Below are 288358 nucleotides of genomic sequence, written 5' to 3' on the forward strand. Positions count from 1 at the left end.
ATTTGGCCCGATATGTCTTCAATTGTCTTGGTTCGCGATACCCCCGTCCTGGCCTCAAACAGCAGAGAACTACCCCGAGTATTATCATAAATCCTTTCCTCGGCAATTTCCTGCTTAAAAGTTTGATAGATCTCTAGTGAGGACTTCTTAATCATGCCAATTATCCACATATCGGTCTCAGCTTCCTTCACCTTCTTCTTAACCTATAATTCTTTTTGGTTTGGCCCCCTGCTGTTTTCTAAGTATTTACCAGTCAATTTTCTGGTTGGCTTCCTCCATTTTGTATAGACATTCTTTATGTACAAGTAGCTGAAAACCTTTCTAGCCCAACGCTCCTCCCCCATTCCTCTCAATCGCTTCTCAAATTTTACCCTACCCTCAAATGATGTCCATCCCATATCACCTTGTACTCCCTGATTTGGTGTACTCCCATGAGCTCCTAAGGCAAGTCTACCTATTCCACGTTGCTTAATTTCTAATCTTGCTTGAACTTCTGATCTCATGCACAAGACCGCATTGCCGAACATCAGACCAGGAACCATGACCCCGTTCCATATTCCTCTCACAACATCATACCTATTGTAATTCCACAGTGCTCTGTTTTTCATCACTGCTGCATTCCTGTTACCTTTAGTCGTCACGTATATTGTGTGTTCCCTTAGGTACTCGGTCCCATTGCTTATCCACATGCCCAGATATTTGTATTTGTCTGTTATCTTTAGCGTGCCCTCCTGTATTCTAAGCTCACTACCTTCATTAGGTACTCGGTCCCATTGCTTATCCATATGCCCAGATATTTCTATTTATCTGTTATCTCTAGTGTGACCTCCTGTATTCTAAGCTCACTACCTTCATTATCATTAAATATCATGACTGCTGATTTTTCCTTACTGAATCTGAAATCTAATCTATCTCCCTCATCACCGCAGATGTCCATCAATCTCTGCAAATCTTCCTTGTTGTCGGCCATTAGCACTATCATCTGCTTACATCAATGCTGGTAGTGCCTGTTCAATGAGTTTTCCTTGTTTGACGAAAGAAAGGTTGAAGCCAAGTCCACTTCCCTCTAATTTGGCCTCTAATCCTTGGAGGTATGTCATGTTCTGTGACACTGGTAGGTGTTCTGTGACACCCCTGCCTAAGTCCCCGTTTTACCTCTGCAGGCTTGGATACCTGTTTTTCCCACTTTATAACTACCTTGTTACCTTTATAGATATCCTTTAAAAGATTAGTGACTCCATCTTCCACACCTAGTGTGTCCAGTATTCCCGACAAGTCCTATTGAACCACACTATCGTACGCTCCCTTGATATCCAAAAATGCTAGCCACAGGGGCCTGTGTTCCTTTTCTGCTATTTCGATGCACTGTGTCGGTGAGAACAGATTGTCTTCCAACCTCCTGTATTTCCAAAAACCAATCTGCAGTTCCCCCAGCACCCTCTTATCCTCTATCCATGCCTGCAGTCTTTCCTTTATAATCTGCATCGCCAGCCTGTAGACCACTGATGTCACTGTTACAGGACAGTAGTTGTGTATGTCAGCTTTTTCCCCCTTTCCTTTATAGATCATGCTCATCCTGCTAAGTTTCCATTCATTGGGGACTTCACCATCGATTATTGTTTTGCTCATTGCCTCTCTCAAAGTCTGCTTAGACTTCGGACCCAATGTCTTTATCAGGATAACTGGAATGCCATCTGGGCCTGTTGATGTGCTACTAGGAACCCTCTTCTCAGCCCTTTCCCACTCTCATGAAAATGGAGCCATTGCACCACTTGATCTATCCTTGTCTATTGTGGTGCATAAGGCACTTCTTTGTTAAAATTTTTCTGTCACCCCTGTTCTAATATATTCAATAGCTTCGTCCCCTTCTAGCCTAGCACCTTGAGCTGTAGTTATAAACCTCTGCTCTAGGCTTGTTTCATTTCTTAGGAAGTTTAGATGGTTCCAAAATTTCGCAGCTGCCTTTCTATCCTTTTTATGTACTTCTGCCAGCCACTGAGCCCCCTTTCTTCTAATCTTTTCATTGATCAGAAGGGATGCTTCCTTTCTACAGCTTAGAAAGATGTCCCATTTTCTTTCAACATCATCTGTCGGTTCACCCCGCTGCTTAGCATGTATGTGTTCCCTAGAGGCTTCTTGCCGTTTTGCTATGGCTCTCTTAACTTCCTCATCCCACCAACTCTTGGGTTTGTGTCTTCTTTTCTGGGGTGACTTGTCACGTGCCTTAGTAAGCTCTAGCTCAAACAATCTAATTAGATTCGTGCATGTCCATACTGCTTTATTATGCTCAGTGATTACTTTCTCAGTTTGTTTAGTAGCTATTTCTATTTGGCTTTCTGAATAAAAATTTTCCTGTAGTTGCTCATCTTGTCTCCTTCCCACTTTCACTGCCCTTCCAAAACTTAGCCTGATATATTTGTAAACACTACCCAGACTTCAGGAGCCACATTTATCTATGTGCATTCCCCTGAGCCTATCATACATATTACGCGACATCAGTGCATAATCTATCGTCCACTGCAACCTTCCTACCTCCCATGTTATTTGCCCTTCACACTTCTCGGTACTGTTGCAAATGATCAAATCATGCCTTTTACACATATCCATGATCATTTTGCCTGTTGGGTCAGTATACTCATCTATATCTTCTATATGCACATTCATATCTCCTTGTATAATTATCTCGCACTCTCCTCCTAATTCCTCAATGTCCTTTGATATACACTCAACCATTGCCTAATTTTTTTCTCTGGCCTTTGCTCCTGTCCACAAGTACACCAAACCAAACAATGTTCCAGATACCCGGTTGCACCTTACGGAATAAAATCGCAGCTCAAACGAATTTATTTCTAAAAAAGGAATTTATATTTTTATATTTTCAGCTTTTTTAAAAAATAAATTCGTCAGAGCTGTGTATTTGGTGTATATATATATATATATATATATATATATATATATATATATATATATATATATATATATATATATATATATATATATATATATATATATATATATATATATATATATATCAGAACGAGCTAACTCCAAACTCCACATACAGTCACTGACTGTGCCTGTATTTTGTGGGTCTGCCTTTGTGTACCATGCGTTCACATGAACTGCTCACCTTTCTGCTGCTTTAATGACATCCTTCCATACATATGTTATGCAATGCCTGCACCAATCTTAGGTCAATCGCAAAAAAAAGTAAAGCTCAGGCTCACACAAGAAATATGTTTTGCGATAAGGGCTCACTTGTACTCAAACTCACTAAAATATTACTGTATACTCACTTAGGCTGACTCAGACTCACAGCTCGGTACGAGTCAGACTGAGTTGGTTAATAAAGCATTAAAGTTTAGCATGCTTTTTCGATGATGGTGTCGATGCTTTTTAATCCATGCCCTCTCTCTTGAGTACAGCTATCATGAGCTGTTGTACCAAAATGACCAATGATGGCTATACTCATCATCCCACATGAAACCAGACTAATCTCATTGTAGTTTGTTTCTTGACACCATATGGTTGCACTTTTTCACATTATACCATATATGTGAGTCTCAGCTTTCACCTTATTTTTATGCAGTAAAGAAAACTTCAGGGCATCTGTTTTATGCATTTAGTGAAGTTAAAAACCCCATTGGTACGAAATAACATTGCCATTTTTCAAAACAAGAAGCTCAACAAATTGATTGAAAAATTGGGATAAATTTGGCACAATTTCCTTTGTTTCTTCCCATTAGGGTTAACACCATGAAATATCTCACCTTATCTGTGTTGTATGTGACACATTATTATCTCGTACTTTCAAGTAGTAAAAATGCCAGGTTTGCACAGTAGGCACAGAACAGTCACAATGAAAGCTAGAAGAGCAGCCTTTCAGAGCATTTTCTAAACACTCTTGGGGATGCTATAAGTACACTTCTGGGTACAGAACTATGCCATAAATAATCATAAATTTTGTGCAGTAGGCCAGCATTCACTATCATTATTTGGAGAAGAATGGTATCCCCTACAAACTTGTTAGAAATTTTGTGCAATTTTTTTATGGAGTGGTTGATGACGATGAAGAAATATGCCTTAAGTGGGTATGCACCACAGTTAATAGGTGATCAAGAACAAGTTTTCTAATGGGTGGAGCATTGGATGACCCACTCGTTATGCAATTCTCATTGTGTGACGCCTGGCTGTTCCTTCGATGTTCTAAAACGCTTTATTACTCATAGTACCGCAATTCCTTTCCCGACATCAAGACTGCCTAAGGCCAGTTTAGGAATGAGTTCTAAGCACTAGTGTGGCTCAGTGGTAGAATACTGGGCTGGCATGAAACGGACCTGGGTTTGAAACTCATTGTGTTATTGGTGTTCTTACTTTTCCGAGTTTTTTTTTTTTTTTTTTTCGTTCGATACCGGTTGTGGACACCAGCAGCGACAGAAAACTACGGCACTGCGCATTACCCATGTTCTGATCTCATAACAGCTTTCGCTGTAAAAGTTGCGATACAGTAGTGGAGCAGGTGGGCTCCCCCATGGGCCTCTCACATCCTGTAATAGTTGTCAGTGGTTGCAAATCAGTGAGACAATTTTAATCGAAAGACATGACTTGCATGATATATTTTTGTCAATAACTTCCCATGTAAAAGATTGCAGAAAAGTCATCACATTACTCTCTGTAACTTACACCTCTAGCACTGATCAGAGGTGTGATCAGGGCAACTTCATCACCTCTGATCAGGGCAACTTGCCCAAGCAAGTACGCACTAGGGACAAGATATTGCTATCACATTCAACTCGTAAAGGCTCAGTTTGAAATCTTCGTCATACCCTCTGCATGTAAAACTACGAGCCTATAAATCATTCATCAGACTAAAGCTAGTACGCATCCGTTATCCGGAGCCCACACGAGTCCTATCTCTGCTCGGCCCTGGAAGCAGTCCAAATCCATGATGCTAGATTCATTCATTCCACTTATAATTACTGCGCTAACATATCATAATTGAAAGCGGAATCCGGCTTATCTAATCACTTTATTTACTGCCCCATTGCCACGCTATCTTTATTCCACTTTTTTTTTTTTTACAGTGATATCGGCCATCCACCTTACATCATTCACCTTACCCGCATACCTCATCGCGGCAGACATGAACTACAAGTGTCACACCCACGTGCTTGCACCATCACATTTTCCTCTTATAATTTCCCCCCCAAGCAGCATCAGATTGGAGTGGCCTTTACAGCCATTACTTTTCCGTCAAACTTCTTCGACAATGTAACTAACTTTCTTACCAAGTGAGTGGGCTGTACTTCATACCCACCCCTTATGTAATGTCCCTTTGAGGGGTCTTTAAGAAAATAAAGTGATGTGATGTCCCCCAATTTTTTTTCATGAAAACTTAGTCTCACAAGAACAAATCAGATTTATACAACGGAGAGCCCGGTATGTCGACTGTTGAAGGAAACATGCAAAGCTGTAGAGTTCATTTCTCGCTAACGATTAACAGTGAAGCTAGTACAGCCAAACAAAACAGCAACTGCATTATGCTGCCATTTTGTTGTCTGCTAACCCTCTTCAAGAGGATGCTTCTGAATTCCACATGGCAGCAACAATGGCCATTGGGAATATAATAAAAAATGAAGATTATAAAAATGGCTGGATTTTAATTATTGTTTTCTAGAACCGAAGTCCAATGCTCTAATCACATACTATGCTGTTGGTGGATGTTCGGGTCGCGAAGAATCAAGAGGCATGTGTGTAAGCAAGCACATTCGAATGATGACACGTTTTCTACAACACTGATTATCTCCCAAAGAACATTCTGCATGCAAACTAGCACACTAAAATGCTTGGCCTATTTTTACAACATAGAAATAATGTCCTCAAGTTGCAATTCAATCAAATGTGGGTACAAGTAAGTACTGCAAAGGGTTCCCAATATGATTTTTTGGAATAATGTAAGCCTGCGGTTAACATTTGCAACATAATATCAGTTCATTCGCACCATGATTGAATAGAACTACCTTGAATTAAATGCGACCTTTCTTACCAGCATGGCCATTTGAGTTGCACGGTTCTAGATAGTGGTTGGGGCTGAGCAAGCTTTGCCCCTTGAAGCCATCTACCAACATGCGGATGAGGTGTACACCATTAGGTGCTCTGAAAATTCCGACCACTGTTGAATGCCTCGACGCACACGGCATGCAGTGTCGCATGCATGACGGCACCCTATAGCTAGCTCGCCCACAGGACACTCACATTTCTCCGGTAAGCCAACAACCTGCAGTAGCCGAGAATGTTATGGGCAATCTAAAACTTCTTAACAACAATCACTGGTCAGTCTAAATATAGAAACTGTGATGGTAGCCTTACGGTGCATAGTGGAATCTGCCAATGCCCGAATAGATACAGCCCAACGCTAATTAAGTGTACTGAAGTCATTCTGCTCGCTGGTTTTGTTGCACGAACAGATGGCACTGCAACTTGATACATCCCCAGTTGCAAGATTCACAGCCAACAAGGGTGCTTCATGGCGCTACAGACAAAACACCCACAGTTAACACTGCTTCCATAAGCCACACTATTTTGCAGCACACTGTAACACAGACAGACAATGCTTGCTGTTCATCTAAAGTTCCAAAGTTTAATAGCTAACTGTGATTGTGTATTCTGTTTCTTACACACTGCAAATAATAAAGTGTTCTGGTTATTGCAAATGACATTTGCTCACAATTAGGTAGAAAAAATTATTTGCAATACCAGTGGCGCAGCCAATCAAATTGGTCACTGTTAATGAAGTGTTTCTCGTACTACAGTAGACTCTCAATAAACGACTTGATTGATTGATTGATATGTGGGGTTCAACGTCCCAAAACCACCATATGATTATGAGAGACGCCGTAGTGAAGGGCTCCAAAAATTTCGACCACCTGGGGTTCTTTAACATGCACCCCAATCTCAGCACACGGGCCTACAACATTTCCGCCTCCATCAGAAATGCAGCCGCCGCACGGATTCGATCCCACAACCTGGGGGTCAGCAGCCGAGTACCTTAGCCACTAGACCACCACGGCGGGGCTCTCAGTAAACAAAAATCTGTTAAACGAAACTGCTACTTGAATGGAACAACTGATTGGTTTCGTACTTGAATGCTGCAACCCACTTGACCTCTCAGTAAACGGAACTCCTTAGTGTACTGCCTTGTGGTATAGAGGGAAAGGTGCAATGTTGTAGACCTGTTTATTGTCCTTCCCAACAGTGAATTGAACAACTTGTTCAATTGGGAAGGACAATAAACAAATCAACAACATTGCACCTTTTTCTCTATAGCACAAGGCAGTAGTGCACTAAGGCATCTGCTAGAAAATCGAAAGTGTGCAGTAGCAGTAAATAACTATGTAATTCATCTTTCTTACAACATTGCATATTTATACTTTTCTAAAAATTTTGAACATTCTTACCAATTATTATGCATTTAATGACAGGAGCAACAAAGCTGCAAAATAAACTTTTGCAACATTTCGGATGTGCCGATCGAATGCCAATGTGGCTAGCACTGTCGTTTTTTCATTCAGTTTTTCCGGGCCCCCTCTGACTATGTGATGCATGCCAAACGGCATTGAAATTTAAAACCTCAGAACACAGATGCTAACTCAACAACGAGGCTGTCACCATAAAATACTATTCTATCTATACAGACCTGGCATCAGTATGGTACAGAAAGCACACACACACACAATGGTGCTTGGAAAAATGCTATACAAGGAATCTCAGTGCTGCTTCAATGTGGAGAAAGTGCGTTGTGTCGTTTTGCGCAATGTCATCAGGCAAGCTGCTGGATGGCGTGCTCTTGACTAATGGCGGCGAGCTCTTTCAGGAACTCCTCCAGTACCACAGCTGCCAACACCCCATTCTGAGTTTTAATGCCCTCCAGTCTGGTACCCTCTTCTGTGAATTCACTCGGGTACGGCCTTGCTATGAACCTGTAGCTCTTGGAACACATGGAACACAATGGAACACATTTTCTCGGTCCCTTCAGGTTCCGTTTAATGAGAGTCTACTGTATAAGGATCGTCAAATAGTTTTGACAATTTCATCCAAATGTACAAATGTATTGAGATGGTAGCACAAGTCCTGTAGATCACCTGTGATATGTCGCTGATTCATGCAAGGTACCATGAGCAGATATAGGCAGCTGAGAACTTTATTGGCAGTGCTAGTGCAATTCTTAGCGATGAACACGCAAAGAAAATTTCTAATCAATTTGAACTTTCAGCGGGGCCCTTATGTTGATACTCATTAGATCCATAAGACGTGCACTACTGTCTCAATAAGTTTTTAATAAAATCATCAAAACTATTTCAGGGTGCTTATATAAGAAAGAAACACTTCATCAACAGCGAGTTTTTTTGAAGTGTCATGATATGTGCTCATTCATACCACACACATCAATATTTATTAAGCTTACGCTGTACATATTGACAGCGATAAATATTCACAGAAGGAACTCTATCTACCCCTTGTATCACAGAAGTAACCTACGCCATGCCTTAAGAGCCAGCATTGGGACCAACACAAACTTCAGTTTACCTAAACATCCCAAAGCCCTACAAAATTTAAATGTACTTAAGTATGCATACGGCACAGCTCTTGTATTTAGTAGTAAATCACATCCACAATTTCAAAATGTCTTGACATTTGAGTCAGTCAATGTCCATATTCAGTTTGCACAAAACTATCCTTAAAGAAATCCTAAATCACTTTTCCAAGTGACCATCGAATGGCCTCAGTGTCAGAGTATTACTTCAAGAACCAATTGCTTCAAAAATTTGTCAAATTCATGAAGAATAAGCGGAGTTACAAGCATTTATTGCACACTTCAAGTACTTTCTCTCATCTAGCATCCTAACGAGCATACTGAAATCTACAGAGGGAGGAACAGAACGAGGAAAAGAAGTTAGTATACTGTCAGCATGCCTCATGACCTTGAGCACATACGATGAAACATTATCGCTCTCTGCCATTGTGATTCCTGTGAACGCTAGTGTGGCTGCTAAGGAGAGCGGCACCAACGCGTGGTAGCACTCTGTGCGAAGAAATGCATCTGATCCAAGAACTGCTCTTGATTTTTGTTGATTATTGGCATGTAATCTCTCGTGTGATGCCAAACAGGAGGCACCAGAAGTTCTGAAAAGCTTGAGAACAGGCCTCTGTAAGAAAAGATGGCACTTGAAAAAATAGCAACTTGACACGCTGCTTCTAAACGTACCTTACTATTTATGACCACACAATTTGGCTGGGCTGCTCATAGCAGCGTCTGCTTCCCACAGGCTTTTTTTTTTTTTTAAACCAAGCCCGAGGAATCGTGAGACCCCTTCAAATATTGAAAAAAATATTTTTCAGCCCGAGTAAGAAAAAAAAATTATGTAAAACGTTTTTTGTTCGTTTGATTGTCCGATCAAAGGAGCTAGTTCATGCATTCGAATGCCTAGGAGTTGTATTTGATGAATACTTGTCTAAAAGGAGCAAATAAAACACAGCATTTGAAGAAAATAATGTTTGCATTCTTGACTAGATGTAAAATCTTACCTTTTTCTTATACCAATTTGTTAGGAACACTATAATTTTCATTACTTTATAGCCTTATTTCATATTGTGCTGAATAACGGGGTCTGCTGGTTCATGCTAATGATTCATGCTGAAACCCACTACAATGATTATAAAACTGTGCCCTGTGCACAATAACTTTTTCACTACTAAGATGCATTGAAAATAAAAATTGATATCCGACCACATATACACACTACCCTTCACTGTTCTATGCAAATACATGGCTTTTACAAGTTTGGTAGTCACAGTTTACAAATATGAAATAACTTTTATCTTTTACAGTTTAAAGGTTTGGCATCAGTTGCTACCTAGAACAAAAACCGACAGAAGCTTCAAATGATCTTCTAAGCTGAATATATTTTTTGAATCATCAAAACATTTCAGAGTGCCCAACCCAAATGCCTGGAAAGAACTGTATTACCCAGTGACAACAATGACATGCTAGGGACGTCCACAGGACACCCCTTACTGGATATCAGTTATCCACTGCATTTCCAAAACAACAGCGACGGACATCCCTTGCAGGTCGATTTGGCCACACTTTCCTGATCCCAGGGTTATCCCTTGCAAGTCCAGAAGGACACACTGTGTACATGAGAGAGAGATTAAGGGATGTATTTTATTCACAGTGTCTTCTAAAAGCAGTCTTCTATACTCTTTTTTTTACTCTCTGAAGTTGCAATCTCACAAGTTCAAGGCATGAATACGTTTTCCGGTGCTTTCAGATGCTAAAGTAATTAGTCCTAAACATGCACTGAAATTAATGACATTAGACTGAAGCACACACTAAGTTTTTACCAAAGTGCATTTTTGAAAAGAACTAATCAAATCAGCACCTCAAAGCATAGAAAAACTTCTGCACGATTTGAACTTCTGAAATCACAACACTTTCATTAAATGAAATTTGACAGATGGCAACATAAAATGGTACACGTCCGCTTGTGCTAGAGAAATACTGAATCAAGTGTATTGCATACACACACTTTTATTTAGGCACATAGCACAAAAAAACTGTACATTGCGCACTGTGATGTAACATACATACACGTTTCAGTTACGTGCAAACTGGAATTGAATATTGAATAAATATGTATTGACAAGTACAGTACTACAAATTAAAGATAAAGAACAGGAGATATAACAAAACAGTACATGACACGCCCCTAGGGAATGTAATATTCTGTAGGGTCGTGCCCATTCCATGTCTCCAACTGGTGCCCCAACGTCTTCATGTTTTCTAGGGAGTGACCTGTTAAATTAGGAGGTTTCCTTTAAGCAAATTCAAAGAAAGCAAACGCCTCTATAAAATGCTATTTTCCCACTACATGCATGCCATTCTCAGGAAAACTGTCAGAGAAAGCAAAAATTACTGAAAATAACTATTAAAAACAAAATCCAAGCTTGCTATGAAGCGTACACATTCAGAAAGTGAAGCTCTATACACAACAACGTAGTCCCGCATGGTGCACTGGCTCAGACAGCTAAGGTGATCCGATACTAAGCATGAGATGGCGGGATTAAGTCAGAGCTGATAGAGCCACATTTTGATGGAGACATAACAACAGCTACAATGATATTATTCATACGTAATGATATGATTATGAGGTTGCCTTAATAGAGGGCTATGGCAATTTTTACCATTTGGTGGTATTTAACATGCATAGAAATCGCACATGGGCCTTTAGCATTTTACCTCCATCCGAATGGGACTGCCACTGCGAGGATCACACCCACAATCTTCAGGTTAGCAGCCAAGTGACACCATCGCAGCGAACAGACATAGTGCCATTGTACCCATGTGCTTTCATTGTAAAGCATATCCTACTACCCAGGGGGTAAAAGGTAATAAAAAGCCCTCTATTATGGCACATAATTATTATAGTTTTTGAAAGTAAAACTGCAGAATATAACGTGCACAATTATGTTCTTTGACAAAAGATGAAGAGCACTAAGTAATGTGTCTCTAGACAGTGGGGGCTGGCAGCAGCAACTTCTGTACTAAATTTAAGAAGCGTACTAAGAATGGCACAGAGGCAGTATATTTACTCCATTAACAAAAAAAATACAAAGATGACCCTCCCTTGTTAGACATAGTACATGTAGTTGGCCAAGCAAACTCGTTTTGTTCACTGAAAGGCGGTCAACACAAAAAGCACATTGTCAATATTATAAACCTGTGAAACAACAGATCTGGTTTTGTCCAACTGTAAGAGGAAACCAATTGAAATACAGAAGAACATTTAACAATGTGCAAGCAAATGTGAAGTACACCATTACAGCTAAATATCTCTCTCTCTCACACACACACACACACTCACTCACTGAGAGTAATAATTCAATGGGCCAGATAGTCTTTGTGAAGGTATGAGATATGGCACAACAGGAGTGTTGTCAACAAAGATAAATATATTTATTTCCCAACCCTTTCAGGAGGGGTCCTGCCTTCGTCAGTGGATGAGTTATACTAACATAGACCTTCAAACTTTGTTGCTTTTGGTCCCTCTCGCCTTGAAAGATGTTTACCAGAGTGAGAGAGAACTAAAGAAACAAACAAACAAAAAAGAAACAAAACACTGTGATTGCTGAGCACAAAACCAGACTGTGCACATCGAAATATCGGTGTAAGCCCACACCTAGTTCTCATCCTGTGCTGGCGAGTTCTCGACGTGTATCGGGCCACCCAAGATTATCACCGCATTGCGGAAGGAGCCCGCGATGGCGCGCGTAAGGAAAGAGCTTTCCCTTGATGGGTCGGTCGGCTCTTTACCTTTCATCTTCGCCCGTTTCCCCTCAATGGCCGTTAAGTGGTAGGCAAGCGTAAACATTCTGTATGTACACGTGAGGAAAGAAATAATATAAGAAAAAGAAAAAAAAACAAGAAAAGACAGTGTACACGTACGAGTCAGTCAGAAAAGCAAGCATGGTCTCCAGCTATAAATCTTTGTCACCAATTTCCTCCTGGATTACTTCTCAGAGGCAGGAGAGTCCTCCAGGGTCCTCGTTGATGCCGTCTACTAATGTTCTAAATTTGAAAATAAAATATGCCTCACGCTGTTCGCGCTAAGCGCCTGTTTGAGAAACCGGACTGTAAAAGAGTTACACTGATATTTTCAAAACTGTGGTTTGGCAGTGAAGTGGCGTGGTACTGGTGATTATTGAACCGCTGCCGAAATGGCGTGTCTGTTTGGCCGATATATTCTTGTCCGCAGATGTTGCAATGTAGCATGTATATTATGTTACTGAAGTCACAATTAGGCTTTCAGTTATGCAGAATTCGAAATCAGAAAAGTTCGCTTTTGATTCACGTGTTGTGACCATCTGTGGGCCTTGCAGCGAGCTTTTCTGCAGGGACGACACCCTGATTGAATTTTGGAAGGGTTTGTTTTTGCGCTGACAAGAATGTCTTCAGGTTTTTATCCCTGCGGTACACCATATGAGGTGGCTCCACGAAAATTGATGTTAGTCGTTTGCTCTGCCTGAAATGGCGGGAAAGTATGTTGTTGATTCGTGGCACTGATGAGGAATAAGTTAGTACAAAGTTCGTTAGAGAAGTTGTTTGTGATACTCTGTTCGGCCCCTTAATTATATCATTCCGGTTAACTTTGCGAGCACGTAGCATGGCACCGTGAATAATGTCTTCGGGATAATTTTGTTTCAATAAGGAATGCTTTAGGTGTTCTGCGTGTCTGTCAAATTCCTGCATATCAGTGCATATTCTTCGGTACCGGCAGACCTGAGAATATGGAACACCCGTTTTGCAATGCTTTGGATGGCTGCTGTTGAAATGTAGGTACATTTGACGGTCTGTAGGCTTTTTGTAAAGGTTTGTTGACAAGCGGTCATTTTTGACCGTGACAGTGATGTCCAAGAAGTTAATGCTAGCTTTGGAAATTTTGTGTTTGAATGTAATTGACGGGTGGAACTTGTTGAAATCTTCTATGAAGCGGAAAAGACTTCTCTCATCGTGGTTCCATATCATAAAAATATCTTCTAAGTATCTTCTGTAGTACAAAGGTTTCAAGGTGCGTCCCTCAATGAATGGGATTTCAAGTGAAGCCATGAAGGTGCTCGCAAAGTCTGGGGCCATTTTTGTGCCCATTGCAGTGCCACTAACCTGAAGGAAGTGCTTGCCACTGAACTCAAAATGGTTATAAATTAGTACAAGTTCAAGAAGTGTAAACAGTACCTCGCCACTTACACCAGTTGATGAGTCAGATTTTACATATTCAGAAACCATAGCCGTTATTCCGTCATGGTGGGGTATGTTGGTGTACAGTGAGCAGACGTCCATGGTCACCAGAAAACTACCGCCTAGGATGTTGAGACTTGAAGTTTCGCAGATGAAGTGGTTTGTGTCCTTTAGGTAATAGGGAAAATTCGGGGGGATTTCTTTTATTGAGGAATTCATGAATTGTGATATATTTTACGTTGATGTGTTGTTACTGGATACTATCGGACGTCTCGGATTGCCTGCCTTGTGTATTTTGGAGAGCAAATAGAATCAACCAGGAACAGAATGGGCTGGTAACATTGCTTTTAACGTTTTGCCGGTAATTTTCTCGCCCGGCGGAGATTATTTAGGGTTCCTTTTATCTCACTTTCAAATTCGGGAGTAGGGTCTGTTGGAAGTTCTTTGTAGAATTTTGTGTCTGATAGTTGTCGTTCCCCTTTCTTTAAGTAGTCTGACCTGTTTAGAATTACTATGCAGCCCCCTTTATCAGCAGGTTTGATGGCAATTTCAGCGTTTTTTCGTAGTTCATCAAGTGCCCCACGTTCTGATTTTGATAGGTTGTTTCGAGATGGCTGATTTTTTTCATACGCTCTGATGATATCTTTTTGAACTGCTGGTATATACATATCGAGGTGTTTGTCCCCCTGCTCACCTGTACACCATGATTTGTCAACACCAATCATTCTATTCTCATCCGTACAGTCCTTCCAATCATGAAAGTATTCACAGAGGCGGAGATTACGCGCAAAGTTATCGAGGTCTGGTACAGTTCAAATTCATTGAATCTACCGGATGATGGACAAAAGGTTAAGCCTCTCGACAAAAGTTGTAGCCGAGCGGGTGTAAGCGTTGTGTTGGACAGATTGAGGACATTGTTCTCATAAGTTTTTCGCTGCTCTCGGCTATCACGTGGCACGGGAGTGTCAGCGTCATATTCGAGAGTCAGGCTGTTTTGATTAGGATTACACTGTAGTTTCAAGTTCCCATTTTTCTCCTCAAAGTTAGGTTGTGGCACGGGTGGTCCCTGGCGTTCTTGTAGAATCTCATTCCCATTTTCCTGTTGCAGAGCAGTGGAGCTTCTGCAGTCCCAATAAAATTTTCTATCTTTTACTATTGAAATTTCGCCTCTCTTTTTTAGTTCATATCTTTTCAGTTCTCTTGCCTTATGCTCTCAGAGATTAGATACTAAATTCTGCGTGGCCTTCGCGACACTGTATTCGGCGGCCTTACATTCACTATGGTCCGCAATGACCCGAGTCAGTTGCAAGGACGCTTCTAGTAATATTTTTTCCCACTTTCCCCTTTCTGCTTCACTTAGTGTAGACATTGAGGGGTTGCAGGCTAGGCGGAGGCGCTTAGGTGCAATTTGAGACTGCCCGTACCTTTTGTTTCCCCGTGTCAATTGGAAGCCGCTGCCTTAGTCTTCGCCGCGTTCGTCTGCCTGGTGTTGTAGGGCCTCACTGGTGGGAGTAGCGACGTCGTCACTGCTGGGGCCCTGGATGGCTGTGTCCCTCGGCTCCCTGTTGTTGAGTGGGCTTGATACTGGAGTTGGCCGTGCAAGCGGTAGCCACCGATCTCCATGCCGCTGACATCCATCGCAGCTGTACCTTGGTGTGCTGTGCCAGCAGCGCGACTCCCTCAAAGCTCGCATGTAAGCCGTCAGCAGCCAGGAAGCGGCACAGCGGGAGTGTTGAGAAACGGGAGTGTTCTATGTAGTAGACACCTGCTCCCAACAACCCGTTGTGGCAAAGACGGCGGGCCTCTCTGCTGAATCGTTGTACCTCCATATTAAACCGAGACACTGATCACCAGTTCGAGTCCCGCCGTCGGCGATTGGGTGCGCGAGGCAGTGGTAGACTAACATGCAGTGTCGTGATAATCGGGCCCATCTGCCTCATTCGTTTCAATGCCTCCCTCAACGAGCCCAGTGATCTTGAAGAGCCAGTCTTCATGATGTCCGTGGTGCCCACATGCAGAAACAACCTGTCCACCTGGTCTGGTAGGTACACAAGTAGCGCCGGTATATCCGAAAACATAGCACCGCCATAAGAGATGAAGCACGACGTCGTTAAATCGTTCGGGCTCAAATGCGTATGGACATACCACATGATCGAGTCCCAGATGACGGCACACTTCGTGGAGTAATTTGGGTATCTTCGCGACAAACGCTCCATTGATGATGTACTGGCATCCATGGTTCAGGCCACTGAAAGTAATAATTCAATAGGCCAGTAAGTCTTCGTGAAGGTATGGGATATGGCACAATGGGAGCGTTGTCAACAAAGATAAATATATTTATTTCTCAACAGTTTCGGGAGGGTTACTCCCTTCGTCAGGGGATGAGTTATACTAACATAGACAATCAAACTTTGTTGCTGCCACATCCCTCTTGCTTTGAAAGATGTTTGCGAGAGTGAGAGAGAACTAAAGAAACAAATAAACAACAAAAAAACACTGTGAATGCTGAGCACAAAACTAGACTGTGCACATTGAAATATCGGTGTCAGCCAACGTCTAATTCTCATCCTGTGCTGGCGAGTTCTCGACGTGTGTCGGGCCACCCAAGATTGTCGCCGCAGTGGCGCAAGGGGCCCGCCACGGCGCGCGTAAGGGAAGAGTTTTCCCTTGATGGGTCGGTCAGCTCTTTACCTTTCATCTTCGCCCGTTTCCCCTTAATGGCCGTCAAGTGGTAGGCAAGCGTAAACATTTTGTATGTACACGTGAGGAAAGAAATAATATAAGAAAAAGAAAAAAAAACAAGAAAAGACAGTGTACACGTACGAGTCAGTCAGAAAAGCAAGCATGGTCTCCAGCTATAAATCTTTGTCACCAATTTCCTCCTGGCTTACTTCTCAGAGGCAGGAGAGTCCTCCGGGGTCCTCGTTGATGCCGACTACTAATGTTCTAAATTTGAAAATAAAATATGCCTCACGCTCTCCGCGCCTGTTTGAGAAACCGGACTGTACAAGAGTTACACTGATATTTTCAAAACTGTGGTTTGGCAGTGAAGTGGCGTGGTACTGGTGATTATTGAACCGCTGCCGAAATGGCGTGTCTGTTTGGCCGATATATTCTTGTCCGCAGATGTTGCAATGTAGCATGTATATTACGTTACTGAAGTCACAATTAGGCTTTCAGTTATGCAGAATTCGAAATCAGAAAAGTTCGCTTTTGATTCACGTGTTGTGACCATCTGTGGGTATACCTTGCAGCGAGCTTTTCCGCAGGGACGACACCCTGATTGAATTTCGGAGGGGTTTATTTTTGCTCTGACAAGATTGTCCTTCAGGTTTTTATCCCTGCGGTACACCATGTGAGGTGGCTCCGCGAACATTGAAGTTAGTCGTTTGCTTTGCCTGATTATGTTGAAATGGCGGGAAAGTATGTTGTTGATTCGTGGCACCAATGAGGAATAAGTTAGTACAAGGTTCGTTTGGGAAGTTGTTTTAGATACTCTGTTTGGCCCCTCAATTATATCATTCCAGTTCACATTGCGAGCACGTAATATGGCATCGTCAATAATGTCTTCGGAATAATTTTGTGTCAATAAGGAATGCTTTAGGTGTTCTGTGTGTCTGTCAAATTCTTGCATATTGGTGCATTTTCTTTGGTACCGGTAGGCCTGAGAATATGGAATACCCGTTTTGTAATGCTTTGGATGGCTGCTGTTGAAATGTAGGTACATTTGACGGTCTGTGGTCTTTTTGTAAAGGTTTGTTGACAAGCGGTCATTTTTGACAATGACAGTGACGTCGAAGAAGTCAATGCTAGATTTGGAAATTTTGTGGTTGAATTTAATTGAGGGGTCGAACTTGTTAAAATTTTCTATGAAGCGGGAAAGACTTCCCTCATCGTGGTTCCATAGCATAAAAATATCGTCTAAGTATCTTCTTTAGTAGAAAGGTTTCAAGGTGCGTCCCTTAATGAATAGGATACTCCTATGCTAAGCCCACTCAACAACAGGAAGCCGACGGACACACAGAGCCATCCAGGGCCCCAGCAGTGACGACGTCGCGACTCCCACCAGCGGGGCCCTACAACACCAGGCGGACGAACGCAGCGAAGACTAAGGCGGCGGCTTCCAGTTGACACGGGAAAACAAAAGGTACGGGCCGTCTCAAACACGCATGGTCCCAGTCATTTCTATCGGTTAGGGAAATCATTGAAAAACTAGTGCAATAGGAAACTCATGCGGAACAATTAACCAAACATCTATCTCACCATATTGCACCCAAGGGCCTCCGCCTAGCCTGCAACCCCTCAACGTCTACACTAAGTGAAGCATAAAGGGGGAAGTGGGAAAAAAATATTACTAGAAGCATCCTTGCAACTAACTGACTCGGGTCATTGCGGACCATAGTGAGCGTAAGGCCGCCGAACACAGTGTTGCGGAGGCCACGCAGAAATTAGTATCTAATCTCGGAGAGCATGAGGCGAGAGAACTGGAAAGATATGAACTAAAAAAGAGAGGCGAAATTTCAATAGTAAAAGATAGAAAATTTTATCGGGACTGCAGAAGCTCCACTGCTCTGCAACAGGAAAGTGGGAATGAGACCCTACAAGAACGCCAGGAACCACCCGTACCACAACCTATAAATTTGAGGAGAAAAATGGGAACTCGAAACTACAGTGTAATCCTAATCAAAACAGCCTGACCCTCGAATATGATGCTGACACTCCCGTGCCACGTGATAGCCGAGAGCAGCGAAAAACTTAAGAGAACAATGTCCTCAATCTGTCCAACACCACCCTTACGCCCGCTCGGCTAAAACTTTTGTCGAGAGGCTTAACCTTTTGTCCATCATCGGGTAGATTCAATGAATTTGAACTCTACAAAGACCTCGATAACTTTGCGCATAATCTCCGCCTCCGTGAATACGTTCATAATCGGAAGGACTGTATGAACGAGAATAAATTGATTGATGGTGACAAATCATGGTGTCCAGGTGAGCAGAGGGACAAACACCTCGATATGTATATATCAGCAGTTCAAAAAGATATCATCAGAGCGTATGAAAAAAATCGGCCATCTCGAAACAACCTATCAAAGTCAGAACGAAGAGCACTCGATGAACTACGAAAAAACGCTGAAATTACCATCAAACCTGCTGATAAAGGGGGCTGCATAGTAATTCTAAACACGTCGGACTACTTAAAGAAAGGGGAACTACAACTATCAGACACAAAATTCTACAAAGAACTTCCTACGGACCTGACTCCCGAATTTGAAAGTGAGATAAAGGGAACCCTAAATAATCTCCGCCGGGACGAGAAAATTACCGGCAAAATGTTAAAAGCAATGTTACTGGCCCATTCTGTTCCCGGTCGATTCTATTTGCTCCCCAAAATACAAAGGCCAGGCAATTCGGGATGTCCGATAGTATCCAGTAACAGCACATCAACAGAAAATATATTAAAATTCATCAATTCCTTAATAAAAGACATCCCCTGAATTTTCCCTATTACCTAAAGGACACAAACCACTTGATCTGCGAAACTTTAAGCCTCAACATCCTAGGCGGTAGTTTTCTGGTGACCGTGGATGTCTGCTCACTGTACACCAACATACCCCACCATGACGGAATAACGGCCATGGTTTCTGAATATGTAAAATCTGACTCATCAACTGGTGTAAGTGGCGAGGTACTGTTTACACTTCGTGAACTTGTACGAAATTATGACCATTTTGAGTTCAGTGGCAAGCACTTCCTTCATGTTAGTGGCACTGCAATGGGCACAAAAATGGCCCCAGACTTTGCAAGCATTTTCATGGCTTCACTCGAAATCCCATTCATTGAGGGACGCACCTTGAAACCTTTCTACTACAGAAGATACTTAGACAATATTTTTATGATATGGAACTACGATGAGGGAAGTCTTTTCCGCTTCATGGAGGATTTTAACAAGTTCTACTCGTCAATTACATTCACGCACAAAATTTCCAATACTAAAAATAACTTCTCATATGCACAAACAAAATAATGGGGGACAGAGGGCTTTTTTGTTTTGTTAGTGAACGAATTACATTATTACATTATATATATATATATATATATATATATATATATATATAGAGAGAGAGAGAGAGAGAGAGAGAGAATACATCATCTGTGAATATTGTGTCTCATGCATTATATTTTGCTAGAAACTTTGCACCATGCTTTTTTCTCTATCATAAGAAGCGTGCAAGAACAACACATGAACAATGGGCATTAGTCTGAACAACCAACTTGTCCGACTTACTAACGTTATGAGCGTTTTGTTCCACTGAAATGTCAAAACTATTGAGTTAATAAGCGCTCTTGTGGGCATTCTTAATTGCAGCTCACATAAGCCACCATAATCAGATCTCGACATTCAGGTGTTGAGCAGCTAAATATGCTGTCCAAGTATGTCAGCAGTAATGTAATGTGTGATAGAGAAATTTGCTTGAAGAATTAAAGTAATGCAGAAAGAACCCTAGCAAGCAGGATTTGGCAGCATGCTGTCTTCTGAAGCGGCACCTAGCCGAATGCAATTTGTAGCCACCTTATCCGAAAACACGTCTTTTTTCATTCTCTTGGCTGTGTCTGGCAACATTACCTCATCAAATTTTTTCCAGCGTGTTTTCTGCAAAAGCAACAATACACATCACTTGCAGAGAGAGGCAACATGCTAGTACGTAAATTGATACAGCCAAAAAATTACACAAATGCATTTCAGAGCTAAAAATTTTGAATGATTCAGTTTCGCACGTCTCTGTCATTAGAGGACTGTGTCCCGAAAGTCTCAGCAGTTTGAGACTTGTACAACTTTATCCACTATTTGACAGGAACAGTCCCCTCCACCAACTTCTCTAAACCGGCAAAAAGTGATATTTTGTTTTTCAAACTTTTCTGTGCACCTTTCGCAGCGCCAGTCACGAAAAGCATTGAAGTAAAAGCTTGTTAATTTGACTGTCACGGTACCGGCAAAATTATCCAAATTAAACAAACGCTGAATTACCGAAAGTACCAAGAACACAACAAACAACTCTATTACTGATTCCGTTTTCATTTCCACGGTGAACACGTGAACCGAAAGCCTAATTTGCATAAGAGCAGTGCAAAAGCTGCCACTTTTGTCCTTCGCAGCATTCATCACGTGAGTGCGGCTGAAGACCGCTGTCTTCGTCGAAAACGTGGTCTAACCACCACCACAATCAAGTGCATGGAACATTTTTTGGCAAGGTTCTGTTTGGCGTAGTATATCTCAGTTGCCAGCGCCAAACAGAACCTTACCTATGTTTGTGCCGCAATAATGGCTGCAAACTGATTATTCATTCCGATAAATTCCCTACAACAGCACAGAACACCTACCACTGCAGGTATCTAACACCTAACACCTGCAAGTATCTTGTTTTGGCGCATCGTAAACACTGTACCGCAAGTTCAACGACGATGAGCTTATTTCTGTATCCGCTCAGAGACCTTTCAGAGTTTTTGACGTCTACAGTATCGCGGTACAGAAGCTGAACCACAGAAACGGGTGGGATCGCGCGCACGGATCCGTCCTCCATGGATCGCGCGCATCACCTGCGCGGCGCCATTGCTCGCGCGTACAGAGCTGCTTCGAAACAGCACAACTATAGCAGATTAGTACAAGCTGCTAAATTTAGTAAATGCAAAAATTTATAGGTTGTGTTTAACAACAGAAACTTCTCAAGTTCATTTCTAAAATTAAGTAACACTTATAACTTTTTGCATTATTTCAGGTTTTGAAAAACTTGAGAAATGGCGCGCTGTTTAAACAAAGCTGATCAGAATTTTCGTGATTCACTAACGCGCACAGCTTTCCCGTTTCGAAGACATAAAATTTCAATTTATACGTAATATTTATGCTGGAATTATACTTTGTCATTATCTTTTATTCAATTTTGCAATATTTATTATTTTTCTCTTTTTTTTACTTCACACGATGATCATCTGTGAGCAAAGCAAAATGTAAGTAGTGTCATTTTGTGTGCGATGGGCGCCAAGCCGCAGTAAGAAGCAGGTTTAGGACACAAAATGTGTACGAAACTACATTTTTTACGGATATCTGAGACAGGATATGTTTAAGATATCCCGTGTGGGACATATTTAACTCAAATCGTAATGGGTGTCCATTTGCTATCCTACATGTCGTGGCCTACCTCTCGAACTGGCAATGAGCCTTTCATACTTAATATACATAGTTTTTTTATCTGGTTCTGATCTGGAGTTGGCAAAGCTCATGAGGTACTTGCTTGGGCCAATTGGTATCTATTCATTACTTAGAAGATAGTACACTAGAGATGAAGGCTGAAGAGCAAACTTTCAACTCAATTTATTGAACGGACACGACAAAGGTACAAGAAGAAAACGAGCGCCCTTCTTCTTGTCCTTTTGTCGTCGTTCTGTTCTTATTCTCAAGCCATAACAATCGCCATGTCATACAAACTAGCCCAGACCTCTCATAGTTGCATGCAAACCCAAGACATTTTCTAAAATATGTGGTAAAATGATGAAAGCTAATTGATTGACCGATAGTTTTTGATACAACAACAAAAAAAAAACACGTTTAATGATAATTTTTTTTTTGCTTAACTTATTTTGTGCATGTGGAAACGAAAGTGGCGTGAGATCACAGTTGCTTGGTTAGCTTAAACAATGCGCCAAAAACATTAGTTTAATTCATTTTTATAAAGAAGTAAAATGTCTTTAATGGATCTAAGGCCGCACCGTAGTCTAACCGGTCCAACTTCACACTTAGCTCTTGTGCCTGAAAGACACTGAGTACTTGTGAAGTCCATACAAATTGAAATCGTGACGCACCGCAAGATGCTTTTCTGAGAGTCCAAACCGAAACCATCGACTGGCGCCGGCGTGGGGCCACGGGCGGCACGTGGAGTTGTAAAGCGCGTGTTTGCTGCGGCGTATTTTTTTTTTTTCTAGTTCGAGGAGACATTAACGACCCCTGTGTCGCGTTAGCTCGAACTCACCAGCGTCACTTGACGATATTGGCGTTATTCAAAGCCCGGTGAACTTATCCTGGTATGGAGGGTGACCCAGGATCCTCGAAGTGGAAACCAGTGTACACCCGGTAAAGCTTCCGTGTAACACGTTCGTTTCTTTCGCAGTGGCGCACTGTTTGCCAACAGTTATTTGATTTTTTTCTCCTTATATCAGGCTGATGGCCGTCCTGCAGAATCTTCAAGCTCAAGTCGACGCAGAGAGGCAGTCGGTGGACGATATGAATGAGTTTTACCGGCTGTTCAACTCTGTGTAAGCGACTGATATCAAATGGTGTTTTACAGTAATCGTGTCCTTCTCATGCATTGCGTTCTCTGAATATTTTCGCTGCGTACTATCATGTTAGCCGCCCTTTATGTTCCAGAGCCGCGACTGCCGAAGAAACGAAAGAAAACCAACCTAGTGCCCCTCAAATGAACGTAGCGCAAGGTAATCGATCAAGTTTTACGAGATCTTTTGTATACCGCGTTCTCTAATGCACGGAACTTGCTGACATGTATTCTGCGTACTGAAAACTGAAGGTTACCATCTGCATCCGCTCACCTTTTATTAATTTGCTCTTTCTCCTCTTTTGCAGCTAAGCAAAAGCTTCGAGACTCTCTGGAGAAAACTGACACTCTGCTGGTGACGGCGAGTAGTCTGCGGCAATCAGAGAGAGTATGTATTGCTCGTTATGATAACCACGTAGTGGCAAAAAGTAGGAACACCAGTGAGATGGCCAGTTATCGTTCCCAGCCTAGTTATTAACCGAACACTAGATATGCAGGAGATATATAAGGTTGTTTCCTAAGAAAAAAAGTTTAAATATAAGACACGTCAGAGAGATGCACACGCAAAACACTGCTTCCTAAAAAAATAAAAAGCAATGTTTGCCAGCTCGAACACATGAAAAGAAAGACTACCACACACGAGACATTTGTGTTGTTTTGTTCTCTGCTCTTGCGTTTGTTTTTGTACTCTTACTTTATTTTATAATGAATTCCTTCCAGCTAGCTCAATTGGCTATCATTGTAACACAAAAGCCTTGGCTTCCAACCCATTCGTTGATGAGATTGTGAATGCGCACAACAAAATTTTAACATTTCTTGTGTTGTTGCCAGGAGTCATAATGTGGTTAAAGCTACTAAGGCAAAAATAATCATTGGCGCAGGCTAGTGTTACGTGAGTGGGCATTGATTTTATTATCAGAGCTGCTCTCATTGAACATGACTTTGCTCTAATGGAGACTTCTGTAGAATTTGTGTTAGATCCTCAAAATAAAAGTTGCTTGTGCTATGTGTGTGCATGTGTGTGTGCACACATGCATGTTTCTCTCATGTGTGTCGTCCTTGTGCATTTGAACTCATAACATGCTAAGCTGATGCCACAGCTTTCCATTCCTCTTCATCATGTAGTGCAAGATTAAAGATTGACATAACTGCATAGTTAAAGGGTTTGCCGACTGGCCAGAACGTGCAACTAGTTCATGGTGGAAATGAAGAGACTGCAAATTATAGTGGGATTCCCAGGTTCAAGCATCCCTTTCACAATCCCAGTGGTATTTATTTATTTAAATTGCATTTGAAAGTTAAAATAGTATGTAATGCAGCCTTGCTGAATAGCGTTGAAGCTGCATTATGGAGTCGTTATGTTTGCTGCTTTCATGTGCTCCAGAACGAGGGCTTACAATTAGAGCACGTATATTATCATTCATCACCACTCTGTTCTGTGCTATTCAAGAGATAAAAGATGTTGACGCTGAGAAGTTTTCATTGTATTCGTGCCTACTAGTGGAACATGTTGAGCTGCAGCACATGTGCTCAGAGTGCACGCAACCATAATGCACAAACGAGAAATGCTGCCGTGCTCACCGCCCACCGTTCTTATTATCTGTTATGTGTACGACTTCATAGTTGCCGCTGGTTGAAGAATTTTGATTATAAATGTTTCACGATGTTTTCCACATTATCATTCTGTAATTAGCCCCGCCACGGTAGTCTAGTGGCTAAGGTCCTCGGCTGCTGACCCACAGGTCGCGGGATCAATTACCGGCTGCGGCGGCTGCATTTTCAATGGAGGTGAAAATGTTGTAGACCCGTGTGCTCAGATTTGGGTGCACGCTAAAGAACCCCAGGTGGTCGAAATTTCCGTAGTCCTCCACTACCGTGTCTCTTATAATAATTTGGTGGTTTTGGAATGTTCAATCCTATGTATCGATCAATATCCATTCTGTAATTACACCAGTAACCTTTTCATTGCTCTGAAAAAAAAACAGGTACCGTAAATACTCGTCATTATTCCATTTAACTACTTTAGTTTTAAAGGTAATTGTTTCATATAGTATGGCATTGCTGTGGTGCATATATTCTCGTTTATTTATTGGTCTTACAGGGAGACGGAGCCAGTAAAAATGAAAGGCACTCGCCAAAGATTGTAAACCCCTGCACCGCGGTTGCAAATAAAATTGATGACCACCAGCCTATAAAGGCTTGTGTGGAATGCTCAATTTTTATTATCATGGTTAACTCTGCTATTGCATGCAGTGCCTAGTATGTACCATGTCCAAAACTTCAAGCCTTTCTTGCTTCTTCCTCAATAAACATTTTCGTACGTATTCCGTAGGCAAGGGCATATTAAGTTCATTTTACATAGGTTTGTGCAACTCCGACGTGAAAAACATGCATATTTTTTAATGTTTCTGATGTCTCATTGAGTCTTTTATTCCTACACAAACTTTAAAATATTAGAGCGATGTAACTCAAAGTAGTATAGCATTGTTTTTCTTTCATTTTATTGGATTTATGACAGTATAGAGTTATAATTGACATATTGTTTTCGTCTGGTGACATAATTGAGCTGCTGCATAAGATTTTTCGTGTGAAAATGTTCATCAATGTGTCTGGTTATTGGCCTAGCAAAAGTAGTCACTGTCTTAACATTTATTTTTCATCTATTAATTGTTCTGGATTTTGCTTTTTTTCTGCTTACTACTGGGATTTTGATCGGTCTAGAGGAATCCTTGGTAAACTTCTCAAAATTATGAATTTGCAAACGTGCTCCCTGATTCTGTCTGTCGATCTTTTCCTGATAGTGTTTTTGTTGTTGGCTTTTTTTGTACTTTTTGCATCTGATACGTGTACTCACTCCTGCAATATCTGGCATGCAAAATAGCATTACAGTCAAACCCTCTATCAGAGGCACTAATTTAATAGACCAATGGGTATAAGCGACACCAGTGGGCCTGCACTTGAAGAAGGGTCGATAAGAAAACGCATATGTAGTATTACCCTGCTAATGAGAGACACCTCATATAAGAGACAAGAATTGCTCCCTGGTGCATGTGTCTTATAAAGGGGTGCAACTGTATATGCAAATAAATGTATAACTATACAGTGAAGAGACGCTCGAACACAATAAAAGTCACCTATACCACCTTCAATATATTTTTTTGGTAACATTTCAAATAAACACGTGCATGTTGAATCTGTGCTGTTCCTTTGTTTTTTTTTATGAATCGGGCTTTTGTTTGAATTTTTCAGCCCCAAGTTATGACAAGGACGGCTGGGACGAAACAAGGGGCTAGTTCGCGGCGAAGTCTTTCGGTGGTGACGGCGAGAAATGTGCCCATCAGAGACCAGTCACGCTCTGCATCCGAGTCGCGAAACCCGACGCAGTGCCGACAGCCGAGTCCCTCGAAGAAAAGCGATGAAATTGTGCACAGGTGCACTTATTTTGACTTCTTTAAATTTTGGCTTTGTGGCAGCAAGATAACTTTATTGGGTTAAAAAAGGAGGGGTTTAGGAGCTTAACTTTATTGGGTTAAAAAAGGAGGGGTTTAGGAGCTTAACGGTTGGGGCCCCAGTGGCTTGCGCTGCCAGCCGCACATGTTCCAGGAGTGCTAGTTGCACCTCCCGGTACGAGCTAGCGACGAGTGCCTCCCACTGCTCCAGCAAGTTTTCTATTCTATACATACGCCGTAAGTGATTGAGTTCATTTGGTCGTTTAATGCAGCTTCACGAGGTATGGTACAAGGTCGGTGGCGAGTCGCGACACCACGGACAATCGCGGCCATTCAAAGTCGGATGAATTTTGTGGAATCTTAATAAATTTGGATAAACTCCCGTTTGAATTGTATGGAGGTCTATGGCATCTTCCCCTTTTAGAGATTTGTGGGGGGGGGTTCCATATTTCTGCCGCGGGCATCGCAGGTGAGCAAGAAGCTCTCGCGCAGCCATCTGAACGGGTCGTCGTTTTCGTCCTCGTGAAAGGCAACGTGCGTAGTACTGGGTGGTGGTAACTGTGAGAAAGGTTGCTACTCCGCTTGGCTTGTGAGCGCTCGAGCTAGAGCATCCGCCCTATCGTTAACCTCTAGGCCTGCATGTCCTGGACACCAGACCAACCTATATGTGTTGTTCAATTGTTGCCTAAAATATTGCAAATGTTTAATGGAAGGTGGCCTTTTGTAAATAGCCGGCACACCTCTTGCGAATCTGAGAGTATGGTGAGGTACGCCTGGCCGTAGTTGCGCTCTTGACTTCTAATTGCCAATGCAATGGTGAAACACTGGGCCTTTGTGATCAATCTAGTGTACAGTGATGTGCTGGACACTATGCTTCTTGTGTTGCTGCTTACAATTGTGACGATGCAGCGCTTCCATTTATAGCTGGAAGTGTCACATATAGCACATTATGATTGCCTTTAACCAATTTTTTTAACCATCTTACGCGCTCCTCTTGCCTTTGGTTCTGGCGCTCTTTGGTCATGTTCTTAGGAATAGGGGCGATCGAAATATGCCGTCAGACTGGGGCTGGTATGTCTACCAGCCCCTCGTTTGAGTTTTGGGGTTGTGGTAGTATACCCGCCCTTATCAATATCTCCCTTCCCGACTTTGTCTGGCTGAGGCGGTTGCACTGAAAGATCAATGTTGCTGCTTTTAGCTCGATTTACGTGTTATGCACACCGATTTCGAGAAGCCTGTGTGTCGGGAGTGCCTATCGGTAAGCCTAATGCTGCCTTGTAGGCCCCTATGATAATAGAATATGCTTGCTCTTCCCCGTCCTTGTTGAGCGTTTGGAAAGGCAAGCTGTTTGTCAATTCGCTCAGTAAACACATAGTATAACTTTCCTTCATGCCCTTTTTGTGGAAGGTGATCCTCTGAATCATCCTAGCCACTTGTTTTGTTGCCGATTTAAGGAGACTGATACGTAGTGTGATTTGCCCTACCATTGCTTTGCCCTATCATTGCCCTACCATTGCTTGATACGTAGTGTGATTTGCCCTACCATTTGCCCTTCCATTGCTACCATTAAATTTTTTTAATGTCGTGCCACATCTTCGTCATTGTCATTTTTAGCTTGGGAATTAACACCTATTATCTCTTAACGTTTCTCTGATTCAGTGAAAACCTAGGCTGACTCATCAGTTCTCAAGATCCGAGGTCATAAATGTTTCCAAGATTTATTTGTTGAAAAAACGTGCTGGCCTTTCGCACTTGATTGATATGATATGTGGGGTTTAACGTCCCAAAACCACTATATGATTATGAGAGACGCCGTAGTGGAGGGCTCCGGAAATTTAGACCACCTGGGGTTCTTTAACGTGCACCCAAATCTGAGCACACGGGCCTACAACATTTCCGCCTCCATCGGAAATGCAGCCGCCGCAGCCGGGATTCGAACCCGCGCCCTGCGGGTCAGCAGCCGAGTACCTTAGCCACTAGACCACCGCGGCGGGGCGGCCTTTCGCACTTGTTCATCATGCTGGAGAATGAGATATGTGAATAGCACGGACTATCAAATTGGGTCTAGCCATAGTGTTAGCCGTATAAAGCCAAAGCCTACCATAAAGTTACGGCTAAAATAGTTTTTGAGTAAATAACATTAACTAGTATTCTTATTTCTGCCAATTATAGGTCATACTTCTGGCGCTTTTAGGGGATACTTGCAAATGTTGAAGCTGGAATGTTAAACACAAGAAACAGTGTGGCATTTTTAACTACACTAAAAGAAAACAAATTTAGGTAATAACTGACTTGCACTTGTGAATGTTCAGTGAAAGAACGAAGTGAATATGGTAATAATTTTGCTATATATTTTACATGAACAGGTAAGCCGTTCCAAATTCTCACACTAGCTTAGTCACCAGATTGTTTTTAATCGTTGCTGCAAGATGTTAAATTTCTTTTGTGAAGTTTTATCCACAGGCATCATAACATTCTGCGCACTGTTTAGCGCATCTCACCGTGCACAGTATTGTATTTCGAGGAATTTGCATTGCCATTTCTTTGTTCTTTCAGGTGCACACTTTATACTTTCCTTATTATGAGCGGGCTTTACGGCTTCATCTTTCTCCAATTCAGTGAAAACTCCTGACTGATTATTTTGCACAGTTAACTTTAACCAACTTTCTGCCTAGATGAAGCTTTCTTTAAATGTACTCAGCTCCACCATTTATATGGAATTCTCGAAACACATGGTTTTCTGCTGTGTTGAGAGGCGTTTATCTACGATGGGTTATGTTTTTTTTTTAGCAAGAACACTCAAAAATTTTTTCTTCCAGATATGGCGCTCTTTCAGGGATCACAAAAAGCGAGTGATCGTTATCTCAACGGCCTCCACTATATTTGTATGGGAACAAAATTAATGACAACAGCTTAAATAAACCGAGCTGTAGTTGGCGCTACACTGTATTACTGCGTCATACACCCGCTTTCGCTTTTCTGACGTGTTGGACTAAATGGTCACAAGTGCTTCATCAACCCTACTTCTCCCCGGTCGTGCTTTGCTTAACCAAGCGTCTCACTTTTCTTTCCAATTTTTAGTATCAAGAACATTATGTTATTGGTGTAATACACTCAAACCACGATATAACAAACACAGATATAATGAAGTTTATGAAAATCATTTTTGCAATAAATACTGCGTTATTAATATATGTTTATAATTTTTTGGTTATAATAAAGTTTTTTTTGGCAAACGTGACTTTGTTGTAATGAGGTTTGAGTGTGGACTGCACCTGTCATTTAAGCTCGGTGACAACACTTTCATCTGTAATGAACAGCCTTAGCATTGCACTCCTCCCTTTTGCACACTGGCTGAATAGAAATCAGTTTCAGGTTTCCAGAAGCTTAGACCTTATCAGCGGCAGCTGAATTTTCGATATAGGCGAAAATGCTGTAGCCCTGTGTGCTCAGATTTGGGCACTAGACCTGCATTGTCATCACTTGTCTGATGTTGTCACTTGTTTGACCTTCTGAAAGAGAAAATTGAAACATAATGTTGCAAAAGCAAGGAAACTTCAGCAACCTTGAATGCACAGAGAAAGTTGCTTATATGCATGCAGGAAAGTGGCTTATGGAAGCTTATGTTAATAAGGTAATTACTAATTAACACAACAATCATTTATGACATGTCTAATATGCTCTCTATGACCAGTCTGGTTATACGACATTTGTTTTGTTCTTACTTGTGCATTTGCTGCTAATCTCTTGAATATGCTCTTGCTGTAGGGCTGTTCTGTCGAGCCTTTTCTTGGTGCCGTACGATATTTACGCAGACCATGCAATGGCTGAAGCACAGTCTGCAAGCACTGTGTTTGCAAGCAATGTAGCAGCCTGTCGAAATATGTGCATGTGCACTGCTTTTTCAATGATTTGTGTACACAGAGGCAAAGTTGTTGGAACCATCATGTGGCCTCATGCCTACTTCTGATGTCCTGTGGCTGTCGGAAACATATAGTGAGGTCTCGAAATGAGGCACGCTCTCGGAACCCACAGAGCATGCGGTTGAACCAAACCAAAGAAAGTAATTCATTGAACTACTTTTACATTGACAATATCGTCAGCCGATTCAATACTTCACTAGTGGCAAGCTGAGACAACCTTATATAGGCACTGCGCCGTGCTCCCGACCGGGTTGCAGAATTTAGGTGCCTTTTCTCATCTTCTAACCACTACCACCACCACCAACCTTATACAATATTCCAATACACTCAATCAACATGACAGCAAAAATTAGGTAACGCAAAGGCGGCGTTGCCAACACTCGACTCACCACGAGGGACCCATGAGAGACAACCCGCGGTGCCGTCACCATGGACCCGCTGCGGAAGACGACCACTCGTGCCAGCTACCACGCGCCAAAGAGAGCCTCTCATGTCTCATGTGCCGCCACTCAACCTCGTCATCAGGCAGCAATAAAGCCCCTATACTTCGTAAAAGTACCGCCATCTGCTCTCCCCTCGCCGCCTCCTCTCTGGCGCGTTGCTTTTTTTCGTTCGCTTACGACAGTGGCGCCCCCTGTAATACGCCATGAGCTTAAAGTTTGCTTTCGAGCCAGTGGGGCGCTGCCGCTGCTGCATTAGTTACAGCCGCTCCTGTACAGCCATGGCCGTGTGCCGTGCTTTGCATACAGCTTTACGTTATGGCAAGCCATCAGCGTCTCGGAGAAGACGAAGAAGTTTTGCCTCAGCTGCTCTGTGTGTTCGAGCCAGCACGAGAAAAGAAGACGCCAGCAAGAACAACAGCATCTGTGGACGTCCATGTCAGAGCAGGGATAAATAAAAAAATGTAGGAAACCAAACGCCGCACGTCTTTCTAAAGTGGTGACCCGGACTTCGAGCGGCAATGCGCACTTACTCGTCCTTTCGTCAACGCACCGACCGTCACGGCCAACTCTGGTTATTCAGCCCCATTCACTTCGGCTGACCATGGACACCACACTTAACAGCAACGCCACGCCAAATCCCACGGTACCTGACCCTGTCATCGCTACCCTCAGGCTCCCGGAGTTTTGGCAGGCAGACTCTGAACTCTGGTTTCTGAGCATCGAGCCACTCTTTCAACGACACCGGGTAACGTCACAAACAGCGACGTACGACTACTTCATCGGCACCTTACCACCTGCTGTCATTGCCATAGTAAGAGACATTCTGCATTCTTCACCTCCTGACAACCCCTAAGAGACCATTAAAGACGAGCTCATATGCCGGACAACTGAGTCAGAACAGCACAGGCTGCAGCAGCTACTCACCTCGGAAGAACTCTGTGACTGAACGCCTACGGAGCTTCTGCGTCGTATGCAACACCTGATTGGGGACCACTCTGCTGTATTGGACGCATCCATCCTACGCGAACTCTTCATGCAGCGACTGGCACAGCAGGTGCGGATGATTTTGAGTGTATTGTGGACAGAAATCCTCGACTCACTAGCGCAGATGGCCGACAAGATTATGGATATTGGTGCCCCGTCCATATCTGCGATCGAAAGACCACGTGAATCTACCCTCTTTGTGCCGGTTCGCGAAGACCACTTGAACTGCCTTTTTCAAGTTAACGAGGAAGGAGCTCAACCGCAAGGTGAATCAGTTGGCCACTGAACTGAGCACGCTCAAGGTAGACCATCACAGCAATGCATCATGTCAACGGCGCCAAAGCCGCGAAAGATCGCCAAGCCTGCCTCTCAGCGCCTGCTGTCACCACCACCGATGCGGAGCTCGAGTTCGTCAGTGCAAACAGCCATGCCAGTTTTCGGTAAACGCACGAGCCATGCACTGAGGACGGTCAGTGTTTCAGGCCTGACATACAGCCTCTTATTCCACGTCACAGACCGCGTCACCAAAGTCCACTACCTCATCGACACAGTTGCCGAAGTGTGTGTTGTTCCTCCTATGTTGGAGGACTGCTGCCGATGCCAGACCTCGCTGCCTATCGCCGCGGTCAATAGTTCGACCGTACGGACCTACGGACAGAGGTCTGTTACGCTTCACATCAGCCTGAGATGCACATTTAGATGGATCTTCTTAATTGCCGACATGCATGTACCCATCGGTGCGGATTTTCTTTGGCATTTTAAGCTTCTGGTAGACCTACGACATAGCCGTCTCGTGGATTCTGAGACCCTCCTCACAGTTCAGGGCGTAGCATAAAATTTGCCACCCTTGCGTCTCGTGCAAGCATATGCCAAAGTCTCCCCGCTGTGGTCTATACTTCTGCAAAAATTTTCCGACCTTTTTCGTGCTACATTTCTTGAAGACCCGATACGCCACAATTTCACTCACCATATAGTGACAGTAAAAGCACTGGTGTTTGCACGTGCTCGTCGTCTCACTCCTGACCACCACAAAATTTCACGCCCAAAATTCAAGCACATACTTGAACTCAGATACATCCGCCCCTCTTCCGGTGCCTAATTGTCACTGCTACACATGGTTCCCAAGCCCTCAGGCGACTGGAGACAATGTGGTGACTACCGCGCCCTCAACAATGTGACGGTACCGGACTGCTATCAGATACCGCACATCCAGGAATTTACGGTATTGCTGCAAAGTTCCACCTTATTCAGCAAAATCGACTTGGTAAAGGCATGCCACCAAATATCTGTCGAACCTTCCGACGTACCGAAGACTGCCATAATAACACCTTTTGGCATGTTTGAATACATGCGTATGCCCTTGGGTCTACGAAACGCCGCACAAACCTTTCAACGGTTTATGGACCAGGTACTTCGTGGTTTGACCTTCTGCTTCGCTTACATCGACGACATCCTTGTCTTCAGCACCACTGCAGAAGATCATGAACTTCACCTGCGTCAGGTTTTCACACGACTCCGCAAATATGGACTAGTCGTCAATGGACCAAAGAGCGAGTTCAGCGTTTCCTCACTGGACTTTCTTGGCCATCTCGTGGATTCACGTGGGATCTCTTCGCCGGCCATGCGTGTTGAAGCTATATTGCAGTTTCCACGACCAACAACTACGAAGAAACTACGTGAATTCCTCGGGCTTGCCAACTATTGTCGGCGGTTTATTCCTCATTACACTGACATCTTTCAACCACTCCATGCACTTCTATCCAGTCAAACGAAGCCCAATGCTTCCAACTTCTGGATGGGCGATGCAAAGACAGCTTTCAGTTCTATCAAGGAAGCTCTTGCTAACGCAATGCTCCTTGCGCATCCAAAGAGCGACGCCATCGCGTCACTCACAGGGACGCCTTGGATGTTGCCATAGGAGCAGTCATGTAGCAGTTGGTCGACGGAGTTTGGCAGCCGGTCGCTTTCTTCTCACGGAAGCTCTCACAGACAGAGAGTCGTTATAACACATTCTGTCGTGAACTCCTTGTGGCCTATTTGGCTGTCAAGCACTTTCTAAACTTCCTAGAAGGTCGGCAGTTCCATATCCTCACCGATCACAAGCCGCTTACGTGTCAATCGACCACTAACAACTCTGCCCACGCCCCACGTGAGATCTGCCAGCTTGCCTATATATCGGAGTTCACGAGTGATATCCGGCACATCAGTGGCAAAGACAACCCTGTTGCTGACGTGCTTTCCTGAATAGAAATCAATGCAACTGTGAATGAGCGCCCACCAGTCGATTTTGCAGTCATGGCACCTGCACAACAGGACGACAGCGAGCTTCAGGTGTTGCAACTCCAAGAGAATTTCCTCATGTTTGAAGATGTCTAACTTCCAGGCTGCACGATTTCCCTCGTTTGCGACATCTCTACCGATTGTCCTTGCCCTTACGTTCCAGCACCATTTTGCTGCTCAGTCTTCGACGCCTTGCATTACTTGTCGCACCCTGGTATACATGCGACTCAGCCCCTCATCACAGGGCGATATCTATGGCCTCAAATGAACATTGACGTCCGCCGCTGGACACGTGCTTGCTTCAAGTGCCAGCTAACCAAAGTCCAGCGCAACACGGTCAGCCCACTGGGTACCTTTACGCCTCCTGACTCGCGGATCAGCCACGTGCACCTGGACCTCGTAGGCCCTTTGCCCCCATCGCAAAACAGCCGGTATATGTTAACCAGTGTAGAACGGTTCACGTAGTGGCCTGAGGCACTACCCCTCACCGACATCACGGCAGAGTCAGTCGCCCGCCGACTCATCATCGTGTGGATAAGCCGCTACGGAGTTCCCAAGACCATCACAACAGATCAACATCGTCAATTTGACTCTGCGCTCTTCCGCACCTTGTCCCGTATGCTTGTTGTCAACTACATCAAGACGATGGTTTACCACCCGATGTTGAATGGCATGGTTGAGCGATTTCACCGCCACCTCAAAGCTTCGCTCATGGCCTCCCAATCATTAATACTGTGGACGGAGCGACTACCACTTGTCCTCCTCGCCCTGCGCAGCATGATACAAATGGACGCGTCTTGCTCCTCAGCTGAGCCCGTATTTGGCACTATCCTAAGGCTTCCTGGACAGTTTGTCACCGGTATCATCATTGGACGTAGCTGCTTATGCCAGTCGCCTCAGAAATGCCATGAGAGATGTGTCCCCTATTCTTGCACACCAACACTCACGTCCAAGTTTCGTCAGTCATGTGCTCCGCGGCTACACCCACGTTTTCATACCACTCAACGCAATCAGACCACCACTGCAACCTCCTTACGACAGAGCCTTTAGGGTCGTCAAGTGTTACCGAAGCGTTTCGTTCTGCTGCTTAATGGACGCGAAGACAGTGTCTCCATTGACTGTATAAGCCGGCTTTTTTTGACACTGACGCCATCCTCGAAGACTACAAGCGATTCCCGAAAACCAGACGAACGCGCTTTGCAACAGCAGATCCTATAACCTACTCATAGAGGTCGCTCCTTTGCACACCAGCTACCTTGCTAGAGGGGGAGGCCTTATGACAAGCCATCAGCATCTCAGAGAACACAAAGTTGCGCCGCAGCTGCTCCGCGTGTTCGAGCCAGCACAAGAGAAGGCGCCAGCAACAACAACAGCGTTTGTGGACGTCCATGTCAGAGCAGGGATAAATAAAAAAAATGTAGGCAACCAAGCGCTGCATGTGTTCCTACAATGTAATGATTCTTCCGCGTTGATTTTCGCAGCAAGACTGGGTGCGCTCACCATCAATATTACGGCAGAAGAGATGCTGAAGTCATGCACAGATTGTAGCGAATTGCACGTCGTTTAAATTTCTTTTTGCGGTGTAGTGTTTCTTTGAGTATTTGGTGCTGATATACATAGCTGGGTTTATTGAGAACAGGTTGAAATTAAATTAAGTAAACTTGGTATGCTAATTATTCAACTGCTAAGAAATATTTAAATTGCAGCTGTGGTGTCTTAAACCACGTCGTTTTGGAAGGAATAGTTCCTGTGTGTACAAACTACCTCGATATTTTATAACTGCGGCAATGTCAACAATGTCCATGAAAGTGCTGGCTCAGAACTTCATGACATTTCACACGCTATCTGTCCTCCGCCTGTCCAATGAATTGTGCACGCAGTACGTCATTCTGATATGTTTGTCCTCTGCGGCGCAGTTTGCAACCATTGTCTTGAGGTTTTACGTGTCTGCAGGGGCGTTTCAGATAATGTAGGTGATAAAGGTCGTTCTTGCACACGGAAACTATTTCGAATTGCTGGATGGCCAAGATGGTGCTGTGATGTAGAGGTCGAAAAACGCAGTCACGTCATCACTGTCGAAATTACCACTTGCCCATTTCTAGTGATGTATCATCCGAACTCAACGCACAGTATCACCTCAAAGCAATGAGAAAGTTCGGCACATTGTCATATGTATTGCATTAAAGTGTATTTATTTTTTTTGCAAGTGCCAGGGGTTCATTTCATAACGTGCACATGCAACGTGCATGCTGTCACAGACACGGGCTGTGCTTGAGAATAGCTGCGATAATCATGCCATTCGAAACATTAAACATTTTTGAGAGAAATTCTCTCACACGTTCTGCACTTTGCATGCGGCGAACAATCAACGCAGTGGCGCTTTGGTGCATCTACCATGGCGCCGAGCGACAAAAACCGGTTATTTGCCGCATCTACCCAAAGAGACAAGAAGCTCTGGTGGGGAGAGGAGGAAGCGGCGCAGATCAAAAGAATGCTGTACTTTTCCGAAGGTATAGGGGCTTTAGGCGGTAATGCTGGCGTTACGACGCTAACCATGATGATGATTACAATGGTAAACTCTCGCGAGTACTGCGAAAGCTACCGCTCAGCGGTGGTTAACCCTAAACGTGGCTTGTCTGCGAGACACGCGTGTGCCATGCGGCGAAAACAAGTTTACAAGGGGAGTGATCGCACCTCCACAGTATTTGCACAATATATATATATATATATATATATATATATATATATATATATATATATATATATATATATATATATATATATATATATATATATATATATATATATATATATATATTTGTGTGTGTGTGGCTATGCAGCATTTCTATAGCCCGATGCATTCAAGTGTGCATCAGACATTGGTTGCTTCTTCTAGCGCTTGCATTTTCAGTGCATCAATTACTTTTCTAATTATATTACAGAGAAATGCTGAGCTCTCCAGAGGTTCAAGCACAGCTGCGTGAGTTCTCCGCTCTAGTTGACGAAGCGCGGAGGTGCAGTGCAAAGTATGCAGAGTGCCCCGAGCGAGCACGGTTTCTGGCTCTGTATGGCCCTGAGGTAGGTTAGTGCGTAAAATTTTAGGTTTTCAGTCATGATAACTATGCCTGTGCAAAAAGTAAATTTTAGGCTCAAAGTGAATTTGAGGCGAGTATTGATTTGGTTCAAATAATTTCAGATTAAGTTTGAATAATATGTATAACATATGTAAAAAAAAGAGGCATGTTAGGTGTTAAATCAGCATGTTGTTAGTTTGTATAATATATATAACATATATAAAAAAAGGGGCAGGTTAGTTGGGTCCATGACTCAACTAACCTGCCCAATATAGTTTCTGACGAAACAAGGCATGTGCGAATGTGATTTTTTTGCGTCAAGGGAAGTGTAAACAATATGAGAATTAATAGCAAGAATCAACTTTTGGTAGAATCCAAGTGATAACCTGTGAAATATTTAAATTTCTGAATAGATGGATTGATGCAAGGGTAATATGTTTAACCTTGAAGCAGGGCTTCGTAGAAGTGAGGAATTTACTTTGTATGGTTTTTTCACGGTGTAGTACCCTTTGCTGCAGTGAAACGTGTACCACTTTTACAGGGATGTGTGGACTAATACAGACCTATTCGCTCATTTCAAATACTTCAAAATTTTTATAATTCAAATAAAAGCGAATTAGAACACTTTAATATTTGTTGGAATATTCAAAGTGCTCGAATATTCGCACAAACCTAATATAAACCTCTTTAATATTGGTATCTTTCATTGTCTTATTCTGGCACAAGACTTGTCTGTAGAAATTTCTATAGTGGACATGTCACTACTTCATTACATTCATCGTAATTATATTACATGATGTGCAGCAGTAGTTCTTGGCCATGGCCCCGCTATGGTGGTCTAGTGGCTTAGATACTGGGCTACTGACCAGCTGGTTGCGGGATCCAATCCCGGCTGCGGCGGCTGCATTTTCGATGGAGGTGAAAATGCGGTAGGCCTGTGTGCTCAGATTTTGGTGCACGGTAAAGAACCCCACGTGGTCAAAATTTCTGGAGTTCTTCACTATGGCGCCTCTCATAATCATATGGTGGTTTTGGGACGTTAAACCTTACATATCAACCAATCACAGTGATCCAACTTTTGTGCCAACTGTACTAAAGTGCACCAAGTCAGATTTACTGTGCCATCCTGATAATATCAATGGAAATTGCATGAAGCTGCACCAAAGTTGGATTTGGGATGGTGTATCACTGGCAAATAGCCACGTCGGCACGCCAATACATATGCACCTTGTTCTCAACGCCACCAAAGTCACAATCACGTACCTATTTTATAACTCTGAATAAAGAACGGTGGTGCATGCGTCTTAAAATCTACGATACTATGTTTGGTGCCGACACAACTCTGTTGTGCAAGTCCGCTTAACGATGAAACGTGCTCTACACAGGGGCTCCTGACGTTTATTCAAATCGGTAGCGCAGGGGTGAGACCGCTGTTCACATTGCGCATTTTTGATATGTTTCTGTTTTCTTGTGCCAAGCTGTGTCAAAAGCATAAAAATTGTGAAAATTGCACCGAACTGCTCCGAAACAGCCTCAAAAACTAGAATTTTGATGCCATTAACTTCGGTGGAGAAAAAATGCCGAGTTAACTAATAAGATGTGCCCAATCAGGTTTTTTTTTGCGTTGCACCATTATGGTGACGAAGGCTCCCATGCATGGTGCCGCCACAATCTGCCCTAAGCTATTGTAAATATGTGTTACCTCGCAAAAATGTGCTGCCGTGCATCAATCGTGCTGCTTCTATTAGCTAGGCTGTGTGTTCTCGTGCTACTGTCGTCTAACAGAAACCACCAAGTCGGGTGGCAAGCATACCAGAGTTGACCGTCAGGTTCTTTGTTGTTGGTAGCGCGTTCGTCTGGTAGCTGCGATTTTTCTGTCGACACTGCTGCGTGCGGTCACCTTACGCATGTGTGCTTGCTGTGAGCGAGTAACTGTAAATGTGAAGTAATTTCCCTGCATGCGACACGTTTCCTGGATGCACATGGGGTCTCAAAATGGGTTCCATGAGCGACAGAACGTGTGCAACCCATTCCCAGTTTATCCATATTAGATACTAATTTATTTAGACAAATGAGTACCTAAAGCATTTAAAACAGCCATCGCACGCAAAGTCCACACATCAGTGTCCCCAGGTAGAAAGACTTGGTTAGTATTTGTGAAGCCGTCAAATGCGCATCAAACCAATTTAAACAATATTAACCGGCACCTCGGCGCTTTATTCGTGACTCATGACGCGACGCTGATCACGTGGCACAGTGTTCCTTGCCACTGCTCTGTTTTGTAATCCAAACTCGTGTCGCTGTGTGCCGGCTCTGGGCTACACGAGCTTTTAGTCTAACCACAATGTTCGATCTGTGTTTCGGTCGGTGGCCATTCGACTTTGCGACTTCATTTTCTTCATTTCATTCTTTTTTTTGCAATAAAATTGGCCTCTGTACGTTCGGCGGTTCGGTTGCATGGACATGAATTTCTTTCCTGCACTGGACAGTGCGAGCGCATTACGCGAGTCGCGGCGCAGGCAGTAATTGCAAGTCGATGTATTATCGAGAGTTCTACCTTGGCGATGATGACGTATCATATTAAAAAGATATATATATAGAACTGGCCAATAAGTGCCGTGTTAGCAATGCGTGTTTGTTTGCGTGGAGAGGTGCTATCACTACCATTTGCTTATCACTTAGTGTCACACACATGCGCTTTACGAGATAGTCGGTGCGGCGAGGTTTTTTGGCTCCCACTCTGCACTCTTGAAGGGAGTTCGCACGAAGTGGCCATGCTCGGTGGTGCCGTGCGCTTTTGTTGTCTGTTAAAAGCTTGCGGTAGAATTGACACTATCATGTCAGGATTTCCTTTAAGCAAAGCCCCACTGTCACGTAACTTAAGATTCTTGTGCAATCACAATTTTTGAATTTCTTTTGAAAGTGATGCGTTTTTATGTTTAAATGTTTCCAGAGAACCTATTTTTCAACCAAACCTTTTTTTTAGATATTGCTACGTAGCTGAAGTATCAGCGGTCAGAAGACGACAACAAGGAAGTGGTCTGTCGGTTGTGCGTGCTGTCCTCCATCTTAGTCGACGCCATACGCATCAGTTTGAATATAGATTTTAAATAGACACACCTCGTGTCATTTTTACATAACATCTTTGTGGTGGAGGTGCGGGGTGCTTCCCCGTCTTCATCACGAAGCTCCGCAACGGCCGCATCATCATAGGTCCAACCATGTCCCAGGTTGAACAATCATCGTCTTCGCCACCTGCTCCTACCGTGACTTCTACATACGTCGTTCTACCTCCTGCTCATGATCCCGGTGTATTTTCCGGTCAGGATGGCGTTGACGTCGACAAATGGATCAACCGGTACGAACGGATCAGCGCAAGCTATAGGTGGGACCCGACTCTTATGCTTGCCAATGTGCTTTTTTACCTCGATGGCCCACCGCGAGTGTGGTTCGAGACCCACGAAGCGGAGATTACGAGCTGGGACTCCTTTAAAGAGAAGATCCGCGACCTTTTTGGTGACACCGTTGGGCGGCAGATCGCAGCGCGGAATCAACTGGCGGCTCGTGCACAGACGTCGACGGAGTCGTACGTCGCGTACATTCACGACATCATCGCCCTATGCCGCCAGATTGACGAGCACATGAGCGAGTCTGAAAAAGTAGCCCATGTGCTGAAAGGCACAGCAGATGACGCATTTAATCTTCTAGTTTACAACAACGTTGCCACTGTCGACGCCATTATTAAAGAGTGCTGGCGGTTCGAAGAAGCCAAGAGCCACCGTATAACTCAGCGATTCACCCGGCTGCCCAACACGGCCGCAACCTCATCGTGTGAAGCCACCCGCCAGTGCCCCACATATGACGTCACACGCATTGTTCGTCGGGAAATCGAAGCCGCCTGTCCGGCTCCTCTTCAGCCACCTGTTTTTGCAACGCTCGCCTCTGACCAACAACAGCTGTCAGTGACGTTAATACAAGCTGTGGTGAGGCAGGAATTTGCGAACCTCGGCCTTCCATCAGCATGTCCCTTGACTCGCCCTGAAGTCCCGTCCTACTCCCGAGGACACGCTCGCCGTTCACCTCCAACAATGCCCTTCCGTAACCCTTCTGAACGGGGTACACCTGACGACCGGCCTGTTTGTTGTTCCTGCCACCAGCCCGGGCACGTTTCTCGCTATTGCCGCCGCCGTTGGTCAAACCAACCACGTCAGACTTTCTCTACCTCGGCACTCATGCATCCGACGACCCCTCGACGTTCAGTCGCCGCACCCTTCAATTTCTATTCGTCGTCATCTTACAAGCCTTCCACTGACGCCCCTTAGCCCGGTCGCCGCTACCCTGACGCCCCTGTGCCCGGTCGCCGCAGCTCTCGCTCCCCGTCGCCGCCACGTCGCCGATCCCGCTCTCCGCCACCTCGGCGCTTTTCCTCGCTGAGCTTCTCTGGACGACCGCAGCAGGAAAACTAGATATTGCAGCTTATAGAGGTGAAGCTGCAATACCAGTGACGGCCGAAAATCCTCTACTGACGCTTCCCACGCACCATAGCCTGCTTGAAGTACAAGTCGACCACGTTCCTGTGACCGCCCTCATTGACACAGGTGCGCACCTGTCTATTATGAGCGCTTCTCTACGCTGCCGCTTACAGAAGATTATGACGCCATCTACGACGCAGGCAATACGTGTTGCCAATGGCGGTACTGTACCAGTAATCGGAATGTGCACTGCTCGTGTCAGCATTACCGGTTGTCACGCCGTGGTCCTTTTTGCCGTGCTAGCCTGCTGCCCTCATGACCTCATACTTGGCCATGATTTCCTTTCGGCACACTCGGCCTTAATTGATTGTTCGTCTGGTACCCTCAGCCTTGATCTACCAATCTTTGCTGACTACTCTGCAAAGCCCACCAGCCGCTTGAGCCCAACCACTTTCGTTCACCGGCCACCTCGAGCCGTCACGTACGTGTCTTTGTCATCCACCCCTCCCGCTCCTGACGGTGATTATATCGTTACGCCAATTACTGACGTTCGGCTGACGCGCAGTGTTACTGTGCCCTATACCATCGCGACCATAGCGGATAACTGTGTGTTACTTCCGCTCCTTAACTTTGGTTTCACCCCTCAAGTGTTGCCCTGCCAGATGTCTCTAGCCCAGCTAACTGCCATAACAGAGGACGATGTCAGTGTTGTCGCTGTATCTGCTCTTGATCCAAGCGCAGTCTCACGGTCACCCAGCTCAGACGATAGTATTTTTCGAAACATGATTGGATCGGAGCTGTCGCCTCACCAGGCCGACGCTCTCTGCCAAGTTTTGGCCTCATACAGTGACATTTTCGACACCGACGATCGTCCCTTGGGCCAGACTAAAATTGTCACTCACCGAATCAACACTGGTGACTCTGCGCCCATTCACCGTCGGCCGTACCGCGTGTCAGCGTCCGAGCGAAAAGTGATTCAGAAAGAAGTGGCCAAAATGCTTACGAAAAACATAATCGAACCATCAACGAGCCCTTCGGCATCTCCCGTGGTATTAGAAAAAAGAAAGACGGCTCATGGCGTTTCTGCGTTGATTATCGCCACCTCAACAAAATTACCAAAAAAGACGTGTACCCTCTACCACGCACTGACGATGCCCTTGATTGTCTCCATGGCGCCACCTTCTTTTCATCTCTCGACCTCCGATCTGGCTACTGGCAAATTGCTGTAGATGACATGGACCCAGAAAAGACCGCCTTCGTTACCCCTGACGGTCTTTACCAATTCAAGGTCATGCCATTCGGGCTCTGCAACGCTCCAGCGACCTTCGAGCGAATGATGGACACGCTCCTACAAGGATTTAAATGGTCGACATGTTTGTGTTACCTGGACGACGTGATGATTTTCTCACCTACCTTTGCCACCCACCTGCTATAGAACCCACCTTGAACGCCTTTCGACCATTCTATCCATATTTCGACGGGCCGGCCTGCAGCACAATTCCTCCAAGTGCCACTTCGGTCTTTGTCAGATTACCGTATTGGGTCACCTTGTTGACGCTGCCGGCGTACGACCATACCCAGCGAAAGTACGCGCTGTAACAAACTTCCCAGTCCCACGCTCTGTCCATGATGTTCGCAGTTTTGTGGGCCTCTGCTCCTACTTTCGCCGGTTCGTGAAAAACTTTGCGGCACTCGCACGGCCACTCACCGACCTTCTCAAACAAGACGTCCCATTTTCAGAGAAGTTGTTGTCTCGCTACATGGGTCCTTACCGTATCATCCGCCAGGTAACCGACGTCACCTATGAGATCATTCCTGCATCTGAGACCACAAGCCTGCCTGCAACCACACCGAGTGATGTTGTGCACGTCAGCAGGCTAAAACCTTACCACCTGCCTACTGAAGACCCTAGTTAATGTGCACCGAGACGGCGCTTTTACCGCTGGGAGGGTAATGCTACGTAGCTGAAGTATCAGCGGTCAGAAGACGACAACAAGGAAGTGGTCTGTCGGTTGTGCGTGCTGTCTTCCATCTTAGTCGACGCCATACGCATCAGTTTGAATATAGATTTTAAATAGACACACCTCGTGTCATTTTTACGTAACATCTTTGATTATTTCACTTGTTACGAGAGCTAGATAGGTCTCGTGGTATGTAAAAAAGTAGTGCAGTTCATACTTGGCGGTAATCTGTTTAAAAATTTTCCTCAAAATCTGTATCACTGCCATATGTGTATTATAAGCCAATTAAAATATGCACTGATGCCGCCTCGTTGCAAGAAATGTGTATTTTCAAGCTCCCAGGACGACATATTAAATGCTGCCAACTGTTCCGAAGAAAGGGTCTTCTGCTCCAAAATTTAAGCTTTAATGCTCCAATAACTGCTCGCAATTTAGTCTCAGCCGTCTCACTCATGGTAGCGTGAAACTGGTGGTGATTCAAGGGCGAACATCCTCTGTTCTAGGAATGCTGCTGTTAGCTCGTTTGAAAAGTCGCACAGCGTGTAATGAAGCGATTTTCGCTAATAACTACACGTTTGCTGCCAGAATTCGTCACGGTTATGTCTGGACATTGCGATCTAATTTTCCATGCTTCGCGTCTGCAGAAGAACACGTAAAGGATGGGAACCCGTTGGCACTTTTCATCTAATATACTTTATCCATGGATAATCGTACAGAATAGCTGTTTTGTAATTTCTTTCATTAGCACGTACATCTGGGTTTATAATCGCTGTGGCAGTGAAAGCCCCTAAAATACCCTGCTCTTTCGAACTTGAGGTTGCTAGGATCCATATTGAAAATTCTTGTGTGCTTTCTTTTTAAATTTCATCTCATTTATAAAAGCATGCTTCCTGGTCGGAGCAGCCACAATTCGGTTTTAATACGCACAGCTATAATGAGGCCATCGCTGGCGGCTCTGGTATCGGAAGGCCTGTGAAGTGGCTACACCTTGTTACACGTTCGCCTCTCGCTTTCCTGAGCCAATAGCTGATGGTTGAAAAAAAAAAAAACATCAAGGCATTACATTTATTGCTTTATTTTGAAGGGAGGGGTGGAGGGGAGGCTGCTACAATGCTTGAAGTACCTGGCACGCGCTATCTCGTGGCGTAATGAGACTGCTTCTGAGCTTACTGGGCTATTAGTGTATCCTCTGCTTTGCGTTAAAATGAACTGACTACTCGAAAGCTTTGGCAACTAGAGTGATCATTTTCCCTTTAGCCAGCATTCTTTTGAGTTACGCGCTATCGGCAATATCGGATCTAAAAAATTAAATTTGTTAGTTTCACTTACACTTTTAGCAATGAATGCGATACCGATGAATTGTATTGTTATATCAAATAATAAGGCTTGACGTCATTCGTGAGAAGTGCTAGCGGCAGGGTTAGGGTTCGCGCACTCGCAAAAACATGCTGTACGTGCGGTGTTCAATATCCGTGACTTTGGTGACCAGAAAACCCTGAAACATCTCTTGCACGCCGATGCACGTACAGATGGAATCAGACTTGTCTAGAGTGCCCAGCCGGCCACTCCAGCTGGCGGTTTTTTCAGAAATATGTAAAGAGAGATGCCATAATGCTACCAAACATGGTTGTACTGCTTGCTAGACCCTTATGCTGTAATGTAACCATCAACGGTAGCTCTAACGTGAGATAGAAGCCATGACCAACAACATTGTCGACAGGCACGCGCTCTGCTGCTCTAGACCAGCACGAACGGGCACGTACGAATGGACCTCCGAAATGGCGCGACGATCGTGTGGCCGCCTTCCACTCAAGCAAGGCTCAGTGCCACTCTAGAAAGCGAAGCACTTTTTACTCAGTCTGTTCGCGTTGAAACTACAAGGTAGAGGGGTATACCAGCGGTAAATAGTGCATGCTCCAGCGATCACGCCCTTAAAGTCAAAGTTCATAACATAGCCACCCATCCCCCTAGCGGTTCTAGCTCCTTCCTGTTCCTTGGACACAGGCGGCACATTTCTCTCTGCTTGAATAACAATCGATGGAGGCCTGGAAGGCGGGTTGATGTTATCACATCTGCCTTCACTGCAAAGGAGATAGGTCGGCTCTTCTTATCTCTGCTTTAACTGCTTTCGTCACCCCCGCTTGCGCACTTTTACCCGTGTGTAAAACACAATGCACTGGGGGATGTTACCGATTGGGACATTACACAAAACATGACGCCCAGTGGCGTAGCCAAGGGGAGGAAGGGGCACATCGGGAACGTGCCCCACTACCTCCGAAAATTTTTTCACCATGGCATATGTAGCGTAAAATGACCTTTTGCCTGCCCTTTTGCCTGTCATATTACGCCCAGCAGTCTAATCAGTTGTGTAGAAAAAAAGAACCTTCTTTTATTCTTGAAGTCATCTTAGGGAAATGCACTTGGCACTGTGTGTCTCCAGCATTGTACGTCACAGCGTTTGTCTATCATATCTCCTGATAGCCACATAGGTGTATTTATATTATTATTTCATGAAGTACAGTTTAATTCAGCCAGTATTCTATTTATTTGCTACGGAAATAATCACTAACAAGTTTTTCCAGAATGCTCAACAGCATGACGCCACTATCCTTACATCATCAACTGAAGTAGGGAATGCTTCTAAGATGATTGGCTCCTTGAAATTTGCGAAGAGTCTAAATATTTCTAGCTTTTCACAAGAGCCTCAGAATAATTTTTCATGTCCTTGAATGTAAATGCTACTTGCTTCTCCTTCAGCATTTGAAGTTAGCTGCTCCAAATTGCTCCAAAATAGAAAATTTTGCTGCTCAAAATTGCTCCAAATGGAAAATTTTGCTGCTCCAAAGTGCTACAAAATAGAAAATTTTATTACTCCAAATGAAAAGTTTTGCTGCTCTAAAGTGCTACAAAATGAAAATTTTGCTGCTCCTAAAATTGCTCCAGACTGGGAGACCTCGGTGGCATCACTGCAATCAAGTTCTTAGCCATGGATGTTTCTTACACCCCTTGTGGTCTGGTGGAAGTGACGAGGACCTCTTGCAGTTATAGAAAAGGTGGGATGGGAGAGGTCATAATTGGTGCAGCATGCAGCTTGAAATAGGTGCTTTTGTTTCTTCGGGGCAAAGAAGGGGCAAGCTAAAGTGCCACGCCAATTTGATGTCAGCATCTTGTCAAATAATTGTGTAGCTCTATCAACCTTGATATGTTTTTTCTTCGAATATGCAAGTCTGGCAAAAGCATGCTCGTGTGCACGTGTTGTAGAAAACTGCAACGAATGCAGTACAACCACCCTATCGAAAAGGAAAAACATAAGTCAGCTTCGCCGCAAAGCAAACCTGTTATGCGGTGAGGCAGACAAAAAAATTTAAAAGGGATTATTTTTGCAAGACATAGTGTGCCTTAAAAAAAGAAAAAAAAAAGTTTTTTTTCTAGAATTCGCTTTGTGGGCTCCGAAAAAATGGCTTTGTGAACTCCAGGGGCTCTGCAGATGACTGTTTGAGAACCACAGATTTACAGTCAACCTCATCTAATGTGAACACTTCATTTTTGTATATACTTGTTTCTAATGTCAGGTTTGACTTCCAGGAAGAAAGAAATAGAAAAAAAAAACTGCGTATATCATTCCACTTTTTAGACAACTCAAATTGAGGTAGTATTTGATTGTAACGTGAGGGTCGACTTTAGGCAGCAAAAATCTGGAAAGAATGCGTGTTACATATATGACAATATTCAAACCAGTAAAACCACTTATTGTGCTTGACAAGGGAAATGCCTATTATTTGATGGACAGTAATGTGTTTGATGAGCAGAATTATAATTTTCGAAAATATGTATTGAACATCAGCTTCTATGAGTGTTCAAATACTAATGATATGTTCACCTTAGATGCGGACTACCTTGTACATTGCTCATTAATTGAAATGCAACCATTTAGGGCTAAGCACATATTCCTATGAGTGTAATTTGCACTCGGTCACTTATATCAGAGCCTTTTGCAACCAGATTTTAGTGATGTGATGTGGTTATAATTAGCAGTTACACACACAAATTGCTAGGCAAAGAATATTGGTGTCATGCTCAAAGTTGTGGGCACAGCGAGCAATTAATAGTTATACACAAACTTTTGCATAGTGTGTTTTATTGCGGTTTTGCCCGTTTGGTGAAGTAGTTTGCTTTTTCAAGAGAAAACTGTTATACGCACGCTAGCTTGGTAACTTTTTACTTGATAACGTAAAATTTTATCTTGAACATAGTCCGCATATGTGAACTACAGTGCAACTACTCAGCCATGAATACTAGCCAAGGGGCTTATTTGGCAAAGGCTGATTTCTTCCTTATGGGGTCTTCTTAATGGCGCTCTGAAACATCTTTTTGAGTAACCATAGAATTAATTCACTGGAAAAGCTTATTGCCTCACGAATTCAATGCCGCAAAAATTTTAAGAATCCATCCAGTACGAGCGGAGTTACAAAGATTCGTCGCACACTGCAATCGCATTCTCTCTTCCCTCGTCCCGACGAAAGCACTGGAAGTTAAGCAGGGAGGGATGGGAGGGGCAAACAAAAAAAGTCACGCACGCCTTGTGGCCTTGAGTGCTTTTTTTCTTTGAATACGTGGCTTTTTCAGTGCGATCGTGTGCGCACGCGTGGACAAGTGACAATCTCCCACGGCAATCTCTGTATCAACTGAGCGTGCCATGTTCAAATCAGCCAATTGCTGATGAATGGGCTTATTACAAGTGATTTCTTTGGGCTTATTCCATGATTTGTCGAGAGAACAGAAAGCAATTTTTAGCTGATTTTGATATTTTAATGTGAATTCCAGGCCACGTTCTGCGCTGTAATATTTAGCTCACGTGTTGTTGGGAGCCTCTACTACCAATCAGCAGCATTTTATGACTATGCTCAAAAAGTTTTGCAGGGCCCCTTTAAGAAATTTCACAGAAGTGATATTTTGTGACTTAGTTGAACGCTCTTTTTTCTATCACTTTCCAGGGGTCCACTGCTGATGGCAAATCAAGTAAAAGTGAATGTAAGTGGATATCACTTAGAAACTTGTGTGGCTTGATGATCCTATCAGCGTTTCCATGTCTAGTGCCCAGTCTCTTCCATTTGTTCATTAACCTTCTGGCGTCCTTGTTTGGAAATGGAACTTACTATTGTTATTTTTGTGCGCAAGGAAGAGACTGCGAACACTCAACTAAATTAAGCGTTTTGTTGCCTAAAGTTTCTTTACATCATTTCTGGTTGAAATGTATTGCTGGACATGATCGCTTTGGTGAAGGCACTGCTGTGTTTAATGATGTTAGACGTAGGGCATTCTGTCGTGAACGTCGTGTTAAATTTGTGTAATGAATAAACCTACCATAACTAGCTGTACAATAACTAGATAGTTATTTATATTGTCATCACAACAATTTCAATGATTCCAGTTGGTCTCCTGAACCTTGTCATCAAATTGTGTAAATTTCACGCATTTAGAGGCTGTGGATTGAAATGCGTGTTGCAAAGGGCTTGTAAGCGAGTTCTACTTGGCCTAGCTCCTATTTAGGTGCTACAGATACTGACTAGCTTCCCAGTGCACTCATACCACTTCGATGCACTATCACTGTCGGGGGCACACCTATTCTATATGGCTCAGAACATGAAACACACAGTTGTAACAAAACAATAAAGGTTTATTCTGGAATTATAGATTAGGTTAGCTTGTGGAGAAATGGTCAGAACGCCTTGTTGATGGGTGGAGCAGGAGTTGAGGTTGGCAAGCAACTAAAAGGGCTAAGGCATTCACTTGGGTTTCCCGGCCATTGCTATCCCGATAGCTTCTTTCTTCCTAGCCGCATGTGCTTTCGATCTTGGCTCTTACTGCTTGTTCCCTTCCCTTAATCAATGCATGGTCTTCTGCAGTTGAGAACTGGTCAGAGGTGACAAGGAGCATGTGTAAGAGTGAGAAGAACTGGTGTGATGCATTGGAAAAATATCGGACTTCACTCATTTCCCACAGGTTTTAAGCTTTGCGGTTGTTTCATAGTTTTCCTATTAGTTTGGGACTGTTGGACTGCTCATATTGGCTAGCTTGGTGCTGTGTTCTGTCTAGCCAACTTGGAGCAGTGTCTTAAAGACTAGGGGCTCGTGCTTATCGATCAATATTGAAAGTTGGCTGCGAGTTCCAGGGAGCAGAAGGGCCAGGGCTCGTTCAGTGTTTGCTGCTTAGTCTTGAGACCTCTATGTAGTCAAGGGAAAATAAAGAGTTGCTATTGTGTGACACTGGCTGTGCTCTGCAGCTAAGGAAGGATGAGAGCGGAGGTATTATGCACTGCTGATTCATCTAGGAAGTTAACACAGGAAAAGGGAAGGTCCATCCAACGTTATTATTCTTTGTGTGAAATTTCCGTGCAGTTCGTGTTATACAGGTCTTCATCAGAGGCAACCAAAATGTTTAAGTGCAAGATTTGTAGTTTTGCGACAGTTTTGAGACTAGTCGTAGTTTGGAAGTGGAAATAAAGAGTTGGTGAAAGTTTGCCTAAAAATTATCACATACACAAAAAAGTACTTACAAAATAAGAGAATAGAAAAACCACACCACATTTCACAAATGTTATAAACAAGAACACTGAACATAATCTGTTTATGAATCTAGGGGAAGTGTTAGTTTAGTGCAAAGGAGGATTGGCTAAATGAAATGATGAAATTGTCGTATACGAAAAATGCTGTTTCTTGAGCGAGTGTAACATTCATACTTGGAAGGGTAGCACTAGTGGACACGAGCTAAAGGAAGGCACACCAACACACACACACAGAAGCGCTGTGTGCCTTTCTTTAGTCTGTGTCCACTAGTAGCGCTACTCTTTCAAGTATGTCGTATAGAGCATTGGTTAAGTGAAAACCGTAACAAGAAACTGTTATGATATGGTGGCCATAAATTAAAATCAAGGACAATACTACAGTCGAATCTCATTATTTCAAACACGCTTAATTCGAACTTCCGGTTGATTCGAACTCACGATGAGGTCCCGTCAAAGCTATGTGTATTCCAATGGACGAAAGCGCCCGGCAATTCGAACGCCCAAGCACTTCCGACAGTTAATTCAAACATATCCCGCTCCAAAAATGCTCTCAGCACCCCGCCTAATCCCGTGGCGGCACCTGCGACAGCTCAATGCTGCCCGCAAAAGAAGTGAAAAGGAAAGAAAAGACTGCAGTGGAACGTTCGCTCTCTCTCAAATGCCGGTCTGCAACACGCCCGTGTCACGCTTCTTCCTTTTTCGTCCCTACCACGTAAAGACCCTTCTCCTTTCAATGCCACGCGTGAAGAGACAGAGGAAAACAAAAGAAAGCTGTCACTGGGTTGAATGAATGTGTGGTTAAAGAAAAAGAAAAAGGCACTATCTTCTGCAGCCCTTGCCCTTTGTGAGAGCATGGCTCTGCGCCTTGAGTGGGGGGGTCTCTTACGCACTTTTCCTTCTCTGCCACGTAACCCTTCTCCTTTCAACGACGTGCACAAAGAGAGCAAAAAAAAAAAAAAAAAAGAAAAGAAAAAGCTGCCGCGGAGTCTTGGTTTTCTCTGAAATGCCTGCTTCTCTCCACGTGGAGGCGCTTCTCCTTTCTCGTCACGTGCTGGCTATGCTGCGGCTGCGTAGCGGAGAGAAGGAGGCTCCGCTATGCAGCAGTCGTCGTTGCCGTCGTCTTTAGAAAGTGCCACGTGCAACTTCTCTTGCCAGGAGAATGCTGAAGCCGAAGTAGAAATGCTTTGCAAGCTGCGTGCGAAATTTATTGACTCGCTGCAAGGTAAACGTGTGCAGACTTACATCACGGATTACTTCAATTAATAACGGATGTCCTGTGGTTTGGGAATAAATCTAAGTTTTCCTAAACGTCCTTCTCGTGTGTTAGCTCAATGCACATGCGCCACTGTATAGAGAGCCCTCCGTTTATTTAGCTTTCATTAATTTGACCTTCTTTTAATTCGTACAAGTTTTCGGGCCCCTTCTAGTTCGAATTATCAAGATTCGATTGTAGTAGATAAATACCTTGAACGTTATATCTTTGTGAATGCACTTACATCACTCATCACTGTGTTTCTTTTACAGTGTCGCCAGTGCTGACATCACAGACTTTTCCATCACGGGAGGTGCTGCGACGAGAGTTTGAGGCCTACATTGAAAAAAAAAGTGCTTCCTTGGATAAGTTTATTCAAGACTTCTGTGCCGAAAGTATTCTGCCACTCCTGGAGAGCACGACGTGCCCGAACCTGGACAAGTAAGTTTTTATAAATCTTTTTTATTGCAAACGAGTGATGCACAATGCCACAAGGTGGCAGAGGGGCTTACGGAAGGGATAACAGACAGCTACATGTTCGTAGCACGAAGTGACGAAAAAAATTCCTACAGATTTTTTGGGAAAAAAAAGCTTCCAGTTGAAAAAAAAAATTCATCTTGGTTCAAGAACTCAGTCTGAGATCGCGGTGGCTGCTGTACCAACTGAGCTAACTATGATGTGAGAAATTTGCAGCGCGAGGGTGTATCAAGTCACTCGAAGCACGAGGAGACAGAATATTCCGAGTGAGCTCTGCAGGATCCCACAAGGTGGCGGTGAAAAGAATAATTGCAGTATGTCGCAGAACTAATTTGCAATATCTGTGTAAATGTTGACATCCTGGTACACTCAGTTGGTAAAGTGATTGCCCTGAAAAACATTGATCTCAGGTCCGATCCCCGTACCAGGACACTGATTACTTGCCTGCATGCTGTTCACACTCTAGAAGTACCAGGCATGTCTAAGAAAGGTAAGAAGCATGAAAGATGTGACGATGATTATTGTTTTGGGACAAGATGTTCTACAAGAGTTCAAAACTTTATTTTTGGAGTGTAATATCGGTTGGAATATACACCTCTACGAGACTTGACACCAATTCTGTCTCAAAAAGAAGTCCTGAAAGGTGCAAGACTTCTTGGAGTATTGTAGCACCAATGAAAACATCTTTCTGCAAGATTGTGGTCGGGTGTATTCTGAGCCTATACTAATTGTTACTTTTGAGGCCTTACTTTATGTTGTCATTTGAATAAGTTGACTAATTTGAAGAGTTTATTGGTTTTTGCTTCATGGTGTTGAAGAATAGGTATACACTTAGCTCAATATAACAAATCCTGATATAACGAAATATTGGTTATAACGAAGTTAATGAAGAATTTTCTTACAATAGATAAGTGGTAAGAATGTACACTATAACGAATTTTTGAATATAACGAACTTATTTTTGTGTAAAATGCAACAATTGTTATAATGAGATTTGAGTGTATATGCTTTCAATGCATCTGGTAGGTGTTTTTCAAGAACATTTCCACTCTCACCCTGTTCAACTTTGTTAGAGCAGCTGAGCTCATGGGTATAAAGAAGTCCTCTTATGAAAGTAAACTCATTTTTGAGAAGTCATATGCCTGTTGGTGCAGGACGTCTGAGGAGAGGTTGCCCGCTTTATGATTACTTGTTTTTGTTTTCTTTCAGAGAAGATGCTGCTGTTTTGCAGACGTTTTACGGGATCATTTGCAACAAGGGGCGTCGGCTTCCAGCGCTTCTTCAGTCTCACCAGTGACGGCAGCTTTTGCCTTTGTTGCCGATGCATTCCAAATGCTCATCCAGCTGTATTAAGCAGTGCATTTTTTTATGACTATTTATTTATACTTATACCTCATTTTGTACTAGAACTTTAAAAATAAACCACCAAAGTGCTCTATGCCCACTTGGTTTATTTTAATACCTAAATGTGCTTGCAGTTAATCGCTACATTTCATTGAAACGTAAAACTAACCAAAGGAAAATGAATGCGGTTGAAAACATAGCTTGCTGCAGCTGGGTTCCACTGCAATGTGGATGTTCTCAGTTCCTGTGCATAAGAGATCTCGCTGGTGAGTGTGTGTTGAAACTCGACGGAATTATTTGAGGTCTTCTCCTCAGTATGCACATGCGTATTCAAAACTGCTGCAGGTTGTGACGAATCATTTTGATGCCAATCAACATGCGGTCATTAATTTATATGTTTGGAAAACTGGAATAAAGTAAACTTGTGGTTTTTGGCACACCCGTAGGCACGCGTAGGACTCTCTTCACGGGAGGTAAGAGGAGTGGGAGGGGCGAAAGTTTGTTGCCGTGCTCCCCTGCCGATTGTGTCATTGTATGGGGTTGATGACTGTATGCCCCCCTCTCCGTCTTATGTGACTAGGGAGGTAGCTGCTCCCCCTGTCTCCCTCTTTTCCGTGCACACGCCTATGGGCCCACCCCCAACTCCCATTATCTAATTATTCACACACAGAGCATTATCTAGAGCAGTGAAAGAATCAAATACCTGTAGTGACCTTGCCTTAAGTTGTAGTTCACACCCATCTTGTTGATCGTGTTCTTTGATCCCAAAGAGTTTGTGCCATGAATTTGCCCTGAATATAGTGAAAATTTTGCACATATAATTGTGCATTGTTACGTGGATCAAACAGATATTTTCTATGTTTAGTGTTTACTTTCTACGTCTAGAATGTTTACATTGAGCAAGTTTTTTCTGCAGCCGACTATTTGTGAGCTCTAAAATACGACATGGAACCGCGTTACTTTTCCTTTGATTAATTGATATGTGGTGTGTAATGTACCAAAACCACCTCGTTACTTGACTAAATATACATAGTTTTTGCATGACGGCTTGGGGTACTAAGATGGTGGAAACTGTGACATTTTATCTCATTAGCATTGGTGTTAATCATAGAGGGTTGAAGGGGGTCCGGACCCCCCTTGTGTTTTCGCTTGAGAACATCACGTGCTTGAGTTACTCGGCAGCTAAGTACAGTGCATCTACCGTTTAAAGGCTTATTATGTTTTAGTATGTACCGGCGTTAAATATCTCTCAGTAGCGTGAGGCTATGGAGCTCGCAAAAGCCACTCGACCTGTTCAAAGAAGACTGAATTGAACAATGCAGTAATTCGAGCTTGGACCTCATGCTCGTTTTTTAAACTTTATTTCAAAGAATGTCTCAATTCCTAGAATGAACTGCAGAACATTATTATAATGTCTATGTCTTTAATTATGATAAAATATTAAGGCAGAGCTTGTAAAACTTAAATATGGCTGTTAAATGCAATATATAGCATTGCCCACCTTTTAGTGACAGCTTTGTCTCATGTAGCCACCATATTCAACATGAGAAATCGTCAACTGCCATCATATTGCCCAATTCTGTACTGCCAACATTCCTCAGCCAGACAGGCCTTGGCAGTCCACTGGGCCTATCAGAGCTGGCAAAATGGTGAAAGTGACTGTCTAGAACTATGCCACCGATGGCACCTCAGTTTGTCCAAGACATTTCATATGCAACACTAATTGGCTGAACATTGGACAACACGGGAATATTGGGGACGTAATTAGAAAGCCAATGGCATAGCCAGGGGGCGGCACACCAAGTTTGTGCCCCCCTCCTTCCCGGAAATTTTTTTTGTGCATACAGACCGCAAAATAACAATCGGCCACATCTGCCTGTCAGGGCCCCACTTCAAGTGAAAATAATGCCCTTCCACCTAGAAAAAAGTTTCTGCCTACGGCCATCAGAGAGGCCTCAATTCCTATGTCGGAAGAGTTTTCGTCAATAACGTGTCAATGTATGCTCTCTCCCCTTTCTCATGTGTTGTTCTGCACATGCTGCTTCATTTATTGCCACCACTACCAAATGCACTGGTAGAGCATGTTCAGGCACTCGCGTGATACTCTTTACATTATCTAATATATGACAGAATGTCATATATAGGTGCTGCGACAGCCGCGGACATGTTACAGTTGCATTTTATTCATTTATCGTCACTTATGGTTGCCCATTTGAATTGTCAGTTTTATGGTGTTTGGCAGATACCTCGGGTATTGTACAAATAAACATATTGAACGAACAGACATAAAAAAAAACAAGATAACTGAACGAACCAATGTGCATGCTGGTATGCTATGCGCTCAGCTTACTGCAGCCGGAATCCTCAGTCAGCGCGCCCTCTCCCGGCAGCCGGGCATGCGAAAATTTTTTCGCTGGCGAGCGCAGCAATTGGGATGGCCGGAGAGAAACCTGCCGGTGTGCAATCATGTAGGCCATGCTCTGTGCCACCTTGACGCCCATGGTCGGCACACTAGTAAGTATAATCTGGACACTATTCAATCATTCCAGCAACTATAGGCGGCACAGCAGAAGGTCGAAATGGCAGACGAGATGTTGATGTTGCGAGCGTTTACGTCAGCGTCACTGAGCGTGAAGACGCATTCATTGGTTTATAACTACTGAGAGACCGAACTGCGTCACAGTTTTATCGCCGTGTGACAGCTTCGAAGCACGGCTACATGGTGCCGCCTGCGTCGCTGGAATGTCCGAATACCGTTAGAGTGTCAGAAGTGTTCATTATAAAAGTAGGAGGCTTTGAGCAATGTTTGCTATATACATGGATGCAGTTTCAATGGGTAGCATAAAAAAATTGTTAGTGCACCGAGATATGGTCGTCGTAATGGACTGATAGTTATATCTTGGATCGTTATAAGTGTAGTGATCTATACCAAGACTGTAGTGATCTATTTTTGCTGTCAAATTGTTAACATTTCATGTTTTTTTCTGAATTGCTTTTAAATATTGGTGGCTTAAATGTACACTTCATGTTAATAAATTGCATTTCTTCTTTCAAGTGCATCACACCTTGGCAAAACTGGGTAGTTAATAAGAAACAAACTCATCAAACCTAATGAATTTAAACAGGAGCTTTTAAGGCAATACAGCTGAAACTTGATTCAACAAAGTGATGACCATGCTCAATTTATTTAATTGAATCAGGAAGTTTGTACAATCGAGAGTAAGGTCTTTCAGCCCTTTGAAATCTCACATTGCAATGTAGCAACACGTCCTCTGGTGAAACAGACAGAATTTAAGATCGAAAACCGTACATTGGAGTGTATACAAGAATATGTATACCTAGGACAACTACTCACCAGAGAACCTAATCACAAATAATAAATTCACCAAAATACAAATGGGCTAGAGTACATTCAGCAGGCACTCCCAAATAAAGTCAAGAAGTCTGCCTCTATCATTACAGTGAAAAGTATACGACCACTGCATACTATCATTGCTGATGTATGGGGCTAAAACCTGGAGATCAACAAAACAACTAGAGCAAAAGCTTAAGACCACACAGCATGCAATGGAATGTAAAATCGTAGGAATAACATAGAGACATCGGAGGATGGCAGAATGGGTAAGAGAACAGACAGGAGTAGCAGATATTCTAGCTACATCAAGCAAAAAAAAAATTGGACCTGGGCTAGTTATGTGCAGAACAGACAGCCGGTGGTTCATAAGAACAACAGAATGGATAGCAAGGGATGGAAAACGCAGTCGGGGAAGCTAGAGAGTTGGATGGAGTGACAGAATTTGGAAATTCACAGGGATAAAATGGAATCGGCTCGCACAGGATAAGGTAAACTGAAGATCATTGAGAGAGGCTTTGATCCTGCAATGGACTAACACAGGCTGAGAATGATGAACAGCCTAAAACTACCACGGCACTGTGTTTTTGCCACCAATTCACAACTTGCATGTGAAAAGTCCATGAGGGAGTCCCAAACGTGACTAGGACATGCAGCCTCTCATGTTGCCTGGACGTGGGGGCACTATGTCGGCACCATTTAGGCAGCGTAGATGGTTACGTGAAACCATGACAAGCTACCAATATTAAAGACGCAGAGAAAGATTGCGGTAAATGTGTGGGTATGCTGATTGAAAAAGTTGCGTGGAGACAATCGATGCTATCTTTTGCGTAAGCTATGAAATGACAAGTGGAACCATCACAGCTCCTAGCACCATGCAGTATGTAAAAGTGCTACCAACTGCCAAGTACACTCTGTGCATGGGTGCAGCATGCAGCCTCATAAAAATAAAACTAGTGCCACGACTAAGGGGGCATAACATGCTCATAAGCAAAAATCCATCTCTGTAAAAATTGAAAGAAAATCGCCGCATTACTCAGTCACCTCAGGAAACACTTCAGGAAACCGTGTTTAGTGACCATGTAAGCTCAGGTTGGTGATGACAGACTCAGTAAGGTATTCTGTTGGATAATGAAAATTTTTTAGATGGTAAACTTCATAAAATTCAGTTTTTATGGATTCAGGTTTAACTAATATTCCTCAGAATGTAGTTTGAAACAAGACATCGAATGTATCGTTTGCATTTTCTAGGTTCCTAATAAAGGTCATAAATATAGATTACTTTATCAGATTTCCTTCAGCTGTGCTACACGGTAATTCAGTGGTTATTGTGCTCGGCTGGTGACCTGAAGGTCACGATTCAATCTTGACCTTGGTGGTCGTATTTCGGTGGAGATGAAACGGCAGATCCCCTTGTACTGTGCTGTGTCAGCACACGTCAAAGAACACCAGATGGTAGAAATTTCTGGAGCCCTTCACTACGGCATCCCTCATGGTCATTTTGTGGTACTGTGGTTTTGGGACGTAAAACCCCGGATATTATTTTTTTCAGCACTTGAGTCTAATGCAATTTTTTTTTGCAGCATCCCTAAATGTTGTGGTAGCCTAGTGGCTGTGCTGCCAAGTTGCAAGCTAAATTCTCACTGCAACTGCCATGTTTTGGCAAGAGAAAAAAGCATTATTTCATTTAGGCAGGTTTGCTTCTTGTGACAAGGCTGAAATGAACTAAAAATTCAAAAAAATCCTACTACTAACAGCATTGGATGATAAACAATTCTCGTTTCAGTCTCTAATCTTTGCTTAACTACTTGATACCCTAAAGGGGCCCTACAACACTTTTTTAAGCAGCCATGAAACAGATTCACTAAAGCAGCTTTTTGCCTAACGAATTCACGACCTCAAAAGGCTCTGTCTAGTTCCAAAGGAGTTCCAAAGATCTGTCGCATGCTGCAATTACATTCTCTCTTCTCTCATCCCAATGAAAGCTAAGCAGGAAGGGATGGCGCAGGCAATAAAATTATGTCACGCACTTTTCCTCTTTTTTTTTTTATCTCCGAATACGTGTATGCTCAGGGCGATCGCACACTGTGGACGAGTCGTGGCCTTTAGTGGCAGCCTGAGTAACGACCGAGCGCGCCATGCTCAAATCAGCCAATGGCTGATACAATGGCTGTGACGAGTGATTTTCAAGCTCGTTCCATCATTTGTCTAGAGAAGAGAAAGCAATTTTAGCTGACCGAAAATTTATTGTGAATTTCAGGCCCCATGCTGCACTATAATATTTGGCTTGCGTGTTCGCGGAAGCCTCAACTACCGATCGGCAGCATTTTCTGACCATGCTCAAAAACTGTTGCAGGGCCCCTTTAACAGCTTCCAATGGTTGTGGTGTGTCAACATAAACCTTCATACAAGGAAGTACTAGTACACATTGGAAAAACTTTATTTTACTAACATCGTTGCATCAAGATATTGACATTCTAGTTAAGCTAATGATGTCACACAGTTAAGCCATCACAGACTCCATGTCACATTGTGTTGTTAAAACAATCTTCAAGGATATTCTGGCCAAGTAATGGAGAGCTCAGAATTATGAATGATGGTTGGAGGGTAATTCTGCCACTGAACAGAAGCACCACTGATGGCTATTGCCATCACACCTGATAAAGCATGCTTTTAGCAAGTATGCCTCCTACATTGCACTAGTGTGTTGACCATTTTTTTAAAAGTGGTTCATAAAGAACTAGCTTTTAAGGGGGCACATTGGTCTTTGGGACTAAAAAGTGACAAAAAAATTCATTTTTTAAAATTGACTTATTTGGTTTCTGCAAGTACTTTTCTATCTCTCTGAAAATTTTCACACACCAGGAAGTGGTAATTTCTTTGTAATGTCATTCTAACTGTCCAGATTATTGGTGCTATTAACATGCAGAACCTGCAAAAAAAATGGGCAATTGACTTCGAGGCTTCTTTATAACTGGCCGGCACCTGTGTTAGAAGCTCTGCTACTAATTTATGAGCACCTTTATGAGGATTGCAAAACATGTGCACCATGATTGTTGCTTTTTGAAGAAGCTGTGTGTTTTCAGTTTTGTTTCCATTTTTCTCAAAAAAGTAAATTTATGACTTTAATTTTGAGGACTAAATATCTCTGTAGCTAGGGCAGGTACAACAATAATTCTTTTTGCAACGGAAACCTGTGCGTGTGTGTAGAATGCAAGTATGGGAGCAGAATTTAGAGCACAAGCTTTTTTAACTGATTACTCATCAAAATTATAATTCCAGCTGTTTTTGAAAATGGATAGTTCATTTTGCTGTAAAATAACCAAGAAAGGCCTAAAAACAAAAAACTCTTGCATACTTTCACTCTCTAGTCATTAGTCTATGTTGGCATATCTTAAATATCACTTTTAATTAAGCACTTTTTTATGGCAGCCTTAAACAATAGGGGGTGAACTTAAGTTATCTCAGGAATAAGATGACTTGCAGGAAAACTAATTAAATATTTGAAATCTGCAGAAAAAACTGCATAATCCTGTGTAGTTTGATCAAGATCACTGAAGAAACAAACAAAAAATGTCTAAGCCCAGTCTGCCCCCTTAAACTTGATGGGTAGTATGCAAACAATGCTTGCATTTTTTTAACAGGATAAATGAAAATATGCTCACCTTTGTGTGTGTGTGTTTACCAGAAGTTTGTAGTTTTGAAACTAGGCATAAAACTTGGAGGAAAAAAAAATGCATGCACTTCAATAGAACCAAAAAGCTACATTGAAAATTTTGTTATATCAGAATTTGGCTATATATAAAATGTCAAAAACATTGCCATATTTTATAAATAAAACAGATAACCATGTAAGAATTGTTTTTATTAAAACTACTGCATCATAGCACATCATAAACTGGCCCTATTGCACAATACATAATGAAGCTCGATTTATGTGGAAGCTTCATATTGCAGTGATGTCTGTAAAACATTTTCATCAGCATGCAAAACGATGATGTACAAATTGTCATTCATACTGAACTTATTTCACCATTGAATACTCTTGAAAGCTGAACTACAAAAGGCCAGTTTTTCATGTTTTTATAAAATACACTTTTATTATCATCATAGTAAACATTGCTTCTCACATGAATAAGGTGCCAGTTTACTACTCATGTTGAACAGAAAGAAAAGAAAGATAAAGTTATATGGTTAACACTAACATGAATTAAACAACATATATGCAGTATAGGCAAAGATGGACAGGTCACAAAAATTGCATGTGAAAAAAAATCACACAAATGTGTACATGAGAACTGTAAATGCATAAACAACAATAGCTGCTACTTAAAGACTAAACCACTTGACTGCCAGGAAGGCTGCCATTCAACCACATACATATACTTCTAGAAAACTGTATTATATGTGAACATTCTGAAACTGATATAAATGCATGCTAAATGTATAGTTTAAACAGCACAACAGTGCCTCAATCTAGGGCTTGAGATTTTTCACTCCAGAATGCATGTTCTTTTTCACCGGTCAGCTAAACAGACAACCACCCTCCAAGGATAGTGCCAAGCCTCCCTGAGCAACAATGAACAAACCTGACATCTGGCTCTTACATTCAACAGAATTTCATGTAGACCTAACCGAACAGTTGCCATTCTTCACAGTCGGTATTTCCCCCATTAACAGTAACAAGCAGCATGTTTCTACAACATCCAATGTTCTAGTTACAAGGTTATTTGGAATAAGCCAGTTTCTTTTACATCAATCCACACCATAAATATAAGATCACAGTAGCATGTGCCCCATTCACCATTATCTCAACAAGCTATTATACTAAAATATAATTTTCTGTACAGTCTATTATATATACACATTATTACTGCCTTGGTAGTATGTAGCTACTTCGGCCTCCTACAGAACAAGTAAGGTAAGAAGCAACTTCTCACCGCAGAAATTTCCAAGGTGCTTTATAGCAAAAAATTTTGACATTCAGTTATACAGCTGAGAGACAAAACATATTTCAAACCGCCTAACAAATGTGTCTTGCGAAGTTGACCATGTCAAATATCACAAAGCATAACACAATTTGCTTTGTTGTACCAGAACCAAATGTTGAGCTTATGTAATGAGAAATAGCTTATTATAATACTGTACACAAGGAGGAATCTGGATCACCAAGTAAGCAACATTTAACACTAAATCATTAGCTGAATGTATACACTTTGCATCATAAATGTAGCAATGCGTATGTGCGTTTCAAATGCTTGGCATGCCTATGACACAAAAAGACATAGAAACAAAGGGCCTGATGTATAATGGTAAACCAGCCTTGTGAGAGACATGCAGTTCATCAGGGACTGTCTTAGGCAGCTAGTGCACCTTTAGCATGTAGCAGCATGCCAGTTCGCTTTATGGCCAGTACACTAAGATTTGAAAATGTCTGACTCTCTTTCCTTACGTTACTCACTTTTCTTACATAACCACTTCCTGTATGTTAGTGTCTTATTTATGGCTGAATATGGTGCAAGGAGGATTTGGCTAGCAAAGAGATAAGCGAGAGACATCTTGCTGTGCATGTGGCACTAGAAATGCTTGGCCACCTGTACTTGTCACAACATGTTCTGAAGTACAAGTTAGCACCATAGGAAGGAAATCAAAAGAGAAAGCCCAGTTTTCCCATAAGATTCTCTTACTCTGAATGATTGTTCTATTTTTTTTCATGCTTTTTCAGCCAATGAGCCATTTTCTTTGGTTCTCAAGCCCTGCAATCTAATTTTGTACTCATTACCATAAACTTATCACCATTTTCAATGAGTACCATTTTAATGGCATGTCACAGTTATTGTTTTTCTGGCATTGCATATACTTAATCATGATAAGCAAACCTAAAAAATACACCAAAAGTACAATGATACAAGGGACGTGCTACGGAAATGTGACTCATCACAGTGACCCACAGGTGCACACTTTCATGTTCTGTAGCCCCATTCACCCTGACAAAGGCTGATCCACCAACTACGACATCTGTAAAAGATGCATGTATATCTTTTGTTCTTCAATGTATGAAAGTTTTGTGAACACACACGCACACACACGCAAACCATATATGGCAGGCTGCAAATGTACAGTTACATCTAGCACACAAGAGATATCAGGCTTAGTATCATCACTCGCCAACAAAATCAGTTAAGGCCTGTAAAAATTGCTGCACAGCATCCCCCCCCCCCCCCCCCCATTTGTTTGAAGGGGGAGGGCGGAGCAGAGAGCTGACATAGCAGAATGCAAATGCTGTCGATTTATCCTCTAGGTTAACTGTAATGGTGACAGCTATACCCTCAGTATAACTGTCACCATTACTCAACCACTCATAATAAATATTTAAATAAATAAAAAAGATTATTGCAGTGCATTGTAAGACTGATTAGAATACTAGCTCAGCATTTTTATTCAACTAATGAAGCAAATTCCTTTCTTACTTTAGTCTAAGACATACGCAAACTTGCATCCCAGTAGTGATCTTCCATGAGTGGCAGCCACCAAACTAAGAGCTAAGCTAAGAGCTGTTCACTGTTGGGTAACGTGAACACCAACTTCAATAGCAGGAGCCTGAAGCACATCATGGCTGCCATGTTTAAAACAGCATCTTTTGGCGACTACAAGGGCAATGCGGCTGCTCGAAAAGTTAAGTCGCCGACATACCAATTTTAGCACATTTGTTAACGTGCAGTGCTTCACTGGCTTTGCTTAATTATGACACTGCAAGTAAGACAAAATACTACATGAGCCACATACATGCGATGTCTTTGGTTCACTTTAAGAGCTGCTCTCCTGCATTCTAAGCAAGAAACTAAGGTGCTACAAGTTGGGCAGTAAAAGTTTATGGCGTGAGCGACATCGCATTTTGGTGAATGAATTGAACTGCACTGACAGTACACGGACCCTTAACATGGCGATCTTTCAAATTAAGCATCGTCTCAGCATGAAACAATTACTCCGATATTTCTGGAAAGGCATTTCAACAATGCGTGTCAGCATATACTGCCCTTTAAATAATGTCATACCTGTTGTAAGCAGTACCCAAATGAATAAGGATGACATAGATCACAGGATGAGCATAGCACCTCCTTCTCACATCATTCTAGCTCATTGGCATTTTGCTGGCAAACAAGGAAAACAGCTATATGGTCAGTTTCATAATTCCAATAAAAATTTAAATGCAAGCTAGTAAGTGAACAAATATTTGTTAAAGGACAGCACATGGCACGTCTTACAAATTTTGTAGCATGCAATTTACTTGTTCACAAGTTTAATCATGCATGTAAAAAGTAGATCATGTCAAAACAGCAAAACTGAGCTTACAATTACAAACGCAAAATTTGAAGTGACTGTACAGGCACACACACAATCACAAAAAAAAAAAGCTTTTTTTTTTTCTAGTAAAGTGCCACTTTCCTCTAATATCGAAGTTCTTAGCATGATATACCACTACACATCTTTTAAAATAGTTTCTCAAAATGTTTGGTTATCGAGGACTTCAAGGAGCATCATCTCCAAGCAACAAAAAGAATTTCTCGGTACGTTCCACGTGAGTAATGATGTTGCAATCGGATGCCACCCCTTCCAAACCTTATTTCTCCTGTGCTCAATGTTGTGCTGCTATGTTGGATGGAGTTGCCCATGTCTTTGCATCTATCAATATACTCTCACTTTAGAATTATTTCTACAACCAAAGCTACAGCACTTTTGATTTCAAAGACCATTTTATCTGTTTAACGTTGGAACACTGCAATCCTACTATACATGACATTTGTATGTTCTCTCTAGCCATAACATCTAAATAAATGGATCAGGACACAACCATTAAGCTAAATATAGCATGATAATAATGAAAACTTGCAGGAATTATGAGACACTGAAGGAACAATCAGGATGCCTTAGTGCAGGTGCAGAGACATTTTGCTCGAGTCTTCACGCAAATATTACCAATCAACCAGGCAGGTTTACTTAACTGCATCTAAAATTGAGCTAAAAGATTAATCTAACCTTGATAAACTGAGCCTCTTTTCATCACTATAATGAAGTATTTAAAATACAGGAACATTACAGTTATATTTAGCAAGCATGGTGAGTTGTGCGAGATCTTCATGACAGTAATGAGATAAAAGGAACTAATTGCTTCGTGTCAAGTTTTGATCATGTGCTGAACGCGAGAAGCACAGTGAAGCATAAAGACAAACAGACATAACAAGACGTAGGTTATGTCAACCTCTGTTTGTCTTCTTTGTTGTGATTCTCTGAATTAGTACATAATGAATATTTTGATCCTTATGAATCTACATTTTGGACTTATTCAATTATGCTACACCAACACAAAAAAATAGCCCAGGCAAGCACTTGGATAATTCAGTGGCTACGTTGCAGAAAACATACCCACATTCCGATGGAAAAAGACAATGCAGTATTTTTTCAATTACATTGAAAGCAAACACAACCTTTAATTATTTGCTTAGCAGACATGCCTAGTACTGCTATCAGAAATTGCAGTTAATACATCTTCAATTACATATATATACACTATGAAAAATCACAATAAAAATTATTGCGCTTTTTATCACCATGAAAAATAAGCACATATGATGCTGCTGTCATATGGAAAGCCCTTACAAGACATCTCTAATCGAACATTAATTCAATGTATTATTTCACAAATTATCAATTGTACTGGGTAGTGTGTTACTAGCAAAACTGGTATACTCATTATGAGGCTGACCTTTTATTGTGGGTACATTTTTGCTCTCAGAAATCTTAATTTGTGAAGTGAAACTTTAATTAGAACATCACTAGCAATGGACAATCAGTATTCCACAACCTTTTCATATCTTTATGTTTTTTTATTTATGTTTCACAGACGTTTTTTAAGACCAGATCATTATTTTACCTGGTAGAGGCAGAAGAAGAGCATTCACAAGATGTGGCCTGAAAACCTATTTTTGATCTAGTTTGTTTATGCTTTCCTTGAAATGCGGTAGTTTACCATTATTCATTAGTAAAAAAAAAATACAACAAGTTCAGAAGATAGCCAAAGACTGAACTTCTCAGTGAATTGTAAAAAATGCAAATTTGGCAATAATTTAATATTATCTATTTGACAAACCTGTGGAACCTACAACACTGAGGGTTCATCAATTAGCCTCAATATTATCTTTTTATATATTGTACTATAAGAATAAAAAAAGAAAATTAATTTTGCTAATTGTCTAAATGTTCCACAATGCTCCCATGAATCTTACATTGCAATATTAGATAGCTTATTTATTGTGTATGCACAATTTTGCACACGAACTGGCAGTAACGCAATCAAATTTTACACAAACATAACATTCAACATTTATGCCTGTGCTAATATAACCAACAAATTTATAAAAAAAATTCTATGACAGATGTGCGAAAAACAAGAGCGTTCAAAATTATGTTTGGCATAGCGACATTCACTTAGACACAAACTCATGAACAGAGCTCTAATAAACAATGAAAATGACCTATTGCACGACAATTATTGCAAAATGCCTAGTGGATGTAAAGGCATGCATAAGAAAAAAATGTAATTTTTCAGTTAGAAAAAAAAGTATAAAAACAACATGAAAACAGTACTGAAAAAATAAAGAAAGAATCTTCTGTCCCGATAGGTGTATTAATTATAGAAATATAATAAGATAAGAGAACAACTGGTTGCTCAGGCTCGATTTTTTTTAAGGCAAGCAAAAAATTTGTTCATATATGTGCTTCAACTATACATTCCTCCTTTATGAATGCATTAAACAATGTCATTTTCTTCTTTATTGATTAACCCTAATTCATGCAAATCTCATTACTGAATAACTTTTGATAATTCAGAAATTAAAAAGTAAAACAGGTATACAAAAGATAACGTCTCAAACATAGGCGACACCCCATTCTTAATCCCATGTTATGTCTTTTTGAACTCTTTTGCCTCCACTCTATGAAGAAATGAAATTGACAGCCTAACAGGTAGTATAGTATGCCAACTGCACAGGAATTGAAACTTGAGCTAGCTGGTATGTGTCCATAATTGGTTGATGCAGAGCACGCGGCACAAGGACGACGCCGAGGACAGAGCTTGTCCTGTGCCTCTTAATTTTTCCTGTTTATCTCGTGTGTGCTGCGTCAACCACAGAGTATACTGACTAATATGCCACAATTAAATTCAAATAGTTGTAGAAAATGCAGTGTTGCCAAAACCACTGCCATGAAAAACAGCTCCACAAACACAATGAGGTCGTCATGTTTGTGTTCTACGCTCTTATTATTTGACATTGCACCCATTCGAGTTTTTTTTTGCTTACTCATGACAATCAACACTGCTTGGAAATTGAAGCTTGCCACACACTCCTTCAGAATACGCACAAACTTATAATGAGCTGAGCAACTGTTTAAAACGTAAATTATGACACAAATTCACCATCTTAATAACTTAACTACGTGTGTGCTGTAGTATATTGCAGCTGTGGATGGATAGCACATTTTATTCTGGCATCACAGCAGCCAAAAAGCAGTCATCTAATCCAGAAACTTGAGATAAATAAAAAAAAACAGCCACAGAAGGAAAAACAGGTCTGTGGGCATGTTTTTGTTTTTTTGTGGCACTGTTTACCTTAAGTAGTATGCACACTAGCCTAGTCAGCTACTTTATCCAGAAACTTGCCTAGCATACCCCTCATCACTAGGAAAACCGACAAAAAGAAAAAGGTTGTTACACAAGTTTCCTAAAGGCACCACCATAAATTATCTGCATGCCTCATCTGTGTACTTGACAAATGATCAAATGACTGATTTTGCAGCAAACACTTTGTATTATGAAGGCATATTTTGTGTCTCAAAACATGGCCACATAATAAATAAAATCACTTGTTTTTGTATTTGCATGATCCTGGGACCTGAATTATACATCTAGAAGTATCGCTTAAGAACTACAAGGGAGTTCATATAGTTTGTATAGTGAGCTGCATGCTCCACAGTGCAGTGTCCTTGACACACCACTATACTAGAAGCACCATCTACTTCTAGAAGCACTAACTGTCTATATTCAAAGGGACCCTCTTTCTCAAACAGTGCATTGGTGCAATGCTTTCTCTTCTCTCATTAAAACAACAAAGACTAAATTATGCTTTTCAACTTTTCACAGACACAGCCAGCAACCCTCACTAAAATAACCACAATACAGCTAGAGTAACTATTTGACTTGCATTCAATTCTGTCTAAAAATATTGTTATTGGTATACGCCTAGACGCTTCCTCCGAAAGAGAAAGCATTGCAAGCGATCGCAAGGTGCAGCACAAGGGTTCAACGTATGGAGTTGTGCTTCAGCTTCCTGGACAGTGCTCTGACACACAAAGGCAACATGTTGCACTTAATTGTAACATATGTAGAAAAATCGACATCAGGAAAAAGCCTAGATAAAGGACCAAATGCGTAGCAGTGCCTAAACAGCTAGAAATATTAATACAAACAAAGCATATGAACTGTCAGGATGACAAAACATTTAGTGAAACATTCAAAAATCAGAGAGTGTCTAAAAATGAGATAGGTACAATGCCAATTGAACAACCACATGATCAGGAAAAGGATCCTTTAACTCAATTACCCACTCTGCCTTTAACTTCATTAACAAAAGTTTTGAGAGTATGTTATACTATCGCTGAGACAACTCGAAGATGAAGGCTTTAGCAACAACGCATTGACAACAAACATCACAGCAGAATTCGATGAGTTGTTTGGCTCATCATGCCTACGTTTTTGTGCTTGTCGAGCCTCTTCTCACGTTGCTTTTTCAGCCCCCTACACAATCCCCTAAGCCCTGGTTCAGCATCTCCTATAGTGCATAGAGTTTACTAAAATTTATAGTGCATAGAGTTTACTAAAATTAACTAGAGGGGAATCTGGCACTGCGATAATACAGCGACCATGGGAATGATGGGTAGTGCGTGAACTTGTCTAAATTTCATGCTTGCGGGCTTCAGATGTGCTTGTGGCTTTGATTACTCCAGTGTTTTAGTTTTGTTTGAAATAAAAGAACAAACGATTTTGAACTTTATGACCCGATTTGAATCGGTGAGCCTAAATGATTAAAATGGTGAAGTGTAACAGTTAAAGCTTTGCTTACTATAGTCTTGTGACAAAGCAGCTCCAAGCCACATGAAGCCAAATGTGACTGAAAGTACAAAGATTAGACTATTCTATGTACTACCCATCATTGCCATGCCTGCTGAAGCGCCATGCATTCCAGCTCCATAGACAGTAGCACTCCCTCTAGTGTATTTAGAGGAAACTCTATGCCATAGTGCACACTTTCCACATCACTCTATAGCTGTCAGAGAACCGAATAACGGGAACACCATTTTTTTTTCAATACACTCTGAGCAGCAGGCACATTTCTGCAAGAGCTTTCCATTATGTCTGTTGTGCCAGGAAGTCTATTTCTTAATATTCTTTTTTTACTGCCCTGGCTTCACACTTAAGCGAAGACGATATGAGCCTTTAGCCAAACTTGAAAGGTAATGAGATTGTTTTTTGTACTGTTTCATGATCATGCTGGGTTTTCTTTCAAGGCCCCAGCTTCATATCAGACATATCAGACTTTCACACACACACAAAAAAAGATGTTTCACTTGCGTAAAGTAAGGTAACCAATGCCACCTTATAAGCTGCTCAAACCCAAAGATCATTAAAGAACAAAATGCTCTTTATGCTAGTTTTTACTACTGAATGAGATATTAGAAATGCAGAAAACCGATTTGTAAAATAACCGAATTATTCCAATATGCTCATGGCAGCTCCTTCGTGCAAGTAGAGAGAGCAGTCCTGTTCTCATGTTACCTGTCATAAATATCACTAGTATTGAATTAAAAACATACGAAAATACAGTAGAAGACTGCTTATCCGTTCCTTACTGATGAGTTTTCCTGTGTGAAACCTTTTTGGTAACCAGTCCCAGCAAAGAATCTACGGAAACCTATGCATTGGAATCCCCTTATCATATGTCATTTTTGAAACATTTATGCCTGATACGTTGCAACTGTCGCTTGGCCGGATGTGTTGATGTAAATGAGTTTGATGACGTGGACTGCCACAAGGCCATCCAAGTTCGTGAAAAGTGCCCAATTCTGGCAGAGACATCCAAGAAACACAAGACTTCCATCACAGACTTATTTAGGCAACTTATGAATAAATTCTCCAGAGATAAAGCTATGCACAATGCATCTGTTTTGTTATTTACGAGCACGTTGTACGAATTTTAACCTGCATGGTCGGGTTATCAAGCTGCTCAGTACAGTTTTTTCGCCTGGTCTCCTCGCAACCTTGTTGCGCAATAAACTCAATTCAATTCAATATTCAATTCAATATGTTTCTAGCCGTTGTGTTATTTTTCGCAGTCCTGCGAAAAATGTATGACGAGGTTTCTACAGAGTCAAATGACATAAGGTCCTGGCATGCAGGAGCTCTATGTAAGATTTTTCAAGTCAGCTCACAGCATTTTATGTTACAATTATTCTATATAACCTGTTCTAAGTTCATTTTGAAAAGAATGAAAGAAAAACACCCAAATCAGTCTTTTAAGGTGAAATGTTGGAAAATTCATGAACACAGAGTATCACTGTAGCCGAGGTTTTGACATGTGGGCTTTTCTTCAAGGCTGTAACTTGAAGCCTTGAAGTTGTAGCCTTAAAGAAAATAAGTCTGCTTGTCAAAATGTTCACTTCAAAGATACCCCAAGTTTTTCATCTCTTTAAACTTCTATCATTTCCTGAACTTCTGCCCTCTCCCCCCCCCCCCCTTTTTTTATTTCCTTTAAGATGAAGAAGGTTAAAAGCAATCACAAACTACAAGTTGAGATTACCACAGTGTGTAAATAAGAAACCTTTAAAAATATGTACTTTTTCATAAATACAAAGCAACACAAAAAGAAAGTTAAGCACAACAAATGCTATCTGTGTACGTAAATATGATACCACAAAGGAGCTTCAGTCAGTTGCAAATGAACTGTCCAAGCACCACGCTCATGCTTACTCTTAATAATGCATCGAAACTATTATTAACAAATCATGATGACATTCGAAAATAATAAGCGTTAGCAATGCATTTTGAACTGCTCTTGCACAACGATGATACAGTGCAGTTTACTCACGTTATGATATAAAACATGCAATATGCAGACAGTCTAAGACAGGAAGTTATATTATTAGTATTGAAAATGAGGCCCTCACTGACTTATTGAACAGCTGTACAGCAGGGTTATCACATGCCATTTTTCACGACATTCAGATTTTGCTTTTTTACTACTGAAGTTTTAGCTTTATTCATGCAGCCAGTCACTACCACACATTCAACAGTTTGGTGCTGTTTTAACAAGACAGGATTACAAAAATCTGCCCTGCCCGGTATATACCGAGAGATATGCCATGACCAGGATAATTCAAAACTTCTATACCAATTGATGATTGATATGTGGGGTTTAACGTCCCAAAACCACCATATGATTATGAGAGACGCCGTAGTGGAGGGCTCCGGAAATTTTGACCACCTGGGGTTCTTTAACGTGCACAAAACTTCTATACGAATTTCATTGCTTTTCGTGCTTTGTCAGCGGGATCAGTCAACTATGAATAGTGGATAGTGAAGGTGGCAGAGAATCGAGCTGAAAAAAATTGCTACGTTATACCAGGCCATATGCACTGCCAGTAAAGAAAGCTGGCATCTTCTACAAAGTAAAAGTACAGACATCTTAATAGGCACCACATGAACAGCGTTACATAGACAGCAAGCTTTCCATTCTCAAGATGTGGAGACATTGGCACTCTAAAGAACTGCACAGTCAAAGTCAAAAGAGACAGAAAAAAATGTAACAGATCTGTACAGCTCAGATGCATTTACCGGAAATGTAACGATTAGGACATATTTACAATGACAGCACACAGTTGCTATAAAGTGAATTGATCATGCTGGCATTACAGACAGCCTGTTAAAGAGCCACTCACCAGGCACCAGTAAAAATTTTGGCTACACAGTGGATATAGTAAGATGCCCCCACCCATGAAGCATTCTACTAAAGGAATTCTTTAAAATTGGTTAATAAAACTGAACTATCATGCTTCTATGCCACTAAGAGGCAAGAATTAGTGATCTTTTGCCTCAACTAACACGCGGTGTTTCTTCCCTACTTACTGCTTCAGTAGGGCTGAGAAACACTGACACATTCCCAAAGAGAGCATTTTTACAAACGAAATTACCGAAAGTCATCTGCTATGGTGCATAAGTCTTGTACAGAGGATTGATTGATTGATATGTGGGGTTTGACATTCCAAAATCATTATATAATTATGAGAGACGCTATAGTGGAGGGCTCCAAAAATTTCGATCGCCTGGGGTTCTTTAATGTGCATCCAAATCTGAGCCCACAGGCCTACAGCATTTTCACCTCCATCGGAAATGCAGCCGCCGCAACTGGGACTCGATCTCCACGACTTGCGGGTCAACAGCCAAGCACCTTAGCCACTAGACCATCGCGGCGGGGCTCTTGTACAGAGCAGTAGAGCTACATTTGCACTAAAATCTTTCTGGTTGGTGATGAGATCGGTGACACGCGTGATGAAAAAAGCCTTCTAATAATGATAATTTCTGGGGTTTTACAAACCAAGACTATGATATAATAATTAGGCATGCCACAGTAGAGGGCTCTTTTTGAAAAGCTGGGAATCTCTAATGTGTACTTAAATATAAATACGAGGGCACCTAGAACTTAGCCTCCATGAAATGCAACCACCGCAACTAGGATCTAATCCATGACTTTTTCGTTGACAGCAGAGGACCTTTAACCACCAGAAAGAAGCCCTTGATGCAACAGACAGTTCAAGACTGATTTTCATCACTGGGAAGAAAAACAAACAAACAAACCAAAGCTTGGTGAAGAAATCAGAAAACTGCCTTGCAACAGAACGAAAGGAAAAGCTAGCGACAAGTGAGGCGTTTTTTTTTTTCAGAGATGAAAATCTGTCTCGCACTGACTAGAGTGGCGCAGCTTTCTTTCTGTTGCATGACGCGCCACGAACCTTGTTACCAAACGAAAACTGTTCCCTGTGAAAGGGACTTAAAAGAGGTGTGACACCATTTTTCATAGCAAACTTACTCAGCCATACAAATCTCCTGCATACAGATATGGCTCTGAGCAAGTCTGGTGCTCAGCTAATGCTGGCGAGATATTTGATTTTGATATTAAATCCAATTTTTTCATGGCGCACCTACTAACAATGAACCTTGCTTGTCTCCAGACTACAGTACCAATTTTGGTGACTACATGCAGCATTTTCACTAGTTGTGATCACATAAGGTACCAAAACTTCAAAAATGGCTACTTGTGCGCAATTAAAACATTCAAAATGGCTGCTTGTGCATCACCAATGGAGCCATGTTGCAGGGTGGGAGTGGAAATGTCACAATATTTTGCATGAGCACATGTGGAGGAGCTCATATGATGTTGTGACATCAGAATACAGTATGACTGAAACTAGCTTTTAAATACATGCCGTGATTACTTTCTGAGGGAGCACTCATGCTTAGCAGTACATTTTCAAGATTCTTCAGAGTTTGCCCTTTCAATTGACACAAAGAAACAAGCAAAAACTTTTGCCAGTCCCCCATATGACTTCACAGCAATTTATGCATGTTATTTCAATTGACACAAAGAAACAAGCAAAAACTTTTGCCAGTACCCCATATGACTTCACAGCAATTTATGCATGTGACCACTTGAGGTGGAGTTCATCAAGAGAAAGATGAACCACAGCCTTCTGCTTGAAATTTCAGCTCTTATTGTCCCACAAAAACATTTCATGTTTTGCTTATATGATTCCACCACTGTGTGACCTATGTGCCAGGCTTTTTGCTCAGAATGCCCAGATTTGGGGAGAGGCCCTTTAACAGTTCGATTTGATGCCAAATATGGCAGTAAAACAGTTGACTTATAAAATTCATGACTAAATCAAGAGAAGCCTACCCTTGACATGCTGATATTTAAACCATGCACATGACACCCTGGGATACACAAGAAGAGCACTTATCACAAAAAAAAAAAGGCTAATAACCATTGACATATTAGCTCATTATCAACTCATAAGCATACTGACAAAAATGTAAAGTCCTATTACAGCCCAAATGCAAAATCATGGCACTTCATCAGAAATATTACAGCGGTGGCTGTCAATGTTCAGCCAATTTTTTAACAGACATGCTCAAATCAGTGGCAAAAACCACTTAAAGAGACACTAAAGGGAAACTATGACTTGGTTTAGTTTGATAAACAGCACCTTGACAACTCTAATGCCATAAGTTTCACATTGATAAGTTCATTATTAGTGGAGAAAGTCAAGGTTAAAGTTTCTTTTTCATTCTTAATTCTCTGTACATGATGTCAAAGATTTCAAAATGTATTTATGATATTTTTCCAACATTCGCTTGATGAAATTTTTTGAAACTTCGTATGCTAGGTCTATGGCACCCACAGATGACAATGTACTTTGTTTTTATGGATTAAAAGATACATAGAACCCAGTAGATGCCTTCAAAAATCTATGATGTCACGCTGTTTGGAGCGGTAATCTGAAGGTGGCATCTCCATCTGCATTTTCTTTTCGGGCGTTTTCTCGCTTACCAAGCATTGTCTCACGGTAAGAGTGGTGTTTTTGGGATTGTGAAATTGTACTTTACTAATACGCAAGAAATTATTTTTCTCTTTAGCGTCTTTTTTACAATACCAATGCAGAACAATTCTCAAAAACAAAAATTGAACTTTCCAACAAAGCTGCCACCTTGAATAAACATACCGAATATGTCACACTGGACAAAAATTGCACTACAACGTCCACACATTAGGTTAAAAAAATGGATGTAAACAAATGCAGCATGAAACCCTTTGTGGGTCACCTCTGAATCTTTAAAAATGCGCTACAGTGTGGCAAACTCAATCAGGTTGGACTGATCACAAGTACAACTTTCTGTGATGACAACATGCCTCGAGCTTATTAAAATCTATGTGCTCTTAATTCTTACTTACGCAACAAACTGCCTGTAACTCTGCCTAGATTTGACTGGTCACGCCAAATCAAGCCATAAGTATTTAGTACACTGTAGCACTCTGACGATGCACTAAGTTTGAACAGTTGCCTGGCATTTTTAAAAACTTGCTTTTTTTTTTCCAGGAAACCTACTGTTTTTTCTAAAAGCCCTTGCCAAGGAAGTCACAACCATGACAGATCGAAAGCAGCTGCCAACAAAATGCTAATCTTCCCAATAAACTTTGTGAACGTCTGTCCACAGTTTCACCTTCACAACCAACCTGAACATGCTGTTCAGCGATGCATTACAGATCCCTTTTATCAATGACCATGCCATGTTTGAGTGATGGTGTATAAGACAAGACCTCGATGACGCTGCTGGCATACAAGAAAAGCACAGAGAAGCAGGTTAAAAACAGAGTTCTGAGAGGCTGCACTTAGTGAGGGGTTTAAAACGTAGATGCTCTTCAATGAACTGACAGGGACAGCGTGCCAGGGCACAGTGGCGAGGTGGAGCTGGAGGGCAGGGGCCGTCCTCAAAGCCATCAGGATGCACAGGCATATTGAGGTCTAATCGTTTCCGAACAAACTCTTTCACCCAACGTTGGCTGTAACGGAGGAGAAGCTTTTCGGCATACTTCTGCACAAAGGAAAATTTGCACAAAAGCATTTTCAGGACCTCCTATAATGACACTGCAACAGCTCCACACGAGCCACAGAAGTGGTTGCTACTCAAGATAGGGCTCCCTAATTTTTTCACGGTCAACTATTCAAACAGTGCAAAATGATGGCTCAAGACATGAGGTTTTCGTAAAAATGTAGGCTAGGAAAGTTGCAAGAATGCCTCGACTTAGACAAGTTATTTCAATCCTCGCAGGGTACATAAACAGCACAAACGATGCGGACAAAAGAAGCACCAGCCAAGTTATGTTGGTTTCTTTTGTCCCCATCATTTGTGCTGTTTATGTACCGTGAGAAAGGTGGTATGACAAAGCTAGTGCTGTGTTCCTCTCTTCATGCCTCATCTTGATTTTGTGTTTTTTTGCTAACAATGGGCCGCCAAAAGAAACTTCCCAGCTTTAAGTTCTACGAAACTTCATTTAGAGTATTCTGGCCTCTAACTCTATCACAGAACTCCACTCTAATGCAGACGCTGTTATGTCTCTTTTCGCATATACCAACAAAGTTTTGCCCTACTTTTTTCAACCAAAAGCCCAGCTACTTATGAAACGATACTGAGGTTTTCCCGACTGTCTTTGTGGTCTCCCGTTACTGCTTTGATATGCAGGTAAACTAATGTATTTTAAAAAATGAATTTCAGTTTATACAGTGCCCATAGTGCATGTAACAATCTTTCTAACTTAAAGTAAGGCTTTATTGAAAGGAGGGGCATGGTGGCTCCTGTTTAATATTTCAGCTATTTTGCATTATACAGCTTCTTGACACTATTTATCAAACATGACTGTCACCGCATTACCTAGACACGATACTCGTTTTTGTATGTCCAAATCTAGCGAGTGGCGTTTTAGAGTGGGTAATAACTTATTCAGATCACCATCAACATAGTCAAGCAATTACTTTCACCTGATTAACGGTTGTCTCTGAAGTTTAGCACTGATGCTGCCAGCTTATATCTCAACAATGCTTCCTAAAGTAGAAGTTCAGGTACTTGCCTCTCTCTGCGAGATACGGGTAGTAGAGCTGCTTCCTGTAATAATGATGTCTGACATGTCAATGTCCATTCGCGTCCGATCAACAGGATATAGTGCTGCACCATTTCTAGCCTAAAAAGTGCCAATAAAAACATGTTAATAATAAACACAACCTGACACCAAGTTTTATAAACCAATAAACCCAAACACGACAGAAAAAGAAAGCATAGCTATACCGAGTTAGTGGCATCCCCTGTGGCTCTTGCATCAAGGGCATCTTGACGGTCTTGGTTTTCCAGCATCTCGTATAGGTACCTCTGCCGATTACATTTCAAATGTAAGTTACTCTCCAGTTTTTGTGCATGTCCAGAAAGAACTACGTCTGCAAAAATACTTGAAGGAGTACTTACAATGCACTGGCTAACATCAAAATAGACAAATATGAGCTAATAATGTGTCAAGGAAAAAAGAAGAGTATTAGACAAGTATTTTGAAACATCTGTCATAATTTCATATGCCAGAGCATTTACTGTTAGATTGAATGTAAATCTGTGATCTGAATGGCAAAGATCTACTCTTTGAGTGTGAAGGTCCAAAGAATACAGACTTGTTACTTCTTTAATGCAAAATAAGAAACGTTAACACAAATTGTACCCCCCTCCTTAAGACCGACCGACCGACCGACCGACCGACCGACCGACCGACCGACCGACCGACCGACCGACCGACCGACCGACCGACCGACCGACCGACCGACCGACCGACCGACCGACCGACCGACCGACCGACCGACCGACCGACCGACCGACCGACCGACCGACCGACCGACCGACCGACCGACCGACCGACCGACCGACCGACCGACCGACCGACCGACCGACCGACCGACCGACCGACCGACCGACCGACCGACCGACCGACCGACCGACCGACCGACCGACCGACCGACCGACCGACCGACCGACCGACCGACCGACCGACCGACCGACCGACCGACCGACCGACCGACCGACCGACCGACCGACCGACCGACCGACCGACCGACCGACCGACCGACCGACCGACCGACCGACCGACCGACCGACCGACCGACCGACCGACCGACCGACCGACCGACCGACCGACCGACCGACCGACCGACCGACCGACCGACCGACCGACCGACCGACCGACCGACCGACCGACCGACCGACCGACCGACCGACCGACCGACCGACCGACCGACCGACCGACCGACCGACCGACCGACCGACCGACCGACCGACCGACCGACCGACCGACCGACCGACCGACCGACCGACCGACCGACCGACCGACCGACCGACCGACCGACCGACCGACCGACCGACCGACCGACCGACCGACCGACCGACCGACCGACCGACCGACCGACCGACCGACCGACCGACCGACCGACCGACCGACCGACCGACCGACCGACCGACCGACCGACCGACCGACCGACCGACCGACCGACCGACCGACCGACCGACCGACCGACCGACCGACCGACCGACCGACCGACCGACCGACCGACCGACCGACCGACCGACCGACCGACCGACCGACCGACCGACCGACCGACCGACCGACCGACCGACCGACCGACCGACCGACCGACCGACCGACCGACCGACCGACCGACCGACCGACCGACCGACCGACCGACCGACCGACCGACCGACCGACCGACCGACCGACCGACCGACCGACCGACCGACCGACCGACCGACCGACCGACCGACCGACCGACCGACCGACCGACCGACCGACCGACCGACCGACCGACCGACCGACCGACCGACCGACCGACCGACCGACCGACCGACCGACCGACCGACCGACCGACCGACCGACCGACCGACCGACCGACCGACAGGAGGACTCCAAGCCACGGCCAGCAACGATTCTGATTGGACAATGCTGAGGTAAGCGATCACCCGGGGCCTATAAAGAACCAAGCGGCGCGATGCCAAGCAGCCGACCTATGTGTCAGAGAAAAGACGACAGTGTTAAAGCGTCCGAAGACACCTCGACCCTTCGAGTCCGTAAGCTGTACATAAACCTTGCCGCGAATATGTAATGCCTCTATTCTATGCTGTACATAAACCTTGCCTTAACTCATTGTCGTCTTGTCTGCTCGGCTATCAGCTCTGCACAGAAGCAGCAGCAAGCTGAGAAACGCGCTACCGAACAACCTTGGCAGCCCGTGTCCTCAGCACACTACGCAACAGTATCGGCGGCGGTGCGCGTCGTAACACCGTGCAACTTCTTTTCCCCTGAGGATGGAGCTCAGAAGAAGCCCAACCTGAAGGATGCAACTCGGGTCTCTACCATCCCTCCTTCATCCTTGACCTTGGTCAAGAGCACCATCACGACTGTGCAACTGTGCGTTGCACAGACATTTCCACTTTGTTTCGAGCTCCTGAGAAGCACCGGCCCGATGGTACAGCTGTGTCCGACGGGTCCCTCACAGCAAGCTTAGGCACGTATCTTCCATTACGTTCTACAACGTAATGGAAGATACGTGCCTATGTATTCCACGATGCTCGTCCGTGACCAGACAGAAGCGTATCTGCATGTTTTAAATTATTCACTAACTGAACATGAGAGCATTTCCACCTTGAAAAGACGCCTCTCGAGAAGACAATAAGGTCTCTGACACGTCTACTGCCTATTGGAGCTTTTGCGCACACACACGAGGACACACGACAGAGACACAGGAACCAGCTGTTGTGACTGGCGCCCGAGCTGACAAGGGAGCAGTGCCCTTTGGATCTTCAAACAAGTAGCCGACCAGCCGGCTGCCTATGACCGCCAGGCATTGTCCCTCCTAGCCGGAGGGTGAGACGTCGTGTCGCCACGACGTTGGAGAGAGGACAACAAATACAGCATCTTCCTTGGAACAGAACGCGGCGGCCGCCGCAAATCGCCCCGCTAATTAAGCGAGCAGTTCGACGGACCCTTTGAAGTATGCTGTCAGGAGCTTGGGACCCCTTGACTAGCGGCACACACACGACGAGGAAAAGCCCTGCTGGCACTACTTTGTATTGCAGTGATCACGGCTCAATATTGAACGTTCACGTGGGCCGTGCATGCTCGTCCCCCTCGCCAGTTGTGTGTGATATGTGATGAACGGCAGACTCTAGGCCAAAACGTCGAAATAAACCACGTTGTGACCACTCACAAAGGATCGACTCGAATATTATATATATATATATATATATCCGCTGAGGTGTTCCACTGGGTGAATGGTTTTGCTTCCTGGCAAACTTGATAGATATATATATATATATATATATATATATATATATATATATATATATATATATATATATATATATATATATATATATCCGCTGAGGTGTTCCACTGGGTGGGTGGTTTTGCTTTTTGCTTCCTGGCAAACTTGAGCACGTCGCGTTGGCGTTGCCGGAGGAAACGCTCTCAAAATGTTTACTTTTCACAGAAAGAGATTAACACGCTTTTTGCAGGCCCCCTGTTGTGTCTCAGCACATATTGTCACATTGGCTCCGTCCTTTGAAGAGTGAAGCATACTGGGAGTCGTAGAATCTTTTCCCTGCCGGTTCCGACCAACACCTTTTGCACCGACTCCTGTCACGATCTTCTTCCCCATACCCTTCTCAGTGAACATTCCAGAATGAAGGAAGAGGCAATAGCGCTACGCAAGCCTGTATTGTCGCCTCTCTGACGTCGTGCAGGTGCTCTCCTCAGTCTAGCCTTATCCAGTCTAGCTGCGGGAAAGTGGACTCAACGCACCTACAAGCCCTAGGTCGTCAACTGGACATTGAACTGTGAGGTACAGGTGAACTCTTTATGCACCAGCCAATTTTGCAGGATCGGTGGTATGCTAGCCACCCTATGGCCCTGAACACTAACAAGAAAAGTATACGGGATGTCACTAGTAGTAAATGTTATGTGAATGTGAAAAAAGAGAAGTGGATGAAAAGATAACTTGCCGTGGGCAGGGAACGAACCTGCGACCTTCGAATAACATGACCGATGCTCTACCAACTAAGTTACCGCGGTGGCCATCCTCTTGTCCACTTTACAGGGTATATATATGTGCATTTAAATGTGGGAGCGTCAGTCAGCACCACAAGTAGCCATGACGGCAAGTGTGGAACACTTTTTCTGGCTGTCGGCATCATGTAGCACATGATCTTAATACGGGCAGGCAGCTAACAAAGAAAAACGAGCCCTTAAAATTACTACTTCTTTTCTTCATCTGATTATAGAGTTACCGAATGCCTAACTGATCATGTAGCACAAAATTTGATGCAGAACAAGAGGAGGGATGACTGTGAACCCTAACTTTCAAAAATATTTATTTTGAACAGCGTACATATCTATACTCTCAAAATTTGAAAAGACTAGCAAATCATCCAAGAAGCCCACATATGTCATACGCAAAAATCTTACATACCCAGAAAAAAATTCTGTTTGACGATGCCCGAAAGAAAGAGTGCTATTGTTGTTCGGCCCTAATCTACAAATCCTCTATGCCTTGATAATTTCTCATTTCATTTCTCTTTTTTCTTATAATGATGGTGTCATGCAAAAGCAGTTTGTAGCCACACGTGCTGCAGTGCAAAGCTAAGAAACCACTGCGACCATTTTTGACATTACAAGCATGTTCCCGGAGTCGGTCGTTGATACGATAGCCAGTTTGTTTTAAGCTTGCCACATCAACGAAAAAAATTCTGAAACACCTTTTTTTCGTTGATTTCAACCAGTGACCCGTCGCTCCACAGTGTGCTGCATTAGACTACTCAGCCATGGGCCAGACATGCGCCGGCAGTAATAACGGCGAGCTATTTACATTTACCATTTACCGCTAGGGGTACGCAGATTTCGGAGGAGCTTGAGCGTGTTTTGCATCCCATAACACTTTTATATTTTTTACAATCTAAAAACTTCCCTGGAGACGTACAGGAAAAAAGGGCCCCTGGTGATATAGAACAAAAAACATACACTGCACACACCTTGCGTAAGATGCCACCGCGTGGTCAGAGATGCACAGAGGCCACACTACGCACTTCGATACTTGCAGCGCACTGCTCAAACACAAAGGCATAACTGTGATAGTTGTTAGTACACTGTTGTCCAATGTATACCTGTGCGTTCTTTTTGAGTCCTTTGTGCTTTAGCGGGATGCTGCAAGTATCAAGCTGCTTGTTGAACTTCGTGTGACATTCCAATTTCTTGCTATCACATTCATTGCTTCACCCTTGCGGCTAAACTGACCTTTCATGAGTATGACTACATGTAGACGAAAAAACAATTTCCAAACTTATATCCCCTGACACTTAAACAAAGGGTGATTTTCTAATAGCTGCATGATTACTACAGTCAAATCTCATTAATTCGAACATGCTTAATTCGAACTTCTGGTTAATTCGAACTCACGATGAGGTCCCGTCAAGGCTATTTGTATTCCAATGGGCGAACACGCCTGGCAATTCGAACGCGCAAGCACTTGCGATGATTAATTCGAACATACCGCGCTCTGAAAATGCTCTCAGCATCCCGCCCAATCCCGTGGTGGCACCTGCGACAGCTCAACTCTGTGCGCAAAGGAGATGAAAAGGAATGAAAGGCTACGGTGGAATGATTTCTCTCTCTCAAATGCTGATAGCGACGCGCCCGTGTCACTCTTCTCCCTTTTCCATCCCTGCCACGTAAAGGCATTTCCCCTTCCAATGCCACACGCGAAGAGACATAGGAAAAAAAAAGAAAGCTGTCGCTGGGTTTAATGAACATGTGGTTGAAGGAAAGCAAAAAGGCACTATCTTGTGCAGCCTTTTCCCCTTGCGGGAGCACGGATCTGCGCCTTGAGGGTGGGGGGGTGTCTTACGCGCCGCTGTCACGCTTCCCCCTCTCCTGTCCCTGCCACGTAACCCTTCTCCTTTCAACGACACACGCGAAGAGAGCAAAAAAAAAAAAAAAAAAGCTGCCGTGGAGTGTTCGTTTTCTCTCAAATGCCGATCTGCTGCTCTCCGCGTGGAGGCGCTCCTCCTTTCTTGTCACGTGCTGGCCATGCTGCGGCTGTGAGAAGCTCCGCTACGCAGTTGTTGTTGTCGTCGTCTTTAGAAAGTGTCTGCGCTGGACATTTCCGCGCGCAACTTCTCTTGCCAGGAGAATTCTGAAGCCGAAGTAGAAATGCTTTGCAAGCTGCGTGCGAAATTTATTGACTCACTGCAAGGTAAACGTGTGCAGACGTACATCACCGATGACTTCAATTAATAATGAATGTCCTGTGATTTGTGAATAAATGTAAGTCTTCTGAAACTTCCCCCTCGTGAGTTAGCTCAATGCACATGCGCCACTGCATGGAGAGCCCTCCATTTATTTAGCTTTCATTAATTTGAACTTCTTTTAATTCGAACAAATTTTCGGGCCCCTTCGAGTTCGAATTATCGAGACTCGACTGTATTAATCACAACTGTCACGGTGCGGCAACTTCCGCACTTGACCTCCGTCTTCCCTGACGGCAATACTGAGAACAGAGTTAGTGCTATTTACAATATGTAAATGACTGACCTGTGTTTCCAATTATGCTGTGCTGTTTTCCTACAGGCTTATCACTCATGCACTGGGTATACACAAAGACAATAAACAATTTCAAGCACGTAAGGTCACGATAAGATGATTGTTATGATACGAGTTATGATAAGGATACATGGACTTTGTGACATGAAATCTTGCCACGATCATCGAGGCCAAGCAATATCTTGTGACGAAAGAAGAGGCTGTTGATGCTGGCAATACACCGCTCAAGCATGTGCAGCAACTGAAAACAGTATAATGCAATGCAAAGTTCTGCTGTAAACATTTCATACACACAAACACTTGCACATTGAAATATGGTGTCCTAGATTACTAAAGGTGGCAGCCAAAATGTGATCAGTGAACTTAAGCAGTTCATCCACTGATGAGATGAGAGACTGTGACACAGCTGCCCAAACTACCGCTCCTTCATTATGTATTCCCTTCCTGCTTCTACTTGTCGCAACAGCAAGCAAAGTAGATGCAAACAAGAAAAGCAGTAAAGATTGCTCCAGCAGCAACTGAATAAAATTGAAGCTTTATTTACCCTTCAACACGAATGAGGGTCATGAAAATGCAACAAGTAAATGGTTTGAGAAGCCCTCAATCACTTAACAGTTCCTGTCCTGTCTTTCTGTGTGCTTATATTAAAACTTTAGTGCTGAATTCTTTCAATCAAAAAAAAAAAATAACATATGACAAGGTGAGACAACACACACGCACACACACTGCAACTGCATCTTAGTAAAGCTTGAGTATTAAGAGGGCTGCCCTGCTTCTTTTTTCATTTTCTTTTTTACATGCCTGTTTTGCTGCCATCTTGAAGTTAAGCTCTTTGACCGAACAAGAGTCCTGGGCTCAACCTCTTCCCAATTATGGGTGAATAGGAAAAGGGAACTTACTCTATTTTAAACGAACACTAAAGTGAAACGATGAATCAGATTGATAAATTGTGCTGTGAAAACTTTAATGTCATTAGTTTCACAATGAGGAAATAAATGTTTAAGTTTCACTACTGAATTTGACACCGAAAACCTCCATATTTAATATCACAAATTTCTAAGTGTTTTTTTCTTACTCTGGTGATATTAGCTCAATGAAATTTTCTGAAACTTTCTAAGTAACAACTATAACCTTCTCTGAGTACAATGTACCTCATCTTTAATAAGCAGAAATTACATATGACCTAGGAGCCACTGTCAAAATCTATGACGTCATAGCTCTTAATGTGGTATATTACCTAGGAGCCACTGTCAAAATCTATGACGTCATAGCTCTTAATGTGGTTGCTACCCGTGTTTTTTTTTCGCACTTTTTCTTTTTATCCAAGAATGTTCTCGCAGTCCGAATGGTGTTTTCAGTATTGAGAAATTGTAGTTTACTAATATAGAAAAATTGTTTCCCTCTTTTGTGTGCCTTGAAAAGTACATGCATGCACATGCAGGTTACCAACTGGCTGTCACCTGGCAAATTTTTCCCAAGACACGAAGGGCAATTTCACTGTGCCTTGTAAAGATGGCCCCTAAAGGCAGCTGCTGTGACTGTTTTCATTTGTGACATGCAGCGGTGAATATAGGTGCCGTCACAGTTTTGAGATGTAATGACAGACAGTGAAAACCTCAGAAACGGGATGCCAATGCATGTGATCTCATGGGTATTAAATGAGTAGGGTGCTTTAGTCAGTAAAAACTGAGGAAATTAAAAACAGAAGCTTATCAAGGAGTTTTTACTATAGAGAAAAACAATTCGAGAAAGGACTGGAATACATCCTACAGAAGTGCTGAGAAAAGGAAAGGAAAGGCAGGAAGCTTAGCCAAGCTTTGGCTTGGTTGGGTACCCTACGCTTGGGGGGGGGAGGGGGCAATAGAAAGGAAAGAGATAGAGAAAAAAGAAGAGTAAGAATGAGATGGATAAATAGTCAGCTAGAGACTACACAACACAGTCTCGTGCTGTTCGTTAACAAGTAAACAGAAGTGTTAAGTTCCCGCCAAATGTCTAAGAGCCCATGTATTCGGCGCTTACGTGGTGCTACAACATTTAATAAGTTCTTTTTGTACATCTGTGTAGAACTGCACTTCTTCCAGAATCAACAGTTGATGAGCCTGACCGATAAAAAATTGGGCAACTACTGACAGCTTAATAGAATGCGTTGCTGGGCAAGTTGTCGCTTGTCTGAAGATAAAAGTAGAGCGAATCAACAGTTGATGAGCCTGACCGATAAAAAATTGGGCAACTACTGACAGCTTAATAGAACGCGTTGCTGGACAAGTTGTCGCTTGTCTGAAGATAAAGGTAGAGCGCAAAAAAATGGGACACAAGGCAAGTATACAATCTGTACACTTCCCACAATTTTTTCATAATAAAATCAGTTGGTAGTGAGCCCCCATACAGTCTACTTGTCTCCAGTGTCCAGTCTTTTTGTGCTCTACTTTTATTTTTCAGACTTCTGACACCTTATTGACAAAGCCAATTGCTTCCCTCGCACACCTACCATGTTATATGTTCACAGTGCCTTCAATGCTCGGTACGCCTTATTATTCCTTGTCGTAACATGTTTATATGACAACTTCTGTCTTTGTCATCCTGACTGATATGCTTATTAATCAACATCATTCCTCCTGATAAAATACATACCCAGGACAGTCAAAGTACCAACGAACAACAAATGATGGCGAGTTGAACTTCATACCAATGCAACATACTATTTAGTGCCTTGCACAAACTTTAAGGATGTTCAAGTTCATCAAACTTGGTACATTATTCTGGTACAAAACTATCATTACCCTCCTTTGCCATAAATTTACTAATATACATGATTTATATTCTTTTCTAAAGGGGGACACAGGTTGTTGAGACCAAAATATCAAGCACAGGAATAAGTCTTCTAAAACTGCACTGATGAGATCTACAGTTATTCTTGCACATGCCAAATGTTATGCTTATTATACCAGTTATTAAGTCATAGTGTTGCTTAACAAAATGTTTGAGCTGGAGGTCTTGCACGTTCTTATCAGTTCACACAACAAAAAACATTCGTCTTTATTTTTTTCAATCAATCAATAAATCAATCAGTGTTTATTCAATGAACGCCGCGCCACGGTCCACACCGTAACAGTGACGAGCTCCGCACTGTTCCCTGAATCCTGCCGGCCCGGAGTCCAACCAAGCCTCACTAGTCTGCTGGAGTGACAACTCATAATCAAGAATAGCTAGAGCTATATTTCCTGTTATAACATAAAGCTCTATTTCATAATAAGGTAGTGGTGGGAGCAATTTTCTGCACATACTTTTTGGATTTCATATTATATTTTTCTAGCAGACATATTGTGAACACTGACATTTGATCATCTACAGAATGACTGCCGTGAAACCTTGAGCAATTGCCCTCCTCTAGGGTGAAAGACAATCGCACAAGAATTGGAGGGGCAGCCCTTGCTTGGTGTATTGCGACAAGGGGAAAAGATGCTCCTCAAATGTCCAAACAATTTGTTACAAATCAGAGTGCAACACCAAAGCACTGCACTGTAAACATACTACGAAGTCGTGCACTTATCTGAAGACCCTCTGAACTTGGGTTCCTAGCAACCATTAATGCAGACTTTTGCAGCCGAGAACAGAGTGGAAGAAAAAGAGAGAAAAAAAAGAGCAGCAAAGGAGGACTGGAAGGGGGCACTTGTTCAATACCTGGTGCATATTTCAAACTTTCTATAAAGGGGAAGGGGGCACTTGTTTGGGTAAGGGTGCATGCTTGGGATTTTAAGGTAATTATGATTAGATTTCACAACTGCTTGCAGCACTGCACTTATCAAGTTATTACATATCCTAGTAGAGTTGAACTCCTTTTTAAAAGACAAGCACCAGGAAGGAATTTTCGTCTCTTATATATGGTGTCTCTTATAAGCAGGGTACCACATATGGATTTTCTAACGACACTCTTTTCAACGTGGAAACTCTGATGTCTCTTATACCCATTTGTCTCTTACATCAGTGTCTGTTATAATGGGGTTCAACCGAATTCAGCTGTTTAGTTACATTTACAGGGGTGTGCAAATAGTGAACTTCAGAAGCGAATCGAATAGCGATGACACCGAATCAAATATGAATACAACTCGAATACTATTGAATAGCAAGTCAACCAATTTCAAAACAGCCCTACATCGGTAATTGAACTAGTTTCAAACCAGTCTGAAAATTTCACAATAATTTATTTGAAACCACTATTCACTAGCTATCGCAAAAGAGCATTACGATTGCTTAAAAAAAAAAAAGGTACAATTTTGGAAACTGAGGTGAGCTCGTATACAGCAAAAATACAGTGCACTCCCGTTATGACGAACTTTGTTAAGATGAATTCTCACTTAAGACGACCAGCATGGGGATGTTTGTTTGGTTTCCCATAAATTCAATGCAAAAAAAATCTGAGATGAACAGCATAACAGGCCTCTTCTGTAAAGACGAACTCTCGCAGCCACCAACGACGACAGCGATTCTGCGCAATAGATATTGTAGTCTTGGTGGGGCATTAAAGCGAACGAGAGAAAGCAAAATGGAAAAAAAAAGAAAAAATGAAACTGCTTTGAACCTAAGACAGAAATCAAATGAAGACATGGAGGTAGGAAGCGAGATAAGCAGAAATGTCAGAGCACAAAGCTTGTATCTTCCTCACCCCTAGCCTGTAAGAGAAAGGGCGGGCTTTATCAGCAAAGAAAGCAGCACAAGTGTTCAGCAGTTTCCCACAGACTCAATGAAAAAAAAAAGCCCCCTTTAGGCAGACCGCATAACAGGCTTAACTACAGGGACCCTTAAGTGCCACTGCGTTATTTTATTTTTCCCACGTGCTTCAGTCCTCTGACAGGAGTACAATAGCGAACAGATAAACACAAGAGCTTGGTCAGAGGGAGAAATGCAAGGAAGGGGTGCAAAAAAAAGCCAAATGAAAGTGAAAACGGGGATGAAAATTGTTTGCGCATCATAATTGCATATAATGCCCATACTATATCTTAAGCATGCAATGGAGGTATATCCAAAAGTTGTATCAAAGCCAGTAAAACAGGCTCACGGCAAGTCAATAAACAGAAGCATAAATTTTGCATTTTGTGAAGGAAAATTGTGCTTGTCTCCCTTCCCCCTCATAAATAAGGCCATGCTACCTTTTATCGTTAAAATTTGGTAGCAATTTATTCATGAGCACACTTATTATGAACTAACAAAATTGGGTGCTTATTAGATTCGTATAAATACTCTACATAAAGGTATAGTTTTTATCAAGCCAAATAAATGTATTTCCTTATTCCATTCCTCCCTATTGTAAGTATTCTCCATTCAGTGTTTTCAAGCAACATATTGGGACACACTTGGCATGTTAGCACTTCTTTCTTGGGGGCACTTCTGATAAGACGAACTCCTGATAAGACGAACAAATGACTGTGGCCCCTTCGAGTTCGTCTTAACGGGAATCTACAGTATAGCCTTTGAAATATTTTGTAACAGCAGGTTGAAACACCAGAAAGACTGAAGGATTCATGGTAGCACTTTGTGAACAGCTTTTGAATAATCTAATATATGAATATCAAACAATATTCATGAGTCAACACCATCATGACCGTCGTCATGACAAAAATAGCCAGCTAACTCTTCTGGGTCCTATCCCACGCAACTCTACAAAACGCTGGTGTAAAAGAATATGGTTGCTCCAGGCACAGTTTTCACACTGTCTGTGCATGCCGAGGGCGCAGCCTGTAGAAGGGTATATGCGCCGGCCGCTGATGGCTGCTGAGATAGCATGTGCACCAGCGATGGAGACCGTGCCCTTAAATTAAAAAATCCCAGATGATGCTCAAGAGAACCCCACCCTCGCATCTTTTCATGCTCGTTAAAGACGGGCACGGAGTTCCCTCTCTGCTTCGCCAGCAGGCCTCCAGAGTAAGGTGATGTTATTGCATGTACCCTCCGAGTGATGGAGATGGACGGGCTCGTTTGATCTCTGCTTAAAAGGGTGGTGCCATAGAGTTAATAAACTGACTATAGAGTAAAAGCTCCCCATAGGGCCCTTGCATTAAAACTTAAACTGCACGAGTGCTGCCATGATAGAATGATACTCATCTTTCGGGAGGTCCGAATCGCACTCACCGGTGCATGCTACAATCACCTCTGGCATTTTTATCTCTTTCGTGACTCCCTGTTTCATCGGACTTAGAGACTGTCACATTAAGTTGAGTTGTTGGCCCATGGCAACAAAAAACCTGGACGACAAGACACTATGATTCAGACGACGTACGAGCAAGGTGGCACATTTAGCTGGACTGTTACGCTCTCACCCACAAATACCAATATGGTAAGAGGATAGTGGCACTATCTTGTAAAGAAAACTTCAAACACTTCTCTCCATGCATGGTAAATTGCATATGTGACTATTCTATCTTATCTAAAAATAGTTAATATAAATGACAAATAATTTTTGTTCGTTTATAGTGTGTGAACACGTTTGTTTATGATTTATAGTGCGAGAATTGGAGTGTTTTAAACTGCTATAGTGAGCGCTTCTCTAAAGTATTATAATGGCAAGAATGACAATGTCCCAAGGTATCAGCACTTTGAGAATTATAGCTTCTCCAGCCTAGCTTTCCGTACAGAGTCCTAGAGTCTGTTATATTAACTATATGAGTGGTGCCATCAAATTTCAAGGCAGTAAAAAGCCTGTTGTGTGTTTACCCTGTATGCAAGGAGACTCCAAATGGAGGGTCAGACACGGCAAATGTTTAGAATATATTTTAATTCACTCCCGAAGTGTACCCAAATCCTCATTCTCCCAATCGAGACCCATCGCTAGTGCGTACAACACTGACGTAGCTCTATAGGAACAGCAACGAAAGTTGTAGTGATGTCACACTGCTGACTTGAGTGAACTCCGGGCCTAGCAACGTATGTGCCGGCAAAGCATTGGTTGCTCCATCACTTGAGACTGCTATAGCTAGCCATGGCAACTGTCGGCGCGTTTGTTTTGCTGGTGATTGTGTGGCACGTGTGCACGAGAGCAGATGATACTTAGCGTGACGTGAGTCACAGCCTTGTGTTATCACGTGACCAAGCCGCCTACACAGCTGCATCACTGCCCAACTTGGCACCCAGAAACCGAAATCGAAAGTTGTTCACCTAAATAAGGCAATAATAAATTATTTAGTGAGAATACATGAATCTTGGTGCATGTATCATGTTTCCTGGAGCTGTAAGAAACGCTTGCAACAAAAAACGTGCCAGCGACAAATTTGGTGGCACCACCCCTTTAAGTCGAATTCGTCGGCCTCATTAATGTGCTATTACCTGCCGGTACAACATATGATGCATGGGAGATTTTATTAATTTGTACTTTATATGGGACATGACAGCGGCAGAAAAAACCCATTGAGAGTGTCCATATAGTTACTATCACTATAAAACACCTCATCCTGTAATAATATAGTGTCAATAAACCAATAAAACCTTGGAATGCAAGCATCTTGATAATTAGATGGTTAAAAGAAAAACATGTTACCCCTCTCAGCCCAATGTTTTGTTCCTTTGATGTTTTTTTATCGGCGCTACTAATACACTATTCGATTCGTTATTCAACATTTTCGAACATTCGCACACCCCTAACACTCGCTTTCTGTTGAGCAGGTTTTTCTCAGAAACAATAGAGTGGCAGCTCTATCTACCTCCCGAATTCATTGACCTAAAAAAAGTCACTGCATATTTGGCATGAACAATTCAGTAAATACTTACATCAACCTGTCTCTCTTCCCAAATGTGAACTTTTTGTAACAAGCAGCAATTTTTTCTTTAAGGTACCTTTTAAGAAAGCAAAGTGTGCTTGCCTTAAACTTAAGCCACATACAGACGAAGATGCCCAAGGCGTTGACCACAAGCCAGACAACGCCACCGCCAAAAAGGGCGAGGCCTCGAACACCAGAGAAGAGCAGGCAGAGCAGAATGAAGAAACCCAGAAGCACCCAGACCAGCAACAGACGCTTGTAGCACACGTTGTAGAGGGTGAAGCGCATATCGTGCACAAGCACATTCATGGCCGCCACATATTCCTCCACAGTCAGCTGCAAACAATGCAATGACACAATAAATAAGTAATAGTATTAATAATAGTTACTAGAGTCTTATATCCTAACAGAGGAAACCAGAGACATGTGGCAAACAAGACAAATGACAAAGATGGCAATTAAAGTTTATAAAAATCTAGTGTAAGCTTTTATAAAAAATAATTGGCCCATTAGTTTTAAAAAATTGTTCTCATGTCAGCTTACATATCGAAAATGGCTTACTAAGGTGTTCAGGCATTTTATTGAGATACTCATCATATAGACACTCTCGGCTGGATTTTGCCGCTGGCGTTGGCTTCGTCGTTACTCACTGTATATGTATATGTACTATATATATAAAAACACAACAAAGAAAAATAACCCAGAAAAAGACTAGGCTGCGGGGAATCGAATTTTCAACCTCTTGCTTGTGAGTGCGAGGCGTTAGCCACTGAGACATGAAGGAGCACCCCCTTTAACAATGAAACAGCAAGCTATTTATATCTATCACTTACCAATGGTGATGACCATCTTGGGGGAACTATCGTGTTTTCAGCATTACCAGCGAGATGGCGCAATGAGCGCTATCTCCCACGCGTACTTTGCCCCGCAGAGAGGGGGGGGGGGACGCACACCTCTGCACACTTATCTCATGGTGGGGAGAATCATACGCTTTAGGCTTTCACCGGAACGATTCTTTTGTAGTTACCGGGTGCACAAAGGTCACTGCACTCGAAGCAAAGTCTCCGTTTACGAAAAGAGTGCGCTTTTCAGACACAGAGAAGTAATAACCGAGACACTTATTCGCGTTTATCTGTACCTGTGAGTACGCTTCGTGCATCATTTGTTCGTGAGCAACGTGGGGCACGTTTCGATCTGCTCGCCATTCTTCACTTGACATTCCAATTTGTTGATATCGCATTCATTGCTTCACCTTTGGGGCAAAGCTGTAACTTTTTGTAGACACCTTAGTAAGCCTTTTCAAAAAGCACTCTAAACACAATATGGTATTACTCATAACTAGACGATGTTCAGCATACATGCAGGTATGCTCAATTTGATTTTAATTTCTACGCAACCCTCAACTGTGCCGTATGGATTAAAATTGGCATACATAAAGAAAACTTCAAATTTACCGTGATTTCTAAGTCAGCTCTCAACAGTGAAGCATGCAGTGACAATCAATGTACTGAAGAGAGGGGCCTTTAGATTTATCTGAACATTGTGAATCACTTCTCAATATATAGTGCTGTATTTGTGAACTGTGTGCGCTTCTCTTCATCGTCATCGTTTTCAATGTTATTGCCCTCTATCATATGCAACCAACAAGCCCAACTGGCCACTCTAATCGACACAATCTGAATATACAAAGCAGTGACTACAAAATCAACCAGAATCAGTATTACAGAACTAGAAACAAAAAAATTTAGAACAACACTTTCGACCAGTACAAGAACATAACCTAAATATAATTTGGTTTTGGAATCAAACTAAAATATTCAGTTCAAGGAGGCATTCAGCAAAACAATACAAACATCAGGTAATGTCAGCCTTTGTGCCTTTCTCTGGCAGGGATAGAGCGAGTGACAGCAGGTTGAACAGCCTCACTACTGGTATCACCACCCTCATTTTTCATTCCACAGCAAACACAACAAAACCTTCATTATTAACGCTACAATGATAAATATTTCATTCATATACCTTGCCTATAAATAATTCTGAGCCCATACCTGCATGGTGTCGTAGTGACAATTAGAGTGCTGTTCTCTATGACATTGTGCTCTAACTGTTGATAAATTGAAGAAATTAAGTTATACATGACCGATATTCACCTTAAGAACCTGACTTGAACCTACTGATGTACTATACTGGAGCCAAATGAGTTGTTGCTGACTAATTTACATATAAGACAGAAAATATGACATTCTACTGCTTGTAGCATACGCTTTGGTCTTATAGCAAACAGCCATAATTATCGAAAATGCTGCTCTGCTTCTATGATAAAGTACTATATCACTTCTTGATTCATAAAATGTGCCCACTGAAGCTATTATCAGCATTCCCATCACGTTTTCAAACTGCTTGCGAGTGTGATACCTGGCTGTGATAGCCACAGCTGTTGCACTGCCTTGATCCTCATTCCTATTTTGTGCAATAAAGGTCAGCAGCATCAACAATGAGCAGACGCGCATTTTATGCTTTACATGTTGCATGCTTTTTATCTTTCTCTAGCAATGCAATGTAACTTCGTTAGACTTCAAAAAATCACTATATGCTGGGGTTTTCTCTGCCAGAACCGCCATACGATTACTATGAGGCACACCAAAGCAGTAGACATGGGCTTTGTCCCCGTCAAAATGTGTCTGCTGTCGCTAGTAATTTAACTTGCATTGTCAAACCTAGTAGCACAACACATTAGTTTTTAAGCTTTCACGGTGGATAATAATAAACTCAGATCTGGTCAGGAAGCTGGTACATCTGTCAATGAAAGATGAAACTGCCATAAACAAGTCTTTTTATAAGTTAGTATCAGCTGTAGTTGCAGCACTTGATTTGCTAAGAGCAGTAAAAAAAGATGTCAATGATTTCACCAGGGTTTCGGACATGAAAAAGAGTTGAATTCTAAAGTTGATTGATTGATGTTTGAAGTTTTGTGGCGCAAGGGCCGTTTCACGGCCAAAGAGCGCCAGTGCATGTTACTAAGAATATGGACAATGATTGTGATAAGCGGCTGTATAAAGGCCATAAAATTCCTCGCGGTAAGGCGGGTAAAAACATACAAATAATAAAATCATGACCATGCCGTGAAAGGTGTGTGTGGTGAGGATAGATGACAAGAGTTGGTGATTATAAAAAACGATGGTGGATATGAATGGCATTAGCACAAGTGCCTCACTCGTTCATGCCCTTGCGTCCAAGGGCCGTGAGGCAAGTGCTTTCTTGTGTAACCGCCGCAGCAAAAACCTCTCTAAAGAGGTCGTGCTACGGAATGCCCGGGTGTATGATATGAAAATTATTAATTTCTTTTAAAAACGCTAACAATGATTTATGACTAAAAAGCGGTTCCCTACCGACGAACATTGCAGGGTGTAAAGGTATATGCTGTCGGTAGGGTAATGGAAAATGTCGTTTTCTTAGAGTTTCTAAGTGTTTGCACTGGATTAATATGTGAAGGACTGTCAATGCCTCTCCACATCTGTCACACAATGGTGGATCACCACCGGACAAAAGATGCGTGTGTGTCGTGTATATGTGTCCTATCCTGAGTCTTGTTAGTGTTACCTCTGTTAGACGTGATTTTGATACTGGTGGCCAATGGCCAAGGTGTGGCTTGATAACATGTAGTTTGTTTTGTGTGTGTGTATCCCACTTGCTCTGCCAGTAGTCCCTGAGTTTTCGTTTGAGAGACGGCTTAAGATCAAGGGCCGGGATTGATGTCGGTGTAATGGCGGTGCTTTCGTGGGCGGATGCAGCAAGCTGATCCGCCATCACGTTGCCTTGAATCTCACGGTGCCCTGGCACCCAGCACACAACAACATGTCTGTTGAGTGTGTGGAGGGTGCATAAAATGGAGTAAAGTGAAACTAGGACAGGGTTTTTTTGTTTTTTAAGACTGTGCAGAGCCGTTACCACACTGAGGGAGTCTGTATAAATTACTGCTTTTTGTATTTGTGATTGTTTGATGTGTTTAGCTGCCACAAGTATCGCGTAAGCTTCCGCTGTGAAGATACTTGTGCCTGGATGTAGAGGGCCAGCATCCGAAAAGGAAGGGCCAACAGCAGCGTAGGACACAGAGGAGTTAGACTTAGAGGCATCTGTAAAAAACTCAGGACGTGTGTATTTGTGTTGAAGTTCCAAGAAGTATGTTCGAATATGGGCAATAGGCGCATGTTTAGTAACTTCTAGGAAGGACACATCGCAATCTATAGTCTGCCACTGCCAAGGTGGCGGGTATGCTACAGGAGCCATTAAACTGTGTTCGAGTGACACTCCAGTGTCCTCAGCTAGACCCTTCAGGCGAACTGAGAAGGGCTGCCTCATTGAAGGCCTGTTTTGGAAAAGAATGGAGCTCGACGAGTTATTAATAGTAGAGTATGAGGGGTGCCTCTTGTCTGCCTTCACCTTAAGGAAATATACAAAGGACATGTAGGTTCTTTGCAGATGAAGCGACCACTCATTTGACTCAACGTAAAGGCTTTCTACGGGGCTGGTGCGAAAAGCACCCGTAGAAAGGCGGATGCCGGAATGGTGCACGGGATCCAGCATCTTCAAAGCACTTTGAGTCGCAGACTGATAAACAATGGCCCCATAATCTAAGCGGGTGCGAATTAGGCTTCTATACAGGTTCATGAGGCATTTCCTGTCACTACCCCACGTAGTATGCGACAACACTTTTATAACATTCATGGCTTTTAAACATTTTGTTTTTAAATACTTTATGTGGGGTACGAAGGTCAACTTGTTGTCCACGATTAAGCCTAAGAATTTATGCTCGGCTTTGACGGACAGACGTTGCCCGTTCAGTCGAATGTCAGGTTCCGAGTGCATGCCTCTCTTTCGAGAGAACAAGACACACGTGCTTTTTTGTGGGTTAAGCCGAAATCCGTTTTCATCTGCCCATTTGGAGACCTTATTTAAACCCAGCTGAACCTGCCGCTCACACATGGCCAAGTTGCATGACTTAAAGCCAAGCTGAGCGTCGTCGACATATGTACAATAGAACATATTGCGGGGAATGGACAAGTGCAAAGAATTCATTTTAATAATAAAAAGTGTGCAACTAAGCACACCACCTTGTGGCACGCCTGTTTCCTGGATAAATGTTTGAGAGAGCACACTGCCCAGACGGACACGGAATGTCCGGTTTGACAGGTAACTTTCGATTATATGAAACATTCTTCCGTGCACGCCAAGGTGTGACAGGTCTCTTAGAATTCCGAAACGCCATGTTGTATCATAAGCCTTTTCGATATCGAGGAACACAGAGAGAAAATATTGTTTATGAACGAAGGCGTCTCTGATCTGTGCCTCGATACGAACAAGGTGGTCTGTGGTGGATCTACTTTCTCGAAACCCGCACTGAAATGGGTCGAGCAAATTATTTGTTTCAAGAAAATGTACAAGTCGGCAGTTTATCATTTTTTCGAAGACTTTGCACAAGCAGCTTGTAAGTGCTATAGGCCTATAACTCGAGGGTAAAGAAGGGTCCTTGCCCTCTTTCAAAATGGGAATAACAATAGCCTCTTTCCAGGCGGTAGGAATAGTGCCAGAAGACCAAATAGCATTGTACAAACAAAGTAGGGTTTTTCGGGTTTCGTTTGGTAGGTTTTTTAACATTTCATACATCACACGGTCAGAGCCTGGGGCAGAAGTACTGCAGGAGTTTAGAGATGTTCGGAGCTCAGCTAGACTGAAAGCTTGGTTATATGCCTCGTATCTAGTGCATTTGTGTTCGAGTTTCTGCTTTTCTATTCTTGTTCTGTATTTTTGGAAAGTGTCAGTATAGTGGGACGAGCTGGATACCTGTTCGAAGTGTGCACCGAGGAAGTTTGCCTGATATTCTTGAGTGTTTACGAGTGGAAGTGTGTGTACTTGTTTCCCTGCTATCCTACCGACCATGTTCCAGACTTTTGCCTCCTGTGTGTATGAATTGATCCCCGACAAAAACTTCTGCCAGCTTTCTCTTCTGGCCTGCCGACGCGTTCTCCTTCCTTGAGACTTTATTTTCTTGAACGTGTCAAGATTTTCCGCTGTTGGCGAGTTGCGCAGCAATCTCCATGCCCTGTTCTGTTCCTTTCGCGCATTACGACACTCCGTGTTCCACCATGGGACGTGTCGTTTGCCGGGCATTCCAGATGTTTGCGGTATGCACCTGGCTGCTGCGTCAGTTAGAAAAGCTGTGAAGTACTTCACAGCTTCATCTATGTCTAACCTACATATGTCTGTCCAACTCAAACGTGTAGTGTTGTGGAACTGTTCCCAGTCTGCTTTGTTCATCAGCCATTTGGGAACATGTAGAGGACATTCATATGTTGTTTGTGAACTCAACACTACAGGAAAATGGTCACTTCCATATAGATTATTTATGATTTTCCATTTCAGTAGGGGTAGGAGTGAAGGCGATACGATGCTGAGGTCTATAGACGAGTAAGTTTTGTTGGCAACGTTATAGTATGTTGGCTCTTTCCTATTCAACAAACAGGCACCGGAAGAGAAGAGAAATTGTTCAATGAGACGACCTCGTGCATCACAGCGAGAATCGCCCCAGAGTCCACTATGTGCATTTAGGTCGCCAAGAAGCAAATAGGGTTCAGGCAGTTCGTCTATTAAAGACTGAAATTCACGTCTTTCAAGACGGTGGTGGGGAGGTACATACAAAGAGCAAATGGTGACGAGTTTGTTTAAAAGTACCGCTCAAACAGCCACCGCCTCAAGGGATGTCTGGAGTGGTAAATGTGTACACGCTACTCCTTGGTTAACAATAATGGCTACGCCACCGGATGACGCCACAGCATCATCTCGGTCCTTTCGGTATATGACGTAAGCACGTAAAAAATTTGTATTGGAGGATTTTAGGTGTGTTTCCTGTACACACAGCACTTGAGGTGAGTGTTTGTATAAAAGCTCTTGGACGTCGTCGAGGTTTTTAAGCAGGCCTCTGACGTTCCAATGAATAATTTGTGTTTCCATATTGGAAGTAAAGTAGTGCTGTGTGTACGTTAAGGGAGTGACTTGTTTAAGGTGAAAGGTCAAGCTCAAGTAACAGGGCTATTATCAGGCCCTGTTATAAGCTTCTTAGTTCTCTTGGCGCGCTCCAGAGAGCCCCGCCGCTCTTTTGGCACCAAGGGTGCCGCCGTATCCATTGCCTCCTCGGAGGCACTGGATGCCCGCTCATGCGAGCTGGTTTTTCGAAGCTTGGGCCTCGCCTGGCGAGGTGAGGCCTTGAGACCCGAAGACCCTGGAGTCCCTGGTCTCTGATCGATAGTAGGCGGAGTAGACTCAACTACTGCCGCCTTGGGGGCAGGCGCCACAGCCAATGGCTCGCTCTGCGCAGGCCGAAGGAGTGGCGAGGGCTGGTGCGACACTGCCCCCTGGCGCGCCGCATCAGCATATGTGGGGCCATAAAATGGCGAGACTCTTTTTCTTGCTTCTTTAAATGTAATGTTTTCTTTTATCTTTAAAGTGATTATCTCTTTTTCTTTTTTCCAGAAAGAACAGGAACGCGAGTACGCGGCATGATTACCACCACAGTTCACGCAGTGTGCAGGTGCTTCGCAGTTGTCGGAGGCATGGCCCACGACTCCACATAGAGCACAAGTTTTCCGGCCACGACAGCTTTGAGAGCCGTGGCCATATCTCTGACATTGGAAGCAACGGCGGGGGTTAGGAATATATGGTCTCACGGATGTCTTTGTGTACCCAGTCTGAATAGTTTCCGGCAAATCGCTCGAAGCAAAGGTCAGTACTAAGTGTTTGGTTGGGATTTCCTTTTGATCTCTTCTGATCTTAATACGCTGTACGTTTGTCACGTTCTGGCTTTTCCATCCTTCCAGAAGTTCAGCTTCCGTCAGCTCAAGCAAATCTACGTCCGATACGACCCCGCGAGATGAGTTCATGGACCTGTGTGGCGTAATACTGATGGGTGTGTCTCCAAACGTTGTGATGGTGTTCAGTTTATCGAATTGGTCTTTGTCACGTATTTCAAGGAGTAGATCTCCACTGGCCATTTTGGTAACCTTGTACCCGGCACCGAGAGTTTCGGTTAAGCATCTAGAAACTACGAAGGGGGATACAGTTCTGGCTTGCTTGTTAGTTTTTTCGCAGTGTATAACGTGAAAATGAGGAAACATTTGTCTTGGCCGGATGAAAAAATTGATGTCTTCGGTGCGTACCCGCTTTGAGGAGGCACGATCACTGAGTAAAGGGAATGCTTTATGCATGCTAAGTGTATGTTGTTCAGCAGCGTTGGCGGCCACCCACCACGGAGCCCAACGAGGGGACGCTACAAGTTTGCGGATGCTGAAACCTGCAGACGCCAGCCGTACAACGCCACTATAACCCAATGCGCCTAGACCAAGGTAGGCTATTTGCACAGGGTTAACCCTTGCCGCCAGGAAAATTGGAAGTAAACAGAAGGGAGAAGTAGACAGGAAAGCTAAAAAAAGTAAGAAAGACGAAGATGTAGGGAGAGAGAGATAGGAAAAGGCGACTGCCGATTTCCCCTGGGTGGGTCAGCCCAGGGGTGCCGTCTACGTGAAGCCGGGGCCAAAGGGGTGTGTTGCCTCTGCCGGGGGGCCTTAAAGGTCCAATCACCCAGCGTCAGCTCAACCCCCAGGATTCCCTTTTCCCCGGACACGGCAAAGCCACGCACGGCTAGGCGTGGGAGGGAGCAGAAACTCCCCCGTTAGCTCGGGTCCGTGGTGTCGCTACACACCAAACGCCTACTTGCGCAGGCGCCCCTGCGGGGAATTCTAAAGTTCATTCAGTGGAGGGCAAAATGATAGCTGAAAGCCTTTGAAGGGGCCCTGAAACACTTTTTCATGTAACCATGGAATGAATTCATTAGAAGACCTTACTGCCTCACAAATGGAATGCCGCAAAAATTTTAAGAATCCGACCCGTGCGAGTAGAGTTAGAGATTTGCCGAACTCTGCAATTGCATTTTCTCTTCTCTCATCCTGACGAAAGCACCGGAAGCTAAGCAGGGAAGGATGGTAGGGGCAAAGAAAAACGTCACGTGCACCTCGTGACCTTGAGCACTTTTTTTTTTGATGCGCGACTTTTCAGTGTAATTGCGTGCACATGTGTGGATTAATCATGGCCTGCCACAGGGATCTCTGTAACGACCGAGCGCACCATGTTCAACTCAGCCAATGGCTGATAGATGGGCTTTTTAAGAGTCATTTTTGAGCGTCTTCCGTGATTTGTCGAGAAGAGAAAACAATTTTTAGCTGACTTCGACAATTTATTGTGAATACCAGGCCACGTATTGCGCTATAATATTTGGGAGCCTCTACTACTGATCGGCAGCGTTTTCTGACCATGCTCAAAAAGTGTTGCAGGGCACTTTTAATATCACTACCAAGCTTTGAAGGTTGCAATCACAGTGGTATGAATGCTAGTATGACCCTCACTTGTGGACCTATTCAATTAGGCATAGAGTGAACTTGTACTTGTTGTTTTGCAACATATAGCCCTCCGAAAAAAAAAAAAGTGACAGTTCTCACGCCATAGAATTCCCGGTTCTCAGGATCACAATTTCTAAATCAAGTAATGGTAGTGGGTGTAGTTGCATAAGCCCTGCCGATGGAGGACCATCAAAAGCGGGTGTTGTCAAGGCGACATAAAAAGTGTTCATGACTGGACTCCAACACAGATGGATACCTTAGCGAGGCTCAAGCAGCAGCGAAGCCAGGTCATTATGTTGATAGACGTGCTAGTTTCACTTCCAACATAGTTATATTAATATTAATAACACCAGCCAGTCAAAATTATTGGTGACACCCTTGGTAATACATTCTATTGTCTTCATATCAGCTCCACAGTTACCCAAAGATTGCAGGGTCAGTTCCTGCTAGCAGGAAGTTTTTTTTGTCCACTTCACCTCACATTTGATTGATTGATATGTGGAGGACCTTTATATGTGTGAGCCAACTCTGGCAATTTTTCGAGGTCAGTGGATCTCTGGGTACGTTTATTTGCACGTTTGTGCCATTCATGCCAAATCGCAGGTTGGAGAGTTTCCCAGATTCTTTTCAAATGAATTTTATAGCTTGCCTCGAAACACTCACCTCACCTGCCAGAATTAATGGCAACATTGTGTGTGTGTGACGTTGAGTTTTGCCTGTCAAAAGTGACGAACTTATGTCTTGTCTGCTATGAATTCTGTGGGTTTGGCAGGCGCTTCCTTGGTTGAGCGTGCGATTTTATTTTTCGTGTTAGTGGGCATGCGATAGGTGCCAAGTGGTGTTGCGTTGTGAGCCACACACGATTCACCATAACAGCCTAAGCATTTTAGCCGATCACTGCGAACGGCATGGACAGGTAGTGCCATCTGGCGGGCATTATGTGCAATCAGGCAGGTTCCTGCAACATCAGGCAAATCTTTACGTCACACGTAGAAGAGCATTCAGTTAGGTTTCAGTTTCGGTATTGCGGTTTTTCAGTAATTAAAAATTATTTTCAAATTTTTCGAGCATGTCAGTTATCTGGTGCGTGAAAAGACTGTCTAAGAAACATAAAAGCACCATTATCCTGACATGATCACAAATCGCCGGAGTTGGCCTTAAGCGCCACTCACCAGGCCCCATATCAAAATTTAGTTAGACAGTGGAAGTTGTTCGGTGTCCGAAGAGGAACATTTTGCTACAAAAAGTTTTTGAATAGGTTCATCGCGAGCGGAGAAAACGGGTTCTTTGAAGCGGCGCGAAACGAGGATGAGAGGAGGCGAGCTTGAAACCCTTGCCGCTCCTCCGCGTAGCCTTCGCAAGCCAAATCTCTTCCCCACCCTGTCAGGCAACCGACCAAGAGGTCACGTGCGTATGACGTGCCCAAACAAGTCCAACCCTCGAGCACGCGAGCGATGTTGCTTCGTTGACCAGCGTTATTTTGTGGTCTTCTGCCTGTTTCAGCGGGATGGTTTGGAAACGCTGGCTTAGACGCGGTAGAATAGATGAGCACAATGAGTGCGTGAACGCGTAAGAGCGTTCCACAGCGGTCGTCTACTCGATGCGCTGACTGCTGGTACACAAACGCATGCGAAACGCCGACACAGTAGCCCCGCTTATCATTGCAATTCAAGGGAGAAAAATGAAAAAAATATGCTCACATTCCCTTATTGCATCTCATTATTTATCTAGAGCTTTATTAATCTCTTCAAGCAACAAATTACATAAACTATGCATGCCGTGTTAAATAATTTTCGCCATGTCACATGCCACTGTTTGCGACGTCACAGCAGAGTCTTCTACATAGAGGACCAACGTCACTGCATTGCCGTGTACATAGGGCCATTCATACGCGCACGTCATGCCCTCAATCTCTGAACGCGCGCCAGCAGAAGGGAGGGGGAGCAGTGTTCATCTTGAAATTTGATTCATTTCCGCAGCGCGCAACGCTGAAAATTTTGGCAGACGTGATCTGAACGCCTCGTCTACGCATTGCACTTGTCAGCTCAAAATTATCAAACCTGGTGAGTGGCCCTTTAAGGTTCCAAAACCACCATATGATTATGAGAGACGCCGTAGTGGAGGGTTCCGGAAATTTCGACCACCTGGGGTTCTTTATCATCATCATCATCATCAGCCTGACTACGTCCACTGCAGGACAAAGGCCTCTCCCATGTTCCGCCAGTTAACCCGGTCCTGTGCTTGCTGCTTCCAATTTATACCCGCAAACTTCTTAATCTCATCTGCCCACCTAACTTTCTGTCTCCCCCTAACCCGCTTCCCTTCTCTGGGAATCCAGTCAGTTACCCTTAATGACCAGCGGTTATCCTGTCTACGCGCTACATGCCCTGCCCATGTCCATTTCTTCTTCTTGATTTCAGCTATGATATCCTTAACCCCCGTTTGTTCCCTAATCCACTCTGCTCTCTTCTTGTCTCTTAAGGTTACACCTACCATTTTTCTTTCCATTGCTCGCTGCGTCGTCCTCAATTTAAACTGAACCCTCTTTGTGAGTCTCCAGGTTTCTGCTCCGTAGCTAAGTACTGGCAAGATACAGCTGTTATATACCTTCCTCTTGAGGGATAGTGGCAATCTACCTGTCATAATTTGAGAGTGCTTGCCGAATGTACTCCACCCCATTCTTATTCTTCTAGTTACTTCAATCTCGTGGTTCGGCTCTGCGGTTATTACCTGCCCTAAGTAGACATACTCTTTTACAACTTCAAGTGCACTATTACCTATCTCGAAGCGCTGCTCTTTGCCGAGGTTGTTGTACATTACTTTCGTTTTCTGCAGATTAATTTTAAGACCCACTTTTCTGCTCTCCTTGTCTAACTCCGTAATCATGAGTTGCAATTCTTCCCCCGAGTTACTCAGCAATGCAATGTCATCGGCGAAGCGCAGGTTACTAAGGTATTCTCCATTGACTCTTATCCCTAACTGTTCCCATTCTAGGCTTCTGAAAACCTTCTGTAAGCACGCGGTAAACAGCATTGGGGAGAGTGCGGCGATGGCGTAGTGGTTAGAGCATCCTCCTCGCATGCAAGAGGTCCGTGGTTCGAATCCCGGTACCGCGCAGTTCCCAACCGGATTAAAAAAAAAAAAATCCGCGTGTTGATGGAACTGCATTAAGAGGCCTGGGGTGCGGCCTCACCGGCAAACACCGCCGAGAACGCACTCCCTCACCAGAGAAGGATTGGCCACCCTGGTGCAGTATCTGGCCACTACCTCCCACATGATTACGTCAAATAACTCACGGCCCTCAGTCCCCAGCAGCTGCGAAGCAACTGACCACGGCGGCGGTCAGATCTGCAACGCAGCAGAGGGTGCTAAGAATCTCTGGATCCGGACAGGCCGCCATTGGAACCTGAACTTGGCAACGTTTAACGCTAGAACCTTATCTAGTGAGGGAAGTCTAGCTGTACTATTCGAGGAGCTAGAGGGTGTTAAATGGGATATAATAGGGCTCAGTGAGGTTAGGAGGACAGATGAGGCCTATACGGTGCTACAGAATGGGCACGTCCTTTGCTACAGGGGCTTGGCAGACAGAAGAGAACTGGGAGTGGGGTTCCTCATTCACAGAAACATAGCTGGCAACATAGAGGAATACTATAGCATTAATGAAAGGGTGGTAGGTATCGTAATTAAACTGAATAAAAGATACAAGATGAAGGTAGTACAGGCTTACGCGCCTACATCCAGCCATGATGACGCTTCAGTTGAAAGCTTCTATGAAGACGTGGAATCGGCATTGAGTAAGGTAAAAACACAGTATACTATAGTGATGGGCGACTTTAATGCAAAGGTAGGGAAGAAGCAGGCTGGAGACCAGGCAGTAGGAGATTATGGCATCGGTACTAGAAACGCCAGAGGAGAGCTACTAGTAGAATTCGCAGAACGAAATAATTTACGGATTTTGAATACCTTCTACCGAAAACGAGAAAACCGCAAGTGGACATGGAGGAGCCCTAATGGCGAAAATAAGAACGAAATAGACTTTATAATGAGTGCACACCCTGGAATTGTGCAGGATGTGGAAGTGATTGGCAAGGTACGATGCAGTGACCATAGAATGGTACGGTCTCGAATTCGCCTAGACTTGAAGAAGGAACGACAGAACTTGATACGCAAGAAGCCAATCAATCAGCTAGCACTGAGAGGGAAAGTACAGGAATTCAGAGTGTCACTGCAGAACAGGTACTCGGCTCTCAGTGAGGAAACCAACCTTAGCGTAGATACAATGAATGATAATCTGACGAGTATCATTATGGAGTGTGCAGTGGAAGTTGGAGGCAGGGTAGTTAGACAGGACACTGGCAAGCTTTCACAGGAAACGAAGAACCTAATTAAGAAGCGTCAAATCATGAAAGTGTCAAGTACAACAGACAAAATAGAACTGGCAGAGCTTTCGAAGTTGATTAATAGACGTAAAGTATGCGATGTAAGAAGGTACAACATGGAGAGAATTGAACACGCTCTGAAAAACGGAGGAAGTGTCAAAGCACTGAAGAGGAAACTTGGGATAGGCAAAAGTCGGATGTATGCACTAAGGGACAAAGAAGGCAAAATAACTACCAATATGGATAGGATAGTTAAGATAGCGGAGGAGTTTTACAGGGATCTGTACAGTAGCCGAGACAACCATGACCTTAATACTATAAGAACTATCAGTAACCCAGATTACACCCCACCAGTAATGATAGAAGAAGTCAGAAAAGCTTTGGAGAGCATGCAAAGGGGCAAAGCGTCTGGTGAGGATCAGGTAACATCAGATCTGCTGAATGATGGAGGACAGATTGTGTTAGAAAAACTAGCCACCCTGTTTACGAGGTGTCTCCTGGCGGGAAGAGTACCAGAGTCTTGGAAGAACGCTAACATCATCTTAATACATAAGAAAGGAGATGACAAGGACTTGAAGAATTACAGGCCGATCAGCTTGCTCTCTGTAGTATACAAGCTATTTACAAAGGTAATTGCTAACAGAGTAAAGAAAACATTAGAATTCAATCAACCAAAGGAACAAGCAGGATTTCGAACAGGCTACTCAACAATTGACCACATTCATACTATCAATCAGGTAATAGAGAAATGCTCAGAGTATAACCAACCACTATACATAGCCTTCATAGATTACGAGAAGGCGTTTGATTCAGTAGAAATATCAGCCGTCATGCAAACACTGCGGAATCAGGGCGTAGATGAAGTATATATAAACATTCTGGAAGAAATCTACAGGGGATCAACTGCTACCATAGTGCTTCATAGAGAAAGCAACAGAATACCAATCAAGAAGGGTGTAAGGCAGGGGGACACAATTTCCCCAATGCTGTTTACCGCGTGCTTACAGAAGGGGTTCTTTAACGTGCACCCAAATCTGAGCACACGGGCCTACAACATTTATGCCTCCATCGGAAATGAAGCCGCCGAAGACGGGATTCGATCCCGCGACCTGCGGGTCAGCAGCCAAGTACCTTAACCACTAGACCACCGCGGTGGGGTGTTTACCTCACATTCAGATTGGTATCACTACAATACAGTTAAAACAGTACAACTAATGAACATATTTTATGGCATCATTATCTATTTGATTTCATTAGGATTATACACCACAGCAATATAAATTTGATATGCCATTTGTTATAACGCAATTATGTGACATGTTGGACACTACAGGATTTGCGCAACACCTTGATATATGTTAAAAAATCTTCTTGATTTATGGGACTATTATGTGCAATACTGAAGGAAAGCTGATTACAATCAACTGCCGATTTTTCGGACCTTCTAGGGAGCAAAAAACCGTCCAAAAATTCGGGCAGTCTGAAAAAATGAATGCAAGAAAAAAAAGTGCATTATTTCACTGATAATTTTCAATGCAAGCAAAAAAAAAATGCACCACTTTGCTAATATTTCTCAATGCAAGCAAAAAACGCACCATTTCATTGATATTTCTCGGATCAAGAGGGTCAAGGTCGAAGTACTAGACTTCCAGAACTCTGCCAAAGCATCAGTGGGGTGGCTCTGAAAAGAGCCGTTAAAAAAAAATGCATGCAGCCGACACCAGGTGCCGTCAGGGCAGCCGGTGTTAGAGCTGCAGTGGCTTGAAAAACTTGTTGATCCTTGTTTGAACGGCGTTCAGCTTGCATGTGGTCACGTTCACCTTGATCTGAGCAAGGGTCATGTCATCACTGTACACCGATGACAGCGTCATCAATTCTCGCATCGATTCGGCGGTCGTAGGTGGCGCAGGCGTTGGTTCCTCTTTTTAGACATCGGAGTCGTCTGAGTCCACCATAACCTGACTATTTCGTCATCGGTTAGCTCTGCGCAGAAGTCGAGCTCGTTGTCAGCATCGATGAACCACTCAAAAGTTATTTTCGTGGGCATGGAAGCACCACCAGAGAGGAGGTCGTTTATAATACCGTCCATGAGAGGGCACAAGTCAGTCACGCTGCCAATTTCTTCAGACAAGTCTGCTGCCTCTGTGTCGAGTACGAAGCCCGCGTGGTGAAAGCAGTTGCGAAGCGTGTCAACAAAAGAGTTTGCTGACGAGCGTCGAAGCACCTAGGCTTAGCGTTGCAGAGCACACTTCACTCGATCGCACAACCACGCACTAGGCTAGCTAAACACCATGTGGGCTGCGTAAACAAAATGGCGTGACGGCAGGCGACGGTGCCTCGGGTACTCCAGAGGTGGCGCTGGTAAAAATTCAAGATAGCCAGCGTGGCCAGACCAAATCAGTGTGTGACGGTTAGTTGTAGTTCGAAGTGGTGAAACGCTTCGCGAAAGCGCTGCACGGGAAGCCAGAGTGGCACGCACAAGCACAAGCGCTAAAGCGAAAGGAACTTTATTGGCACTAAAAAATTTCCGGGTGGATAGTTTCGATTGTCAGCAAAGCACCCTTGCACGATAAACACGGCCAGTGTTAGAATCTCGGAGGCCGTGCGTGTTTCTCCGCTAACGATCAATGAGTCCAAGCAACAGATGCCACCACAGTAGACCGACGCACTCATTTATGCGATCGTAATTGCGTGTGACACAGTTGTGGTGGTTTCCACTGGAGGTCAGTGGTAGTTCCCGACCTTCCGTCACGTCAAAAAGTCCGGAAAATTGGACTCCGGGGGGTTCGAGCGTCTGAAATTTCAGGCTTCCTTATACATTGATTCTATGGGCCTCGTGGCAATGCCGCGAAGATGTCCGAATTATCAGGCATGTCCGAAAATTCGGGTGTCCAAAAAATCGGCAGTTGACTGTATTATGTAGTCCTCAGAGTCTTTCGAATCTCTCTATCTGCGTATTACTAATATGTTTCCCAATAGCAGTACTGTGTACACATTTTATTGATAAAGTTTGCAGGGCTGTTCATGGTCATTTTAACTGAGATATAGAAGCCTCAATGTGCTTCTGACAAAATAACAAAGGTTACAAAACCGCATATGTGTTCCCTGAACTTCCTGCGACATTACTGTGCCTATTCACTTAAATACTGCTTACATGAAATGTAGCTGGATATTGGGATGCACCAGAAATGGTAAATGTTTAGTATTCTGGATCAGTTCTATTATGCCAAAACTTCTGATAAAAAGAGATGTAATACCCTAGAAACGTACTACATTATTTCTTTACTTACTGTGCACAGGTCTGAATTATGTTTATCTCCGTTTCTTAGGTTTGATTATGTCATATACTACTGCCTGCTCTAAAATATTATAAAATTTTCCTCAATTTGATCCTGATAACATGCAGGAAATAATGCAGTGTAATAGCCCTTGCATATTACATATTTGCCTGAACAAAAGTGCAGTGGAAAATAAGAAAGTACTACAATAAACTCTCAGTTGTACGAACATCGGTCTTATGAATACTTCAGAATAACAAACAAAATTCTCAGCTGTTTCCTTATACATTCTATGCATAAATCTTTCAATTAAATGAACTTCTATAGTTGTATGAACTTAATGTGCAGACCCAGGCTTATTTTTTGGATCCATTTAAAGATTTTATGTGCTCTGCAATACTCGTGTAGTCTATGCATGCCGTTCCCAAATTTCCGATCCATTGGCGATGGTAGGAGCAACATTGATTGAGCATGCACCGCCGCCGAGGCAAAGTGACCATGCGGGAGACGAAAATGAGCCTCGTGTGCTTCATTACCTGCACAGAGCTATCAGATCTGAAAGTGATTTCCAATGTTCATCCAAAACTGAAAGAAAAGTGCGAATAAGAAGGTGTTACGGCTGAGGTGTATGCATGTGGGAGGTTAAATTGAGGACGACGCAGCGAGCAATGGAAAGGAAAATGGTAGGTGTAACCTTAAGAGACAAGAAGAGGGCAGAGTGGATCAGGGAACAAACCGGGGTTAAGGATATCATAGTTGAAATCATGAAGAGAAAATGGACATGGACCGGGCATGTAGTGCATCATTTTTGAGGCAGCAGCTGTGGCAAGTGGTTCTTGGATCTCATTCTGATTGCTTCCTACTTGCTCTGCAGCTATCTGGATACAGCTGTCTTCAGGGAACGTGTGCGGCTCATCAACTGTCAAGTCCAGTGGCCTGTGAATCGCCTACATTCACGACGTCATCATTCGAAAGAGGGCGCCTACTACCGTGACGTCACAAGGATAAATAACGACGCTTCCCGTGGAAATGCATCATTTTCGAGGCGGCTGCTGTGGCAAGTGGTTCTTGGATCCCATTATGAATGCTTCCTACTTGCTCTACAGGTTGGTGTCCTTGTTTTCTGCTCACGTTAGTGTGTTCCCTTTTACCGCAGCTGCTGCCTCCCAGTTCGTGTTTATCTTAGTTTGTGTATTTGCTATCGTTTGTGTATTTGCTATCGTTTGTGTATTTGCTGTCATGCCAACCAACGTAGAATTGGCCAAAAAAATTGAAGCACTTGAGTCTTTGGTTCGCTCTAGTCTCGATACCCTTGCAAATGAACTAACAGCTAAAATTAAAGAAAAGCTAGCACAGGATGGACTCGGGGAACATGCGTCCCTCAGTGATAGTGTTCAATTTCTGTGTGACAGTTTCGACTCTATCAAAACAAAGCAGGATGAATTGAAACTAGCTAACAAGGAACTAGTTGCGCAAAATGAGGCACTGACTAGAAGGGTTGCGGAGTCGGAGCAATACTCGAGGCTCAATAATGTTGAAATCAAGGGCGTTCCGGTCACTTAGGGTGAGGACTATGCGGCCATTGTGATGCAGATTGGCGAAGCTATTCAGTGTCCTGTCACGCCCAGCAACTTTGACACAATTCATCGCATTTCAACGAAATTAGATGAAAAGAACATTGTTGCACGGTTCTGCTGTGAAAAGAAAAACGACTTTGTTCGCAAAGCGCGTAAGACCCGTCCGAACACTTATGATGTTGACTTCTCCGGTAGCTCAAGTAAGGCAATCTATGCCAATGATCACCTGTCTCCAGAGAACGAAAGATTGTTTGCTAAGGCCCTAACTCTGAAAAAAGCGCACAAATGGCAATTTCTGTGGACAGACAATTGCCAGATCAACGCCCGGAAGTCTGGTGATGGCAGAGTATATCGCATTATCAAAGACAGTGATCTTAGCATCTTTTCATAGCCACTGAGTCCTACGCCCATTTTTGTGCTGAACACTCGTTCACTTTCATCTTATCATCATGGCTTTGCTATCCCCTGACAAGGCTAAACATATGCTAGATGATAACAATCGCTCCTTGGTTCATTTCAACGCGCGTAGCCTCCGCAAAAATTCGGATAATATTTATAACTTTATAGATTCACTCGCACATTCTTTCTCCATCATTTGCATCTCTTAAACATGGCTCTGCACTTATGACGTCAATCTGTTCGGCCCGCCGTACGCGGCCCGCCATCGTACGAAGCTGAGTACTGTCACCGTTGTTCAGGCAGCTATGGTGGCTCAGCAATATTTATCGCCCCAGATCTGTCCTACACCCGCCGACAAGATCTTTCCTTAGGCATCTCGCATAGCGAATCCGTGTGGATTGAATTAGATAATTCTTTTTAAAACGATAATAACAAAGTTATTCTGGGGTGTATTTACCGTTCGCCTTCTTCGAATATGAGGAATTTCATTTCTCGCCTAGATACCATTCTGCATCAGTTATCATCTGAAGGCAAGCGCGTTGTCTTAGTTGGAGACATCAACATCAACTTGCTAACACAGACAATTGTGCATGCACAGAATATAATGACTGCTTCAGTGGATACGGTTTTGAGTCTCTCATTTCATCTCCTACTAGATGTCCTATGTCTGGTGCTGCTTCATTGCTTGATCATGCCATCTGTAATTTCTCGCCCTCTCCCTCTGCAGGAGTAATTGATGTGAACATCACTGATCATTATCCCATATTTCTTGCTTTCAATGTCGTGAAGCAATTTGATCCACCTATGCGTGTTACTTCCGTACTTGACCAGGAATTGTTTTTCAATGCCATTATTAAAACTGATTGGTCCAGTGTTACGTTCTTATGCAATGTAGATCAGGCATTCAACAAGTTTTCTTCCCTTTTCCTTAAAGCCGTAGAAGAATGTACTAAAACAGTCAAATGTAAAAAGAGCTACAAATATCCTAAGAACCCATGGTTATCTGAGCGACTGCTAAAAAGTATGCGTAAAAAAGATAACCTGTACAGAAAAGTCAAAAGACAACCATTTAACACTGCTTTAGCTTCACGCTATGAAAAATATTCGAATGTTCTTTCGTGTCTCTTGAAAAATGCCAAGAAAAAATATTATGATGACCAAATATCTTGTGAAAAAAAACAACTCTAAAAGACAATGGCAACTCTTAAATGATTTTTTAAATCAATCAATACATAGTTCACCTTTGCAGAAAGTCGCATATAAAGGCATTACACATGATAACTCTGAAAGTGTTGCTGATGTTTTTAGTAATTATTTTTTTGAAATTTTTAGTGAAAAACATAGCAGTTCTTGCTGTAATCTACAATGTTCTAATCATTCTTTTTTTCTTTTCCCCGTGAGCCCTGATGATGTTTCTACAGCAATCAAAAGTCTCAAAGAAACCGGCCCTGGTAGAGATAAAATCTCAGCACGACACTTAAAACTTGCAGTAGACATTATTTCTGAACCACTTTCTATAATTATAAACCTTGCGTTCAAGCACGGCAGTTTCCTTACTTCTCTAAAGATAGCTAAAGTCCTTCCAATTTTTAAAAAAAGTGACAAGCAATCTACTAACTGTTGCCCCATCTGTATTCTTTCTTCCCTGAGCAGTCATTGAAAAACTATTAATAACTCGGCTAAACAAGTACCTTAATAAATTTAATATACTGAAGCCCTGTCAATTTGGCTTTCGCGCTGGAAGTTCTACTAACCTTGCTATTCTTTCCCTATCAGAGTTCATCAAACACTCCATAGATGCAGGATTTGTAGTAGGGTCAGTTTTCTTAGACTTCACAAAGGCATTCGATACCATTAATCATCTCATTTTATCCAAGAAACTCGAATCATTTGATATTACAGGTCCATCCATCAAATTTTTAAATAGTTACCTCCTTAACAGAAAGCATACTGTTTACATATCGGGCTCATTTTCTTCTACGAAAACAATAAATCAAGGGGTTCCTCAAGGGTCATTACTGGGTCCGTTACTTTTTTTTACCTTACATTAATGACCTTCCCGACATTATACACATGGCTCACAGCGTTTTATATGCTGATGATACTACCATTTCCATTGCTGATAGATGTATTGACAACGTCACTAATAAATTAAATGCTGTACTTTGTAGCGTGTCAAAATGGTGACAGGAAAATTTCTCAATTATTAATCCGAATAAATCTAAGTTTATGGTTTTTAGATCAGCTCAATGCAAGTTAACTTCCTCACCACAGCTCACAGTTGACTCTCATTTGATTAATATCAGCGACAGTGTATCTTTTCTTGGCGTTCACCCCGACGCTAACCTTAACTTCGCTCTACATATTGCTCACATTAGAAAAACGGCAGCATTCGGCATTCGTGCATTACTCAAAGCTCACTCATATATCTCGGATGAGATTAAGAAGTTTGTAAATATAAAATGGCAGCAGAAAGCACAGGACCGAGTTGACTGGCAGATCATGGGAGAGGGCTTTGTCCTGCAGTGGACGTAGTCAGGCTGATGATGATGATGGCCGAGGCTGATTCAAACCCTGTATCTCTAGCCGAGGCTTTAAGATATTAGAATGTTGCGAGACTTCGTGTCAAAGCAGCAAGCTGTGCCACAGGCTGGGCACAGAAGCGTAAACTCTCTGGACAGCTTTTTCTTTTCTAGTGCTTTAAGGGCACCAGTCCAAATGAAAACAAGAAATTGCAGAACACAAGTAAATTACACTGCACCCGTTTTACTTGATTTCTGCTGTGCCCAATTGTTTTGTATTTTGGTGACTATTCAGTTTAGTGAATTTCAAGTTAGCTGAACTATTTCTTTGGGTCCCTTGAAATTCACTCAAATGAGAGTTCAATTTACTAACATGATTGTTGCACATGTGTTATCAGCACTTAAAATTGTTTTTATGAGTGTAAAAAAGGTTGATAGCAAAAAAAAAAGGTGGTGAAATTTTCTTTGCACATAAAAGCTGTGTACACATTCTTAACTGCACTAAAAAATGTAGCAAAGTTCCAATTGTCAGATTATTACAACTCAATGATTGCACCAGTATTGCAATAATCAGGTTATGTGGACTTTATTGCCAGCAATTTCAGTAACCAGTGAGAGGGCAATAGTAGCTCTGCATAAATGGTTATATGACAATCTCATGTAACAAGGCCTAATGACTCAATATTAATGAGAACTAATAGATAATGCCAAGAGAAGTATAGGGGATGTTATTATTAAAAGCAATTGTAATGGAAATGTGGAGCAAGAAAAGTGGATAAAAAAATGACTTGCCACCGGCAGGATCTGAACCTGCGACTTTCAAATAATGCGTCCGGTGCTCTACCACTGAGCCAGGCGGCGGTCATTTCTTTGTCTACTGTATAGAGCAAATATGTGCACTAAACATGGGAGCGTCAATGAGCGCCGCCTGTTGCCATTGCGGCATAAATTCAGTTTTGAAAATGAAGTGGTCCCTTTCATAGATAACAAAAAAAGGCCATTAGTATGGTGAAAGAACAGTGAACTAACTTTGGCAACCTCCGTGTTGCTTGTCCAAGTTGGTTGTCAAAAGGCTTGAAACTTAAATGCCGAAAAGTTGTAAACCAGTGAAAAAACATGTTGTTAAACTGTATTATAAGGTGAGAAGCTGCATAAGTATTCTAGGGAACACTAAGGGAAATGCTCGTTCAGGCAGGGTGATGGTTCCCACCTCCAGAAATCCAAACATAGGTCACGACTACTGAAAGCAGATGTGTGTAAACCCAAAAAAAACCTTAAAAAAGAAAGACGGGGTCACACATCCAGTCATTCCAGCGTCAATGCTTTACATGATGTCAATGAGTATGCGATGTCAAGCTCAGGATAAAAATGACAAAAAAATTTTTTCACTAGATCCTGAACATCACACAATGACATCATTACTGTTATACTTTTGGATCAGTATTCAAGCAGGGTTATTTCAGCTGTCTATTTCTTCATTACAACTATTCTTTTGGCTTTGACCAAATGCAGAAATAGAGCTGAATATATAATGCACTGATGTAGCCTGATGAGTGTTTCCCTTCAGATGTCCTAAAACAGGAGGGAGGCAAGTAGAACAAACACAACAGCCAAGCACATGCCAAGCAAGGTTAGGTCAATGAAAGCCTTTCTTATTCCCCCCCCCCCCCCCCCCCTGAAAAGATAAACTAACCGTGAGACCGGTGGCCATAAGCTCTTCTGGCACCAACTCGGGCTTGAACTCTGCTTTGGTGATCCATGCGCAACGCCTGTTAGTTGGCAGCGCATTCACAATGATGTCACCATTATCTGCAGAAGACAGAAGAGCAACAAATGAAGACTTGTGGTCCTGAGGCAATATATGGGCTAAAAGAACTCACTAAAACCAGTGGCAGATGCAGTTCTTGTAGCCAGGCGCTCACTGAGGGGCACAGCAACCGATTCCAGCCTATGTGTGACTGTAGGTGCTACGTGGTTGCTAACAACCTGTGGCTCAGCTGATGCCCGGGGCTTGAGCCTGGCTGGTGCAGGCGGGCAGACAGCCACAGGTGGTACAGAGAAGCTGGCAGAAGCTGGAGGCCTGGGTGGAGCCAAGGGTCCCAGGTCCGTCCGCAACTCAGCAGGAGAAGGCACTGCAAATGACAGGAATCCCATTCAGTACAAGTGGAAAGACTTACCAACAGCTTCTCCCAATGAGTACAAGGGCAATGGGTAAGCTATGAAAACAAGCCGACCATGTGAATGGTAACATAAGAACAGTGTGATGTGCTGATTTGAGTACACTCTAGTCCGAGCTAAGCGGCTCCCAATATGAACATTAACATCCTGATTCCCAATTATCTGACATTTTCATCACATTCACTTCTGAGTCACGAAATCTACCTGGCCCTTGTTTTCTTGTGCTACTGCCATTAAAAGCTAGCTCAAGAGTTTATATCTAAATACACTAGAACAGATTAACTTTCTCAGCAACCACAGAGAAACATTCTAAGCCAGTGCTATTTGATTAAATTTGCTGATATTATGAAAAGGGTTAAAATCTAGAAAATGCACTACTTTTTTATTTTGGCTGCTAATTCTTTAATTATTCAAAAGTGAAAATCTTGAACAATTATGTAAAGTCGTTAGTGAAAACAAGTTTGCCCTTCACATGTCTAAGTCACTTCTCTTGTATACATCAGTTGATGCTTAGCTCATTGAGACAATATCAAAATGCATAATCTTGCTTGGCATCTATACAAGTTGGTCAAGCTGATGCACGACAAAGCTAGTACACACCAGATACTCACAAAGCCCAGACTTTAGAAACAACAGTTGTGTTTCACTTTTTGTCCTGCATCATGCATATCCTGTCCGATTAGAGACCATAGCTGGTACATGGAACCATCATACGCTAGCACCGCACTGTGGCAGTTGACACATTCAAAGTGGCAGTTGACACATTCAAGTGGCAGTTGACACTTGAATGTGTCAACTGACAAGTGGCAGTTGACACATTCAAAAAATCAAAGAAAGAAAGAAAAGCCAAGGCCAGAATGTGCACCGATGTAACTTCATGCCACTTTGTTATCCTCGCACTGCATAGGTTCCAGTGCGAGGACAAAAGAGAGAAAGCACTCAAGGCCTGCGGGAAATCTCTAACTTCGCTTCTACTTGATAGATCCAAGAAGCTATTGCCAAAAGAGATCTGCGTGTCAATAAACTCCTATCATGGGGTCATTCGGTGCTGTTACGAAAGTGCGACACCAACACGGTCCCGAAGGCGCCACTGCTCCGAACTCCACCGCCAAGGTCACCAGCCGTTAGGTACTGTGTGTTACTCAGCTCGCGACTGCTTCTGCGCAGAGCTGATAGACGAGCGGACGAGACGACGGTGAGTTAAGGCAAGTGTTATGTACAGCATAGAAATAGAGGCGTTACATATTCGGCACTGGGGGCCGACAGCTTAGGGACTCGAAGAGCCGAGATGTCTTTTCTCATGCATACGTCGGTCGGCTTCTCTCTGACGCATAGATCAACTGCTAGCGACGCGACGCTTCGCTTTTTTTATAGGCAACCGGGTGAATTTTTTCCGTCACCAACGTCCAACCAGAAGCGCCGCTGGCCGTTATGTCAGAACCCTCTAATGGGAATTCGCCACTGGGCTGCGTCATTGCCCGGGGTTGCACCTAAGGACGAGTAATGTTGCCACGCATTGCGTAAGACTCGCCAGACTGGAAGGCGCCGATTGCTTCATCGGGCTCGCGGGCTGAGGGAGCTTGCTGCACGTTGTGTAAGAAAGACCGCCGCCACCGCTTGATGACGTCGTTGAGTTGATTGCGTCAGGCGGGCTCGATCGCTGGCCTTGACACAGATTGCCTTTGCAAAGGCGTTGACGCTCGGTGTGGACTCCAAGGCATAACAGCACCCTCCCCCCCCCCACACACACACACACCAGACAATGCACGAGAAAGACGAGCTGCTTCCACGTGGCTCGGATGTCGGGCGCGCTCGTTCTTCAGGTCCCTCCAGGTTTGCCTCCAGGGCCATGGGGACACTGTAGCTCCAGACTCAGTTCTGTGAACACATCCCCTTCTTGAGGACGGATCCCAGCTCCACTGGCTTGTCGCCACAACTTGTAGGCCTGCTTCGCTCATCTCTTCTGACGATTTTCGGTCTCAGCACTTGTCGATGGTTCTGCAGCTTGTCAAGAATGGTTCAACAACAGACAACACACAACACAAGCAAGTGCCCTCGGTTACCCGACAGAACACCAGACAAAGTATAGTACAACATATACCTAGCTACGTGTCTATCGGAATTTCGTTCCCTCTACATCAAGAGGCACATGTGGGACACAAGACTCTTAAAATGAGAACTCAAATTTTTACACGTACAACAACGTAATGAAGTAGAATACAACATAAAGTTGGCCCCTTGATATCACTCTGGACGAGAGTGCTCAGCTAAGGCCGTGATGAGGACAAAATTTTGCCCCAAATCGCCAGAGAGAAACCGAAAGATGGAGAAGGTACTAACTAAAACGCATGGCTCAATGCGTCTGCATTAGCGTTTAGCTTTCCTTTTTTTTTAGCGAACGTCAAAGTTGTGCTGTTGGAGTATCATGCTCCCCCTCAGTAACCAGCCACTTTTAGGCGACATGTTATTTAACCAGGTTAGAGGACAGTGGTCCGTTTCGAGCCCAAACTTCGAACCGCAGACATAACAGGCTAGCTTTTGAACCGTCCACACGAGGCAAATGCATTCCTTTTCAGAGGTGCTGCATGTCTCTTCCCTGCCGCTGAGTTTTCAACTTAAATACAAAACAGGCTTTTCATTACCAGCACTATCTTCCTGGCACAATATAGCTCCCATGCCGCGATCATTCACGTCGCATTGAATCGGATATCTCCTAGAAAAATCGGGTGCCATGAGATCGGGCTTTTTGCTTAGGGCCTGTTTCAGCTGCAAAATGCATTCTCCTTTTCTGAGTCCCATACTACTTTAACCGGCTCGGACTTTCGAAGTGCGTCAGTTAGAGGGCTGGCAATGCTAGAGTAGTTTTGCACGTAATGCTGATAGTATCCAGCTAGGCCCAAGAATGCCCTTATCTCAGATTTTGTGGTTGGTCGTGGATAATTCACGATGGCGGCTACCTTAATTTCTGAAGGTCTACACCGGTCACGCCCCACAACGTGTCCCAGGTAAGACACCTCGCCGCACCCTAAGCGACATTTAGTAGGTTTCACGGTAAGACCAGCTTCTTTCAACCTGTTCAGCATGACTCATAAATGCTTGACATGTTCTTCCCAGTTGTCTGAGAAGATGGCGACATTGTCAAGATACGGCAGAGCGAACTTAGAGTGGCCATTAAGAAGATAGTTCATTAAGCCTGAAAAACAAAAAGGCGCATTTTTTAATCCAAAGCTCAGCTTAAGTCGACGATACTTTCCGAATGCAGAAACGAATGTGGCATAGCGGCTAGCGTGCTCTGAAAGGGGGACTTGCCAATACCCTCGCAAGAGGTCTAACGTGGAAATATAGCTAGACTGTGACACAGTTTCTACCCTTTCCTCTAGGTTTGGTATCGGGTAAGTTTGGTCTCGAGTTATAGCGTTAAAACACCGATAATCAATGCATGGCCTCGGATCTTTTCCCAGCACTTGAACCAATATTAGAGGGGATGTATAGTCACTCTCGCCCGGTACTATGACTCCCAACTCCAGCATTTTATCGATCTCCTCTTTCATGATCTGCTTTTGCACAGGGGAACATCGATATGGCTTGCTACAGATTGGCTCCTCACAAGTTAGCTCGATATTGTGTTCAATCACTGTCATGTTTCCAAGACGGTCCGAAAACACGTCTTCAAACTTGGAAACAATCTTTCTCAGGTCCTCCTTCTGGACTTCACTTAACCAAGGCTCTAGGTTCAACTGCTCCAAGATTACCTCCTATCCCCTTTCGATTACATCACTAGAGGTCAAAATTTCTGCTCCCTCTTCCTCTGAAGCATTCAAAAGCAGATTTACGACCGCTTGACGTTGAACATACGGTTTTATCAAGTTACTGTGGTAAATTTTGTTCGGCTGCATTCCTAATTTCACTTCATAATTGGTATAAGAAAGCTTCGATATTACTTAGGCAGGACCTTCCCAATGAACTTCAAGCTTGTTCTTTTTGGACGGCCGCAGCAGCATTACCTGACTACCTACATCAAAGGTGCGCTTCTTCGCCGATTTTTCGTAGTACTTTTTTGACAACGCTTGTGCAGCCTTCATGTGGCTTTTCACAAGATCTTTCGTTTTTCCAAGCCTCTGAAGGAGGTCTAGAATATAGGCAACTACATTAGGGTCCTCATTGAATCCCTCCCAGGACTCGCGTAGCATTCGCAATGGTGTTCTCAAACTCCTGCCATACACAAGCTGTGCAGGGCTAAAACCAGTGCTCTCATGAGGAGCTGATCTCAAAACGAACATAGCGGGAGAAATACACACTTCCCAGTGGCATTTGTGCTCGTAGCAAAGAGCTCTCAGTATCTGTTTTAGAACAGAATGCATACGCTTTATTGGATTAGATTGCGAGTGATGGATTGAGCTGTGCACTACTTTTATTCTACATTTATCCAAAAAGGTAGAGGTAAGGCAGCTGGTGAAGACACTACCATTGTCGCATTGGATTTCAGAAGGAAATTTGACGCGTGCAAATATAGATAGCAGTGCATCCACGACATGCGGGGAATTGAGCTCCTTAAGTGGTATCGCTTCCGAAAATTTTGTGCCAACACATAGGGCTGTCAGGATGTACCGACAACCTTGCCTTGACTCTGGCAATGGCCCGACGATATCAATTACTAGGCGCCGAAAAGGTTCTGTGATAATTGGCACAAGCTTCATGGGTGCCTTCCACTTGTCCGTGGATTTCCCTGCTCTCTGACAAGTGTTGCATGAGCGTACAAGGTCTTCGATATCCTTCTAGCATTTCAACCAATAAAAATCAAGGGAAACTCTAGCCTTGGTCTTTTTTATGCCGAGATGCCCTGCCTACGCGTTTTCATGCGCCAGTTTCAATAGTTGGCGACGATACTTTTGTGGCACCAAGAGCTGCTCATGCTTGCTACCTTGCACATTTGTGTAGCTCCAATCAGGAACCCTGCCTTCTCAAAAAACGAAACATTCTTTTTCATCTTTCTCAAGTTTACGCTTTCCATTATTGCTTTAATCGAGAGGTCTCCACGCTGCTCTCGAATGAGCGTTTCTCGATCAACCCTCAACAGCTCACTCTAACTTTCCGCTACAGGCGAAAGCGTTGCACCCCTCTCGCTCTGACTCAATGGCGCCATGTCGTCTCCTCCGCCGACAGAGACCACGCCAGTCGCTTCGGCGACAAGCCTCTCGAGTGACTGCTCAAATGACTCACACAGAGAATTTCGTGTCTGAGGTTCCGTCGCCTCGCCGCCAAGGTCACACAGATCAGCAGCTTTTGCACTTGGTAATAAGGGCTGCAGCGCGAGCACGAAGGTGCTAGAAGAAATGTGAAATGAAAGGCGAGGCCAAATAGCCGTTCTTCTTTGCACTCGGTGCTTCACCACATTGAACAAGATCAAGTTCCTGCGAAAGCTTCTGCGTTTGCAATCGCGTGAGGGCCATGTACGCTAAGTTGGAGGAGAACGATTTACCCTGCTCTTTGAGAAGCTGCTCTGAGTTATTATAAAAAAGACAAGGAAAATGATGAGAAAGCGCGGCAGACACAGCCGCTTCGGTACGAAGCTTACCGAACGGGCCTTCAATGACAACCGTAGCGATTGGTAAGCAAGCACTCTGCTCCTCGGCGACTTGTCTGATCCACGCACATTCTCCTGTAAAGTCATCCGGAGACACCAACGAAGGATGGACAACATCCATGGTTGCCGCTTAGTCTCGAAGTGCTCGACACGTTTTCCTATTCACAGTAATTTCTTGGAGATATGGCTCTAACAACCACATGTTCTTTTCCGATTCTCGGATTGTTGCGAAAGCAAACTTTTGCTTACAGTTTATCGCGATGTGCCCTTTGTAGCAAATTAACGGCTTCCGTGATTCAAACCCCCATTTGGTATCAGTGCGTTGTTTAGGAACCTCACTCAATTTCTCCGCTTCCGTTTGCCCTTCCCCTACAGTGTCCTTCGTAAGAGACGGGTCCTTCTTGAAATTACGGTGCGTAGCGGGTTTCCGTTGATTAGGTTTCTTTGAAGGCCCTCTTTCATTTCATCCTTTTCAACACACACTGCCCTGCTATGCAATTTTCGACGAGTATAATACTCCTCAGCTAACTCTGCTGCCTTGTTTAGCTGTATTTCACTAAGTTTGTCATGCAGCCACAGCTTGACATCCTCCTTGATGCAGCGGTAGAATTGCGCCAATGCAATGCATTCTACCACTTTATTGTGATTGCCATAAACACCTTCGCCCTTGAGCCATTCAATTAAATCGACTTTAAGACGAAACGCGAAGTCAACGTGTGACTCATTCCCCTTTTTAGCATACCGGAACCTTTGCCTGAAAGCCTCCGGGGACAACTTATAACCTCTCAAGAGCACTCCCTTAACCTCATCATAGATCTCAAAGGCTTCCCTCGACAAGCACGTTATCACGTCGGACACTTCGCCGGGAAGAAGAGCTAACAGGTTCTGTGCCCAAAGAGACTGCTCCAAAGCATTTCGCTCACAGACATGTTCATACTTGACGAGATACTTTGCCATGTCCTCGCCTACTATGAACGGTGGCAGTTGGTCCTGAATTCTATAACCGCTGACCTGAACTGTCGCAGAAGCTATGCTAGGCGCCTGTGAACACTGTAAAATTGCCAATTCTATTTGTTTCAACTCGAGGTGCTCCTGTCTCTTGGCCTCCCCGCGCTCGCGAAGTTCGCGCCTTTCAGCTTCTTCACGTTTGCGAACTTCTGGCCTTTCAGCTTCTTCGCATTCGCAAAGTTTTCGCCTTTCAGCTTCTTCGCGTTCGCGAACTTCTACATCTCGCCTTTCAGCCTCCTCACGGCGTGCTTTGATATCCGCCCAGGCCTCACTGACTTCCTCAGCCGACACTCCTTCATCTTTCATGATCTCAAGGATCGCTTGCTTTCGTTTCGATGGCCCAAAGTAAGGCCAAGTTCCTCACAAATTTCGATGAGTTCCTTTACTTTAAGGTTCTCCACCGTTCACACTAGCCTCTTGCTGTTTGCCCCTGTTAAGAATCTACTTGCCGTACCCACTATAAGTCTACTAGCAAGAAGTGCAAGCAATTTTTAACACTGCCGTATTTACACCCTCCGCATTAACTTTGGTTTCAAAGCGCTCCGTCTTGGTTGAAACAATCAAAGCTCACTCTAATGCTTCACACAGCCCTTCTCTAAACTACTATAACCTGTGCTAGAGTAGTCTGGTGAACTGAGGGGAAAACATCAGGCACTCACCGCATCAATGTCGCTGAGGCCAGCAAATCCTGCAGCTGCCATCCATTACGAAGCACACCGCCGCCGACGTTACCATGGGCACCACGAAACTCGCCGCTTACAAGGACACCGGCCGCGCCGACAGCGAAGGGGCTCGAAGCAACGAGATGTCTTCTCTCTGACTGATAGGTCAAGTGCTGGCGACAGGCCGCTTGGCTTTTTTTATAGGCACCGGGTGGATCTTTTGCGTAACCAACGTCCAACCAGAAGCGCCACTAGCCATGATGTCAGAACCCTCCAATGGAGATTCGCCACTGGGCTGCGTCATGATCATCGCATCCGGAGCCGCTGTGCGGGGTTGCACCCAAGGTCGAGTGATGTTGCCACGCAATGAGTAAGACTCGCCAGACTGGAAGGCGTCGATTGCTTCATCGGGCTCGTGGGCTGAGGAAGCTTGCTGTGCGTTGCGTAAGACAGACCGGCGCCGCCGCTTGGTGACGTCGTTGAGTTGATCGCGTCAGGCGGCTCGATCACTGGCCTTGACACAGATTGCCTTTGCAGAGGCATTGATGCTCTGTGTGGACTTCTAGGCGTAACAGCGCATAGGCATGCGCAAGGTTCCCAATTAGAGAAGGGCGAGTCTCGTCGCGGCTCCCCCTGCCGTTGGCTGAGTTAGAATGAAAGCGAGCTTTACAGTGGATGCAAAAATGAAAATGGAGCGATAATGTGCCACTAAGAATGCCCTCCCTTACATCTCTGGCTTTGAGGAGGTGAAAATGGGAAGTACACAGCTCTTGAAATGCAACATCAATGCTCCTCGGCCACTATTACCATCAAAAACCTGCATGGCTATATGCAGGTTTTTTGATGGTAATGGTGGACTTTAAAATTGCACTTTAAACTAGGCGAGTCAAACTATGTAAAGGTATGGGGCAGACTAGGTGACCCGTCAGATGATTAGCTCTCCACCCCCCCTTCCCCCTCGACTCCCTGCCTCTTTGTGCGCATGCCTATGATTCAGCAATTACTTGTAAAGGTGTTGCAAGAGCCTTTCAAACACGTATTTCAATTCATTATGGTTGTCAGCATTGCTACTATACTTCCAGTCTGTTGTCATTTCAGGCCTAGCTAATACATTAACAAAATGTGTTTCCCAATAATTATGTACCTTTCTTGAGCAGGGCATCCATCTTAACGGGTAATGGAGGCTCGACCGTCTGTATCTGTGAAGGTTCAATTGTGGCTGCTGCAGAACTATCATCATCGAACTTCACCCAGGAGCTCTTGGGGGCATCACTTGATTGGGAAGACTCTCTCGAGGGTGCATTTGGTGCAACCTGGGCCTCAACCTCAGGCACTAGCTCAGACTTCAAATCCGTGTTCTCAGACATAGCAGAACCTTAGGTCTTTCTGAAACACAGAATGGCACAAACTCAGTCACTACGTACATAAAACATGTTATCGCTTTGTAAGAAGAAACTGTCTATCCATACCATTCATCAGCAGAACACCTCATAAAGTACAACACGCAAGCTCTCTGAATTCTATAATGACTAAAAGAAACAGTGGTGGTCCAGATTAATTCGACCAAACATTGACTGACATATATCGGAACAAAGGTATACAGGCATGACTGCATTATTTTCATGCACTGTTAACAGCGAGAAAGAGAAAATTGAGAGAAAGGCAAGCAGGTCAACCAGAATTGTAGCGTACGGTTTGCTACCTTATACTAAGGAGAGGAGGAATAGAGAAAAAGACCAGAAAAAAAGCTAATAGAAAAGCAGACGTGCGGCAAAAAGAAAAAGAGCAGGGGTGCTATAGCCTACTCAATAAGCCACTACTTCAATAGGCACTACACTTCCATATAGGAAGTGTAATGCATGAAAAAAAAAGGTATGTACAATTTGTCTTTACTGCAAAATACTATTCGACTATTGCATGCTGTGCAGTTGCACTGTGAAAAAATCTTGCTCTTCTATTTCACAAGTTCATGGTCAATAATACCAGTGGTACAGTATATACAATATGAAATTATCACTTGCTGCTTTACTTTCAGGATGCTCATGTACTGTACTTTTATTATGGTATCATCATCATCAGCCTGACTACACCCACTGCCGGGCAAAGGCTTTCCCCATGATCCGCCAATCAACCCAGTCTTGTGTTTTCCGTTGCCACGTTATTCCTGCGAACTTTTTAATCTCATCATCCCACCTAACTTTCTGTCTCCCCTTCGTGCGTTTGCCTTCTCTGGGAATCAAGTCAGTTACCTTAAATGACCAATGGTTATCCTGCCTACGCATCCTGTGCCCGGCCTATATCCATTTCATCTTCTTGATTTGAACTATGATATCCTTAACACTGGTTTGTCCCTGATCCACTCTGCTCTCTTCTTGTCTCTTAATGTTACACCTATCATTTTCCTTTCCATCGCTCGCTGCGTCGTCCTCAACTTAAGCTTAACCCTCTTTGTCAGCCTCCAGGTTTCTGCATTGTAGGTAAGTACCGGCAAAATGCAGCTCTTATATACCTTTCTCTTGAGGGTTAGTGGCAGACTAACATTCATGATTTGAGAATGCTTGCCGAATGTAATCCACCCCATCCTTATTCTCCTAGCTGTTTCACTCTTATGGTTCGACTCCGCGGTTACTACCTGTCTTAAATATACATATTCCTTTACAACTTCCAGCATCTCTCCACCTATCGCAAAGTGCTGTTTTCTCCCGAGACTGTTGCACATGACTTTAGATTTATGCACATTAATTTTCAGACCTACTTTCCGTATCCAGTTCGGTAATTATGAGCTGTTATTAATCCCTTGAGTTATTCATCACGGCAATGTCATCAACAAATTGCAGGTTACAAAGATACTTTCTATTAACTCTTATCCTTAACACTTCTCAGTTTAGGGCCCTACAAACCTCCGGTAAACACGTGGTGAATAGCATTGGAGAGATTGTGTCTCCTTTACACCTGTAATAAGTGGGAGAAAATTTGAAAACACCACTTTTGAATGACTGGAGAAGAAGAAGAAGTGCGTATATGGTCCATGGTGACACCGCTCGTGAGGGAGCAGGAAGAAGAGAACGGTTGTTGGAATGCTCGAGAAGCCAGGCGGGTTGAGTCAGTCTGACAGCAGGAGAGCACGAGGGTCGCAACGGCTACCGGTCCGTTGCAGCGCCGAACCTCTCACGGGTAGACTGCAGGCGAACTCGGACGACGAGCGACAATGGGCGACAACGATGCAAGTGTCACCATCGAGACCTAAAAGCGAGTTTGTGGCTCCAGGGGCCACCAAGCCAGACAAGCTGATGCTTGCAGGACTGGCCTATTGGTGTTCTAGGCGTGGCCAAGTATGCGTCTGGCCAGCCACGCAACAGCAAAGCGGCCATCCCAAGGACTGTTGCGATAGCAGCACCATAACCTCAAGGCGACACAGCGACATGTCGGACCATCTTGTCGACAGAGACTCACGTGCAGTGGTGTGCTAAATGGCTGAGCTATGTCAGGGTCGGGGGAAGCACGTACCGAGACTAATGAACTGCAGAAATAATTGTGCCTCATGAAATTTCGAGATCATCTATATTATTGTAAATTTTTATATTTTGTGTCCATGTCGTATAAATGTGCTGTCATTGTTTACGTCACATCTCTTGTCGTTTAAGCACCTGGACCCATGCAAACTTGCCACACACCCTTTTTTATTGGCATTCTGTCTCTTTATGGAGAACTATGGTAGCTATGGATCCGCTGTAGATTTCTTCCAGAATGTTTATGTAAGGTTGGTTGATGCCCTGATTTCGTACTGCCTGCATCACTGCTGATGTCTTTACTGAGTCAAATGCCTTCTCGTAATCCATGAAGGCTATTTATAGGGATTGGTTGTATTCCACTTATTTCTCTGTCACCTGATTGATAGTATGAACATGGTCTATTGTGAATTAACCAGTACGAAATCTTGCTTGGTCCTCTGGTTGATTGAACTCTCAATGCTGCCCTAATTCTGGTGTATCTTGGAGGAGAAACGGTGATGTATTGTGGAGGAAAAAGTTGGCATTTTCATTAATGAAATTATAGTTATCGACAATCTCAAAAAAATGTGAGCTGCGACAACACTTGAAAAATGCCAAGCATTTTTCAAGTGTTTCAGATAGTTGACTTCCCTATGAACACACGTTTCTAAGAAGTTTTGGTTTGAAAACTAGCCTGTCCTAAAAATTTTTGTAAAACATTCCAACGTCGCTGCTCAGCCAAACGTGACGTTTTAGGTAGTAGTGATAAACCTTTAAAGGGATACTTAATTAAAACATTAGGTCAATGTGTATTGTTCAAATAGCACCCCAGAAACCTCATAATGCTTGTTTCATGTGAACAAAATGCTTAGCTTAAAAGAAAAGCACATTGTAGCTGTCTGCATACCATAAGCACAATCTAAACAACCGCCTACAAAAACAACCTTTTAATGTAGCCTCTGCATGCATTTACAGCTCGATAGCCAGCCAGTGCTGAAGAGCAAAGGGCTTTAGCAGGGCACAGCCCAGTGAAAGCAGAACTTGGGTCTTTGCAAGGCTGACATCCAAGTTTTTTTTGTTTTTTTTTCGTTAGCCAAACTGAAATTCAAAGGTTTAATTTTATTTCGTTTTCCAATGCAACGAAATGTTTTTTTCTCATAAATAGTTTGAGAATGCCACAAAAACTTTTTCATGAATATTTTGAGTATTAATTACACTGAGGACCTATTGTATCATCGAAATTGTGATCCGGAATGTCCAACTGGTGGCGCAAATTGTGGTCTACATGTACCTTAATTTCTCTGTTACACATGCACTACTGAATATCATATTGATGTTGTAGACATTATTAGGCATTAACCTTTTACTTTGACATAAAATGTCACTTGCCTTGAGAGTTTTTTTTATTCTCATGAACATAGTATTTACATGTAAACTTATTTGACAGAGAGATCTGTCTGGCTGGGTAAAAATTATACAAATATAATATTAAAAATTAAAGACTTAATTAGCTGAAAAGTTTGTTTTATTCATATAGTATTTACATGTTATGAGAAACAATACTCGTGTTTTGAGCACAAGCCGGCTAGCACGACTATCCTTCACAGGCGAAGGGCAGGCGCGCAGCGTTTCTTTGGGCAACATTTTTTCTTAGGCTGTAACTGACTACAGTGATGAAACAAGGATTTTCTTGTCATCACCGCCAAAACAGGTATATGCTCCAAGGCTATATCATTACTGCTACAGGTGAGTACAATAATAATCAAAGTTATTAATAGAAACTTTAATTGATATAATTATTTTACTAATGTTTACAAAAAAATACCCAATGGAGGTAGTCAACTAGATTTAGGTTGGTTTATAAATTTATAGGGTTTTATGTGACAAAACCATATGATATGACTATGAAGTGTGTTATAGAGGGTGGGGATTAATTTTGACAACATGAGTTCTTTAATGTGCACCTAAATTTAAGCACATGCATGCTATTGCATTTCACTGCCATTTAAATGTGGTCCTTGAAACAAGGAATCCAACTCACATCCTTGAGCTTAGCAAAGCGACACTCTACCTGCTAAGCTACCAAAGTCAGTAATTAGGTTGGTCATATCTGAGTAGTTAAGAGGACGAAATACTTGCCCTTTCAATTCAAGTGCACACATCCCACAGTGATGAAATCAGCTTACAGAAACTTGACGTACCAGCAGATACAATACCGAAAATGCCAGATGCTATTTTTCAACAATTGTGCGCTGTTTAGAGAAGGCCCTATTCTCAACTAATAATCTTCTCTTACCAGACTATAACTTAAACACACAATTAACTAGCAAATAAAAAGGCAACGAGGTAAACTTGTAGGTTACTAGTACATAAAACGGCATAATATAGATAGTAGTGCAATTGCATGTATGGATTGTAAACTTGTAGGTTACTAGTACATAAAACGGCATAATACAGATAGTAGTGCAATTGCATGCATGGATTGCATGATTATGGAAACACTGCAGTGGAGGGCTCCGAAAATTTCGACCTCCTGGGGTTCTTTTTAACATGCACCTAAATCTGAGCACACGGGCCTCTACAGCTTTTCCACCTCCATTGAAAATGCATCCGCTGTGGCCAATATTCAATCCCGTGACCTGTGGGTCAGCAGCCGAGTGCCTTAGCCACTAGACCACCAAAGTGGGTATAATCACAACAATGAAAAACAGGACCAGTGTTAGAGTGCCCTTTTAAAGAATCCACTGTACTTAATAAAACCAACTTAAAGGGGCCCTGCAACACTTGTTCAGCATGGTCAAACAACACTGCTGATCGGTAATTGAGGCTCCTGAGAACATGCCAGCCAAAGGTTATAGCGCAGCATGCGACCTGGAGCTTATAATTTTTATAACGTTTACTAAAATCATTCCCTTTTCTCTTGACAAATGATGCCATAAACGACTATGACATATACTTAATATCCACAGCCACTGTCAAATTTCAGCACCGTTAACTGCACAGTTATTGCGGCCACATCGAGATGCCACCATGAGCCCGCGCAGGTACTTGTGATTACACTGAAAGTAAGCTGTGCACTTGAAGAAAAAATGAAAGAAAGTGTTTAGGTCATGATGTGTGCTGATGAAGAGACCCATCACTTGACCCCTTGTCATCCCCTTCTTTGCAAAGTATTGAGAGCGCTTGCTGGTGCAAAAGTAGAGAGAAAACACTTCAAGCATGCAACGAATCCCCGTAGCTCCACTCGTACTTGACAGATTCTAAACATTTTTACAGCAACTCTTTTCATGAAGCCATCAGATGATTAAATAGTGTTGCAGGGCCCTTTTAAGCTAAGATCGCAAAGATGTGCCTAATATACTATTTGTAATTCAGACCTAACTTCACATATAGGCACTGTTCGGTCAATCAAATATGTATAACGTAATGTTACCACGTCTCATTGTATTTTATGTATAAAAAAGCTGAGTGATTAGGTAATTTACCTCAAAAATTTTCATATAAGAACATAAGTCTTGAATACAAATGACTGACAAAAAGCTAACATAAAAATATAGTGATGTGAATTATTTCTGTCTTGAAAACTTGAGAAATTTTTAGGAATCAGTAAGAAGCAGTTAAGTTACACCATAAACAGAAACTTGCATTTATTTTGTAAATACAGATGGTCGATTAAGCAGCATTTTAGTAAGCCTATAAAACAATGTGCCTTTATCTAAAATATTTATTTCATTATATTGCGATTTGCTGCAGTAAGAGGAAAGTGCACGTAGAGCACTCAAGTGAAATAGGACAATTTATGGGTAGGAAACAATTTCTGGCTAAGATTCATCATGACATGACATGGTTATCTTGAGCAATTAGGTGTACAAGTCATTAAAATAAAAATTTCATGTATCTTGAATCAGCAAGTACTGTACAGTATTGAATGTACCTGCCCTTCCATTAAGTACGTGTGCAACTATACTAAACGCTGACTTGGCCAATGCATGGAAGTGACAAAGCACCGGCACAACTGTTCACTACTGCCAAGAGCAATCAGATTTATGGATATTCCAAGCCAGCAAGCACTACATGGGGTGATTCCACAAAAGCTTTCAACTTCTTTTCACTCCCATGCACCATTTGGCGATGGAGCAATCTTACAAACAGCATTGCCCAACAATGTAACCATGATGACTTTCACGAGAACTTGGTCAACCATTTTATAGATAATGCTTATCTGGTCCATTTGTTTCAAGGATTCATACACTGTCTCTTTTGTTTGTTTGTTTTTTCATATCACCAGCAACTTGATAATGTTAAGGTTTGGTTAAGATTTGCACTGTTATTGTAGCTAATCCTGGTCATTCGAACCATTAGTGCACTGTTTATGCATTGTTTGTATAATACACTGTGTATTTCCCTGCTTGTACTTCACACAAGCTTAATCATAATGCCTTGTAATCCAACATGTGATATCACTAGCTGCATACTTGCACCTGTTTTTCTGTACTTGCTATTGTTCTTGACGTTACCATGCTTTGTTCCGATTTTGGTGTACTTGCAGTTTTTAATATTAGCCTACAATGTTCTTCGTTTGAATCTGACTCCTCTTACACAATGCCTCTGTGAGGCCTGTGAGGTATTTGTATATAAATAAATAAATAAATAAATAAATAAATGGTCTGCATTTGTTATTTTGTTGGTTTTTTAAGACTATGACCAATTTATTTAACTCCCATGGCACTGAAAACTTCTTTCCAAACAGAGCGTTCCTAGCACAAGAAATTGTGGTAGTGGTGTTGAAAGCAAGCATAAAAAAGCTCAATTGAGCGAATGATAGTATAGGCCTTCTCTTGCAATATGGCTGCCAGAAAAAAATTTAAAAATTTACACCATTGAATATGCCATTTAAGCTTTTAAATATTAGTTTAAACAGACTCTCAGTAGAGTTCCCAGCAGACAAATGCTGCTGTAGTGGGAAAAGGGTGAGTCAGGACATATCATGGCTTACAATACACCTTGCACACCAACCCACTCCACTTACACAGAGTGACTCGTCATTCAGAGATCTTGTGTGATCCCCACCTGATCATGCCCCCTTTTTCTTTCTATTTAACAGAATTGAGCCTCCTTTCTCTACCAGCCCACATGACCCCAGCTAACTTTTTTCCATGATGACTCACTGAAAATGGTCCACGAAGCCAATGCTTGCTCAACTGTTAGCGCTGATCAAGTATGCACCAATATAAGCAGCAGCGTGATAGTTACATTGTCTTGAACCGTTATAGACAGAGTAAATACGTTCATAATCTGCACTAGTGAATCAGAAGAAAACCAATAAACAGACACAAGAATTATGAACTAACACGGCAGAAGATGTGGCTGTAACCAAAATATCTGCTATCCAAGTTTTTTCATTCGCTTTATGTGGAGCACTGGAAGAGTTCACCTGACTCGCCAGAAGAGCTGCACTATACATAGATCCATTTGGCCATCATTCTGTGTATTCCTTGCGCTCATGAAAAATCTTTTCACTTTTATTATACCTGCCTTTACATTGAAAGAGGGACCTACAAGCAGTGTTGGTGCTTAAAACAGTGTGTTTAACTCTGTGCCCCCTCCTAAGTACACTACTATATAGTGCTAACTACAACTGATGATTGCTTAACACATATTTATTTTTTGATAGCTGCTCTTCTAGGATATGCATCATTTTTAAAATTACAGTGTGCGTTTTTTCATTACCGCTTTAGTTATACATGCACTGAGATGTGTCTACCATATTCCTCACTGCTGAACCCGAGAGTTGAAAGCAAAAATATATATAGAAATAAATATAGAAGAAAACATTTCTTGCAGAACTTAATGTAGTATACCCTACATAAGCTGAACTATTATTACAGCTTTGTGGGTTCTATTGTTAAATTACTAATACAATAATTAGCACATAAAATGCCCTCCCTTCCTTCAAACGCATTTAGTCACTGCGACAAACACAGCCACTCTCTAGAGGTACACATTGCTCTCAACAAGAAGCCACAGTTGTGGCTATTTTGCGCACATAAGTAACGAGGAAAGGGGTCAAGGGGAGCACACCTCTTGAGCCCTTTCCTCGTAGTGTGGAATAGCATGGCTTATAAAAGAACAGCAACTCTCTCAGCTCCCCACCAAGTTTGTCAAATAGAACAATGCATATTGCAAGAAGACTACCAGAGTTACACAACTCGAAAATATAAAGAAAGAAATGATTAGCATAAGGGTTAAAAAGTAATTCATAGCTGCACGTTAAAAAAATGTGCTCTGTTAAGATACCAAGCTACAAAATACATAATTGAAGCAAAACATTTTTTTTAGATGACACACACGTTCAGAGTATTAGTCACAAATTAATATTTGCAAACAAAAAAGAAACGCAAAAATATTTCAGTGTATCATACAATCACAATGTGACCATTGCAGATATCTGAGCTAAAGCTGTGCAAACACGAATTTATTGAAGTAAAAGAAGAAAACAGCACAAACTAGAAAAGAGGAACGAATAAATCACAGACAGGACGAGGGCCGACTAACAAGCGACTGTTTTATTGCTTCAATGCAATATAAAGAAAAAAGGTGCAGGGTAACAAGTCGCAAATTTATCAAGAGATAGCTTGCAAAATGCTTGTGGATGACACCAGTGGTTATAGAGTATATGAGCAGCATTATGACCAGGCGACAGCGTTTATGGAGTTCTGTCATCATTTATGAACACTTATATGTATTTTTTTTCTTAATCAGGCATTGGGACAGCCCGATCATTGTCATGAAACTGAGTAAATTTTACAGCTGAACAATTTTTTTCAACACTTCCAAATTAATTAATACAAGCTAGCTGTCGCCACGCGATGTTTCAGCAGTTTATTGCCCTGTGATAACACGACCTCAACTGTCGCGATCGCAAGCGACGTGGCCCATTTTCTGGATAACCCCGCCAACTGTCACGGTATGATCAGGGCTGTCTTGCCTTAAGATTACCAAGAATTACACATATACATAATCCTTGGAAACACACATGACGACACCCGAAACATGGCAAATACCAAAATAAAATGAACACTTCCTGGAACTTGACGATGGTAAAAGAAAAACATTATCGCATGCAACCTCTCGCCTTAGATGGGAACTTACTGCGGTGCGGAATCCTAGGGCACAGTACGTAAATTTAGAGACGTTTTCAGGCGCTACTGAGGAGGAACATAAAGTGACACAGACGTCCACAGCGCGAAGACCTTCACGTATTCCGCACAGGCTCCATACGTAAGCAAAGAATCGACGAACTTGGGCGGCTCTGTCATAACAGCTAAACTTCCGTCACATCCAAAAGCTTCAGCAGGTGGTACTCACGTTGACTGTCATGTTTCAGCACAAGTCCGCTCTTACGCAAAACAACCAACAAGGCGTGAAAGGTATGAAGTGCGAAGAACCTCACCTAGTTACGTGAAGCAGGTAAAGACCATTCCTCAATGCGAGCTTTACGACTCCGAGGGAACGGAATACCTTTGGATTGAACCACGGTATGCGCCTCTCCAACGTTGTGCGTAACTACCTTCACGTAACTTATTACGCTGTTGTAGTACCTTAGACGTAGGCAACCAGGTAGCAGGGCCCGAAACAGCCGTAGTGGCTGTAGCTGTAGGTTGGCCGTAGCACCGTAGCGTATTTCTGATGGGGTTCAAGCCGTTTCCATCCCTTACGGAAAGACAAGCAGCCTAAACCACAAGAGTAGCCCGCTGAATTCCAAACTAAACCCAAGTTAAAACACTATTTACCAGAGAACGCTAAAACATGTCAGTCACTCGTGCGTTAAACTTCAGATGTTCACAAAATATCATTTTGTCGCGTGCACGTAGATAAAAGTACGGTTATAGCCCTCTAGTTTTGTTTTTTAGCGTTCCCACGTGAATCTCCACTTGTAAATACATAAAGCCTGCCTAACATTGCCAGCGGCACACTGACATTAGCCGAAAAACAATAGTTGGCAAGCAACAGTGTGAAAGGTAAAGTGCACTAGAGTTTCTGTTATAATCGTGGTTTTAGCAGAATTTCGGTGCAGAAATCAGTTCAAGAATGTGGTCAGACACGTTATTAATACTCGTAATTTCTATATTCACGGCCTTGCTGAGCGAAGGTATGTCAGTTTTATGTTACGAAACCATTGTAACGCTAGACGTGGCGCATGCCGTGAGAATTAGATTGTGCACGCTGATCGCATTAAGTTTACTCTTGAATCTGCTCAAAGCCGCTTTTTTGCTGTTCTTTGAAGGTCTGACATGGCTTATGGTGTACAGAACCGACAAGTACCAGAAACTAAAGGCGGAAGTTGAAAAACAAAGTAAAAGACGTAAGTGCGTTATAGCGTGCGTGCGTGCGTGTGTGTGTGTGTTTGTGTGTGTGTGTGTGTGTAAAATTTCGATTAGTTAGCAGTCAACCATAGCGTATTCTATGTTGCAGTGGAAAAGAAGAAAGAGGCTCACGGCGAGACAGCCGCCCGACAACAGAAGAAGAAGATAGGTAAGGTTTGAACTTTCTTTATTGCGCTTAGTCGGCGATTCTCTTTCTTTCTTGCTAATTGCATTCCTCGCAGAACGGGAAGAAGAAAAATTGAAGAACAACAACAGAGACCTGTCACTCGTGAGCAATTTCCGGCTCTCGTTGCATATTTTAGCACTGTGACGCACATGACTTGGCCCACTTCTCTGTCTGCTTGCAGGTGAAAATGAAGTCAATGTTTGCCATAGGCTTTGCCTTTACAGCGCTTCTCAGCATGTTCAATTCAATGTGAGTGCTTGTTCTTCATTACATTTATAAAAGGCAAGCAAGGTGTGTTTTTAAGTAGTATGAGCCTTGTGCTAACTGGCTTGCAGTCTTTAGTGTGATGTGCAAATCTTCACACAGTATGCATGCGCCTTAAAAAATGCTTCATGAACCTGTCGCAGTATTAAGAATTTTCGATGACGTGTGTACTAGTTATCCGGCTAGTGTCATACCAGCAAAATGTCTGCAGTGAGAAAATTACACAAGCTGTGCTTGTGTAGTTGCCACTCGGCAATTGCTGCCTCTTTTTCTTTTTTTTTTTTTTTTTTGGATTGCAGAGAGCGAACAGATGTGCCATAATGCCAAGTATAAAAACCAGCAGAAAATGAAGCCAGGGAAGGTGTAGGGGACATTAATGGCACTGTTTTGTGTGTATTGTAAATGTGATATAGTTACACGTACACCCTCAAACATTGTGAAAGAGAACACTTAGAGTGAATCTGTAATCACTGAGTCAGCACTATGGCTGGTTTGGTAGGCTGGTTGATGGAAAACAGAGTTTTGACATTCCAAGAGAAACTGTTGGGCTAAGCAATCAATGAAATACAATGAAATACAGGCACTGTCATGAGAGTCAACTGGTGTGAAGGGGCCTATTGTACAGCAAAATGTATTGTACAAATGGAAAGCGCTGCACTCTCCCATGCTCTTTTGTGCTAACCTTTTATTGGTCCAGTTGCCGTGCTGTTTTTCTTATATCTAACCAACTAAGCCAACTTCGCACTCATCTGAGTTTTGAACTGCTGGCTCTGACAAGTTACTGCATATGCTCATGTAAATACAAGAATTGCATGTCACCAAATTTTCACACAATCAGTACAGTATAACTAGCAAATCTTTATACTGAAATAAAGGAAGTTTGTTACTGCCATTTACAAAGAATTGCCTTGTTAAATAAGTGCATGGGTTCCTATGAGAATTTCTTCTTAAACTGGGATTATATCATAACCAATTTTATCTTGAATTTTGGCTGCATATCATCTGTAACTGGTGGTTTTAGCATTATTTAATCTTAATGAAATGTTGTAGTAGTAGTGTCACAGTTTGTGTGCATATACTCTCAAGCATTTGGCAGAAAGGTGGGCTTGTGTGAATGCGTAGTAAAAAACACAAAATTATCATCTGTAACTGGTGGTTTTAGCATTATTTAATTTTAATTAATAAAATGTTGTAGTAGCAGTGTTGTCACAGTTTGTGTGCATATACTCTCAAGCATTTGGCAGAAAGGTGGGCTTGTGTGAATACGTAGTAAAGAACATGAAATTATTTTAATTATGAACAGATCCACCAAACAAGAAGTGCAGTTACTTTGCAAGAAGTTGGAGAACTTATCAATGCCCTGTTATATACTTCTTCACGTGCATACAAGACAATCTTTATTTTTATAGCAGGAAATTGTTTTATGCTGGGCTCCACCAAGAATTATTGCGTACATGTACATCACAGAAGTGACTTTACGGAAGGAGCACACAAGCTTTTGAACATCTTTGCAAGGTGGTACCATTTTGCCATTCTCCTAGCCTTGTGCTCCGACGGGCGACTGCAGTAGTGATACTGTTTTGCCGCTTCGATTCTTTTCCACGTTAGATTAGTCTATGATGCCTGGTTGCCTTCTGAACGCAACTTAAACATGTGGTAGCAGTATTTGTGCGCCACCTACTCCTTCTATACTAATAGTGCCAAGCAGCAGTACTGCTTCATTAAGTGCTGCAGAATAGCAGACATTACCTGGTGAGTGTCTTGAAATTGACTGTGTTGGACCAGCAAGGGATATGCCAGCAGGAAGTACAATAAATACATTTGCACGTTCCAGGCACACACTACAAAGTGTGCTGCTTGCATTTCTGTAGCTGAGCACATCACTAGCTACTGGGCTGCCAAAGACGCTAACCAAGCTGGACGGACATGTCTGCATCGTTGGTCACAACACTTGGCAACAGGAAGCTGTTTGCCAACGAAAGTTGCAAGAGAGCTGCTGATTCACAAACATTGTGCTTATTGTGGTTGTGGTCTACCAGGTCATGTAATGATTTGCAGACGCTCCCTTCAGCTTGGGGAGTGTATGCTGGTGTGGCTTGAGGGGTGCATGTGTCCCTTTTGCACCCCATGCCGACGCCCATGCATCAATTCATTTTTGGTCTTGTCTACATCGAGACGAAAGTAGTCAATACCTGCACCTGCAGTTCTGTGCCTAATCTACTTTCAACTACTGCACTATAGGCCATATGTTGTTTTTACAGGGCACCTGTGGTAGCTTACAGGTGTTTGTGCATGTGTGTCAGATTTTTTTACATGTGTGATAAATGCAAGGATATTTTATGCGAGACCCATCCTGATTTATCAATCGCATACTTCTTCAGCTTCGATGGCCGGGTTGTTGCCAAATTGCCCTTTGTGCCAGTTTCTTGGATTCAGAGCCTCTCGCACAGGAATCTGCCTGGAGAAGACTATACTGACTGTTCCTTTATCTTTCTTTACATCCTCTGCACCATGTCCATCAGGCAGGTGAGTGTTGCCCTGCAGTTTTATTTGTAGTGGAAAGTTTCCAGCAACAAAACTTTCAACATGTATTCACGTCGGTACTTGGGTGATATGTGCCAAATTTTAAATTGGTAGTTGGTTCTGGAATCGCTTTTGTAAACGCGAACCACCCTGTGTATGTGACGTAAGGGGCTACTCTTTTTCAAAAACCCTGTCTTTCCCAGCAGATGGATGCAGCACGCGCTTTCTTCTACGAGGCGACGACAATACGAGAACAGTTGAGTTTCGTCAGCTGCATACAGCGTGTTAGTAGTTGTTGACTTCGGGTCTTACAATACTGAGCAATGAGAAAATTGATTTGGGGCCTCAGATGCTTCATGTGCCGGCAGGTCGAAATCAAATAGCAATACTTCAGCACTCAGATAGTCGCTGCAATCATCGTTGAACTTGTCACTGGCAAGTTCAGACGAGCTAGCGCAGCTTGATTTTGCTTCGGGTCTTACAATACTGAGCAACGAGAAAATTGATTCGGGGCCTCAGATGCTTCATGCGCCGGCAGGTCGAAATCAAATAGCAATACTTCAGCACTCAGATAGTCGCTGCAATCATCGTTGAACTTGTCACTGGCAAGTTCAGACGAGCTAGCACAGCTTGATTTTGCGTAAGATGACATTGCCAACTTGCTTTCTGCGCTATGTTTACACCTTGGCCAGCCGTGGCAGTGTGTAGTGGATCTCGTGACGTCATTAGATACCCACCATGTATAACAGAGCAGCTCCCTGTTTCAGTTTTGACTCATCATTTATTGTTTAATTAAAATTATTGACAAGTGCATGGGCAAAATGAATCACTCTAGCTTTTGCAGGACTGTCAATACTATTTGAAAACAGCATTATCTCAGTATGGTTGAATGCGCCGGAGTTGCCCTTTAAACAAATTTAGAATCATGTTATGTCGGCAGCACAAACATTTATCTTATTTGATATTACAATATAGTTGCATTTGTATAGGCAGGCAGCGAGTGATTGGACTTGTGTTTTAGCCATTGTAGGCTTGGCAATTGAAAATAGTTTTAAACATTTTGGCTGACATGTTTCAGATCTCTCATGCAAATGCTTATTAACTTTTTTATAACAAAATCAAATTGCAGAATTAAAAGTGTGCTCCAATATTTTTTTTTTTCCAGAATACACAGAAACTTCTTGGATTTGCTCCTTCTCGAACAGCAAATAAGCAGAGTGGCACCCTTTTTTCACCAGGCCCTCAACAGTTGACCAGATAACAAACCGACCCATCCCAAATAGTGTGGAAATAAAATTTCCTATGTGTGAATGTGAAGACCTCGTGTGGGTAGAAAATTACTGAGTGTTCTGGATAGAAAGTCCATGTCTCATAGAGAGTTTCTCACAATATTACCTAGAGGGAAGTCTTGTGCCCCCACCTAAGCAACTTTTACAAGTCGCGATGGGAATGACAGCATGTGTGTCTTAGAGGCTTCTGTTGGCTGGAGGTTCCGACTAAAAAAACTGATACGACTGTGCCAATAAAGCTTCTCTAAAACATAGCTTTTATAAACATATCTCATTTGCACATATTATAATCTAGAAAAGTCCACACTAGTAAGGCATAACCATACAGCAAAAGAAAGAAACTGATGACAGTCGCAAAGTGCGCACTGGCATAGTCATCTACCTTCAAAGTTTAGCGCACGTCCGTTACTTTTTACGTTTACTGTGAAATAGCAAAACGACATGAACGTTTCCAAAGCAAATAAATCTCATTTCTGTGCAGTGGTAAAAAAAAATAGCTTACTACAGGCTCCTTCAGTACGAAAGCAACCATTTTGACGCAAGGAACATTGAAGCCAGACGCATCTTCAAGGAGTCCAGGCTTTGCGTGAACGATACCAACCCGAATCAAGTACGAATGAAACGTATCCCAGCATTCCCATGCATACATCTGCGTGCAGCACCAGTTTTCTTTCTAGGCCATTGAAACTATGGCATATAGTTTGACAGTTACTCCATGAAGCAATAGCATTGTACAACAAAAGTGGAAGTCTGCTGGCAAAATTTCTACTGAAGAAGCAAAAGCTGAGCTAATCCTCTAGTATATCTACACTTGTGTGGTTGTAAGTCGATTCAGACTAGCATTTGGCTGGAGGCATGCTGGATTTATCACTACTGAGTGCATCAAGTTTCCGGACATAAGCTAAAGGGGTTCTGAAACACTTTTTCAAGTAACCATGGAATGGATTCAGTAAAAGAGCTTATCGCCTCACGATTTCAACACTGCAAAAGTTTTTAAGAATCTGTCCAGTACGAGCAAAGTTACAAAGATTTGTTGCATGCTGCAATCACATTTTATCTTTTCTCGCCCCACCAAAAGTGCTGGAAGCTAAGCAGAGAGGAAAGGCAAAAAAAAAGTCACACGCATCTCGTGACCTTGAGCACTTTCTTCTTTTTTTGCCCTTCAAATACACTGCTTTTTTTCAGTGTAGTTGCGCGAATGCATGGACAAGTCGCGGCGATCGCAGTAATGAACGAGTACACCATGTTCAAATCAGCCAATGGCTGATAGATGGCCTTCGAGCGATTTCTGAGCTTTCTCTATTATTTGCCAAGAGAAAAGAAAGCAATTTTTAGCTGACTTCGATAATTTATTGTGAATTCCAGGCCACGTGCTGCGCTATAATATTTGGCTAGCATGTTATCGGGAGCCTCTCCAACCGATCGGCAGCGTTTTCTGACCATGGTCAAAAAGGGTTGGGGCCTCTTTAAAGGTGCCCTGCAACACATTGCCATGTAACCATGGAATGCCTTCATCAAGGAATGATGCCTCTCAAATCGACCGCCGCAAAAATCTTTCAGAATAGGTAAATTTTCGAGCTATAAAAATCGCTGAAATATCCTGATCTTACTTTATCAGCCAACATCATAGACGCCATGTGCCAGTAGAATAATAGCATATAGAGTTTTACATGCGAAAAACATGATACGATTGTAGCTCTGAAAATTTTGACCACCTGAGAAACTTCAGTGTGTACCTAAACTTAAGTACATTCTAAGTACATGATCATTAGCATGTCGCCTCTATCGAAATGTGACTGCCCTGGCCGCGATCGAATCCACAACTTTTGGGTAAGCAGCTAAGCACTGTAGCCACTGTACCACCGCAGGAACTTGTGTTGGTATATAATGCATATGCATGAATGCTGCGAGCATGTGTCTCGATTTGTGGGGTTTAATGTCCCAAAACCCCCATATGATTATGAGAGACGCCTTAGTGCAGGGCTCCGAACATTTCGGCCCCCTGAAGTTCTTTAATGTGCACCCAAATCTGAGCACAAGGGACTACAGCATTTTCGCCTCCATCGGAAATGCAGCCGCTGCAGCTGGAATTCGATCCCGGGACCTGCGGGCCAGCAGCAGCGGATTTATGGTATGTACCTTAGCCACTAGACCACCGCTGCGGGGCTGTGAGCATGTCTCGCTCAAAAAAATTTTTCATTGCATTTTTCAACCATGGTAAAGTGATGGCTATGGCACTGCTTTATTTTGACATAAGACACACTATATCGATATCACGTTGATATTAGCTGTAACGATTGGAGCAAACCTGCCTGCCAAGATTATAGCATAAAGTTTTAAGCTGTACTCTGTCAACATGCAAGCAAATACAGATTTCAATTTGTGTGTGGATAAGATGGGCTCATTTTGGCTGCACAAAGTTGGTCTCTGGGTGAGCAATGGTCTAGAAACTGGCATTCAAGAATTTTTGCATTTAGCAGTACATTTTCTTCTGATAAATTTGCGTCCACGTGAATGAACTGGCAATCTTCAGTGTGTTTCCATTTCAAAAGCCCATTTATTCAATCTAAAACACAGTAGTAGTACTATTTCACAAACCTGCTGGTGCCAATATGATGTGCTAGGCCAGTAGCTGCCACCCACCGTATGCAAACATTGATGGCATAAATGAAAAGCTTTGCGCTTCATTTGTCAAAGTTTAAAGCATTTTTTAAAAACTCTGTACGATGTACAACGGCGGCCACGTCTGTGTAGAGCGCTCGGGCAGCCGGTTCTTGCTCTGCGGGCGGAAACCTTGAGGCAGTTTCAGGCTCTGAAGTGGTGTATCGGGAGCATGCACAGCCTAGTTGTCACGCTGACCACGTCAGAGCCTGATACTGCCCCAAGGTTTCGCCCCGCAGAGCGAAAACCAGCTGTTCGCGTGCTTTACACAGACGTGGCCGCGGCTGTACCTGACATTTGGCCTTACCCCTTGGTGCAGCCCAGAAATAGAAAAGGAGTGGGGTGAAATTTAGCACTACCGTTGCAGGAAAGTCCTCTGTCTTGTAAAATAGGTGCAGAGTACTTCAGTCCCATAGCCTAACACATTACATGCCAGTTTTGAGATTTCTTGGAGCACTTTGTATGCAAACTACTGGCATATGCCAGGATGGTTGTCTTTATTGTTTAGCTTCTACTTTCTAAAAGTTTGTGCAACTTTTTCACAGTGTTTACAAGTGTCTTCATCAGTACAGAAATAAAACATGTGCTGTGCGACTGTTCTAAGAAAGTAGGCAAATATTTCATTTGGAATTTGAAATGGGGCAGAGACAGCACTTTTGCTGTGCTAGTTACATAATGTATTACATTACACTGTCGCCTATGAAGAGCCTAGCACATTTACTATACAATATTAGCCTCTTTGATTGGCTCTTGATGTATGAATCTCTCTAAGCCAAAACGTTTTAAATCAATGCTGACAAATTTTCCATCAATTATAAGCTCCATCATAGCCCTACCAACCCCAGGTGCCATCTGGATGCCGTGGCCACTGAATCCAGTTGCGAAGAAAACATTGTTATAGCAAGGGTGTCGTCCTACACAACCATTTTGGTCTAATGTGTTGTAGTCGTAGAATCCAGCCCAAGCACTTTTCACCTGAAACAAAAATAAAAACAAGCAAAGAGTTTTTCTTGATAGACATGTCATACATTGTAAAATGTGCTAAACCATATGCAGTAAAATAAGTATGTACAATTTATTGCCGCAATATGCATGATATATAATGCCTTTTTTAAGGATGATGTAGTTCACAATGAGCATATGTACAGCACATCTTATTCATGCACACAAGAACATTTGGTGCTAATTTTGCATGGGAATGAGGAAAGACCTACACTACCTTCAACAACATATCTCAACATTACAAGGACATTTGTAAAGTAAACCACAAAAAAAATTGGTTTGGCATTTTTTATAGCATTATGCCACTGTCATGTGTAACATGTTGCATTGTTTACTGGCAATTAATTAGAATCTACTCATTACTGACTAGTCTCAGTTTTGGTTTGGGAGAGCTTTGAGAATGACAAGTCGCCAGGTGCTGCCAACGCCATCTAGCACGTGAAACATGGCAAACTCGGCCATATTAACACACAGAAATCTAGCGAACTTCCGTAGCACTTCCGTCATAGACCAATGGTGTCTATGATGTCATTACTAGCTATGATAACTAAGAGTTTGGCCACAGTGGTGATGTCACAGAAATTACGGGTCACTTTCAGGTCACCTCAGATGATGTCAATGTCATTAGGTGTAGCATATAGTGCTAGACTGGCATCTATTCTTGGCATCAATTGCTTACCAGCATCAGCCACAGCTCTGTACCAATCACATGCATAGCAATTCACTGATCACATGCATAGCAATTCACTGTAATTCACTAATCCGAGTTTCAGAGCAGATTTGCCTATTAATTCAATGACTCTGTAATGGCAAATTTGCTCGACCTGGACTAATTTTTCACCAACTGAGAAGCCTTGCGTGAAATCTGTGTAGATTTGCTTGTAGCTTTGCAATACAAATCAGTTGATGACATTTGTTCCGTTTTATGCTTTATTTTCTTTTGTTGAACTTCTTCAACTTCCACAGCATTACCTGCCCAGTGTGAAACACGGCAGCAGTACACTGCAATCAGATGCTGTAAGCGACAATACTGCACTTTCACCTCCACAAGCACCACTGTCTAGTTTTCTGCTGCAAGCATTTAGAGGATGTCTAGAAGGAATAATAATACCTAGAAGTTTCCATTTCAAACCCAAGATATGATGAGAGACGCCTTTGTAGAGGGCTCTGAAAATTTTGACCACCTGGTGTTTTTTAACGTGCACCTAAATCTAAGCACAAGGCCTTAAGCATTTTCGCCTCCACAGACGATGCAACCGTCGCAGCCGATATTTGATATGCAACCTTCGGTTTGCGGAAAGACGGTGAGGCTGAGGGAAGCAGAATTAGTCGCATAAGAAGCAGCTGACAGAGGTAATGGTGGAAGGAGGCTCATGGGAAGCAACTCCATTAATTATGAGTAGCAGGAGCAGAACATTGAGAACTGGTAGAACACATGTTGAAAAAGAAGGTGTGCTAAGGTGAGAAGTTCCAACAGCGATGGAAATAACAAGAATTATGTCTCATTCGGTGACAATGGGGCCAATCGTTGGGCATTCTCCATTCTGAAGAATTACAAAAGGTTTGAGGACATCTCACACAAAAACCAGATGGCATAATAAGCTTTGTGCTTAAAAGTACCAAGAATAATTCATAAACAGCTATCCACTATGTTCGTAGCTGGTAGTGCCATACAGTCATGAGAAAGAGGAATGCCACAAGGAGGATGAGCAGATGACCACGGTGGTATCGTCACACTTTCAAATGGCTATAACAAGGGGGGTACAACTCAACAAGTCTAGAGAGGCGCTGCCTAGATGATTGAAGTACGGCAGCCAAACACCTCTGTGACAAAAAGAGAGTCCTGCTCACTTAAATACACAGTCCCACTCATTTGATACCCATGACTCGTGCTTAGCTAGCTCCATTATCATTGTAGAACTCCATGAACAGTTGGTCTACAAATTTACATTTATTTACCTGTTATTAGATATACAAATATAGTTCTCTTTCAATGCGGAGCATGATGTTAATTAATGAAAGCAGCATGGTGTCGCGCATTTATCAAAGTGTGCCATACATAATGCTTCCAAGCCTTCCTACTTGCTTGCTATCCCCCTCTTGCCACCACCCTGGTTTACTTTAAGTGGCCACATAAATTCGACCTTAATAGTCTTTCACTCATTATTTTCAAAGATGTCTGGTCACTTCACACCAATGCAACTCTGGGATGTGATAATGCTCACGAATGTGTTTGTTTTCCTACACTCTCATATTATATGGCGTCAGTGAGGTGGTATTCCAAAGCCAGTGAACAAGTGATGGCTACCCCCTCCTGATTTATACAAGCTTACTGGCCGCTGCTTTCTACTGCCACTGGCACACTTCCAGGGAAGAAAAATCAGCGACTTAGGGCAGCCCTCAGTCTTCATGCTGGTAACCCAGCGCGACATGCTGCGCTGAGTGGGTCGAATGCAAATGGCAAATAATGGCTGCTGAATTCAGTGGCAGTGCAGCTGCCACTAGGTATTTGACAAATCGGAAGACATGGCTCAATGATGTGGCGCAGCCATGAAAGCATTTGCTGGCTCTATGCTACTCCGCACTGACCAGACCAGCATGCCTTGTGTTATCTCCCAGCTTGTACATGCAAATTTGGTGCATAAAGAGGTGATGCTTGACTGGTCTAGTTTTTCGTTCTTGCATTTTCTACCTATGTTAAATTATTTCTGGATTTGCTCAACATTTCAATTATCGGACACGTGACACAACTGTCTCTTGTACAGGGAATTACTGTTACTTTTAGATGGTTGACAAAAAAAAGCCATAGGTTCCCTTTAAACTCAGTAAAGGTGTTCCAGGGCTTTCATAAAAATTTGTAGCATTTTACACATGAGATTTCCAACTTTTATAAAAGAAAAAAAAAACAAATAAATCAGAAAGAGAGAGAGAGCAAAGGAAACAAAAAAAGGGGGGTCCTTTAATGGGGTGGAGGAAACACAGAATAGGCTAAGGAGGATTAAATTAATGTAGAACAATAGACACTTTGCCAAATCTTCAGCATGCAGGGCTCTTTAATGTAACATTGCTTTCCTTGAGTCAAACAAGCGTCATGTACTAACAAAAACAGCACACTGAGGCTAACCAACTAGCCTCATTGCTGGCGTAAAAATCCCCATGATTAGAATGGCACTTAGCTTATTACTCTGAATGTGCTCCCTTGAAAAAGAACTGCAACACTTCGTCCATAAACCGCTCTTCATTACATCTGAATCCAACAGGCTACTGGCACTATAGGCACACACTTTACAAGGACACTAAAGAGGAATATGATTTTTTTGTTGTTGGTAAATCATCTTTTTACAATTACAAAATCACCATGCTCGCTGCAAGAAGACACTTGGAAAGGGGGATAACGCGTGAAAAGAAAATGCGGACGATAACACCTTGAAATTCCTGCACCCCATGCCGTGACGTCATAAATTCCTATGAAGCTCCTAATGGGTAAGAATGAAGCACAATGTCTGATGATGGGGTCAGAGGCTTAACCCACCAAGTTTCACAGAATTTCGTCGAGCCAATATCATCAAAATACATACACTTTGAAATTAGTGATGTCATGCACACAGATTTCAGCGTGGAATTTATAATTGGTACGTTGACCTCGATTTTCTCCTCTAATAATGAACTTATGATGGTAATATTAAGGACATTAAAGTTCTCAGAGAACACAGTATCAATCTAAACTAATTTATTATTTTACTTTATTGTCCCTTTAAAACTAACGATGTAATATACCACAAAAAATATTGGCAGACCTACGCGGAACGCACAGCACAGTTACAGAGAAAGCGGGAGCAGTGGCCTTTCTAGGGCCCTTTTTAAACCTTCTTGGGGCAACTATACTACAAGCACACTTGCATGGTACCCACTAAGCCATAAATTATAATTTTTGTGTAGTGGGAAAGCGTCTACTATGCCACTGTTGTTTATCTTCAGAAAAGCATAGTACCCGCAACACACTTGTAAGGAATTATGTGCATTTTATTGATAATATGGCCGACGACAACAGAAAATTATGCCTGTGGATTTTGTAATGGGCTGAAGTGTTAACGACCTACTCATTGTGCAATTCGTCGCATTGTGTGATACCTTGTTGTTACTTTTACTGTTCTAAAACATTTTGTTACATTGTTAACATGATTACTTACCCAACATGAAGGCTGCTTAGGGTCAGTTTGCAATGAAGTTTCGAGCACCAGCGTAGCTCAGTGATAGAGTACTGGGCTGTCACGCAAAGGGCTAGGGTTCTATTCCCGTACTGTCCTCGACATTTATTTTATTTAGTTTTTTTTTTCTTGTTTCATGCGACTGCAATTACGGACACCGGCGACGGAGGTTACTGCACTAGAATAGGCTCTTGTTGTAATTTTAAGTTCATAACAGCTTTTGCTGTAAAATGTCAAATATTCACTGGCCCACTATATAAAAAACCAGTTGGGCCAGTTAGCATCGGATGGCAACCCTAGCTACACGTAATGGCACTCGCACATATTACAAATGAGACTTCACCTTCAGAGACTTGAAAGCTGGAATTCTGTGAGCAAGTGATGGCCAAACTGCCTTGTCGAAAAATGAATAATCTACATCCAGGTCCCCTACATCTGGTTCTTCATCCTGGAATGAAAAAAAAAAAAACTGTGAGCAGAAAAGCTAGTTACAACAATATGTAATGCCTTTTTTTTTTCACCTGCAATAAATACACCTCTGACAATTTCAGTCACAGTTCAACCATGAATCAAGTACATCATAAATGTACACCAGTGACCCATGCTATAGTTGCTACCACAAATGCAAGTAAACCTCTACACATATTGTGATGAGTAGAGACCGGATTATAGGCAAATGCCTATTTTGTTTAATGTGTTCCTATCCTGCCACTTTTATATACTATGAGCATGAAGAAAAAGGTAAGAAGAGCTTTTATAGAGTTTTGATACTGCCTGTAGATGCCTCAATTCTTTTGTGCTTAAATTCCCATATGCCTATTTTCAAAACTTGCCTATATGAGCACCATATAACCTCAAATTTTGCTTTCGAGTACAGTTGGAGATGGGTATTCATATTACCGGGCAAAATTGATCATTCAGGACTCTATCGAGAGGCAACCTATACACCATCTCACAAGTTCCTTTCAGTACTGTCAAAACTACGAGGCGAAGGCTCATTAGCCTCTACACATGTAGTCATCCGCGTTGCGTTGTCTGCTCGGCATTTCCCCGGCCTGTGCTCGCATGCATGGTGAACAGGAGGTGCTTCTGTGCAGCGGCAAGACAATGAAGAACAAATGCGAAACTGTAGAGTTTCATCAGAAAAATTTAGAGTGGAGCTAAAAAAGAATGTCCACATGGTTGTTGTTTTGTTTGTAATTTACTTTTTAAACAGTGCTTCACTAGGTCACGTGAAAAACTTTAATTATAGACAGAGGAAGTTGTTGCGTGCCCATTTAAAAGCGTTGTGCCACTATAGCGTCGAACCGCTACAACTGCACTAAGGAACGATTCACCAAAAACACACCAAGTGCTGTGAATGCTGTCATTGGCACGATGCTAGAACAGCGAGAATAACAACGCAAGCAAAATGTAGGCAGATTAGTCTCGCATCTCACTTGATACAAAGTTAAAAAAATAATGCACATATTTCGTTAGTATGTTTTAATATTTCTGTCCATACTTCTATTCAGGTAAGAGATTGTACAAATTAAACACGTCTCCTCGAATAACTCTCGCTGTGTCACGTACTACTTTGATTTACGCAGAACTATTCCTTTTTGTATAGCCTACATCACCTCCACCATGTTGGGGCGCGCGCCTGTGAAATGAAATCCAAGCGGCGTTCAGTCCGAAATATCACTTCTTTCCTGGCCACGTAGCATTGCGAATCTTGGCAGATGAGATTGTGAGCACCTAGTGCATGCATTCCTCCTGCCTGCTCAAAATTTTGAAACCTACTAAAGGGCCCTTGAAGGTGTCAACAGACAGTAGAAAAATTGACCCTGATTGGTTAGATTAAGTTATTACGAGGCAAAAAGACCCTTCTGACCTTTGGCACTCTGACCATTTGCTTCTATGTTGCATTTCTCAGTCATGCCGAAAAGAAAGAGACCGAGGAGAATGTTTATTCAATGGTGGACACTTAAGTCGCCATGCTGGACTAGAAAACGGGAGATCTGGATTAGAAAAAATTGCATGGCTATACTAAATCATATCACCTTAGTATACCATGATAAACTAAAACATTTCTGTTTGTGTGCCTGCCGTAGCCACAGATCCCACACTATTTCTTCGAAAACATGAATTTTGTCAACGTTTATTGTGCCTATATTTATGATTTTGGGTGCCTAAAACAGTGTTATGTCCACCTATTTTCGGCTCCTAAAACACGATTTTTTAGTGCCTACAATTCCGGCCCCTAGTGATGAGAGTACAGCAAGAAATGTATAACTCTAATAATCAGCCTCATTAAATACTCTATCAAGGATCATACAGCCTTCAACATAGCAGTGTTGATGATTTCATGACCATTTCACCCTAGAGAACAATTAGCATAAAATGCTTCATTTTTGTGTACCTTTAAGTGATTATGTCAGGAAAAACATTGGCTGACCATTAATTAGGTGGGCATTTTTATGTCATGAACTGGTGTTTCTATACGTGGTGCTGTGTCGCCAGCTCGGGCATGCTACTAAAGGCTACCTAGCAGTGAACATGAAAAGGCATGTGAGTGGCAACCTGTGCACTAACGGGGTTTGTGCTGGTTTTGGAGATAAAATCACAAGAATAACCAAGGATTTTCAAGACCCTGTCAAAACTTTAAAATTTCAAGGGTGCGAAGCAGCATCAAATGTAGCACTTCTTTATTATACAGGCTGTTTCAAAAAATGTGCCTGAAAATCCTCAAACGTAAGAGAAATGAGCTATTTGCTTGCTGCCTTCATTATTACTTTTTCTGAGAGGCAGACACCGTAAAATGACTATACCAAATTATTACAGCATTAATTAGAGATAACATTTATTACAGAATATACGTGGTCGGTTCAAATGGAAGAATGAAAATCCCTCATGTCAAGAGCCCATTGCGACCTGGTCACTTATGCCCAACACGAGAAAGGCTGTAAGCGTCTCTACCATCTTTGTTCCTAGACGTCATCAAGGGGCGTATGACAACGTTACGCATGAACCAGTTCTTACCGCTCTCGAAGATGTAGGAGTAGGTGGTCAGACGTATCGCTGCATATGTAGTTATCTTTCGATGCGATCCTTCTTTGTGAGCACCAAAGACGGTCAAACCTCTTCACATTACAGCCACCGTGGCGTCCCCCAGGGTGGCGTACTCAGTCCTGTGCTGTTCAACCTTACGCTGCTAATTGCTCTCACTGAGAATCTCCCAAGCACAGTCAGGCTATCAATGTACGCAGATGATATCTGTGTTTGGGCATCGGCTGTAACACGCCTGCAGTTGTGAGCGAGAATTCAAAAAGCTGCCACTGAAACATTACGTTACCTCCGAAATCGAGGCATGGAAATTTCTTTTGAGAAATGGGCCCTCGTAACTTTTACATGCAAGCCTATGAATAAGTACACCATAAGCATCAACGGTCAAACTGTACTATACGTTTGATCGCACAAGTTTTTGGGCATCATAATTGACAGGAATCTATCATGGAGCCATCACGTCTCCTACATGAAAAAATGATTAATAGACATCTGTAATCTACTGAAGTTCTTTGCAGGGAAGACTTGGGGAATGTCACCCAGTGCAATGCTACAGCTGAATAGAGTACTTTTTCTCGGTTTCCTGTGGTACAGCTTACCGGCCAATGCAAGCAAAATAAGCCTACGAACGTTACAGAGTGTTCAAGCCCAGGCACTCCGGATTTGCCTAGGCTTGCCTCGTAGTGCGTCGACAATGGCTTCTATAGCACTCGTCGGTGACCACCTCATCGCGACACATACTGACGTTGAGACACTCAGGACACATACAGTCCAATGTCGATAATTCGAACTCGAAGGGGCCCGAAAATTTGTTCGAAATTAAAGAAGTTCAAACTAATGAAAGCTAAATAAATGGAGGGCTCTCTATGCAGTGGCACATGTGCATTGAGCTAACACACAAGGGGGAAGTTTCAGAAGACTTACATTTATTCACAAATCACATGACATCTGTTATTAATGGAAGTAATCGGTGATGCGTGTCTGCATACGTTTGCCTTGCAGCGAGTCAATCAATTATGCACGCAGCTTGCAAAGCATTTCTACTTCGGCTTCAGCATTCTCCTGGCAAGAAAAGTTGCACGCGGAAATGTCCAGCGCCGACACTTTCTAAAGACGACGACAACAACGACTGCATAGCGGAGCTTCTCCGCTACGTAGCCGCAGCATGGTCAGCACGTGACAAGAAAGGAGGAGAGTCTCCATGCGGAGAGAAGCAGATCGGCATTTGAAAGAAAACTAACACTCCACGGCAGCTTTTTTTGTTTTTCTTTTGCTCTTTTTGCGCGCGTCGTTGAAAGGAGAAGGGTTACGTGGCAGGGACGGGAAAGGGAGAAGCGTGGCACCAGCGCGTGAGAGATCCCCCCCCCTGAAGGCGCAAAGCCGTGCTCCCAAAAGGGCCAAGGGCTGCTGAAATAGTGCCTTTTTCCTTTTTTTCAACCACACATTCATTCAACCGAGTGACAGCTTTCTTTTTTTTCTCTCTCTCTCTCTTCATGCACGGCATTGAAAGGAGAAGTGTCTTTACGTGGCAGGGACGGAAAAAGGGAGAAGCATGACACGTGTGCATCGCAGATCGGCATTTGAGAGAGAGCAAACATTCCACAGCAGCCTTTTCTTTCCTTTTCATTTCCTTCGTGCGCAGCTTTGAGATGTTGCAGGTGCCGCCGCGGGATTGGGCGGGGCGCTGAGAGCATTTTTAGAGCGCGGTACGTTCGAATTAACCGTCGCAAGTGCTTGCACGTTCGAATTACTGGGCGTTTTCGCCCATTGGAATATAAATAGCTTTGATGGGATCTCATCATGAGTTCGAATTAACCGTGTTCGAATTAATGAGATTCGACTGTATAAGGCATATTGCTTGGACACCCTGCCATCACCTAGCCTCTTTACCGGTACACAGACCAGGTTCGTCCTTTTGCCAAATGGTAACCATGTATAGAAATTCTTTGCCAACATGCTTCACAACCGCTGCCAGGCCTTCGACTCCTCCTTGATGCCTGACTCAGGCTAAGATCAGGCTAACAATACCTGGCATCCAGAAAAAAGCAAATATGTCGTCACCTACTTTTAAGCAGCTTGCTTTGCTCTTGTTATACAAGACGTACCAAGGCTGTATACACGTATACACCGACACCTCCATTTTTTACAGAACAGTTTAACGGCACCTTTTGTTGTACCCATAAAAGTCACAATAAGAAAATTCAAGACCTGTCATCTTACGACATCAACGGGAGTGAAGCTCACAGCTCTCTGTGCCACACTGCAATTCATTAGTGATCAACAGCCACAAAAACGAACAATTTTCACTGACTCTAGGGCAGCACTGCAATCCCTTCTATCACCTTTACGCCGCGGCCCGTACGAACAACTAGTGTTTGAGATTGCAGAAGAGAATCACCATTTAATTGAGAAAGGACGTGAAATAGCCTTTCAATGGCTTCCAAGTCATTGTGGAATAATGGGCAATGAATGGGCCAATCGAGCTGCCCGTTCTGCCCATACTGAAAGCAATCAGATATCAATTCCGCTCTCCAAAACTGAAGCTGCATGGAAACTCGTATGCTTGCTCACAATTGACCACGTCACAATGGAACGAGTCACATTTCACCCACGCATGATTATGTACCTTAAACCCAACTCTCAGTCTTCCAATCCCTCCAGAACTTCACCGACGAGATGCTACTATGCTGTGCAAGTTATGGTTGGGTGTCGCATTTACCAACGTGTATGCGTTGTGCATAGGAACTGCCGGCACTGCTGCATGTGACAATTGTGGCAGTGACGAAACAACTTCGCATATTCTGTGCGAATGGCCACATTACTGCTCGCAGAAAAGTCCTTCTGCAATGCACTAGATGAACTGGACAACCAGACTCTTTCGGAAAAAAGAATTCTGCACTACCGACAGGACTTAATGCCGCAGAAGAAGGCTGTAAAGGCGCTCCTGCGCTTCTTGAGTTCAACCGGCCTTTCCAAACGACTGTGATCGCAACGCCCTGTATGTGTGTGCATGTGTATTTTTCTTCCTAATTTATTTTATATTCAAAAAGCAGGCTCGAGTAATTAACATAGAGTGCTGATATTCAAGCAAACTCTATGGCAATAAACAAACCGAAGCGTCGATGAACCAACACCGAAGCGTCGATGAGTGCAAATAGCCGTCGACCAGAGTGATGACGCTCATTTCTAAAACGATTATAGTGGTGTTGGTTTTCCTGCATTCAGTGACCCATGTACACTATGTGAACGTTACCAGAATAAACTCAGTTTGAAAGCTCTGCCGGAGGGGCAGGCGGCTTGGCGGTCACGAGATCTTGCTCCAGCGACGTGGGGTGTGCGTGTTGTCATCGGCGGCGGCGACGTGCAAGCGGCTACCGCGAATGGTGCACTGTATTCCCACGCCGCTTTTGGGACTGTTTTTGGCACTGCATAGTTTCTTGTATGAAAATGCGTTTGTCATGTATGAGGCATACCGAGGGGGAGCAGATTTATCTACCTTGAGGTACGCGTACCAGCTTAGCACCAGGCTCCAACAGGGGCGACCGCAATGACGACTTTGCTTCACGCAACTTGTTCGTTCATTTCTTTGTTTATTCATTCATTTTTTTTTCTGTGTAAACACGGTTACACAGTAGCGTGGGCCAACATAAAAGCTGCTATAATCAGCTTGAAAACCTCATATATGTAGCCTCTGATCTCTTTCGCCCAGCGGTGATGGGCTAGTAGACGAACTATTGTAAGCAAATTTCCTCTGCAGCCTTGCACGTTACCCGAGAGAATTCATATTGTAGTGCAAATGAAAATTATATTTCCATTATTACTAATATTATTATTACATGCGGTAGCAATTGATGGATATGGCAGAGGTGATGCTGTTGAGTATTATGTATATTGTGTAACAACGATTACACAACAGTTACAAACACAACAATTGAAAAAGTTGGAGAACGCATGAGTTTCGCCTTTAAGAGTAGACCGCAACAGCGTAACCGGTCCCTGTGTGAATCACCTTCTCAATTACTAGCCCAGCTTATGTCTCGGTGTATGCCTCAACCGTGCCAGGAGGGAACGAATGACTGTGCGTGCAACAGTGGCCATTTCAAACTATCGCAGAATGTCTACTGCAAGTACAGTTGCAAAGTGCCCACTGCACCATAATTGTTCCTTTTGTGAATCAGCAAAGGGGCCCTTACGCGTGCGTAAAGCAACACTCGAACATAAGTTTGAGTGCCCTGTAATGAATGGGCCTTTCTAACACCCACTCGTGCATTTCATATGTTTAGATACCTGAGGGATTCTACACTTCCACCACTTAATATTGCGTGGACTGAAGAAATTCATTTACTACATGAACAAAAAAAGTGTAAACATAAGGCCTCGCTTTTTTTGGCTCGACACAATATTTCTGAGAACTTCTACTACATGAAATTCATATTTTTTTTTTCAAACAAGTTTCGACCATTGGCATGGCTCTGTGGTATAACATGTTATTGCCACGCAGAGAGCCTGGGATCGATTCTCACTGGTACTGAAGTTTTTTTTTTTTTTTTATTGACAGGTTTCTCAATTTTTTTTTTGTCACGGACAAGATGATGTCTTCTCGCTCACAACCAGAGACGCTGACCATGACACCAACACCGCAATTTCTGTGAAACGAGTTCGTTAAAGCTATCACATTCAAATATTATTCAACGCATATAAATTATAAATATAAGTATAAGTGAAGAGATGGTCGTTTATCCTACAACTTAATTTGAAAGCATAATAAAAGCACACACCGAAAGATAGTTCTAACCTCCAACAAAAATAACCCGGGAGAGTTACCAGGGAATCGAAAAAATTTAAGACCGTGTTACTGTAGTAGAACTTTTAAATCAGGCGTATAGTAAAGTGAATCAATTGCATCTCGTCATTTAGTCATGATTAGTGTGTAAACCAAGTACAGTCGAACCTCGCTACAATGAACGCCGCTTCAACGAAATTCCTGCTATAACGAAAAAGAACCGTCAGTAGTCTATAGAAGTCAATGCATAAATATTGTTGCCACAATGAACACCTTTCCTTCTGCCGTCCCACTTCAACGAAATTTCACGATGCGATTCCAGGCTCAGATATTTATTGCTATACAGTAAACCTAATATTTAAGATTTTGATGCATTTTCAAAACCTGAAAATATGTCAACGAAGTCTAAAACACGCGTTGGCACTACCGAAAACCACCAATGTTTAGCAAAGCATGGGCGCCGCTATCGCTATCGAGCAATAGCGGTGCCCATGCTTGCTGAACACTGGTGGTTTCTGGTGGTGCCAACGCGTGTTTTAGACTTTGTCGAGGTATTCTAAGGCTCTGAAAATGCATCAAAATGTTAAACATTGTGTTTACTGTATAGCCGCAGACGATCCGAAGCTGAAGCTCAGTTGCTTAGTTCATGGTTTCCTTCGCGCAGTTGCTGGGTGCATCTGCGGAACTATCAGTTTGTTCGTGCTTGGCCAGTGTTGTAACTTATCAGAGCGGCTGTTCGTCCACATTACCAACAAAATCAGCTAGCCGCGAGTGATAGATGATAAGAATGGCATAAAAGAAGGCAAAAGTCACCGCTCCACGATACCTTGCTGCCATGTCAGTGCTTGACTGCGGACAGCTGCTGATGTTAACGTGTTAATTCAACTGTCTGGTTCGTTCACGAAAGTGGTTGTAGTCAATGTTTCAGCGTGCTTTTCACCATGGCCTTGCTATGCGTGGGTGAGAATCACGTCGTGATGCTGCTGGGATAGAGTAAAAAGCAGCAGACCATTTTTGAATTTTGAGAATAAACGTTCCTTTGTTCTGTTAGTTCAGATTGACTATATTTTTTCGATTTCACTACAACGAAATTTTCGCTTCAACAAAATTCTTTTTCTGTGCCCCCTCAGTTTTGTTGTAGTGGGGTTCGACTGTATTGCTGAGCTTGACAGACCGCCAAAAAAAATCCGGCACAATTCAGAAGGTGGTACCAAGCTATGCGTCACAAGGATAAGAAAGCTCACTGCCAAACGCAAAGTCTATGACGTTCAATGTGAGAATGACGGCATCAAAATGCACTACTGTCATGTATTGCTGGGCCAGAAGTCTTCATCTCAGGTGGAAAGTGGGAGCTCGCACCCGGTACCCATCCGCATTTGTTCCCAGTGATTCCACCCCATAATTGAAGCGAAAATCTTCCTTACCAAAGCGGCAATCACCTCCCGCCCTCCCTTCCCCCTTAATCCATGGTGCCCCTCGAATGATCAGTGCCCAGTTTGGAGGAGCCACCAGAAATAGAACAGCAAGACGAAAGGCACGCGACGAGCTACACTGTCGATACTTACATTCGATCAATTGCCAACTATCTCGCTGCCTTAAAAGCACTGGATATTTTCGCTTTCATATATATTTTATTTATTAACTAACACAAATGTATGTAAGCGATGGTGTTTTGCCAGTGACCACGTTTTGCTACATTTCCTTCATTTCACAGCAATAGATATTTTCCTCATTCGCAGTGTTCTCATTTTTGAACCTTAGAGCAGGTAACGGTGCCACATATTGGTGTCACTTCTCGGCGCAGCGAAGTGCAGCAGGAAGTAGCTCACCATGAGTGCACTGCATCAGTGGGTACTTTTCTAAAAAATTGAATAAATGACAACGTGCAAAGAGGGCCTCTAGCATCTCGCACAAGTACACCTGGAGCAGGCCCTCCCAAACCAAACGAAAGTGCACTCATTCAGATTAGGTGTTTTGAAGAAAGCTGCTTACATCATCCCTTACACAGCCTTTTTTCTGCATTAAAAGCAATTAAGAAAACTGTCAAGAGGCTTTTCACAAAAACCCCCTGGTTGATGACCTCTTTAGGATTGTGCTTGAAAAGTTGGAGTGGCTGCCACTGCATCTTTTGAGTTATACTGCTCATGGTGAAAACGTGAGGGTTATGTTTTTTCATTGTTCGTGAATATTCGTTTTTTTTTTTTTTTGCAAGAAAACCAATCAGGAGCTTTCTGTAAAGGTGGAAAATGTGAGAAAAGAGGTGAAGTTGCTGTACCATTTTACACTCTGCTCTCGATTGGCAGCCCTCACAAAGACTTGTCTGATGAACAGTCTGAAATACGGGTGCTGTTTCTTGAAGTAAGTTTTTTATTTTCTGTAACTAGTAGAAAACATGAGTACTGTTTTTGTAGAGCATTTTTGTATTTCAGTAAGTCAACTTGTTTAAGGCTTTTACAGGCGTTTTGGGCCTTTTTCTTCTAGGCAAGATGACAGGGTTAAAATGTTTGCAGTCGTCATGAAATTTTTGCACTGGAAATGCTCATTCACGTATAATTTCCCCTACTTGGAGGTTAAACCAAATGCACACAGTGCAAACATAGGCAAGACATTGATTTTTAGCCAACTTGCAATGAGCAGCACATCCGAGCCAATCTATACAGGAGACCTTGTCCAGTCCACAAATGCGACGCGAGAATGTCGACTGGAAGCGCATGCTGAATGGTTAAGTTCGATAACGGTACAACAGGAAAGCCGGCGCAAGGAACAGTGCAACGAACCGCCATGATACGCCGCCGTAGCAGATGTGCCAAAAGTAGCGCAAGATCAGACTGCAGTGCTGCAAGTTCTCATGACTGCCGTTCGGCCCATCCTCCATCGCTGGTGGAAATATGAAGCTTTGCAACTGAGCTTATTCTAGTAAAGTTGCTATGTGCTATAATCACAGACGTAGCATGCACGTACACAAATCAAAGTAAACCTAATGTTGCTATAGAAATGCTCGCTCATTCCGGACGTCACTGAAGAATGCGACAGTTGCACTCTTCTTCCTTTCGGTTTTGCCACTGAAATCGCTTGGATTTCATCACTCTTTAAAGGGCCACTAAACAGGCTCAGACTTTTTTCTACACTCCCCAAACAAGCTTGCCAATTGGTAAAGTAGACCATGGCGATCACACTCCCTGAATATTACAGCGCTGCGCGCCGCACATGCCCTTCGTTTTAAAAACAATCCCGCACCCGTTTCCCTCGCCTGACCAATTCTTCTCGTACGCGCAGTCTGACGAAAACTTTCCCATGGGCCATGTTACGCACCACTGAGCACAGATTAGTTCTTTGCCCTACGAAATGGTGCCTTGGCCCTGCGGTGATGCAGCTTCAGCCACGCAGTCCACATTTTCATTTTTCTGTGCTGCCCTCTGCAGTTTTGTAAAGCACAAGGCCTCGGGAGAAGCGGTATAGATAATGAGGCATCTCACTATTTTAGCGTGAGAGGAAAAGTGCTCCGCGCTCCACATTTTCTGCCCTTGCTGCTATGACACCTGCTCATGTGGGGGGAAACCCCGTGCAGCTGGTGGTTACGCGCCGATAAAGTATCATGGACGCCGTGTTACATTGCTGAAGTGGGGGGGAGTCACGATGACAGGCTACTTCTTCGCCTCCCTATAGCGGAGAAGGGTGGCGAGCACCGCACAAAAATTTTAAACCAGCTGACACGGATGTTCTAACCCCTGTAACTTCCTAATTATAGCAGGTATTCACAAAATTCTTGTGACAGCATGTTCACATAGCAAAAGTGCACATATTTCTCTTCATTCAAATTTTAGACCTCGGGGTTGTAACTAACTCTTTAAAGGGCCCCTAAACCACCTCCGATAGGTTTTCACACATATCAAGTAAAGACACATACCATGTGCAGTAGGCCATCAAAATCAGCAATGCCACACGTGGCAGAACTACAAGCCATCAGCATGCCACACATTTCAAAAAAGAATCCCTTCTCTTCTTAGGGCCTTTCTGGCCTGCCTACTGATGTGTGTCATGTCAACATGATGAATCTACAGGTGCTTAGTCGTGTACCCGGTATGGGAGACAGAAACAAGCACCTTTTCTTTTCTCTCATCCAATAAATAGCCAGTTATCATATTTACTCGCATTATAAATGCACTTTTTTCCTAAAAAAATCAGAGCAAAGTAGAGGGGTGCATTTATTATGTGGGGTAAATTTCATGAAAACTGTTTTGGGAGGAGCAAAAAATGAGGTAAAAGTTTGGTTGCTTAGCATTTTGCAATTGACATACGTGTACATTGTTTGCAAACAGCTTCTTTGTTGCACTTTACTCATCTACGGAGGTTGATGGCGCTATCTTCTGCAAACTCTCCCCAGGCTGCCTGCGCACGTCATAAAAGCGTTTTGCAGCTATCTCTTCTCGCAATCATTTAACCACAACCGTGGTATGTGCTGTGATCTCAAGGGGTGCCCAAGAGCTTGTGCTACGACGCTACAATGCACTTTGCCAACTTCGAGGCGACCTTTGTGGGGGAGCATGTGTGCCCAGCCACCCTTTCCCTTTTACGGCAGCGCGACAGCCTAGGACATGTCTGTCCTTTCGAGACACGAGTCAATGAAGCTTTTTGCAAAGGGATGGAGCACCCCGCGGCCGGCGCACGCAATTCCCCTTTCCTGGCTGACAGGACAGGTTTCCCCTCCCTCAGCAAAGGAACGAATTTTCATCAGGGAAAGGGTAGCCAGCACGGTGAAGAAAAGAAGCGTGCCGACGGCCGGACGCTCTCTCTTGCACCAGCCATCAAATATAATGAACCCGAAACCCCCTGCGAGCCAAGGAAGACAACAACAGAGGTGCAAGCATCTACCTTTTTTTATCTGCCTAGAGCAAAAGTCCCTCTATGCGACATTTACATGTTATTGCTACCGTAGCAATAAAGTGTTGTTTGGCAACTTAGCCTGTTGCCTTATTCGCCCGAACCCGTGTAGCTGCGATGACTCAAGCTATGGAAAGGGGACGTTAATCGTGCACGGTACCACTGTGTGCAGCTAAAACATTAGCTAGGTTTCTGCGTAGGCCGTACTCAGGACGAACCCCCTACACCTTGCATGACGACAGTGACGACGTCGTTAAGATTGTAACAAGTAACCAAAATTGCAGCAAGCTACCCTCGAAGCATCAAAACAAACTGTTGATAACAAAATTAACCACAAAATACGGCCACCGCCTCGCTTTTACATGAGAAGTTCCTTTACGCGCGGATAACAAGCGAATCGAAAATCGGGAGTGCTACCATGTCGCGGAAATCGTCACAATCTTTCCTGGACGACAAACGATTTTTTCTGGTTTTCCAGAAATCTGCGACGCGATATCAATGATTAAATGACTGTTCACTACAGCAAATGCTGTCGTCATCACTCGAAAATCGCGCGCACGTGGTTGGGCTTTTTCGTATTCGCAGGAAGCGACCATCGGTTGGCGCAGGCAGTTTCTTGACTTTCGCTCACTATGTGCTTATCAGCTGCGACGTCTCTACACTCGCACCGTTCATGAACACCACTGTGGCACACAGATAAGACGGGAGAGGTGCCACACACAGATAGAAAGAAAAACAATACGGCACGTGATAACGCGTGAAGAGTGGGGGGAATGAGCCGAGGTGGCCGAGGGAGGTCAGCACAGTAATAAAAAACGGAAGAGATCCAATGGCTGAGGAGGCGCCAGGTGTCGGTTAGTGGGGCTGCAGCGGATGAAAGTAGGAGGTGCGTTTATTCCGTGGGGAAAAAGAAATCCAAATTTTGATGACTGAAGTTGGGGGTGTATTATTATGCAAGTGCGTTAATTAGGCAAGTAAATACGGTATATATGTTGAATCTGTTATACAGTCTGCAAGCAATGCTGAGACTGGTCAAACAGGAACGTACACCTTCCGGTTAGTCTGCAAGCAGCTACCGTGCTCCTTGCTGTTCGTCATGTTGTTCATGTGGCATCAGCCTATATCAGCCTATATCAGCCTGCAGAGAAGGACAACACCTCCCATTCCCAATTTGCCACACTGCACACAGATAGCTGGGCAGTTGTGAATGTCATTGTTTATATTAAACCTGAGTGCACTGTGCACAAGTCAATGCACAGCACTATTATCGTGAGCAATATGAGCTCGAACACGCGAGCGCATGGCAAATAGCCTTGAAACCGGGATAACATTACAGGTGGATGGCGCTGCCGAAACCAAAGGAGAAAAGGAGGGTGCTCATTTGTGGACTGTTGGCCCTCCCACATGACCGCTGTTGTAAAACTGCAGCTGATCGCATGCCATCAGCTGCTAGCAATGATAACACGAAAAGAAAATGCACCAAGAACACCATAAGTGAAAGATGCGCATCAAAATTCTCAGAAAACACTACCTAAATGTAATAAAAGCATGTACTGTACATTGCGGCAGGCTACCTCACAGCCGGTATCTTTGTAGCTGCATAGCCTCATCGGTTGTGGCTGTGTGCATTGATGCGAGGTCACATCACTGCTAGCAGCCACTAATATGCTATAAATTGCGTTTTGCAGCAACGATATTCAGGCGGGAGTGCCAACAGCAAGCAAAAGCGCGCCACCTTTTCCACTTTGTTTCCAACAGCAGCCGCTGCGAATCGTACGATGTAGGTTCGAGGCTGTTCGCCATGCGCTCACTTGTTCGAGCTCATATTGCCCATGATAGTACACAAGTTTATGGCTACAGTCTCACTCCTCCCGCTACAAACCCACCAAATGATATTACGAGTGCTTTTGACCTCGAAGCTCAGCCAATGTCAACTTCTTTCATTTCATCCTCACAGGCTGTCATCATAGCAATGAATATGCACAGAGTCGGTTCGCTCCCCTTTCCTGCACACCCCTCTGCTTTGAAGTTCAAATTGAAATTTATTTGCATCATCAAAAATACGGGAATGCACAGGCGAAAAGTGAAATTCAATTCACTGTGTTCCTATTCACAATGCGATTCCGGCTCTCAGTGACCACCGCAATGCCTGCGTTGGCCACAGAGTGCCGCGACCAGACATGCTTGCGTGCTTTGAGACCTCAACTTCTGTCCTGCACTGAGAATTCGAAGAAAAATGTGGACAATGTAGTTAATTTCCTCCTCCTCGACTAGCTTCAACACTAGCTAAGGAGGAAAGATATTTGAGGTTCGGAATGGGTCCCCTCGATGATTCGAGTGCACGGTGGCAGCGCGAAAGACTGGCTGTTACATCGACTTGCACCGATCTCGGTGCCGCACCACCCATGCAGGGCGGCGTGACAGGTATAGTTCGACGGGAGCTTGAGGCAGCAAGTCTGGAACCATTTCCTCCACTTGCACTTGACCATGGCGCCGCACAAACGCCTCCGGCGGTCTCCGTTATTCAAGCCGTCGTGAGGCAAAAAATTTCAAAGCTCGATTTTCCTGTGGCCTGCTCTGTCTCCCGACCCACCTCCAGACCAATGACAATTGAGGCACCACGCCATGATTCACATTTTCTTCCGCAATCCCGCAATCCCACGGAATGAAGAACTGCAGACGACAAACCGATATGCTTCCGCTGCCACCGAGTTGGCCATATCTCCCGTTACTGCCGCAGCACTTAGACGCCCTCAAACTGGAGCCCATTTTCCTCTTCTCACCCATACGAGGACTCCCGTCGGTATTCGCCCAGTCGTGTGTACCCTTCTTCCGACGTCCCTAACAGCCGCTCCACCGCTCGTTCGCCGTCACCTCAACGCCGCCGTTCCCCATCGCCCCAACCACGCTGCTATTCGTCGCCAGTCAACTATGGATCTTCTCAGATGGAAAACTAGACCACACAGCTCCAGGAGGTAGTGCTGCATCAATCGCGACTCATCCAAATCCTCCGTTGATGCTCCCCACTAATACGAACTTGATTGAGGTGTATGTGGATGGTATTTCTTTGACGGCGTTAGTTGATACCGGAGCTCAAGTGTCCATAATGAGTGCTTATCTGTGTCGCCTACTCAAAAAAGTCCTTACGCCTGCAGCGACTAAAGCCCTCTGTGTCGCTGATGATGGAGCAGTGGCCATCACTGGAATGTGTACCGCTCGTGTTAGCATTGCCGGCCGCCATTTCCCTGTTTTATTTACGGTGCTTGAAAATCGCCCTCACGGCCTCATCTTCGGCATGGACTTTCTATTCGACGCATTCTGGCCTGATCGATTGTGCCGCCGGCACTGTCTGCATAGAACTTCCTCTTCTCTCGAATTCTCACTATGAACTTCTTAACAGCCTGTGCACCACTGACTTCTTTGGGATACCACCTAAAGCTCTCACATTCGTTGAATTGGCAACACCCTCTCCTGTGCTCGACGGTGACTATATCGTGACGCCGATTCCTGATGTTCTCCTGGCGCGTGACATTACTGTCCCACATTCCGTCGTGGCCTCTAACCAAACATATTTACCTGTTATCAATTTCGGTTTCATAAAACAAGTGCTACCCCAAGGAATTTTGGTCGCCACTCTAAGACCCTTAATTGACGACCAGGTCACCTGTTTTACGGCAGACGTATGTCCCGATATCACCCACGTCACTCGCAGGATGCCACGTGTCTCGATGCAACCTTACGCTCCATGATCCCCCCGGACATCAAACCTGAGAAGACAGCCACGCAATGCTGCCTTCTGGCTTCATACCGTGACGTATTCGACATCGACAGCCGTCCACTCGGCCAGACTTCACTCGTCAAGCACCGCATCAACACAAGTGATTCTCATTCCATTCATCGGCGACAATACCGGGTGTCTGCCACCGAGCGTAAAGTAATTCAACAAGAAGTCACCAAGATGCTAGCCAACGTAATTATTGAACCCTCTTCTAGCCCTTGGGCATCCCTCGTTGTGCTCGTTAAAAAGAAAGATGGCACGTGGCGCTTCTGCGTGGATTACTGCCATCTGAATAAAATCGCGAAAAAGGATGTTTACCCTTTACCCCGCATCGATGACGCTCTCGACTGTCTCCCCGGCGCCCGATACTTTTCTTCAATAGACCTGCGTTCCGGCTACTGGCATATTGCTGTCGACGAAAAAGACCAAGAGAAGACTGCGTTTGTAACTCCAGGCGGCCTATATCAGTTCAAGGTTATGCCGCTTGGGCTATGCAACACCACAGCCACGTTCAAGCGCATGATGGACTCTCTGCTACAAGGGTTCAAATGGTCAACATATCTTTGTTATCTTGACGATGTCGCTGTATATTCCCCAACATTTGAGACCCACCTTCAGCGTTTATCAGCTATTCTCGACATATTACGCACTGCAGGCCTTCAATTAAACTCGTTGAAGTGCCACTTTGGACGCCGCCAAATTACAGTGTTGGGCCACTTTCTCGACGCCTCTGGTCTGCAGCTGGACCCCGAGAAAATTCGTGCAGTCACTAGTTTCCCTGTACCCAGTCCGTCAAAGACGTCCGGAGTTTTGCAGGACTTTGTTCCTATTTCAGAAGATCTGTGAAAGATTTCACAACCATCGCTCGACCCCTCACTGAGCTTCTAAAGAGAGACGTCACATTTACGTGGGAAACCGACCAAGCTGCTGCCTTTTCTCACCTAATGACACTACTGACGACCCCACCTATATTGGCTCACTTTGACCCATCCACTCCGACAAAAGTCCGAACCGATGCTAGTGGTCACGGAATCGAAGCCGTCCTAGCCCAATGCCAAAAAGGACACAACCGAGTTGTCGCCTACGCTAGCCGCCTCCTCACAGCTGCTGAGCGCAACTATTCCATTACAAAGCGTGAATGTCTTGCTCTTGTTTGGGCAGTCTCAAAGTTCTGCCCATATTTATATGGCACAAATTTCTCTGTGATAACTGACCATCATGCATTATGTTGGCTTACGTCACTGAAGGATCCTACTGGCCGGCTCGGGCGCTGGGCTCTGCGACTGCAAGAGTATACCTACACGGTGACGTACAAGTCGGGACACCTACATCAGGACGCAGACTGCCTGTCCCACTACCCGGTTGCTGAGTCGAGCACTATGCCTGACACCGACACCGAGCATTGCGTCTTTTCTCTTTTGCAAATGACATGCATCGGTCATAAGCAGCGCCATGATGCGTCCTTGCGTGCTATCATTGAGCGCCTCGAATCACCATCTTCCAATCAGTCCCATCGCTCATTTGTGCTCCACAATGGTATATTATACCGCCAAAGTGTTGAGCCGGATGGACCGGCCTTGCTGCCTTTCATTCCGAAACACCTTCGTTCGGAAGTTCTACATGAACTTCATGACCTTCCAACTGCTGGTCACCTTGGTGTGTCACCCACTAACGACCGAATACGCCGACCCTTCTTTTGGCCAGGGCTTGCACGCTCAGTCAGAAGATACGTTGCGGATTGTAAAAAATGTCAGTGCCGCAAAACACCATCGACACTTCCCGCCGGACGCCTTCAACCACTTGACATTCCATCAGAACCGTTCTTCCGCGTTGGCTTGGACCTACTTGGCCCTTTGCCTTTGTCTTCCTCGGGTAACAAGTGGATAGCCGTGGCCACCAACTACGCTACGCGTTATGCCATCACACGAGCTCTTTCAACAAGCTGCATCACAGATGTTGCCGACTTCCGCCTCAAGGACGTGACTTTGCAACCCGGAGCCCCACGGCAGCTGCTTACAGACAGTGGGCGCATTTTTTTGTCGAAGGTCATAGCCCACATCCAGCTGTCCTGTCAAACGAGACACAAGCTGACTACGTCATACCACCCGCAAACCAATGGACTCACGGAGCGTCTAAATCGAACTCTTACAGACATGCTCGCTAAGTATGTTTATACCAACCACACCAACTGAGATCTCACGTTGCCGTACGTCACATTTGCCTACAATTCTTCGCACCATGACACTGCCGGTTACTCCCCATTTTTTCTGCTGTTTGGCCGAGAACCAACATTGCCTCTAGACACCGTCATACCGTCCCCTGCAGTACCGACCAATGAATATGCCATGAACGCTATCACTCGGACCACTCACGCACGCGAAACCACCCGTACTTGCCTTCTGACCTCTCAAGAAAAGCAGTGGTGTTTGTATGACCGACACTGCGACGTACACTTTCCGCCTAGTTCTTTGGTCCTGCTCTGGTCTCCGACCCGTCAAGTTGGCTTGTCAGAAAAACTGCTTACTCGCTACACAGGTCCATACCGAGTTCTTCGTGTGGTTACTCCTGTAACATATGAAATTGGTCCTGCCACCTTGTCGCCTTCATGTGCCCAATAGGCTACCGATATTGTACGTGTTGCGTGCTTGAAGCCCTACCACTCTCCTAGTGACGTTGACATATAGATGTGCCGAGACGGCGCTCGTGCTGCCGAGGTTTATGCTCCATGCATACATATTAATATTCTAGGGGACAACGCGCGTGTGTGCCTGACGAGCAAGACGAAGGGTTGTCTCTGCTGGATCACTGGTGAACCAGTCACACCATTACCACTGATTTTAAATACACCTAATCCCCAGCCTCGTCGCTACGGCGTCTCTTCTTTTCCGTAACAGTATGATTGATACTTTAATATAACCGAGTTCAATAAAATAACATGACTGCACTTTTAAAATATTGCAAGGCTGTACACCAAGAGCCAGAAGTGCTACAAGTAGACCCAAGTAAAAGTTAATAACAGGGAATCCAACTAGCTTCAAGTGATTTCAGTTGAGAACCAATTAGTCCCAGCTAGGGAAGCAGCAAGTTCTAGTTGCAAAACAACTAGACACCAACTGGAACCATGACCAGTTGCACTAGAAGTGATATTGAACCAGAACCTTAGATTACTTCACAAGATCCATGCATGACTTGCCTTAATAGTGGCTGAAAGTTATACAAAAAAGCAGAAACAAAAGTGAAACAAATGTAACACATGTTATATACCAGGAGCGTACTAAGCTTCCACAAGCTTTAATGAAACTAACAAAAGACTTATAGGTTTTTTTCCCCCAGACATTTAATACCTTGCCTGCAGTCCCACAATAAGAAGGCTCCACATTCAAGCAGAGATGGACAGCATAGAGATGTGTGGAACTACTAGAACTACTACTGCCCATCAGTTGGTTATTTTTAAAGCAAACTCCACAAAATTTCAAAAGTAGCTTGAACAGAGAATGTACTGGACATTTTGTGAATTTTGCTAGAAAATACTGAGGCATTCTGAAAATAATAAAAATATATCATTTTACTATTTTCATTTTTTGATGGAACATTTGTGAAAAGGTTTTGCATGTAAAATAGTATAATCTCTTTTGGTTATTACATGTGCCCAGGGTATCCTTCTGAACCAAAATAATAGTAGGCATGACCGCTCTTTAGTAAAAAATTGAGATGTATGATTACTAGAATTCTAGGGCTCTACTTTTTTAAGAAAAAAACTCTTGTAAAAATACAATTCCGGTGGCAACACTATTATTTTTCTTCTGAATGGGCCCATGCTATTCAGAAAGAAGTCACAAAAGCTTACACTTGACAGCTGCAGTGGTTACAGAGAGGATGCTCCTTAAAGTTCCAGTTGCTGCGGTCCATAGACGGGATCAGGCGCATTAAGGTTTATTTTAAATGCTTTCCACTGCGTGTAAAACATGTCACTGCGTGGAAGTACTGTCAGTAATTCTGCAATACCGTGCTACGAAAACTGAAAAATCGCATTTTCAGTTAATTTTACAGTCCATCCTCCCCCCCCCCCCTCCCGTTAAGTGTCAGGTATAAGACCTGGCATCACTGACTTGCTGAGACAGCAATTGAATTCTTTAGACAAGGATTAATTTTATGTCAATAATCACAGATTTATGAGGAGGTTGTACGGGCTTTCCTTTGAACCTACATGGACACCTTCATGTAGATAACATGAAATTTCTTTCACCTTACATATATTATCCAAGCTCATTTAATTTACTTATTGGTGTTTCTGCACTGTGCACTGTGAGTTGTCAATAAAATTTACAATGCAACTAACCATCTCGCTGCACTGCTCACAGTATAGCAAGTGCTATAGTAAAAGCTTTTCATGCAATGATTTATCCCCTGAACGAAAATCTTTTCTCTGACTCTGAAAGTTTCGTCTTTTCTTTATTTCTTTTTGAAAGACTTTTTTCTTTTTTTTTATACTGTCACACCGCTGTTCTAGTCGACAACATCTTTTCCTCTCATGAAATGCCTTCCAAACATGCAAACCTCACTAAACTATATACAGAAAGCGAACAGTCACAACGTTAGGTATGCCATAACCTCCTTCAAACTTTCTTTTTAGATTTCCTACATACCAATAATATCGACATGCCACTACAAAAAAATTCCAAGCAATGAAATATATAGAATGATAGACATCCATAATAAGAGTACACAAACCACAAAAGCATTTCTTCATAATTTATACACACAAAGTGAAACAAGTGCACACGAAAAAGAAAAATGGTAGCACTGCCAAATTCAGACCGCAGTCCTCAACTTCAAGTTGCCTTCACAGGTGGAGAATAAAATTGACATTTTTTGTTTATTTACTGGCTTAAACAGACTTGAATCAAAGTTACGGTATAATGAACATTCGGAAGTGAGTTGTTGTCAAGCTTTGATATCGCTCATGAATGTTTAACATACCATAACTTTTGCTGAAATGAGTTTAGAACATTATTCTGCTTTAACTCCATGCAGATTTTATTCCAGATTATCATGATATGCTGATTTACTTTGCGACTGTCTCATTTTGAGAAAAAACCTTGCTCCTAAAAAGGCTAATCCAAATTTTAGATATTGTAAAAACTACATATTCTTCAACGAAGGTACTTGCATATTTGAAATAAGTACACAAACATACATAACCTCAGTAAATTTTACTAAATAGATCAAGAATTTTATGAAAAAAGTTTTAAAGTGCCACATTACATTCAGGTGATGTACAATTTAGAGTGAGTGAGGTATTATTTTCGTGCTATTGTAATAATGAAGCAGGTCTGTATAAACATGCATACGCATTTTTCTACAAGTATACAATAATGCTGTCAGCTCATCCAAGAACAAGGGGTGGTGAGCATATATACCTACCAACCTAAAAGGGAAAGGTCTGCTGACCTGACTATACTATGTGACAATACAAACATTCCACTGGATAACCGCAAAGCACAATCCAAAAAATTAAGCCACAAAACTTACAGGAGAAGGTGACTTGCCACAAACATAGTGGCCCCCAAGGCCCTCGCGGCGACAGTACACTCCGTCAGGCGTTACAACCAGTGGAAAGTTGAGCCCAGGGCCATCTGGACACTGGACAACATAAACGTAGCGCTTCCTGCACCAGAAATACAAAAGTCAACGTTAAGCAAGTGCTTTTTACGGCTGTGTATCTTGCCACACCACACACTAGAAATAAACAAATGATGTTCATGGCAAATTCGTACCTGTTACATGAAAACAGCATGATTGCCTTTTAATGCAAAAGAGGAATTATGTATTAAAGGAGTACTGATTACATTCATGTAACTTTTATTGCAATATAAATTATATGGACACTCATGAGGGGTTCTTGCTGTTGCCTACATGTTCCGTATGAAGGCGAAATCAATAACACTGCCCCACGCATTTTATGCTATAACCAAAAGTAAAAGTTGAAGCATAGATGAAACAAGCCAGCCATCTTCATTGCACGGAGGGTACATGTGAGAACATCACTCTACATGAGAGGCCTACCATCGATAGCTTTTCAAGCAAGGAGGAAATGCCCCACCCGTATTTCGTTCGGTGAGGGAGCATGAAGGGACACCGGCGGGAAAGGGGTGAGGGGATGGGATGTACTGCTTCAGGAGCAAGTGTGAACTCATCATAAGGACAAGGTTGCGAGTGCCGGCAGGTGCTAATTTGGCAGACATCAGCAAATGGCTTTTATACCCTTCCACATACTGTGCTTTCACTGCTTCGCATTGAGACGACAGACTACAAGAAAACCACTTCTCTTGATGGAGTGGCAGTATTCCCTTACAGCAGCATTTATTAGAGTTGCATGAGAACAGATGCAAAAGTTAGCTGCTAGCCTTACTTTGTGTAACATCGCAATTTGTTGCTATTGCATCCATTTGTTTGCCATTGTGGTGAAATTTATTTGTTCTTCCAAATTTCATAAACATTGCACAATTACAGTAAATGGCCAATCCCAATAAAAGTGCTGGCTTCGGATTGTGCTCTTGTGGGGCTGCCCTTATGTGATGTAAAAATACAATAAAAGAGCCAGTCTCGCTCTTTCAGTGCATTCTCTGCAGTACTTCCACTAACATTTGCTTTTGCTGCTCAATGTCATTGTTTGCTTGTGAAGATTGCAGCAACCACCCCTAAACTATCTTAGTACGAGTGCAGGAAGAAAGTGTGATGATATAACAAAAAAAAAATCATTGCGAATAAATCTATGTTAGTAAATTTATTTATTTATTTATTTATTTATTTATTTATTGTACCTTGTGGTGTACACGTATCTCGAAGGAGTATGGCCACCAGCGTGGGTCCGGTCTTAGCGAGCCACAGGGCACGCGTTAACCGTCGCCGTGGCGAGAACACGATACTGCTCAAAGTCGCAACACTTTATTGTGGCAACACCAAACGCAGTACAGCCCGTTGCAAAAGGCGCAGCGGGAAAGCAAATAGGCTTATCCATGCCACGGGCACAAAAGTACTACACAGGGTGCCACGAGCACGTCTCCGCGGTAAAGGTGATCCACGGAGACACCGGGACCAAAGCCCGGTTGCTCGAGCGAGGGCAAAGGCGCTCGCGTTGGCTTCGGAGGGAGACGGGTCGGCGTAGCCAGGCCACGCACTAGGACACCGTACCGCCTTTCGGCCGTGCGTACGCAGCGGGGCAACAAAAGGTGAGCGTTCGCATCGGGCGCGAGGCGCCGTCAGCGAAGTCCGCCGAGCCCCGAGCGAAGGGAGTCGACGAACGGTAAAGATTGCGTGGCTCACCGTTTGCAGTCTCGGAGAGTACTGTTGTGGTACTGTCTGCTCCTGACTCAGCGCGCGAAAACCTCTCGGGAGGCTCCACGCTCGGCGCCACAGTCAACATCCGCTACCGGGTGAGGGAGTTAAACGTCACTCCGCTCTCCTAGCGCGGCAGACAGCAAAGGAGGGCAGACATGTCGGGACATGAGAACGGCAGAAAAGGCGGCAAAGCCCGCGCAAAGGCAGCGGGCTAGCCTCAATTCCCACATCATATACTTCAACAGGAGCTCGTCATGGTCCAGCAAATATGAATCCGCCGGGGACTCAGCGACACACGCTGGTTCGAGCCCCCTATTCGCGCCCGCTGCAGGGCAAGCAACGTCACGGCGCTCCGTCTCGTCGAGACAGTTGTTATCGGCGCCCGCTGCAGGACAAGCAGCGTCCCGGCCCTCCATCTCTCTGAGACCGTCGCACATTTCGCGACAAAACGGGTCACTTTGCTGGGCCTTCAGAAGCTCTTTTCTGCTGAAAGCAATGCCCATTCTCCAAATGGGGGAGTCTGGTATCACGCCCACTCAGGACCGCAGCAACAACCGCTTCAGTCGGCGTTACAGGTTCGCTCTCAGCCTCGTGGCCTTCGGAAAGCTCCCCCGCTTGGCCGCTTCGCGGTGTGCCGCTTACCTGGTTAGCAGCCAAGGTTTGTCCGCATGGGGACTCACCCTTTTTGCCGAATGGCGGCGAAGCTGCTGTTTCGCCCCCGACGCTTGCATGTACTAAGGCACCGCTAGCAGCTGTCGCACCAGGATCAAGGTCCTCGGCCGACAATGGGGCACGAGATAGCGCGTCAGCTACCACGTTGGTGCTCCCCTTTCGATACTGCACCGAAAAGTCATAGTGCTGTAGCAGAAAGCCCAGCGCGCCAGTCTGCCGGCAGGCTCACGGAGCCGCATCAGCCATCTGAGCGCACTGTGATCCGTTTGCACAACGAATTTTGTCCCATCAAGATAGACGTCACACTTCCGCAGTGCAAACACGATGGCGAGGCACTCCTTTTCGGTCACGGAATAATTTTTCTCCGCAGAGACCAAGGAGCGGCTGGCAAAGGCCAACGGCTGCAACACGCCACCATATTCCTGTAGGAGAACAGCACTTAAACCCAGATCGCTCGCATCAGTTTGTACAACGAACGGTCTGGTCAGGTCGGGGAGCTTGAGCTGCGCTGTCTCCGCTATGGCGTTAGACAGTCGGCAAAACGCCTCCTGCTGCTCAAGTCCCAATTGCCACTCAGCAGACTTACCCAAGAGTTTGGGTATGAAGGATGGAATGAGGAACGGTAAAAGTTGATTATTCCTAAAAAGCGGCGAAGGCCACGTACGTCCTTAGGCACGGGAAAATTGAGAATAGCTCGAAGTTTCTCCCAATCCGGCTCTATGGAGCCTTCGCCCAGCGTAAACCCGAGCAACTGAACACGGGTCTGCGCTAATTGGACCTTAGCGGGGTTTAATGTCATCCCGGCGATCCTTACCCTCTCGAGTACATCGGCAACATGGGCCAAGTGCTCTTCGAAGGTTCGTGAATAAATCACGATGTCGTCGAGGTAGCACATGCAGTATGACCACTTTGCTTCCCCGAAGACGTGGTTCATGAGTCTTTGAAACGTCGCAGGAGCATTGCAAAGACCAAAGGGCATACGAGTTGTAGCGAGAGAGGTAGACGGGACTGCGGCCAACGTGGTCGTGTCGTACTCTCGCCACTTTATTCCACCCTTGAAGCGGAGCACATCCGACACACCAAGTCCGCTAGCTTGTTCTAATCCTCGCGCAGCTCGAGCTAGCATCAGCTGCACAAGAGGCGCGGCGCGGTCATTGAGAAATGATGATGATGATCATGCACTACAGGGCTCCCCCCCCTAGCGCTTTGTGCGATTTGAAGTGTATATAACAAAGAAAGAGGAAGAGACTATATACATGAACGACAATCCGCAAGGTGTCCGTTTGGGAAGTCCAGTTTGTCAACGTGTAGTGACCATCGGGAACCAGTGGGTCTGGTGGGCGACACTGGGAGTTGCGCAGTGAACAAAGAAGTAAGCGTTCGGAAACTGTGTTTGCACACAAGTGGGTGACAGGATGACCAGCTGGGGCTAGCTGGGAGCGCACAGGGTGTCGCGAGTGAGCATTGCAGGTAGAGAGGCGTTCAGGGTGAGGTGATGACGGGTGCACAAAAGCCGATTTGGCCCCTGCGCGCGAAGCAATTAGAAGTGGCGTAGTGAAGTCCTGCAGACCACCCATCGACAAGCAACAGCTTTGACGGTGCTGTCACGGGCGTGCACAGCACTGGTGCCGATGTCGGTACGCAGGTGTCGTGACGTGAGTGGTATTTGAATACGAGTGGACTTGACAACTTACGTTGGCAGTGAGTAAGTAGCATTGTATACGTTGGGTAGAGGTGAAGGACGTATGCGGCTTGTAAAAGGGTGTGCCTACAGTCCAGTTACACGCCAGCTCGCCTACGGTTTCCGTCAAGAACTCAGTAGGAGGCGTGTCATTGGATCCAGCAGATATGGACTCTGGAGGAGGCTCAGTGGGCGTACCTTGACTTGGGGAAACACCTTCAGTAGTCGGCGCACGTCGGTTCGTGCACAGGTCGGTATGGAAGATGGGTGCCTGTATGCCAGGCGTGAGATGTGCGGTCTGCTGTGACATAGGCAGACCAGGCACGTCGTCCTCAGGAGCGTCGGTCATAGTCGCAACATCTCGGAAGTTTGCCCGTGGTTGACAGCTTGTGGCTTCAACTTCGCCTGCGAGAGACTGCGAGAGCGAGGATGGTTGCTGCTGGCAGGACACGCAGATCATTGAGGTGAGTGGAGAGGCACCTTCGGACATTGTCGACACTGAAGCCTTCGCGACCGGGGGGTGAAGAATAGCAGGCATGACGATGTCCGTAGTCGTGGTAGACACCAGGGCGTTCGGTGATGTTGCCGTCGTAGAACCTGACGTGTCAGCCGTGTTGTGAGCCATGGAGGTCGGCCGAGACGAGCCGGTGGTAAGCATGCCTGCAGTGTCATCGGCCGAGGATGATGAAAACACAAACCTCGTGGCTGACTGACTGGTTGCATTCAGCCCAAATGTCGAGAACCTTGGCGGATGGGCAGTCGGGCGCATGACACGCGTCGCTAGTGGCCAGACGAGAGGTAATGTCTCGTTTATCGGACGTTGTTGAACGCGAAAGCTTCGAGGTCGGGAAGTCAATAACGGGCGAAAGGTCACCTGTGCCAGGCTCCGAGGCGGGCGGCAAGGTGGTCGTCATGGAGTCTGGTGGGGCCACGGCTGGTAGCACACGTTGCGACGCAGTGACAGCCCCAAAGTCGCGGGTCCCTGGAAGCGGTCGGTACGTGAGGCCGTTGTGGGCGAGCACCGCAGTGCAGAGGGCATCGTAAGGCTGCGGGCTGGTGCTTGAAGTGGCAGCGAGATGACGCAACTCTACCGGAAGGACGTCATGAAGAATGGCGTGCATCAGCGGCTGGTCCGTGACGCCATTCAATGCAAGAACGGCATCGAGCTGCATGAACCATACCTTGGGGTAGGTCGATTGGAACGGCGGCACTGGCGGGCAGAGTTGCGGGAACATGGCAGCGGGCCGCTCGGCGAAGGGCGTGTTTTCCGGGTCATCAATGTAGCGAGAGAGGTAGACGGGACTGCGGCCAACGTGGTCGTGTCGTTCTCTCGCCACTTTATTCCACCCTTGAAGCGGAGCCGCGTGACTTTCCACGTCCGACACACCAAGTCCGCTAGCTTGTTCTAATCCTCGCACAGCTCGAGCTAGCATCAGCTGCACGAGAGGCGCGGCGCGGTCATTGAGAAATGATGATGATCATGCACTACAGAGTAAACTCGAACAACCCTCTGTGGGACGTGAACGCAGTTTTACACTGGTCACGGTTACCCATCCGAACCTGTAGGTAACCTTTAGAGGCGTCAAGCGTGGTAAAGTACCGTGCATCACCCAGGTTACCTACAATGAAGTTTATCGTGGGGAGCGGATAGGCATCCTTACGAGTCACTCCATTCAGACGGTGATAGTCGACGCACAGGCGATGACTGCCATCTTTCTTAGGCACCAGCACAATTGGAGACGCCCAGGAGCTAGACGAGCAGCGAATAATGCCAGCCGCAAGCATGTCATCTATCAACCCATCGATAATCTGCCTTTTGGCGAGACTGACGGGCCTGGGGTTACACTTCAAAGGAAGCGCGTCACCAGTTTCGATCACATGGCTCACTAAATCGGTGCAGCCAGGTTGATCGGTGAAGAGCTCGTCGTACTGACGTAACAGTATCGACAGACGAGCCTTCTGTGCTTCATCCAACTGAGTCGCGCAGGCGACCAAAGGATGTAGTGCCTCTTCGTGTCGTGTCGGTCGATCCACACAGGGGTTTCGAGCCGACGAGTGCGGAACGCCAGGGTACGACCCCGGAGTTGGCGCACGACACGGTTCGTGCCGCACCTCTCGTTCCCGAAGGGGACTGTGAGAGGGCAAATGCGTTGAGCGGGGGCTTGGCCCCGAACTCTGCGCAGGGCACGTTTCCGACACTTCTGCCACAAAGGCGACGGTAAGCGCCGGCGGGCTGATGAACGGCTTGAGTTGGCAAAATGGGCCATCACGATAGCCGTCATTCGCAATGTCCACAACGATACCGGTTTTAAGGAGAAAGTCCCGACCAAGAATCAATGGAACATTGAGCCCTGGAAGATGAACAAGACGGCAGCGTCTCATTCGATCTCCCCATCGTGGTGTACACATATCCCGAAGGAGTACGGCCACCAGCGTGGGTCCGGTCTTAGCGAGCCGCAGCGCACGCGTTAACCGTCGCCGTGGCGAGAACACGATACTGCTCAAAGTCGCAACACTTTATTGTGGCTACACCAAACGCCGTACAGCTCGTTGCAAAAGGCGCGGTGGGAAAGCGAATAGGCTTATCCACGCCACGGGCACAAAAGTACTACACAGGGTACCACGAGCACGTCTCCGCGGTAAAGGTGATCCACGGAGACGCCGGGACCAAGGCCCGGTTGCTCGAGCGAGGGCAAAGGCGCTCGCGTTGGCTTCGGAGGGAGACGGGTCGGCGTAGCCAGGCCACGCACTAGGACGCCGTACCGCCCTTCGGCCGTGCGTACGCAGTGGGGCAACAAAAGGTGAGCGTTCGCATCGGGCGCGAGGCGCCGTCAGCGAAGTCCAACGAGCCCCGAGCGACGGGAGTCGACGGACGGTAAAGATTGCGTGGCTCACCGTTTGCAGTACCGGAGAGTACTGTCTGCTCCCGACGCAGGGCGCGAAAACCTCTCGGGAGGCTCCACGCGCGGCGCCAGTCAACATCCGCTACCGGGTGAGGGAGTTAAACGTCACTCCGCTCTCCCATCGCGGCAGACAGCAAAGGAGGGCAGACATGTCGGGACATGAGAACGGCAGAAAAGGCAGCAAAGCCTGCGCAAAGGCAGCGGGCTAGCCTCAATTCCCACATCCTTCAAGGCCCGAGGGCATTACAGGGGGGAGTGGTGAACGGAAAATTGTACAAACTTGGGTAGTAAATAACAGAGAACAAGAACGTAATACAATAGTGCAATAAAACAAACGACTAGAAATAGCAGTACATACAATGTAGCAAAGAAATGCTTTGCAATAATAAAAACAAACAAAGTAACATGAAATTAATTCCTGTTTATATAACTTTACAACAATAATAAGGTGCCATGAATTCCAAGATGAACAATGTTAGCTATAGCCTTTCGAAAAAGTTTATTATCAATGATGGTGACTATGTCATTGGAAAGGTGGTTCCATTGTCGAGATGTTCTAAGGAAAAATGAATGACTAAAGGTGTTGGTGTTTCCTGCTTGAATTCCGACTTTGAAGCGATGGTCTACACGGTGCGATAAGTAATGTGGCGGTGAAATGAAGTTATTATGAAGAAATGGGTGATGGTATATCTTATGAAACAGAGTTAAGCGAACTATATTTCTCCGTGATGCTAGTGATGGAAGACATAGATTAGCTTTCATTGAAGATATGCTGGAAGTGCGGTTATAATTGAAATAAATGAAAGGAACAGAATTGTTTTGAAGGAGTTCTAGAGAGAAGATAAGGTTTTCGTTGTGTGGGTCCCACACTGCTGCGGCGTATTCTAGTTTGGGGCGCACTAATGACTGATAAAGTAGTAATTTCAAAGATGACGGGGCGTTAGAAAATTTGTGACCTAAGTAGCCAAGCATGCTGTTAGCTCTACTGGTTATGTATTCAATATGAAGAGACCAGGTTAGGTTTGAAGTTATATGAACACATAAGTATTTATATGAATTCGCAGGAGTGCTCAGATTTCGGTGCACGTTAAAGAACCACAGGTGGTCGAAATTTCCGGAGCCCTCCATTACGGCGTCTCTCATAATCATATGGTGGTTTTGGGACGTTAAACCCCACATCTCTCTCTCTCTGAATTCGCAGGATCTAAGGGGATATTATTCATATGGTAGAATGGAAGGGTGGTAGAATGGCACAATGCCCACACACTTGATTCAAAGTGGTAGCTTAGTAGGTAAGCTGTCACGCCGCTAATCTCAAAGACACAGACTGAATTATTGGCCATGGCGGCAAGAACACTTGTGTACTTAGATGCACTTTGAAAAGCCCAAGACAGTCAAGGCCTCATAATCATGTTGTGGCTTTGGCACATAAAATTCGAAAAATTATTATTATGTACACACGTGTGTATTTTGTGAAGGACAGCACTTCATTGTATCTTAAATGCAGAGAAGCTGCTCTCAGTGAAGTCAATGAAGAACTGAAAGTAGAATCATCCATAGAAGATTTCCTGGCATGATTAGTCAAAGCAGACATAAATCGATACCAGTGTTGATTCAATTGGTCAGTTGAGATTTAACGGAGCGTTAAGTAGAGAAAATAAATACTAAGCCCCAGCATTCGATTGTCTGAACATATTCATCCACAAAATTTCTACATAGCTTACCATTGGTGTTATACTATAGTCTGCCAAAGTAAAATGCCCAAAGCTGCAACACCTTCTATAACTGGTCTCATAATGTCTAAAACACCACTCTCCATGATACCCGACTTCATAGGAGGAAAAAAGAGAGAGAGAAAAATAAAATAAAAAAATAGAAAATATGCTTTTTTTGCATCTAGTATGGCTCGTGAAGAGATACACAAAACTACTATAACAGGGTGGTATCTTGCTACACGGCTGCTCTTAATGCACGTCCATCAAATAGCGTGAGGCCCTGTACAATGAACGAATGGAGACATGTATCAACTATAAAACACTTAGAAGCCCTGGACTATTGGCCCATGAACGCGCGTCTATTCCATATTTTTTTCATGTGGTTCTGTTGTTTCGCGTGCTTTTGCTGTTTGTCAGAAAAAACAACCAAGCAGATTTCAGCAAAAAATAAATGCTTGATTCTAGGGTTATTTGAAACAAGGTACAACATAAAGCCATTATTTTAGCAATTCGAGCAAGAATAAAAAAGATGGCTAATTTAAGCAAATAATTAACTAAAAGATGGCTAACTAAAGCAAATAATTAACTATCACTTAGTCATGAAAAAAAAGGTTGTATGTAGCACAACTACCACTAATATACAACACATAGGACTTTCCTAGAGCACACATTTTTTTCCTTTAACTCTTGGTTCTAGTTGGCTGGGACACCCTGTATATATTGTTATGGGGAGTATTTATTTAGGCGTTGTCAGTCAGTATCCCATCGAGATGACACTGCACAAAGTGCACAAAATTGAAAGTCATTAGGGTAGCCCAGACTCAGCCCCGCAACAATCTTGTCTTCTTTGTCCATTCAGCACCATTTCAGTGGTGGTGCCGGAATTGCATTTCCATACTCGTAACATTACCCCAGCTTGTAAAGCACCATCTTGGCGCCTGCTATGCTTCAATGGGCATGTCACCATTGTAGGCCTTTAGGTGAGAAAGATGCAGGATTTAAATTCTGGACGTAGCAGTCGATGAGCTGGTTGTCGGGGAAATCTCGTTAATGAAAGGCGTCACCTGGTGCACAACTTGGTAGGGCCTAACATATAGTGATAACAGCCTCTCGCTGAGGCCAACATTACAAGATGGAAGCCACAGAATGAGAGAGCCCGAAGAAAATTCAGCATCCATGTGTCGACTATCATGCAGCGACTTTTGTGCAGTCTGGGACAGTGAGAGCCTAGTGCGGGCTGCCACCGCGCGTGCGATGACAGAACGGGTGATGGCATCTTGAGCGTATGATGTGGTGGATGTTGGGTCGAATGGAAACAGGGTATTGAACGGTAACAACGGATCGCGGCTGAGCCGAGAAAAGATAAAAGGATGAATAACCTGCAGTTTTGCGGTGGATGAGTTATAGGTGAATGTGATGAAGGTGAGGGCAATATCCCAATTGGTGTGGTCATTGGAAACTTACATGGAATGCATGTTCGTCAGTGTGCGGTTGAGGCGTTTGGTGAGCCCGTTCGTCTGAGGATGAAAGAAGTGCAGTTGTCACGAGTAGCACATGATCACAGTAGATCAACCACCCACGAGAGAAAGCAGTGACCATGGTCTGTGAGTAGGTGACAAGGGATGCCATGTGGGAGAATGATGTCATATAGGAGGAAATCAGCAATATCAGTCCCACAGCTGGTCGGTAGCACTGGAATGATTGCACACCGAGTGGCATAATCTGTGGCTACTGCAACCCGTTTGTTTCCATTTGTTGAAGTTGAAGATGGACCAAGCAAGTCCAATCCCAATCAATAAAACGGCTCGGCTGGGACTTCGATAGGCTGAAGGCGACTGGCAGAATATAGCTATACAGACACAACGTATGAATCCAATCTGCTGGATTCATTTAGTTGCGTCTAATAAACAAATGAGCCTCTTAAAGAAGATTCCAATATACAAGGTGTTTTAAATAATTTGATTGCTAATGAAAATTTTATGATTGTCGCGCTACAGTCATTTTAACACACATACTCTATGTCAAGGTGGAAATAATTTGCTGAAACTAAAATGACAATGAGACTAATTAACAAAAACTCTTTAATTCGCTCTTTAATTTTGATTTAAGGGCAGTTGTTTATATTTGAAAGTTGTAGCACTCGCCAACTTATGGCATACCCATTTTTTAGAACTCGCAAATGTTTCATATAATAATTCAAGTTTTTCATCATCAACTTCTAAGGGCAAAATTAAAAGTGATCGTGCCAGCCACACAAAAAAAAATGGCCTCTCTATTACGTAATAGCAGAACTATACATGACAAGCAGGCAATGAAACTTGAAAAGTCCAACCTAGGTTCGACTGGCAGAGGGACCTCCAGGAGTCCCTGTCCCGTACCAACACGCAACAACTTGGCGACTTCACCAGAGTGCGGACCGGCAGCCACAACCAAAATGGCAAAGGTAATTCTGCGTATCACTCCATCTGGTGTCCTTACCTGGGCAAAACAAAGTAAGGGGCATTATGTCTAAAGCTTACTTCAACTACAGTGCTAAAAAATCAATAAATTCAAAAACACCTAAAATAACAGAGCTATTTTTGCTTAGTAATAATTATGGCAACACTTGTATGGCAACCTTGATTTCTACATACATGAAACAATCGTAAAAAATAATGAGAAAAAAAACTGGGGGCAAATTTAAATGATTTACAAAACCAAAATTGAGATAGCAAGTAAGGCATTTACATACGTGCAAATCTATGAACTTCTCCAGAATCCGTTGGACACAGTAATAGCGTGGTCTTGGCATTGAACGAACACCTATACTACTGATAATTTACTTTTACATGTTGCATATAAACAGCAGCAAGCCTGGAACAGTAATGACTGACAAGCAACACAGCATTTTCAGATCACATAATTCAGCTGGTTCCGCAACTTGTACGAATGGACTTAATGCTCTAATTAAGTTTTGGTCTGGTATATGAATCCTTGCACTAGAAGAAAAAATCAAAGCAGCTTCAATTACGAATACAATTTTTTTTTTGTTTTTTGCATGCATTGCATTAGATATTGCACCCTGCGTCTTACAGCACCTTTTAAGCTTTTCCTTGAACAGAATTAATTTTTAATAAAACTAAATATTTCTGAATGAACAAAAAAGGGGGTGCAGATGGTTATTGACAATTAATTTCCTTTGTTAGACTTGACCAAGTGAGACCAACAGATAATAACGCTAATGAATGTATAGGGGACATTCCTTGCATGTTACAACTGTAATACAGTAATTACATAAAAAGTGGGAGAAAAATGAACTTGCCGCTGATAATGACTGAACCTAAAAGCTTCGGATAACACGTCCGATAGTCTACTAATTGAGTCAGAGCAGTGGTTGCTTTCATATCCACTTTATTGAGTATCCATGTTTCGGTAATCCTAGGTGTTTTAGCCAGTGCCACTCGCAGCAATGATGGCAAGTGTAGAACAGTCTTATTATTGCCAGCCGGTGTCGCATTACACACACAAAATAAACCCTCATATATTACCTAAAGTGTCACGTCTGCCAGATCGAGACCCTCACCATGAAGAGATGAAAGAGACCGAGGGCTCATTTTTTTGTTCTGTCATTTGATGAGCCAATGATATTTGCTTTGTAGATGTGCAGGTTGTGCTTCTGATTATAGAATGCACTGGCATTTGTAGGTCAATGAATGCAGAACACCAGTGAAATTGCCGTTGGAAACAGTGAGGTTGTTTTCACTTGTTTGTTATGTTCAATAGTGCTTCATTTTCACTTTCGCTGGCGCATATGGTCAGATTTCATAGCTTCACAATAGGTATTTGAGGCTGCTTTTTGGAAATCTCAACGTGGAACAGGTTCCTCAGGAGAAGGACTTCAATTCTTTTATTTGACCTGACCATGGGTCCTTTTTGATATAGAAGTTAAGTATTTTAATTTAAATAATTAACGTGGTAACTAATGTCTTGGGCACCTTCATATGATTGCTGCCATAGAAAAGATATTATCAAGGCAGCAAGCAAATATCCAATTTCCTTTACTTTTGAGAATTTTCGCACACATTTTTGCAGACATCAAAGGTGTTGAATAAGCATTTCTTGCAAGAGGGTTTCAAATATGTTGTTAAAAACAACCAGATCAACAGCATATGAAGATAGCTTTACTTTTTGCCCCAAGTGCTTTCTTGTACATTGTATATATAGGTTTCTCAGGTATGTACAAGCGTTTCAGGAAGATAAAATTTCTTTTAAAGGCTCCATGATTTTTTCTCTACACAGACAGAAAACTGCCAATTCAATAAGGCTTAGCAAATTATATTTCATGAAGAGCATGAATATTGGCCGACCTCAAACATGAAAAAAAAAAAGAATGACATCCAAATATGAGGAACAAGAACAGTCTATGTGTCCTGCAATAGATGTAGTTACGCACTCAGTGGAACTGAATGCCATTCTCTGTATAAATATAATGGTCATTCACAGTCACTCTTTGTAACATTTATGTACCTAAGAACAGATTGATGGACTAGCTGGTATTGCATTACAAAATGTGTAATGAGAATGGAGCATGGAAAGTTAGCCTGTCCTATCTGCTTTTATTGTGCGCCCCATTTACAGACCACATTTAGTAATGTTTTTGGGGTTCGATAATCCTTAAAAAAGTAAGAGAAATTAGGCAGCTTTCCTCATTAAACCACATATGATTGCAGCAAGCACAATTTAAAACTCATCTCAGCCCTGATGCTGCGTGTCTATATTGGATTCCTATGCTCGAAACTAGATGCTAACATGCAGCCATTATGGTCAAATTTCAACTAAGTGGCTGTAGTTACAGCACACAGTTTGCAAATGAGAGGAACTGAGCTTCAATCTCACTGCGGATGACTTTTCTTGAAGTCTAAGTAATATGATCACATAAATAGGTGTCATCAATTGCATTATAAATTAATTGTAGTTATTTGAAAAACTTCTTTCAATAAGTTTTCTAGACCACTAATGATGTAGCTTTAGCACAGCTGTTTTCATTAAGTGTGCATCTAAATAATGCATAGGCTGCAACTATTGTTATATGTCTAGCTTATCGTTTAGAAACATAAGAGTATTTTAGATGTTCCTTAGCTCTTTTTAAGTGTTTCACGGGCTGCAATCATATCAAACAAGACAGCCTCGTGAATATAAATAAATCAAAGGTATCAGAGCAATGTTTATTAACTCATACGTGTTTCTTAGTATGCTGTACTCTTTAAGCCACACATTTTTATGCTTTCCTGTGTGCTAAGTGTAAGAGCTTCTCAAGCTGTTCTTATTGTTTTCCTCCTGTCCTCCCTGCAACTTTTTCTCTTGTTACAGAAAAAAGAAAATTTCAATTTCAGATATCGGCATTAAAACCAGTAAAATACTTACCACAGCATGGTTTACAGGTTCATACGATATTTCAGGTCCACGTTGTGCATCGATAGTTTGAAATTCAAAATCTACAAGTTCCGCATTAAGATACCGTGCCCCAAGAGAGACCGATTTTCGTCGCAAGGCAGTAAGAAGAGCATATGGATCAAACCAGCCTTCATTCTCTAGACCTGTTACAAGAAAACAGATACCGTAATATTATAAAGAGCATTTCACTGTGATGTAAATGATGGCACACGTACAACAACTATAGTAGTACTTATCTAGTATACTATGATGGCATAAAAACTGATTATCATTTTCACACGAATGTATTCACTTCTTATAGTCTTGATAAAGAGAGAGTCAACTAACTAAAAGTTACCTTACTTTTGAGGTCATATCCATTCCAACTTTCATCATCAATGATTAAGGATGGTATGGGACATTTTAAATTTCATGAAAATATTCTTATCTTGGTAACAATATCAAGCAAGCATTCTTGTTTTTAATTCTCTGAGAAAGGGCACGAAAAAAACACTGGAAACATTTATTATCTCACACCTAATTATGTAATCTCCACAATTAAAAGTCACTCACAAGAACTCCAAATTCCATCATTAGCTTCTGAAATATAGTGAATAGTATAACAATATTTGTGTTGGCTTTTTGGGGAACCTTGTCAACAATTCTATAAAACTGGCTGGTTGAAAATCAGTTAAAGCCAGGACACACTCTTTTACTCATTTCTCCACTTGGAACTGTCCAAACCATTCAAGACCGAGTATGGCTTAGTGCCTCCTACAAAAGTAAGTTTTAAAGGGCCACTCGACAGGCCCCATAACAAATTTTAGTTGAACCGTAGAAGTAGTTGTGTGCCCGATGAGGAGCATTATGCCACACAAATTTTTCAATCTTTTCATTAAGAGTTGAGAAAAAGTGTTTTTTTTTTTCAGCGGCGCAAAATGAGGATGAGAGAAAGCAAGCTCGAAACCCTTGCCGCTCCCTCGCATAGCCTTCGCATGCCAAATCTCTTCCCTATTTTCTTCGGCATCTGACCAAAAGGTCACATGCGCATGACATGCCCTAACAAGCCCAACCCCCGAGCATGAGAGTAGCGTTGTTTTGCTGACCAGCATTATTTTGTGGTTTAGTGAGTGTTTCTGCGGGATGGTTTGAAAATGCTGGCTTAGACACGGTAGAATAGGCCTCGGTAGCCATGCAGCTCATGATACTCCAGTCATCCAATGCCCATGAACTTTGGGTTGATGGTGAGGTCATTGGCGTTTATGACATCATTTTTCGAGAGGAGAGGAAATGATTTCTACCTGATTTTAAGCATTGCGAATTCCAGGCAGCATGCTGCGCTATAATTTTTTGCTTACACGTTTTCAGGAGCCTCAAGTACTAATCGGTGGCGTTTTCGAACCCTACTGAAAAAGTATTGAAGTGCCTCTTTAATGTTATTTAACTCTATTAATGCTGTTCAGCCAACCTAACAATGTAAATCTTTTTTCTTTGTCCCTTTGTAACATCATGTTTTTCAGACAATGTATTAATATGTAGTTCCATTTTTTGCACTCCCTCTCCAGCTCACTGCCTTTATAATAATAGCAGAATTCTCGTAAAATAAACATAATATGAGCAGTTTGTCTTGAAATAAAATAAGATACAGAAACATCACAAGTGAGCACCTTTCCAGAACTAAGAAAAGAATAGGTTTTTTTTAGAGCGAGTAAAAGTCTAGACAAAAGAAGGCACACAAAGAAACATGCTGGAAGTTTAAGGAATGAACAGTCACTGAAGTCTGTCTGACAATGCTTCACAATGTCAATTTGCTTTAAATGGCAAAAGTTACTATGCTGCTCATGTAATATTTCATGAAGTATGATACAAGTACAGTATGCTAGTATGCTGTGTATACTGAAACACAAGCAGCTCGAGTGAAGATTTTTGAAAAAGTGATGTGACAGTCATTTCACAGCCATCCTAGATTTAGTTTTATATAATAAGAGAGACAGCTTGCGAAAACAAGAAGACAGACGATTGTCTAAATACTGATTACATACCATGTGATGCAAGTGCGATACCGTCAGTATTTATCCATGGAAATTGTTTACGGAGTTCATCAGGCTTCATCAGCTCAAGCTTGGCACCCAGTTCCCTTAATGAGGGGGATGGAGAGAAGAATAGGCTAAGAAATACAAAACTATGGCCCACAAAATGGTGCAGATTATGTCAAAAGGCAAAGCCAACCCATAAAAAAAGTATTTTAATGTACTCTTGTCAGTAATGACATATTTATCACCCTGTCCTTTACCATTTATTCAGTGTTGAGAACAATGCAGCACAACTGAGGTATCCACGAAAAAAAAAGAGCATTAAGCATCAGTATTCCTAATATTGCCACAGAGATTGCTCCTACTAATTATTTTACAAAGAGAACCAACGGGACGCTATGTGAGCGTCTACAGTGCCTCGCAACTAACAAGACCCTATGTGAGCGTCTACAGTGCCTCGTAACCAACGAGACGCTATGTGGGCGTCTGCAGTGCCCCGCAACCAACGAGACGCTATGTGGGCGTCTACTGTGTCTCGCGCCTGCTCACGCATCTTGGGCAGAGCAGCTATGGCCTCGGGTGGAGGAGCACGAGCCGGGAAGACTGACGGAGTTGTTCAGAAAGGGACACGTAGGCGGAACGCTTTTAGCGGACTCTTCTTTGTGACATAGCTACTTTTCTGGGCACAAGTTCACCCTCAATAAATCATTGTGTGTGTTCCCCCTCTTGTATTACGTGACATTCTGGTGGAGGTGCGGGGTATGATTGGAAGTCCCCTTGGCGCAAGAGAAAGAAGCCCTGACCACCAGCGATTGGAGCCTGGCGAACTTACTCCAGTACATCAGCGTTCAAGTCGCCACCTCCGAGGTGAGTCACCTGAATTCGGACCACTCCTCACTACTCCAGTAACACGGGCAGCGGTAACCGCCAATTTAAGAGAAATGGCCAATCCAGCTTCAACATCTGAGCTCATCGTGTCTCCCCCGTGCTTACCTGAACCCTTCCACAGTGATGCACACGAAGATGTGGAAGACTGGCTGGAGCATTTCGAGCGGGTCGCAAGGACCAATGCCTGGGATGAGGCAAGGAAATTGGGCCGCGTGTACTTTGCGTTGGAGGATGGAGCGAGAATATGGTTTGAGAACCACGAAGGGGAAATAGCGACGTGGGAAGACTTTTGGCAGCAGTTGCTTGCTGCGTATGCCAGCACGGATTGCCGTGAAAGGGCAGAGAATGCCCTTCAATCAAGAAACCAACGCACGAACGAGAGTGTCAGCATGTATATCGAGAACTTGTCCCGCCTCTTCAAACGAGCCGATCCGAACATGACCCAAGAAAAGAAAGTGCGTCATTTGATGCGTGGAGTCAAACAGGACTTATTTGCAGGCCTGGTTCGCAATCCTCCTCGTACCGTTGCTGCATTCCGCATAGAAGCCACGACCATAGAAAGAGCACTGCAGCAGCGTGCCCGTCACTACAATCGGGATGCCGGTAGTTAGTCCGCGGGCGTCCTTTTGGCGAATCGAGACAGCAGCAACGAGACGCTGAGGGAGCTGGTGCGTTCCATCGTCAAAGAGGAGCCTCGTAACATTCTCGAACCGCAAGTAATGCCGACAGTTTCATCTCTCACATAGCGTCTCGTTAGTTGCGAGGCACTGTAGACGCTCACATAGCGTCCCGTTGGCCCTCTTTGTAAAATAATTAGTAGTAATAATTAGTTCGGCATGCCATTCTTCAGCTGGAACCAGAAGTGCAACCTCTTCGACTTCAACAACCCCTGCAGGAACGTCATGTATCAACATACACAGACGCTTTACGCCAACCTGCCGTCCACAATGCCTTGTCACCGCTGTCAACTCTACACCGGAGAAGATCTTACTGCCACAGGGCACTACTATGGCCCGTGTTGCCGATTTCGAGCCTGTATTTGTCACGCCACTTCAGGCCATCGCATCCAAAGAACCTTCCCTCGGTGAGCATGTTTCTTCCTCCGCCTTTACCACCGCTATCAGCAGCGAATTGACATATTCACAGAGGCAGCAGCTGCTCGCATTGTTACAGAAACATGCAAATTCTTTCGATTTTTGCTCGTCTAAGCTGGGCCGCACTAATACTACAGCACATCGAATTCAAACTGTTGGGACATCTATCGTACACCGCCGACCCTACCGCGTGTCCCTAGCTGAAAGAAAAATTATAGAAGAAAACGTTGCGGACATGCTTAAACGGGAAGTCATCCGTCCTTCATCTAGCCCTTGGTTGTCTCCTATTGTTTTGGTCCACAAAAAAGATGGCTCTGTGCGTTTTTGCGTGGACTACCGGGCGCTCAATAAGATCACACGCAAGGACGTGTACCCTATGCCACGCATTGACGATGCCCTTGATTCTCTACAAGGCGCGGAATTTTTTTCAAGCATCGACTTGCGTTCTGGGTACTGGCAGATCCCCATGCATGAAGACGATAAGGAGAAAACGGCGTTTGCAACCCCCGACGGGCTATATGAATTCAACGTAATGCCTTTCGGGCTCTGCAACGCACCCGCGACTTTTGAGTGCATGATAGATACCGTGCTGCGCGGCCTGAAATGGAAAAGTTGCCTTTGCTACCTGGACGACATTATTATCTTTTCGTCAACGTTTCCTGAGCACCTAGAACGACTGGATCAAGTTCTGACATGCCTTGCTGGGCTTCAAATAAACACTAAGAAATGCTCTTTCGCTAGCAAATCTATCAAGGTCTTAGGACATGTCGTTAGCAAAGATGGCATCCGGCCCGACCCTGACAAGATTTCTGCAGTCCTTTACTTTCCGCGTCCCAAAAAACCAAAAGAGCTTCGCAGTTTCCTTGGCCTCGCCTCCTATTTTCACCGGTTTATCCAGAACTTCGCGTCTATTGCTGCTCCGTTACACCAACTACTTGCTTCGAACGTCCCCTTTCTGTGGTCTCAAGAATGTCAAACGGCATTCGAGCTGTTGAAGCGGGCACTCACGTCTGAACCTCTGCTCTGCCACTTTGACGAAGCCGCACCGACTATCCTTCATACCGACGCTAGCGGCCTTGGTATAGGAGCCGTCCTTCTACAACGCGACAAGTCTTCCCTAGAGAAAGTTGTTGCATATGCCAGTCGCGTACTCACCCCTGCTGAAAAGAACTACACTATAACTGAGCAAGAGTGTTTGGCTGTGGTTTGGTCGGTCCACAAGTTCCGTCCCTATCTCCACGGCTGTCACTTCACAATCGTTATGGACCACCATGCCTTATGCTGGCTTTCTACACTGAAGAACTTGTCCGGACGCTTGGGTCGGTGGATACTACGCTTGCAGGAGTACGACTTTGACATAACTTACAAGTCAGGCAGAAAACATCAAGACGCTGATGCTTTATCTCGTTGCCCGCTTCCAACTACCCATATGAGCGTTGGTGAGAACTCAACCGCCACATCTACCAAAGTTCATACGCTCGCATCAATAACGAACCCTTTTCGGGCGACGAGCCAACATTTATCTCCCGCCAGCGGTCCGATTCATACTGCAGACGCATGATGGACCACCTTTCAAAAGTTTCTCATCCACCAAACGTGCGACTCCGTCGTCAACTCCTGCCGTTTAAGCTGGACAATGGGGTTCTCTACCGCCACGTCTACCACCCTGACGGTCAGCGCTGGGTTCCTGTACTGCTACGCTCTCTTTGACTGCAGGTGCTCGAAGCCTTCCACGACGACTTGACTGCTGGTCATCTTGGTTTTAAAAAAACTCTTGACCGCATTCGATGTCGTTATTACTGGCCTGGCCTTTCTTCTAGTGTAGCTCGGTACGTCGGTTCCTGCTACCAATGCCAGCGCTGTAAACTCCCCACGTCTGCACCTGCTGGACCTCTACAGCCACTTCCGTGCCCTTCAATGCCTTTCGAGGTTGTAGGTGTTGACCTTTACGGGCCTCTCCCCGTCACATCTGATGGCAAACAATGGATAGTGACCACCGTTGACCACCTGACATGCTACGCTGAGACTTCCTCTGTTATTACAGGCTCAGCTGTGGAAGTTGCAGACTTTATTCTTCACGCCATAATCCTGCGTCATGGGGCTCCTCGTGTACTGCTTAGTGATCGCGGAAAAGTGTTCTTGTCACAAATGATAAATGAAGTACTGCGCGCTTCTGGAACTACTCACAAGACAGCTTCAAGCTACCACCCTCAGACAAATGGTCTCACAGAAAGATTTCACCAAACCCTTGCAGACATAATAGCCGTTTACGTCCAACCCGACCACAAAAACTGGGATACTCTTTTACCATTCCTGACATTCGCTTACAACACCGCCGTTCAGCGAACAACTTGCTACTCACCGTTTTACCTCGTGTACGGACGCACCCCGACTACTTTTCTCGATGTCTCCTTCTTTAGCAGCCATGGGAATTCATGTCAGTCTTCTAGCGAAGAATACATTTCCCGCCTGGCCCAGTCTCGCCATTAGGCTCGCATCAATACTGAAGCGAGACAGCCCGAGCGGAAGATCATCTATGACGAATCCCACCGCGTTGTGTCTTTCCAACCTGGTGACGAGGCGCTGCTTTTGACACCTATTCACACTCTTGGTCTCTGTGACAAATTCCAACCACGCTTCATCGGGTCATACATTGTTTTAGAACAGACTTCGCCGGTTAATTATCGAGTGACACCACTCGTCGCCCCAACAGACCACCGCTACCGCAGCACAGAGATTGTCCACATTTGTCGCATGAAACCTTTCACGCGACGTTCCCCGTCACTTTGACTTACGGCGGCCAGGGTGTCCGCTTCCAAGTGGGGGGAATTAGTGTGGCCATTTGTTACTTACATCGTCCTCATTCCTGCATGATCACAATCACCGTCATCCGCTTGTCTCTTTGTCCTCATTGCCACTGTGGGTCATCATCATCGTCATCATCTGTGTACTGGCTCTGCCCGTTCGTTTTGCGAGGTCTTTCCTCAATTAAACATGTCGCAACCAAGACTACCAAGACTTCATAATATATCTTATTTCAAAGCAGTTTCAAAATTCGAAGCTCTGCTCGAAACCAGTGACAAATCATGGTTTCAGTAAAGAAAGCCAAGAAACAGTGTGGTACACTGTCGAACAGCTAATGTAAAAAAATAACTAGATCCCTAAGCTCAGACTTTATAGTCAACAGGTCCAAAAATACGGCACTGAGCTTCTAATCACAAGAAAAGACGATCCTTTGAAATACTGGAAAGAGCACAGGATTGCAGTTTACCCAGGTATCACCAATGCTTTGCAATACCTTCCATCATTGCTGCTGAGGTGTCCAGCGAATGCATGTTTTCTTCTGCAGCAAACCTATAAAGTTGTGGCGAGGCAGCCTCAAGCCAGAAAATTTGGAACAGTTTGTGTTTATTTATTGTCTTTCGGTAGCGGTAACTCACAACGTAAGAAGCTTGAGGACATGAAAAAATTTTATTTCTTTGTTGTTGTTCTTAATTTTTATTACAATTTCTTGCATTCAATATTTGAATTTTTGGTCACTATTCAATTGAATTCGTGATCAATTTTCACTATTTGCACACTCTATTTTTGGGAGCTCATCTTATACACTGAATACTGTGGAGGTGCTAACACCCCCTGTAAAGTTGTTTGTGCCTCGTGGCGCATGTTTCGCGCAGAGGCTGCACTCAGGGGTCACAACTATCGAGCAGTAGGTGGCGTTGTTTTCGCGAATGTGAATAACCACCATCATCATTATGTATGAACGTTAGCGCCGGCGGTGACGCCTGGTGGCAAGCCTGCAGGGCGGCACATGAGAGAGAAGCGGGCCTCTTTGGTGTGTGGCGGTTGGAGCGCGTGGTTGGCTCTTGGAGCGGTCCGCAGTAGACGGCACCACAGGTCGTCTACTGTGAGCCCTTGTGGTGAGTCAAGCATTGGCGCCGCCGCCTTGTGTTTGCCATGTTGTTGAGTGCTGTGTAATATTGTGCAAGGTTGTTTTAGCATGTTGATCACAAATGATATATAGTAACTCGGCTGACAATATCGTCGATCTAAAACTAGTTAAATAAATTTGTGTTGTTTGGTTCATTTCGACAGCATCTACTGTGTCCGTTCACTCCAAGAGCGTGGCGAGACCACACGCTGGCTGCCCAACGTGAAGCTCTTGTAGCATCGGACGACAGTTTTCCCAGTTCAGTACAAGCTTTTGTTTGAGCTGGGGTAGGATAGGCCTAAGGGGACTTCCACTGCTAGCGTCGGCGGTATGATTTGTTCAGAGCGAGATCGATTGTTGTGACGTGTTTGAACTTGTCGGCTCGTTTGAGTTTGTTTTTTTTCCTGCTCGGAAGTATTTTTTTTTTTGTGGTTGGTGTTAAAGAACGCTGTTCAGTTGGGACGAGACCCATGCGATATAAATCCTGGGGTGAGCAAAGCTTAGAGCACATGGATTTTAGGCCAAGCCCGAAGCGAGTGAGTACAGAAACCTCGTGGGTAACTCAGTTTTCTGTAAATAGCTTCTTGTGTTTCTTTGAAATCATGGAGTCAGGCGTCATTGCTGTCTTGTCTTGCGGCTCGACACTGAGGCGTCGTGACATCGTCCGGGACGATGGGCGCTGTTAAGTTTGGCCTGGAAATTCGTCTGGGCAGACGTCATTGTGCGTAAACCGGTCCACTGGGGAGGCTCTCAATCCCTTCGGCGCCCAGTCTGACAGACGCTGTCGAAGATTTGAGCAATTATCCAGACCATGCGGCAAGCAAAGGCGAGTTCCCGTCTTTCAAATGCGGACCCTTTTGTCGTCTCTTCGAGCAGAAGCGGTGACTGATGCCCTCGGCGACTCATCGGGCGACGGGGAAGCTGGCGTGACCGGCGCCAGAGCTGACAGGAGAGTGGCGCTCCTTTTAATCCCCAATCAAGTAGACGACTGGCCGGCTGCCTGTGCCCGCCAGGCATTGTCCCTGCTAGCCGGAGGATGAAACGTCGTGTCGCCACGACGCCACGACGAGGGAGGACAACAAAGACAGAATCTTCCTGGAGGAGACCGCGGCGGCCACCGCAAATCACCCCGCCAATTAGGCGAGCTGTGCGGCAGACCCTTTGATGTACGTTGTCAGGATCGTGGGAACTTTTGACCAGCGGCACACACACGACGAGGAAGAGCCCTGCTGGCGCCACCTTGCATTGCAGTGTTCACGTGGACCATGCATGCTCGTCCCCCTCACCTGTGTGTGTGTGATTCGTGTTCCACTCGGAGAGGAGGAGCCCAACAGGGCTTAAAACGACGCCACAGAGTGCTGGACGTCGCTCTGAACTATGTAACGTTCAACCACCACGCTCGTAGTTTGTGAAACCACTAACCCTTCTTTTCTGTAAATATGTGTAAATAGTGCCATGAACATGTTTTGTTTTCGTATCCTCATCTTGTAAGCGTTCAGTTCCTCCACCCGGTTACACCACGCTACCACAAGAAACCGGGTAGTCCCCCATCCTTAACAACTGGTGGCAGCGGTGGGTTGCCATCATCTGCAACTTCCTCCTTCCGAGCCTTTACAACTGGTTGGCAGCGGTGAGATGGACCTCGCGACATGGTGCTGTGATGTGGTGAGTGCTTGGTCTTTGCTATAACTTTCCAGGCTTCATTTTGTGAGTGTGAATTGATTAGAAGCCGGACTGTGTGCGTTGGGGGATCACCTATTTGTGAGTTAGAGGGATCACCCAAGTATGTGTGAGATGCAGGACCAAAGTACAACGGCAATCATGTCGTCGAGGGCAATGCTAAGAGATGAACTTTTGGCTGTGAGTAAGAATCTAGGCATTGCAGTAGATGAAGGAATGGGCAGGACAGCAACTGTGAGGCTGATCTCGCAAAAAGCCAGTGAGGACGAGATTAAAAACGCAGTAGAGATTTTTGAAAAACAGGAAATAGAGGAACGGAACCGAGAGGAATGCAAAAGAGAGTAACGGGAACGAGAGGAACGGAAACAAGAGGAATGCGAAGGAGAGGCACGGAAAAGGGATAGAAAAGAGCATGATCGAGCACGCGCCTTGGTGCTAGAACAATTGGAACAGAAAATCGAGACAATGAGATGGAAAATTCAGCCATCCGCAAGTGTAGCGCACGAGAAGTGTGATGACCAAATAAGTGAGGTGCAGTTCAGAGCTTCAGAGAAGGCTAGCACGTTTAAGGACAGCAGCAGGTTCGATGAAGAACCAAATTTGAGTGCCGCTAAAGATGCTGCGCTGCGTAGAGAGGCCGACAAAGGCCAGAGCGAGTGCGACGGGGTGCTGTGCCAGTTAAATGCTAGCGAAACAGCTAGGATAGCTGTAGAAAAGCTGGTACAGACCTCAACTGTGTTTGTCGCGACGGTGGATCTTGCAAACAATCAGGAAGTAATCAAGAACACCAGAGAAAGCTCAGGAGAAGCAGCCAAAGTAGAGAGTGAGGGCAACAACGCGGTTGCAGATAGCTCCCAAGAATGCCAGCGAGATTGTTCAAAGAGCTGCATTGTTCCTTTTTGTGTTAACCTGTCCGCCAGTGCAGTGTGTGAACAGAAATATGATTCGGTCAAAAATCATTTAGACTCCATGGATGAGACAGCAGACAGGAGCAGTGAGAGTGTTAACGAGCTGGAGGTGCGATTGGGAAGCTTGGAAACGAGTCGCAAGAAGCGGCGCAGACGCAAGAGACGTCGGAAAGCCGCGAGAGAGAAAAAAAGTGCTACGCGGGAAAAAGACACAAAATCTTTCACCGTAGCAAGTAGGCCAAGGAGCTTTAGAGCAGCGTCAAAACTGCGTTGCACGCGTCTGTGCCGCCGGACGAAAAGTAGAAAGAAAGCGGATTCGCAAATCGTATCTCGTGTAAAGCGGCAGTCTTGCGATTCCGTCCACAGCAAGTTTCATGGTGCGCCCTTGAGCTGTAAAACCATTGATGACTCAACCTGCGACAAATTTCAAAGCGGTGCGGGACAGGTTGGTCGCAGACGTCGCCCTAAAAGAGGGAAGCGTACGCAAGCAACAAAGCGAAGGGGTGAAAGAGGTGGCAATCAGCCGGGCGGACGACAGAAGAGGAGATCATCGGCCAGTTCAACGAACAGGCCTTTGTTGGCGTACAGTAAGGCTAAGGCGGCGAAACGGTAGGCCGTGGCGCAAGTCCTCGCGACGGAATGCGCGGTGGAGATCTAGAGCTTTTCGTGGACAAGAGTGTCAACGTGGTCCAAGAAGAAACGCCACAATTGCTGAAACACAGCACAGGATCAAGCCCGAAAAGGGCATGGCCACTCTTTTCCTCGCATTGCTCGGGCCCACTCCGCGAGCCTGACAGAGGCAGGCTGAAATCGTGAATGATGCGTGACTGTGCCGTTCAGCTTGTAGCCCAGATGCGACGTTGCCGCGAGCGTTCTCGAAATCCGCCAAGACCGCGACCGCCGCGTGTGCAATTGAGGTGAGGGACAGCTGTAAGCTGGAGAAGGTGACACAGGAATTTACGGGGAAGCATCTTTGTTTGCTTATCATGGTTTTAAAGTAATATTCCTTTGTCATCTCCCCGGCTAGTTTGTTTTAGTTAGTTTTTCACTTCAATGCTTTCTTGTAAACTTTGTGAGGGTTTCGAGTTAAACTGTTAAGTGTTATGCGGGAGCAGTTACCCGCATCAGTCAACCGAATGCGTGCAATGAGTTTTTCTCTGATATAAGAGCGCGTCATTCGTAATTGAAGATTTGGTACGCCCGCTAAATTTTAAAGAGTGGTGGCTATAGGTTATAGCGATATGACCTATGGTTAGGTGTGTGTTAGTAGGCTAACGCTCTTTGGATGAGAGTATGATGTCGTGCTAGAGCGCACAGCAAAGTCATGTGCCTTCTTTAAAAACATGGGCTGACATGAAACTACATCCAGCAAATGAGCGTGTTAGTACACAAGGTTTACTTCGTTTTGTTGTTTTAGTGATGGCTTATAGGGATCAAATGATCACATGAGATGAGAGCGTGGCGTTCACCAAAATTTGAGGCTAGATACCTTTCTAGGATTAATAAGACGCAGTTTGATTTGTTGTGAGAGTTTTTCACTAACTTCCGTGTGTTCTACGAGTTGATACTCTCGACTATACGCCTTGAAGTATGTCATGAGAGAAATGAAGAATGTGCACAGATACCTTGTGTATAGGGTCTGGCAGAATTCGTGTGAAAACCATGTAGTTGCGTATTATTAAGTTAGTATTGAGTTATCAGATTAGTTACAACATTGTAGGGCAGATGGCAGGAGAAAGTGAGTTTTTAAAAGAGTGTAACTATGGTTATTTGGGGCCAAATTATATTTGCCTTTGTGTGCTTTTCTCACACGGCAATATGTTACATCTTTGGTAAACATCTCCACGTCCATGATTGTTGTAACTTTGGTGGCACCAAATTGCCTCAAAATTTTAGCGTACAGGTTTCTCTTTTATTTGTGTTTCTTGAGCAGCCTGGAGGGTTTTAAGCGGGTCTAATGTGCTTGACTTCAGCATGGTATTGTGTTGTGTGGTTCGCCTTGCTGTTGTCGATCATTGTGAGCTGGTTTGGGAGTTGGTTTCGAGTTCGCAGCTGGAGGGAGAAAGCCAGGCCATCGCCCTCGTCACCAACCATTCTCTTCGTGCCCAGCGGTTGGGAGCGCTGGCCAGCCAAGATTTTCCGGGCAGCGGAGGAGCTGTTAAGTTTGTTCTGGAAATTCGTCTGGGCAGACGCCATTGTGCGTAAACCGGTCCACTGGGGAGGCTCTCAATCCCTTCGGCGCCCAGTCTGACAGACGCTGTCGAAGATTTGAGCAATTATCCAGACCATGCGACAAGCAAAGGCGAGTTCCCGTCTTTCAAATGCGAACCCTTTTGTCGTCTTTTCGAGCAGAAGCGGTGACTGATGCCCTCGGCGACTCATCGGGCGACGGGGAAGCTGGCGTGACCGGCGCCAGAGCTGACAGGAGAGTGGCGCTCCTTTTAATCCCCAATCAAGTAGACGACCGGCCGGCTGCCTGTGCCCGCCAGGCATTGTCCCTGCTAGCCGGAGGATGAGACGTCGTGTCGCCACGACGCCACGACGAGGGAGGACAACAAAGACAGCATCTTCCTGGAGGAGACCGCGGCGGCCACCGCAAATCACCCCGCCAATTAGGCGAGCTGTGCGGCAGACCCTTTGATGTACGTTGTCAGGATCGTGGGAACTTTCGACTAGCGGCACACACACGACGAGGAAGAGCCCTGCTGGCGCCACCTTGCAGTGCATTGTTCACGTGGACCATGCATGCTCGTCCCCCTCACCTGTGTGTGTGTGATTGGTGTTCCACTCGGAGAGGAGGAGCCCAACAGGGCTTAAAACGACGCCACAGAGTGCTGGACGTCGCTCTGAACTATGTAACGTTCAACCACCACGCTCGTGGTTTGTGAAACCACTAACCCTTCTTTTCTGTAAATATGTGTAAATAGTGCCATGAACATGTTTTGTTTTCGTATCCTCTTCTTGTAAGCGTTCAGTTCCTCCACCCGGTTACACCACGCTACCACAAGAAACCGGGTAGTCCCCCATCCTTAACAACTGGTGGCAGCGGTGGGTTGCCATCATCTGCAACTTCCTCCTTCCGACCCTTTACAGCGCCGATCACTCCGTAGGCTGCTGTGTGCGGCGAGCGAGTCGGGCCATCTTACAGAGTAGATGTCTCCTTGCGGCTGCTTCTTCTATGCCTAGGCTGGGTGCTGGGTTGATGCCGGTTGTTGTCGAGCGACTCATTACGCCTAAGGCTCTGTGCAGCCGCCTGTTGCACATGGCACAATTAGGTGGATCATGGCATTGAGGTGTTGCACTCTGCCTCCCTCATTTTTTTTTTTTTTTTAGCTTGTGAGGCACGAGTTAGGAAAAGTGACCATGGTTTTATTATAGCTGGGCATCTCGGCCGCCGCCGATGTATTTGCTAGTAGTACTGCCCATCTTACCCCGAGGGCGAGAAGCCAGAAGCTACCTTTTTTATGCCCTACTGCATTGTACGAGTGAGTGTTTTGAGTGTGCACAGCGGGAGTGATGTAACCCGCGGCTGGCTGACTTCTGAACGTCGTCCTTGCCGTTGGCTATGAATGTGGTCGCGAGATCAGGTGATGGACATGCCTGGGACCTGCGCAACTGCCTGCTGTCCGGCATCCTCGTGAGTGCTGGTTGCAACCAGAAGATGTGTCGGTACGAGTGACAGTTGCTCGCCCCGATGGCAACATTACCGTTGCGAGGCCGGTATTGAGGTGAAGTTGTAGAGTCAGACAGTGTAGCAGTGTCGACCGGCGACGGTGTTGTGGTGCACGGAGATTCTTTAGGGACATGTATTGTCATCTTTTTTTAGAGCTTGTAGCAGATTTCTTTGTTCTTTTTGGGATATGGTTTGAATTATGGTTGAGGGCGATGTGGAGGTGCTAACACTCCCTGTAATGTTGTTTGCGCCTCGTGGTGAATGTCTCACACAGAGGCCACATTTAGGGGTCACAACTATCAAGCGGTAGGTGGCGTTGTGCTCGCGAGCATGTATCACCACCATCATCATCATGGTTAGAACGGTGGCACTAGCGGTGACACCTGGTGACAAGCCTGCAGGGTGGCACATGAGAGAGAAGCGGGCCTCTGTCGTGTGGTGGTTGGAGCACGCAGTTGGCTCTTGCGGCAGTCCACGGTAGACAGCACCGCGAGTCGTCTGAGCCCTCGTAGTGGGTTAAGCGTTGGCACCGCCGCCTGGTGTTTGTCATGTTGTTGAGTGTTGTGTAGTATTGTGTAAGGTTGTTTTGGCGTGTTGATCTCAATTGACGTATAATAATTCAGCTGACGATATCGTCGATCAAAAGCTCGAGTTATAGAGAGCAGAGGGAGGGGGAGGCCTTAAGGCCTCTCCCCCCTGCTATTCTTACATGTTATGGTTTACACATTACAGTTATGGATAAAATATAAAAATGTCCTAACTGGATTTCAACCACTGATAACTTGTACTTGAAGATAAAAAATCAAAAAGGCACCACGCAGAGTCCCGATTATGTGAGATATTGGTGTTGAAAGATGGTGATGTCATGCTCCAAAAAGCATATTATATGCTAACCAACTCATGAGTCAACTCATTCCAACTCAATCAGGCTCATATCAAGCCATTAGCCTGAGATCAATATTCTGGTGTGTTTAACTGGGTGAGTCTAACAGCGAAAAATGCTAAAAAGTCTAAGTGAGACAGACGTTTGAGAAAACTTCTGATGAGCCTGAGTCAGAGTTTTTTGCTGAGCTATGGTCTGACGTAAAACGAAACTCTGATAATGATGCATGCCACAGAGGGAGACTTCGAATTCATTTCTACCAGCTGAGGCTCATTTCATGTGCACCTACTTAGATGTACACTGTCGTTCTTTATGAAAGGGAACACGCGAACGCGTAGCCTGCGCTCTGCGGCGGCTGCCTACAGCCCCATCAACCGACAAGTGAAGAAAGCATGTCCGCTTTTGGCATCATCTATGGCCAAGCGAGATAAAGAGTCATGGCCAGTAGACAAGGGCTGCTAGATTAAGTTCCCTCACCGATCACACGGCGAGCGATATCGGGCAATTACTGCAGCCTGCATCAGGTCGCGCAGAATGTTTGATATGTTGGCATGCACTGCAGGCCTGAGCACAGAGGGAGTGCTCTAGCAACGCTTGTCTACTGGCCATAACTCATTATTAAAGACAATAGTCTTTCTTGGGGACCATCGCAGCAAAAATTTTGGTCTGTCTGTCTATCTGTCTGTATATTTGTCTGTCCACTCTTAACGGCATCGGGTACTTGAAACAGCCGACCCCATCTGCAGCACCCACCAATGTTGCTCAAGGTTGAGCGTTTATGCTTGTGCAATTGTCCATTAAAAAGCAATTATTGCACATGTCTGTGGCACCATAAGAACACGCATATATTCTGCATGTGCGTCTTTTTTTAGAAAAGGCATACATAAGTAGTTTTAAGGACCGTAGCGCTTATCACGCTGCGTTGACCATGCAACGTTTGCACGGAACGAGGAGTGTTTCCAACGCTTTGCTAACCTACTCGTTGCCTTGTGTTCTACACCTTATAACCTCCGAGATGGGCGCGCACACCCAGCTCAGAGCCACGCGCTTTGTTTTTTAAGAAAACTGCCAGATGGCGCTCATGTCTCATGTTTGACGTGCCTTGATGCGCTCGTTCGCCTCCACTGCACGCTCGAGGCACTCTAACGCAGCGCCTCAAGAATGCCACTCACCAATTTTCTGGCGCAGAACATCAAATAAATGTCTTGTTTTATTATATTTTTTTGTTTTGCAACAGATGACGCTGAAAGCGAAGGTGTTTTCTTTTGCTGTTGGTTGATGGTACTGTAGGCAGCCGCCGCAGAGTGCAGGCCACATGTTCCCATGTTCTCTTTCATAAAGACCGACAATGTACAAGAGCATTTTTGCATTTTACCTGGTCAAAATGCAGCCACTGCCGTGTGGTTTGAATCTATGACTGAGCTCAGCAATGCAACATCATAGCCAATGGGCTAACATGTCAGATTTAACACTACAACAAAAACCCATTCAAGTGTTTGCGAGCCGCACAGGAGCTCTACCCCATATATGCTAGAACTCTAGCAGTTGATCTGGCTTCTACGTCGAAACCATTTACACACTCCCGTTTCTGCACAACTGGTAAAATTTAATTAGGAGGATCACGCTCATAACTGATTTTCTATTCTGAAAAGCCTGCTTGTACAGCTTCAGTGTATAATCGAAAACACTTTTACAAAACTCCACTATCATTTATCTGGATATTCAAAGACTTCATGCTATCTGTTCATGTTTTCTGTAACACAGAAACAGGAACAGGCGTTTTCACAAGCTCTAAAGTTCTGTGTATTTTTTACTTACCAAGCCTCAGTTTGAATGGCCATTTTAGTTATTATAGAAGCTCTGCACAGCTTTTTTTTGTGCCTGTTAAGGGTTTGTTTTAGCTAGCCTAAATTCTTTCCTGCAAGTAACTGCACACTTATAGGTACATTCTAAGTTATCAGCCGCACTAGACATATATTATATTCAAAACTTTTAACAAAAACATAAAAAGGTACACGGTAATATCCATAGGTGTGCACACAGGGGGAGGGGCAGCCTCCTAGTACCCGAAAGAAGGGGGGGGGGGGGGGGAATGATCTGCCACATAGGTTGATTTAGTAGGACGTGAAGGGAGAGGGAGTGTGTGTGCTGGAATGAACCTTTGCACCCCCTGATGGGCCACTCCACTCCGCACATGCCTGTGGTAATATCAGTTCGAAATCAGCAAATTATTAATGAAACATTACATACAGTACATACAACATATTATCTTTGCTGTGTTCCTGTGATAACCGAGACTAATCAGGAAAACAGCACTGGTGGCAACATCTTATGGCTATATTTTGAACCACAATGCATCAGAAACGTGATGCAAGGTTCTTTGTGTCAAAAGAAAAAGAAACAAATGCCTCTATGAAGGCAATATAGCTGCTCACACCTTGATGTTCATAGATAAGCAAACATGGCAAGATATAGAAATGAACGTTCTATATGCTTTAGCTGAGCACAGCATCTGTTCCCTTAAGGAAAGCCACCTTTACCTGTGTCATCAGAATTACACTTATACAACAGTGGTACATGTGAAAATTCTTATCATAGCTTCTAGATAGGTAAACAACCACCCTTCTAAGCTCAATCCAATATGTCCTCTAGCGGCAATAACCAAAAGCAGCAGGCCTTCGTGTTATCAAAAGCCTTAGATTATTATGGCCAAAGACACTGAGGTGCCCTCATAACGCTGTTGCAGAAAAAAGTCATGACTAGCTCAAACAATGCCAGCCGCCACACTAAACAAGTCTAACAATTGCATTTTTGATAAGATTGCAATGAAGTTGCCAATACAAGAATACTCAACAGTGTCCATGGTAGGGTCCGAGTGCTCTGTAAGGGTCATTACAAATAGAAAGAGCTCAGTACCTATGCTTACAACGGTATCTAAATTACCAGTGCTAGAACGGTATCTAAATTACCAGTGCTAGTAGAATTAGGCTACAAGAAAGGTGCACTGAGGCCTCCTGTCACATGAAATCAGGCAAACTTGTTAGAGTCAAAGGAGCCCTGCAACGTTTTTTGAACATAGTGAGAAAATGCTGCCAACATATAAACCAAATATTACTGCACTGTATGCGGCCGAAAATTTACAATTTTGTTTAAAAGAGCTAGAAATTGCTCACTCTTGGCAAACAACATAAGTGATTGCCTTAAGTCACGATTCAAAGACATAAATTATGTGTACTGTATTACTTGTTTCGAGTTGAATAAATAAAAAAATACCAGCCTTTTTTCTCAGAAATACCAAAAAAAGTAACCTAATAAACTCTTGTCCTACGGTTGTCTATTCATTGTTTTTTCTACTACCTTCAAGTGAGGCACCACACAGCATATTACATGTGCTGCTTCAAACACTTCATGCCTGGGCCCGTCACTTGCCTTGCACTGAACTATGATTGCACTTAATGACACACACTTGTGTTTGCAAAACCACTAATATGCTTGCCACTGCACGCTTTGTTTTTTTGTACACTCCTCATGAGCAGGACCGTATGCCAGAAATCACCTGGTCTTCAGCTAATTGAACTTGCTTCGAAATTCACAATCTGGACTTGGCCACAATCCATCAGTCAAGCTTGTCACAGAAAAAATCTAAACCAAGGCCTCAAAATAGCTAATTGGTTTACCTTTGTCCTGTAGAGTTATTTTTAAAAGAATAATAATTTTTGGCTGAGGTTCTAACTAAGCTACTCATTGCATTAGTTCTAAGCTACTCATGGCATTAGTTACTATAAATACTATCAACTGCATTTCTTCTGTAACTTAACACCATCCTTTTCTTAGTAAGCATTTTCACATTGCTTAACCTTTTGCTCCCCTGTTGCATCACAATTAGAATTGGCAATATAAATAAATACAAGTAGCAAGTAGGTTATTCCTCAAGCCTATTTGGCTGGCTTAACAGTTAAATCGATAACAATATCTCCTTTTCAATCTGTATGCCCAGATCATGAACAAAGAGTATTAGTGTACGGCATCAAAAGTTTTGTAGTACACAAAATAAGTGAAAATGCATTATTGAGAGACATTTGCTCGTGAACAGCAAGATAGTTATACAGGTACAGACATGCTGAGCTTTGCATGAGTGCATTGAAAGAACACAAAAACCAAAACTGCAGATTACTTTTATTGAAGCTTCCTTTCCGCTTTAAAGAGGAGAAAAAGGTAACTAGTTCATTAAAGAATAAAATTAAGGTCAAGCTCTCATTTTGCACCCAAACAATTGTACTAAAGACATTAATTGATGCTATAGGTTCTATTTTTTTTTTACAGAGAAAATCTCAGAATTACCACATTGAGCTTTGTTTTGTTTTTGGATGCAACATAATTTACATATGATGATTATAATCTAATTATTACATACCAAGCACTGTTACAACTAAAGAAATTATGATGTGCTGGCATTGGAATTTAATTTAGTGCTACCATATATCTCTCCCAAAGCCACCTTCAAGTCATTCAACTAGTTTTGATGCAAGTATCTTGGGCTCTCAACAGATGCAAAAATTGAGCATTATTTATAACATGAACCCAAACATAAAAACAAAGTAGTTTTTTTATTATTATTTTAACACCCATTGAAATATGGCCATCATAGCCAGGAATAAAACACTTGTTTTTTTTTTTAGTTTATCAGAGCAACACCTTGGCCACTAAGCTACCAGAGCTAAAGAGCATAATCTCTCAAATTGGTTAATTTTAAAGCTTTTTGCTTGTTTTGTGCATGCCTTCATCACAGCTTCTTACATGCAGTGGTCAGAGAAATGAATCATTCTTTTAAAGACTGCAGAGACTCTAGACCAAAATCAGAACGTTAGGACAATGCATAGGGGCACCCTGCCATGTGCACATGCTGCATTTCAGGGCACCTCAGTGTTCTAAAAGCGATTCAATAAAGAGACCCAAACTTACACAACTCCCAGAGGATACTGAAAGACTAAAAAAACACTACACATTGATGATGACTGACGATTAGTGGAGTTTATTGGCGCAAGGACCGATGTGGCCAAAGAGCGCCAGAGCGATGATAATGAACTGTGCGTTACGCAGTGTAGATAAAGCAGATGTGACGTGGCCGTAAATGGGCCTAAAAACAGTCGCTGTAGGTGCGTAAAATATACATAGAGTAAAATTATGGCAATGACAAATGATGTGTGCCATGGAGACACAAAATTCATTAAAAATGATCCGTATATGAAATAAAAGTTTGGCGTGGAGCACTAGTGTCTCAGCAGAGCCCTTAAAACAAGGGCATGGAGGCCTGGGCTCATTGGAAGCTGCTATCACAGCGGCATCTTCTGGACAGAGGATGCGCTATGAACTTGTTGGGCTAAAAACATTCAATACTACATCTTTTAGAAAGCCAAGGACTGATTTTGTGTCAAAAATCGGCTCTTCGTCGAGAAACATGATAGGATGTAGAGAAAGATGATAGTGGTATGCAAAAGGAAAATATTTCTTTCTCTCTCTTTCAGCTTTCGTACACTCCAGGAGGACGGTTAGCCTCTCGCCTCATCTACCACAAGTAGGAGGTTCATCGCCAGTCAACATAAAGCTATGGGTACTATATGTGTGTCCTATTCTGAGGCGACAGAATAGGACATCAGTTTGCCGTGTTATCATAGCGGAAGGCCAGTAACCTAACTGCGACTTAATCAAGTGAAGCTTATTTATTTCTGTGTCCCACAAGCGTTGCCAGTGGCTTCGCAGTCTCTTACGTAGGAAGGGTTTTAGATCTGTTGCAGGGGCAGTAGCGGTAGGGTTAATAGCGCGCAATATAATTGACGTAGCCATTTTGTCAGCTGATACATTGCCCTTGATGCTTCTAGGGCCAGGTACCCAGCAAATAGTAACATGCTGGTTGGACATATACGCTGTACACAGAACGGAATACAGCTCAATTATTACCGGATTTCTAAATTTGAAAAGTGATCTTAATGCATTTACGATGCTTAACGAGTCTGTAAATATGATTGATTTTTGTATGTTTGATTTCCATATATGCTTCACAGCCGACAATAGTGCATAACCCTCAGCCGTAAAGATACTTGTTTCCAGGTGCAGTACACCAGATTCCGAGAAGGATGGTCCGACGGCTGCATAAGCCACCCCTGCATGCGACTTAGAAGCGTCGGTATAAAACTCTACGCATGAGTAGTTGAACTGGAGTTGTCGGAAATACATTTTAATATGTGCTTCTGGTGTGTGTTTAGTGATCTTGACAAATAAGGTGTCACAATGTATAAGCTGCCACTGCCATGGCGGTAAAAGTTTCGCTGTGGGCATAGGACAAAGTTATAGCTGTGGAACATTCATTTTCTCTCTTAAGTTTCTCACACGCAAAGAAAACGGCTTTCTCGCTGCGGATAGATAATGAAAGAGGGTGGCAGCGGTCATATCGTTTATAGTTGTATAAGTAGGATGCATGATGTTTGCGTGTACCTTTATAAAATATGTGAAAATGCTATAGGATCGCTGCAGGTGTAGTGACCACTGATTCAACTCTACATACAGGCTCTGGATCAAACTTGTCCTGAAAGCACCAGTTGCAAGTCGGATACCCGGATGGTGAACGGGGTCTAGGATTTTTAATGCACTTGGCGTTGCGGAACGATAAATTACAGAGGCATAATCAAGGCATGACCAGACAAGGCTTTTGTACAACTTAAAGAGGCACTTTCGATCACTACCCCATATTGTACGTGATAGGAGCTTTAGGACGTTCATCGCTTTCAGACATTTCATTTTTCCATATTTAATATGGGGAATAAACGTGAGCTTAGAATCTAAAGTGGTTCCCAGGAATTTATGCTCGCTGCTCACAGAGAGAGTTGGTCTTTCTTGATCGCAACACTTGGTAGTGGCATTACCCCTCGTTTGTTGGCGAAAAGTACGCAAGTACTTTTCTGGGTGTTTATTTTAAAAACATTCTCATCCGCCCATTTAGAGAATTTATTCATTCCAATCTGCACTTGTCATTCGCAGATAGACATATTGCATAATTTGAAACTCATCTGCACATCATAAACATACACGGAATAAAACATCGCACTTGAAATTACTGACTGCAGGGAGTTCATTTTTACAAGAAAGAGTGTGCAACTAAGCACACCCCCTAGCGGAACATTAGTATCTTGGTTAAATGATCTAGAGAGAGCATTTCCCACTTTTATGCGAAAGGTTCGGTTAGACAGACAACTTTTAATTGTGTTTAACATGTTCCCATGGTGGCAAGATCGCGTAGAATCCCGCATCGCCATGTGGTATCGTACACTTTCTCTAAGTCTAGAAATATTGAAAGTACAAACTGCCTATGAATAAATACATCTCTGATGTATGTCTCTATGCGAACAAGGTGGTCTATTGTCGACCTCTCCCTCTCAAACCACACTGAATGAGGTCTAGTGTACCGTTACTTTCTAGAAAGTGAATTAAGTACCGGTTTAATATTTTCTGATATGGTTTGCATAGACAGCTTGTTAACGCTGTTGGCCTGTAGCTGGTGGCCAAGGACGGGTCTTTGCCATGTTTAAGTACCGGGATGACTATAGCTTCTTTCCATGACAATGGAATATACCCAGCTGCCCACTTGGTATTGAAGAAGGTTAGGAGTGTTTTTAGTGCTTCGGGGTGAAGGTACTTGATCATTTCGTGCATTATACTATCGCCACCTGGCGCCGAGTTGTTGCAGCACGCAAGAGATGCCTTAAGTTCAGCTAATGTAAATTGGCAGTTGTCTCACTGGATGGACGTTTACATTTAAGGGGCTGCCGCTCTTCACGTTCTTTGAATCTTAAGAACGTTTCTGTATAGTGTGATGCACTTGAGACATATCCAAAGTGTTCGCATAGGCAGTCCACCTGCTCCCCCAGGCTCTCATCTCGGCTACTTACCAAGGGTAGCGGGTGTGATTACCGACCTATTAACTTGTTTACCCTATTCCAAACCTTCGTTTCGTCGGTGTAAGAATTTATACCGAAGATGTACCTATTCCAACTTTCTTTCTTTGCAAGACGACGCATTTTTCTGGCTTGTGACTTAACCTGTTTGAAATTGACGAAGTTTTCAGCTGTTGGGTAATTTCGGAGTAATCTCCAAGCTTTATTTTGACTATTGCGCGCTTTCCGACAATCATCGTTCCACCATGAGATGCGACGCTTATTAGTCATTCCGTTAGTTTGCTTAGTACCTTTCACTGCAGCGTCAATATTAAAAGCTGTTAAGTATGCCACAGCATCGTCTATATTTATTAGTAATACTGTCAACCCTCATAGAGGGTCATAACAGAGAGGGCATACATAAAGAATGTACAATGCTCATAAAGTTTGTTAATACCTTGACAACTCACAATGAAAATTGGTATTCTCTTAATTAACAACTGAACATTCAATCAGCAATGTCATCTTCATCTAAAAATGAGTTTTCTCGAAACAGTTCCCAGTTGGCTGACTTGGTGTTCCAATGAGGAAAGTCAGGCGAGCATGTATCTTCTTTTTTTAACTTCAACCTAATCGGGAAGTGGTCACTTCCAAAGGGGTTCTTGAGAACAGACCACTCCAGATATGGAATTAGTGTACTCGAGACAATACTCAGGTCTATAGAAGGGTATGTATTGTGTGTAGTGCTATAATATGTTGGTTATTTTTTGTTAAATAAACATGCACCTGACAAAAAACAGAAAGTGTTCTATTAGGCGTCCTCGCGCATACAAATGATGTCGCCCCAGAGTGGATTATGTGCGTTCAGATCACCAACGACTATATATGGCAGAGGAAGTTCATCAATGAAGCTTTGAAATTCTGTCTTCGAAAGCTGATAGCACGGAGGAATGTAAACAGAAGTAATTGTTAGTAGCTTCCCGAACAGCACTGCTCGGACAGCAACTGCCTCAAGAGAAGTTCAGAGGTTTAATTGCTTACAGGCAACACCTTTATCAACTATTATAGCGACACCGCCCGACGAGGCGGCAGCGTCGTCACGGTCTTTGCGGAAGATGGCATATTGCTTTAGAAAGTTTGTTTGTGTGGACTTGAGATGTGTTTCCTGAACACACAGCACCTTTGGAGTATGTTCGTTAAGGAGTTCTCTAATATCATCGAGGTTATGGAGAAGTCCTCTCACATTCCACTGTAAAATCTGCGTGTCCATTTTAGATGTGTTTTGTGCTGTGTGCTCAAGGATGGAAAATTAGCTCACGGACCCTTTCCAGGAGCCGTGGCACGAGATTTTTCTTTTTTGGATCGGTCGACGAAGTCGCGCCAATCCTTAGGCGCTTGCTGCGCCCTCACGCTCGGAGTTGTGTCCATTGCCTCTAGTGAGGAACTGGACAAGCGCTCTTGCGAGCGCTGCAGTTGTTTTGAGGGCCTCGCCTCTGAAGACAAGGCCTTCGCGGCCCCCAGCCCGGAGGTTGGTGGGTCCTTCTTGGATGGCGGAGCAGCACTGGCTGCAATCGCCGAGGGGGCGGATGGCGTCATCACCGGCTCACTACGCGTGTGCCAGACAGCCGCTGTGGTGCTGCCTTCTGACACGCCACTTCGGCAAAGCTGGTTTCTGATAGGTAGGACAACTGCCTTCGTGCATCCTTAAATGAAATGTTTTGTTTTACTTTAATTGTGACAATTTCCTTTTCTTTTTTTCCAGCATGGGCATGATCATGAGTATGCGGCATGCTCCCCATTACAGTTCGCACAATGAAGAGAGTTTTCACAAGCATCAGATGCGTGTTCTTCAGCACTGCATTTCGAGCAAGTTAGGCGGCCTCGGCAGTTCTGTAAACTGTGGCCGAACCGCTGGCATTTGAAACATCGGAGAGGGTTTGGTATATATGGCCTCACTCAAAGCCTGATGTACCCAGCCTCGATGGAGTCGGGTAGTACACTTGAATTGAAAGTAAGTATCAGGTGCTTAGTCTGGACCTCTTTGCCATCACGCCTCATCCTAATTCATTTTACGTTGATGACATTCTGTTCGCTAAAACCCTCCAGGAGTTCAGCCTCCGTCAGCCCTAACAGGTCATCATCTGAAACAATGCCATGGGTGGTGTTCATGGCTCGGTGTGGGGTTACTATTAATTCGGTATCTCCGAATTTCACTAGATTAGGCAGTCTCTCATATGGTTCCTGGTCAAGGAGCTCCAACAGGAGGTCACCACTTGCCATTCTCGATGCTTTATATCCTGGGCCAAAGATTTTCGTCAAAGACTTCAAATCAAGAAAAGGTGAAAGTGTTCGCACTGGTTTGCCGGGTGTGTAAGTGTGGATAACGTGGAATTGTGGAAAAGATACTCTCTGGTGACTAAAAAACTGGAAGACTTCATCGGTGCGCACTCTTTTCTGAGGGTGATCAGGGAGTGGGGGGGGAAGAAACTAGCCATATGTAAATGTTTAATTCTCGGCAGCGGTGCCAGCCACCCGCCATGAAGTCCTACAAGGGGACCCTGCAGGGTCTGTAAACACAGGCCCTGCAGACGCCAGCTGTACGCCACCACTACAACCGAATATGGTGTATCCAAGGTAGGATAGCCACACAGGGTTAACCCTTGCCACCAGGAAACACAGAAGTCAATGGAAGGGAGTAGAGCACAGGAAAGATTTAAAGTAAGAAAAAAGACGAAGATGTGAGGGGGAGACAGGAAAAGGCGACTGCTGATTCCCCCCGGGTGGGTCAATCCGGGGTGCCGTCTACGTGAAGCCGGGGCCAAAGGGGTGTGTTGCCGCTGCAGAAGGGCCTTAAAGGTCCAAACACCCAGCCTTGGCTCAACCCCCAGGATCCCCTTTTCCCCGAACACGGCAAAGCCACGCACGGCTAGGCGTGGGAGGAGGTGCAAACCCACCCGTTAGCTTGGGTCCGTGGTGTCGCTACACACCAAACGCCTGCTTGCGCAGACGCCCCTGCGGGGAACACTGCACAGTGGCATAATGAGCCTGAACTAATTGTTCATGCCATGTCTTACACTGTCATTCTGACATACAAGCTGTATAGACCTAGAAAGAAGGTATGGCAGTGCTGCTGCTCCTGAACACACTCTGTGTTGTCAGCAGAGCACTGTTAGGATTGTTGTTTAAGCGTGCATCCGTGTTTTTCCAAATGGCAGCGTTCACTGTGGCATGAGCCATTCTCCTACAAGAGCAACCTTAGTTTGCCTTTTTCTGTATAAATGCGACAAGGGGAGCTATTCTCGCGGTGTCCAATTCTGTCTCCCCTGATTGGCCGGAGTGCGCCGCCTGTTTCCGGTCTTTCTTTCGCAATGTCATTTTGATGCCCCGCAGCCTTCACAACTCTCGATACAAATGAGAAAGACGGAATGCGTTTTGCCACAACAAATGCTGCTCCCAGGGATGCGCTTTTACGCGCACATCTCTGAAGCCGTGCACGGACTGTAATCACGTTAGCCCTTGAATAGGTCTAACGCAGCCACCTGCCTCATGCCCCTGAAAGGTCTGCATGCATTCCCTGCATTGTTTCTCAAACATCTCAACACGTTCATAGGCACATTCCGACTTGTAAAGTTTAAGAGTCCTGTTACTCTACACTTCGTCCATTTAGTTTCTTTTTACGCTGGGAATCTGCTGGCTGGTTTGGTGTGCCGACATGGTCAAGGGCGCCATGACGTCACGACTCACCACTTTTTTTTCTGCATAACTGTACGCATTTCAGCGAATCGAACATGTCCACGAATTGGACACCGTTAGACTAGCTCCCATGCTCAGATTTACTTGTGTTTTACTATTTCGTGATAGGCTGGGCTGTCAGCAACTCCTTTTGGCATTGAACTAACCTTCCGTCCCCTTTTTCACCTCAATGCACGTGAGGAAGGCAAACCTTTTCATCCTGCTCATTGCACAAAACGAATCTATGACCTTGTCCTCCCATAGTGAAAAAAAATAATACTGATTGCCTTTCCATATCCCAGAAACCATGCAGGAATCAGTACCACACAAGCATGCACACACACCTTTTCCGGCAGTGTGGATGTGCGCACCCATTAGCACGTCACAAGATGTAGTTTGCTAAAAAAGTGCATTACCAGCTCACGTGTATGCATAATGGCAAGAAGCAACCATTGTGTCTTGTACTATGGTTTCCAAAGGTTTGGAAGATGTTGATATGTGCTTGAACGAGAGTTGTTTGTCACTTGGCATGAAACTGCACATGAGCAATTAGTTGTGCAATCTGAAACAAGATTTGCTGAGTGCAACAGAACCTTCAGTCATAGAAATAAATCATCAAGGAATGCATAGGAGGAATGAAAACCATGGACTACAACATACGAGTGGACGTGAGCTGTTTATTTTTCGATACTCTAAAGGCGCCAAAGCATCGAGCTCTTCTTGCTTGCAAGAAGTGGATACTGCAAATGCATACCTGATTGGATACCAACTACAACTGCTCAACATTTGGGCTAGCAAGAACTCGCGCGTGAACGTGAAAAATGCCGGCACGCGTTGTGCCGCTCTGGGTGGCAATTGTCAGCTTGCTCCTTTTCTATTTCTTTATGTCCTAGTATGTTTCTGAATGTAAACTAAATAAATAATAAAAATAGAAAAAGCACAACAGATAGTAGGTTTATGAAGATAGTCTGAGGCATTATTTATATGCTGCATATGCACCTAATACTAACTGTTGCCTTTTATGTCCCAAAATCACAATTTCATTACGAGGGACATGGAAAGATCTGAAAATTTTGGCCATCTGGGGTTATAAAACATGAATGTAAGTTGAAGTACACGAGCCTCTATCATTCCGCCTCCATCAAAATGCACCTGCCGCAGCTGGAATTCAAACCCGCAACTTTCAGGTTAACAGTTGCGTACCATAAACACAATACCACCATGGCAGGTTGTGCACATGTAGCTGTAGATGAAGGTCGTCTACTTGAAGAAACACTGCAGCACTATTTTTCACAATGACAAGACAGAGAAATACATAACAGGCTGGGCACAATTGTACATCTCTGGCATGTCCTCATGAAATGTAGAGCTACAATACATAACTTGCACATGATGTCACAGACAAGTTCTCTGCGCTGGGTACCTAAAAATAGCTGCCACCATGACTTTTTATCACATTTAAGAGTGCCAGTGCAAGAGACGATAGAGGGTCGTTCAACCCTTGCATTCTTTTGTGCTTTCCCTGTTTTTTTCTGTTTGCCAACTGCATCAAAGGGGAACACAAAGGATCGAAAGATGCACCAGCACGAATCAGATGTCACCGTTTCTTGCTCCGCACGGTCAAGCAAGAGTTCATGCAGCATCTCAACTAGCTGGTACCTGGAGATGGCGACTAGATTGACGTCGATGCAAGTTATGCATAGTTTAAGTATGAATGTATCACCAAGTAGCCCCATAACGAGTCTCATTAAGGTTGTCTTCTTTCATTCTTCTGCAGTTTCTATGATAAAATTTTACACGTAATTGTTTCCAAACAGTGTGCCTGTAGCTGCTGTAGCCGCCATGCACACAGTAGTACAGAACATTTTCGTTGCAGCGTTTTCGCACCCTTGCTGCACAATCATGACTGTGTGCCTGTGAGCAACAAACAACAATCATAACTTTCCCACCCCTTACATCAGGTAGTGCTGAATGCTTGGTTTGAAACAGCATTGCACTAGGCCTGTAGCGTTAATGAGTGACATATTGGAGAGAACATGCATATATAAAGTTCAATGCAAAACATCCATGCACAACTGTGTAAAACAGTGCTTTTACTTTTGCATTTAGCACAAATGTTGCTTTCAAAATGCAGCACTTATTATTAAAAAATGTGTTTCAGGGACAGATCAGCTACGAACAAGTGTACTATCACCGTCAAATGAAACCCGAACAGCGGCAAGCCTTGGGGATAATATAGTGCGCGCCTTCCAGTTATCAGGATCGAAAGGTGTGCGCACCCTGTATAGCAACTCTGCGCGTACATGCATGCCTATCCATGGTGATAAGTGCACGGTTCGCCCCGTACCATCACGAAGGCTTGCCGCTGTTTGGGTTTCATTTGACGCAGATAGTACTACTTTCAAAGGCAACTCACAGGGCTCTGTGACATTCACACTCAACCTGCTTTGAAGCTTCTTTGAATGGACATCCTCAGTGGACAACAGCAAACCAATCATATCCTGCATGTATGCAGATTTGTGAATTTGGTAATTCTACAGTCAATGCCACAGTACTTACTCTTGCATTTCCGCGTTTTTCATCATTTGGTCCGCTCCTTTGTCAGAGGCAAGAAAGAGGTAGCCGTGTGGCTGAAACTGTATATCAGGTGGGTCGAAATCTGCAGAAATGGAAAGCTTATAGTACGTTGGCGATCCCTCACGTTTTCTTTTTTTTTTTTTGTTCGTTATACGTGCTTACCGCATAATACAAGAGAACTTACCCAAAACACTAAGGTTCTGCTTGACGTTTCTAAGAAATTCGGCGCTGAACATAGAGAGCTGGACGTTTTCTGGCAACGAAAACTGCTGCCTTATCCCTCCAATCGACAGCACCGTTGACGATCGAGCATACTGCAAGAAACAAGAACCAATAGGGACATTTTACGACCCTGTCAAGGCAATGCAGAGAAACGTACACAGAAAAGAGTATTTTCCCGGTGCATCATCTATTCTTACCACACATATACATGTTGTGCAACGTACGATCACAAAAAGCTTACCGCATCGTGAATATCAGTGTATGCATGAACGACTAAGGGCCTCACCGTCAAATCACGTTCCAGCACGGCCAGGCTGAAACTCTCAGGCGCTCTCTGCTTGAGCCAGTAGGCGATAGAAGATCCCATGATGCCGCCGCCAACAACGAGAATATCCACTTCTTTGGGAAAAAGCGGCTCTTGTACTTCGGAGCTCTTCGGTTTCATGTAGCCTCTGAACTCATCCCGCAAAATTTTAAACGCTCTGCGGTCAGGGGGATCCTCCTCCACTACGAACTTGGACTTCTTACGACCACCACCACCATCGCTAGAACAAGCCCTCACAATATCTTTGCATTGACACAGACGAGTAAAAGCTGCGCTAGCCTTTCGAAGACACTTAAGCGGGATCATAGTACCCGATCGGGTGCAGCAAAATATTAAGAAATTCGGTGACGACAGAGAAGAAGCAACACGGCACCACCACCAGTCAAAACATTGCCCAGCTTACAAGCACGTGCCGTCTGCTACTGGAATGGATGGATGGATTGATATGGCTCAGATCGGGCGGCGGCTAACGCCACCTAGCCGTGATACTTAGCCATATTACTTGAAATGCTGTGTGTTACCAGAGCCTCGTAGATTTCTTTTGCCTGCCGGATTATCAACGGTCACTTGAGAAGCGGCCGTCGTCGAAACTGCGGTAGTAGCGCCACTTAAGTAGGGTTGTCTTCAAATAAGTTTTTACATTTTTGAAGCTTATATGCAGCAAAAATAACGTAAAAAGTTTTAAAAAGGCCTAAACGTAATTATAATTAACCCTACGCAAGTGATGCCGCCATTGATGACAGGCATTTTGCGCTCATTCAGGGGGCAACCTCTTCAATACAAGGCATAGCTAGGATAGCATAGCCTCTAAAATTAGCAAACGTCAAAACTCAAAACTGCTGATCTGAAAGCCCAAGTACAAAGACTCTAACCCCTAAGTAGGTAGCGCCGCCATAGATGACGGGCGTGCCACGCTCACCCTGCAGGTAATATATATATATATATAAATATATATATATATATATATATATATATATATATATATATATATATATATATATATATATATATATATATATATATATATATATATATATATATATATAGGAGGCTATGGTATTCATGGAAGAAGGGAAAAAAAAGTTTTTCCTTCCTCCAGTTCCTCCATGATGATATCGCAGGCAGGGTTACGTAGGTGTTCTGTGGGGTTACCAGATGGTGTGAGCCTCAAACTGTCTTATTGAACATCAAGATAGCCCAAACATAGTAAACGCTTCAATTTGAAGTAGCCCGAAAATAGCGCAAGTCAGTGGTTTTGCAACATTTTTTTTTTTGCTTATATAAATAACTTCCGGCAAAACTACGTGCCTATAGGGTGAACAAATATCAACCAAAATTTTATTATCCTCATAAATGTTATATTAGTACAGCCCCGTAACTCCCATAGGACTTGTGAAGAAGCCTAAAGAAACGTTTAATTTTGTTATACAAACTCAGGACACCCAAGAAAAAAGAACAAGTGACAAGACTCCCGGCGTCGTTTACAAAACCAATGCGCAGAGGGCCCTTCTTCGTAAATTAGCGAGACAAAAGCCTATCGGAACGACTCTGACAACACACCAAGGGTGTCCTGAAGCTGAAGAAAAAGTGCAGAACCATCGTCAAATATTATGAGACGTTCGACAAGATAAATATCATCCATACAACCATCTTGGAAAGCGAGGCTAACTGGAGAGGAAGACTACTACTGAATTGTGACATATAAAGTGAACGGCCCGAAACATTTATTGTTCCCTCGGAACCCTTCACCCAGTGTATGCACACGGACTCTGCTGCATGACAAGACGTCGGGTCATTAACCGCCGCGCAAGTGCTTTCAAGATGCCGCAGCAACGTCGTCATGGTCCCCGGCCCTGACGGAGGAACCAATTAAGTCGGTTTTGATGCATTGGAGTTTTACGTGTTTCCATGTACTTTACATTGATTGGAGTTGAAATAGTTTTTCTCAGTTCACCTACCTTCTGTCTAATCCCTAAATTTAAAGGCTCCCTTTGCTCAGTCCCAGAATAATCAAGGGGAGCCGGGGGGTGAAAGAAGGCAGGTACTCGCTCACCCTCAAAACACGTTTTCTAAGTGATGACACGTCAAACTCTTTCTTGGATTATGCCTTTAAGTGGAAGGATTGTTGAACACATTTGGGTATTTTGGTGGTGGGACCCCAAGCAGCACGCGCAAGTTCTTGGAGATTTGTGGTCTTTGTATATCCATAGGAGGGCTGAGATTACAAAGGAACGCCTGCGGTGCTTAAGCCGTTTGGGTTCGAGAATTCTCCACCATTGTATCGTGCAATTCTTGCCTAGTCAATAAAAAAGTAGCCCAAAATAGCCACATAGTCAAAGAGAAAATTTCGACGCCAAATAAAAAAAAGGAGCACAATTTGGCTTTTAATAGCCCAATTTGGTAACCCTGATCGCACGAAGCCAAGAGCCGACAAGTAGCAATAACCACTCCCGTTAACAGCACCAGTGCCTGGAGTGTGGCTAGCGCCACTTCGCGACGATTGAGTAAACTGCTAGTGACGGAGACCTTACTAAAATAAATTATTGTAGATCAATCTACGCCATGAACAAAGAAAAACATACCGAGGAAGATTGAAGAAGGAAAGCGCATCTTCCGCGCAGCAGCAAAGAAAACCGCAATTTAACCTTCCTGGAAAGGCAACGCTGCAAGAAGCACCGCAGATACCTCCTTTCTGTAATATATATATATATATATATATATATATATATATATATATATATATATATATATATATATATATATATATATATATATATATATATATATATATATATATATATATATATATATATATATATATATATATATATATATATATATATATATATATATATATATATATTAATGAGATCTAACAGACAGTAATGCCAAGGAATGTACAGGGGAAGTTCATAGAACCAATGGAATGTAAATAAGAAGAAAGAAGAAAGAAAAGTGGATGAAAAAATTACCAGCTGTGAGCACAGCTGCTCACAGCTGGTAATTTTTTCATCCACTTTTCTTTCTTCTTTCTTCCTATTTACATTCCATTGGTTCTAATAACTTCCCCTGTACATTCCTTGGCATTACTGTCTGTTAGATCTCATTAATATTGTGTCAAAACACGTAAAAACGAGCCCTTAGGTATACACTTCTCTCCCTTATATATATATATATATATATATATATATATATATATATATATATATATATATATATATATATATATATATATATATATATATATATATATATATATATATATATATATATATATATATATATATATATATATATATATATATATATATATATATATATATATATATATATATAGATAGATAGATAGATAGATAGATAGATAGATAGATAGATAGATAGATAGATAGTGAAGAAGAAGATGTGCCTGCAACAAGCAGCATCGACAACGCCCGGCTCTCTCGGCACGTGCTTCGGTTCGTTGCTGTGCCGATCGCTGGACGGTTCTTCACGCTGTCTCGTCGCTGTCTTTAACGGCTAATAAACCTTCCACGATATATATATATATATATATATATATATATATATATATATATATATATATATATATATATATATATATATATATATATATATATATATTGCCACGATTTTTTCAAGGACCAACAATATTTAGAGATTTTCCGTCTCTTATAGCATGTTGAGACCGGAGGGAAGGGGACAGAAGGGTAAGATGAACGAAGAAGAAAGGGAGATAAGAAACAAAAGAAAAAAAAGAAAGAAAAAGAAGAATGAAAAACACTGCGGGGTTAAGACGGGACGTCATCTCAAGAGATGAAGGCAGCACAAACATTCTAGTACTAGTAAAGGAGCCATGCCATATAACTGACAACAATACACGTGTGCATCTCAGCTCCCCCCACCTATGCGCCGTAAACTTCAAAGATGAACACGCTGCGCACAGATTGCACCGGAAGGTGCAATACTAAACGCGGGTCATTGGGAAGGGTGGGTGCGTGGGGTGTATTCTCAATGATGTCATGGCTCCTTTACTAGTACTTACTACAATGTTCACGTTCGCCTTACTCTCTTGAGATGTCTTGGGGGCCCTGCAACACTGTTTGAGCATGGTCAGAAAACGCTGCCGATCGGTAGTAGCGGCTTTTGAGAACACGTGAGCCAACTGTTATGGCGCACACGTGGTCTGGAATTCGCAATAAATTATCAAAGTAATCTTAAAGTTGGTTTCTCTTCACTCGACAGATGACGGAAGACGCTCAAAAATAACTCGTTGAAGGCCATCTATCAGTCGTTGGCTGATTTGAAAATGGCGCGATCAGTCATTACAGATATCGCCGCGGGAGGTCGTGACTTGTCCACGCGTGCGTGTGCGATCACACTGCAAAAGTCGCTTATTCAAAAAAAAAAAAAGTTCTCAAGGTCACAAGGCAAGCATGGCGTATTTTCTTTGGCCCAGCCATTCCTTCCTGCTTAGCTTCCAGTGCTTTCGTCGGAACGAGGGAAGGGAGAATGCGATTGCAGTGTGCGACAAATCTTTGTGATTCCGCTCGTACAGGACGGATACTTAAAATTATTGCGGCGTTGAATTCATAAGGCAATGAGCTGTTTCAGTGAGTTCATTTCTTGGCCCCGCGGCGGTGGTCTAGTGGCTAAGGTACTCGGCTGCTGACCCGCAGGTCGCGGGTTCGAATCCCGGCTGCATTTCCGATGGAGGCGGAAATGTTGTAGGCCCGTGTGCTCAGATTTGGGTGCACGTTAAAGAACCCCAGGTGGTCGAAATTTCCGGAGCCCTCCACTACGGCGTCTCATATGGTAGTTTGGGGACGTTAAACCCCACGAATCAATCAATCAATCATTCCTTGGTTACTTAAAGAGGTGTTTCAGAGCTCCTTTAAGTAGGAGTCACACGAGGGAAAAAAATACACGTATGATAAAGGCGGAGCCTAGTGACGTCCACAGGCGAGGATAAAATCCCCGAAATGTCTCTCACTGACACAGACGAGGCGAACGGTGGGGGAGATCATTGTGGCCAGAGCCTCCACCATTTAATGGAGCGGGAGCAATGAAGAATTCCTTCACCCCCAAGCCATAGATATCAGCAAGCTTTCGTCTTGGAGGGGGGGGGGGGGGTTCAAAGCCACGTTGTGTTTTGACTGGAGAAGGAGGAAAGCGCTGGTGTTTCTTGGGTGAGAAAAGTGCTGGTGTGGTTTGAGGGAAGTGCCCGTTTTGCACCACCCCTGCCACTTTGCTGCTTTCAGAAACTTTCTCGTTTATATGTGTTTTCTTTTTTGCAGAAACGAACTCACCTAAAGCGACATTCCGGACAGCGTCATTGACAACGGATTTAATTTTTTTTTCAACTAAGAAATTGCTCACAGCCTCTCTGACTCGTCAAAAACTACTATTGAGTAGGTAGATAGGACTTTAAGTATCTTTCGATGTCGTTTTGCCTTCTGTGAACGAAGGATTTATGCTATCATAAATATAGAATTTTTCTCATGAGAACAACTAAGAACGCAAGGGATCAAGCCTATTAATGTTTAACAATTATCTACACGAACGTTTCATTAGAATTTCAAAACACAAGGTAATAGAAGACCACTTCTGTCTTCACTACGTGAACTTAGCCTAAGGTTCTGCAGTATCAGTGCAGCCGATAAAGTAAAATGTGAAGTATGTCATGTTTCTGAAAATAAAAAGCAGCTTTCGGATTCTATGGCTGCCTATATTTTAAACGTCTAATCTTGAATAATGAGGCTCGTTTAAAAATTATTATAAATTAAGACATCTCCACCAGGCTGAACAATCAGAGGCGTAGAAGCAGCAGCAGTAACAACAACAAACACGGGCGATGTCACAATTCTTATGAAAATAACCACTTTAAAACCAATCTAAATGCAACTCCATAGAAATGGTAGCACTCCATCATCTGCTTGACTATCGTCTCCCGCCCACAATTCTTTAGGTTAGCTTTAGTATAGTCATCGGAAGAGATGTCCCACAAGGGAGGATATTCTTCCATGACAGAAAAGGGAAAAAAGTTGCTACATCGTTCATTTTCGCACTCACGGTGCACGCAAGTCCGGAGCGTAATTTGGAACAGCAGCAGCAGCCACCGGGTTCCATGCAAACACCCAGTACATTCTACCTCCGCGCTCTTTCGTTTCGTGCTCGCGGCATTTTTTTCTGTTCGTCACGTGAGGTGACGAACAGAATATATATATATATATATATATATATATATATATATATATATATATATATATATATATATATATATATATATATATTGTGGGCATTTAGTATACGCATCCTCTTCACCAGTACATTATCATCATTATCATGTGTGGCTCATGCATCCTCATCGTTGTCGCGTAGCATCATCATCTTGGCTCATTCATCGTAGCTGTCGGCTGCCGGTTTCTCGGGCCTAATAAAAGGTAATCCAGACCAAGACTTCATACGTGGTGGAGAGTGCTGTTAGATCCCTCGTCATCCTCTCGACCACTCTACCCCCTGGAGCTACGTTCAGGTCGCCGCTTGGGCCAGGTGTCCGGAAATATGTCGCACCAAGATGAGGCCGGTGCTGCAGCCGTTCCCACTCAACCACTGCGTGCCGCGCCTTCTCACGTCATCAACAGCCTCCAGCGTGAGCCCCATCCCTTCGCTGGTATGCGCGGGGAAGATGTGGAAGAATGGCTGGATGATTTCGAACGTGTCGGCGCTGCTAACCGGTGGGATAACGCCTACAAACTCGCTCACGTGTCATTCTACCTCACGGGTGTCGCGAAGACGTGGTTCCTCAACCACTTCATCGACATCCCCGACTGGTCAGCCTTCAAAGATCAGCTTCGCCATGTCTTTGGAACACCGGCTGTTCGTTCGGCTCTCGCAAAGAAAGCTCTCGCGACTCGGAAACAGCACATCGGGGAGTCGTACACATCCTACATCGAGGATGTTCTTTCACTTTGCCGCCGGGTTGACACACCAATGACAGAATCAGACAAGGTGCGCCATCTTCTTAAGGGGATTGCACCCGTCGCATTCAACGCCTTAGCGATCCAAAATCCGGCTACCGTTGCTGACGTTGCGACAACCTGTCAGCGCCTGGAAGAACTCGAGTCTATGCGCCTACAATCAGACAGTGACGCGGCCCGTATTACGACTGATACAAACCTGCGAGACACGATAAGGGCGATTATACGTGAAGAATTAGAATCAATGGGATTCACACTACCTTCAGTGTGTCCCGTTCAGTCCTCTTCAACGTCATTGCGGGATGTCATCAGGGAAGAGCTCACGTCCATGACCCACATGGCCAACCTGCAGCCCATTGTCTCTCGTACTCTACCATCGTTCCCGCACACCGCCGCCGTACCACCAGGCACCATCAGCTCGACGTCCCCGCCACGAACGTACGCGTCGGTTGCTGCCGCACCTCCCACAAGCTTTCCCACGAGCTTTTCATCACCACCGCGTGAGCCGTCACCTGTCCCTCTGACTTCTCTCTCTCCTGCTGCAGTTAGCGCAAGCTACTACCCTCCTCATCGATCGACTCGGCCTACGTGCTATTATTGCGGCTATCGTGGTCACATTGCACGCTTTTGCCGCAAGCGCCAGCAAGACGAGCGCCGAGGGTATGACATACGCGAACGGCACTATACCGCAGGAGCCTTGTACCAGGGTCACCGTTATTCGTCACCGCCGCGTCGGTCTCCATCTCCGCCAGCATCGGGTGAACTGCGCAGTAGTCACCGATCAACCCGACGCCGTTCACCGTCGCCTTACCGGCGCTCTTCTTCTCCTCTTCAGCCTGCTTCCTTTACTTCTGATCGGCGTCCGGAAAACTAAGAGATGCAGTTTTTGGAGGACAAACTGCATTCCAACACAGGACTCCAATTCCTCCAGCGCGCCCCTACAATATGATTGCGGTCACAGTTGAGGGAGTGGACGTTGATGCTTTGGTGGACACTGGGGCTGCGTTTTCTGTTATTCGTGCTGATTTGTGTGCCCGTCTTCGAAAAGTCACGACGCCTTATGATGGACCTACACTGGTTACAGCCCAGGGAACAATGATTCGCCCTTCCGCTCTCTGTACTGCCCGTGTACTAATCGACGAAATTCTTCATCATATAGAATTTGCTGTGCTATCCCCGTGCTCCCATGAACTCATTTTAGGCTGGGACTTTCTTTCCTCTGCTTCTGCGGCTATTTGCTGTGCACAACGTGTCGTCCATCTTACTGACACGGACCACTTGCTCAACGACGAAACCTACAGGCCACTTCGACTCATCGCTGCAGTAGACATCGAGTTACCACCAAACGAACATCAATTAGTGACAGTTTTGTCCAACGACGTCGACTCTGGTGACATTTTGGTCACTCCGTCACCGTGTTGCCTTAATAAAGGCATAGCTCTGGCATCAGGTGTGGCTCGCTTCAACAATGTATCAACTGTCCTCGCTGCTACTAACACCACACAAGATAAAATTTTACTACCACGGGGCGCTACTGTCGCCTGCGTTGCCGATCTGCAGCCTGTGTGCGTTGTGCCTCTTACCCCTGTCTCCTCTAAAGGCCATCCTGCAGATCATGCTGCTCCCTCGGCCTTTACAGCAGCCATCAACAAAGACTTGAATGACTCACAGAAGCAGCAGTTGCTTGATTTGTTGGAAAAGCATGCAAACTCCTTTGACATTCATTCATCCACCCTGGGCCAGACAACTGCTACAGCACATCGTATTCAGACCGACGGAACATCCATTGTGCACCGCCGTCCGTACCGCGTCTCTCTAGCTGAACGAAAAATCATTGAAGAAAACGTAGACGATATGCTCCAACGGGAGATAATCCGACCCTCAACCAGTCCTTGGTCGTCGCCCATCGTTCTGGTACGTAAAAAAGACGGTTCCGTACGATTTTGTGTCGATTACCGAGCACTCAATAAGATCACTAGAAAGGACGTATACCCCATGCCACGCATCGACGACGCCCTAGATTCTTTACAGGGTGCTGAATACTTTTCGAGCCTCGACTTGCGTTCCGGCTATTGGCAAATCCCCATGCACGAAGATGATAAAGAAAAAACTGCGTTTGCAACCCCGGACGGCCTATACGAATTCAATGTTATGCCGTTCGGTCTATGCAATGCGCCCGCAACTTTTGAGCGCATGATTGACACCGTGCTGCGTGGCCTGAAATGGAAGACTTGCCTATGTTATCTCGATGACATTGTTGTCTTTTCATCGACGTTTCCTCAACATCTGCAACGCTTGGACGAGGTCCTGACTTGTCTTGCGGGCGCTGGTCTTCAAATTAACACCAAAAAGTGCCATTTCGCCAGCAGATCTATCAAGGTACTCGGTCATATTGTGAGCAAGGACGGAATTCGCCCAGACCCTGACAAAACTGCTGCAGTGCTTCGCTTCCCTCGCCCTCACAAACCAAAAGATTTGCGAAGTTTCCTTGGTCTCGCCTCTTACTTTCGGCGATTCATACAAAACTTTGCCTCCATAGCCGCACCACTTCATAAGCTACTTGCTTCCGGTATGCCCTTTCAGTGGTCTCAGGAATGTGAATCGGCTTTCGACAGGTTGAAGAGTGCCCTCACGACCGACCCTGTACTTGCTCATTTTCACGACGATGCACCGACCTTCCTGCACACAGACGCTAGCGGCCGCGGTTTAGGAGCCGTGCTCCTGCAACGCGACAACTCTTCGCGAGAGCGAGTCGTTGCATACGCCAGCCGCGTCCTCTCCGCAGCCGAGAGGAACTACACGATCACCGAGCAGGAGTGCCTCGCCATCGTTTGGTCAGTACAGAAATTTCGTCCATATCTCCATGGCCGCCATTTCACCATTGTGACCGACCACCATGCTTTATGTTGGCTTTCGACACTCAAGAACTTGTCGGGACGCCTCGGACGCTGGATTCTACGCCTCCAAGAATATGATTTTGAGATCGTGTACAAGTGTGGCAGGAAGCATAGTGACGCCGATGCTCTTTCTCGCTGCCCACTACCAGCGACTCCACTCGGGGTTTCCGCCATCGATTTGCACAACATGCCCTCGGAGTCCACGTCTACAGCGGTTTCCTCTCTCGCCTCTATGAACCAGCTGCCTTCGGACGACCCGCACGATTTTCCTTCTCGACAGTTGGCTGACCCATACTGTCGACGTATTATAGACTACCTCACTGGCAGTTCCCGTCCACCTAATGCAAGGCTCCGTCGCCAACTCTCGCAATTTAAGCTGGACAACTCGGTGCTGTACCGCAAAATTTACCATCCTGACGGTCAGCGCTGGGTTCCCGTTCTACCCCGATCACTTCGGTCCGAAGTCCTCAGGGCACTTCATGACCATCCGACTGCTGGTCACCTTGGTTACCACAAAACCTACGATCGCCTTCGAAGTCGGTTTTATTGGCCAGGCATTACCACTAGTGTAGCTCGGTACGTCGGGTCCTGCACTACCTGCCAATGTAGAAAACTACCAACATCTGCTCCCGCCGGTAAACTACAGCCTCTTCCGTGCCCAGCCACACCATTCGAAGTTGTAGGCGTCGATCTTTATGGCCCCCTCCCAGTCAGTGCTGCTGGAAACCGGTGGATAGTAACAGCCGTTGACCATTTGACGCGCTACGCCGAGACGGCATCCGTTACTACAGGTTCAGCTTCTGAGATTGCCGATTTCATCCTCCGAGCCATTATACTGCGTCATGGTGCTCCACGTGTGTTGCTCAGTGACCGTGGAAGGGCCTTTCTTTCACAACTAGTGAACGAACTTCTTCAGGCCTCCGGCACAACTCACAAGACTGCCTCTAGTTATCATCCCCAGACTAACGGCCTCACTGAGCGATTCCACCGCACTCTTGCTGACATGATCGCCGCCTATATTCAACCAGACCACAAAAACTGGGACGTTGTTCTACCATTCGTCACTTTCGCCTACAATACGGCCATTCAGCGAACAACCGGCTACTCGCCATTTTACCTAGTTTATGGACGCTCCCCTACTTCTTTCCTGGACGTCTCCTTCTTTACCTGCCAAGCGAATTCATCTCCATTCGCTTCAGAGGAATACGTTTCACGACTCGCACAGTGCCGCCAACGAGCTCGTATAAACACTGAAGCCCGCCAGCAAGACAGAAAGCTAGTTTATGATGAATCGCATCGTGATGTATCCTTCCAACCTGGAGACGAAGTGCTCCTTTTGACACCTGTTCGCACACCTGGTTTGTGTGACAAATTTCAGCCTCGGTTTATTGGGCCGTACACCGTCCTTGAAGAGACTTCACCAGTGAATTATCGCGTGACGCCACTTGTAACCCCAGCAGATCGCCGTTATCGAACTACAGAGGTCGTCCATGTCTCCCGTATGAAGCCCTTCATGCGACGTTCTTTGTCCCCTTGACTTGCCACGGCCAGGCTGGCCGCTTTCACGTGGGGGGAATTGATGTGGGCATTTAGTATACGCATCCTCTTCACCAGTACATTATCATCATTATCATGTGTGGCTCATGCATCCTCATCGTTGTCGCGTAGCATCATCATCTTGGCTCATTCATCGTAGCTGTCGGCTGCCGGTTTCTCGGGCCTAATAAAAGGTAATCCAGACCAAGACTTCATAATATATATATATATATATATATATATATATATATATATATATATATATATATATCACAATTCTCAGGCAGAACGATTATAAAAAGAGGAATGGGGTTACGTGAAGCAAACAAACCTAGTGCATATCGTTCCCAGTATTCTAAAGAAGCCGGTACAAATATTTTTTTAAACGACTAACTCATTAGTGTAATTATCCTTGTAACTAAACGTACTCGAGTACTTTTATTTCATTCATTTATTTACAGTATACTGCAGTCACAAAGGACCATGCAGGTGAGAAATTGCATATCTAGAATTATCACGAAAACAAAGAAATATAAGAAACAGCGCAACCTAGCGAGACAACAAAATAATACTGTTCACAGGAGGTTGACGCATATATAGGATTATAAACACACACACACACACACACACACACACCCACACACACACACACACACACACACACCCACACACACACACACACACACACACACACACCCACACACACACACACACACACACACACCCACACACACACACACACACACACACACACACACACACACACACACACACACACACACACACACACACACACACACACACATGTCCACCATCCCGCTTTAAATACTACCATAATAGAGTGCAAAACACCTAATGTCTGGCAATTGTAGAGAAAACAACAACAAAAGCTCTCCCCGAAACGATTTGGGTGTGTAAATACAGTATTTGCAATTTATAAAATAACACTGAAAAGAAACAGTAAAAAAGACGAAATCCAAAATAAAAAGTGAAGAGAAAAAAATGAAAGGTCACTTGAACACTCAGTAGTTTCCTGCATTTCTAGATGGGTAAGTAGCACACTTTCCAATGTACTTGCAGATTCTGAAGAAATAATATTTTTAGGCAGTGAATTCCAACCTGAAATGGTTCGTGAAAAAAAAGAGCACTTGAAAAGATTAGTGCGTGTTTGATAAGGAAGTAAATTATGTGCATGTAGATTTCTTGTCGTGCACAAAATAATTATCTAAATGACAATGAGGCAGATGCATGTGCACATGTTGAAATGATACCAGTCTGTGCTACTTCGAATAACGTAATAATAGCATGCTATTTTTTTCTGTGTGTAAAGAAAGCCCACGAAATATAAAAAAGAACACGTGACTGCACTCAAACCTGCAAAAAAAAAAAGCAGCAGCCTAAAATAATCTTACTGGAAGCGACAGCTTTGCCTCTTTTCCGTTGCCAGAGACAGTGTTTTGCACATTGGCAAGAGTACATGTCGGGGATGCCAACAACATGAATCGAAGTTCTGCAGGGATTTCTTCCGCTTGATCACGATTCATATCTAACGGTCAACTGTTATAGGCCAGAACACTGTTCTGATTATCTAGAGCGATTCGATCTTGAATGTCTAAGATCAAGACGGCGCCTTTCTTCAGGCGGGAAGTAGCAGATAGTGTAATTAGTTTTTATTTATTTATTTGATATAGCTATTTGTTTTTTATTCATTCGTTCGCTCATTCACTTATACAATACTGCAGACCTTTATAGGTACATGAAGGAGGTAAGTACATAGATGTATACATTCATGAGTAAAGTCGGAAAGAAACGACAAAAAAAAAGAGTTATATCAGAAAACCGCTACGAAATAAGGCAACCTTTAAAATACCCTAAAACATGAATAACAATAACATTAGAAACAAACAAAGTATTATTAGAGAACATATTGCGCACGCATAAACATAAATTATACTCTTACAATATATTGAAGACAACAATAACGCTTCTTGAACTACTCAGAAACACTATCCCCAACTCCGCGGAACGAAGGATTAATTAACGCGGCACTGTTGATACAATAAATAGATATATACTCAGTAGAATCTGCGTTTAATAATTGTGATACTTTTTGTTTTCTTTCCACATTTTCTTCATTGCTACTTTTTATCTGAAAGTGAGCTTGTGTAAGGGCGCACGCTAAGGAACCCCAAGTGGTCCAAATTTCCGAAGCCCTCCACCACGGCGTCTCTCATAATCACATTGTGGTTTCGGGACATTAAACCCTACATATCAATCAATATCAATCAATAGTTTTTATGCGCGCAGCGGTCTAGTCCCGTGTTAGTTTTCATATTTCGCGGTCTCTCTTCATCAACAGGTAAAAACGATCACACAATTGGTAGGTTGTTGAAAGTAGCACAGAAAAATGTCGTTTAAACATGCACACATCTAACTCATTGACATTTTGATAATTAGGCGAGTAATTTTTCAGTTGCAAATATGATTATTGTTGTGTTTTAGGTTTCGGTTTCGGAATGACATGTGAGGATGCCAGAGCGGCGTCCCCTGGCATCCTCACATGTCATTCCGAAACCGAAACCTACCCCCAACTCAGCAGTTATGACTTGATTAGGAATATGCTTCGCACGGGAGATGAAATTACCCCTGGCTACGCCAGCGAATCTATATTGTCACGGTACAGCGTGAACCAAAGGCAGATAAACGTTGACACAGGGACTCTCAGCAGCCAAACAGCAAGATCGCCTTCTTTATCTTCAATCAGCCAGAGCTCCACTACCTGGTGTCCGCCAAATCCCCTTATCATCGTTTTGGTCCACCAGTACACACGCGTCATTTGCCCCCCCCCCCCCTCTTAATGAGCATCGCCCCGATGCTAAACCAGTAGTGCAGTTTTTTTTTCTGTTCTTTAAGAAGTTTCTTGCGCAGTCACTACCTTTCATAAGGCTTCATGCGCACAACGTGGACTAGTTCTGGACGGTGCTGGCGAAGCCTCGTACTATGTGAATTGTCGGGGACGACCTCGTAGGTAACATCACTCAGTCGTCGCAGTACTAGATATGGCCCAAAGTATCTCCTTAGGAGTTTTTCAGAGAGTCCTCGTTTCCGTATGGGCGTCCAAACCCATACTCTGTCGCCGGTCTGGTAAACGACTGTTTTGCGGCGAGAATTGTAGCGGCTCGCGTCGTACTCTTGTTGTTGCTGGATTCGCAGGCGTGCTAGTTGTCTTGCTTCTTCCGCTCGTTCTGTAAACATCTTGGCGTCCGGTTCGATGTCGTCGCATTCGTGCGCTAGCATCGCATCCAACATGGTTCGTACTTCCCTTCCGTGAATTAGGCTGAACGGGGTCATCTGGGTTGTTTCTTGCTTGGCAGTGTTGTAAGCAAACGTGATATATGGCAAGATTTCGTCCCAATTTTTGTGCTCGACGTCTACGTACATAGAAAGCATGTCTTCAATTGTTTTGTTCAGACGCTCTGTAAGCCCGTTCGTTTGCGGGTGGTAGGCGGTGGTCTTACGATGGGTTGTTCCACTCAGCATGAGGACTTGTTCCAAAAGAGCTGCCGTAAATGCGGTTCCTCTGTCTGTGATTACGACGCTTGGTGCACCATGCCGCAGGACAACGTTCTCGATGAAAAATTGTGCCACCTCCGCTGCTGTACCTCTCTGGATAGCCTTTGTTTCAGCATAACGGGTAAGGTAATCAGTCGCGACAATAACCCAGCGGTTCCCAGCAGTAGAAGTAGGAAGTGGGCCCAAAATATCCATGCCAATCTGGTCGAATGGTGTTCTTGGGACCTGCACGGGCTGCAGGAGGCCAGCTGGTTTAGTCGGCGGTGACTTCCGTCGCTGGCAGTCGAGGCAAGTACGAACATGGTGTTTTACGGCTATGGTCAGTCTTGGCCAGAAGTAGCGCTGCCGTACTCTGGCCAACGTTCTTGTGTAACCTAAGTGGCCTGAAGTCACCTCGTTATGGCATGCTTCGAGTACTTCGGAGCGAAGGGCTGCTGGGATGACGAGCAAATAAGCAGATCCTGTCGAAGAGAAGTTTCTTTTGTATAGTACTCCGCTCCGTAAGCAAAATGATGACAGCGCTCTTACGAAAACAGTTGGTGCCTTCTGAGATCTTCCCTCCAGGTAATTAATTAGGGCATGTAACTCAGGGTCGCCACGTTGTTGCTGTGCAATAGCGGTTGAGTCAAGCACGCCGAGAAATGCTGTTTCCTCCTCATCGGATAGAGTTGCCGATTCAATGGGTGAGCGGGATAGACAGTCAGCGTCCATGTGGCGCTTTCCTGACTTGTATACGACAGTCATGTCGTACTCCTGCAGCCTGAGACTCCAACGCGCTAATCTCCCGGTAGGATCTTTAAGATTTGTCAACCAACACAGTGAGTGGTGGTCGCTGATGACTTTGAAAGGGCGGCCGTATAAATACGGACGAAATTTTGTGACCGCCCATACCACGGCGAGGCATTCTTTCTCAGTCGTGGAGTAATTGGTCTCGGCGCGTGTTAGTGTTCGGCTTGCATAGGCGATTACTCTTTCTGTGCCCTCTTGCAGCTGCACAAGCACAGCTCCCAAACCAATATTGCTGGCATCAGTGTGTAGCATCGTTGGCGCTTTCTCATCAAAGTGGGCAAGCACTGGAGGCGTCTGTAGTCGCTGGCGGAGGTTCTTAAAAGCAGCTTCCTCTTCGTTGCTCCATTGGAAAGCAACGTCTTCTCTCGTGAGGCGGGTCAGCGGTGATGCGATGCGTGCGAAGTCTGCGATGAATCGCCTATAATACGCACATAGTCCGAGAAATCGTCTGACAGCCTTCTTATCAGTCGGCACCGGGAACTGTGCAACAGCTGCGATCTTTTCAGGATCAGGACGAACGCCTGCGTGACTGACAACGTGGCCAAGAAATTGCAGCTCTTCATAGCAAAAGTGGCACTTTTCAGGCTTCAACGTCAAGCCCGCAGACCGTATGGCTTGTAAAACTGCCTCAAGTCTTTTAAGGTGCTGGTCAAACGTTGCGGCGAAAACTACGACATCATCAAGGTAGACCAAGCAGGTTTTCCACTTTAACCCAGAAAGTACGGTATCCATAAGTCTTTGAAAGGTAGCAGGCGCTGAACATAAACCAAAGGGCAAGACTTTAAATTCATATAAGCCATCTGGTGTCACAAAAGCAGTCTTCTCGCGGTCTCTTGGGTCTACCTCGATTTGCCAATACCCACTCCTTAAGTCCATCGATGAAAAGTAACGAGCATGTCGAAGTCTGTCGAGAGAGTCATCTATACGAGGAAGTGGATACACGTCTCTCTTTGTCACCTGATTGAGTTTTCGGTAATCTACACAGAAGCGCAGGCTGCCATCTTTTTTTCTAACGAGGACTACAGGTGACGCCCAGGGGCTTTTTGAGGGCTGAATGACGTCATCTTCTAGCATTTTGTCGACTTGCTCTTGGATCACTTCGCGTTCCTTTGCAGCCACGCGATAGGGGTTTTGGTGAATTGGTCTCACCATGTCCTCGGTAATGATTCGATGCTTGGTGAGAGGCGTGCGGCCAACTCTTGATGTTGTCGAAAAACAGTCTTTGAATTCGGCCAGTAGCTCAAAAAGCCTCTTTCGCTCGTTCTTAGGCAAAGCAGTGCTAACGTCAAGGACTGGTGTCGAATCAAGTTTTGGTGCCTCGTCGACTACTGCCAAGCAGCCTTCTGCGTCTGTGATATCGTCGAAGTAAGCGACGGCCATGCCTTTTGGAAGGTGCCGGCGTTCATCACTAAAATTTGTCAGAAGCAAGTCCGTGCGTCCAGCGGCGACACTGACGATACCTCTTGCGACGGAAATGCCGTGTGTGAAAAGGAGCGAGGTTATTTGATCTGCTACTCCTTCGCCGTCAAACTGGACTGCGGCTGCCACAGAAACAAGCGTGCATGACCGAGGAGGGAGAATTACATCGTCATCAGTTAGACGCAATTGGTTTGGTCGCGCCTGTGTACAATCAGGTGCGCCCGAACTGTTGCGGAATGTAATCAAACTGTCTGGGATATTGATGACGGCGCCGTACTCTCGTAAGAAGTCCATACCAATAATTAGATCCTTGCAGCATGCGGCGAGAACGACGAACGACGCAACGAAAGAAGAACCTCCTATGTCAATTCTCGCTGTACATCTTCCAGAGGGCATCAATAACTGACCACCTGCCGTCCTTATTTGAGGGCCTGTCCACGGTGTCTTCACTTTCTTGAGGCGGATGGCGAGGTCCTGACTGATGATAGAAAAGTCGGCACCGGTGTCGACTAAGGCTGTTACTTTCTGGCCGTCAAGAAAAACACTCAGGTCAGCGGTCACAATGTCGTCGCTCTCACGTCTTGTCGGATTTGCAGCGTCGTGTAATGGGGGCTTTTCGTCGTCATCTTCATGGCCTGCAACCTTACCCCCGGAGGTCGCCGCCCTCAGTTTCCCCGTCGCGGGCTGGGTGACCTTCTTGCGTTAGGGTCTGCGGAGGTACGTCGGTGTGACGAAGGTGAATAAGCAGGAGAAGGAGAGCGGGATTGACGTCCCAAACCTGGCTGGCGGGTAGGTATTGCCTCCTCGTCAGAAGTACGGTATTCGTAAAAGTGAGAACGGGCTCCATGGAAAGAGGCGTCCTCCCGGCGTGGTATGTATTCTTCGTTCGCCCGTCGATCGTCAGACCATGTTCGAAGAGGGCGGAACGGATCACTGCGGTGCCAGCAATGACGGGCAATATGACCTGCACCTCCGCAGTTAAAGCATAGTGGACGTCGATCGATTGTGCGCCATGCGTCTGTTCTTCGGAGGGGTGGACGTCTGAACCTCCCTTCTTGCGACGATGTCCATGGTGCTGCTGTGGACGCCTGGTGGTACGTCGGTTGGCTTGGCGGTCGGCTCAAGGTCTGCTCTTGCCGTGGTGACGTAGGGACCGTCGGCACTGGGTGATATGGCGGCGATGTACCAGATGGTGAACGTCGCAGAGCATCGGCATAGCTCATGGGACGGTGCTCGTCACCAGGACCAGTGGTAGAAAATGCGTGGCGGATTTCGTCGCGTACCAGTTCAGCGACGGACGCAACGGGGGTTTGAGCAACTGGATTTCGGAACTTTTGCAGTTCTTCGCGAACTATCTCCCTAATGAGGTCTCGCAGGGAGCTTTGATCCTCAGGTATGGCGGCAGCATTGATTGGGGTGCTGCTAGACATTCGATGATACTGCCGGCATCGTTGATGGAGCGCCCGCTCGATAGCCGTAGCCTCCTTGATGAAGTCAACTACGGTACTTGGAGGGTGGCGCAGTAGCCCGGCGAAAAGTTGCTCCTTAACGCCGCGCATGAGGTAGGTCAACTTCCTATCTTCACTCATGTTCGGGTCAGCTCGACGAAAAAGACGAGTCATATCTTCAGCGAACATAGTCACGCTTTCATTAGGTTGTTGAACCCGTAGCTCCAACAGCTGCTGCGCACGGTCGCGTCGATCGACATTGGTGAACGTATCGACAAGCTGTTGTCGGAAGTCGCCCCAAGTTAACAGACTGGGTTCTCTGTTCTCATACCAAATTTTCGCACCACCGTCAAGGTAGAAATAGGTGCGTGAGAGCTTTTCTTGTTCAGGCCACAGATTAATCTTGGCGACACGCTCATAGTGCTCAAGCCAGTCGTCCACGTCTTCATGTGCGCCGCCACTAAAGTGATAGGGAACCAGCGGTTGAAAGATGGTTACCTGTGAAGGCTGTGTTGGCGGGGGGCCTTGGGGCGCCGGTTGCGGACTGGTGTTGGCCATTTGGAGAGGTAATCGGCACTTGCGAGGTTCCGTGGAAGGCGTGAACTCTGGAGCGAGGCCTACCAGCCGCCGACTGAACCGGTGCACGGGAGTTGCAATGGGTGACAATGCGTCCGAGCTAGATGAACGGCTCCCAGTGGGAGTATGGAGCATTAGGTAGGGTTGCGTCCCAGCACCTCCACCAGTGTCACGGTACAGCGTGAACCAAAGGCAGATAAACGTTGACACAGGGACTCTCAGCAGCCAAACAGCAAGATCGCCTTCTTTATCTTCAATCAGCCAGAGCTCCACTACCTGGTGTCCGCCAAATCCCCTTATCATCGTTTTGGTCCACCAGTACACACGCGTCAATATATTATAATAGGCCTTAGACTGTTTGTATGCATAGATATATCGCTGTCAGCAGTTCCTGTGGAATATTTTCCCTCGCTTTACGCATTTCCTACGACCTGCGCAGCGAGAATTGTGTTTCGGCCCGTCTCGAGACGCATTCTTGCCGGCGGTCGGCCGCACGCACGTACGGTTCTCCGCAACGTGAGCCACGCGTGCCGCCTCGTGGTACACATACACTGCCGCTGTATGATTCAGGCCTGCAAAACGAGATCCAGTTTCCTGTGCAGGCGTATCACGAGTTCTCAGGTGCCTTCAATCGCTCGATCCGCCACGGTGATATGGTGCTCGATGGCTGACCAGCCGCATTTCAATAGAGGCGAATTCATGCTCGAGACATGTGCACCTAAATTTATGTGCGCGGTACAAAACACGCCAGGCAGTCTAATATTCCGCAGCCCAGGCTTCACTCCGGCATTTTCTGTATGAAATACCGTGGCTTTGAGGCGTAGAAGTACCAGATATTATTAACTATCTCTCAGAGCGCAAAAGCGTCGTTTGTTTGGTCGAAATTTTCGGAGCCCTCCACTGGGCGTCTCTCAATCATGTCGTAATTTTGGGACGTATAATCCCAGATAATATTCTTTTTGCTAAACATCATGTCACAGAAGCCGATCTGATGATTTTCGCCGTTTAGGATTATATAATCAGGTATGTTAATTATAAAAATAACAGAAGCTGATGGGACATTTTAAGCAGCAGGAACCGTTCGCAATTAACAGAGTTTCTGTGTTTTCAGCAGCTAAAAAGAGACCACACAAAATTTCTTTCAGGACGGGGGGGGGGGGGGCTCAATCATGGCTTATGTAAGTCCATGAGTGCATGTATATCATCATCATCATAATCATCAGACTGACTAGGCCCTCTGCAGGGCAAAGGCCTCCCCCATGATCCACCAGTCAACCCGGTGTTGTGCTTTCTACTGCCACGTTATACCTGCGAACTTTATAGTGGCAGGTATAACGTATAGGCTCGCCTATCTTTCTGTATCAGCTTCATGCGTTTGCCTTCTCTGGGAATCAAGTCAGTTACTCTTGATGACCAGTTTTTATCCTGCCCACGCACTACATGTCCGGCCTACATCCATTTCTTCTTGATTTCAACTATGTTATCCTTAACACCGGTTTGTTCCCTGAGCCACTCTCCTCTCTTCCTGTCTTTGAAGGTTTTTCTTTTAAGGTTTACATTTTCCTTTCCATCGCTTGCTGCTTCGTCCTCAATTCAAGCTGAATCCCCTTTGTAAGCATACAGGTTTCTGCTCCGCAGGTAAGTACCGACAAGATGCCGCTGTTATATACCTTCCTCATGAGGGTTGGTCGCCGATTAACATTCATGCTCTGAGGATGCATGCCGAATGTGATTCACCCCATTCTTATTCTTCTAGTTGTTTCACTCACATGGTTCGGCTCCACGGTTACTACCTGTCATAAGTAGACATATTCCTTCACAACTTCCAGCGTCTCTCCACCGATCGCGAAGTTCTGTTTTCTGCCGAGACTGTATAGCACATTACTTTAGTTTTGTGGACATTCATTTTCAGACCTACTTTTCTGCTTTTCATGTTCAGTTCTGTAATCGTGAGCTGTAATTCATCTCCTAAGTTCCTCATCGAGGCAATGTCATTAGGGAATGGCAGGTTACTATAAGGTACTCTTCATTAACTCTTACCCTTAACTCCTACCAATCCAGGGCCCTGAAAACCTCCGGCAAATACGTGGTGAATAGCATTGGATAGATCGTGTGTCTCTCTGCCTTACGCCCTTGTTTGTTGGAATTCTGTCACTTTCTTCATGGAGAACTATTGTGGCTGTTGGTCCATTGTAGATTTCTTCCAATATTTTTATGTAGGGTTCGTCGATGCCCTGATTCCGTAGTGCCTGCATTACCGCTGATGTCTCGACTGAGTCAAAAGCCATCTCGTAATATATGAAAGCTATGTATAAGGGTTGGTTGTATTCGCGCGTATTTCTCTATTACGTAATTGATAGTATGAATATGGTCTACTGTGGAGTAGCCTGTACGAAATCCTGCTTGATCTTTTTGTTGATGGAACTCTAATGGCAGGTAATGTCTACTTAGGACAGGTAGTAACTACGGAGTCGAACCACGAGATTAAAGTAACTAGAAGAATGAGAATAGGCTGGAGCACATTTGGCAAGCACTCTCAAATCATGACAGGTAGATTGCCACTATCCCTCAAGATGAAGGTATATAACAGCTGCATCTTACCGGTACTTAGCTACGGAGCAGAAACCTGGAGGCTTACAAAGAGGGTTCAGCTTAAATTGAGGACGACGCAGCGAGCATTGGAAAGAAAATTGGTAGGTGTAACCTTAAGAGACGAGAAGATAGCAGAGAGGATTAGGGAACAAACGGGGGTCAAGAATATCATAGTTGAAATCAAGAAGAGGAAATGGACATGGGCCGGGCATGTAGCGCGTAGACAGAATAACCACTGGTCATTGAGGGTAACTAAATGGATTCCCAGAGAAGGCAAGCGGGTTAGGGGGAGACAGAAGATTAGGTGGGCAGATGAGATTAAGAACTTTGCGGGTATAAATTGGCAGCAGCAAGCACAAGACCGGGTTAACTGGCGGAATATGGAAGAGGCCTTTGTCCTGCAGTGGACGCAGTCAGGCTGATGATTATGATGATGATCTTACGGAATCATAGCGACTTAGATATGCTTAAGACTACTGGTGGTTAAAAGTTCCGACTCATCTTGACAGAATATTGACTTGCATGCAGATTGTTTCCTAAACCACGTGCTCTTAGAGGGCCAGAAATATTGATAGTGTGCAGTCAAGTGTTCCCTTTAACAGTGAACCATACTGTACCACGCATTATTACTGCAATATTTCATGTGGCATTGTGAAGCATGTATACAGGGCATGTGTGTTTCTAAAGCATGTGCCACTTTAGCTGGATTTCCAAGCAGGAAGTTATTCTCAATGTATCCCTCAGCTGACAAATGGCCTTGTGGTAGACCATCAGCTTGCCCTGCAAACAACGCAGTTTTGATTCCCACTATAACCCAGGTTTTGGTATTTTTTTATTTGCGCCATTCTTAATTTTTTGGTGCCACATTTTTTCGCTCACATCCAACTACGTCGGAGCCGAGACCGACGCCAGCATTTTTGCGAAACGAGCGGATTTAACGCTATCGCGTTTAAATGGAAGTTGATGAATAAAGTAGAATTGAAACATTTTACAGGCGAGAGTTTAACGATCTTTTTTCTGATTTATCCGAAGCCACGGCGCTCTAATTATAACATATTCGCAGGATACGGCGCGCGCGCTCCCGATGCAGACGCTCCTGAGATATTCAGCACCATGTTACTACAGCGCCGCCGCTACTGTCAACCATCGGAGAATCAGCCGTGATACGATATGACCAGAGAACCGTAGAGTTAATATGCAGAGAACACCTACCACTTTCATCTGCCGTTGCCCATCCTTGCACAAGGGCATTTTTTGATGGGCCGTAAATGCAAGCAAATTAGTATAGTGTATCAAGTTTTTTTTATTGATTGTGAAAGCTGATGTGCAATACAAAAATGATTTTCTAATCGTCATCAGAAGATTCTCTTACAGGCTCTTTTCTTGAACTTAGCGCGATTATACCTTTTTTTATAAGGTTTGGCAGTTTTATAAATAAGCATGCTGAGAGAGTGATGATGAATTTTCAACCCTCTGCTATGCGCCCTTTGTGAAATAAACATAGCGTTCATGTGATGTCACTTCCGCCGTTGTTGCCTTCTCCCGCCATGCCCGGGTACCTCCCTAGGTACCTACGGTAGTTTGCGTGCTGCAGCGCGGTTTGTAGGGGGCTCGTCATCTATTGCCGTGTGCGATGTTTAAAGGGAAGCATTGTGGTTTTTTTGTTGTCCTGGTTTGTTCACTCGATACAAGACCAGAAAATCAAGATGTGCGACACGTATACCAGCCACCGCTTACACCGGCTGCCCGCCACGACCTACGAGGGCCCAGCATACCGCTTTCACAACAAACACTACAAATCGCATGGCGCAAGAACAAGTGATAACCCGAAGTCTCTAGAGCCGCAATTTTAAGAGTGGATGAGCGAAGCGCAGCAGCTCCTATCGAAAACGAGTCGTGCAGAGCTATAGGCCAGTTTACAAGAGATATAATATTAATATATTGCTGCGGCCCACGCCACCAAAGTAGCAGCACCCCCCTCCAAGTATTTTAAACAGTGCTGATGTTGAGGCTCTTTGATTGAAATTTGTGAAAACAGCCCAGGAAAATATTATGCGAGGCCGATAGAGACTTCGCGTGGTGCGTGCTGCGGTAATGCCGGTAATCACTTTTTTTCGCGTATGTTTGACATCTTTTCACCTTGTATTTTATTTTTTTTGTACGTTAATGTACAATGGAGTCCCTGAAAATGATCGAGACCGGGTTAGAGAATTAATTGACCTTTTTTTCAAAATCGTGATTCCCCTCAACTCGAACCCATCGGCTATACTTCCGAGTGAAGTAATACTGTTTCGCATCCATTTTCACAGTTTGTTTCAATGCAATACCTGAATTTACGCGATCGCCATCACGATTTTAACCGCCTCCCTGACACGCTGATTGTGCACGCGGTTGTCGCGGTTAAGTTTGTATGTACAGTATCTTGGTAAGATATATCTCTGCAGGTAAGTGCTTGGCTATGGCACTTACCCGGAATGAAGTTGCACCTGAAGACGCAAACAATCACCAAGTTTCTTCAAGTAGTTTTTTTTTTGTTGTTGTTTATGCGCGCCAGCCAAACACGCCGGTACTTTTCGGAAAATCGCAATGTGCGTTCTCAATTTTAGGTAATAACTTTCGGCGAAGAAACACCCCGAAGCTCTGCTCCCTCTTCAGGGACTACGAAATCAACTTGCCTCGCTAGCAGCCCTCAAACTTGTAAACGGGCGCAAGCACTAGCTAGAGACAACACGGCAGCGGTAGGCGACGGAGTCGGTATAGGTACCCGGGCATGTCGGTGGCGCAATTCGGAAGTGACGAAGGGGCGCTTCGTGACGCACGTGCACACGATGTATAGATCACTGCCGGTCGGTGCCAGGTTTCGAGAAATTTCTTCGTGCCTAGAGCAGTAAGCCGTCCCTACGTTCCGTTATCAGATACTCCACATGTGTTTAAAAAAATTATTGTCACAAACGTCAATAACACTCAACCGAACATTTTCTTCTTAGACATACTCTAATGATGATGACAAAACAGACGCCATTTACATGAACATGGATATAAGATGACGCTAGAGAACATGTGTTTAGAAAAAATGGTTAACGATTTTGAGTACTATAGGTACTCTACTATGGGAGAGGATATTGAGTACTATAGGTACTCTACTATATGAGAGCACAAAGCCGTCCCGTGCCCAGCCAGAGTAAAGCGCTCAACTCATGGCGAATTCAATGGCCAACCAGATCATAAAATGTGTAATGGCTAAAAGAACATGTGTTTAGAAAAAGTGGTTAACGATTCAGAGTACTCGGTACTCTACTATGGGAGAAAAGAACACGCGTGTTTAGAAGAAGTGGTTGTCGATTTACAGTACTTGGTACTGTACTACGGAAAAGCTGAAAGCCGTCCCTTCACGATATCAGCTGCACCGGGTAACAAAATGACTGTTTAGATTTCAGCTTAGTGTTAACGGAAAAAATTCCTGCTATTACATCGACTGTAACAGCTTCAACAAAATGGTCAGCATTCAAGTCCACAAATGTAGTGCTGCTTTTTCTTTTAAAATAACAAATACAGGCAAATTTTGTCTGCTACTCTGACACCCATTGTTAGTTCGCAATAATGCCTTGGTTACAAAACGCAAACCTTTATTTATAAGTATACCTAATATTCATTATCAGCGTGACACAAGTTATGTAACCGCCTGCGCTTTTAAGCCCCTGATGAACGCAGCCTTTTATCTTCTCACAGAATCTATCCGGGTAATTTGGATTTCGAGAGGCTGTGTGGTAAAAAAACAAACCGACAAGCTAACAAACATTAACGCTAAATGTATATATTCCTGTTAACTTTTTTTCTCGAAATAAGTTTTTGAAAAAAAGAAAATTGTGAGGCTTTTTTTTTCTTCCCAAACGTTGCGATGTCCGCAGTTATTTCCTTTCTCCATGACGAGCACACTACGAGCGTCTCTGTTTGCTTTGAGCGCGTTCGAAGCATTTAGTGTGCGCGTTTTGTAATTTGCATACTGGCTGTAGTAGCACTAGTACTCGCATGTGCTGAATGTTTTTATTAGCAGATATGGCCAAGTTCAGGGTGAAGAGATGGTTGCAACTAAAGTTCTAACGCCATCGACGTCAATGTTACAACCTTTTTTTCTTCCTCCATGGTTCAAACCAGCAACCGTCGGTCATGCGGAACCTTGCGAACTGGAACGAGACCCTATACTGCACGGTAATGTGATAAAGCAGAAAGCTCTATTGAGCTGTATTCTGGAGCTGTGATTCGCCCTTGCCGACACTGGTGAAAGTGGTGAACATACCAGAGCCGCCTTTTTGCATTCTGGCTACCAAAACATATCTGGAAAGCTTTGTGAAGCTGCTGAGAATGTTGCATCTAGATCACTGATGAGTGCCGCTGCTGAACTACTACGTTGTGTTGTGCCAAGTAGTGAATGTGTTGTGTCAGTTCGAAGTACAGCCGGCCATTTTTCTAACCTGTACCCACGAGCGTCGACCATCCCGACGAAGCATGGCGGCGAAAGGAAGGACAATACGCACATGTTCCTGATGAACAGTCATGTGTAACTGCTTTCTGCATGGCTGTTCAGAGAACCGGACACCAGGATGCCGGAAATCGGCGTTTATTGGCACAGGTCTAAAAAAGAAATGGGCGGCTGTATGTACCATTGTGGAATTCACCGTTGTGGATACCAACGCATTTGAATTGCGGAGTCCCCCTCTCCGCCCCCATAGCAATAAACAGGGTGCTGCCGGTACAAGCGCGTCAGTTCAAATTGACTGCGAGTTCTAACTAACCGGATTGGAATTGATGAGCTTTTTCGGTAACGGTAATCAATGTTAAAATTGTTATTTTGCTAAATGAGCACAGTGACCGTCTTGCAATGAAATGAATGACCTCTATTGCAGTGCAGAAAGAGAGAAACTTCAGTAAAGGCGAATGGTGAATATAATACTTTAAAACGTGCCGGGAAGCAAAGAAAGTACACTGCATTTCATAATGTTCTTTCTGGATGTTTTCAGGCTGTCCGCTGAGGCCTGGCAAATTTGATTGCCACATTTGACCGACTTGTCTACTCTGGCAGAGCGAAAAAAATTCCGCCATATCCACGAAGTGAATGATGATGAGTGGGCGAAGCTTCGGAGGTAAACCTGGTAAACCATGAATCCTCTGTGCATTTTGCCCACTCGATTTTATTACATCGCTCCCCCTAGCGTACGTCGCCGCACTAAATCGAACGATTGCCTTCAACCAATGACACGCGCCATATGTGACATCATTCCTATTTTATAAGATCTCGCGTCTTTCATCAACTACAAGTACCGCTTTCTAGTTTATAACATCTTGCATCTTTTCATCATCAGCTACAAGTACCACCATCTAGTAAACACTACAAGAACTAAACGAGAGGTGGCTACATGGATGGATGGATGGATGGATGGATATGGCTGTACCCTTTAGATCGGGCGGTGGCGAGCGCCACCAAGCCGTAACACCTAATGAACCAAAAACTATATTTATTTTTTTTCCTTAAAAAGTGAGTTTGAGGATTCGTACTTTGCAGTGAAGAGTTTAATTTTCACTCGTGTCTTGACTTTAGCCACCAATCAGATAACCTCCTTCTGGTTAAGTCTACCCGCTTAAAGTCTATTTTGCCCTCCCGGTCCCTAAACCCCAGTGCTTTGAAAAACTCTGCGCCATCATCCTGAACTAAAGGGTGAAGCCCTTTACAGAACATTATCAAGTGTTCGGCAGTTTCTTCTTCCTCTCCACACGCACTGCACACTGTGTCTAGCCCTTCGTATTTGGCCCGATATGTCTTGGTTCGCAGTACTCCCGTCCTGGCCTCAAACAGTAGAGAACCACCCCGAGTATTATCATAGATCCTTTCCTTGGCAATTTCCTGCTTAAAAGTTCGAAAGATCTCTAGTGCGGACTTCTTAATCATGCCCATTCTCCACATGTCAGTCTCCGCTTCCTTCACTTTCTTCTTAACCGATAGTTCTTTTTGGTTTGGCCACCTGCTGTCTTCTAAGTATTTACCAGTCAACTTCCTGGTTCGCTTCCTCCATTTTGTATCGACACTCTTCATGTACAAGTAGCTGAAAACCTTCCTAGCCCAACGCCCCTCCCCCATTTCTCTCAATCGTTTCTCAAATTTTATCTTGCTGCTAGCTTCCCTGCCCTCAAATGATGTCCATCCCATATCACCTTGTACTCCCTGATTTGGTGTATTCCCGTGAGCTCCTAAAGCAAGCCTACCTATTCCACGTTGCTTAATTTCTAATCTTGCTTGAACTTCTGATCTCATGCACAAGACCGCATTGCCGAACGTCAGCCCAGGAACCATGACCCCTTTCCATATTCCTCTCACAACATCATACCTATTGTAATTCCACAGTGCCCTATTTTTCATGACTGCTGCATTCCTGTAACCTTTAGTCGTCACGTATATTTCGTGTTCCCTCAGATACTCGGTCCCATTGCTTATCCATACGCCCAGATATTTGTATTTATCTGTTATCTCTAGCGTGACCTCCTGTATTCTAAGCTCACTACCTTCGTTGTCATTGAAAATCATGACTGCTGATTTTTCCTTACTGAATCTAAAATCTAACCTATCTCCCTCATTACCGCAGATGTCCATCAATCTCTGCAAATCTTCCTTGTTGTTGGCCATTAGCACTATATCATCTGCGTACATTAATGCTGGTAGTGCCTGATCAATAAGTTTTCCTTGTTTGACTAAGGAGAGGTTGAAGCCCAGTCCACTTTCCTCTAATTTTGCCTCTAATCCTTGTAGGTACATCATGAATAATAAGGGTGACAGGGGGCACCCCTGCCTAAGCCCCCGTTTTACCTCTGCAGGCTTGGATACCTGTTTTTCCCACTTTATAACTACCTTGTTACCTTTATAGATACCCTTTAAAAGATTAGTGACTACATGTTCCACGCCTAGTGTGTCCAGTATTCCCCACAATTCCTCTTGAACCACGCTATCGTACGCTCCCTTGATATCCAAAAATGCTAGCCACAGTGGCCTGTGTTCCTTTTCTGCTATTTCGATGCACTGCGTCAGTGAGAACAGATTGTCTTCCAACCTCCTCTGTTTCCGAAACCCATTCTGCAGTTCCCCCAGCACCCCCTCATCCTCTATCCACGCCTGCAGTCTTTCCTTTATAATTTGCATCGCCAGCCTGTAGACCACTGATGTCACTGTTATAGGACGGTAGTTGTTTATGTCAGCTTTTTCCCCCTTTCCTTTATAGATCATGCTCATCCTGCTAAGTTTCCATCCATTGGGAACTTCACCATCGATTATTATTTTGCTCACTGCCTCTCTCAAAGCCTGCTTAGACTTCGGACCTAATGTCTTTATCAGCCTAATTGGAATGCCATCTGGGCCTGTTGATGTACTACCAGGAACCCGTTTCTCAGCCCTTTCCCACTCTTGTTGTGAAAATGGAGCCATTGCACCACTTGATTCGTCCTTGTCTATTGTGGTGCATAAAGTACTTCTTTGTTGAAAATTTTCTGTCACCCTTGTTTTTATATATTCAATAGCTTCGTCCCCTTCTAGCCTAGCACCTTGGGCTGTAGTTATAAAACTCTGCTCTAGGCTCGTCTCATTTCTTAGGGAGTTTAGATGGTTCCAAAATTTCGCAGCTGCCTTTCTATCTTTTTTATGTACTTCTGCCAGCCACTGAGCTCCCTTCCTTCTAATCTTTTCATTGATCAGAAGGGATGCATCCCTTCTACAGCTTAGAAAGGTTGCCCATTTTCTTTCAACATCATCTGTCGGTTCACCCCGCTGCTTAGCATGTCTGTGTTCCCTAGAGGCTTCCTGACGTTTTGCTATGGCTCTCTTAACTTCCTCATCCCACCAACTTTTGGGTTTGTGTCTTCTTTTCCGGGGTGATTTGTCACGCGTCTTAACAAGCTCTAGCTCAAAGAGTCTAATTATATTCGTGTATGTCCACACTGTCTTGTTATCCTCCGTGATTACTTTCTCAATTTGTTTAGTGGCTATTTCAATTTGCCTTTCTGGATAAAAATTTTCCTGTAGTTGCTCATCTTGTCTCCTTCCCACTTTCACTGCTCTTCCAAAACTTAGCTTGATACGTTTGTGATCGCTACCCAGACTTCTGGAGCCACCTTCATCTATGTGCATTCCCCTGAGCTTATCATACATCCTATGTGACATCAGTGCATAATCTATCGTCGACTGAAGCCTTCCTACCTCCCATGTTATTTGCCCTTCACACTTCTCGGTAGTGTTGCAAATGATCAAATCAAGCCTTTCACACATATCCATGATAATTTTGCCTGTCGGGTCGGTATACCCATCTATATCTTCTATGTGCGCATTCATGTCTCCTAGTATAATTATCTCGCACTCTCTTCCTAACCCCTGAGTGTCCTTTGATATACACTCTACCATTGCCTGGTTTTCCTCTCTGGCCTTTGCTCCCGTCCACAAGTACACGAAACCAAGGAGTGTCATTTGACCTGCCACTTTCCCTTTTAGCCATAAATGTTCCTTGCACTCCTGCTTGACCCTTTGCCAGTCTGTACTTTTATGAATGAAGGCCCCAATACCACCCCCCTTTCTGCTGCCTTCTGTTCTGTTACAATATTCCCACGCGTAGTCCGGATTGTTCGGAGGTTGTTCCATGTCCCTGAGATGTGTTTCTACAAAACCGTATACCATCGGCCTCTCTTCCCTTAGCTGTTCTTCTATCTCTTCCCACTTCAGCCTGTTCCTACCACCCTGCATGTTAATATACCCTATGTCTGAATTGGCTCGGCGCTCGTGGCTACGTCTATTTATGCCCCGGACTCTACCTATCTTAGATATTGGTGCCACTTTGGAATCGTATCTGTCCATACCAGCTGTCGAAGAGTCTCCCTGGTTGTTTTCCTCGTTACTAGCTATCCTGCACCCCGAAGGGCTCGCTTGCCCCCCAAAAAAGCTACTGCGCGTCCTGCAAGTCGCCAACCCACCTCATGACCTAGCCGCCCATCGAAGTGAATTCTGTCTCGTTGAAACCCCCCCCACCTATGCACCTCTCTGTTTATTTCCACCACCTCAAAGCCTTTCTCTCGACTCATCCGCCATATCTCTTGGTTTGCGTTGACCACCGCTCTTTGCAGGTTGCTATCACGCACCGGTACCTCCGGTATCGTGCATATAACTACCTGTACCTTAGGAGAAGTGGCGCGCATGTCATCGATGCCTTTCGCCAGTGTGGCTTCTAGTCCTTCTGCATCTTCATTGAGGACATCGTTTAAACCGCCTGAAATTATCACGAGGTTTCGTCTATCAGCTGTCGTTTTGAGCTTTGCGCTCGCTTGCCTCATGACTGCTTCCAGCTTGCGTCCTGGGAACGCCCCTACCGCAACCCTCTTGTCCCCTCTTACCCTCTCTTTGATGGCTTCTGTGCATCGATTTAAATTCGAGTCCCCGGCTATTATCACATGCTGTGACTTTTCAGCTGGAGCGTTCTGCACCTGGGGGCTACTTGCACCTGTGACGCCGGCTGCTTTGTTCCCTTCCTGCCCCACTACTACCTCGCTGAAGCTGGGCCTTGTGACAGTTGAACCGGCTAAACCTGTTTTTTCCAAGCTTGCTTGCTTTTCCTTCTCCACCGTTCTCGTTGCCGGTTCCTTACGGTTCTATCGGTAGGTCGCTTCTTTGTTCAGCTTCGCTAGCGCTTCCTCGGCGGACTTCAGTCTTTCTCCCATTGCCCTCGTTTTTTCCTGCTCTGTCGCCACCGCAGTCTCGAGCTCGGCGATTCTCCTCAGCAGTTCACTCTGGGCAACCATCATTTTCTCCATTTTTTCCTCGACCTCACATTGCCTACACTTCGCGCCAGCCTCTTCTCCATCCGCTTCTACGCTTGGGTCCACTTTCAAACCCACTCCACATCCTGAACACTTTACGGTCTTTTTAACCATACCTTTCCGACACCAATTGTCCCTACACTCAATAATTACTAGACTCGAGCCCTGCACTTCGAAGAAAAAAAAAGGAAAGTCTAAGCTCTACTGCAAAAATTTGCGTGTTCAATGTACGCGCACCTCCCCCACGGGGTGGCAAAAAAAACAAAAAAATTTCAAACACACACACCCGCACTAACTAATAAATACCTGGTGTCTGGCCCCCGAAAAAGCCGTGCCATAAAATAAGTACTACGAAGATTTCAACCGCTGCCTTATAATTATAAAGACAAGCTTCATCGGTAAACTGTGAATCTTCCGTGTAATTCGCCCAGTCGATCATCATGTAAAGACGTGAGAAACGCTGTGTGTGTATATACACAAATCAACTTTTATTTGTTCTTAGACGATGGATGGCTTGCGATGTCCCTTGCCTCGCGCGCTCGCACATCGGGATTCTGTCTGCGAGCGCGCGCTGCTGCCGCCTTGCGCTCTCTCCGCTGTGCAGCCTTATCCATCCGGCGACTCCGAGCGCGCGCCAACAGCGAACGGATTTTATTACAACGCTCCCCCTAGCGTACGTCGCCGCACTAAATCGAACGATTGCCTTCAACCAATGACACGCGCCATATGTGGCATCATTCCTATTTTATAAGATCTCGCGTCTTTCATCAACTACAAGTACCGCTTTCTAGTTTATAACATCTTGCATCTTTTCATCATCAGCTACAAGTACCACCATCTAGTAAACACTACAAGAACTAAACGAGAGGTGGCTACATACAGGAGACGGTACCGCCATCTAGTGAACACTGCAAGAACTAAACTAGAGGTGGCTACATACAGGGGACGGTACCGCCATCTAGTGAACACTGCAAGAACTAAACTAGAGCTGGCTACATACAGGCTACAGGGGACGCACAGCCCACGCCCTAAGGAGCTTCGCCCCTAAAAAAATATTTGAGCAGTACTTACTCGCAGTGCCTAACTAGGCTCACTCCACGGTTCAGTGGCAAGTCACCGTCTCCTACTTAATTTTTCCATTGTTTCTCTGTTTAATTTCTTAAGGGATGTCTCTTTACATTAAGTGACATTGTAGCACGATTCCTTTTCACAGGGAAAGCTGTTATGAAATCACAAGAAGGGTTGCATGTAGTGACGTAGTTTTCCGCGGCCGGTGTTTTAAACCACTATTGCAGGAAATGATAAATAAATATGGAAATAAAATTACAGAGAACAGAGCGAGATTAGAACACGGGTACCCTGCATCACAGCCCAGCATTCTACTGCTGAGCCACCCCATGCCCGTAACTTTGTTGCAAACTCTCCTTAGGCAGGCTTGATGTAGGGAAATGATTTGCATTAGTATGAATAATAAAGCGTTTTAGAACAGCAAAAGATTTACCAGGCGTCACATCGTGCGAATTGCGCAACTAGTGCGTTGTTCAATGCTACAACTCGTTACAATAGCTTGTTCTTGATCACCTATTAAGTGTGGCGCATACCCGCTTCGTCGTCGCCAGCCACTGCATAACAAATTTGCACAAAATTCTTTGCAAGTGTGAAGGGGATACCACGCTTCTTCGAAGAATGACGAAGGATAGCATAATAAAGGTCAGCCAAAACCGTGGGCCCGCCTACTGCACAAAATGTATAATAATTTGTGGCATAGTGGGCGCCCATCGAAATGTGCTTCTTGTAATTACCCGAAAGAGTGTTTAGAAAACACTCTGACAGGCCGCTCTTTCAGTCTTGGCCGTGATATATGTTGCGAGTTCCGCGCAGATCTGGTGGCCGTAATGGAAGTGCTGCTCCGATTCCTCCAAACTGCTCCGAACAGTAATTTTTCTTAGGTATTGCTCCAAACCTGCTCCGAAATGACACCTAGAGAATGAGAATGACGATTTTTGTGTTTGACCGACTAGAGAAACTGAAAATAATATGTGTACCATCATACCAGTGTGCTACATGTGTGCAGCATTATCAGCTCTGATCTCATTTGCGTGACAAAAGCTGGCATATTAAGCATATATCTCATTTGGCTGTTCTTTTTTTCCCTCTGTTAGACATGCAGGCTAGTGTGGTGAAATGTGAAAATTAGCAGGATTGCGTTTACCTCATACCGATTATCTACTGCTTATTTGGCAACACTTATATCGGACTGTGGTTACTTTTAAAATATGGCACTCAGCTTTTCCAGTTTTGATTTGATTTGTGCCCCAAATACTAGTATTTTGAATTGTAGCTTATTTAAGAGCACATTTTTGACAACCTGCGATTATTTGCTTCATGAAATTTATATTGATTCTTGTCTTTTTAATATACTATTAGCATTTACGAGATGCTTCAACAATGCTCTGAACTTCTTTGTAGTGTGGGCAATTTCCTGGTCCTAAAATACCAGTGGCTACTATTATTAGCATTTTTTTCTGCTCCGTAAACATTTACAGCTGCTCCAAAGTAGTACTCTTCTTGTGAAATGTCAAATGTCACTTCCATCACTTCTAGGGTGCACGCCTTCGGACTTTCAGGATAAAGTATTCCCAAACCAAACTTCCATCACTGTGGCTTTTTTTTTTTTTTCAATGACCGGGAATGCTTGAAGCATGTGTTTAAAGCACAAAGAGATCTCTGGAAGGTTATTCAGCAATAAAGAGTTTTTTTTTTGTAATAGTTTACTTGAGTGAATTCTGCCCTGAAGGGACAGACAAAATCAGTTGGTATATCTAGTAGGTTAAAAGGGAGAAAGCACATCATTTACTCATTTAGCAGCATTTGCCGTAGTTTTAGCGTGTTCTTCACATTGCCACTTGGCCGCTAGTTACGGTGAGCGCAAGCCATGGCTGCTTGCGAGAATGGAAGACGATGTTCTGGGGCAGCGCGTGCTCTGGCTAGTAGTTGTTGATTATCGAAGCAGCCATCTTGCCCGTTATCGGTGCGTCATCCCGCCGGCTGAGTTCTTCCAAGTTGATGTCGGCTACATTGCGCCTTTTAATTAACTTCGAAAGCTCCACTGGCTCTATATGGTCGGTTGCATTTGAGGATTTCATGGTTTGTCGTCTCTTAATGAGATGTTTCGTTTCCTGAGATAGTTTGCCAGTGTTCCATCTAGTGACTGTACCTCCGACTTTCATTACACACGCTTTGATGATACTAGTAAGATTACCGTTCATTGTGTCGACGCTAACGTCGGTTACCTTGTTTGGAGCCTCGAATCTATTCAGAAGTGAAACTCTGAATTCCTTTACTTTCCTTCTCACCACTGGCTCATGAATTGGCTTTTTGCGTATCAGTTTATGCATTTGTTTTTTTTTTAAATCGGGGTGTATACGAGCTCTTATCATTCTATGGTCACTGCATAGGGTCTTGCAAACTACTCCTGCATCCTGTACAATGCCTTGGTGTGCACACCTAATAAGGTCTATACTTCATTGTTGGTTTCATCATTAGGTCTTCGCCACGTCCACTTACGATCGATTGGCCCGTTTCCTGAAGAAGGTATTCAAGATTCGTAAATTATTACGTTCTGCGAACTCCCCTAATATCTTACCTCTGGAATTTCTAGAGCCGATGTCATAAACCCCTTTACATGGTTTCCGGCCTGTTTCTTGCCTACTTGAGCATTAAATTCGGCCATCAGAATATTATACTGTGTCTTTGTTTATGCATGAATGACTCTACGTCTTCATAGAAGCGTTCAGCCAAATTATCATCATGGCTCGATGTATGCGCGTAGGCCTTGTACGTACTATCTTCATCTAGTAGCTTTTGTTAACCCTAATTACGACACTTGCCACCCCCTCACTGATGCTATTCGCCGCGGGATCGAGCGGAGTCGTTGCCTATACCGGCAACTGGTTGAAGCGTGCACGTGTGGATTGCTCCTTGCACCTCTGTCATGCACGCTCTGTCAGCCCGACTGCGGCTGGTTATCCGTATGCCTGAAACGACATGCGAAAGCATTTGGTCTTGCTCGGCTGCTAATGCATCGTAATAAGATCGGCGAGTGCAACTTTCCAGAGCGCAGTTTATTGTCGTCGTACTCTCCCAGAATAATTTCAGAGTGGGTGCCACTTTCTGTTTCAAGCATACCACAAGATGCTCTTGGCATCCTCCCAAACATGAGGACTATTAAAGGCTGTGTGAATGAAGAGTTTTAGCGACTCAGTTGCAAACAAAAAAACGAGGCTCTAGACCACGCACTTGCGCGGAGTCGGTAGGTGTACAACTATACGCTGTTTCAGAAGTTCCCTTCGGCACCGAGGAGGCTATGGGGCCCTTCAGCTAATAGTAAGGGCGCTTAGCCAGCTTAGCCCCTCCACATGTATTCATCCACGCCGTGTCATCTGCTCACCGTCATCATGTCGTCATGCTCGCTGAATTGTCCTTGCACGCTCATTGCGTGTAACATCGTCGTTTATCAATTTAAAAATTACGTAAAAACTAGCTGTCAAACAAGACATTACCCTTTAACTTCAAAATGTTTGGTGTTTTAACAATGTGATTTGTGGCTCTACGGAAGACCGATAGATACTCATTCCGGCGTATAACTTCACTTTGAGGCTCTCCATCGCTGTTCGTGGCTCTGGCATGACTGCTTCTCTGTTGACGCGTTCCTTCGCATCTCTCGCTTCAATGCTTCTTTGCTATCTCTTTTGTTTCACTGAAGGAACATCCATTGTGTGCGGAACGCTGTGCGAGGTTGCATGTCCATTATTTGGAGCACTCTTGGTTTGGCGACACAGCCCAAGCCCTGGCCTCGGCGCGTTAGGCTTATTAGATACGCCTACGCAACCAAGCAGCATATCTCGCTGAAAACGACAAAACGTACCTCATGCTTCATCCTCAGAGTAAGATGAAACAAACCGATGGCTGATTTCACCATTTATTTGTTGCTGTCAGTGCTGTAGGCGTTTAGCTGAAGCAAGTTCGGATCAAACCGGGTGGTCGGTTATGCATGGGTGCTGCCATGTTGATTTGTAACCGTAGTTACCGCCGGTAACCGACACAAATAATTAAATTCGAAGGAAATAAATGCAATAAAGAAAAACATACCGCGTATCGATGTGGCGTAACACACCAAACGCCAATTCTTCACTCTCAGAAAAAAAGTTTCTAATCAGTTAGTAAACGCGCATGTTTACTAGTTTCCGGGGCATTTTACTGCCTTTGCGGCATAGCCACCAATAAAATAGGCCCCTCCTGGTTATTTTTACACGTTTAAAGTCTATTTTGCCTTCACTGTCCCTAAACCCCAATGCTTTGAAAAATTCCGCGTCATTATCTTGGACTATATATAGGGTGGAGCCCTTTACAGAACATTATCAAATGTTCAGCCGTTTCCTCCTCCTCCTCTTCACTCGCACTACATACCGTGTCTGTGCCTTCGTGTTTGGCTGAGTACGTCTTCGGGTCCGCAGCATTCCCGTTCTGGCCTCAAGCAGCAAAGAACTACCCCGAATATTATTGTATATCTTTTCTTTTTCAATTCCCTGCTTGAAAGTTTGGTAGGTCTCCAGTAATGATTTCGCAAGCATTACAATCTTCCAAATGTCCCTCTCTATTTCCTTCACCTTCTTCTTTACCAATGTTTCCTTTTGGCTTGGTATTCTGCTGTTGTCTAAATACTATCTTGACAATTTTCGAGTTCGCGTCCTCCATTTATCAACATTCTTCATGTACAAGTAGGAGAAAGCTTTCCTAGCCCAGCGCTCCTCTCCCATTTTTCTCAATCGCTCCTCAAATTATATCTTGCTACTAGCTTCTCCGCACTTAACGATGTCCATCCCATCTCACCCTGTATCCCTTGATTTGGGGTATTCCCACGTGCTCACAAAGCAAGTCTACCTAAGCCACGTAGTTCAATTTCCAATCTTGCTTGAACATTTGATTTCATGCAGAAGCCTGCATTTCCGAACGTCAAACTTGGTACCATATGACACCTTTACAAATATTTCTCACAATTTCATACCTGTTGTAGTTCAGCAGGGCCCCATTTTTCATTACAGCTGAATTCCTGTTACCCTTAGTCATTACGTATCTTTCGCGCTCCCTCAGGTACTCAGCCCTGTTGTGCAGCCATACGCCCAAATATTTGTATTTATCCACAATATCTAGCGTGTCTTTCAGAATCTTAGGCTCACTGCCTTTGTTATCATTAAAAATTATGATTGCCGATTTTATCCCACTGAACTTAAAATTTAACCTATTTTCCTCATTACCACAGATATCTATCAATCTCTGCAGATCTCTCTTGTTGTCGGCTATTAATCATAAATAATTTGAATACATCAAGGCTGGTAATGACTGTTTTTTGTGTTTTCCTTGCTTGGCAAAAGGGAGGCGGAAGCCGAGTCGACTCCCCTCTCATTTGGCTTCTAGTACCTGTAGAGACAGCATAAATAACAAAGGTGACAGGGGACATCCCTGTCGAAGCCCGCGTTGTATCTCCATAGGTTCAGATACCTGTTCTTCCAAGTTTATAACTACCTTGTTAATTTAATAGATATCCATTAGAAGATTAGTTATTCCATCTTCCTAATCTAGTGTATCCAGTATTGCCCACAAATCTTCTTGAATCAAACTATCGTAAGCCTTCCTGATATCCAGAAACGCCATCCACAGGGGCCTGTGTTCTTTTCCCGCTATTTCAATGCACTGCATCAATGAAAACAGATTGTCCTCCAACCTCCTTCGTTTACGGAACCCATTTTGTAGTTCTCCCAGCACCCCCTCATTGTCCACCCATGTCTGTAGTTTTTCCTTTACTATCTGCATCACCAGCCTGTAAACTACTGATGTCACTGTTATAAGACGGTAGTTGTTTATATCAGCTTTGTCCACCTTTCATTTACAGATCATGCTCATCCTGCTTAGTTTCCATCCATTGGGGGTTTCACCATCCATTACTGCTTTGCTCGCTGCCTCTCCTAATGTTTGCTTAGAGTTTGCTCCTAGCTTCTTTATTAACATAACTGCAATGCCATCAGGACCTGTTGATGTGCTATTAGAAACAATTTTCTCTGCTCTTTCCCACTCTCGTTGTCCAGTGGAGCCACTGCACTAATTGGTCCATCCACATTTGGTACGGTGCATTTAGCGCTTTCTGGGGGTTTAAATTTTCTGTTACCATTGTTTTTATATATTACATTGCCTCATCCCGTTCTAGTCTAACCCCTTGAGCTGTAGTTGTAAACCTCTGTTCCGTATGCTTGTCTCACTACTCACCGAATTGAGATGGTTCTAAAACTTTGCAGCCGCCTTTATATCATCTTTGTTTACTTCCGCCATCCATTGGGCCCCCTTTATTCTAATCTTTTCCCTGATCAGATTAGACGCTTCCCTTCTGCAACTCAAAAAGTTATCCCATTTTCTTTTGACATAATCTTCCGTTTAACCACTCTGTTTAGCATACCTGTGTTCCCTGGAGGCTTCCTGACGTCTTACTACGGCTCTCTTAACTTCCTCATCCCACCAGCTCTTGGGTTTCTGTATCCTTTTCTCGGTTGATTTTACTCGTACCTTAGCAACATCTTACTCAAACAATCGAGTGAGATTTGTGCACTTCCACTCTGTTTTAGTATCCTCAGTGATTATTTTTTCAATCTCTTTAGTTGCTATTTCTATTAGCCTTTATGAATAAATATTACCGTGTGGTTGCTCATAATGCCTCCTTCGGACCCACATTAATCTATGTTCATCACCCTTAGCCGATCATACATCCTATGTGACATTATTGCGTAATCTATCGTCAACTGCATCCTTTCCACCTCCCATGTTATCTAGCGTTCGCATTTTCGGTACTTTTGCTAATAATTAAATCATGCCTTTCACACATATCCATTAGCATTCTGCCTGTTGGATCTGTATATATATATATATATATATATATATATATATATATATATATATATATATATATATATATATATATATATATTCAATGTGTGCATTCATATCTCTTAATATAATTACCTCGCACTCTTCTCCTAGTTGGAAGACGAAGAAGTGTGTTTTGAATAGGAGCTACTTCTGCTAACTCCGGCGTATTTCAGTTGTAATTTAAGTCTGTTGATCAGTTTTCGCTGCTCCCTTGGAGGGGATGGACGTAGACCACCCCGGGCGCCTGCCGGCGCCAGCGGCGTCAGCGGCGGCCGCCTCCAGGAAGCGGATGGGACAAGCGAGTGACATCGACAGTGAAGACACTCATGCTTACTATCTCAGCAGTGAGGACTTCTCAGATGACGGTTTCCAACCTGTGCTGAGCCGCAAAGCGAAGAGGAGGAACATGAGGACATCCTCATCCTCAACTATTCAAACTGTAAGCGAAGCGCCAAAATCGAACACTTATACCATCTTGTTTCTGCCTGCACTTCCTACCGTCAGCATGAAACGCCTTAACAGACAGCCTGTGTCGAGGTCTCTGGAAACGCTCGTACCAAATGAGATCACGGACATAAGAGTGAACGCCAGAAAGAATGTACTGGCTGTGGACGTTTTGCACGCAAGTGCGTTGGGCGTTCTGCGCAGTGTAACTGACTTGGACGGCAACCAGGTGCGCTCTCATGTTCCCTTGGGATGTGATGTAGTAACCGGCGTGATCTACGACATAGCTGTGGCTATTTCCAATAATAACTTACAATTTCTTGTCAAGTCAACAACTGATACTCCAATTGTTGATGTCACCCGGCTAGGCAAGTCTCGCTGTGTGAAGATTGCGTTTAAGAGCACATCACTCCCCTCTCATGTGAAGGTGGGGTACTTCAGACATGCTGTGCGGCCTTTCATTCCAAAGCCTCTCCAGTGCCGTAAATGCATGAAACTTGGACATGTGAGCAGCGTCTGCGAGAATTCGGTGGTATGCCACCGCTGCGCCGAGCACCATGAAGCGGATAAGTGCGTCGCAACTGTCAAGAAATGCTCTAATTGCAATGGATCCCATGAAGCCACATCGAAGGACTGCTCGCGGATTCAGAAGGAAATTGTCATCTTGAAGGAGATGGTGCGCGATCACTCATCTCATCGAGAAGCCAAGCCGCAGCTAAAGTCAGAAGGCGTCGTTCACGTCGACGTCGGTCTTCGAGGACGCCCGCTACGTCCTCGACACGTTTGCCAGATCCCCCATCAGTACCACCTCCTTTGCCTCCCAGACCACATGCCGTGGGAAAGGCTGTAAAGGACAAAGCCAGTGAGCATACCCTAACTGCGACAGAATGGCCTGCACTTCAAAGGGAACCAGCATCAAGCGAACCGAAGGAGTTTCATGACGGCCAGTCCGCGATCCCGGTTCGAGATCTTTCCAACCAAGACAGGCAAGTGACTGCAATCGTGCAATCACTAATTGCGACGATTCGCACGCTACTGAGCAGCATACAATCTCCGTCTGCTAAGAGTGCACTGCAAATACTGGATGCACTGAATCCAGTTCTTGCTAACTTCGTATAAGCACAATGGCTCAACAAAATCTCATCTTCCGCACTGAAGTTAAAAGCGCGTCGATTTTTCAGTGGAATGCCAGAGGCATGAAGTCCCGTATCTCGGACTTTCGCCAATTTGTTCGGGCCAATCAATTCCCTATACTTGTCATATGTGAACCAAACGTATCAACGCCTTATAGATTGTCCGGTTATGAAGCTTTTTGTTCAGCCGCTTGCGAAGAACGAAGCAAATTGTTTACATTCGCACAGACATGACTTATCTTTCGCACCCAATAAGTTCAAATGACGACAATCAGTACGTGTGTCTTCGTGTAAAGAAGAATGCAGTTTCATTCACGCTTATTGGTGGATATATATCTCCGTCATCGTGATTTGACTGCGACAGATTAAAAGACATCCTAATGAGAACCGATGGGCCTTGGATCATCACCGGTGACTTCAACGCCCATCACATGCTTTGGGGGAGCACTCGGATGAATGCCAGTGGCCGGAACATTGTTAAATTCGCTTCCGATTACGACCTTTCCATCATGAACGATGGTACCCCCACATATCTGTGCGGTCTCACGTATGGCAGTTGCCTTGACCTGACATTGGTGTCACGGTGCTTCTCTCACAAAGTCAAGTGGTTTTGCGATATTGAGACTCATGGGAGTGATCACATACCCACCTACGTGACGATCGATGGTATCATAAAAAATTTCTCTTCCGGTGTTGCAATTGGCACTGACTGGTCGATGTTTACATCGCGTGTTGAGAACGCTTGCCAAGAAGGCCTCGCCTGCAGCCTGGAAAATACCATAGCGGAAGCTATGCAAGCGTCCAAATGTAAATTACCATTTTCGTCTAAAATAACACAGTTTGACATCGAACTGGAAAAATTACAAGCTATACGAAGGCGTGCTGAACGACGATACAGACGCACAAGATCAATTTACGATCTGAGGGAAGCAAGGCGGCTCCAGAAAAAGATTCAACGACGCATTTACAAGCTGGAGAGCGAACGCTGGAAAGCATTCTGCGAATCTCTAGACCCTCATAAACCGCTGTGATATATCTGGACAACAGTTCGTGGTCTTCGCTCCTCTCCGCAACAACGGCACCCTTTTAAAGCTTTGGCACTCCATCATGGAAAAACAGAACTCGAGGTGGCTGAAGAATTTTGCACGAGAGTTGCCGGGAATATTATGAACGAGAGCATTGACGCCGTGATCGTTCCTGAGACGCGATTACCAGAAATGGACATCCCATTCACCATGGAAGAACTGGAAGGTGCGTTAGTCGCTTCTAAACGCTTGTCATCGCCAGGTCCTGATGGTATTACTTATAGTGCGTTGGGACACCTTGGACAAAAAGCCGGAAAAGAACTTTCAACATGCTTCAACAACTCCTGGCTCAGCGGCAGTGTTCCCCGAGAATGGAAAATAAGTCGATTAATACCACTTTTGAAATCGGGAAAATCATCATTGGACTTGACAGCGTATCGCCCTATTGCCCTCGCAAGCTGCCTCGGAAAAGTGATGGAAAGAATGGTTCTATTTCGTCTCGAGTGGTACTTGGAACGATACACCAAATACCCTTCATGCATGGCAGGCTTTCGTCGGGGCCGCTCCTCCATTGACTGTGTCCTTGACTTATCGACATTTGTTCAACAAGAAAAAAGTCGCAAGCGCATATCAGTAGCACTCTTTTTTGACGTGAAGGGTGCATATGATAATGTTGCTTACGATGCCATCCTCACTTCTCTCGCAGCAATGGGCATTGGTGGACGAATGTTTCAATGGATAAAAGATTATATAACTGGCAGGGGTTTCTTTGTACAAACATGTGAAGATACAACTGCTCAACATTACACCTACTGCGGAGTACCTCAGGGAGGTGTTTTAAGCCGCACATTGTTCAATGTTGCCCTCATTGGTCTGGTGAAGCTAGGTTCTGCCAAAGTCGGTGTGCCTATCCATATACGCCGATGATATTTGCCTCTGGAGTGCTGCAGTTACTCACCCTCAGGTGCGTGCACGAATACAGCGGGCAGCAACCCTCACAACAGCCTACCTTCAGAAACAAGGCCTAAATATATCAACTGTGAAGTGCGCGTTGATGGCGTTTACACGCAAACCAATGACGCCATACCCTGTTTACATCAATGGGCAGAGTGTCAAATATGCACGGACGCATCGTTTCCTGGGCATAATAATCGACAGAAATCTTTCGTGGAGCCCACATTGTGCGTACTTGAAGAAGGGACTGCTATCTAGTGTGCATATAATGAAATTCATGTGCGGGAAAGCATGGGGAACTTCTGTGGCCTCCATGCTACAGCTGTACAGGGCCCTATTTCTGGGTCTATTGCGCTACAGCTTGCCGGTGCTAACTAACACTTGCAAATCGAATACTCATTCATTGGAGAGTTTGCAGGGTCAGGCACTGCGTATCTGCCTAGGACTGCCCCGAGGCGCTTCTACTTATGCCACAATCACGCTTGCCAAAGACCATCCGGTCAGGACATATAGAGTTGTGGATTGCCTCAGAGCGCACATTCGACATGCTAGCCGTGTCCCCGACCACCACTTGGCCCTTCTACCTTCCGGAAGACTACGTGCTACGTTTTCAGACGTCATAGCCAAGCACCTAAACAGCATTCCATCAGGATATACGCCAGCTGCGAGAATGGCATGTCCTTTGTGGTGCCTCGACCAGCCGCAAGTACGTCTAGAAATTCCGGAAATCAAAAAGAAAAGCAATCACTCCAGAGTAGCATTGAAGCAAGCAACATTGCTATTATTACATGAGTTGTACTTAGACCGAACGCAGATATACACTGATGGGTCCGTCTCGTCCAGCAGCTCATCAGGTGCCGCTGTAATTCCGGCTGCAGCAATGACAATCAAGTTTAAGTTGTCGCATATGACTACATCTACGGCATCAGAGCTTGCTGCTATAAGGGCTGCTTTACAATATCTCGTTCAAGAACGTCCAGGAAAATGGGTCATATTCTGTGATTCAAAGGCAGCGCTTCAGAGTTTGCAGTCTGCCATGCGTAGGAGGAGTCATGACCAATTGGTACAAGAAATAAGACATTGCCATCATGAAGCTCTAGCACGAGGGCATGATATTATATATCAATGGCTGCCTGGACATATCGGTATTACCGGAAATCAATTAGCCGATGATGCAGCCCGCTCAGCCCATGAAGCAACCCGTGTAGTCCCGATTCCTCTATCAAGGAATGATGCAGCGAGACAACTTTACCTGCTGGCTCGAGATCTCACACGCACGTTCTGGTCGTCTACCAGCTTCCAAAGGTGCCAATTTTATGAACTGGATCCTTCGCTCAAGCTAAAGCTACCATCGCAACTTTCCCGCTCCGATGCGGCACTGTTATGCCGCCTCTGGTTGGGTGTTGCATTTACAAAGGTGTACTCCTTTCGCATTGGTATGGCAGACACTCCTACATGCGACTACTGCGGAGCGGAAGAGACCATCGAACACGTCCTGTGCAGCTGCGCTTGCTACGACACACAACGATGCCATCCGGATGGTTTTGAATCAACTTGACCCCGGACCATTTTGTGTGCAGAAGATACTAGGACCTTGGGCATCTGCCTCAGTTGCGCAGAAAGCAACTAAAGTACTGCTAATTTACCTAGAGTCAACAAACCTGAGCGACCGCCTGTAGACTGTGTGTGCTCCCCGAGTGTGCTCGTGATTGTGTGTACCTTCTCATCTCTCTGCAACCTCTTTTCTCCCCTTTATCCCTTCCCCAGAGCAGGGTAGCAAACCGGATGTGCGTCTGGTTAACCTCCCTGCCTTTCCTTGCATCTTTATCTCTCTCTCTTCTCCTAGTTCGTCAAATGTCATTTTGTATGCACTGCACCATTTCTTGGTTTGCCTATCTGGCTTTTGCCCCTGTCCACAAGTATACAGAACCCAGGAGCGTCATCTGTCCTATCACTTTACCTTTTAGCCATAAATGTTCCCTGCACTTTTGCTTAACCCTTTGCCAGTCCGTGCTTTTACGACCGAATGCTCATATACCCCCCCCCCCCCCCCTTTTCTGCTGCCTTCTGTTCTATTACGGTATTCCCATACGTAGTACGGATTGCTAGGTGGTTGTTCCATGTCCCTAAGACGTATTTCTATGAACCCATATAACATCAGCTTCTCCTGCCTTAGCTGTTATTCTATCTCTCCCCACTTCAACCGATTGCTACCAACCTGCTTGTTAATATACCATACGTCTGAATTCGCTCAGCCCTTGTGCCTACGTCGATTTCTCCCCGGACTCAGCGTGTCTTAGATATATTGGTGCCACTTTAGAATCGTATCTGCCTATGCCGCCTGTCAAAGAGTCCCGCTGGTTGTTTTCCTCGTTACTAGCTATCTTGGAGCTTGAAGGGCCCGCGTGCTGCCCAAAAAAAGCTAGCACGCGTCCTGCAAGTCGCCAACCCACCTCATGACCTAGCCTCACATCGAAGTTAACTCTGTCTCGTTGAAAACCACCCCACCGATGCACCTCTCTCTTTATTTCCACTACATCAAAGCCTTTCTCTCGACTGATCTGCCATATCTCTTTGTTTGCTTTGACAACCGCTCTTTGCAGGTTGCCGTCCCGCACCGTTACCTCCGGTATCTTTCATATCACTACCTGTATCTGAGGGGAAATGGCGCGCATGTCGTCGACCCCTTTTACCAGTGTGATTGCTATAGTTCTGCCGAATCTTCATTTAATACATCATTTAAACCGCCCGCAATTATCACGAGGTTTCATCCATGAGCTTTAGTTGTGAGTTTTGTGCTTGCTTGTCTCATGACTGCTTCCAGCTTACGTCCTGGGAACGTCCCTACTGAAACCCTCTTGTCACCTCTTACCCTCTCTTTGAGTACTTCTGCGCATCGACTTAAATTCGAGTCCCCGGCGATTTTCACGTGCTGTGACTTTTCAGCTATAGTGTCCCGCTCCTGGAGGTTACTTGCACCTGTGACGCCGGCTGATTTGTTCCCTCCTACCCCCACCACTACTTCGCCGAATTTGGGTCTTTTGACCATTGAACCAGCTGAACCTGTTCGCGGGATGCGTCGTATAGCGCCTCACAATGGCTATATTGGGTAACCATTGCCACGCGCTGACGTGCACTCTCTGAATAAAGTCCCCTCCCCGTTCTCGGGCTAGCGTGGCGTTCCTTACTGCGTTCCGACGCTAACGCGCCCAATGTCTCCATCAGACGGTGCATCCGGCGGAGATTCAACAATATGCTGGCATGTAGTCATGTTATTTTATAGTCATGAGCGTGGCGTGTAGTCATGTTCTTACATTACACGCATGTCATGATTATGATGTTTGCACCAGTCATGTACCTTCGTCATCGATTAACGTCACGTAATACCAAGTTTGGTATATGCGAAGCTAGTGAAACGGCTGCGAGCGCCTCATGAGTGTGGCATGTAGTCATGTTCTTACATGTGTGTGAGGATATCGTGAATGAGACCGCAAAATACACATTGCAGTCACAGGCGCCCCCTCAGCAGGAGTCCACGGTAGCCTCCGTCGCTGAATGTCATGATTATCATGCTTGCACCAGTCATATACATTCGTCATCAATTCACATCAAGCAATACTAAATTTGGTATATGTGAAGCTAGTGAAACGACCGCGAGCGCACAATGAGCGTGGCGTATAGTGATAATTTACATGGCACGCATGTCATGATTTCCATGTGAGGGCCTGTTACTTATTTTCGCCATGCAGTCATGTCATACCATACCAGTTTTGCGATATGTCATGTGAACAAAACCACCGGAGGAGCAGCAAGACCATGACATGTTAATCATGACATTTATGACATATACATATACTTTGCATGTTATCACTAGTCACTTATGCTCGTCATACAGTCACGTAATACCATACCAATTTTGGTATAGATCCGACTATCCAAACGGCTAGGAGAGCTGAAAGTCGCAGACAGACAGACAGACAGACAGACAGACAGACAGACAGACAGACAGACAGACAGACAGACAGATAGATAGATAGATAGATAGATAGATAGATAGATAGATAGATAGATAGATAGATAGATAGATAGATAGATAGATAGATAGATAGATAGATAGATAGATAGATAGATAGATAGATAGATAGATAGATAGATAGATAGATAGATAGATAGATAGATAGATAGATAGATAGATAGATAGATAGATAGATAGATAGATAGATCCAAACTCGCCGACGTTCGCTAAGGAATTTTTTGTGCATATGCGCATAAGGCGCGAACGGCGGTACTGAAATAATACAACAGATATGTGGGCTTTCTACGATCTTTCTCTCTTTTTTGTTGAATGAAGATGAGAAAGAAGTAAATAAGTAGTACAGTCACGCTACAGCAGTGCGTATACCAGGCGGAACACAAGCTAACCACGTATACAAACAATACAGCAAAAACGTGATCAAGGGCGAAAGCGCGAAGACAGTCACCCAGGGCGACCATCCCTTTGAAAGGAAGAATGCGCTTTACTCGAGGGTAATGATAGCGTTGTATAAGCTTCGTGCATCGATTCGGCAGATAGGAGCGTATATATTATTAATATCGACGAGGTTAATGATGACAAGTGGAGCCAACTCTCCACAGGAAGGTTAATCGCCCTAGTCGATCATCAAACTGAAGACGTGAGGAACACTGTGTGTGGTGTGCAAATCTACTTTTATGGTTGTTGAAGACAGACGGACGGCTTGTGGCTTACGGTCGCACGTATGGATGGATGGACACATGGACACACGCACGGGTGTTCGGAAGGACGGACGGATGGAGTCACGGACGCACAAACACACGGACGGAGGCATGGACGCAAAAACGAATGGGCACATGGACGGACTGCCGAATGGACGGACAGACGGAAGGGCGGATGAGCGCCTAAACGAACGCACGTACGGACGGATGGACGCATGGACACACGGACGGATGTTCGGAAGGACGCACAAACGCATGGACGGAGGCATGGACGCAAAAACGAATGGGCACATGGACGGACTGCCGAATGGACGGACGCACGCTTGGACGGACGGACGGACGGATTGACGGAAGGGCAGACGAACGGACGTACAAACGGACGGACGCATGAGCACGAAAGCCCGGACGGTCTGATGGACGCTTCGCCCCACTCAGAATTATTCACTCCGTGGATATGCTGTGGCACTATTTATTGACATACAACGCAATGCAACTGGCTACTACGACGAGTACGAACGAAAACACAGGACACACGACCCACGGCGTAAGGAGCTTCGCCCCTAAAGGTTGTTAATGATTTAGTGCACTTCGTAGTCTACGATGGGAGAGCAAAAAGCCGTCTCGCGGGCCTCACATTTCACACATGTTCACTAATATTTCATTGTTAACGATTTAGAGTACTTGGTACTCAAATATGGGAGAGAACAAGCCGTCCGGGGGGCCTTACTTTTCAAAGGTCATCATTTGTTGCATACAATGCTAGTTTTGCCGTGGCCATGGTCACATATAGTTTTACCAATGCCCTAGTATAGATTCACTATTGCGTTACGGGTTTTATTTCCCAAATTTTAGCGTCCAGGACAATTTTATTTTTGACTATGACATTGTCGTTCGATCAGACGCATCGTTATAGATAATAACGACGAACTTTTAAGTAACATTATGCGTAGCTCTTACAATCACCCACTCAGAGCACTTGCGATTAGAGTGGAAACCAGCTCACGCGACTGTCTTTCACAAAAGGGCTGGCACACGTTCAAGCGATTTGACGGCAAGCGGTTCGGAGAAGCCTCCCCCACGAATGTGGAATTCCGCGATACAAAACAACCAACCGCTGTACATGCACAAAAAGACATCTCGAATAGCCTCAGGCTGTCGTCGAACAACTTTGGAATTTAGAAACTCTCCGTCAAATTAAGCGAAGCATTTCTCGGCGAATTGTGGCGACTTTCACCGTATCTATCTATCTATCTATCTATCTATCTATCTATCTATCTATCTATCTATCTATCTATCTATCTATCTATCTATCTATCTATCTATCTATCTATCTATCTATCTATCTATCTGTGGCGACTTTCACCGTAGCCATCCATTCATCCACCCACCCACCCACCCACTCACTCACCCATCCGTCCATCCATCCATCCATCCATCCATCCATCCATCCATCCATCCATCCATCCATCCATCCATCCATCTGTTTGTTGATATAGTGCTTGGCAAACGTACAAGCAGTGTAAATTGCGCTATAGCTGAGCGGCACAAACCACCCTTTGAGGTTGAGCGTGACGTAAGCGCACATTCTAGCCTTATGTGGCTAGCAGACGACGCATGGAACAATCCACACTATAGGCCGCTAGATGAAATGCACACGGTTTGCTTCTCATCGAGCGGCCGTGCAGGAACTCTAGCGCTCGCATGCTAACAGCGCTATCTATTAGTGGCTAACCATGGCACTCACCGTCCCACAGAAAACACGCGTGAAATAGTTTAGTTAGATATTAAAGGCGCCCGGCAGAACTCTTTGGGCATGATCAGAAAACGCTGCCGATGGGTCGTCGAGGCTCCATGGAACAATAACGTGGAGCTTACATGTAATTCTCAAAGCCAGCTATAAAGCGTTCGCGCTTCTTTTTCTTTTTTTCTTACAAATGACGCTCTCGAGAGTCAATTCCAGCTTCTTCCAGCTTTATGAAATGCAAAGCTCGCAAACTCCAGGGGATCAATAAATCACCAACAACAGGATTCAATTAGCAAAGGGCGGCGCACGTCTTCACCAAGAGGGCGGTACGGCTGCCACGGTAGTATGTGATTAGGGCTGCATGCGCGACACACAGTCGGGAATGGTCAGAGGTGGTCCAAGACACTGTTCCCGACTAGTGCTGGCCTATATGAAAAAAGTTCAGGCTGCAAGCCAAGACACATTCAACCCGCGCAGCGGACCACCACTCCCCTCGTCGGCTCCCGGCTCTCCCTTTAAAAGGGCCCTGAAACACTTCCTTGAGTAACCATAGAATTAATTCAGGAAAAAAGCGTATTACCTTACAACTTAAACACCGCAAATTTTTTTTAAAAAATCCGTCCAGTACGAACGGAGTTACAAAGATTTGGCACAAGTTGCAATCGCATTTTCTCTTTTCTTGTCCCGAAGAAAGCACTGGAAGCTAAGCAGGGAGGGGTGGGAGAAGCAAACAAAAAACGTCACACGTGCCTCGTGACCTTGAGCACTTTTTCTCTTTTTTCTTCTTCGAATACGCGGTTTTTTCAGTGCGATCGCACGCACATGCGTGGACAAGTGACGGCTTCTCACGGCGATCGCTGTAACAACCGTGTGCGCCATGTTCAAATCAGCCAATGACTGAGAGATGGGTAATCTACGTGTGATTATTGAGCGTCTTCCATCATTTGTCGAGGAAAGAGAAAGTATTTTTAGCTGACTGTAATAATTTATTGTGCATTCCATGCTGCGTGCTGCGCTATAACATTTGGCTGGCGTGTTCTCGGGAGCCTCTACTACCGTTCGTCAGCGTTTTCTGACCATGCTCAAAAAGTGTTTCAGGGCCCCTTTAAAGCCGTTCGGTAGCCCGAAACCATTTTTTATTCCTCGTTTTGAAAACCTAGGTGGCGCAAGCCGCGTCGTGTAATTTCTTATGTAAACATTAGATGGTGTTGGCTGCGCTACAATGCCATATACCCAAAATGACCGCACCATACACACAAGTTCACGGCCATTGGCTCATTTGACCACCGTGAGCTGCCTAATTAGCGGGGTCTCCGTGGGAGGCCGCCATGTGCCCGCGCTTGCTCGAGTGCCTCGATGCGCTCGTTCGCCTCTTGCGAATTGCGATCAAACTGAAGCAATGTATCGTGTTGCTGGAGGCGAGCAGCTCCTTCGATGAAGAAAACAAAAGGGCTCAAGGTCATGACATGCGTCCACAGTGGGTGTGAGCCACAAGAGAAGGTGAACAAGAACGTGCGCATGACGCAACTTCGTGCCATCCCGCCCATCTTAAGTATTGCAGCGTGCGACAAATCTGCGCAACTCGATCCGCTCGCACATTTAACAATTTTCACGGCGGCCGATTCGCGTGGCAATACGCTCTTTTAGTCAAGCCATTCGATAGTTACTTGAAAAAGTGTTGGAGGGCCCCTTTAGAGGTTTCACCAACCAGCATCTGCAAACTGGTTCCACCAAAATGGACATTATCATGACGAGTCAACACGGGCAGTGACGCAGTTATCCGGGTTTGCGAACTCTGCGTCCTGCACGCAAGTGAACTCACTGAAACACGGCTGGACGAACATTTGCTTATCGTCGTTTACGTTCACCACGTGTACGTGACAGCAGACGACAAAGCTATAGGCCTACCGGTCCCCACGTGTAGTAGCCGGATGGCGCGGGACAACCTGAGGGTCTGCAATAGACTCTAATAAAGTGACATGTACCGCGTCTTTATCTCTCTCACGTGACTTGGACCTATACCAGGCTGGGTTGTCACGTCACTGTGAAAGCGCCCCCCCTCCCCCTCTTCCTCTGTGTTCAAGCAAGACAGACTGTTTTTTTAAAGCTTGAGGTACTTCAAATTTATTCTATGCGTTTTGAGATACTACTATAGTAATGTAGAGCTCTCGACACCAGTGTTTTTATTTAGAACAAGAGTACGAAAGATGTCTAAAATTTGTTTCAATACTCACTAGATCCTGTAACTGTTCTTCACTAGTATTGATATTTTTGTCTTGCCGTCGTTTTACCACCGGGTCAGAACTATCGAGCATGCATCATTCTAATTCGCTACTGTAAAGTATAGCCAACTTCTTTTTTTTTTATTTTGCTTTGAACGAGTACATGCAATTTACAGCTTGGTTTTAGTTTCACAGACCTTTCCTTTAAGCGTCAGCGCCCTCCTTACGAGGCCATCATCATCATCATGGTTGCGTTCCGACGAAGATAAAGTGCGCACTTCATCGCGTGCTTCGGAAAGCGAAAATCACAGTGGTTGGGCCGGCAAAATTCTGGTACTTATTGGACGAACTCGTGCACGCAATACCCGCAGCATAACGACAACGGTGAGTGTGTACGCCCATCGATAATCTGGTTTAAGTATTGGAGTATAATCGCCGGTAATTGTGTTCCGGAATGCACTATGCTGTTCGCGTCGAGCATGCGAACAGACGAAAACATCCGCGAATGTTCCGTTACATTACAGTTAATTACTACATATGCGTGGAGCATATGTAGTAATTAACTGTAATGTAACTGGAACTGTTTCAGTCACAGGCGGATACAGCCATTCGCTTTAGGGGGGTGGAGTCTGTCGCATGGAAGTGAGGTGGGTGGGGTCCTGACTTTTTTTGTAGTATAGCACAAGTACCCCAATATTACTGCTGATAAGTGCTATCAGTGGACTTTGTTCAAGGAATCCCAGAAGACCCCGCGGATGCGCAGAGCATCACGGGAAAAGTGTGTACGTCGAGCGAGCCGGCCCACGGCTCGTCGGCGCCGTGGGAACACGAAACGAAAAACGAAGACGTTGCCATTTGTTTACTGTTCCTAAATCGTAAATACTACCCTCCGAACGCACCTGCGTGTTTTTCAGTGCATAAAACGTGGAAGGAGTGACGCGTGCAGGTGTTATCGAACGTATCTGTATCAAATGAGTGGCATGCACGTCATCGCGTGTCGATACCATCAAGACAGATTATTGTAAGCAGTGCGACTTGTAGCACCAAATTCCTATTTGTTCAGCGATTACTCCTAATTCTCTGACCTGCATGGGTGTCGGCAAGGGGGTGCAAAAAGGCACTCACCACATTCAATCCACACCAATACTTGCCTCTACTCAAGCTACTTCAGTGCTCTTCCCCTCTCTCAGCCGCGATGCAACACGGGCTTGCAAAATTGATTGATTGATATCTGGGGTTTAACGTCCCAAAACCACTATATGATTATGAGAGACGCCGTAGTGGAGGGCTCCGGAAATTTAGACCACCTGGGGTTCTTTAACGTGCACCCAAATCTGAGCACACGGGCCTACAACATTTCCGCCTCCATCGGAAATGCAGCCGCCGCAGCCGGGATTCAAACCCGCGACCTGCGGGTCAGCAGCCGAGTACCTTAGCCACTAGACCACCGCGGCGGGGCCACGGTCTTGCAAAAGATTAATCAGTTGCTGAGGTCCTACGTGCGAAACTACGCTGTAGTGGTAGCTGTAGTAAACTACGCTGTATTGCCTTTACCACCCGCCTCCGCCTTTGATTTCAGTTGGTAAAATTAGATCATAATGAAACAGAACAACTTCTTATCGATGTTAGTAATACACAATCCATACAGTTTGTAGCAAAACACACCATATATATATATATATATATATATATATATATATATATATATATATATATATATATATATATATAATTTTGCCATGGAGGTGGTAGGCAAGAAACCACGCTAACCACGGCTGGAATGCAAGTTCATGAAGTAAATGTTTCATTGCTGTAATCAAAATTTGGAAGCTCGTTAACGTAAGGTTGTGTGTTTAGACAAGGGTGTTAATGATTTAGAGCACAAAGTACCTGGAGAGCACAAAGATGTCCTGTGGGCGTTACTCTTGATGAGGCCGTGGCGACAAAAATTACACCGTGAACGAGCTCATGACACCTGAAGCGACGACTGTTCGCCATTATAGGCCGTATAGGGAACCGAAGCTCAAGTCGGTGGAGCTGCGACAACGCCGCGCCGGGCTCTGTTGGCGAGCTCCAGAAAACTTGAGGATAGACGTCAGACTCTGGCCAGGCGGCGCTGCGAAAAACTGCGCCACCAGCGCCCCCATCGCCGCGCCGGCCATAATTGGGTAGTGCACAGAGAGCTATCCACAAGCGAACGCGCATAGGCCCTCCTCTTTCGCTGGTATTGAGGCGTGGTTTCCTGAAAATCAAGGACCTGGCAAGCTTCTTTCTTCAATCCAAGCTCGCTTCATAGAAGTAGTAAGCTCATCAAAATGAAATGCGGGCAGAATGCAAAATATGTTGAATTTATTTTAGCGTGCTGCACCTGGCAATTTAAGCGCAAGGGAGCATTGCATGACATCGGTTTCGAGACAAGCACTAAACTTGGGCATACACATGATGCTAAAGTGGTGAAGTGCATTCATACACGAAAAATCTATGCGATCAGTGCTACGAAGCTCGCTTTGTCTGGCACGAACGGCCGTGGTGATTTTCGTTATTTTGCAGTTGCAGTCTCCATCAAGTTCTCGCTTGCTGTGCGTGTAGGTATTTTATTATGCATGCTCGAATGCTCTGTTGACAGTTGTCTTCCATTTCTATGTACTGCAAATGGGGATACATGAGTGTCCACCTTCTCAGTGTACAACTAAAGGCAAAACCGATAGATAACTGCGATAATCCCGGAGACCAACGGCAAAAAAGAAAGAAAACTGTTTGTGGTCGCGATCACCTTTTGATTTACCTGTTATGACGCACGTGTTCACATTTCCTAGTTAAAACCGGCGCTAAGAGTCTCCAAATCCCTAGCGGGCGTAAAGTTGTGTGGTGGCGATAACTTCAGATTATCGGTGGTCGCAGCGTGTGCGATGTTTATCGCGGCCGGGCGTCACCTGTCTATATACTGTTGCATGTAGCGCACCGCGGTCAGACGGTCTGTTAAGCTTCATAATTAAAATTACCACGATTATCCATCAAGGCTACTCAAAACAATGAGACCTATATTATCCCACTTACTCAAGCGAACGGATGTGGAGAATGCGAGTATTCGCATACCCAACACGTTCGCAACGGCCTCTATGTAGCGCTCTCACCGTTATGCTTTGCGAAAGCTGTAGAAATAAGTAAAACTGAAGTCATCTACGTTCGTGGTTCCCAACGCAATATAGCGTTAACCAGAGTCTTTTTTTTTTTTTGTAGAGGGCAGAGCTGTTGCGTCTCCTCTTGTTTTCGCCATAGTTCAGGCGAATGAACCAGCAAGCACTTCACGGCGGTTTGGTAACGCGTCCAACTAGCGGAGAGAAATTCGTAGCTCTTACTCTGAGTGTTCAATGAGCAAATACATCTAATATTTAGCTCAATCGTTGTTTCGTACGCTGTAGTTGCACCTGGTTGCACAGAAAACTGTGCAATGGAGTCAGGATCTGCACTAACCAAAACTGCGTCGACAGGTGGCGCTGCGTGTCCGCAAACCTCCAGAGTCGGACGTCAATAGGCGCGGGAGAGAGTGCAGGCGTGTCAGCGTGTTTCGCCAAAACGGGAGTACAGTATTCTAGCCACTGTAACGGGAGCGCGGGCGACACGCGCGGAACCAACACCCTCCGACAAGTTGAGAGGCAGTTGGCGGAACGCGTTCTGCAGTCGGTGCGGGAAAACTTCGGTGCCGTGCCGTCAGCTTGGCGCGCTAAAGCGAGACTATGGTGTCATAACGAGATGTTCACTGTGATAAGTTGCTTTTCCGCGATGGAAGAAGCAGCCCCACGAAAGCGTCGGCGAGGTCCGAAGTATTGTGTTATGGGCTGCCGTAACAATGCAGACAGCACCAAGGGATGCTCTCCACGTGTAAAGCTGTATCAGTTCCTCAGCAAGTCACAGCCGGCGAACACAGCTGCGTTCGCGAAAGATAGCGCAAGCATGACAAGAGAGCCGGAAAAAAGGAGGCGAGCACTTCATCTTGACTCACTGTTGTTAAAGATCAGCTTTCTGCTTCGGGGCGAAGTAAGCACTGCAGGTCATGCTCCCGCGGCACGGTGGACATGACTCTGAAACTTCTCGTACATTTTAATGTCATGACAGTAACTTTAGTTTCTAATTATTTTTAGCACGCCGCAAATGTTTGTACATAACAGTGCATGGCTGCTACTGCTAGATACCACATCAAAACAATTATATCGTTTGCACAAACGTGAACGCAGAACATCGATAGAGTACGCGGCTTCATGCCGGCAGAATGAGGCTTACCTCGAGGCGTGCGTCGTACGCGGTATTGTCATGGACCTGAGAAAGGCACTCCGCAGTGACTCGGGCGTCCTAGTCTTCCGTCGTCTGTTCCACATCATAAGAGTTGACTAATGAGCTTTACTCCTTTTGTTAGATTTGCTTCTCGGAAGTACTTGTCCAGTTTAGAGATCTTTATGAAGCCGCACTGCAGGCGGTACATTGTGAGGGTACTCAAACGCACAGCGCGCTCTCTGCACGAGCACGTAAGTGAGCGGCAGTACGTTGGCGGAAAGGGAGAACACGCGATATACCGACGGTTATAGAGCAGGTTCTATAAAAATTGCGATATACATACCATAATACATCCTCGATTTCTACTTCTCTACCAGAGATGGCGCTGCCTGTCCAGAGTCGCAGTGCCACCATGCGTTGCTTTGGCTTCCTATAGACGGCCTTTGTTTTTGTGCGCCGACAGCGCCTAGCACGGGTGGAGAAGAAAAGCTTTTGCAAGTACTCCACCCGTTCTTCAACCTTTTTATGGCCGAAGCTCCTTTTAGTCTAACCTTGTCATGTATCACGAGTAACCGAGAGAAGAAGAGATGAGAAAGAAAAGAAGGCAGTATCTCCCGTACAGTATAATAGATGGTGCTGTCTCATGGAAGTACATACAATCTGCAGTTGAGTGAATATATTCTAGGTGGCGCTTCACCACTACTCTCTGATTGGCTGCTGCGCGGGCTGTGCCTGGGTACGTGGAGAACGAGTACATCTCTCAGTCTTCTGGATAGTCGCCCTATGTGGCGGATCGTTGGTGGGTCATGGACGAAGCAGAGCGGCGGGCACGTTGAAGACGCTTGCATTCGGCTCCCTTGGCTCGTGTCTCGTCGATGTTACCAGCGCGCAGAAACTTAAAGCAGAAACTTAAAGCCGACACATCCATAAGTTTGGGAATAACAGCCCACGTGCGCGACGAAGAACTTAGATTCGCAGCGGGAAGCTCTCGCTTCAGACAGTGCCACCATGTTTTTTTTTCTTCGCCAGCGCGTCCGTCGTCTGGATGTGCTTCGCAGCCGGACGGGCTGCGGAACGATCGTCCGCGGAAGAGGTTTGCACGGATATGTCCGTCGTGGGGATACACGCTCACTAAGATATTCACCATTAACTCTTATTTCCAACTCTTTCCTATTTAGGGCCCCGAAAACCTCCGGTACACACGCGGTGAATAGCATTGGAGAGATGGTGTCTCCCTGCCTTACAACCTTCTTAATTGGGATTCTGTCGCTTTTTTATGGAGAACTATGGTGGATGCGGATCCACTGCAGACTTCTTCCAGTATGTTAATCTAGGGTTCATCGATGCCGTGATTCCGTAGTGCCTGCATTACTGCATGCTGACGTTTCGACAGAGTCGAACGCGCTTTCATAATCTATGAAAGCTATTGGCATCTTCGGCTGAGGTGCACTGGCGCCAGTCGGTGGAAGAGAAGTTACGTCAAACACCGCCCAAGTTTCACGCCTCGCTATACGGGCCAGCCGAATATGTCAACCACAAAACTCGAATCCGCTATAGAAGCGCTGTATGCGAGAGACGCCATTTAGCAGGCGACGATTTTCACCGTCCTGTTTGTGTTGGTAATAAGAGAGCTAACAACACAATATCAAATTATGAGAGACACTTGCGAGACGCTACGTGTCCATGTGGGTGCACGTCTGTTCTACAGGCGGTTGTGCTGCATAGATTCTGTACTAACTCGACGAGAGTTACGGTAATTTTCTCATTGCCTACGGTGCTCAGTAGAATCGTGGCCGCAGATGTACCCTTGTGCGAGTACGGTCGAGTGATGTAAGCTCACGCACGTTTTCCGTCCATCCAGCCGCGCTTGGCGTCATCGCCAGCTGTAAATTACACCTGCAATGACGGAACCTCACTATTGCGTTGTCTGCCAGCGCGCGCGGGCTGATGGGACTGCACCACGCTCCATTGCCGACCATAGAGTTTCTCAAAATTAACTAGAGGGCACTCTGGTGCTGCGATCGTTCAGCGACCATGGGAATGATGGGTTGTACACACATTTGCCTAGTCTTCGTACTTGCAGGCAGCGAATTGTACTTGCGGCTTCGTTTATTGCTGTGTTTCGATTTTGTTTTGAAAGAAAATTCACTCCTTTTGAACTTCGTGAACCAATTTTGAAAAGTAATTTGAAAAAAAAAAAGGGGCGGTGAAGCGCAATCGCTGAACATTTGCTGAGTTTTGTTTCGTGAGAAAACAGCTTCAAGCCACACGTACGCACACGGAGCCAAAAGCAGGCCAGAAGTACTAATATTAGACACCTTTCCTTCCTCCGTGAATATTAGACAAATGTGTGTACTACCCATCATTCCCATGCTCGCTGAAGCGCCGTGCGTTGCAGCTCCCTTAGACACTAGCGCCAGAGTTCCCTCTAGTAAGTATTGTGGGAAACTATGTCGTCGACCTCCACGGAACCGCGGTGGCACGCACTTGTGTAGTGGCAGGCCCAGGCGAACATACGGCACCACATGAGTGTGCAAAAACCCCCAGTGCCGCCAGTCGAAGATGCCATATGTATTCGAAATGCCCACGACCTATAGGTGGCGCGCCATGTAATCTAAAATGGCTGCAGAAAGATGATCAACCCGTGATTCGTGAACTCGCATTAGAAAACACAAGACGCACGGACGTACTCCCTGCGCCGCTTTCACTGGATGAACCCTTGATCATCAAATAAATGTACATCCTCCTAGATTTTTTTTTTGCCTGCCAGATTATCGGTGGCCACTTGGAAAGCGGCCGTCGTCAGAACTGCGATGGTGGCGCCACTTAAGTAGGGTTCTCTTCAAATAAATTGTTTTACGTTTCCAAAACTTATGTGCACAAAAATAAAATAAAAAGTTTTTAAAAGACGTAAAAGTTATTATAGTTATTTATAATTAACCTTACGTAAGTGACGCTGTCATAGATGACGGGCGTTTTGCGATAATTCAGCAGGCAGCCCCTTCAATACAAGGCATCTGTCTACCCAGCCAGACAGATTGCTGTCAAAATGTTTACGTTTAAGGCATAGCCTCTAATGTTAGCAAACGCCAAAGTTGCTTATCTCAAAGGTCAAAAACAAAAAACCCTTAATGCTACGTAGGTGGCGCCGCCATAGATGATGGGTGTTTCGCGCTCATCCGGCCGGCAAAAAAATTGTAGGAGGTTACGGTAAATCCCTTCCTCCGTGGCTAAGTCAAACCGAAGTACTTTCCCAACACATAGGAATTGCTGAATTTTCGCTACCTCATTTATCGCCCGCAGTGCAAAGGATTTTGGTGTCAGCTGATCGACCGTGTATCAACTATGCTTTGCGTAACCCTGTGCGTGTTACAGAAAACTGCGTGAACCAGAATTCACGTATGAACTGAACGGCTTTCTCTTATCATGTGTGCCGAGCCTGTCTGGCGGATTTGCCGCAGTAGTTAGCGCGCCGTCAGTGGAGTGACATGCCCATACAGTCAATGAGGACGAATATTAGACGCGTTGATAGCACCGTCTAGATTGCAGCGGCAGTGGAACAAAGTTTGGAAAATTGCTATTTTACTGATAACTCAAAAAGTCTTATTAGCTTCTAAAATTAAATAGTTCTTTTGAACAAATAATAACTAAGAATATTGTTTGTATAATTTATACTTGCGTATTAAAAGAAATGGTTTTTAAAGCACCAGGGCGTTTTCATATGGCGGCTGGCCGTTCGCATTGCAGACGACAATGTCGTCGTCTGCTTCTGCGTCATGACTGTCCCCGCTCGTTGGAGCAGCTCCCGTCTCAATTTATCTCGTTTGCATATAGTACAATGCAGTAAACTACTTACTATAAGGTCGCAAGTATCTTGCATACTTACTTTAATAAGTGAGTGATGCCGCATACAGGCCGAGCGAAACGACAACGCTGATCACACTAACTTGCAGCAATTAATTGTTTTATTGCAATTCAATTGATGTTTACATGAAATAAAGGTCACGCAAGTGACGTTTTAGCATGTACATCAGTGAACAACATGCATGCATCATAGAGCGGGCACGTACGTACTACTATAGCCCCAACGGAGATGCCCGGAGCACAGAAGCTGTCCAGCGCTGACTGATATATCCATCGCACTCCACGAAAACTTCACTGCAGTAAGTAAACGTGTACCGCTATCGTTCCTGCACTTCTATAGTTGAAGATGTCGTAACACCTCGTTGGCAGTATTCGGCAAACTTTCTGTAAATACTATATATATTAACGTATTCGCCTGCCTTTCACGAGCAGTGCGGCTCGACTGTTTGTTTTCGTGTTCACTCTGCCAGATAAGGTGGGTCACTCATATTTCTTTCTCTATGGGTCACTTTCCAATCTTCCACGCGTTCGCACTATTTGTGCTTGTAAATGCTAAAAATTAATTGTGAAGCAGTTTTTTATGCGTAATATTCTCAAGTCCTACAAATAAAATCGTCAAAAAAAAAAGGGGGGGGGGGGGGGCTAGATTGCGTTGCATTTGCCGTCGCCGGCGGTGCGCTGTCGTTTCGATATTAGCGACGCCTCACAGCGCGAACACGAAGCTCGCAATATGCCACGGGCGTGGCACCGTCGCGGCTGCAAAGGAACGAATGTTGAACTAAGCGATGGTTAGCAGACATATTACGCCGTCCTTACTTGCGCTGTAAGCATCATGTAGCTGCTTTTTTAACTGAACACAAGCACTCAACTTCCCATTAAGTAGCACTTGTGTCATAGCCATGATTAGACTCTAACAGTGCGCAACACTCTGCACTTGGATGTTGCAGGTTTCATCAGCGCGATCGGAGCAAGGATATGGAAACGAATACACGCGTACGCTTTTCGCAACGTCAAAATTGCAAAAATTTGTCGAACAACAACGTCGTTGCTCTAACCATTTCACTTCACTGGTCGAGCTCGAGCGTGCTGGCGGCATGCGGCGCTTTGTAATATCCACTGTAATCGGGTTACATTCAATGTTTTTATTTTGAGCTCACTGAAGGATATTATACAATAAATACAATCAGAGTGACTTACGTGAGCGCCAAAAAAAAAACTATTAGCGCACGACGGAGCGTGAAGTGCAACTCTCTGCTCGTGAGCTAGCAGCTGATCGTACCTCGTCGCTGTCACTCTCGGCATGTTGACAACCACGGAGGAAGGAACTCTCCGCCAAACAACTTCTATAGCACCAACGACGTGTCATTCACCACGCACAACATCCACACGGCGTCACTCACCACGGTCATATGGGGGTGCGCATATGCGGCAGATCATTTCACTCCAATACCCGGCAAGAAAGGAATCGCTTGCAGTGTGCTGCCACCTATCAACGAACGTTAAAAAACAAGCAGCGCAGCGTAGGCCAAGGTTTCGAAGCACAAATCACAAGCCTGCGCTACTTTACGCGTACAATAAATGTTATGGGATTCATGCACTACAAAAGCACTGACGAATGCTATGCGAACGTACAACAAGGCGAGTTTTAACTGAAATGGTCAGACATTAACATTACTATCCCAAGTGGCTGCAGAAAATCTCGCGAAGCTGATATGTGTACTCTGTGGGTTATAATCGAAAGCGCGAGTTGCCACGTATTTTCACAAAAACTTCACGTCTCGCAAGAACGTATCAGATTTATCATGTCACGGACGGTCCGGTATATTCACTGATGCACGGAACATACGAAGTGGTTTATGTTCGTTTCTTGCTAACGCGTTAGCATTGCGGCTTGCACCGCCGAACAAGGGAACGTCTGCCAACTGATCATCCTCACGGTGTTCATCCTTGAGAGGACGCTCCGGAATCCAGCTAGGCGGCGCGAGAGTCCATGAACACTGCGAAAAGAAGTTAATGTTAACTCCTTTGTTAATATTATTACTATAATGAACGTTGGTGTGTAAAGTGTTCGCAATACAATGTAGCATGATTGACTTTGAATCATTTCGAACTTATGCGTATAAGGAAAGTAACGCTATATGTTTAGCACTTTTTGTATTTTTACTTATCTTTCTTTTTAGTCGACAATTTGGCTATTTATGCCACTCATCTACATGTATTTTTTGTCACCACTTCTGCTTGGTCCCGAATCTGGCCTGCAGTGTGTATAAATAAATAACTAAATAGGTAAATAAATAATAAAAATAGCAGTTGGTTATATTCCGCGCATTTCTCTATTACCTGATTGATAGTACGATTATGGTCTATTGTGGAATAGCCGGTATGAAACTCTGCTTGGTCCGTTTGGTTGAGGGAATTCTAATGTTGCCTTAATTCTATTGGCTATTTCTTTAGTAAATAATTTGTAGAGGAGGGACAGTAAGCTGATCGAACTGTAGCTTTTCAACTCCTTGACGTCTCCCTTCTTTTATGTCTGTGTTTTCCCAAGATTCTGGTACCCTTTCCATCAAGGGACTTTCGTATATAAGGTGGCCAGTTTTTCTAACACTATTTCACCGCAATATTTCAGCAGGTCCATTGTTACCTTATTATTCTCACCAGTGCCTTTGCTTCTTTGCATTCCTTCTAAGGTTTTCGTTACTTCTCATGTCGTTAGTGGTAGGATGTGGAATTCATCTGAGCTTTATTGCTTTTTTACGATATCATCCCGGTTGTTTCAGCATCTGTAGAGATCTCTGTATACAGAGATCTATTGAACCTGTCCACCACTTCTATCCTATATCCATATTGGTTATGACTTTGCATTCCTTATCCCTTAATGCATACATCCAATTTTCGCCTATGCCCAAGTTTGCCTTCGCAGCTTTCAGGCTTCTGCCACTTTTTACAGCCTGCTCAATTCTCTCCATATTACGCCTTATGATGTCGGTTACCTTGCGCCTATTGATTAACTTCAAAAACTCCACTAGCTCTATATTGTCGGTTGCATGTGAGGCCTTCATGGTTTGTCGCCTCTTACTGAGGTTTTTAGTCTCCTGAAATAGTTTGCCAGTGTCCTCTTTAGTGACTATACCTCCGACTTTCGTTGCACACACTTTCATGATACTAGTAAGATTATCATTCATTGTGTCAACGCTAACGTCGGTTACCTCGTTTAGAGCCTCGAATCTATTCTGAAGTGAAACTCTGAATTCCTGTACTTTCCTTTTCACCGCTAGTTTATTAATGGGCTTTTTGAGCATCAGTCTATGTCTTTGTTTCTGTAGATCTAGGTGAATACGAGCTCTTACAATTCTATGGTCTCTGCATGGGATCTTGCCAACTACTTCTACATCCTTTGCAATGTGTGCACACAGAAGAAAGTCTATCTCATTTTAGTTTCGCCATTAGGACTTCACCACGTCCACTGACGGTTAGTCTGTATTCTGAAGAAAGTGTTCAAGATCCGTAAATTATCATGTTATGCGGATTCTGTTAATAACTCCCCTCTGGCACTTCTAGAACCGATGCCATTTTGCCCCACTGCATGGTATCCGGCCCGTTCCTTGCCCATTTTGACATGAAAGTCGCCAATCAGTGTAGTATAGTGTGTTGGTTAACCTCCCTTACTTTCCTCTCTATTTCTCTCTACTTTATAAATGGCTGACTCTACGTCTTCATAGAAGCGTTCAGCCAAATGTAAAAAAAAAAAACGGCAGAAGCCTAAAAGCTGTAGATGTAGACGCGTAGGCCTGTACCACCTTCATCTTGTGCCCTTTGTTAAGCTTAATTATGATACTTGCCACTCTCTCACTGATGCTATAATATTCTTTTATGTTGCCAGTGATATTCATGTGTATAACAAACCCCACCTCTAGTTCTTTTTTTTTTCAACTAGTCGGATATATACGAGTCTGAAGCAAATAAAAACGGCCCTGGTTAAAACTGCGTGCGGCCCAGGGGAAAGTCGACGCTGCGCCGATCTTAGGGCGCAGAAAGAGACACCTCTCATAATCATTCACAGGCATAACATGCTTACTTTGTGTACTATCGGCATCAAATGAAACGCGAACAGCGGAGCGCGTGGCACAAGCCTTATCAATGGCATAGTGCGCGCCGTCCACCAGTCATTGACATAGACAGGCCCACACATCCGGTGTTGCAGCACTGCGTGATCCCCCTATAGTGCAGTATTTCTGCTTGTGTTCCAGGTATGGTAGTAATATTTGAAAGGAACAAAATAAAAAAATAGAGGTTAAACTACTGGAGCCGAAGACGAGTGTTGCAGCACGGTTTGTCATCACGGAGTCCATACTCACGGAATGCCTGGAAAATTCTATTTATAGCAGACAAAACTCGGTTCACAATGCTGGCAATTTCACGCTGTTTCACTTTGTGCCTGTAAAGCGAAAGAATTTGCGCTCTCTCTTCCGAAAGAAAAAAAAAACGCTCGACATTTCCAGTTAAAGTGAAGCTTTTTCTGGTCGGTCTCTGAAAGAAGGGTGCAGGTGAAGCAGCGCTGGCGAACGAGATACGACGATCGTTTGAAAATCAGCCGCAAACCGATTACATTTCTCTTGTTTGATTTTGCCAAGACACTGCACTGCGACGCTGAAGTAAAAACAAAAAAAATTGCGAGTGATACAATCAAAAGCGCTTGGTACGCCCACGATGGCAACCATTATCACCAATGGATTCACCATATGAAAACTAGGGCAGAAGCGGAGATAACGCACTCTATGGACGTCGCGCAGTGCTGCCAATGACTGGACGGCCAACACTAAGCTGTTTCTAATGCTTGAAACACGCGCTCCGCTGTTCGGGTTTCATTTGACGCCAATAGTACCTTACGCTATGCACCGTTTGTCCTAGTGCGTCTCACCCCTCCTCCCTATCCCCCCGAAATTGGGCAAATGACAAACTTAAGCCGAGACTATATCTGTGAGCAACCTGTAAATAGCCCACCGGTGACTGGTTATCCAGGTGCACGTTACGTACGTACGCTATTTTCATCACTTAAGGTAAGTTACCCAAAGGATAGCGCATGACACATACGCTGGCGTAACAAACGCTAGCGCAAAGCTTTGCGTACCCTATTTTGCGGTTCAAGGCAGGCAAACATGGCGCCTTCCAGCCATTGCCACGGCTGATGCACCACAAAGTCTAAGAAGGCACATAGTGGTATTAAGAGCGCGTAAACAGACAAGAAACGAAAATTTCTTGTCTGTTTACGTGCTCTAAATAGCGGCAACATACGAGTACAAACTCGCCCGAATTTGAGGGCTTTTAAAGACTAAAAAGCGTTCGCTGCCTCAATATCCAAGGTCGCGCCTTTTCTTTATGCGCATTATCATCATGAATGACTTGGTTTGTCAGAATTGAGTTTTCATAAAAAAAAGCTGTAATTAATTAACATGTACAGTACTCTTGCTCCTACGTGTCTGAGGGAAGAAAAAAAAAACTTATAATGAAATTAAAAGCTTGTACCTTTATTGAATTTCGGCAGGTTCAGGTACGTAATTAGATTTTGCCAATCAAATTGGTCCTGCACGAAAGAACCTAACACAATTTTTTTTTTTATGGTGAAGCAACAGTGGTGAAAGAGAGAACAGACTGTACAGTTGGTACAAGATTTGTTGCATAAACAACACGTGGATGTCGTTTGTTCGCAGAATGATTATGCTCCATCTGCCTTGTTGAGTATTTTCTTAACATCACTCGGTATGCCTCACGGAGGAAGGAAAGGTGGTATGCCCCAAAACATTGCGCTGGACGAAGCAACTCGTGGCGGATAGACGATGCTCGATGTATTGTTGAACACGCCGAATGAGTTCCGAGGCATTGCGGACCAAATGTGCGCAGCAAGTGAGAGCTAGCTGGTGCATAAGTACATTACATGAAATTTTTGTTTGAAAAGGTAGTCCGTAGACATAAATTCTCTGTTTTAGACTGTAGCTTCAAATCGAAACCGAAAGTAAAGTTTTCTTGCTTAATACACGGCTTTGTTGTGAGGAAGTAAAAAAAACGTCTATATGAGCAGCATGTTTAACAGCAGTAACGTGTTTAGATTGGATATATATATTTAGAGATATTGAAGAGTTGGAGGTTACGCGACGTTTGCGTCGAGAATTGGGCACAAAACATACAAAAGAGAGCTAGTGGAGCTGGTGAAGCTTCGTGACACCCACTGCATTCTTTTGCTGTGCAGCGATGCACTATGGGAGGCAGCATACGTGACGTCATGGTTTCGGGCTATTAAACGCTGCATCGTCCCTGTTCGCCATTTTGGATTGGAGTTGGGGGAGTCATCCTTTTCAACTAATTGTCAGTAATCTGCTTCCATCCGTCCCTGCAAAATTCACAAGGACAAACTCATCTTACTAAAATACAGAACCCATAAGGACGGGCCGAGGTACGTGTATATTTTTTCGGTTTGGCGTCGGTCGATCTAGCAAAGCAGGAGACCTCTTTCTGTATGGGTGGTCGGGACACGGTAAAAAAAAAAAAATAATAATAATGAATGCCTAGGTGTTGTGCCTGCCGCTCATCTGCCTAAATGGACCTTACACAGTAGACCGCTGCCTTTAAGGGTCGTCTGGTGTGGTTGTGTCTAGCGAGCAGTATTGGTGGACAGAGAAATAAGGAATACCAATTTAGGCCTAATCTCACCGGGACCCCGATTCATTGTAAGGACTGTAACGGTCGTCGTCCTTTCCTTTCACCGGGTAGGTAGTTTTCCATTCCTGGCGACCTGCTTTCTTCGCTCAGTCATCAAATCACATTGGTGTTCTACGTGTGTTTATGGGAGTGAAAGTTCTTTTCAATATCTGAAGTAGCGTAGCCTGTAACGCGCAGTTCGGTCTTTTGTCACTCGGGGATCCGCACATGCATGACATTTTCAGTTCGCTGTGGTACTGCTGTGGAGCGTGCGTGCGGCTGTTACGTTGTGTTTATGTAGGTCGAGTCGGCAGTATTTTCCGACACTCGCATAGCCTTAATGGGCCTGGCGTTTTTGCTAGTGCGCATTTGGACTCTGCGATCGGCCTGCGTCGCTGTTGCTGGGTGCATTGACTTCCAGAACGGCTTGCATGCGCGAGTGTTCATAACCAGCACTTGCTTTTTCTTGTGTATCGCGATGTCTTGCTGAATGCATTATACTGAGGAACCGCACTGTGTGCCAGTTAGTCGAGAGCAATCTTGAAATTATTCTAGATCGCTGTGCGGGACCAATGATTTTGGAGTGTGTGCAAGAATATTTTTGAGCAGCCAGTAATAATAATATTACACGAGGAGTGTCTGCAAGAGACTGCAAAGTTAGCGTAGGGCACAATTTATGGGATGCTAAACTGATCGTGTGCCCAACTGATCTAGCTCCTACCTCATGTAGATGATCAATCGAAGATAGTTGAACCATTGTGGGTCTTTAGGCTTGCTGATCTGATAGTATCAAGGGAGGAGAGCGTGTGTGTTTGTTGTGCCCGTGTGTAAAGAACAGATTGTACATCGATTTGAACTGTCAAAATCTGCCGTGGTGGCTTGCCTATGATGTTGCTGTTAGCCACGAAGTAACCCATGAAATCTCGGCAGCGGTGGCCACGTTTCAATGGATGAAGTTGGGCTTTACACATCCATTAAGGTACCCAAAGTTGTCAAAATTAATCCCGAGCCCCCTAATTATGTTTAGGCATTGGCACTTGAAAAAAATTGCTTGGATGAGGAGCATGTTTAACCCTAGCGAAATTTCATCAAAATCGTTTTTTAAGTAATTTAGCATGTAGTGAAATCTGGAATGATTAACAGTTTGTTCAGTTACAAGTTATTCAGACACAGACAAGCTAGTTACAAGTTATTCAGACACACACAAGCTAGTACCATTGCATTCCCCTTTCTTGTGCAAGTTCATGTCCATGAAGTTCGTTGTGCAGAAGTATTTGCTCTGATGTTTCTTCAATTAAAGGCACACGATTGCTGAAACTGCAGTCCAGAAACCTCGTAGTGCTACTTTTGTGCCTAGGAAATGTTTATTTTGAAACAAAATAATGTTTAGTGGTCTTTAGCACACTGCAAATCGCCAGCCTGAATGGACCTTATGACATGGCAGTCGCCTTGCCCTATGCTGTCCACATTTATTGTGTGGACACAGACACCAGTAGCAGCTAAGTGAAAGTAGTGGGAGCCGCAGCAGCAACAATGTTCATGGAAGCTTGCCCGGCTTGGCCGTGATGGATGTCGGTAAACCTGACAAGACATTGATTCTTGACGCTGGTGCAGAGGCACGGTGCTCAGCCACTCCATGCCTATACATGTAGGTAAAAGGAAGAGTTTTGTTGTGTGGCACCCAGGAAAAGGTCTCCTTGGTCTATTTGCTTCAGCTTAAGTGGTCTACGGCATTCGGCAGCATCACATGCACAAGGCATTAAAGGCTTTTAGCTCAAACATATACATTTCATCATTAGTGTTTTAGCGGAGTACCGGACTGTGTTTACAGTGTTACCAGAGTGCATGTTTTGCAAACTTTTTTGGTACTCCCTTTATCTACATATACCTTTCCCTTTGCTCAAATCACCAAGTAGTGATAACTGCCCCTATCCTACAAATTAGATAAGACTGACTCACTGCTGCTGCAAAATCGTAGAGGTTTTTAGGGTGTACAGTGTCCCGGCATATGTAAAGGGTTGTAGGAATGAAGGGTTACTGGACGATGGTGTCGACATCCTGTGGCTCTTTGTGCAATCATGGTCATGGATGCGTTTGTATTTGCCTAGTGTTTCCGAGAAAAAACAATTAAAACTCATTCGTAATTATGCTGCTGCAAGGCATTCACGGCAGTAGTATGCACGATGTTTCTGCAGTAAATATGATTGTGCTTCCCGATTCAACTGGGCCCCATTGAAGGGCACTTCATATCCAGCCAAACTAGGCGAAAAGAATTATTGAACCACTCATGCCTTTCCCCGAATGGTCCTTTTTTTTCGTGAATCAAAGAGAAATGCACAAGCAGCAACTTGTCACGTGTAACGATACTCTGACAGTTTTTTTTATTGCAACTGGTTTGATTACTAGCGAATATAAAGAGTTGACTGTTCGGCGATTTGGTGCTTTGACATAGAAACCATCGTGAGAGCGCAACAAAGCACGACACACAAAAACCTGCCCCCTGACCTCGTCTGTCTTTCTGTGTGTCGTGTTTTGTTGCTCTCCCGATGGCTTATATGTACTAGCGAATAATTTTACTGTGGCCTAGTTATGTCATCGGCAATACTTCAAAACATACTGGTCGTGGCTCATATGGTGTTGTACATTTACCTTAATTTCTAGATTAGTAGAGCACTGCTGTTGATAGTATTGAGGTTTTAGACATTCTAGAACATTGATCTTTCACCCTGACTTATTGTTATTTGCCTTTAGTGTCCCTTTGAAACAATGTGGGCAAACCTTCGTGGATGTTGTCCAATTGAAGGGACTTGGTAATATTAATATGCAATGTACATCTTTGGTTGTACTTAGGTTGCATTGTATTTACTTCCCTTGCTGTTTACACAGAATGAATCCTCCATTCCTTTAGTTTCTGTGAAGTTGAGCAGTAAACTTGAAACTGCGAAGCAGTGTGGAATAACACTCTTAAAAAATCTGTCTTTATGTGTGTTTGTTTTGCACTACTGTCATAAAGTTGCAAAAAGTTGCCCTCATTTCACTTTTCAGGGAGCGGACCGTTCCCTGGGTGCAGTGCAGCAAAGTGCTCAATGACTTCTCCTCGTCAGCATGTCCACGGTTTCGGGGCTACCTTCAAAGGGGGAGAAAGGAAAGCCAAAGTATCTGGCATTGGACATAAATAATATCTACAAAGGAAAAAGCTTAGAGAACCCTAAAACCTCGGGTAAGTGAAAAATGACCACTGAATTCCTATCGCCGTCTTCAGAACAATTTCTTGAGTTTGTTGGTGTTGTACTGCACTTGGTACTGCACTTGGTAAGAGAACAAATATGTCACTGAATTACCCTTCCCCAATATCTTGAATGTCTCTACCCTGTTACTTTGGTTAGCCAGCTGATGTGCAAAATAGGAAAGGGTGCCGGTGCCCTCTTTTAAGGTTCCCCGTCACCCAGTCATGGATTTTAAATGCTTATTTTTTCGTGGAAAACTGGTTGTAGTTCTATTTCAAAGGAGGCAAGAACTTGTCATGGCGACATTAAAAAAGTTTTTTGCAATTTATGACTGAACAATAAGTTATGAGTGGTGAAGTTCAGCTGTGGACCTAAACAAGTTTTTTTTTTCCCTCGCAAATAAGTTAAAAGTAAAACTTTTTGTTGGGATAGTTTGTGCATGGTTTATGGAAGGAATAAGGGGCAAACTAGACACACAAGAACAGACATGGATGAACGCCTATTAACAACTGATTTATTATTATAAGAAAAAGGGGAATACAAATAGGCAAGCATTTCGGCAGCGCTAACCTCATGGTGTTCCTAAATGTGATAAAAGCTTGTACAAGTTGTAAAAGCAATAAAATCGTTTTCTGTGTTGTTCCTTGCAGCGGCCCCCAAACATGGCTTGCAGTCATTGGGGAAAGTTGGTGCGGGGAGGCGTATGCCACCTCCTGTCAACCTTCCAAGTCTAAAAAGTGAGAACAGTGGAAACAATCCTAACATAAGCTTAGTACCAAGTGGAGGTCAAGGATGGGGGAGTGCGGGAAAAGAGAAAGGAAAGTCGCCCGAAGAAAACAGGTTTGTTTTGTTTTCTGCATTGGCTGAAAAGTTGTGTGATGTGTACTTAGTGTAACTTTCTTTTTGTTCATATAGCAGTGGCCCACAGCAGCAGTCGCAACACTCACAATCACCTACTTCGCATTCACAAGGACCGCCTGCATCAAAGGTCTGTTTAATATCTGCTTAAAAATATGAAGCTTTGGCCGTAGATATCGGCTGGCAGTGCATGGTGCAAAAATACAGCAGTATCCTTTCACTATGTACTGACAGTGGGGCCGCGTGGGTTTCCTTGGTTCTTTATTTTCCTTCCAGTGCATTCATTAATGCTGCATAAGTGTCATCTCGGGTGTCAATTGAAGGGCTGATGAAAATATCTCGAGGCATGCAAATGCAACACCTATTTTCATCCCATTTGACCGCAGGATGTTGAATATAAACTTCTTCTGTAGTACTTAATTAAAAAAAAATCTTAGTCTTTAAAGTTTTTGTAAGAGACTACATTCTAAAATGATAAAAACTGAAAGCTGATGAAAAGTCTCTGAATTTGTTCAATCTCTGAGGTCTTAATTTTGTTGCAATTCCTTCCACTCCTAGCCTTTGCTGTTCATAGTTGGCTGATCACATTGGCTATGGGAATATTATTAACCATTAATTGGAGAAAATTTTTGCGAAACATTGGAAACAAACTTGTGTATCCGGTTTAAATTGTTTATTTATTTATTTATTATACCCTCAGGGCCTCTGGCCCTGAGGGTATAATAAATAAATAAATAATCCCAATACTTTACAAATATGTTGCAGGTTTACAATGTGAAGATTGTCAATAATATGCCAAATGGCAGGACGAGTGTTGCTCTTATCTGTAGAACGGCTCTACTGTAGTATTTCTTTGTATAGTAGTGCCAGTGGTGGTGTTAGAGCTTAGCTTGTCAGTTCCGTATTTGTTCAAGGCTGAGCACTTGTCCTAAGTGTGTTGCATGTGCGGTCACAACCGTGCTTAACTCTCACTTGCTTTCCCCGGAAACTATGTTTTTATTTACATGTTGTAGTGTCCACAGTCTTGACTAACTTTTAAATCAAGGGGAAAAATACTAAGGCAGTTCTGGAAAACTTGTATGAAAGTAGTAGAAAATATCCATAAAATTCATGAAAATAAGAATGTGATTTTATTGTACGCTGCTTGAGAGTGCAACATATCTGGAGTGTACAAACCTTGCATCAGGTTTCAGACTTTTCCAAGAGCCAATGTGCAAGCTCTATTTTTTTATGCCCCCCAAATAAGCTCACTAGTTTGTAGAGTAGACCATGACGATCATATTTTGCAAATTTTGCTGTGCTGCATACCGCGTAGACCGTATGTTTTGAAAAAATTCCTGTGCTGCTTTCGTTCTGCTGACCTGGCCTCCTCGTATGTGCAGTTACGAAATCTAGCCCATTGGCAACATTACTCTCCCCTGAGCTTGTCGATTAGTCCTACGATGCGGTGTCTTGACTGCATAGTCAGAGTTTTTATTATTCTGTGCGGCCCTTTGCCGTTTTGTACAGCCTGAAACTACTGTAAGAAGCGGTATTGCCAAAAAGAAAGCCTCTCAAGATGGTGTGCTCCTTCACTGGTAGGGGAAGTGTGCTTCTTGCATCGCGCTTCCTCCTCGTGCTGCTATGACACGTGCTCACCTAGGGGAACCCCTGCTTGGTTGTGGGCTGCGTGCTGATGCATTTCTGTCATGTTACGCTGACGAAACAGGTATAGCTGCAATGGAGGGCTGTGCCTACCCCTTTCTGCTGGGAGAAAAAGGGTGGGAAGGACGAGTGAGAAACCGAAACCAGCCAATGTGGGTTGTTCTAAGCTCTATAACTTCCTTGTTACAGCAATTATTTGCAAAATTTTGGCGGCAGCACGTTCACGTTTGGAACACGAGATTATTTACAGGCCCTTTAAAGACCATTGTATACTTGACGACATAAATTACGTAGTTCAAAATTATAGCCATAGTATATAGGAAATCTATGGCATGTCAATTGTTGAGAGGTATGCATTTATTTGGCAGATAACTTTTGTTCTGAACAATTGTAACAAGCATATAGACTGTCCCATTACCTTGGATGCAATGCATTAGTTTGTCTAAAGAACAGCTACAAGCTTTCTCATAAACATAGTAGAAACCCATTGTTTCAGTGGTCAAAAACTGATGGATAGTCTTAAGGTGCTACAAAGCAATGATTAATCATTGTAGCTGTTACAATTTTCATCAATACGTCAACTGCAAATTTGACGCCCAATTGTTCAAGAAACTGCGTGATCGCCCAGTTACTTAAGCTTCAAACAGAAAATCGTTGATGACACGCGTGGTGTTCGGGAAAATGGCTGCGGGACTTGGATGGGGAGCTTGCAGATCAGGGCTAGAAAACATGCCTCAAGGCTTCTTGTTGACAACTGCTTGGCACATTACACAGATAATCAGTTGAGCAACATCGAGCTCAAGTTCCTGCCTTCAAACACCACCTCGAAGCTCCAGCCTCTTGATCAAGGCATCATCTGTGTTTGAAAGGGATCTACAAGTGAAGGCTTTTTGAGCAGCTGCTCATTCAACTTCGTATGAATGTTTAAGCGCAATACAGATGCTTAAAGCTGCTTGGGAGAGAGTGAAGAAAGAGACAGTCGCTAACCGTTTTCCCGGCTGTGGCGGCTGCATTTCCGATGGAGGCGGAAATGTTGTAGGCCCGTGTGCTCAGATTTGGGTGCACGTTAAAGAACCCCAGGTGGTCAAAATTTCCGGAGCCCTCCACTACGGCGTCTCTCATAATCATATGGGGGGGGGGGGGGGTAATCATATGGTGGTTTTGGGACGTTAAACCCCACATATCAATCAAAATCAATGGATCTAGTGTGTTGCTAGTGTTGCTCAATGGAAGGCACCGTGAGTCGAAAGATGCGAGTCGAAAAATCGCGTTTTTAGCGAAATTTCTCGTATTTCTGATTTTTATTGCATTGTAATCTTCAAACCTTATTCTTTCATCTGTGAAAATTTCAAAACTAAATTCGAACCGCAAAATGCAAAAAAATGTGTATGAAGGCATCGCGGTGGCTCAAAATTTCGTGAATTTGCGCCGATATTGGCCATCTTTGACTGCGCGCTGCTCCCCGTCGCAGTGCCGCCCGCCATCGCGATCGGTTGGGAAAGTTGCGTCCGGCCTTCTTCTTACAGCTCCGACGACCGCCAGTTTCGTACGTGGGCAAAAAAAAACTAAAAAACGAGGCCTTTTTATCGCATGGTTTGAGCGGATTGAAACGCGCGGAACCCTAAGCCGCATCGCCATTGGCTACCGAGTCATTGTCAGCTGTGTTGGTGGCGGCCATCGGCATTTGGTCCGTCCGCTTTTCTGCGCGTCTACGCATATTTCTGCACGGCGGCATCGATGAGTGCGCGAGCGACAGTGGCTGCGATGAAGGGATTGACGCTGCGCTTCTTTCGTCAGTGCTTCGGAAAAGAAGCTCGGCTTCTTCGAAAAAGACGAAAGACAGCGCGATGAGGTTTGTGCAACGACAGTTTTGTGCGACACCCTCTTGCTGACGGCACTTGTGGCAGGTGCGGCATGCCCTGCTTGCGGTATTCAAAAACTTGCCGTTCGGGAGCCGGCAGAAAAGCGCAAGGGACTTTCGTCGCTCCTCGAACTTCATTGCGAAAACAGCGAATGCTCAGCAACTGTTCTTTCGTGCTCCTATACGTCACTGCGTGTTACGGCGGACGGCAGGAGCCGAGTGAGCCAACGGTACGACAGTGGGAGCTCCCGAGATAGTTTCGCTGTAAATGTGAAGGCGGTGGTGGCTGCTTGCGCTGTCGGCATTGGGCATGAGCAAGTGTCGAGATTTTGCTCCATTATTGGACTCCCAAAGCCAGTGCACCACCGAGGATTTTTTTTCGATAGCAAAGAAGGTGCACACCGCTGCCATGGCAGCTGTGAGTGAAAACTTGCGCCGATCCAGAGAGTTGACGAAAGAAGTAGCAGGCGAAACTGATGTGGCTGTTATGTTCGACGGCACTTAGCAGAAGAGGGGCCACAAAAGCCACAACGGGATTGGCGCAGTTATCTCCTTAGATACTGGCCTCTGCTTAGACTTCGAGGTCATATCAAATTACTGCCTGACATGCAGTAGGCACAAGGATATGGGCCCAGACGAGGAAGTGTGGCAGGCATTCCATGGCCCAGTCTGTGAAAAAAATGCAGACTGTTCCTCCCATGCCATGGAAACGGAGGCTGCAATGCGCATTTGGCAGAGAACATTGACTTATGACACCCCACTGCATTTCATGACATTCTTGAGTGACGGTGACAGCAAAGCATATAGTGCAGTTGCAGAGTCAAAAAGTCTATGGTGCTGTCAATATAGAAAAACGAGACTGCACTAATTATGTGGCCAAGAGACTTGGCACCGCGCTACGGAAGCTGCATGTGCCATTACCACGAGGGCAGAAAATGAAAGAGCCAGCCATTCAGAAGCTCCAAACATACTATCAGATTTCCATAACAAGCAACAGGGGGAGTGTACGGGATATGCACACTGCAGTATGGGCTTCGTACTTCCACTCATGCTCTACTGACAATGCTGGCAGCCACAAGTTTTGCCCTGCAGGAACAGAGTCGTGGTGCAAACATCAACGCGCTAAAGCACTTGGTAAACCTGCACCACGCCACACACTTCTGACAAAAGCACAGGGATTGGCTGTTTTGCCCATTTATAAGCGGCTAACGGATGAGAAGCTCCTTGCTCGATGCATCAAAGGAAAAACCCAGAACGCATCGGAATCCCTGAACAGCAAAATTTGGCTACTTTGCCCCAAGACTAAGTTTGTCTCCCGAACGGTTGTCGAGACTGCCGCAGCTATGGCAATCCTGTGGTTTAACAAGGGTCATGCTACTTTCGAGCACATTCTGGAAGAGCTCAACATACTGCCATCTAGAGATCTAGTTACTTTCAGTGATTCCCGCGATGCGAGGTGCATCAAGAGAATGTCCGAGCGTCTGACAGCAGAAGCAAGGGCCCACCGTTGTCGTGGAGTGAAAAGGGCACGGCTAGAAGAGAGTGCTCGCAAGGACCGCGAGGGCACAACCTATGCTGCAGGACAGTTCTAGTTCTGTTGAACATTATGGCCAAAGATTATGCATTTCTAACAACTATGTGATAAAAAAAAAGGTTTCAAACTTTCAAATGCGTTTTTCTTCTTTTGCAGTTTTGATAAAAAAAAAAAGGTTTCAAACTTTCAAATGCGTTTTTCTTCTTTTGCAGTTTTGTGTGATCTGTGCTTCTTATACACGCTAGTTCGTGTACTTAGAATTGTCATACCTCTATGAAATTTTGCACATAGCATGATGAAGGCCCATAGAGTGCAAGTATCTATTCAGATTGTCAGTGCTGCTTATGTTTTTCAAAAATTGCATAACATTGAAAGCGCTTGGCAAAAAGAGCCATAGTAAATTTTTCTATTTTATTATTGTATTTCACCTTTTTACACACAAAATTTATATAGTTTTTTTGCACTCTACAGTTCCAAAGGATCATAGTCAGCTATATCTGCATGCTTTATCTCAAATTTTTATAGGTCAGAATTGTTGCATAACAATGGCCATAATTTTGCAGTATCTGACCTGCAGAAAGAAAACCAAGCAATCTACATGAAAATAAATGACATATTTGAAAAAAG

At 44.3% G+C, this 288358-nt stretch overlaps 5 protein-coding genes and 1 long non-coding RNA gene across 17 annotated transcripts in view; 3 read left to right on the forward strand and 3 right to left on the reverse strand.

The window, feature by feature from the left end:
• Window positions 1-8841: 8841 nt before the first annotated feature.
• Window positions 8842-21394, reverse strand: LOC142776161 (uncharacterized). The gene is made up of 2 exons (XR_012887360.1): window positions 21175-21394; window positions 8842-16043 (listed from the first exon to the last, which is right to left on the reverse strand). It is a non-coding gene; the product is annotated as an uncharacterized LOC142776161 (long non-coding RNA).
• A 1277-nt stretch (window positions 21395-22671) lies between these two features.
• Window positions 22672-53437, forward strand: LOC119161411 (uncharacterized). Of its 2 annotated transcripts, none has more exons than XM_075879327.1 (9): window positions 22672-22918; window positions 23005-23100; window positions 23213-23277; window positions 23426-23505; window positions 26367-26548; window positions 37139-37274; window positions 48698-48734; window positions 51793-51961; window positions 52408-53099. In XM_075879327.1, exons 1-9 carry the CDS (start codon window positions 22872-22874, stop codon window positions 52571-52573), a joined length of 978 nt encoding a protein of 325 aa, XP_075735442.1. In that variant the 5' UTR covers window positions 22672-22871; the 3' UTR covers window positions 52574-53099. The 2 variants fall into 2 exon arrangements, with proteins under 2 accessions (XP_075735442.1, XP_037269763.2); XM_037413866.2 differs by lacking the exon at window positions 52408-53099 and adding an exon at window positions 53207-53437 and having other exon boundaries at window positions 22684-22918.
• A 7100-nt stretch (window positions 53438-60537) lies between these two features.
• Window positions 60538-133159, reverse strand: LOC119161409 (uncharacterized). 3 transcript variants are annotated; one of them, XM_075879329.1, is made up of 10 exons: window positions 132912-133159; window positions 122964-123205; window positions 114268-114519; window positions 114081-114196; window positions 90889-91122; window positions 83169-83279; window positions 76876-76911; window positions 76702-76782; window positions 76487-76597; window positions 60538-75453 (listed from the first exon to the last, which is right to left on the reverse strand). In XM_075879329.1, exons 2-10 carry the CDS (start codon window positions 123184-123186, stop codon window positions 75223-75225), a joined length of 1395 nt encoding a protein of 464 aa, XP_075735444.1. In that variant the 5' UTR covers window positions 123187-123205; window positions 132912-133159; the 3' UTR covers window positions 60538-75222. The 3 variants fall into 3 exon arrangements, with proteins under 3 accessions (XP_075735444.1, XP_075735443.1, XP_037269761.1); XM_075879328.1 differs by having other exon boundaries at window positions 122964-123201; window positions 132764-133159; XM_037413864.2 differs by having other exon boundaries at window positions 132764-133156.
• Window positions 133160-133298: 139 nt separating this feature from the next.
• Window positions 133299-137967, forward strand: LOC119161410 (calcium load-activated calcium channel). Its single transcript, XM_037413865.2, has 7 exons — window positions 133299-133462; window positions 133598-133675; window positions 133786-133845; window positions 133919-133965; window positions 134045-134112; window positions 136509-136653; window positions 137816-137967. The coding sequence occupies exons 1-7, from the start codon at window positions 133402-133404 to the stop codon at window positions 137909-137911; spliced, it is 555 nt and encodes a 184-aa protein (XP_037269762.2). The 5' UTR covers window positions 133299-133401; the 3' UTR covers window positions 137912-137967.
• Window positions 137968-140476: 2509 nt separating this feature from the next.
• LOC119161408 (FAD-dependent oxidoreductase domain-containing protein 1) lies at window positions 140477-212334 on the reverse strand. The gene is made up of 9 exons (XM_037413863.2): window positions 211857-212334; window positions 211533-211662; window positions 211331-211430; window positions 184064-184158; window positions 182013-182185; window positions 178942-179087; window positions 167830-167965; window positions 146154-146258; window positions 140477-141575 (listed from the first exon to the last, which is right to left on the reverse strand). Exons 1-9 carry the CDS (start codon window positions 212199-212201, stop codon window positions 141321-141323), a joined length of 1485 nt encoding a protein of 494 aa, XP_037269760.2. The 5' UTR covers window positions 212202-212334; the 3' UTR covers window positions 140477-141320.
• Window positions 212335-278184: 65850 nt separating this feature from the next.
• LOC119161406 (uncharacterized) overlaps window positions 278185-288358 on the forward strand; it is a 201196-nt gene continuing 191022 nt past the window's right edge. For 8 of the 9 annotated variants that reach the window (XM_037413853.2, XM_037413856.2, XM_075879330.1 and 5 more), the window contains exons 1-4: window positions 278185-278362; window positions 281653-281827; window positions 282485-282674; window positions 282750-282822. In XM_037413853.2, coding sequence (XP_037269750.2) covers window positions 281713-281827; window positions 282485-282674; window positions 282750-282822 — 378 coding nt within the window. In that variant the 5' untranslated portion in view covers window positions 278185-278362; window positions 281653-281712. The remainder of the gene's footprint in view (window positions 278363-281652; window positions 281828-282484; window positions 282675-282749; window positions 282823-288358) is intronic. The other variant, XM_037413855.2, reaches the window with a different exon arrangement.

Source organism: Rhipicephalus microplus, chromosome X (assembly GCF_043290135.1).
Source record: "Rhipicephalus microplus isolate Deutch F79 chromosome X, USDA_Rmic, whole genome shotgun sequence".
Lineage (NCBI taxonomy): Eukaryota > Metazoa > Arthropoda > Arachnida > Ixodida > Ixodidae > Rhipicephalus > Rhipicephalus microplus.

What these genes read in the sequence shown, in the direction of transcription:
- LOC119161408 (XM_037413863.2), bottom strand. Translation starts at nt 212,201, where the DNA reads ATGATCCCGCTTAAGTGTCTTCGAAAGGCTAGCGCAGCTTTTACTCGT. An exon ending in AACCTGTAAACCATGCTGTG is followed by an intron (nt 179,088 to 182,012) that starts GTAAGTATTTTA and finishes TGTTTTGCCCAG; the next exon opens with GTAAGGACACCAGATGGAGT. An exon ending in CCTCTGCCAGTCGAACCTAG is followed by an intron (nt 167,966 to 178,941) that starts GTTGGACTTTTC and finishes TTTCTGGTGCAG; the next exon opens with GAAGCGCTACGTTTATGTTG.
- LOC119161411 (XM_075879327.1), top strand. Translation starts at nt 22,872, where the DNA reads ATGGAGGGTGACCCAGGATCCTCGAAGTGGAAACCAGTGTACACCCG. An exon ending in TACCGGCTGTTCAACTCTGT is followed by an intron (nt 23,101 to 23,212) that starts GTAAGCGACTGA and finishes TTTATGTTCCAG; the next exon opens with AGCCGCGACTGCCGAAGAAA. An exon ending in GTCTGCGGCAATCAGAGAGA is followed by an intron (nt 23,506 to 26,366) that starts GTATGTATTGCT and finishes TGAATTTTTCAG; the next exon opens with CCCCAAGTTATGACAAGGAC.
- LOC119161410 (XM_037413865.2), top strand. Translation starts at nt 133,402, where the DNA reads ATGTGGTCAGACACGTTATTAATACTCGTAATTTCTATATTCACGGCC. An exon ending in ACAACAGAAGAAGAAGATAG is followed by an intron (nt 133,846 to 133,918) that starts GTAAGGTTTGAA and finishes CATTCCTCGCAG; the next exon opens with AACGGGAAGAAGAAAAATTG. An exon ending in ACAACAGAGACCTGTCACTC is followed by an intron (nt 133,966 to 134,044) that starts GTGAGCAATTTC and finishes GTCTGCTTGCAG; the next exon opens with GTGAAAATGAAGTCAATGTT.
- LOC119161409 (XM_075879329.1), bottom strand. Translation starts at nt 123,186, where the DNA reads ATGTCTGAGAACACGGATTTGAAGTCTGAGCTAGTGCCTGAGGTTGAG. An exon ending in CAGGGGATGCCACTAACTCG is followed by an intron (nt 76,598 to 76,701) that starts GTATAGCTATGC and finishes GGCACTTTTTAG; the next exon opens with GCTAGAAATGGTGCAGCACT. An exon ending in CCCGTATCTCGCAGAGAGAG is followed by an intron (nt 75,454 to 76,486) that starts GCAAGTACCTGA and finishes TCCTTTGTGCAG; the next exon opens with AAGTATGCCGAAAAGCTTCT.